Genomic DNA, 288,358 nt, shown 5'->3' on the forward strand with positions numbered 1-288,358 from the left:
TACAGAACTGCACATGCCCAACCACATTGTAAGTCGAAAGCCGTGCAAATTTAAGAAAACAAATGTTGTCAGGTGGTTTATAAAAACGCAGATTTTTCATCTGTAACTGAGCGATTCCTGGTTTCACGCTGTACTTAAAAGTTAAAACCACCCTCACGTCATCAAAAACATTTTTTTTTCGTCAAAACAATTTCAGGACATGGCAACGGACATTGCAGCAAAAAACCATGAACATTTTTTTTTTTTTTTTGTAAATCGAAGGTGGTTAAGCGCAACGTCTGGGACGTTTGACGTGGAATGACCCTTTAGAATCGCTTTGTCGTCTGCTTCGTCGTCGTCTGCTTCTTCGTCTTCGTGAACGCGTAAACCCACTGCTGTTCCCGCGGCGGTCCCACTGCGGCCGCAGGATAAACAACGGCGCCGTATACCTCGAGCACTCCGGCTGCTCAGAGGTCTCGATGAACTTGGAAACATGTGAACATTTAGTTCAATGGCACAGAAGAATTTCGAGGGACCATCGGCTCGGTGTAGCACCGCGGAACAGCATTAAAAGTGTCGGTGGAAAACTGAGCTTGGTAATGCTCAGGCTTGTGCGTAACGTTTAATCGACTAGGAAGTCAGAAGGGCTAAATAGGCTTTCTCAGATAGCGCTAGTTTTCTAAAAGTTGTTTCATACTGGTGGACAGCCTGTGCGACAGGGTAAGATGAATTAACTGTGGGGAGACGCCTGCACACAAAGCAGAAACGATATACATAAAGACCCATAACTGACGCGTCGTAAAAAACTCGCCATCTGTTAAAAAGAAGCAGCTAGGCCAGATTCCTGAAAACCAGTGTTGTATGCGTTACCGAAAAAAAGTAACTAAATACGTTAGTCGTTACTTGCAAATAAACGTAACGCGTTACCGACCTACGTTACCTCAAAATAAAAGGAGCGCGTTACCGTTACTGATAAAAAGTAACGCACGTTACTGTTGCGTTACTTTTTATGCACGAACGAAAACATTTGCTGTTTCGACGTTTGATATGTGCGTAAGCGCCATAGCTAAAATATGTCCATGCGGAAACTTAATTACCCTCTCTTTTTTATTGTTTCACCCGAATAGTTACAAGAAAAAACGCGGAAGTATATATGAAGCTGATTTATAACATGAAAAACGGGAAAGGGAATGACACCAAGGTGTCATTCTCTTTCCCAGCGGGAAGCGAAACGCACGCTTCGACGCAGGAATCTCCCAAATCCACCTCTTTGGCCTTCCAGCCGAGGCGACGGCGGTAGCGAGGTCAACGAGGCGCGGGAGGAAACCAGTGGCAGGTGGCGTGTGACGTCAAATCTGACGAGCACCGACGTCAGAGAAAAGTGGAGGACAGCGGCATTTTTTGACTAAGGAATTTATGACTGGGCACTTGAAAACACACAAAAAAATTAAAATTAATTTTTTTAAGTTCTAGGAAGTAAAGTAACGTAACCTAATTTCGTTACACGTTACTCAAAATAAGTAACGTAAGTACGTTACCCGTTACTTCTTTTGAAAAGTAACGAGTACGTTACTACGTTACCAAAAAAAGTAACGCGTTACCGGTAACGCCGTTACTTGCAACACGTTACCGCCCACACCGCTGAAAACTATGGGTGGAGATGAGTTTCCGTATACAGTTTCTATTCTACAGTTTGTGGTAGGGTGGCCTTGCTGCATGCCCATCCGGGAGGAACAACACGAAGCCGGAGTTTCCATAACTAGAAACTACATTTATTAGAGTAACAGGATTGGGTTGTTAGTATAAGCGTAAAACATTGCCGGAGTGTTGCAACTGCACGCCTCCGTGACCACGGTCCGTCTTCCCCCGTTCTGTGTGCGTGTGGCCTCTTTTATAGGCTTCTGCGCCTGTCCTACGTGCGCTATTGCGCGCCTCGGCCGTTGTCCAGTTTGGGCATTCGGCAGCGGCCTCTGGCCGTGGTGGGAGACTCTTGCTCCCACACTCCCCCCCCCCCCCCCCCCCCCCCCCCTTAAGCGTCTGGCATGTCGATGCCAGTGTTGAAGTGGTCGTCCTTGGGAGGGGGTCGTCGTTGAGGGTGTGGACGGCGGTGCTGTATCGGCGCTAGGGCACGCTCCAGGTCGCGGTTGTCCTTTGGTGGCCGTTTCCGGAATCACCGGCAGTTGCAGTTTTCGGTGCCTGTGGAACGTCTTGCCCACTGGCCGCAGTTCCGTGGGGTGGGCCTCGCTGGTTGCCGCCCTCGGTAACCGGGACCGCCCCGTGTCCTGGGACCCTGGCGTCCAGATGCCCGGGATTGGTGGTGGCGTCGCCCGTGATCCATCTTCGTGAATCAGAACGAGCAATTGCCATGGGTTACTCTCATGTGTAACCCCTAGCTCTATGATGCATAAAAAAAAAGGATAAAAGATCTGGGGTGGGCACGCAATCGCCCAATATTTCCCCCTTTCCCCCCTCAGAAAGGCGATCAGACCCGTGGGATGATAAACGATCGAAGTACAACGCTCGAAACCCGAAAGAAAGAAGGAAAAAAAAAAGAATAATCTTGTCCACCGCTTTACAACTTCTCTCAGCAGTCACCGACGTCGCTGGTTGTACCGCCTGTGTGGCGGCGAGGGGGGGGGGGGGGGGGGGGGGGGGGGGTCCGGGACCGGGTTGTCGTCGGCGTCGGTCTGATCCTGCGAAAAACCATCTTCCGGGATGCGGAATTGTTTAAGGTCGGTGACATGAGTTGGTCCTGTGGACTCACCACTGAAATGGTGAATTAGTGTGTATGTAAGCGGGGGAAAGCTTTTCGCCTACACGAAATGGACCATCCCACCTGTTGGCCAGTGAGGCCGTGAAGGCTTTCGCAGCGTCACTCAGGGGGTGAGTGCGCCTGAGCACCAAGTCTCCCACCTCGAACTGCAGGTCTCGGCGACCCGGGTTGTACTGGTCGGATTGCTGCAGTCTGGCAACGTCAAGGTTTTCCCGGGCTTCCTTGAGGTTGATGGTGAAACGCTTTCGCAGGTCGTCTGCGAACTTTTTGTAGTTGCGGTCCTGTGCCCTGGGCTCTGTCAAATGGAGAGTGTTAGTGAGAGGGAAAGCAAGCTCTCTGCCAAAATTGAGCTGGGCAGGGGGTAGCCCGGTTGACCGGTTAACCGTGGTGCAAGTGGCGAAGGCCATTTCTGGGAGCATCGCATCCCAGTCTTTGTGATGCTCCGTATGAGCAACAAGCATCATCTTAAGGTTTCGATTCACCCTTTCGGTTATATTTGCCTGTGGATGATACGGCGAAGTCCGTTTATGTTAAATTTTCAGAACCGCGCATGCATCGACGAACACTTTGCTCGTAAAATACGACGCAGTATCCGAAATTAGGCTTGCCGGGAAACCAACACGCGCAAAAACTTGAAGTAGGCAGTCCCATATTTTCTGCGAATCCAACTTTCGTAAAGGGAACAGCTCCACCCATTTGGTGAAATGGTCTGTTACTACGAACAAGTACTGGTTTTCGTGTGGGCTACGTGTATTTAAATGGACCCATGACGTCACAGCAACAGATCTGCCAAGGGCCCTGGCTTGCGATCGGTTGCATGAGACCTGGGGGTTGACCACCACGTGGCTTCGCTTTCTGGCATGACGGGCAACTACGCGCGTACCTCGGTACATCTTGCCGCATGCCGGTTCACGTCGCAATCTGGGACAACTTATCGTAAGTCTTGCTCCCCCTGCTGTGTCCGGCTAGGGCAGAGCTGTGCATGTATCGGATGAAAAGCTTATCTAGCTTGCGGGGTATCACGGTCCGGAATGCTGAACCATCCATCGTCGTCGGCCTGGAGGATGTAGCGCAGCAGGAGGCCGTCGTCGCTCATCAAGTAGGAGTCGAACTCCTTGTCACTTGGGCGGTCGACTGGACCGGACGCTGCCAGCCAGGCAGTCACTTGTTAGCACAACCCATCGTCGTGCTGGGCCTTGAGAAGATCGTCTCTTGAGACCAATGTACCCCACCGTGAGTCAGGTGATCCCTGTGTTGTTTTAACGACTGCGACCAGACCTGGGACTTCCTGCACGTGGTTCTCAGGAAGGGGGGCGCGGCAAAGTGCATCAGCGATTTGGTTTGTAGCACCCGGCCTGTATACAATAGTGTAATCGTACTGTTGTAGCGCAAGAGCCCAACGAGCGAGGCGACCAGCGGAGTTCTGAAGTCTTTTCAGCCATGAAAACTCTAAATGATAACACTGAATTTGGAATGTTGCGCCATCCAAATACATGTCAAATCGCTTTAAAGCATACACTATGGCTAAACATTCTCTTTCGGCCACACTGTAGTTACGCTGTGCGGAATTGAGGGTCTGACTTGCGAAAGTAACCGGGCGAAGTATACCGTCATGTTCCTGCAGTAAAACAGCTCCGACGCCACAATCGCTTGCATCTGTCTGCAAAACGAATGGTTGGTTTAGGTCGGGAAGGTGCAGACCCGCGTTCTCTGTCACTGCCTATGATAATGCTACGAATGCGCTTTGTTGCTGTTGGCTCCAACACCATTTGACGCCTTTTCGAAGAAGGTGATTAAGCGGCTGAGAAATCTCGGAGCAGTAAGGAATGAAATCCCTACAGAATGCAATCATTCCGAGATATCGCTGTAAACTTTTCACGTCAGGGGGCCACGGGTACTCAGTTAGTGCGCGCAGTTTTGCTTCGTTGGGACGGAGCGTGCCGCTATCGACAACAAATCCGAGGAGGTTAATTTTGGGTTCGGCCAATTGAACTTTTCCCGGGTTGATTGTTAGACCCGCGTTCCGCATTCGCTCAAGCACGAAAGTCAAGTGTTCGAGATGCTCCTCGAATGTACGCGAGAAAACAACAATGTCATCCATGTATGCCATCGCGAATTCGTACTTTGCGTTTCCGAGCACAACGTCCATCAGACGCTGCAAGCTCGCTGGCGAGTTGTACAAGCCAAAAGGCAAGCGGGTGAGCTCGTACAGCCCTCTGTGGCAAATGAAAGCGGTTTTCTGCACGTCTAACGGATGCACTTCGATCTGAAGGAATCCACGGCTGCAATCCAATGTGGTAAACACCGTCGCGTTGCCGAGCGCGTACATTATAGAACAAATGCTGGGAAAAGGGTAGCTGTCCCGTACAGACACTTCGTTCAGCCGTCTGTAATCTACGCAGAGTCTGGCAGTTCCATCTTTTTTCGGAGCGAGAACGACAGAAAATGCCCAAGGGCTCTTTGACTCCCTTGGGCATTCCCCAAGGGAGTCATCCAGCATCTCCTGGAGGGCCACGTCCAGGAGTTCTTTTGTGCACGCTGATAGGGCGTGGATTGCACCTACAAAACGGTGCGTTACCGGTTTCAATCCCATGCAGCAGGATGTCTGTCTTTCCTGGTCGCTCCGTGAACATCGGAGAGAACGGCCGCAGGACGTCCTCCAGCCAGACATGTACAAGTTACTCAAAAAGAGTAATTAAGTTAAGTTACTGAGCATTGACGTCAAAAGTAATTTGAGTAGAGTAGAAGTTACTCAGAAAGAAAGTAATTGGGTAAATTACTAACTACCGTGCCAAAGTAGCGAATTACTTTTGAAGTTACTTTTACTTGTTTTTTATGGTAAAAAAGTACAGACGTTTTGATCCGTTAGCGAAATTGTGCTAGCCAAATATGAATTGGCTTGTTTTTTTCACAGAAATGCTTTAATAGCTCGTTCTGCTTCTGCGGGCCTAATTGTTTTGTACTTTCTTGTTTGTTTAGTCAATGATGTACTGCGAATGTGTCATTTCTACTTTGAGGTTTAGCACTGTCTGAGCTTGATATTTTATACACTGTTTCCTTGTTTACAGTGCTGCGTAAAGTGCATCTAAAAAGTACTTGAAGTAAAGTACAAAGTAAATGAGAGGTTATGTACTTTAAGTAAAGTAGTAAGTACACCGGTTGCTATGTACTTGAAATACCGTATATAAGTACAATATATTTCAAGGTAAAGTACAAGCCCTTTTAACACAATCCTTCATGATGCCCTTTTATTCCCTATACAGTGTTTTTTTAACTGGTATGCATTGCTCCAGGGGTAATCGGAGGTGCATCATTTTTTTACGGAAATCGCAGCAAATATTGTATAAGGCCAAGTCGCCGCAGAGTAGTTGTTTTACTCTCGCTGACGGTCTATTTGACACAATCAACTTATAAGGCACTTATTTCCATCGGTCTTACAGCCGCCATTACTTCACTCAGAGGAATGACCAGACGACGTCTCGAAAGAGTGCGTTTTCACACGACGGTTCCGCCATTTTTTGTTTTGAAATTCGGGGAGTGTACATTGAAGTCGGGAATTTTACTTTCCTCGGAAAATACCAAATGCATGTTCAGAGAATTCACTTCAAGTAAAGTAAAACCTTTCTACAGTAGTACTTTAAGTACCATGCACTTAGAGCACTTCCCAACACTGCTTATTTATTATTTTTTATATAAAAACCTTTGGGGAATTACTACAGGTTTCTCAAACCATCTTTGAATCTTCAAAGATCTGCATATTCTGAGCTTTGGGAGGAAAGGCAACGCAAAAAGGTAATCTTTGCGTTGCCCTTCAGCACGTGATTCTTCGAGTACAGCGCAAACTACGGATGAGTTTCAGAGCAGGTGGTACATTTTGTTGCCTCCTTTGAGTGAGGATGCAGTGTGTGCACCTTTTGTAGTGGGCAAAAGTTTCTACGTTGGGGCAGAGGCGGGGACCAGCCCTTTCTTTAATTGTGTCCAGTCTCCTTTAGCTTCGGGACACAGAGAAACGTCAGTCTTCGGCGCTGATCCCGCAGTTACTCGGCCTCTCTCCCCGCGCCTCGTAGCAGTGTTGTGCCAGGAGGAAAAGGGGGCGGGGGGGGGGGGGGGGGGGGTCTTGTGAAAATTTTGGGGGGTTTCGGATTCTCCAAACCATTTTCTTCCCCCCCCCCTTCCTATGCCGCATGTTTCCCCCTCTTTGCAAATACCAGCTGATCTTCCAACATCTTATCTCCTTTGTGCAGGAATGTTGTTAGATAGGCAAAACAACCACTGAAATTCTAAAGTAATTTGTAACTTGAGTAGAAGTTACTAAGAAAAAGTAATTAAACTACTAATTACCGAAATGAAAATGTAATTGAAAGTTCCTAAACTACTCCGGAAAGTAGTTAAACTACAGTAACTTGAGTAGAGTAGTTGAACTACGTACAAGTCTGCAGGCTCCAGCTGTCTCTTCTGGAGGTCAATGCCCGAACACTTCTGTAGGGTATCCGAGATTTCGGATGGTAAGGCAGCTGCAGGCGTTGTGAAGTGGTGTGGGAGGGTTGGGCCAGCGATGCAGTTCTCTCGTCTGGTGAACGGAGTCAGGTCCGCCTGGTTTCCCAGACGATAGCCGCCACCAGGGAAGTCGAGCGTCATGCTTACGCCTGCGATAAAATCTCGACCCAAGATCACGGGTACGGCGAATCCTGGGAGATACAGAAAGCGCTGACGCCGTTTCTTCTCATTAAATGAAATTTTAAGCCTTACAGATCCGTCCGCCGATATTGTTGACCCGGAGGCTAACTGCAGGCGTGTGTCTGCTGAACGAAAGGTTATTTTTTTTTTTTTTTGCATAGTTCATAGGCAGCGTTCCCTATAAGCGAGATAGCAGCCCCGGTATCCAAAAGCGCGGCAAAAGAAAAACCGAGCAAAGTGATCGTCATGAGTGGCTCGATCATTTCGCTGTTAGGTTGAATTCGACATACCGATGGAACAAGTGACGCTGCGTGCGTGATCCCGGCTGTGATAGTGGCCATCGGCGGCTCTGCAGTGGGGCTCATTGGCGCCGGCCGTAATAGTTTCCCGATTGGGATGCCACGTAACCTTCTGGATTTTCACGGCCCATAGGTGCGCGAGGGTTGACCGGATTTCCACAATCCCTCCGCTCACTTCCAGCCCTTCCCCCATTTGTTTCGTTCCGCCTCGGGTTTCTATTTGGGCACTCTCTTTGGAAGTGGCCGCGCTGTCCACAGTTGTGGCATTGGTCCGAATACCCGCTTGAGTCGCCGGCACCAGGGCGCTCTTCGGACGTCCTCCAGTGGCCCCGCATTAAACCAAAACTGCAGGGAGTGCCTCCGGCTGCTTTGATTGGGCACTCTGTGCCAGTCCCGTGGAGGTCTTAGCGCCGGGATTGCCTCGGGGCCCTGACAAGCACATGCGAGTTCGAGAGAGTTTGCGGCCAAAGATGGTGGGAGATAGCTCTTCTGAGCGAGGAAGATCTCCTCTGTGCTGCGGGCAAGCCGGGCTAGCTCTTCAATGGTCTCATAGGTGCGGCCGTGTAGGTACACGTGGTACTTTGGGTGACATTGTCTGAGGACCCGAGCAATAATCTCCGACTCAAAGGCAATAGGTTGTGCCCTTCGTGTGAGTTCCTGCAATGCGCGAACATACTGAACCAGGCTTTCGTTCGGATGTTGCGTTCGGGACTCGAGTTCTTTCAAGATTTCTAGCTCGTAACCAGGTGGCAGGAACTCTGCTCGGAATTGCCGCTCGAACTCCGCTAGGCTGGTGAACGTAGGTTGCAGCCTTAACCAGCACGCAGCGCTAGACTTTAGAGCGAGTGGGAGTATTCTGCTTATCACGAGGGATTCCGAGGCGCCTGAGGCGGCTTTGTAGACGTCCAGCTCACCCAGAAAGTCGGCGACTGACTTGGCGTCGTTGTAGCCAGTGTACACCGGTACCGTCAGCTGGGGACGCAGCTCCGGCTCACGTGTAGCAATTCGGCGTGCGCATCCGCCGAGCCTGCTCCGGGATCCATGCTTGCTCCAGGCTTTTCGCCATCCTTCGCCTCGGACCGTAGTGTGGGAGTCATGGCGGGGAAAAACAGAACCGCCAAGCAGACAAGAAAACGTGTGCGGCAACAGGCGGTCGCCAATACCAGCACTACTTGGAAAAGAAACACCGCGGTCGAAAAAAACTTACCGAGAGAAGAAACCCAGCCCCGTGTCGTTCCGACAGAAGGGCAGCAAAAGCACGTTGGGCGCCATGTGGTAGGGTGGCCTTGCTGCATGCCCATCCGGGAGGAACAACACGAAGCCGGGGTTTCCATAACGAGAAACTACATTTATTAGAGTAACAGGATTGGGTTGTTAGTATAAGCGTAAAACATTGCCGGAGTGTTGGAACTGCACGCCTCCATGACCACGGTCCGTCTTCCCCCGTTCTGTGGGCGTGTGCACCCTCTTTTATAGGCTTCTGCGCCTGTCCTACGTGCGCTATTGCGCGCCTCGGCCGTTGCCCAGTTTGGGCATTCGGCAGCGGCCTCTGGCCGTGGTGGGAGACGCTCATGGGCAAAAAAATACAAAGATTTCGGTAAGAGCTGTGGAAGTTGTGACAGCACTCGGAGCACATTCATAAAACAGGGAAAAAGAATTACCAATAACGGTTACTGTTTTAATGTTTTCCATATGTATTTGGTGAATATTCCAGCTATAATACAAAGGTTTGTGTGTTCCATTGTGTATCTAAACTTCTGTTAGATTTTTTTTTTTTTGTGCATCTGTTGATATGAGGATTTAAACCATAGAAGAAGAGACTGCAAAAAGAAAAACAAAGCTTTGAAAAAGCAGCAAGTAGGCAAACAAAGCTTTTAGGAAACTTGTAGTCATTTTTTTTATTCTAATTTAATCCTCAACACCAAGCAGGCAAAGCAAGCCTTCACAAAACTTGTCATTGTAATTTATTTTCTTTCTTGTTTAATAGTTATATCAGTTTTGTGTATTAGTATTATTTCTTATGATGTTATTTGTTTAGTTTTTGTGATAAAACCGCTGTGATAAGCCGAAGCAGGCTTTCGAGTCAATATGTATCACATTAGTTTCTAATAAAGTAATTGTTTTAAATACTTGTGGCTTGTTTTGCAGTACCTGCATGGTAGGACTCATGAAATTGCATTTGCACAAATGGCAGTGATATGAGCTGAGAAAAAACACCTATCTTTATTGTTAAATTTGAAGATTCCTGCAATTTATTGCCACCCACGTACTGTCCACTCAAAGCAGGCATGAAGCAACAGAACATGCTCGTTCACACCAGCTCTTGCCAATAGTCTAGACATGGGATAAAAAAGATATACAACTTATTGTAACTGATAAGTATAATCAAACTAATAGAAAGTTAAGCTGCCGATTAAAAAAAACTTTTACTTTTTTTTTGTTGTGTGCAAATTCTAATGTAACAAAACAATGCCGTTCTGAAAGCTTCTGTTGTGTTTCGAGATACATTTTAGAGCAGCATTCCGTTCAGCATCGCTAAGACCATCATCGTTCATTTTTCCATCTTTCATTGCAGGAAATTGTAAGATATCAGTTCTGCATTTCGACGTTTCCACTTGCAGACAATTGATGTTACCGCTTCTTTTAGGTGGAATCGAAGTTTCCATTTCAACTTTTATACTTTCACACAGTTGATGTTACTACCCTTGTTTTAGAGAAATTCAAGTTGAACCTCGCAGGCGGCAAGGAGTCTCCTAAAGCCCGGTTCAAACAGACCCGGACAGCGAACCCGGGCGCCGGAACCCGTAGTGACGTCAGCGCTCCCTCCGCACGGGTGGTGACGTAATTACGGCTTCCGGCACCCAGACTGAAGAGTTGAAATTTTTTCAACTTTTTCCTTCCCGGGTCGTGACGTAGTTTCCGTATTTTCTCCGCGGCCAATCAGGGCGGCGCGCTTCCCTCCTCCGCCCTCCTTGCCACCGGCGTTCACGTCGTTCCGCGTGCGAATGCCTCAGTCGCTCCGTGCTTGCTTGCAAGAAAAGCTCCGGTGATGAACTTCCCGCCCGTCTCCGACGCGAGGAAAGCAGCTCAAGCTGCAAAGAAGAGTGCCGCTGCGTTTGACGTACCCGAGAAAGCCTATGGACTAGTTAGCTAGTTCAGCGGTACCCCTGGATCTACGACAGGTATCGTAGCGACCACAAGGACCGGGACAAATGAAATAACTCGATACTGCTTTTAATAATTTATTGACACGGTTTCGGAGACACGGGAGGTGGTTGCAACCCGATGAAACGGCCTCTTCAATGCAAATGTGATTGGCCTTTAGAAAGGCCGTTTGTAGAGGCAGGCAGGGGTTGGCTTGCTGGCTGCAAAAAGACCGGAAAGGCAGTGGGATGTTATTAATAAGCAAATGTGCTAAGCTTCCAGCTTTGAGGGCATGCTTGTTCACTACAATTGTAATGAAGCAACTCATTTGTTCATTTTTTTTTTATACACAATGTTTTACCAGCCTCGGGCACTCTGCGACCGACAAAATCTCCTCCCCCCCCCGATACAAAATCCTGGCTACGTGCCTAGCTGCAACCATTGCGCGTGCGAGCTACATCTGACACTTAAACGGTTAAAAAGGTCAGCGACACTGGTACGCGCTGTAGACCAGTTTTTAGGCAGTACTGTATGACCGCTAGCCTAGGGTCTTTAACACCCGTCACGCAGTAGTGAAACACGAACGTCTGCTGGTACGATGCTCATCCAGATCGAAACGGGCAGGGGTGGGGATTGAACCCAATATCCCTGGGTTCTGCATCGCGAGCTTTCGTGCAGAAAGCTTGTAAGCACGCATCCTAGCTAGCACAAAGGACAAGGAAGCACAACGGGCTTCCCTCATACATGCACTCAAAGGAGCACAACACCGTGACCAGGTTTTGTGGACCGAAAGAGTGTGTCGTACGAGCTGCACATGTGCATGCTATTACCATTTATTTTTATAGCACAGACGCAGTAAAATTTGACAAGCATGTGACTGTTACAAAAGCTGCTCTCGTGATCCTGCCGCGTTAAAAATGATATAAACGTGCTTTCACTGCGGGAGCGCACGCTCCAGGTGAGTATTCCTGCGAGCGACGCGCGGGCCCATGTGGCACGCCACTTGATATATAACATGAAAATAATCCAAAATAAAAAGCAGCACACCCTACCTTGCTCGTGACATTCGGAAGCACTCAAAGAATTCCCGGTCGTCGGGGTCTTCGAACATCTGTCTCACAACACTGTAGGACTGTAGTCTCACGATGGTGGCATACTCGTCGAGCATTTTTCGAGGCTTCAGGAGCTCGCAGACGGCCTTTCGCTTCTTCTTTTTCTTCACGCTCCTTAGGTACTGCTCACACGCAGCCGCGAAAGTAGTCAGCCGACGCCAGGTGATAGTTCTTGCATTTGTGACGCACCTCACTACACAAAGGTCCATAAGTGAGGCAATTCGAGCTTCGTATCCGGGATCCTGCCGAGACGACGCCATCACGAAACAAACCGAGTGCCGCGGTGCCGCCGGTGCCCGGGCAGCCCGGGTGGCACGGGCTGCCCGGGCGACGACCCGGCTTGACGACAGCCGCTGATTGGTTGCCTGGGGAGCCACCGTGACGTCACTCCCGTATACGGAGACCCGCGCCGCGCGCCGTTCAAACCAAACCGTGACGTCAACGCCCGTAAACGGGAGCCGGAAGTGATTACGTCAGTACGGGTTCCGGCTCCCGGGTTCAGTATTCCGGGCCTGTTTGAACCGCCCTTAACGATCACAATGCCTCCCTTTGTTCAACAAACTGATACTTGACTAGGGCTGCTATACTCCAGACAAAGTGAGAGTCAGCACTGACTATCTTTCGGAGAGTCGCTCATACACTCCCATGACTCTTTTGCGATAGGAGTCGGGGAACTCTTCATAAAAGGAGGGTCCTCACAACTCTTGTTACAGAGTCACGGGGATTACCAGGAAGGAGTCGTGTGACTCTCTTTCTCCGTTGGATAAGAATCGTTAAGAGTCGCAGTTGACTACGTCACCTGGAGTCGCCCATACACTACCATAACTCCAGTGTGATAAGAGTCGCAGGACTCTTCCTTAAATAGGAGTCAATTGACTCTACAAACTGGAGTCGTGGAGGAGTCAATTCTGTAGCGCGCAAAGACCCCCCACAGGGAGTCGTGGCGACTCTCTTTAAAAAAAGAGTCGAGGGACTCTACAAACTGGAGTCGATTCTGCGGCGCGCCAATACCCTTAAAGAGAGTCATAGCGACTCTTTTTTTTTAAGAGTGCGGCGTGCCAAGGCATGGTTCTTGATCACTCCGCGAGACTTGCGTTCGACGAGTTGTGCCTTTTTCCTGCGGTGCTGCGCTACCGTAAAACTTCATACGTTCTCAAAGGTAACTGTATACGACCGTTTACACAACGTCTTAAGATAAGGTTCTTCGGCAAAGGACGGCGAACATGGCCGGAAACGTGTCTTCAAGCACGCTGCCACCCAGCCTTTGCAACGCTGCAACCGGCAGACTTCCTGTTGGCCCAAGATGGCCGTCAGGTGGCCACATTCGCGAAGCGAGAAAGCGGGATGAACAAAGCTGAACCGGGAAGTCAGCACGACTCGCTTTCCTAACGAGGGCCTCACAAAGACGCAAGCTCACACATGTAATTTTTGTCCTAAGGCATTCGTTCTTCCCGAGGACTTGGGATTGGTTTCACCGGAGTTCTAGCCAATCAAATGATGAGCTTTAATTCTTAGCATATCCAGGGGGAAGGAAACCGAAACCTTGAGAACGCCATCAACACAATTTCGGAACTCATAAAAAAAAACTAGAAGCAAAACAACCATTCCACAGAAAGGCTCAAATCAAATTAAGAGGAATCTTAAAGGAGCCTGAACAACTAAAAGCAAACTCTGGAGCAAAGCCTCACCGGGTCGACGACGGATGTCCAGGTCATACGTTCGTTTGATTGGAGAAATGGACTGAGCACATCGATCGCAGGTCACCATACGATACTCCAAAAACTGAAAACGAAGGTTTTCCTGGACTGGCCGTTGTGTCTTTTCGAGGAGAATCTTCACGTACTCTTTTGCACACTCTGCTCCTCGTATGGGCATCTAGCGGTCAGATACACAGCTAAAAACGATGTGCAGACTATGGACGGGACCACAGGGCCAAGGAGTGTAAAACAAAAGAGCTGACCTGCTTCAGTTATGCAAAAAAAAAAAAAAACACATTCGCAAAATAGAACAGCACACACTCAGCAATGTGGATCCGCTGTCCGTTCTTCCATTCTCAGCTGGAGAAGCTGAGGAGGAAGATTAATTACCACTAAGCACCCAAAGTAAGAAGTAGAAAATTTCAGTCAACCGCAAAAAACATGGCAACATCATTCAAAATTCTTGAAATCAATACAGATACCTCCTTTAATGCAACTGAGCAACTTGTGGGTGACTGAGAACAAATCCTTGCACAGGTAATCTCAGTACAGAAACTTTACATCCCGATACTGGCCCCCAGGTGGTGCACGAGTGCGCATTTACTCAGTACTATAGTGTGCATATAATTACAATTCATTATTTTGCTTCATATGTAACATACACACCTTGTGCGCCTCTACAGACTTTGGAGTTGCATCTATACTTTTTTTAGAATCACATGATGCGCTGTAGATAACCCAAGGCCATCTATCAATGCCGAAATTGGATGCTATTCATGCCTACTATTTCACTATGTGTATAATAATAATAATAATGCTTTATTCGGTTTCTAAAACCCGGGCGACAGTGAAAAGGTTATTGCCCATGCCATAGAGGCCCACTGTACCCGCAGATACTTTGTGCTTGCATAGTTAGGTGCTGCCATCTTCGCACTGGGTCAAAATTGCTTTTGGAAGCAACTGTTAACTGCAACTCCTTGCGATTTCTGCATAGTTTGTAGAAGTGTGTTATATTACTCAGCGTCCCCACCGATGGAAACGAAAAACATGAAAGTTCCTAATTCTGTGTTTGCTGCTCTTTCCTCCAGATGGAGTTGCTTTAGCGTTGATGCCGTTTCATTCTGCGTGCATGATGCGAATAATAAATTTATTTCGCGCATGATGCTACTTGCTTACGCCTTTCCTTTCACACACCAACGGAAGAAGCCCCTTAAAGAAAATACTCCCAGAAATCGCCATAAAACTCCCTGATGGATGTGAAGAAATACTCCCGTGGATCCACATCCAAGTGGCCAGGTGGGTGTGAAAGAATACTCCCATGGGTCCACGTAAACACCCCCATATGAAAGTAATGAAACATTTCCATTGATCCATGTAAAAACTCCAGTACTGAAGAGAGCTTGTGTTTACTCCCTTGCACTCCTCAAAAACACCAGCCTGCACGGGTAGTAAGCTGAACTTCCTCCGCGGAGTATAATAAACTCCCACATGGGATTTCACTAGAGGGAAAGTGATATACTCCCATTTCGGTATAGTTTCGTTTACAGTGACAGCACACGCGCGCACACTTCCGACGCTCGCATTGCCGACCGGCGCACCGCAACACACCGGTGAATGTTCCCCAAAGAAAAGGAACGAAAGCTCGTTCCTCGTTCCTGTTCCTCGTTCCTTCTTATTTTTGGAAAACGTTCCCTTTACAAGTTCCATTTGTGAGAAAGGAAGTCGTTCCCGTTACAGTCTAAAAAAATGGAACGTATCATTACATATCCGTTACTTTTGTATTGTGCTAATTACCATATTTAAGTACTTCAAACAAATTTTATATATATCCCATCAAATGGCAACATACGAGTTTGACCGCCGTGATGAAAGCACACCAGGAGAAGAAAAAAAAACCGGAAGCAAGGTTCCATTTGTTGATATATTCACCTTTAAAAATATCAGCGTTTTACCATATGCCTTTGCACTTTGAGCCGGGGACGGGGAGCGGGGTTAATATTATTTATTAAAGGGTTACCCGACATTGCACGGGCGTTATACATAAACCTGGCACGTTTCAATCGAAGTCCCTTGCTTGAACTTACAACAGTTGCTTCTCGGTGTTGCTGTCCGAAAGACGAGAAATTGGAGAAGAGTGTAGGGCTTTTGGAAACTACTTCGTCAAGGTTGGATTCGTTGTTCAGTTTGAAGGTGGGGCCGGGACAAGGGGAGAGAAAATAAAGGTTAACTTTTGTGTATCTTTTAAGCGACCAATGTTCGAACTACAAGGGTGTGTTCGATGTCTGGTAACTTGTTCTTTCGTTGTAACTGTAGGTCTCTTTGTGGAAGTTCAGTGATGGCTGTAGTCGGCCCTAAATTTCTCGGCGTAGGAGCATTCGAGTAAGCAAAGAAAGTAGAGTTCGAAACGTTCCTCTTTCTGCGTCTTTTTCGTCGACTAAAAGTTGTTTTTTTCTGCCGTAGCCTCGGGCACTGAAAAAAGAATGTATGTCCACCAGCTCGCCAGCACCCGACTGTTACCAAAAGCGAGGACCCCACAAAATAAACCCTAAAATAAGTAACAAAAAACTTAACGAAATGTCGCTTTTCGTAAAGTTACTGTTTTTATATTTTTTTAAAGTTTCCCCCTCACAGTTAAATAAAAACTTCCCCACCGAAAAAAAAAAGGAAGGTCGTTTTATTATTATTATTTTTTTTTTTGTAAAACGGTAACGAATTCCCGTTCCACTTCCACCGGTGCAAGATAAAACGGTAACGAATTCCCGTTCCACTTCCACCGGTGCAAGATAAAACGGTGGCGTTCCTTTGTTCCTCCTAAAAGAAACGCGTTCCGGGAACGCCGTTCCGTACAACGCTGCGACACTGCGACGTTGGCGCCATCGGCGCCAACGTCGATCAAGGTCACGTCGCACGCCACGCCTTCGTATCTTTATTCTTCAGCAAGAGCGGCTGATGTCGGCGTCCCGCATTACCTGGAAGTTGGATCAGAAAGAGTCGCATCCCCGCACTTGCCGCTCGTATCTTTCAGCCCTCTCTCTCCCTCTGTCTCTCTCTCTCTCTCACACACACACACTCAAACACACTCAGCCAGGGAGGGGCGCGGAAATCAAATGGTAAAATCGACAAGACGGGGTGCGGTGGAACGCGAGGCCGCCGCTCGATAAAGAGCTCGCTCCCCCACCCGCGAGAAGGACGTGCGGAGAGGAGAAGTGGACGTGAGCATCGGCTGGTGGTTGGGAGGGCGGCCCGGCCCAAATTAGAACCGACGGGGGCATTCCCCGGACAACGGCCGTGCACTAAGCCCGCGCGGCACTCCGCCGAAGAGGAGGGCGCAAAAAAGGGCAAAGAGAATCCGAGATGGATGGATACCTGAAAGGCCTTTCTCAAAAGGGTCTCCGCTTCCCGTGGTGCGTGCGGGTAAAACGCGTCGGCATTTGCCTTTCACCGAGGAAAGCATTTATTTTCATTTTTAGATAACGTACTTAATTGTAGCTCACGTTAGCGCTAAATTTAGTTAGTCCACGTTACACGAGAGAGTTTTAGAATAGCGTTCTTTCCGCCGCGACGCAAAAACTGAAGCACCTCACGCTTGCAACGCCACCAAGGTATACAGTAACGATTTTTATTTCACCGAAGAAATGCTGCAGATTGAGGGAAACAAAATGTCTTTGGGACCGGAGTGACGTTTTAGATTAGTTTAAACATGAACGCGACCTGGGCGGTCGACCGGTCTTGTCCGCTCGCGTCGCCCCTCAGCCAGAGAGGCTTCGCGTACTGAACTTCTCACACCTAGATACCTTTGCCGAGATGCATTCGCATATCACAAGCAGCAAATTACCCGTGATCGTTGCCCACTTTCCAGAGTTTTCCAAAACGTTTGTGACGTGCACCTCCCGTAGGAGTGCAATGTCGTCTTGTATTGGAAAATTCCGGTCGTGAAGATGCAGCCGACGTGCCGCTCACGACGGCCGCCGCAGCAGCAATCCTGAGAGCCGCGATTTTGTAACTGTGCTCGTCTTGGTTTTAGCCAACTTCTCGCGCATCATAAATCCTCCTTAAAGGAACGCATGGGTCCCCTTCTCGGAGGCGCAGTGGGGGACAACAGCGCATATGATCACTGGGGTGCGTGTTAACCCACCCGGCAGCCCCGTTTACGCCACTTTGCGGCGACAGTCTGCGGGTGGCTCGTAAAAGGAATATTAAGCCACCTCACCCACCCATATAATCGCCGCTTCGCGGCACCCCGCCGGTGGCTCAAGCCCCGCTGTTCCCCAGTTCACCTCCAGAAAGGGAGTTCCGGAACACAAAGGCCCTTGGCGTGTGCACGCAGTTTCCGAGAAATGCGGAGTTTTAGTAGTGTGTATATCAGGCACGTAGCCAGGATTTTGATTATGGGGGTTTCACTTTTCTTTGACTTTTTTAAATAAAAACACTTGAAACACACTGTGTGAGCTTCATGAGCCCACTCCTTGCATTCCATGCGCTCGATTCATGCTGAATGCGGGGCTCCTTGGCTCCAAAGTTCACTGCAAACCAGGCACTGCTTTAACAAAAAAAAAAAAAAAAACAGCGCAAAAAAAACGAGAAAGGAAATGGAAGACAACAGTACGAACTTGTCAATTTGTGTTTTCTTTTAATAAATCAGTTGAGAGTCAGCGAACAGGGCGCTGACTCTCGACTGATTTACTAAAAGAAAACACAAATTGACAACCATCACGAATCAACAACAAAAAAAAGATCAAGTTATCGTTTTTAGCACGTGTCAGACCTGCTCAATAATGCCAACTCTTTGTCAAACAATACGATGGAAGGCGAACTGACGCCACCTATCCTTTTGCTTCGAAATATAGAAGTCCTCTTCAAATTTCACTCGTCACCTGTTGACTGTGTCGTCCTAAGATACTCGTTTTATCAAGAACGTGTTTGTAACCGCACCTATCACAGTGTACTGCCAAGTTTCATGCTTTCAATGCTCTAACCGATAGAGCATGCTCTCTTAATGATGTTCTCTGGTGATCCGTAATGCTCCTCGATTTGTCTTTTCGCCCAATAAATCAGTTAGTTGAGAGTCAGAGCTCTGTTTGTACATTTTATCTTGTCCTCCTTATTTTTTTTTTGGGGGGGGGGTTGTTTTATTTTTTGTTAATCATGTACCATTAACTCGCCTAACTTTCCAATATATTACAAGCACTGCAAGTTTCTTGTGGTGTGCATCGCATGGTCTGCAGAACACTCGGGCACTAATAATCTTAATCCTCGGTTTAATGTTTTTCTTTTTTTTAGTAGAGTTGCTGCTTTTTATTTTCCCCGAGTCGTTTGGCTCGTTTTAATGCGAAAGCATTACCTTTCTCATGGAGCGAGCCGACGTTATCAGCTTTGAAACCATGCAAACCGGCACCTTAATGAAACCACGCGCAAAGTATAGCCAACGGCACCTTTTACACTTCGGTCACATTGGCTGGTGCGCGTCGACGAGGCTCCCATTGGCCGCTGCGCGTCAGTTTTTGTGGTGTCATCCTGACTGTGTTATCACACTGTTGTCTTATCACTGATCATCGCGTTCACTCGCCTCTTATCGGTTGTGCTGTGCTGTGCGTGGCGATATGTATGGCTTATGGAATAAACCAAGGAGTTCGTTCCGCTGGGAACTTCGTTGCTCTCAGTTCCTTCCTCGCACCGCAAGGCACACGACAGTTTGAACGATCGCTCACCCGAGGGGGCTGCGTATCCGCGAGGCAGCGGCTCCACCGTTCCACGCCCAAGGTCAGCGCGTTGTACGCCGCAGATAAAAGAAGGGAGCGAAGAGCGGCGTGTGTGCTTTCGCATTCACAACTCATAAGAAGTGCTAAGGTGTACCTTGTGGAGGTCTAAAAGGGGTGACGCCGTCCGGCGAGGAGGCCGACCGCTCAACCTACCACTCCGCAGCGTATCATGCTAAGCGCTGCGGCGGGTTCGACTGTCGGCTGCAACCGTTAGCCGGGACTCTCAAAATGGAGCACACGGACACGCCGAAGGCAAGGGATAACCGGGTGTTTATTTTACGTGCTAATCATATGCAGATAAGAACACGCTAACGGCGACAAGGAAGGAACAGACCTTACCTTGTCGTGCCTTCCCGAGAGCGGGCTCGGAGGTGGGCCGTCAGGGAAGGCCGGGCCACACGTCCGAACAGTTGGATGCCCCCCGAGCAGTCCCCTCGAGCGGGGCGCAAGGCCCCCCTCTCTCTTCCTCTCTCTCTGCTGGCGGCCTCAGCTTTGGACCCAAAAAGGTCCAACCACCAGGGGGACGTTTCGCGTGTCCCCGCAAGGGGAGGGGGGGGGGGGGGGGGGGGAGGCATGCGACGCGAGCAGTGTTGCCATTTTAGCGATTTTGTCGCTAGATTTAGCGATTTTCTATACATTTAGCGACGGATATTTTTAATTTAGCAGCTAGCGGCTTTTTTAGAGACTTTGGTGTTCAACCGTATTCTTATTATTTTGAAAAATTCTAGAGATGCTCGCGGGCTAAACCCTGTTGCTTTTCTAGCCGAGTTGGCTTTGGATAGATGCTCAATTTTGCGGCGCGCTTAAAAAAATGTCAACACTGTCAACACTGCAGGTCATCTCTCTCGCGCCCACGTACCTACGTGCTGTCCGCCAAGCGTTGATAAAATTGTCGAACTGTTTAGGGAGGTGTCAGGTGAACTTAATTTTACCTGGGAATTGCCTCTGAATAACTGCATTCAGTTCTTAGACATTGTGATCCTTTTTTCTAAAGAATATGTCTGTTGGCAGTATTATCCGCCTACCAAGAAAAGAATAGTTTTGTTTGAAAGTGCTCACTTTAAACTGGTAAAGAGGGGTATAGCCTTTGACATGTCTAAGTGCGGCTCTAGAAAAAAGTTGCAATCACCAGAGGAAAATCAGTCTTGAACGACAAGCAAAAAGAGACGTTCGTAGTTACTGCCTAATCGTTTTCCAAATAAAACATTACAAAAAAAACTGTGCTAGTTGTTTTTCACTGTAAGTTTAACTTCTTAAAATACCTGAGATATGATTATTTGAGATTTAAATTTTTTTCCAAGAGTTTAATAAGCTCTTGGAATTCAGCGAATATTTTAGCGACTTCCTGGTGGATCTAGCGACTGTTTAGTGACTTATTGGTCTCAATTTAGCGGCGGGAGCACAAAAAAAGATGGCAACACTGGACGCGAGGGTAAACAGGCAAGATGGCTGCTCCTCCGAGGCACGAAACGGGGCGCTCCGGCTGACAGTTGGACAGCTCGGAGTGCTTTCCCCGCGGCCATAGGGCCTAATCAGGGAAGTGGAGCGGGCGGCTCCCACAACTTCGAGCCTTTTTGAAGTGCATCCTTCGGTACGCCAATAAGTGCGGCAGCAGTGCGAACAAAGTGACGCTGCTGCTTGACACTTCCAAGAGCTTTGTTCGTGTCACTTTTGCGCTATGAAGCCTTTGTTTTTTTTCTTTTGTACTTTCCGACCATCTCAGACACCAGGGGAAAAGGAATATCGCTCAGGAGCAACCAGGAAACTGCGCGTTATTGACATGCTCGTCTTAAGGCCGGTTCAGACACTTGCGTTTGAGTGCGTTTGACTGCGTTGCGTCGAGAACCGAAAGGGACTCACCGGCACATCTGTGCTTCGTATGAAGCGTGGAATCCAATCCAAGGAATCATCTTGGCACGCGATATAAGCAGCAGGGATGTCCTGGTTTGTCGCAGCCGCAACGCAGTCAAACGCAGTCAAACGCAACTGTCTGAACCAAGCTTTAGAAAGCCAGATGGTCGCGTTTTTCCCCGCGCATATCCCGTTACGTAAATAATGATGTTGCTAAAAAAAAAGCAATTAAAGATCGCCTCTCCTTTGGTCCGCGTGAAGCTAATAAAGCATACAAATAAAATCAAAGCTTACCTTGGAAGCAAAACCTCGCGCTGAATCTTGCGCCTTTTTGGCATGGATTAGAGGCATTATCAAACAAGACAACGTCAACCCCGCATTTCCTTTTCTCCATAACACTCCTACCAACAGCTACGCATTTTTACACACTCAAAAGTGTGGAGGTCACGACACCTTTCCGTGAAATCTGAACGTACTGGGATTGCTAGTCCAGGAGATAGATGGCGCTAAACACAAACTGTCCACATTTGCCCCGCGTCTCGCTTTACCACATCTTACCCTACACCTGTATCAAGCACAAACTTTACGTAAAATTTTTACCTAAAGTTAACCGTAAGGGCCAGATTTGTAACTCCAAATTAGTGCAGAAGGTCACACGTGTCCCGCGCCACCTCAAGGCTGCAGTGTTCGAGTGTATAAGTTTAAAGCAGCGGAGACGATTGTGAAAAATCGAAGGGTGTCTCTGTTTACGGATAACATCAACGAACCTCTGCCTCATGCAGATGAAATAATAGAGTGACTGTTTTTGAGCCCAGCCCTAATTTGTTTACGTTGTGATTAAACATGATACACACGCTGAATTACAATTGTATGGAAGGCCAGTGTTCTACCACGGGACAGAACAGTACTGCCGCATTAAATGCATAGAGGCGCAGTAGTAGTAAAGCAAACATTTTTACTTTCTAAAATTTTTAACTCAAAACTCAACGGATTGAACGCCTGAAAATATCGATCGCGATTAAACCATTATTCGATTAACTGGAAGAGTCGTCGATCACGTGTCCCGCCCTATAATACTGCTTCGCTTGCCTGCCCTCCAATGTCGACCATCTAGTATAACCGTATAGCTCTTGATTCGGTATTTTCCCAACCGCTCCCAACGTCAGCCTGCTACACAGCGTTGCTGTGCTCCTAAGCTTGCTTGGATATCGGATGTCATACACAGGACTGCATTTCCAAAAGTCGAATTCGGCACCATACATCCCTACCAAATTTCCCCCACCACTGCATACCCGTTATCATTCCCCAAAGCTCTAATCTCCTTTACATCTGCATTTCTGTTGCCCTTGCAAGTAATAGTAAATTATTTATGTTCACTAAGATTATCAGCAGTAAGCACTGTAATGAATCCATACCTCTATTTATTTAAATTCTTCCTATTTATCTACTTTCTTACGGGCGAATTCCTGCATTTTACGCTCTTCCTTCTCGCCACCATGAGAAATTATAACCACTCCCTTATTGTTACCAAATATCAGAACTACCCCTTGTCCTTCTGTACCACTACCACATATATTAATAAATTCCCGCAGATCCGTACTGCGATCAGCCCTTAAAGGGACCATGAAATGACCTTTTTACTTTTTCCAGATAACTTTTACATTAAACCGTCAATGTTCACTGAATGCCGAACAGGCATCCGTTTTCGTCTCGGTTTATTAACTTTTACACAAAAAATTATTGAAATATCGACTTTTTCATTCTCTCCAACTGACCGCAAAAGAAGCCGTGACGTAGAGCGTTTCCGGAACCGGAAGTTCTCTCGGCAGTAGGAGAATGGGAGTGTTAGCGGCAACGAGTTGGGGTGCGCCGGTAGGTTTTACTGCGCTGATGTCACCGACGTATTTCCTGAATCGGCGCATCTCATCGCCGCATCGCAGCTGAGCGAAATTCAATGAGATATGTTGCGCTACAGCGACAGCATGGGACTAGTCCCATACGCCGGTATGCCTGTTGGGAAGTGCAGCGAGTCTTGTCACCACCCCGTCATTGTTGGCAGAAGGGCCGGCCCGTGTCAGTCGTTTGCAAAGCGACGTAGATGGCGTTTTTCGCGGCCTCGGAGATGCAGGAGCGAGCCGACGTTAAAAAAGATACGTTTGAACTACGAGTGTCAGCAAGAGCCACGTAAATACCTGCTTACACTCGGAGCGGACGCGCGCGCTTGATGGAAGTCTTGTATTCGCGCTGTTGGTAAGCGCTTCGGGACCGTTCTTTTACGATTGCAACTCGATACTGACGCGACACTCGGCAAAGAAAGGTTGGACCGGGGTCGACAGTGACGTGCAGTCTGTCAGAATAAAAATGGCATACCAATAACAAAGTGTACATACCGTGTTACGAAGGCAATCCATACGGCGTTTATTTCAGCTCTATATCACACAAAACAAGAAGATAGAATCGACGAGAGTCCCTTTTCGACGTGTGTTCGTCAACACTGCCTCGGAAAACAAGGGGAAGAGATTGACCTCCTCACCTCTTAATCTAGAATTGAGGTCAGTGATCAAACTATAATACGGGAAGGGTCCACAAGGGTCGCGCGGGCATATTCCATTTAGCACGCCAGCCGGTCGTAGGCAGACGATCTTGCGACGAAGCAACGCAGCGCCGAGTCGGAATGCCTGCTAGGCCTATACGCTTCGTCGGAGTCGGTGAATCCAGCGTTCTTGTTCGTCGTGGTCTGTTTTAAGTACTGTTTTCTTGCTGCTTGAAGTCGGCACGCGCGGGAAGAACACGTAGAAAAATAAACGTTCAGTCAGTCAGAGTTTTGAGAGGAAGGAAAACAAAGAAAATAAATGTTCGTCGGTCGCCGTCACCCAAGTAACTGGCGGCCCTGCCCTACTGCGCACGCGCAGTAGTTGCTTCGTTTACCACACGATAGATGGCGCTTGGCTCTCAGCATTATCAAATTTGGCAATTTTCGCCACACATCTCTAATTATGCTACAAAATGTGGATCTGAATATTATTTAACAAAACTTTTAGGAAACATTCGCCGGCTATTTATTGTTTACGATCGCGGTGCTGGTGAGGTAGGCTCTTACCCAATAGGCGATGTGGATTCGGCTGACGTGCACCGATTCTGCGTATGCATCGTAGTGAACAGGCGAAGGAAGGAAGGCGCAAAAGAGTCCAGTTTTCTTTTAAAAGTTCTATAGCAAATAATTTTTTTGGGCTCCCTATTTTTGTGTTTTTGTGTTTCTTTTCACACCTTTTACGACGTGCGGTGGATGAAACTCGATTTTAAAATCATTGCATGGTCCCTTTAACACTATATCATCTCCATATATAAGAGCTTCTCCACTTTTCTTTCTACTTGAGTTGCTGAGCTCAAACGTCTTTTGACGCCCTCAAAATAGGAATCATTACGCTGAATGACTTTGCATGTCTATTCAAATATTGCATATTTTTTTAGAAACAACTGTCGAACTGTGCGTCGGGCGATTTGTGGCAAAGTTCCATAACCATGCAAAGTTCTACCATGAGTTTATGGTAGAGTTTATGGAACTTGTCAATGACCGGAAAGCTTTGTAAACTGATCTAAATGCTATTAATGCATGGTGCTCTTCCTGGCTAATGACCCTAAATTGCTCTAAAACAAAGTTTATGTCTTTTACTAATCACGTACCCCGGATTCTTACCTCCTATGTGTTAAATAATAATACTGTTGACCTCGTCTCCACTTATAAATATCTTGGAATTCATTTGCAACCTGATCTGTCATGGCACTACCAAATAAAGCTCACCCTGGCGGCTGCTAACCGCTCTTTCGGATTTCTCAAGCGTAACCTTAAACAGGCTCCTCCTAACATACGCAAACTTGCCTTTTCCACACTAATACGTCCAAAATTAGAATATGCATCAGCCATTTGGGATCCCGAACATGCTTACATCATAAACGACATTGAATCACTGCAAAATCGTGCCGCTCGCTTCATATTTTCAGATTATTCACGTCATTCCAGCGTCACAGCACTAAAACGCCAAGCAGAGCTACCCGAACTACTCCATCGTCGCAAACTTTCACGCCTATCTCTTTTCCATAAACTTTACCACCACGCGTCACTTCACGGTGATTTCTTCGAGCCACCTGCCGTTATTTTTCCACGCCGCGATCACCCCTACAAAGTTAAACGCATAACCTGTAAGTCATCTGCCTTTTCCCGGTCATTCATTCCACGTACCACAATCGATTGGAATAATCTACCATCGCACATTGCCTCAGAAAAAGACACCACGAAGTTTCAAGAACAAATTCAAAATACTGATGCCATCTAACTTTTGCTGTTTTACATTGTTGTTTCCTCTTTTCCGGAACGTGCAGAGCAAATGTGTACTATTTTGTTTTTACCTTGACTCAGCTTTATTGCTGTGTGATGAGTGAGTGTGTTTTTTATTCGTTTTTGAGTGTATCCTTTATTTTCTTTTTATTATTAAGTGTATTGATTGTTTTCTAGTATTCTCATATGTTGTTCAATGTGCACTAGTTCCTATTGGAACGATTTATGTACCCCCCCTATGTAATACCCTCTCACGAGGGCCTTTAGGGGTAATATGAATAAAAAAACAAATAAATAAATGTGACTTAACTGAGGTTTCCTATTACTCAAAATATTTCAAAATTTCTAATCATTAACTCATTTTATGAATTATAAATAAAAAAATGCGTCTTCAGAAAAACAAAAAAAAATGCGTTGCGTGCATTTTTTATTAGTCACGTACGAAATGTGTGTTTTTTTTTTAATCGGGTAAATGAAGTGAACGTGTCACGACCTTGTTTCGCTTTCTCTACCTCAAAATGCTTTCAAGCGCGCTTGGCGCCCCGCACTACCCCGCACCTCTCAGACCCGCTTGTACTGCTATTTACAGAAAAAAAAAAAAAAAAAAAAACACTAACCGGGAAAAGACGACATGCATCGAGTCATGTTGCTCGCTGATTGGACCAAAGCTCTAGAGTCTGGGGAGAAAGTGGGCACGCGAGCGCATCGCCCCCTTCCACTGCCCTCAGATCAACCCCTCATTTTTTATATATATATATTTTTTAAATACAATGACAAGCAGAAAACGCGCCCGCTCGGAGCACGTCTGTGCTCTGCATGAATGAACCCTGCCACAAAGGCAACGCCGCCGCCGCCGATTCACTAGCTCCCTCTGTTGGGTGAGGTGGCAACGCTCCGCGAAACGACGTCACCCACATCAAGAGCTGCCGTCGTCGCACTCTCTTTGAATGCTCCCTGTGTCGACACGGCCCCGGTGGCGGCCTTCTTGGAGGGACCGCCTGCGTTTCCGCACCGCTATAGCTTTGCGACTGTTGCACGAGTACAGAAACTTTGGTGCACCCTCAAGCCCTTCCCACCTGCTTCAGGTCGTTCTAAAAGTGATGGATTTGGTGGTATTTGATGGTGCTCAGCGAGTGCTTTATTGGAAGTTAGAACAATATATTTATTTGCACCATTTAAAATTTATTTAAGAGAATGAAGTTAATTACTCCGCTTACCGTGAGGACCAGCCCCCTATATTATGTCACCCTGGCCGTATAACTCACACGCACAAACGGCATCACTTGGTATATACATGTTGAAGGAAGCGGTATCACATAGGGACACCCCATCGCTCGTTGAAAAAGACGGAACAAGTAATTTTAAAACAAATGAAACGATTAGCAAATGGCACCTGGTAGCAGGCACGTAGCCAGGGGGAGGGGGGGGACCACGGGGCCCGCTCCTCCCCCCCCCCCCCCCCCCCCGAAGTCTTCCATTTTGCTGGGAGTCTGGGACCTCCTCTCCCCCTCCCCCTCATACAGCATTTTGTCATGGGCAGCCCCCCCCCCCCCTCCCTCCACCCCACCCCCCCCCCCGAAACAAAATCCTGGCTACGTACCTGCCTGGTGGATATGTCACTAGAGCCACGTTTGTAATGCCCGTCTAGGAACACTGACAGGTAGTGACCACGCCTGTCTCGCCTAGAACTATTGGCGGCGAAACCTTTCGGTGGCGACCTCCTATGGTTTCCTCTCGTGACGTCATTACCTTGCGAACAACAACTTACCGGGTGTTTGTAGATAGCACGGTGGAAGCTTGAAATCTTTGCGCTCTGAAACCAGCACTGCCAAAAGTGTCAACATTGAAGTTATTCCATTACTCATGTTTTCGTCGATGAGAAATCCTTTGCTGACGTCATAGTCATCATTCGACCAATCGTGGCAGACCGACCACTGCGACGCTTTCAATCGATCACGTCGCCAGCGGCCTCACTGGTGCCCCATGCGTGCAAGCATGTGCAGGGTGCACGTGAACGTAGCTTTGGCAAGGTTGTAATTGCATGCACTTGCCCGCACGAGCGAACAGATGGCGGCGGCCAGATGCCCTGCTTGCAATCGTCTTGTTGACGTCAGCCTCGCGCCGCAGCTTTGCTCGTCCTGAGGCAAGCTACGTCACGATTGCGCCGGATGTCACGTGCTTTCCGGAGGCTGCTCTCCGAGCGCTTGCCAGAGTGGGCGTTTATAACGGAGAATATTGCCATAAGATTCAAAATACAAACGTGCTATTATCATTTACGGATACTGTGGATGATATTTAGCCTATTTCTGAACACAATGGTTATATTTCAAATTTCATTGAAGTACCCCTTTAAAACACCATCGTTTTTGTGTCTGCTGTTTCTGTTGAAAACTCATGAGGGCAGAATAAAAGTTACTGTTAAAAAGTGCCAACTTATATATTCTTTTATTTAGTGTTTGCATCCGTAAATTGGTCTTCTAGTGACTAAGCATTGCACAGCTTATCTCAGATAATGTGATTTCAAACTATTACAACTGCGTGGTTTATGAGACTTTCCACCAGTTGCATTTATTTTGTCCCTGCATGCGGGATTCTCATCTTCATTAGGCTGCGCTGCATCAATGCACAAAGATTTTTTTGTTCCTTTTAATACGCCATGACAAAGATTGCAGGCCTAAGCAACAATGTTGCTTTCTGCTTCTTGTGTACTTGAGGCTTTAGGCATTGCTTTAGGAGAACCTGTGGAGAAATTATGTAGAACTTCTGTGTTAATGGAAGCATGGGAACATGAACTCGTAACCAGCTGTCAAGAACCTGTTCAGCAAAGCAAAACAAACTGCCATTTTTCTGCTTTCCTAAACCACCTCTTTAGCACGTGCAGGATCACTATATTCTGGTATCATTTAAGCACTAGGAGATAATTTTGAATACAAGAACTAAACTGTGGAGCGAAATTCACAGGCATGACTCCCTGCGTGGCCATTACATTTTGCAATAACCGCAATTTCGTAATAAAACATACTTAGTCTGGAGGCAAGAGTTGGCAGTGCGAGTCAAATACTTAGTCCATCGTACTTAGCCCGCTAAAACAGCCTCCTATATATTGTCAAAGCCTGGCAGATCGCCACGAGAAGCGGCCACCGAAATGGAAAAGGTGGAACGGCAGACAACGGTTGAGAGGAGAGCCACGCGACTGGCTCCCCGCTGCGGCGAAACGCCGAAACGCACTTCTCCCGAACGAACAAGTGAGTTTGGGGTCGTCGCCGCTGCAAAAGCTGTGCGCTGACATGCAGGTTCCCCTATAGTTCCTGTAAATAGCTAAATACGGTAGCAGAGTTGCACATAGGTCCACCATCTTGCCCTCAAAAGCATCCAGATGTTTTGTAGGAACGCCACACTCGGCGCAGCGCCAACGGTGAGCGCTCGTTCGTTCCGCTTTATATTTTAGGCAACCACATTACAATTTTTATGCACGTGTAAATAAATGCTCGTATAAATATGAGCCTGTACACCATGCTCTTGTAAATAAAGAAATATTCCAAATAAACAGGTTGCAAAGAGGTTGCCGTCAGGCGGCGGTGGCGTCGTCGTCGCCGTGTTCGACGTTCCGGCTTCTCTGCAGCGCGTGGATGCTTTTTGAACCTCGTGATCCTGTTCGGCGAATAGATGCGAGCGGCGCGGGGAAATCAGATGCGCCACTCTGCTCCCACTTCGGTTGAGTATATACAGGGAACTCTAGGTTCCCCGAAAAATGGCTCTTTGATGCTCTGTGCTACCAGATCCTCGCGCTCCAAATCTGCGACAGGGCACTAGCTCTATGCAGACTTGTAGACGTTACTGAAAAAAAGTAACCGATTACAATTACAATTAATTCACTATAAAAAGCAACCGACTACATGTACAATTTTAAAAAGGTAATCGAAAAATTACTCTAAAGAAATCGATTACTTGCCAAGTTACTTTTCATTCAACTTTTTTCTTATTACAGTAGCATAATCCTTGGAGTCTCGCGCTCAGTAAATTGTTCCGAAAAAAAGAAAAGCCTAGATAGTTTTAGCTTAGAGCTGAGTGAGTGTTGCCAACACACCCTATCCCTCTCCTGAAAAAAAAATAAACAAACTAAATTGAGCGCTGTTTAAACACATTACCCAAAAGAGGCTGGATAAGGTCATTTTTCATACCACGACGTAGTCTCTAGTGTACAAAAAAAATGTACTCAGGAAACGAAGCACAGTGCAGTGGCCTCGAGATCCTGTGCTTAGGGGTTTCGAAAAACAAAAATAGAAAAAATTGACCGTCGCCCAAAATTGAGTGACTCCCAGCACTACTACCTCCTCCCCCCCCCCCCCCCCCCACCAAAAAAAAAAATAAATTAAATAAATTTAAAAAAAATTGTAATGGGTAATTTGTAATCGCTTACAGCCCAGAAAGTAATTAAATTACAAGAATCGTTACTCCTTAAAGGAAGTAATTGAATCGTCACCGAGTTACTGTAAAATGTAATCGATTACAAGTAATCCATTACTTGTAACGCGTTACGTACAAGTCCGGCTCTATGGCTCCGTCGTCAAACTGAGGGGCTTTGTGAGTATTAGCCCCAAGAGCGAACACAAGCGTCACTGCGGTCGCCGCGCCCTGATTGGGTGAGGCGTACCGTGACGTCAGGGGAAGGACTCCGCTCCGCGATCTCGCATCCGGCTCGCTTCCCTGCACAGGTTTCCTGGTTTGGCGTTGTGTGCCGCAAGCACTTCGGGGAGCGGGACCTCGTTTACCCGGTGTACAAGTCGCTGGGTTAGTCCGATATTGGCGTGCTTCCGTACATTTCATAAGCCTGCTTGTCACTTTTACCTTTATAATTGGGCTACAAATCACGAAAGCTATTGCCGGAGGCAATTCCGCCGATGAACCTCCCCGTTCGTCCACATGACACAAGGCAACCTTGCGAGGGGTCGGTGAAGCGGCGGCGTAAGTGTTTGAGACGCTCGAATTCTGTTCCTTGCATGTTCATTATTTAGGAGAATATTGCATACCGCTCTGCAGGCATTTGAAATGGCACTTATATCAAGGGCCTTTTTGCGGTCGGGAAATTAGGTCGCGCGACCCCGACTCTGCGCGTGCCACTCTGCATGCGCTGCGTTCGCAGATGTTGTAAAGGCCCTGGATCTGAAGGCCTTTGAAGTGCTCGTGGAATAAAATTGGTTTACATAAATGTAGCTTCTTCGTGAATTATTGATATAGTTCATACACGTATGCAGGCATGTTTTATTTTTTAGAGGGTGCACAATTACTGGAAATTAGTTTGTACTATAGCGGGAAAAACTGCTGAATTGTTTCCCGCTGCATGTATCAGATCTAGTGAACTGTCCAAAATATGTACAGCAGTAGCACTGTAATGTGGAATGTTTAAACTTTTTCCTGACAGTCTTTCTTTATTCCAGCCTTGGGTATACTCATAAAATACACTGTTTAGTTGCCATTTCCAGTTAAAAGAGACACTGCTGCAGGTCCCCAAAAGCTTCCTCAGCCTCTAAACTCTCTACAGCTGGACTCTGACAACAGAGGAAAACAGGAGGAACAGCAAGCATTCGAACGGCAGTCCAATGGTAGATGCTACACTAGTAAAAGAAAATGTGGAACCTTTGAAGGGTGACCATTTGCGAAGTGCTCGCAAAAAGCTGACTCACAAAAAGGGTGACTCACAAAAAGGGTCACTCACAAAAAGGGAGACTGAGATGCAGATAACCTGGCTGGAATTCACAAATAAAGGGGGCCAACCCTAGAAGTTGGACTACAAAAAAGTTAGTAGCTTTTAAAACATGGTCAAATAAGGTGAAAGAAGCAGAAAAAGATACATCCTGATTTCTAAGAGAAGATGATAAGTGTGCAGCAACGAACGAGGATGCTTGTGGCAATAACACCTTCACATATTATCGCATCTCTTTTAGTGGATTTTAGGGTAGACGGAGCTTTGTCTCGTGTTGTGACATTATGAAAATGGTCGTAGTAACTATAACCAAGGAGGGCATTGTTACTTCTTGTCTGTGCACTTACCGCCTCGAGCTTCTCGAATAGGCATACAATCACTTGGTGTCCTCCTCTCCCCGCCTTCGATCGCAAAGAAAACACAAAGACACTAAAAAAGCGGATATAACTTGCCCCCCCCCCGTTTTTTTTTTTTTTTTTTTTTGCTGTAGAAATGTTTATTTGGATTTTTTTACACTGTTGTTAGGGTGTAAAAAAAAATATATATATATATTCAAGGGCTTGGTGTTACAAAAAAAGAAATTGAGGGACTGGAGAGTGCCAAGCCTCCCTTCAGTGTCACTGCCCTCAACTTTACCACAATAAAAACTACCTTTTCTTTAGAAGAGGGGGGGGGGGGGGCTGATCTTAAAAAAAATGTAACGGATTACGACGAATCCGTTACGTAAAAAAATGTAAGGAAATTAAAATTCCTCTAGAAAATATGTAATTATTCCGTTACTAAATTACCGATAAATGTAAGAGATTACAAGTAATTTCGTTACTTGTAACGGATTACGTACAAGCCTGCATACACACCAAATCATGTTTACAAACAAACCGGAGCGCCCCTAGCGGATGCCACCGGCGCCGCGCATGCGCGATGGGAGGGTGGGCAAGAAGCTTGCCGTCGCCCACAAACAAACCATTGAAATGCGATGTTGTCTGCGTCGGTGTGAGTACCCCTGCCCTTTTTCGCGTTAGAATTGTTGAGTCTACGTCTTCCTGGGGGCAATGTCTGACTACTTGAGCGGCCTCGGCAAAATTAACGGAGGCTGGTTACACAGCAAAACTTCGCGTGAATAATGTGACATGCGGCGATTCATTCCGCGTGGACGCCGCAGAATGTATGCTGAAGCCTGATTCGCAGAATGAGACTTCGCTCGCAATTTTCAGTCGCGACGTCGCTCGGGCTGCAAAAGCGTGAACCGTAGCTGAGATTGTCGATGTTGATACTTAAAATCACAAGCAGAATCGGACCAAGTGAATCAGGCATAACAATTAAGTCGGTGATGGCCACTGGTAACAATTATCAACATCTCCTTTAACTACTGTTTACATCTAGCCTGCTTACCAACCTGCAAACCGAAGTGTTTTGAGGCCTGCGCTTACTTCTTATCGCAAGTACCGGGCCCACGTTTGGTCTACGGGCCGGGTTCGTCTAAAAGAGCAGACGACAAGAAAAAACGTTTGAAAGAGCAGAAGACAGTTCGAACGATTAGGCGGCCGTTTGAACTTCTATACGCACTGAACGTAGTCCGCAGGTTGTCCATACAACTTGACGGTTTTCCGGCGTTCATGTTGGAACAAAACAAATTAATCTGATGACCTGTCGCGTTCGACCAGAACGGTACACGGAATCAGTGGAGGCAGAGGTCGAGCAAGTAGAATAATTAAACATATATTTACAACGTAAAGAACACTACTGTTATGTACAATAAAGTAAATCCCAAAAGTCAAACCCTATCGGTTCCCGTGACCCAGTCCCCTGAATGTTGATCGTCACTCACGAGCTTGAAATGCTGAAGCCGGGCCAGCTGCTTCTCGTGGTCGTCTCTGGGGTGCGATGTCGCTAGGTAGGAGTCTTGGAGATCGGTGAGGTTCTTCGCTACACTGGAGCGTGGCCAGTGGCTGGTGGCCTCGCCTCGGAGCAGAGCCAAGGACGTCCTTCTCCAAGTACACCCTTTGCTTCTTATATCCTCTTCTTCCTTCTCTCCGGCTTGCCTGTAGGCCGCTCGCCCTTCCCTAATTCTTCTTTCTCCTTCACAATCGTGACAATGCCCCCGACGTTCCAGAAATTCATACAATGAATTTTCTTGCTTCTTTTTTTCATTTTCTTGTCCTTTCTCCGTAGGCGATTGTTCGGCAGCTGTCACGTGCCCGGCACATCTGGACGCTTCACTCACAGCACACAGCTTCTCACGCCCAGCGCCCGCGTGCCCAACCCAGCACAAAATCGTCGGTGCGGAACTAGCCCTATTCTATCTCTCAACACAACCCGCACTTGTGTCGCAGCAGGACTTTCTCAACCTCGAAAACGAAGGTACTTAATTTGACCTGCAATTACCCTATTCACAACAAAATATAGGATTGTGGACTCTTCAATCCTCAGTGCCTTAATTCATGTTGAATCATCCCCCAGCAAACAAAAAGTTAATCCGAAACATACTAGGACACACTCCTCCGTGATTATCATCTAAATCTGCTCCCTCGTCTAAATCCGACTCAAGAAATCAGCGCCCACATTATCTTTCCCTTTGATGTGCTCCACGTGGAAGCTGTAATCTTGTGGCTTCATGCTCCACCTCATGATACGGCTGTTCGTGTATTTTGCCTTATTAATGAACTCTAGTGGTTGATGATCTGTCTGAACCCGAAAGTTTCTACCGTACAAATAAATCGTGAATCTTCCCACCGCCCAAACCAGTGCTAAACCTTCCCTTTCTATTGTTGCGAAGTTCTTCTCCGCCCTACTAAGTTTTCGGCTAGCGTAAGCAACTGGATGTAGCACCCCGTCTCTCTCCTGTAGGCGCACCGCTCCCAAGCTTGTGTCTGAAGCGTCAGTCCGCAATGTAAATTCTTTTCCTAAATCCGGAGCCATAAGGATGGGTGGCTCAGCTGGCAACTGCTTCAAGTGAGAGAACGCTGCTTCATGTTCCTCTTCCCACTCCACGTCATTTCGTGCCCCCTTCTTTGTCAGGTCTGTCAGGGGAGCTACGAGCCCTGCGTAGTTGGGTATAAACTCCCTGTAAAATCCCGTCAGTCCGAGAAATGATCTTACTTGTCGTTTCGTAGTTGGTCTCGGTGGAGTCCTGTATTCTCGTCAGGATCTCTTGTTTCGGAGCAATTAATCCTAATCCTATCCGATGTCCTAAAAAGCTTATCTGGTGAAATCCAATTTCACACTTTTTTGGTTTTATCGTTAGACCGGCAGAGCGCAACCTGCTCAGAACTTCCCTCAGTGTGTCGATGTGTTCTCGCCACGAGTTTGTCGCCACCAGCACGTCGTCAATATAGTGGTATGCGTCCGGTATACCCTCTAGCAGCTTCCGCATCAACTTCGTGAAAGTTGCTGCTGCGGTTTTCAGGCCGAAGGGCATGAACCTAAATTGATACAGCCCACTCGATGATGAAAATGCTGTCTTTTCTTTAGACGCTTCATCCATGGGGATCTGCCAATACTCTCTGACTAAATCAAGTTTAGAAAAGAACTTTTTGCGTCCCACCTTCGCAAAAGTGACGTCTACCCTTGGTATGGGTTCTGCATCGGACACCAGTACTTGATTCAATCGCCGGAAATCTATGCAAAACCGGTTCGAACCGTCCGCTTTTTTCACCATCACCATAGGGGCGTTATACGGCGAATTCGATCTCTCTATAACGCCCATTCGCAACATCTCCGTTATTTCTTCCTCCACCACCTCATGTACTTTTAACGGCAATGGGTACTGTTTTATGTGCATTGGTGTTTGGGTGGTCAACTTGAGGTCGCACTTGATCATGTTAGTCTTGCCTGGTAGATCTGAGAAGACCTCAGTTAAAGCCCTCCCGGAGGTGTGAGGGAGGCAGGTTCCGCTTCGATGGTCTGGAGCGTGGTGGCACGAACGTCGCTAATTGACGGGTCGACTCACTGCTTGTAGAGAACTATGTGCATTTATTTACACTCTAGTTACAAGTCCCAACTTGGGAAACCATCCTGCCTCGCCTAAAGTCTCGACCCCCGTCCCCAATTTCTCTCCATCAAATCTAAAGTCCGAATCCCTCAAAAATCCTCTCCGCGCTCTTTTTGTAGGTCCGTAGGGGCCTCCTTTCCCCTCAGGAACCGACCAATCTCTTCAAATTCCGCCACTCACACGTGGTACACTGTTCTCCAATGGTCGGCGAGCTGTCATCCTGGCGCCCTAACGGTCAAACCTAAATTCCTCGTAGAGTTGTTCTCTGCAATTTTCCCAGCCTGACTGGCGCCAACCGCTAAGTTATTGCATCGGGCAAAAAGCGACAATTTTATACAAAGCGGCAAAACCCTCTGCATACACGAACATTCGGCTATAAGCCACAAGCATCTTCCAGCGCGGGCTCTTTCGGTCCCGGTCCGAGCAGACCCCCGAAACCCGAGACGCTTCTTAACGACCGGCGGGGGGACCGCTCCCGCGTCGCGGCCGCTCTGGCCCCGCCGACCCAAACGTAGAAAGCTAAAAAAAACACAATGCCGACGCAACTCTGGAAAGATAAACTTTCCTAACCAAAAGAAAACACCTTAATAAATAAGCATGATTTCTATCGTTGACACTTGATGTAAGCGCAACATAAATTCCTTCCCCGAATATCGCACTGGCAAATATTCGAACCGACCGCTTGTCCCAAAGTTAACCAAAAGCAACAATGTCAACATTACGCTCTAAAAGTTCACCAACTGCTCATCCGTAAGTGTCAGCAAAATCAAACGGCACCGATAAAAAAATAAGAAAATGATTACAATTCCAAAACCAGAAATACTAAAACGGCTGCCGTAGCAAAACGTCCAACACACACCAGAATGGGCACACAAAAGAAAAATTGCCGTGATAGCTGTCATGTTCAAAGTCAAACTGCCACCCAAAATCACACACAGGTTGGACCCACTCCTGTACATTCCAGGGTCCCGCAAAATCAGTGGTGGGAGCTCTCAAAACTGTGGCATAATGACCACGCCCTAATCATGCCTGCAGGTCTAGCCGCAACATGCTTACCAACGCTAAAGCTACCAAACATGTTTCAATTACGTGGGGACACTCAAACTTCTCCGCAGAGAATAAAAACCGAACACAAAAAATATATATTTCGTAGAATATAATATACCGAGGGGCCAACCGAAGGCCAAAAGAACAATGAATCAGGGGGGCCGTGACATAAATGTAGACTAAAAGTGAAATAAAAACCTAGTAGCCTGGCTAGCTACCCCCCTAATCGTGGCCGTTTGGTCGTCCATCTCGTCGCCGTTAAAGACGTTCTGAGGACTACCTGGGGCGGCTCGCAGTGAGTCGCTTCCGCAACACCCGCCGATCCCGAGCCCAAACCTAAGTCTGCTGTTCACGCGTGCGAGCTCTGGGCACCGACCGGTATGGCTTCCTCGTCTCCTCCGTGTTCATTTGGTGTTTGCCGCCCCCGCAGCACTTTGCGTCCAGACTCCCCCTTCTGGAGTAGCGCGACGCAACCTTGTCCCTGGGCGTCGCCCTGCGATGCACCACCGGCCTGACCTTCGGCGACGACACGGCCCTAGTCCCGAAGTCGGCACCTCTCCGCAGTCGGAGCTTCCGTCTCGACGCCTGGATCGGAGAAATCAAGGCTCTCTTCGCCGTCCTCTCGCCGTCGTTCACATCCTCTGCATGACCGTCCTTGTCGTAGCCCGGAGCCGATGCAGGGTTGGACCCGGAGTCCTTGTTGACCGCCGACTCCGACCTGGCGATGCGCTTCTTGCGCAGCCGTTTCCTCCCAGCCTGGGACGGCCCTTGCCTGCCCAGTGCTGCGGTGACCGGTGCGCCGGGGTTCCCTGGATCCCGGCGCTCGATGTCGCCAACCGGGTTCGTCCCCTCGTCGCCGCCGTCACCATCGCTCCCGCTCTCGCTCTCGCCTCCTTGCGTCACCAGATCACCGGCGGGTGCATCTGCCTCGTCCGCGTCAGCTCTCCTATTAACGGGCTTCACCTCGCGGCCACCGCAGTCATCGCCGTATGCGTTCTCCTCGCGGTCTTCTTCCGGATTTTCAAGCTTCTGCCGCTCGTTCAAGATTTCGGGTAACCCGTCGTCGTCGTCCGTTTTCCCGGTGGGCTTCTGGTGCCCCTTGCCCGTCCGGACCGCCGGCTCGACCTCGATGTCGCCGCAGTCATCGCTGTCCGCGTCTATCTTCTCGGTGGGTTTGGAGTGTCCGTTGTCCGTTTTGACAACCGCATCGGATGCGCCGCCCGCTCCGACCCGGCCCTCGTCTTTCCTACCGCGGCGCGACTTCTCTTCTGCCTGCTTCAGATTAAATTGGGCGGTCTCGAGCCTGGCTTTTAGAGCTGCAATTTTTAGCTCAAACGCGTTGTCGCCCTCACTCCCTTCGCCGCTGTCACCATCGCTCACGCTTTCGCAGCGGGCCTCGATGTTCACCTGTTCCGGGCATGTCGTCCACGGCAGCAGGATACTTTCCCACTCCACTAGGTGTTGTTCGCCCGTCTTGACGACCACCTCGAATGTTCCGTTCGCTCCAACCTGGCCCTCATCTTTCCCACCGCGGCGCCGATTCTCCTCGTCCTGATTAGCGTAAAATTTGGCTATCTCGAGTTTGAGTCTTAAAGATGCAATTTTTAGCTGGAGAGCGTTCTCCCTTTCACTCCCTCCCCCTTTTGATACGCCACCCAACATCGCCGGGCTGTTATCACCGTTCTAACTCATTGTACGTCGAGCTCTTTTAGTCATCGACCGCGACACCACTGACATGCGAAACCCGGAGGAAACAGAAATGAGTCCCACCTGTGTCAGTGCGCCGCTCCTGAGGCGATGCCTCTCCGGTGTCGCTGGACGTCACCCACCGGAGTCGGTCTTGGGTTCGGGCCCGGCTGGCCCGCTCTTCGGATTGCAACACCACGCGACCTCTCACGTAGACGATGCTGCGTCGTCGCTGTATTTTGGGCCGTAACCCACGAAGCTTCTCGCGTGGATGTTGCTCCGTTCACTCGTTCTCTTCGGGTCGTAACCCACAAGGCCTCTCACGAGGATGTCGCCTTGTTCACATCGGGTCGAACCCCACGAGGCCTCTCACGGGGATGTCGCCTTCTTCTCTTCGGGTCGAAACCCACCAGGACCTCTCACGTGGATGTCGTCCTGGTCACTTCGGGCCGGAGTCCACGAGGCCTCTCACGTGGATGTTGCCTCGTCCACCGTTGACGTCGGGTCGAAACCCCCAAGACCTCTCACGTAGATGCCGTCTTGGTCACTTCGGGCCGGAGCCCACGAAGCTTCTCACAGATATGCTGCCTCGTTCACCGTTGAGCCGAAGCTCACGTAATTGCCCGCAGGTCGCCGCCACGTCGTCTCACCGGAAATCGCGCCACCATCCTGTCGACTGCGCCAGTTAAAGTCCTCCCGGAGGTGTGAGGGAGGCAGGTTCCGCTTCGATGGTCTGGAGCGTGGTGGCACGAACGTCGCTAATTGACGGGTCGACTCACTGCTTGTAGAGAACTATGTGCATTTATTTACACTCTAGTTACAAGTCCCAACTTGGGAAACCATCCTGCCTCGCCTAAAGTCTCGACCCCCGTCCCCAATTTCTCTCCATCAAATCTAAAGTCCGAATCCCTCAAAAATCCTCTCCGCGCTCTTTTTGTAGGTCCGTAGGGGCCTCCTTTCCCCTCAGGAACCGACCAATCTCTTCAAATTCCGCCACTCACACGTGGTACACTGTTCTCCAATGGTCGGCGAGCTGTCATCCTGGCGCCCTAACGGTCAAACCTAAATTCCTCGTAGAGTTGTTCTCTGCAATTTTCCCAGCCTGACTGGCGCCAACCGCTAAGTTATTGCATCGGGCAAAAAGCGACAATTTTATACAAAGCGGCAAAACCCTCTGCATACACGAACGTTCGGCTATAAGCCACAAGCATCTTCCAGCGCGGGCTCTTTCGGTCCCGGTCCGAGCAGACCCCCGAAACCCGAGACGCTTCTTAACGACCGGCGGGGGGACCGCTCCCGCGTCGCGGCCGCTCTGGCCCCGCCGACCCAAACGTAGAAAGCTAAAAAAAACACAATGCCGACGCAACTCTGGAAAGATAAACTTTCCTAACCAAAAGAAAACACCTTAATAAATAAGCATAATTTCGATATACTTAACTACCTCTTTGTAGTCAGCCATCAAGTCCAACACTTGGCGTCGTTTCTCCGTGTCCAAAGTTGCCTCAATGACTACATCTTGCTCATCTTGCTGTTTCTTTAGAGACAGCGTTGGGACATCGTCCCCGTCTCCATCGTCATTGACGTCATCGTCACCGTTGACTTCTACTGCCAACCCGCACCTTAGGGCGACTTGTTCGTGCTTTTCTCTTTCTTCATACTTCTTCAACATGTTCACATGGAACACTTTTTTCTTACCTCCTATATCAAACTCGTAATCTACCTCGTTTCTTCTGGCAGTGACCTCGAATGGACCCTTCCACTGCATCAGCATTTTGTTGTTGTCACTTGGGAGGAGTATTAACGCTTTGTCTCCTGCTTTCATTTCTCGCTTCACACTCTTCTGGTCGTAATGGCCCTTGTATCTTTCTTTAGCCCCCTCGAGACAGCGGTGTGCCATCTCGCACGTCTCCTCAAGCTTATTTCTTAATTCTAGGACGTATCCGTAAGAGGTCTTCATTTCTTGAGTCATTGCCTCATTGGACCATACTTCTCTTAAGATGGTCAACGGTCCTCGTACCCTCCTTCCATACAATAGCTCAAATGGAGAAAATCTTGAGCTGGATTGGGGCACCTCTCGGTAAGCAAAAAGTAGTGCTGGTAAGTACCTGTCCCAATCTCGAGGTCTCTCTTGGCACATTCGCCTGAGCATCTGCTTAATGGTGCCGTTGAACCTTTCAACCAGGCCGTTGCACATAGGATGGTAAGGGGTCGTTAGGAGGTGCCTCATCGACAACAAACGGCTCACCTCCTTCATAAGATCCGATGTAAAATTGGATCCTCGATCGCTCAGAATTTCTTCCGGTACACCGTACCGCGTAAACATGTCCATTAGGGCTTCTGCCACTTCAGGGGTCCCGATTTTGCGCAATGCCACAGCGTCCGGGTATCTAGTGGCTACATCTACCATGGTCAGTATGTATCGCTTTCCCGAATCTGACTTGGGCGTAATAGGGCCAATGATATCGATGGCTACCCTTTGGAAAGGCGTCGCTATGGTTGGCATTGTGCCCAAGGGCGCTTTGCCCACTCTTCCTTTGGGCACTGTCCGCTGGCACACGTCGCATGACAGCACATATCGGCGAATCTCGCTTTGCATTCCTGGCCAGAAGAATTCTTCCGCAACCAGGCCTATCGTATTGTTTATTCCCTGGTGACCCGACATTATGCCATCATGGGCCATGGTGACGACAGTTCTTCTGAACTTCTCGGGGAGAACCAGCTGTTTTGTTTTCCTTCCCGAGCTGAAGGTACAGCTCCTGTAAAGCAAATTGTTCCTTAAGAAAAACTTCAGCGTCGTTCTTCCTCCGTGCTTAGCAGTCACCTTGCCGATGTTACGGAAACATTTCGTGAGGCTTTCGTCATTTCTCTGCTCCGTGAGCATCTCTTCCGCTGTTGCCTCTAGTGGTGAAACCTGCGGTACTATCAGCCCGGTTTTCGGTTGTCTTGGTAGATCTTTATTTCTTCCCGTCTCTATCGTGTTCGCAGTGAGCATAGGCTCGTTACTGCGCGGCTCAAAGCTTGGTGCGGCCGTTTGCAATGGTTCTGAAGAACCCTCTTGAACTTTTTCGACAATACTTTCCCGGCTGTCCTCCTCTCTTTCTCCTGTCGACGTCTGCGCTACCAACCTCCTAGCTGGTCTCATCTCTTCAACCTGATTCCAATTTGGGTCGGGGTCGTTCACGCCTCGCACCATGGGCACGTTCCCGAGCACTAAGTCGTACAACGCGTTGCTCAGGCATTTCGCCATTACTTTTCTCGTAAAGTATGGGGTCCTTACCAGAATCTCCGCTTCCAGAACATACCTTACGGTTCTGTCCAAAAGGAACACCGGACTCAACGTTCCTGTGAACGACTCGGGGGGAATCATCTCCTTTCGAACGACGACCGTGTCACAACCGGTGTCTCTCAAAACCGTTATTTTGCGGCCACCCAGACGTCCCTCCACCACAGGCATGTTTTCAACAAGAAATTTTGGAGCTCGTCCAACAGCAGCGTTCACCACTGGAATCTTGGCGCCGTCCTGAAGTGTCACGTAAGATTCATCTGCCTCGGTACACCTCGTGTGGCTTGGCACCGTCCATACACAGGACGCCTGAGGTCGGTTGTCTAATGTCGACCCGCAAGTGTTCGCTCGGTGCCCTGTGCGGCCACAGCTCCAACAAGTCAAAGTCTTGGACGTGGACGGACAACTGCGGCAGTTTTCTGCCTTATGGCCGACCTTGTTGCAGAGAAAGCACCGGATGGTCTTTCTACTTCCACCCCTCGCCGCTCTCTCTGTGTCTTCGGTGCTCGACTTCTTAGCCAGCTCTTCCACCTTCGGCTTGCTTGCTCCTGTTGGTATCTGGGCCTCCAGATATAAATCGGCTTTGGAAGCTACCTCCTCTAGTGTGTGACAGTCTCGTTCCCTAAGGAACACCGACAAGCGACTAGAACAACTCTGTAGAAACTGTTCAACGAGTACTTTGTTCCGGAGGGCCTCGAACGTTCGTTCCACGCCTGCAATCTCTATCCATCGGTCGAAATACCCTGCTAGTCGGGCGGCAAACTGCTTTCTCGTTTCCCCGTCATCGGGTTTTGCTTCTCGAAATCTTTCTCGGTAGCCCTCTTTCGTGTATCGGAATCTCTGCATGAGTGCCAGTTTCACTTTCGAATAATCCAATGCGTCCGCTGGGGACATACGGCCGACTACTGTAAGTGCTTCGCCGGTCAAGCACAGACTTAACGTTGTGGCCCATTTTTGCTGGGGCCAATCAAGTCCCGCCGCCGTACGTTCGAACCGCTGAAGATATGCATCCAGGTCATCCCGAGCATCGTTAAATTGGGGAATCAGCTTGTGCGGACTGAAGTGATGTCTCTGTCCGTTCGTCCCTCCTTCTCCATTGTCCCTACTTCTCTCAGAGGAGGTCCCTGCGGCTTCCTGTACCGCCAACCTAAGTTGCAAAATTTCCCGCTCTTTCTCTAGTTTAGCGCATTCTAACTCTCGTTCCTGTCTAGCCATCGCTCTTTCCTCCCTTGCGCTAGCCTTTTCGTTTTCTATCCATTTCCTCAACTCGTCTCCTTGGTAGCCTAACTCTTTCCCCACCGCCAATAATCGTTCGCTATCCATACTGCCTCACTCGACTCCACCAATCCGTGGACCTCCTATCACGCCGGCCGGAACGGCCGGCGTGATCAAATTAAGGGCATCCTGGCAGGCTCGCCAAATTGTCGCGTTCGACCAGAACGGTACACGGAATCAGTGGAGGCAGAGGTCGAGCAAGTAGAATAATTAAACATATATTTACAACGTAAAGAACACTACTGTTATGTACAATAAAGTAAATCCCAAAAGTCAAACCCTATCGGTTCCCGTGACCCAGTCCCCTGAATGTTGATCGTCACTCACGAGCTTGAAATGCTGAAGCCGGGCCAGCTGCTTCTCGTGGTCGTCTCTGGGGTGCGATGTCGCTAGGTAGGAGTCTTGGAGATCGGTGAGGTTCTTCGCTACACTGGAGCGTGGCCAGTGGCTGGTGGCCTCGCCTCGGAGCAGAGCCAAGGACGTCCTTCTCCAAGTACACCCTTTGCTTTTTTTTTTTTTTTTTTTTTTTTTAATAACGGAAGTAAAAACAAAGAGGTTAGCCCTGAAACTTCCGGGGCTGGCTACTTTGCTTTGGGAGAGGGAAGTGGGAAGAAAGGGGGAGAGAGAGTTTTAGTTCTGGAGGGAGCACTCAATGAAGCACGATTTGGATGTTGATCTTGATGGCGCACAGCACTGGAGAGTTATTCACTCAGCACACTTGAGTTTAGTGTAATACAGTTATGGCAGTCTATAATACTATTTCCATTCTAAATACACTTTCGTGTTCATAACTTTCAATACGCGACAAGTGATTTAACGTCTACACCCTTTGCTTCTTATATCCTCTTCTTCCTTCTCTTCGGCTTGCCTGTAGGCCGCTCGCCCTTCCCTAATTCTTCTTTCTCCTTCACAATCGTGACATGACCACAAGTATCCGTGAATTCAACCCAAAGTGAATCCCGCCCAAGCAATCGTGGTCCGACGGCGTCTGGTTTTCACCCTTTCACGGCACATATACGTTCTCGGACGAACCGAGCACTTGAAAACTGATCTTCCAAGCTTTCTCGACTCTTTTGGTACAGCCCCAGTCGCGGCGGTTTGAAGAAAAAACAGGTTTTTGTCTGGTTCCTTTCAAAACAACGCAGGAATACACGTCTCACATGGGGCCTTCCGCCCACAGCCCCAGACCGGAAGTGCGCCCGACGCGCCACCACCCCGCCGTGACGTAACAGAGATGAGTTCGTGTATAGGTACAGTTACTTCAAACATGCTTTCTTTATTTATTTCCCCAAAACTTTGCCAGAATATGTTGGAATTAAAGCTTTTTATACTAAGGATGCGCACAAAAACGAGTTCGATAAATGTGCTTTATTGGTGTCAATACGAGAAATAGGGAAAACCGCTTTCAGATGAACATTTTAGGACACGTTATCTTTTTCACTTACGTGCTGTATTTGACTTTAGAATCAGGACCTCTTCGAAGTGTTTATCTGACATCTTTGATGGCAGTTTAGTAGCAGTTGTTCCTTCTACGCTAAAAACACGCTCCACCGCCCCACTGCTTGGAAGCCCGGTGTTGAATTTTAAGAACACGCTTTTCAGCGGCGCCATGTGCTTGAAACACTCCAGACTTCTTGTCGGAGCAAGTTCGGTGTACTGTACAAACTCTTGCTCCCATGAAGCAGATGAGGACGACGTTTCGAAGGTAAAGAAGTACCCGCAGTCTTCGTCGTCACCATTTTGTTCGCCTGACAACGCTCTTACATAGTTAATGTCTGCTTAAGTTCACTCTTTAGATAATCCCAGGCCCGTTTCCGCTCCGCTTCGTTGTTTATCCACGCTGGCTTAAATTTTAAATGGCATAAGGCAGATATTAACAAATGTTTTTGTTCTTTCATATCTGCAAACCTCCCATCGATCGCCGCGAGTAAGCTGTCGACCACCAGGCGGCAGTACCTCAAGTTCTCCGTCAGCAATGCGGACATGCGGAACGGCATCGCTAATTTACCGTTCGCTAAAAGGAACACCGCCATTCGCTAAAGTGTCGTTCGATGAAACATCATGCGCGGGGCTTTGTTCGCTAAAACGTCGTTCGATCAAGCCAGTTGCCGCCCAGGTCGTACCCAACTGGCTCCACCGCCCAGGTCGTACCCAATCACGGCACATGGTAGTGCATGTGTTAATACTTCAAGGTTTATAGTTTCTACCATTTTGACGAAGTGAATAGAACAGTACCTGTAAAAAGTAACTTCACTTGGCTGCAGGTTACTGTAAAAATGTACTTAAGATACAGATACAGATATCGAGACATGAAAGTAGCTAGGTTTGTACCTCAGGTACAACCGATATTTTGTTCACCCCTGACAATTTTATGTACTGAAAAAAAAGAAGAAAAAAGAACACACACATGTTGGAAATATACAAAAAAAAATATGCGCTTTGATTTTGGCGGGTAAAGTGAAAAAGTCGCTCGTCGTTGCTGGCCAGCGCTGTTACACGCGAAATACATAATGCTTCTGTACTTATATTTGCTTCTCATCAAGAACGACCAGGCCAATGGTGGAAGAAAAGGGGAGGGGGTTGGGGAGGCGGGGGCGGCGAGCCGCGAGCGAGCTACGGCTGGCGCCGTTTTGACTACCTGCGCCCCTAGCGGCAGACGCGGGGGCTGAAAATAGCGTACGGACTCCGCATCTCTCCCCGTTTCCTCGTTTTTCGCCTCTTCGTTCACTCGTTTTCTAGGCCACAGCTGCGTAGGCAGGACGACGGTAACGGCGGTGCGTGCACAGCACACGCCACCAATCTTTAAAAAAAGAAAAAAAAGAAGGGGACGAGCGCGAATGATGCAGCTAAGGGCAGCTCGCGCCATCTAGCCAAGAGCAGCGGAGGCATCAATCAAGAATGCCTCAACTGCTGCTTACATTGTAGGCTGGGTGGCGCAAGCGGCCGCCCAATATAGTGGTGTTCTACTGCGTGTGCCCGTTGACGCAGATGACATAAGATCGCGTGCCATAAGAGCGCGTGTGTCTAAAACTGCGAGTATGTAAGCGAGCTGACTAGGAAACATTATGATCTAAACCGATACCAGAAAAAAATCAAATAACGGACATCACGACACGCTGAAACGAGGTTGTTGTGAACTTGTGACTAGGGGTGTCGCTAACTTCAGTCGGACCGGATTTTTAGGTCGAAATTTCGGGGTTCGACGAACCTTCAACTTTTAACCAGATTCGACCGGTTCAACTTCGTGGACAGTATGGCCAGACCTTTGTACAAGCATGCCTAGGTTCGGAGAATTTTTGTTTTATGCAGAGGGTTATTTTAGTTTTATGAACAGTTGCAATTAAAATAAACTAATTCTAATCACTGAAGAAGTTAATAACTTAATTTGTGTACTGTATTAACTGAAGCAACCAATCAGTGCTGCTTTTAATTCATCCCTCAGCAATCACCATCTAAACCGAAGCCAACTGGCCAGCCTGTCGCGCATGCGCACAGCAGTCGAACATGAATCGAAGATTTGTCGAACTTTTCACGAGAAGGTCCAAAAAGTCGAAACCTGGTAGAACTCGAAACTGGACCGGTTCGCGACACCCCTAGTTGTGACTAGTGATGGGACAAAACTTTTTCCGAAACAGGGGTTTCTGAAAGTGTCGGAAGACCGGCCGAACCCCGGCGTGTTTCGGATAGGTTCGGATCGGTCCGGATAGTTTCGAAGCGTTGCCAGGATAGACCATATTAAAGCCACTGAATGTTCCTAGAGTACCGAAACCATAACCTCCGAGATGCCGAAGCGCGCGCGGGCTTCGGGATCTCGGAGATTATGCCGAAACTCCCAAGCTTCGCTTCAGAACCGAGCCGCGGCGCAGCAGTCGCGATCCCCAACATAGTGCTGCCCTGTGCGGTCGAAGCGAAGCGCGCACAGTACAGCGTTCGTTATCGTTTGAGCTCTTCAATCCACGTTCCTGGCCTGTGGCGACACTGGCTTGTTCTAGAGCGCAGCTCTTAGGCGCCCGTTTCCGGGTTGATTGGTGTCGCCGTCGGCGTAACGGCGCTTTGGATTATGGGATGTTTCCCCGCTAAAGTTAGCGGGGAAATTGTCGTCACGTGATTTCAACAGCAATTCAGTTTCCCCGCTAATTTCAGCGGGGAAATTTTCGCTAAACTTTGCGGGAAATTTAGCGAAACTTTTTTGCTAAATGGGAGGGGAGCCGGAGAGGAGGAGGGGAGGCTACAGAGGGGAATTCCCTCCCCTCCTCCTCTTCAAGAGCTGCGCCCTAATTCGGCGTTACAGAGAATTGTAAACGTCTTTAGTAAAGTTATTTCCTGCGTTCCGAGCGATGCGTGAATTCCTCCTGGCTGTTTCGTCTGTCTCCCATTCTCGCCTCGAAACCAGGGACTCAAACCGTAACCGAAAGCGAAAACCGTTTATGAACGAAATTTTTTCACTAACCGTAACTGGTACGAAACTGTTATTTTGAATTTCTGAAGACCATAACCATAACTGTAAATTATTTACAGGTAACCGATTAACCGAAAAATAGAAATATTATTTTTTCTCAATAATGACCGCGAGGGACCTTGAAATGTCGTGGCCATTTGACAGAGTTACCGACAGCGAGTGGTGCATCTGGTAATACATTTCCGTTCAATCTAAATTTAGGATTAAAAGTACTTGTTGGGTGGTTTCAGGGTCTCAAAGGGTCTCAAATTTAATTTTGACGCAAAAGTTATATGTTTTGGGGGCATTTCTCGAATGAAGGAGGGCGCAAACCACGTGTTGCCCAGATGTTTTGTTCTCGAGTTACGAAGCGTAGAAGCCGCAGTGGCAGAAACATATTTTTGCCTGCCGTCGCAGGTCGCGTGTTTGATGCCCTCTGCTGCCGCTACTGTTTTTTCCTCAACCATCTTAAAGGGGCACTGACACCCCAAAGGTCGTATTTATTTTTATTGTCTAAAACGATGCAAGTTGCAGTCATAGACACGCAAAAAAACCGCATCGCGAAAAAAAATTTTCCCGCGCGCGCGCGTGCCTTTTTATTTTTGGCGTTTGATTTTCCCGCCTCTCGCCTCCTCGCTTCTTTTGATCGGTGACGTCAAAAATCAGGAAATTTAGAAGCTTTGTAGGCGACATCTCTATAACATTTAATTACGGCAATCGTAAAACATGTTTTTTAACGCAATTGCGAACGCACTACGGCCCTTCTTTTTGAAATACCAAAAATCGGGAGTTCGTTGTGGTGCCGTCTCCTGGATTTGTATCCTCCAACGGAAAACAGGCGACACCGCTCAAAACCGGTCCGCCGTAACGCCGCCGCTCACTCCTTTTCTCCTCGCTTTGGGTCGCCATGGCAACAGCAGGGAGTGGTGAAAGAAAGTCGACTCTCAGGTCTCCGCGATTTTTGACGTCAAGGCACCGGCGCCGATCGCGCGGGAACTTCGAATTCGGCATTTGGAAATTGTTTTTTTACTTCACAAATACTGAGCTCCCAAATTTCAAATTTTGAGGGTAATGTCCCGGCATCGTTTTCAATCGTTTCGGATAATAAAAAAAAAATATGATTTTGATGTGTCAGTGCCCCTTTAACTTTTTCCCCTAATTTAATAGATACTATAAAGATACCCTGATTTACTCACATAATTTTAGGAATTTTATTTTTTCTAAAAAAAAAAAGTCAAACTTATTGCTTAGGTTGATTTTCGGTCAACTTCGACACGTTCTTACTTTGTCTGTGCTTAAGCTAAAGTTTATTGTTTTAGTTCTATAGAAAGCCCAAACCAAGCCCATTATAGATATAAAAATACCATTATGATCTGTCAACTAGCCGCTCCGCCACCTTCACGTAAACGTTGCGAAATGACTGATGTTGAAAGTTTGAAATCGGTTTTCTCAAAAACATTTTTTCGATTTTTAGCTTTTTAGTTTTTTTAGATATAAAAGTTTACTACAATAAAATACAATCTAGGAATGTAAGTTTAGGTTATATGTCCTCTACTTGAGCCGCTATCGTGTGAAATGTGTGCTCAATTGACTAAAATGTCGCAACACTACCGGCATTGTGCGCCTCTACGATTTCAAAAAATGTTTTTATTTCTGTTTACATTTTCAAAAAGGAACTTAAAGTAGGCGAACTTGTGACATTCATTGTAATTTAAGACTTGAAATAAGGGAGAAGTCACATAAGCATGCTACAAAACAAGGAATAAAAAGTATGTACAAATCAAAAGGCCACGCAACATGTCAAAAATTGTTTCTATATGGAACGGTTCCAAATAAACCAGGGTGGCTACTCATTATCTAGCCTATTACGACTAAATAATAAATTCTCACACCATTCAAATGCTGTACACAAATCTTCTGGATAAATGCACCGGGGTTTGTTCGCCTCACATCTTGCAGACCGCCGAGGGTTGACTGCACAGTTCTCGCACCTCAGTCATGTAGAAACGCGCGCACAGAACCAGTAAAAAACACAAAAAACATTGGTGGCACATTTTCCGAAGGCAGTACACTTTTTTACCAGTTCGACGTAACTTCGCACTGTGTAGGAGCCATGCAGTCCACATGCACGGTCGCAGTTTTGAACATGCCGGTACGCACTCACTGATGATCTTCTAAATTTCGGGACAAAAAGCGGTACGTGCGTGCCTTGACACGTATATACAGCTCCTCTGGTCTTTCGCAAAGCATTTCTAGGGCAACATTCAAGGTGCCTTCCTCCAGTGTCTTCCTCCACACGTATGAGGATCGGATGCCCCTTGGGTGGGTTTACCTTCTCCCACTGATTTTTTCTTGAGCTCCCGGAAACGCGTAAGCTTCTCTCTGGCGATTATGAGTAGAACGATCCCTTTAACTTTCGGTCTGAGTGCCTCAACGACGCTTTGCGCGTTCGTTAAGGGGTATTCACACGAGGGAGAAATCCCGGGGATTTCTCCCCGGCACGCGCGCATCACGAGATGAAAACGCGAGGCTTTTGCACATCGCAAAGCCTGACGTTTTCGTCGTGGGATGCGCGTGCCGGGGAGAAATCCCGGGGATTTCTCTCTCGTGTGAATACCCCTTTATGGAGCACAATACTTTAATTGTCAAGCTACACATGGATGCCTGATGCTTGAGACGCCATCACACGAGCTTTTCCCGTGCCCTGATGCGGAGAATATCCACTTGGTGATAACCTTCTTTATCTGGAATTCGTACACCAGGTGCCTGTTTTTGAAGTGGCTTGGAGCACCGTTTGAAATATAAATGAGTTGCGTGAAAATAGACATTACTTCCTTCAGTCGCCCTTTCGCAATGTTGAGCGCAAAGAACGCATGGGACCAATCATGGACGATGTCGTCGCTCACTAGCCACGCAGGCAAAGATGGAAGCCATATCTTGCTCTTCCAGTTATGTCCTTGCACGGCGCGCTGAATCACGGCACTCCAGTTTTCAGCCAACTCGAAGTGCAAGATGACGGAACGTGACTTCACATGCGCTTTCTCCAGCCATGTGGCTTTTCGCTGGGCGCGTCTGATGAAGAAGTGGGGAATGTATTTTTGTTGTCCCTTTCTGAAACTCGTTAACAAAACCGTGGCATCCAAACGTCTTCTTTTTTTTATCACCTTGTTATTGCATTCCCACAAGGCAAGCACCAGTTCGCCTTCGCGTTCGAGTCCTAGCTTAGCCACAGATGCGTCATTCGTTTTCAAACAGACTTCACATTCTAGCAAGAAGCAGTCTTGCGGAGGGGCCTTTTTGAAGACGTAAACAAAAATAAAAACATTATTTCGAAATCATAGAGGCTCATAATGCCGGTAAGGTTGCTGCATTTTAATCAGATGAGCACACATTTCACACGATTGCGGCTCAAGCAGAGGACATAAAACCAAAATATTACATTTCTAGTTTTTTTTTCTTCTTATAGTAGACTACGATATCAAAAACAAAATTTACATAAATTTTTTTTTCTTAGAAAATCGACTTTAAACTTTTGACATTCGTTATTTCTCACAACTTTAACCTGAAGGTGACGGACCGGCTAGTCAACAGATCATAATGGTATTATATCTATAATGGGATTGCGTTGGGCGTTCTATAGAGCTAAAGAAAGAAAATTTACCTTAAATACAAAGTAAGGACCTGTCAAAGTTAACCAAAAATCGACCTAATTGAAGAGTTTGAAACTTTTTTTAGAAAAAAAAAATTCCTAAAAATATTTGAATGCATCAAGATAGTTTTATAGTACCTATTAAATTAGGAGGAAAAGTTAAGATGGTAGAGGAAAGATAGTAGCGGCAGCAGAGGCTGTTCAACACGAAACCTGCGACGGCAGGCAAAAATACTAGTTTCTGCCACTGCGGCTTCTACGCTTCGTAACTCAAAAACCAAAAAAAAAAAAAAAAATCTGGAGAACTTGCGGTTTACGCCCTTCTTCATTTGAGAAATGCCCCCAAAACATTTTTTTTTTCGGCAAAATGAAAAAATTAACCCTTTAGCCTGTTCAATTTGAGATGAAACCACCCTTGGAATCATTGGTCAAGCTTATAATGAAAGATCTATATTTATTTACTTATTGTACATACCCTCAAGCGCCGAAGCATATTAGAGGGGAGGGGCAAAGCAAACAGAAATAAAACAAAATGACAAAACAAAAAACATTCGGCAAGAAATTCAAATATCAAAAATACACTGCGATTGGCAAAAGCTGTAAGCAACATCTGTTATGAACAAAATGAACAAAATAAAATGACTCATGTTGGCTCATCAAACAGAAATGTAAACAAAGATTGGCGAAAAAGGAAATAATCAGGTATAGTTGCGATATCTGCTGGAAGGTGGTTCCAGTCATTTGATGTATGCGGGATAAATGAATGAAAAGAAGTGTTTGTTTGGCAACGTGTTAATTTAACTTTATTCTGATGGTTCAAACGGGAAGAGAATGTAAAGAAAGGGTCTCGCAGCGACTGATAATGATACACTTTATGAAACAGGCACAGTCGAAAAAAATCTTTCTACACAATGACAAAGAGGGTAACAACAAACTGAACTTCATTTGTGATATGCTGGCTGTTCGATTATAATTAAACAGAATGAAACGTACGGCGTTATTTTGAACTAGTTCAAGAGATTCATGTATAAAGGCGTGGTTAGGATCCCAAATAGAGGCTGCGTATTCCAATTTTGACCGTACAAGTGTGTTATAAAGAAGTTTTAAGTTAACTGGGGCCGTTCTGAAGTTCCGTCGTTGGTATCCTAACATGCGGTTAGCGTTGGCGATTATTATATCGATATGATGCTGCCATGTTAAATTCGATGATATAGTAACACCCAGATAACGGTAAGAGTTTACAGATTCAAGTTGAATGTCGGTTAGTGCATATGCTGAAGGGCGCGCGCCTTACCGAGAAACCCGCATTAGTTTGCATTTGTTAGGGTATAGTTCCGTACATCATTTTTTGCACTAAAACGTAATATTATTTAAATCAGATTGCGAAAGGCCTTCATCATCATCATCATGAACTTCCCGATAAGTTACAGTCATCTGCGTATAAATGCATGGAAGAAGAAACACAACTTGGTAAATCAATAATGATTAGAAAAAGAAGCGGGCCTAAAACCGTACCTTGGGGCACGCCGGATACCGCATCAGTCAGAGATGAATTATTGCCATTTAGAGTTACATACTGTGAGCGGTTAGCAAGAAAGCATTCCAGCCAGGTTAACAAATTAGGATCTAGGTTTAATGAAGAAATTTTAAGCATTAGTAACTTATGATTAACCTCGTCGAATGCTTTAGAAAAATTGAGAAAAATACAGTCAGCCTGGTGGTTTTTGTCTAGGATAGCATGCAAAGAATGGGTGAAATGAAGGAGCTGCGTTTCACAAGTAAATGAGCGACGGAAGCCGTGTTGAGCAGGGGCAAAAAATGAATTTGATTCTAGGTAATTAAAAATATGAGAGTACAGTATGTGCTCCATTATTTTACAGGGAATACTTGTTAGTGAAATAAGTCAATAACTTAATGGAGAATGCTTTTTACCGGACTTATGCAGTGGAACCACCTTCGCAGTTTTCCATTTTAGTGGGAGCGTTCCACACTCAAGAGATTGCTGGAAAAGTTTGGCCAAAAAAAGGATGAGTACATTTTAGTTTGTCTTAAAAATTTGGAGTTAATATTATCGCTTCCGCATGACAATGATACTTTCAAAGAATCAATTAACTTTACAATTCCAGTAGGCTCCATGACAATGGGAAACATAGGGCTAAACTCGCAACGTAGAACGTCATAAAATACACTTCCATCACCTACAAAAAAACTATTTAAAAAAAAACATTATTAAACACTGATGGATATTCTGCCGCAGGGATTAACGCTCTCCAGTAGGAGTGGGTCAAAAAATCTGCCATACTCCTACAATCGCTATAAGTATTCATTACGAGTCGCTTTCAGAATATTAAATAATAATTTAGAATTCTAAGATGTCCATCCAACTCGATTCTTTCATAACCACCGATATTTCTGACCTGCACAAGCCAGTATGAAGAGACGAGGTAAATGGACCATCATGCAAAGCTGGCGGAAAGAAAAAATGGTATTCATTTGGTTTTGGATTGGAAGGTGATGACCAAATGATCAAGTCAAACATTCTACTTTTAGTAAGGGCAGCACTGTTTGGTTGTTTTGGTAATATAGCAAGAATTGTTATTAACTTTTAAGATATTCGAATTATGTTCAGTTGATTGTAACTATTTATAAAATAAAACAACCTATTCCGTAAAAACATTTTCTCTGAACCTAGACATGTTTGTATCAAAGTCTGGCCACACCGTCCACAAAGTCGAACCAAGGCACATATTCTTTGGTCAAACCTTGTAAAACTTGGTTAAGCGTTCGAAGGTTCGTTCAACCATTCTAACCTAGAGGTTCGACGTAAAAATCCGACTCGACGAAAGTTCGTGACCATCTTTAGTTCCAACATATCTGCAGGAGAAGCTCCGCCTCGAAACCCCGGAGAAAAATGGCGCTACTAGATAAATGCACAATTTTTCTAGCGTCACATAATCGGGCGGCGGAGAAAAGCTCACCGGAGAAAAGCTCACCGAAAAACAAGCACATGCGGTGAAAAGCTCACCGGACCCTGAGCCGAGGTGGAGAAAAGCTCACCGAATGTTTTATTCTTTTCATAGAAAAGCTTTTAGATGGTGTTTCTCATTTCATTTTCACTAATATTAGAGTTCGTCAGTTTAGTAGAGAAAATTAACATTTTTATGTAATATTTATCAAATTTATCATGCATATTTCCTGCAAGTGAGGAATCCAGTAGTTTGTCTATTAATACCGCCGGAAGTAAAAAAAAAGAAACGGGATGCCTGTAAAGAGGACAACAATTTATTGATAGCATCACTTTTACCTAAGTCAAAATTTTGGCTCAAAAACGAATGCACTGCCCAACTGCTTCGAGGAGCACGGGGAGCTGCTTGTGCTGCAAATAATCCGTGCAGAGGTGGTGTAGTCGGCCTTGCAGTCGGCTTGTCTCCCTTCTCGTTTTCTTAGCGGGCGGCTCTCCACGGCTGACTTGCAGCAAGGTTGTACTGGCGGCCTCTTGGTCTTGCTGCAGGCACTCGATGAGCCTCCAAACACTCGGATGAGAATGCCCAACGAGGTGTTTAAAGGCGTTATTCCAGCCCTCGCAGGCGTTGTTTGTGCGGTCCTCCCCTCGCAGCGTTGCTTCCATGACGTTCCAGATCTCCGGAGGAAACTGCAGGGGCGTCGGCGGCGCACGGTGGTTGTCAGTCGTCCATCTGCTTCCGCTCTTGAAACAGTGCGAAACGTTCCGCTCACGTATGTGGAGTCAAAGTACGCGAGTATTTCGGCCATGTCGTCGGGTGCCATGTCACGAATGTGCTGAAGTCCAGATGGTACAAGGTCGGGAGGCACGAAGGCAAGGCCGTCAAGCATCCCGCAAGCCTTCCTGAAGGCGTCGTCGGTCCGGTACCTGCTGATCAGACCCAGCTCACGTAGCTGTGGTGAACAGAAATGTAAAATTAGCAAACACCTATGCATACACATAAATGCGAGCAGCGAGGGGGAACATAACATTTTAAACGCTACAACACTTTTATTGGTAATTTCATGTTGCGCATCCGCACCCTAATAACTCTCCTTGCCTATCGTATTTCACATTATTCCAATTAGCTTTCAATAAGGTGATATTAAATATATTTTGTTATAAAGGATGAAATAGAAATCATTGTTTACTGGAAGCTGTATAACCGCACGTTACCTTGCGATGGGTACTCTGGCACAGATGAAAGAAACACCCCCTGGATGCAAAGTCTGGTCCGAAGACTTCCCTTGCTGCCCGGATCGCAGCCATCTCGTAATCACTCACGATGACGCTGGGGTCTGGAGGGTAACCTTTTGATTCGCATGCGTCAAGGACGGCCCGAAAAAGCTCTCCATAAATCGCGAGGCTCTTTCCAGCAAGGAGAGCGTAGACGCAGGCGACCGAACTTTCTCCGACTGCGCACCTGAGCACGTAGAGTTCTTTGAACAGCGCGGGGCAGACTGAAAACGTCCCGTCCATATACCAGGTTGGGGTCGTGCTCAAGGCTCTGAGCTGCTCGCTGCTGGCGAAGACGAGCATCCGGTCCTTCCGCTCCGATCCGTTGTCATAAATAAGGAACGGCTGTGGCACTTCTCCTCCGGTCGTTGCCCAGATATCCTCGACCTCGAGCTTAGCCGTGGATTCTGGTTCCGCTGGGCGCAGCCGGCTTCTTTGCTGGCGCAAGTCGCGACGCACAGTCTCCAGGCTTGCAATATTTGCCCGCACAGCAGCTGACGAACTACATAACGCCTGGGCCAAAAGCTTGCTTGGTGGTTCCAACGTTTCTTGCGCCTTTCTTTTCAGGTTCATTCTTATCTTCGTCACCTTAACGTCGTTAAAGTCGCTGGCATGGTTATGCTCCATTACTGACCAGAAGCGAGTGGTCTGTAATGCCGAAAAAGGAAGATCGCCTTATGAGACGCTGCTTACTTAGAAAACACCATGGCAGTTTAAAATTTCATAATTCAACAAGTTCTTACTTTTTCATTGAAATATATCAGCTTGGAAATTACATTCCTTTGCCAATATTTAAAAAAAAGATAAAGTCGGATAATAGTTAAAATCGGTTCACGTTGGAAAGTGAAAATACGCCTAATTGCACGTGAAGGAAAAATTGTAAAATAGCCAGTAAGTATTATGGACGAACGGATAGACAGAAGTGGTATTTTGGGGCATGGGAGCACTCCTGGTCAGTTCTTTACACAGATCTTCTTCATTATTTTTCTATCCTAAATTTTACCTCTCTCCATCTCTTTATTGAAACGTACGTGCGGTGCGTCTTCGTTGTTCAGAAGATATATTTTTGCTAATAGGCAACATTAATTATTTTGAAAAGTAAAGAATCAATGAATAAATAAAACATTAGAGTCTAAGCACATCCACAAAATCATTTTTACCCCAAATAAATGCCAAACCCCTATTTTCTGCTCAACAATGTGAAGAAAACTACAGATCCCATAATAGCATGCAACACAAACATAGAAATATGCCCCAGCCCGTAGCTATTCTCTGCTGTTAAAACAAGGATTGTTATACTCACACCATGGTCCGTAGTTATTGCTCCCTTGCACCCGCCTGTCCGCTGCTTACGGCGCTGCCACCGGATCCACTCCTTTTTTTACTGCTTTTGCACGTAGTCGAAACCGTTAAGCAAAACTTTCGCCTTACCCTTGTTCGAACGAATTACCTCCATGATGACAGTCAGAATACTGATACGGCTAAAATGTTTGCTTTATACAGCAAACGTCTTCAGGAACTAGCGTTCGACTGTACCACCATCAACCAATAAGATAAAGGCAAAACTTTCCAATGTGTGATTCAAAAAGGAACCGCTAAGCGACAAAAAATATCTTTTTATCCTACCGGCTTGGCTTAATAAAGAAAAAAATATTTCTTAAACCAACTTTGAGAAACAACACAACAAAAGGTGTGAACCCTGCTTTGAAGTTACCATGGAAGGGGCTTAAAGGGACAATGAAGGCAATTTCGGAGATCTTCTTGGCGATTGAACTGGGTTCCAGGCACGTCTCAGGCCACGTTGCTCAAATTTCAGCCGAAACCGGCGCTTGTGTGCCGCGCAAATCAATTAAACAGTCGCGGTAATAATCGTACCGGGATCGACTGGGGCGACGCCCCGAGAGTTGCGGGAGAAGCCAGAAGAAGCTGAGCTCACGTGACCGATGCGGGGCCAAGGAGCGCGACGTCACAAGAGACGCGTCAGCGATTGGTCGAAACGCTTTTGACATCGCCGCATTTTTTAGATAGTCCTTCGATTCTGGGCATTCCTTAGCCTAAATTAACGCGATAATTGTCGGCATGGCAACGTCTTTGGAAAGCGGATTGCCTTGACTCAATCGGTCGGGTATTGATAGCACACAAGAGCAGACAGCGTCCCAATAGACTTTATTCTAAATTATCCAAGCATCGCGAGGAGAACGCTGGAAGTGTAATTCTACGGTCCACGCGCGCTGGCCTTCCTCTTATAAAAGATTTGAAGTAAAAAATCATAATAAGGCTTTAACTAACGCTCGTTCAAGGCAAAATTTGTTGTATACTTTTTGCTTTAGAACGGTTACTACTGCAGACGCCAGCACGTGCGACGCGTGCAACTACAGTCGTAGCATGCACCTCGGTGCTTGGATAATTTAGAAAAAAGGTATATTGGGACGCCGTCTGCTTTTGTGTGCTATCAAGAATCCGCTTTCCAAAGACGTTGCTATGTCGACAATTATCGCGTTAATTTAGGCCTAGGAGTGCCCAGAATCGAAAAACTATCTAAAAATTGCGGCGATGTCATTGCCCATGCTTTGCGGTTTAAGTGAGGTAAAGCAAAGCGAAAGCCTCCTGCACCATTCGTTGCTGACTAACGCGCCCGATATTGCAGCTACAACGACATATTATTTCCAAAGCGAGCGGCGCTCACTCACTGGGGCCCCGCCATGTTTCCCCGCATCCCTACCGAGCCCAGTCACGTGATTTAAAAAAATCCCTCTCCTAGATACTGCGGCTAACTTTAGCCGCGATTAGCGCTTCGAGCAAACGGGCCCTGAGCTGTCGATGAAACGATTTGTCGATGAAACAATCTGTCGATAAAACATCGCCGGTCGATGAAACACGATCAAGAACGCGATCGATGGGTCGACGCGCCTGCAGCCTCAGCTAGGATCTCCGACCCCACACACCGCTCACCACCTTGTATGTATTGCTATAGCGCAGAAAATAAAGCAAAAAACTGATCGAATTTCCGTATGTATCAATGCTTAAGATTTTTGAACACTCACAACGCCATGTTGGCTAGATAGCAACAAAACTGCTGAACCTTCTAAACAATCGAAATTCCGTCCAAAAGTTTCGGAATCTTCCGAAACAGTCCGAAACCCAAACATCCGGAGTTTCGCCCCATCACTATGCTCCGTTCATCGAAGCTCTGCCTTCAGCACGAGCTCGCAGGCTTCCGCAGTGCTTTGGTTGCGCGTGCCTGCGCGTTCACGCTAGTGCTAGCAAGGGCAGAAAGCTCGTGCTGAAGGCGGAGCTTCTAGTCTCAGGCTAAGCAACACCACCTAGACAGAAGGCCTCCACACGCGTCATCATAGTCAGATCGATCGAGGCGAGAGATTGGGCACGAGTGCTGCGTCAGTGTTCGGCTGCGGCTCGTGGCCAATCAGCGCGTCGAAGGTCGGGCTCGGGTCCAATAGCCGACCGAGCGCGATCCGACTGTGTTGACGTTTCATAGAGGAAGAGGAAACCATGCGGAGGCCTTCTGTCTAGGTGGTGTTGGCTTAAGTGACCGCGATCTGCGGCGTCGGTTCCCGTCGTTCCAGCGACATGAGGCATTGTTGTCAGTTCCCACGTGTTTACCGCACGCGATAACTCAGTCCCTGACACCGTGGTCCCTGACCACGATCTACAGTATCCACGATCTGCAGTATCGGTTCCCGTGACATGTCGGTTCATGGCAGGTGCCCTGGGGTTTATCACTAATTTGAGATGCGGAGCATCTCTTGCTCGGGTCTATGTCCCGCGGCGTCGTAGTCCGCACTCACACTACGCGTGCGCAACTCTCCTCCTTCCCTCTCTCCAACAGCTGCGCGTTACTCTCTCCGCTCTCTCTCTCTACCAGCTGCGTGCACTTCGCGTGCGTTCGCTTCTACTCACACCACGCGCGCATGCGCAACTCTCCTCCTCTAGTCTCCTCTCCTTCAAGTGTGAATATAAGCAGCGGCAGGGCGCGCTTTTTCGATCTGGATGAGTTTCGTACCGGCACGCGTTCGTGTGATCACTACTGCGTGATGCACGTTAAAAACCCCAGGTTAGTGGTTGTACTGCACTGGCTAAATTTCTCATCTACAGCTAAGAGACCGATTACCCGTTGAGGCGCATCTCCATCAAGGCTGTATAAACATAAAGAGCAAACCAATTTTTTTGCGCGCGTTCAGTTCACCGCTGTTGACTCCGCTTCACTCCGTTCTTCCGATGAAGTGTGATGGAAGCAACAGTCCCGTCAGTTAGTGGGTTGGCGCAAGCAAGCGTCAGCACCACCCCACAAACTAACAGCAACGCTACGTCCACTGAAAACAAAGCTGCGCAGCGAAGGGCACGCGACGCTGAGCGCAAACGCTTGAAGCGAGCGGCAGACACCGAACTACGGCAACGAGAAGCGGCGTCCATTCGTCAACTTCGAGGGGCGGATGCTGAACTACGACAACGTGAAGCAGCGGCGGTTCGAGAACGTCGAGCAGCAGAACCTGAGGTTCGGGACCGTGAAGTTCAACGTAAACGTACGAAGCGAGTGGCGGAACCCGACCTTCGAGAACGGGAAGCCGCGTTGGTTCGTGAACGTCGAGCAGCAGAACCTGAGGTTCGGGACCGTGAAGTTCAACAACGTTACTAACACCGTTAATAACGATCCGCGATGCTCCGCATCACCCTATGGTTCCCCTCGGGAAGATGGTGTAATTTTTTTTTTTTAATTAAATGTTGCTGTCGCATTTTCAAAGATCGTCCACCCGATATTTTTCACGAGTCCTTAAGAGTTGACGTAAGTCGTAAATTATTTTTTTTCAACGAAAAGGAAAATCTTTTCGCCACTCTTCCGATTTCCCCCTCTCCCACTCTGGTATCTCGACGACGAGCGGTTTCTTTTGTTGCTGCCCGAGTACGACCGAGAGAGACCAGACCGGTTTTTAAGCCTCTTACGACGTCTTAAGGCGCGTTCACACTCTTGCGACCGAGAGAGACCAGACCGGTTTTTAAGCCTCTTGCGACTTCTTGTGACCAGCTCCGCTGCATCGCAGGCGGTTCTAAGAAGTCGCAAAAGGCTTAAAAACAGTTCTGGTCTCTCTCGGTCTCTCTCGGTCGCAAGAGTGTGAACGGGCCTTTAGGACCAGGGGACCTATGTTGGACAAATGTTTCGTTTCTCCTAAAAGAAACGGAAGTGACGACATCGCGTCTGATTGGTTGAGGCTCGAATGACGAAAGTTCCCTACAAAAATGTGGGCGGAGACGGCGAACCGCCCCCACCGGAAGTGACAACACTTTGACGTATCGTTTCCTCGGTGTTTCGTCTGAAAAGGGAACGTGTCTGTCGATGGTCTCTTCGCGGTAGCGAAATTGGAAACACGGCGTCTCGGAGGCAGAGCGACAGTCTTTCTATTGTTCAACTTTTTTTTTCCCTCCGGAAAGGCTCCGCCGGCAGCACCGCGACACCGCGATGCCTTTGAACTACCGGAGGAAGCTTTTCGGAGGCAGTAGCGTCTCACCAAGAATGTGGTCCGTTGATTGTGCGACCTAGGGTGCCTCAATGTCCTTCTGTTTAGGGTGATATGCCACCCTTTGTAGTACCAGATGCCGACAGCACGCGCTCACGGGCAAAACGCAAAGAAATCGACGAAAACAAAATGTCGCCATAGCACAGTCAGCGCCACAAGCGCGTGCAGGGACACGCTCTTTCACGCGCTTCTGAACAAAAAATAAAAATAAACGTGTGTGACAAAATGGCGAGATGCCACCACCCTAAGCAAAGCGCACATGAAGGCACCCTAGTGCGACCAACTGCGCGAGGAGCCAGAGGTGATGTCTGTGGAACAGCAAGTGTTGTGCGCACTTCGCTTTTAGCCACGGGGAGCAAACTGTGCGGGGAGCTTTCAGAGCATGGGTGGCGAGCGACGAGCACATAGCGAGGAATCAGGCTACAGTCAGCATTGTTGTGCGGGCTGTGTCCCTCGCTATTGTGCAGCCCCTGGGGATCCGGCGCGGCTGGATCGACTTTTCCCAGACAACCGGCAAGAGGGAAGACGTCGAGAGGGGCTTCCAACGGCTCGGCAGGATACCGGCGTCATCGGTTGCGTCGACGGGACGATGATCGCCATCGTCGGTCCGTCACAGAACGACCCCACCGTCACGAAGGCGGCGTAATGGTGCCGCAAACAATTCTACGCTCTGAACGCGATGGAGGTACATATGATCACATATATACTACGTCTCACCTTAGCATGAACTAACTAAGAAGACTGCAAGCGCGAACGGCTTGACTGGAGCACTCGCTGCACGAGCGCTCGTGCAGCCGCTGGGGCTTTATCCAAAGCAGCTAGCTCGCGCTTTTAGTTATAGGTCAATGCCTGTTCTGAATGGGTTTGAAAAAGAGCGTAACGCTAATACGGTGTGGATATGCCGTTTTAGAGAGTTATGAATTGTTAGCACTCGTTCATCCTCCGCACAAGCGTTTGTTCGACGAAGGAAGGGAGGGTTTGTTAGCTGAAAAGCTTTCGATCTGTTTGTTTGCATGTCGTGTTAGGCTTTTAAGCATTAGTCCCTGTCCTGCATGATAAAGTGTGAACTCTCCTTTGAAGAAAAAAACAAATTTGCCTAAACTATTACGTGGATCAAAGGTAGTGGCTATTTATCATATAATTTTAATCTTTGTAACACAGGCAGCGCTCTGTCTGTGTCCTCCTTCATCTAATATTCCGTCGTTTTTTTGCGCTGTCTTAATATTTTAAGTTTGTAAACCACAAAATTTATGGTGGTGTGTTGTTCAACATGTAAATAGTGTTTGACAGGGCCCCATGACAATGAGTGCAATCAGCTGTTTGTGGATTCAGTTAAATTAATGTCTACATATGTCTCACTATTGCAGGTGTGTAACGCCGACTGCCGGGTGATGAGCATCGACCCACGGTATCCTGGGTCGGTGCACAACTCCTTCGCGTGGCGCTACTCGTGGCTCCGGAGCAACTTCGAGCAAGGCCGGCTGATAGACGATGGCAGGCTCCTGCTCGGTAAGCATACTCCATTTGTTGGTTCTATACATGATGGCTCTGCACCACTTATAAGCTACAATATCACACATATTGTTTCGAACATGGATAACTGGCATGCGCTCTGGCCATACCTGTGACAGGTCTCCTTGGAAACACTCCGACGCAGCTGTCAACTACACACTAAAAATTTCAACACCCATGTTCGTGTTAAAAGGGTGTTTTTCCGAGCTCACACCCTTCCTACACCATTTTTACATGATTTTTGAATATTCAAGGGTGTACGGAAAGGCCTACACCCTTCGTACATCCTTGTTACACCCTACGGCTACCGAAATCGTGTTAAGAGGGTGTTGCGGTGGTACACCCATGATTTCCGAATCGTCGAACTCGGAAACCGCCGAATGGACTACTTCCAAAACCGACGCTTCCCATCGCGGCGAAATTCCACGCAGTGCACTCTGGGAACTAGTTGGCCACTCAGTTTCGGTTTCGACTGAGCAGCTTCACCTCATGCTATCACTCCGCGACCGAACCCGCTGCTTGCGTTTTCGATTATCTGACTTTTCACGAACGTACAATAGACTCATTCTCGAGGGATGCAAAACGAAGACCGGGACACTTTTTTTGGTTCCCGAAACACCGGATATTGTGCGTCCGTATGCGAACGTAGTAAGACGTGGCTTAGTCACCTCACCCTACGAGTGCATGTTTGAGCTCAATTTCAATAATCCCGTCTAGTACCACTGAACTAGAACTGAAATTTGTTCATCTGGGCCTTACACGTATTTTGTTTGCTCAACGGCCGCTTCTTGTTACTTCATTGGGCGAAAAGAAAGCCGCATCCTCACAGGGTATCAAAGTTTAGTCCAGCGTTTACGCATGAACTTTTAAGGAAACGCAATAAATTCGACATAACTACAGCACAAAAGTTACTATGATGTCTTCCTCGTGTCATCATATATCTCCCACTCGAATTTTATGCTGGTAGAAGATTAATTTCTCGCAAATGCTGAGATCGGCTAGCTACGACGGAGGCCCTAACAAGCGTCCCCTACTCCTCGCTAAGCCTTTTTGGACGAGCTTTTACTGACGCCCAAGATCTGTGCCTGAACGGTGCGTCTGAAATTATCTCGGCATACTCAGGCAGGAGAAAAAACAAACACAAAACAAATATTATGGCCATTAGCAACCGTCAAACGCGCTTTGAATTCGTTCGAGCACTTGTGTGAAGAATGTCGCACCGTGCGCCGGACGGGCATGAACCCCTATGTGGTGCGCATAGGGGTTCATGCCCGTCCGTCGCACTTCCGGGGAACGGTGCGACACTCTTCACACAAGTGCTCGACTTTTGCTTTTTCAAAACGGTCTGTATGTGCGAATTTGCCTATATGATTGCAGGATAACTTTATGTGCATACGCGATGTTGAATATTAATGGAATGCAAGCGGGTGGGGACTTCACTTCGTGCAGTGCTGCGGGTCAGTACAGATAAGAGATAAGAAGTGTGTCAAAATTGAGCTTTTCAATGGCGCCTCCGAGTTTTACATCGCATACTCAGGCGTATTAAGAAATACAGTAATTGCAAAAAGTAACATTTCGTCTATGGACGCACGAAACAAACAAACTTCCTGATCAACAACACTAATGTAAAGGCGCGAGCTCGATGAATGCATACTTATTGGTTGCTACAGCTTGTTGATTCGTATACAAGCAAGATCCCCGAGCTTCGCAGCGTCGAGATTCCCAGCACTGGCTCGTCCACATACCTCGATTGGAACGCTAACAGGAAGGCTCAAGAACAAAAATACAATAAGCATGTGTTAAGACAAGCTATACGTCTCAGGCTTGTGCTAAAGCTTCGAGGCCTGGCCATTTAGGTTAGTTTAGAGACCACAAATGACGCTCTCGGGACCAGAAAATCATCTCTTGTCGACGTGTCGATCGAAACCGAAACCATACCACCCTCCTCCCTGGCCAACTAGTTCCCAGAGTGCAACGCGCGCCGTGTTGCATGCAGGGCTTTATGGAAGTAGTCTATTGCAGACATACGCGCCGACAGCAGAAGTCAAGAAGCAGCCTGCTCAATTTAGAGGATTTCGTGAAGTTCAAGTAAGCACAATGGGCAGCTGACATCCAAGCCAAGCCAACGCTCAAGTTGTTTTCAAGCCAGATGAATGCCGGTGTAGGACGCCGATCTCACTACCCCTCCGCTTCGACTACGGTAGTGGTTATGGCGTACGCCAAAATCAATATCGTAGTCATTTCGGCGTACGCCATAGTCAATACCGTAGTCTTTTTCGCATACCCCAAACACACTACCCTTACGCCAAATTCAATACCTTGAATAACGTCGGTTCAGCAGGGGTTGAGCTCCGCATTCCGCTAAAACTGGCGGAAGTAACTTTCTGCGGCAAAGTACTCTGATTGATTGTTGTTTGAATGAGCAGCGGAACGCGCGCGGCAGGCGTTGTTAATTTTGATTAGCGTTGATACGGCTGACGGCGCACAAAGCTGAAGGGCACAAGCAAGGAAGCTTGGAGTGATTCTGTGTCGATGTGATTTGACGTCGCTTCTTTCTGTTTCTTCAATCATGGTGCAAATGCAGGTGCCCGACTCCCGAACGATTCAAAGGCAAGAGTGGTAGCCCGCCTATCCGCTGGTCTTTCAATCGCATCCACTGTCGTCATTTTGGGCACAGCGGAAGAAAATAAGACGTTTACTATTTTAAATAGCGTGCGATCGGCCTGTCTAGGTTCTGGCGATACCGTTTCAGGCTGTAGATGAGAAAATTTAGCCACTACAGTACGACTGCTAGCCTGGGGTCTGTGCCTCACAACAGATCGAAACGGGTAGGGGTGGGGATCCCTGGCAGCGGGACCTTTCGCCGTACGAGCTGCGGTGCGCTAACACACTCGACCTCCGATACCCCCTTGGGTCACAGCGGTTGCTGAAAGAAATTTGGATCGTTTTACGCAGATTTTGCGGTGCGTACGAGACGCACAACTACGTACTACGTCCTAGATGCCCAAACTGAGGCTCGCTACGTGTTTGCGGCTCTCGTGATCTGGGGAACAGTATGCTCGCCATGAAAATGTTGCAGTGAGAAGTACGGAAAAGTAATATTATAAAAGTAGAGTATTTGAAACTGGCTTGCATTGTCGCAAAACATAAGAAAATAAAACTGATTAGGAATGCTGATCAGATCGGGTGGGAATGTGATAAAGATCTTTAAATAGGCTCGGGTTATATGCGAAGTTGCGTCGGAACAGGTGGGCAGGGGTGCTATACTCTCCATCCCCCACATAATTCAAATTCCTTGCCCCCATCCCTGTTCCTATATTCTTCTAATGTTACTGGCAGGTTCTTTTTTCTTTTTGTGCCTAAAGCTGCAGTTTTCTACACTTCATCTCCCCTTAGCATGGACTGTTGTTAGCCAGATTCTACAAGTTTGAGCTAATTGCTTTGGATCACACCATGGCGGTTGCACGAGTACTCATTCACTGCAAGCGCTGTGAAGGCAGTCGAGGCTATACCATCTTGTGCTTGCGCAGCCTTTGCAGTTAGGTTTCGAGGTCCTTTGTTTTGGCCTGTTCTTTTGTGTCTGGGTTTCATGTTTTTTTTTTTGTTTCTTGTTTTGTGTGCTGGATATGGTTGGAAGTTATGTTACCCCTAGTAGTAGGATCTTTTGTAGAAACATTGGTTTGAGAGTAAATGGTTCTAGTACCTTCTTTCTTTTTCTTCTGGCCGAGCAATGAACCTTTTGTAGAAACATTGGTTTGAGAGTAAATGGTTCTAGTACCTTCTTTCTTTTCCTGCTCGCCGAGCAGAGAGGGGACATGGTTTCTTCGTGTCGACTTTGGGGCAGAAGATAACCCACGATGGGGACAAAGGCAAGTTTGGGGGAACCGTGTCTAGGTCACAGCAGCTCAATGGGCGAACAGGATGTGGCTCACGTTTTACGTGTCGAACAGGTTAGAGAGGCCTTGCACGCGCGTTGTTTTCTAGCCATTTATTCTCAAACCCATTCGCGTGCCTAGGTGGCAGCACGTATTCGCCAAAAGGTGAATTGTGAAGGAGGTATGGACGTGTATATAAGGCAGTGTTTGTTGAATAAACTTCAACCTGTGTCCGATACTTCAATGTTCATTTCATTTTTTTTTTATTTTCCTAAGTCTCGGGTTTACTATGTTTGTCATTCACCAGCTTGCCTGTGTTTTCTCCCTTTCTTCACTGAATAATGTACTGGTCAAGAATTATCTGGTCTTACTCAAAGTCGAAGGAAGACCAATGGAGTTTGAGGTAGACACAGTAGCTTTCCACCTTGACCAGGGCAAGACCCTAGATGACGTGTTGCTGACGCATGAGGAAGTTCTTGACCCAGGGATGAGCAGGCACAAAGAACCCTCGGTGAACCTGGATCTGAAAGAAGATGCAGCACTGCGCTTTTTGAAGGCTAGCCCTGTTCCGTTTGCAATGTGTACCGCAGTGGAGGCAGAACTCCGGATGCTCCAAAGCTAAGGCACACGCAACACTGAACGCGGTTGAACAACTGGCGGTAAATCTGATGCGGGCTGTAACAGATTTTGTGGCGAGCGTGCTTGGAGGCACTTGGAGGCACCTTACTAATAATAATAATAATACTTTTTATTTGCACCAGAAAGTTTGCCTACTCAGCGGCTTGCAAGGCTAGACAGAAAGGTTAGTACCCTTATGCATATTCACCTGCTAGCCCGCTGCTGAGTAGGTGTAAACATAAACAAACAGTAGTCGTAAGTACAAGATAACGCATATACACGTATGGAAACAACGAATAATCATAACCCAGAGAGGAAGGTAAGAAAAATCGCTGTGCCCCAACCCACCCCCATGCAGACCACAGCAGAGGCCCCAGCCAGAAGGCATTCCACTAGCTGTGTGTGACGGTGGAGACAGCAGATGTGCTCACCATAAACACCATCAAAGGACTACACAGAGTGAAAAGGATGTTCTTGAAAATTTCGGCTGCCGCGGCAACTTTCCAGCTCTACAAGGAGACAGTCCTAGCAGGAAAACCAATCGTGGAAATTTACCTGGGTAATGTTATTGTGATGATCTGGATCGGTCATCAAGATAAATGGGCACCGTGCTCAGGAAAGACATGTCAACGTCATCAGCTGCCATGCCAAAACTACTTTTGTTTCGATCATGAGCGCTCGCACGAGCCGCTTCAGAGCAATGTCTCTTTTGCAGCTCGTCACATGCCAAGGTTTTTAAGTGTCAACCTGATATCACGCTCCCACGCGACAAACACTAAACAAATACTGCATTGAGCAATAAACACATGATTCAATAATGATATACATGCGACGTGATAAATGAGAAGAAACCGTATAAACAAGTTTGCGTGCTACACATTACAAAAGTTCAGTCCCCAGGTAGAGGCTGCACAAATTTGACGACCGGCTTCAGTTTCTCCACGTGCACTACATCGCGGCCAGTGCTGTCCACGAGTTCAAACTCGCAGTTCACGGGAGAGAGCCGGCTCACAATTTGGCGAGGGCCAGTAAATCGTAGTGTTGCCTTGACTCTGATGAGTGGGGTCTCCTACAACACGAGCTAGTCCTTCTTGAAAAGAACATACATGTGCCACTGTCAAAGTCGCTTTCTTGCTTTTCTTGAGCAAGCTTGATTTCTCTGGAGGTCAACTTCCGAGCTGCATACCGCTGTTGAATGTGACACCAATGTTGGTGCTGAGGGTTGACAACTTTCCAAGGTTCTGAGACAGAAGTCCCCTGGCAAAAGAAGGCTTGATCAATCCGAAATTGGCTCAGTGTCCGCATTGCTAAGCTTAATTGTCTTGATGCCCACTGCAGCAGCAGAGGTGATGTGACAAACTACTGATGAATCCTTCCAGGCGGTAGGGGCATCAGGTTTTCACTTTCCTTCGTCAACAATTAATTCAACAAACTCAAGGTGCCGTTGCCATTCCAGAAATTCTGGGGTCAGCTCTTGCCGGCATCGTGTGACCCCCCCCCCCCCCCCCCCCCCAAAGTGGCCGCTCGTCTTACAAATGAGACAGAGCGGACGAACTTCAGGGTATTAGGACGAAGAACACCGAAAGTCCCGCGAAGTTTTTGACGCATGCTGAAGCGACACATGCTGCTTCTCTTGCTTCTCTGTTGCAAAAGGGTGCTGATGACGATTGCTGTCGTCAGCGTTCCAATGAGGCGGTGACCGGCCCTGCTTCGAGAGCAGCAAGGAGCGCACTTTCTTTGCCCCTAGCTACACAGCTTGCACTGGCTCTGCAGCGAAAGCCAAAACCAGTGTCTTTGGTTGGCTGAAGACAACCTGGTCAAAGCCAAGGAAAGAGTCCAGCAGCTCATTTAACGAAGCCAAGCGCCTGTCGAAGCATGCTTTCGTGCTTTGTGAAAGAGTGTGGCCAGGATAACCTTGCATTTCTCCGCCTTCGTCTGTGGGTAGCTGCACTCGTAGATGAGCTCCAGTTTACGGAAGGCGAAGTCGGTGCAGGACTCTCCCGAGTGCTGACTTGTGCTGATCATCTTTTGTTTCACCCCAGCTTCGTTGTCCAGGTTGTAACGACGACGGAAAGCTTTCTTCATTTGCTCCTACGTTGTTAGCTTGGCTGTCTTGAGGTGGTACCTAATCCACATGGAGTAATTAGATGGTAGCTTGGATACAATCAATGGGATGGCCTCACCTGGTGCAACTTTAAACGTCTGGAACCAGAAATCTATCTGGTGAAACCAGGCGATGATGTCCGTGCCCAGCTGAGAAACCGAGCTGACAGTCACATTGGTCAGCGACTGCAGTGTCTTCGGCTGACTCAGCTTGAGCAGGAACATTCTTCCTAGGCGCCTTGGACCTTTTTTTCTTTGCGGACTCTTGCAGCAGTGTACGTCAGAGTCCACGCTGCACGAAAACTCCGAGGACGAGGTTTTCGGCATCCTTGCCTCAAGCTGATCAAGACGATCCATGATGATGACTGGTGCCAGCAGGTTACTGATCAAATTCAGTGTTGCCTGTAGATGTGCGTTGAAGAATCTGAACGCAGATATTTTGAGCAGACTGCCTTTCATGCGGGCAATGAAGAGCCCAACCCTCCCACAGTTCTGCTCACGTTGCAAGTGTTGACAAGGGCGCTATAGTCTGTTGGAGGTCAAGAATAGCATGAGTGGAGAAGAGGAAACCACCTCTACTTGTCATGATAGGTGGTTTGCTCCCCTCCAGTGTTTGCTCCGCCAATGTTGGGAGAGAGGGACAGAGACTTCTCCTGAGCTATTCTTGACCTGCAGCAGACTCTAATTATGTTCCAGAAGCTGGCAGAAAAGACCACATAAAATTTCACTCTTTCGCACGTTTCCGACGCAGTTTGGAGTAGAAATGTCGGAGGCCCCAGAGAGGATATTTTTTACCTATTCAAGAGTTTTGTTACGTTGCTGCTGCCGCTATTTATTCTGGGAACTGCAGTCCCGTGCACGCGCGATAACCCCGCTGAGGGCCTGTGCGTGCAGCACACGAAACGACACCACCTGTCTTGTGCACGGCCGTCTGTCCCCTGTGAGGAGTTATGGCGTCGCCAAGCATGTGCACAATAGCTGGTGAGATCAGTGTGTTGGTGACATGATGTTGTTTAAGGCAGGGATCATGTGTTGTGATACCAATGGATCCACGGTCTGGGTCGCTGACTCTGGTGCGCTCCGTATACTGCAGAATCATTGCCATGAAAGCCTGTGCCAGAAGCTATATATGTGATGGCCAGGAATTGGTGAAAATAGCATATATGGCAGAGTGTAGGACAATATGATCCCGGACAATATGGTCCCAGACAAAATGGTTCCGGGCAAAATATTCCCGAACAGTATCATCCCGGACAATGTGATCCCGAACAATATGGTTCCGAGCGCAAACCTGGACAAAATGGTCCCAAGTAAAATTTCCGACACTTCTGACGCACTGTCTGAAATGTCGCTGATATCTGCAGCGATTACTTTTAAGGTGAGTGATAGATATGAAGTACGGTCCATTCGTGACATGTCGATTCGTCATAGGGGGAATAAAGGCAATTTATTGTGCAGATACCGCATGTTTCGATGCAATGTTAGAAAATAAGAATGGAAAATAATAAACATGCTTTTGAACACATGACACATTTTATTACGTTCCCACAAAAGGTCTATCCTTGTTTGATGCTGTTTGGCCTCAGCAGCCCTTACGCCATAAAAACACAATTTCCAATTCAAAAGGTCTACGATCTTGAAACGGCACTTAATTGGCCCACGCCCTTCAGAGGTTCATTCATGATACGGCTCCCTTGTACGTACTGTGTGCAGATTGTTTGAAGTTGCTGTTGCAATTCTCAGTAGACTGGTTGAAACTCAAGTTGAACACACGAAAAGTAGTACAAATGGCGAAAATTATGCGTGAAAAATATAAACTCTAGATTGACAAACGGCTCGATATACAAGTATTTTGCGAATCACACTTAATAACATAAACCTGTGAAGACCAAGCAATAAAAAAGTAACTTCAAAATGACGAACGGCTCATATGTCACAAATTTTTAGCAAAAATAAAGCAAAAAAGCAAGAAAAAAAAAGAAAATTGCTGCGAAAATGACATGGGACCATTTTGTCCAGCCTAGCACTTGGGACCGTTTTGTCCGGGACCATATTGTCCGGGATCATTTTGTCCGGGACCATATTGTCTGGGACCATAATGTCTGGATCCCGTACTCATGCAATGCCAAACAACCAGAAAACCAAGCTAAAAGCACTGACACATTGAGAATGGCCAACAGCCTGAAATGAAATTCACTCAGGCTTTGCTGGTTCAGTGGAAGGAAAAGCATTTCAGCTGTTTTACACCAAGTGGCTGGAGGTGTGAGTGGTTAGCAGCATGTCGTCGAGCGTAGTAATCAAGTATCTATGGTCTTTGTTAGACACAATTGAAGTGCTAATGAAGGTTTGTTTGGGCAACGGTATGATTTATTGCATGAATATCATCTGAGTCACCAGCGCACCTCATCACCGGCAACTCACAGGCTGAGCAGATGGTACAGGAGCTCAAGCAATTGCAAGGGCAACTACAGTAGATCAAAACATTTCAGGTTTATGATTGGTTAAACGTCATGTAGGTACAACAGCGCAAAACAAAGAGGACTAAGGAAAGGGACATACACCACAGGACGAACGCTGCACTAGTCCTGTGGAACTAGTCCTCGTTGTTTTGCGCTGTTTTATGTTTAGCCTTCAATAAAGTGACCAGATGTCTCCATTTAGGCGGGGACAGATAACGCTTTTCCGACCAAGGTCGCTGTCCCGCCAACGGGCTTGTGGGACAGCGCGCTTTTTCTTTTTTTTAGGGGCGAAGCTCCTTAGGGGCTAGCCATGGATGTCCGTATGTCCATCCGATGTCTGGCGTCGGGTGCGAAAACAACCGCATCTCCACGTGGTGAATGATGTTGATGGGGCGAAGCTCTGGTGGTGCTTGTCTGCGTAGACGCGCTGAGCCGCAGCAGGCCGAGCCTTTCGTTCGTTTTCATCCATGCATGTCAGAAAGAGAGTGTGTGGTATGGGACGTGGTTATAAGCATTTGAGCATTTGACCGCAGCGTGACATGAATGAAAACTAGCGAAAGGCTCGGCATGCTGCGGCTCAGCATCTACGCAGACAAGCACCACCAGAGCTTCGCCTCAATCAACATCATTCACCACGTGGAGATGCGGTTGTTTTCGCTTCGGCTGCCCCGAACCCAGAATAGATGAAAGACACGGTTAAACGAAACTATCGCACCAGTTGCTTTCCCTGATGAAGGGACAAAATATGCTTGGCAAAGAAGATGCTGGTGCTGAAGGTTAACTTGCATATGACATCCCAGTTGAGAATTGGTTTTCAGAAAACCAATTTATCCCTGCCAAATGGCAGCCGAATTCGCTAAAGGGAAGCTCATTGCCATCTTCTCTAAACTGGGTTCTCCCGATTCGATAAACCAGGGTCGATAAAACGGCGTTCGCTAAAACGAGATTCTCTAAACCGGATGCCTCCGAATTATTAAATTCCAATTGATGAGACCCATTGGCCAATGTGCTGATTGGAACCCACTAAAACCAATCGATTCCGGTTAAAACCAGTTAAAATTCCAATTGGATCTAATGGGAATTTTAGCTGGGGATCTACTATACTAAGAAATATTCTAACCAAATGTATTAGATGTGTATACCAAACAGTATGCAAATGGCAAGGAAATGTTTTCACAGTGTATACGGAATAATAAAAAGGAGTGATTAGTTACCAAATTTAAACTTTTCAAGTCTCGTAACACAATTTAATACCCCCTCCCCCCACCCCTCCCCCTGCAACACTACGATTTACTCATGTATACACCGTGGCGCGTAGCCAGGAGAGACCCATGGTGCCCAGGCTCCCCCTGAAATCTTCCATTTTGCTGGGACCACCTCTCCCCCCTCACCCTCATACAGAATTTAGTCATGGGCGGGCGCCCCCCGAAACAAAATCCTGGCTATGTGCCTGCACCGTGCAATGGCTTAAATGCCGGCTAAATATTGCTTTGAGGCGCTTTTGCAATATGTGCCTAATAACTAGTGCATGCCTACCCTAACCGATCTGTACCCGTGCACAATCATCTCCATAATACCTCACCCCCTTCCTCCTCATGCCTTCCACATCTGTCAGTTGGAAGAGCTGGACCACCCCACCCCGGGAAGCACAACTGACACCATGGCCCCAATTAGTGTCACACATTCTCAACGTCGCAGGGACCATGCTGCCGCCCTCACTACCAGCATCTTTTTGACCGCTAATGAGATGCAGATAATGCGGACGAAGCATCATTGTAAATAAAATTTCTCTCTCTCCCTCCTAGCTGTTAGCCAAACGTCTCCAATTAGATAAAAGTAATTGGTTTTTTGGCTAAATGGATACAAGCTCAGCATGTTAGATTTCCTCACACCTTAGCATGGACTAACCACTAGGGCTGCATGTGACCCCCCCCCCCCCCGAGGTCACATGACCCCCCCACCTCCCCGAGGTCACATGACCCCCCCCTGAGGTCACATAACCCCCCCCCCTCCCCCCCCCCCCCCCCGGACGAGATTCAAGAATGAGGGGAGGAGGAGGATAAGGAGGTGAAAAGGGGTATACCTTCCCCTCAGTACTTCCCTCCTCCTCCTGAAGAGCTGCGCTCTAATTCGGCGTTACAGGGCGTTGTAAACGGCTTTCATTTTTAATTCGAGATTAAAGAAAGAATATTTTATATGGCAAGATTTGTAAATTCACTCAATTAGGTATGATTGGCTGTCTCTATAGGATTCATTCTATATCAGATCCGTCGTTTACTTGTCATCCCATTACATCAGACCTTCTGAGGTCACAGTTCATAAATATTTGATAGTTAAACTTACCTTATAAATGAACAAGTAGAACAACCTTCACAATTTTAGCTGGGTTTTCGTCTAAGCATATAATAAAGTGAAAGGCGTGGGAAAACTTTTCAATATTCAAATTAAAAATATTTGGCCAAAACTTTTCGCTTCAAACTCAAAATCCACTATTTGCATATGACTATAACTTAGAATAAACCGTTTTTCAAAATTGTCATCGGCCCGCTTCAGTTAATATTTTTGTTTATTTTTGACCCCGAAACGACTCAGGACACGGATGATCACATAATTACCTCACAGGAAATACTCGGAAGCAGGCCTGAACGTAGCGGGTCAAACAGTTTCGAAAGAATATACAGGAAAGGAGACAAAGTGAGGCCTTCTGGTGCTCAACGAGAATGTACGACGACCACTGCGGGGTCTCTGTCCAAAAAGCCATCTGTGGTTCGACAACAAAGCGTCCAACCATTGAGGTGTTTCTTGAGGTTATCAACGAAAAAGGCAATTTCATTTGAACCTGCCTTCGTGTTTACTCGAGCGGCTCTGAAGAGAACAAATAAGTGAAACAAGCGCCGGCTTTCTGCACAATGTGGGGACGGCTTCCTTGAAAACTAATAGGGAAGAGGAGACAATGACCTGCTGGGTGTAAAAATGACAGCGCATATCCTACAAAGGCGAAGGGAGAGGGGGGTGCAGACACAGCCCAGACGGAACACTCAGAGACATATTGCACGAGCACCGACACCTACAGATGGTCCCCACATGAGAAGAGTGAGACAAAGTCGGTGAAACGAACATTGTTTGCCGCCCCTACAACCGTGGGTGCTGCTTCCTTTATCTCCCGGTTTCGTGCTTACTCGATTCTCAGTCGTGTGCTAAACCAGACAATTTTTCGTTTGTTTAATGCATGGAGTTACAGTTACAGTTACCCAATACAAAAGAAACAGTCTTACAGTTACAAGTTACCAGCAGTAAAGAGTAACTTGTTACCAAAAAGTAACTCTAGTTACCAGTAACGCATTACTAGTAGCTAGTTACTGCCCAAGACTGCTTGTCATGCACGGTCTGGATACGAGTGCTTCGCTCTTACCAGCGTTTTGGTCGTATAAAAAGCGGCCTTTGGAGCGTCATCTTCGATGTCGCTCATCAAAAGCATTGGCTTATCAATTATTGCAAATAAATTATGCACATCAAAATGCTGAAATGGCGAATCACGTAAAAAAAAGAAACACCCTTTGGGTTTAAATTTTTCTAATTTCTCAGTTTACCTTTCTTCTTACTGTATAGTGTAACAAATAAAATAATATTGTTTTGGTTTGTGATTTCTTAAGTCCAATTTTTGTACTGTGACGAGAAAGTAACGGCGTTACTCTTTTTGCAGTAACTGTAACATTTTACTTTTTGAAGCCGGTGACTGTCACTGTAACAGTGTTACTTTTCCCCCCTAGGTAACTGTAACTGTAACACTGTTACTTTTTGCTGTTAACGTGCCCACGACTGATGACTAGGTTCAATTTCTTTGTTATGCTGTGGTAGTAAACACCGAACCGTGGGGACAAGTTCAAATAAAGTACCCCTCATAGTTTGATCTCCTGCCCATCGTATTATCGGGCACCGAACAATGGTTCTGAGCACTGCGACACTTTGCACACCATACTGCTCGACATTTAGAGTCTTTACCCAAAAGGAGACTTTGCTATCTCTGACGACTTAAATTTTCCAAACATTGACTAGGTTCATCTTACCACGAGCAGCTCAAATGCTGCGCGAGACTTTTTCATGTTTCAATTTTGACCTCACCCCAGTTGTTGAACAACCCACCCGTGGCGACAATATTCTTGACCATACCCTTACAAGCACACCAGAAATAATAAAAACTGTCAACTGTGTTGCTGGCTTAAATGACCACGGCATCTTGATCATCGAGTTATCTATCCCTGTGCCGACGCTGAGCCCAACTGTTCAAACAATTCGTGAGCTATAACAAAGGTGATTACCACGTCACCGTAAATCGGAACGTGTCATCGTTCTATCAGTCGTATGTCGAAAACCTTCGTTCAAGATCGGTGGAAGAAAACTGGTTACTATTTAAAAACAAACTTAATATTTTAACTGAGCAATTTGTTCCGAATGTTATTGTACAGAGCGACGGGCATAACCCCTGGTACAATATAAAACTTTACAATCATTATAAATAACAAAAAGAAGCGCATGTGTAAAAGAGCTAAAAAAGTAAATAATAACAAAGTCTGGGACAAATATTTTTCATGTCTCAAATCTTGTACAGAGCGTAAGGTTAACGAAAAAAAAAGTTATTTTTTTTAGGCCTGCCAAAGAATTCTGCAAAGTAACCCCCAGAAGTTCTGGAAGGTATTTTCACCCAGAGATAATACTGACTCTATCCGACTAAAGAATAAAAATGTAGATGCCGTGTGTGAGCCACATTGCGCTACAGCTTTAATCAAATATTTCTCTTTCATACTATCAAACGAAAGCGTTGATCATATACCTATATAGTTTGCCTTGCTCTGGTTTTTAGCCCATGGCCCCCATTGACACTAACATTTCTGCTTCCAGAATACTTTGACTTATAGGTTTAAAACTCTCATCATCTTGTGGTCCAGACAATATTAGCCCCAAAATTCTTAGCAACACCAAAGTAATATGTAGTGAATTCCTCACATTCATAATTTCTTAGTCATTGCAGCAGTATTGCCTATACTCCGTTTCACCTTCAGTCCGAGCACAGCGGATGCTAGGAGCTATCCCAGCCAATCCAGCGTTGAGAGAGTGTCATGTGACCTTGAGCTCCCTGCGTCGCTCTGGCCAACTGAAAGGTCACACGATTTTCTCCCGACGCTGTATCGGCTAAGATAGCTCGTGGCGTCCAGTGTGCTCGGACTGAAGGTGGAACGGCGTACACCATTGGACTGGAAGCTGGGGAAGGTCATTCCGGTCTTTAAAAGCGGTGATCGTGTGCTGGCCTCAAACTATCATCCCATATCATATTTGGAAGCCAATCATATTTTTTACAATCATCAACATGAATTTCGTAGGGGTTTTTCATGCTAGACGCAACTCTTTGAACTCAAACACAAGTTAATCACTAACCTTGACTCGTAGGGCCAAACCAATGCTGTATTCCTCGACTTCTCGAAGTCATTCGACAGAGTTCCCCATCGTCATCTAATTTCAAAACTTTCTATCCTGGGTATCGACCCTTTGGTCCTTTCTTGGATTCGTGACTTTCTCTTTTCTCGCACTCTGGCTAACCATATGTCAGATTTTACTAACGTTATATGTGGGGTTCCACAGGGGGCATCACTAGGTCCACTACTGTTTCTTATTTTTATTAACAACTTATCAATTGTAGGCTTTGTCTCTTTGCTTATGACTGTGTCCTATATCGCAATATTACTTTGTCTGATGACCATTTGAATCTTCCGAGTGACCTTGACCTGATTCATGCCTGGTGTTTCAAATGACTTATGTCATTAAACATACCAAAATGTAAAGTACTTCGCTTTACTTGAAAACATGTAACACCATATTTTTCGTATTCCATTGGCTCTGGACTAATCATCTCTGCCTGCCTCCATCTATAAATATCTTGGTGCAACACTGCCTAGTGACTTAACCTGGAATAACCACATTGAAACAGACTCTGCAGAGGCTTCGCACACTCTCGGGTACATCAAAAGAAATCTGAAAGTGCCACCATCTCATCTCCAGAAAATGGCATACGAGACTTACGTTGGACCTAAGTTGGAGTATGCAGCAGCAATTCGGAATGCTCATCAAATTTATCTCATTAACCATCTTGAGTCAGTTCAAAATCGCACGGCCAGGTTGATTCTTAATGATCATTACCGAAGAACTAGAGTCTCTGCACTGAAATTCCAGCTGTATAAGTCGTGCCATAAGATATCATGCTTAACCCCATTTCATAAAATTTTCTATTATAATCCAATGCTTCATAACCCACTCCTAGTTCCTCCTAGAAGAGCATCGTCACGACTAAACCATCCATGTCACCATATCTCGGATCACAAACTATTTCAACCAATCGGAGAGGGAGAGAGAATAAACTTTTATTCTGAGCATTTCAGCACGATGGTCTCTGCCAAATGGAAGGGCTTCCCCCTTCACGAGATCCTATATGCTGCCTTGTGTGCCTGGCCCCTGTTGACCAATTGAAGCTGATTTTTCAGGGCGGGGCTGGACAGCAAGTTCTCCCATCGCTCTACAGGGGGAAGGGTGGGGGTAGTGGGTGGTCTTGATTGAATCTACACTCACCTATTTTGTGACGGAGGGTTCCTATCTCTTGGCACACTGGGCAGTTCCCACTGTATTGAGTGGGGAACATATGCAACTGAGTAAAAGGAGGTGAGGGAAGGACCCTGACTGAATTTGCCTATACGCTACCTGTTCCTCCAGCGTTAACTTAGGATGCGGGGCTGGCAGTCTTCACCTTTCCTTGCAGTAGAGTGTGACTAGCATTTCCTTTTAGGTCACCATGGGTTGGTCCTGCACCTCTTCGATGGCTGTGGCCCGGTAAGTCAGCGCGCAGGCCTGCTGGTGAGCAAGTTTGTTGCCCTCTACCACGAAGTGGGCAGGTACCCATTTAAATTCTATGGGCTCCTTTGGGGGTCTTTTGTTTTTGAGCACCTGCAGCGCTTTTCAGGACACCGAGCCCGACTGGAAGCTCCGGTATGCTTGGTGTGAGTCGGTGATTACCCTGGTTCTGCCCGGCAATAGGTGACCCCGTCTTGTTCCGCAATGCTTCGATTACTCTTTTAGCTAGTGTATTTATGTACCAGTTTTATTTTACACACACTTGTTCTCACTGTTTATATTACTCACCAGCCCTGTAGGTGTCAGCCACCTGTCTGTTCATATGTTGATCTTTTGTATTTTTCATGTACTCCCCCCCCTCCCCCTCCGCCCCTTATGTAATGCCCCTGCTGGGACTTTTGAAGTTACAATAATAATAATAATAATAATAAAAAAAAACTGCCAGTAACATTGGAAGAATTTAGGAGCGGGGGTGGGGCCAACAAGTTTGAATTCCTGTGCCGACGCAACTTCACAGATAACTTGAGCACATTATATCACATTCCCACTCGATCTGATAGGCATTCCTAATCAGTTTTATTTTCATATGTTCAGTGACAATGCAAGCCAGTTTTAAATACTCTACTTTTATAATATTACTTTTCCGTACTTCTCACTGCAACATTTTCATGGCGGGCATACTGTTCCCCAGATCACGAGAGCCGCGCACAAGTAGCGAGCCTCAGTTTGGGCATCTAGGACGTAGTACGTAGCTGTCGTGCGTCTCACCTACGCACTGCAAAATCCGCGTAAAACGATCCAAACTTCTTTCAGCAAGCGCTGTGACCCAAGGGGGTATCGGAGGTCGAGTGTGTTAGCGCACCGCAGCTCGTACGGCGAAAGGTCCCGCTGCCAGGGATCCCCACCCCTACCCGTTTCGATCTGTTGTAAGGCACAGACCCCAGGCTAGCAGTCGTACTGTAGTGGCTAAATTTTCTCATCTACAGCCTGAAACAGTATCGCCAGAGCCTAGACAGACCGATCGCACGCTATTTAAAATAGTGAACGTCTTATTTTCTTCCGCTGTGCCCAAAATGACGACAGTGGATGCGATTGAAAGACTAGCGGATAGGCGGGCTACCACTCTTGCCTTCGAATCATTCGGGAGTCGGGCACCTGCATTTGCACCATGATTGAAGAAACAGAAAGAAGCGACGTCAAATCACATCGACAAAGAATCACTCCAAGCTTCCTTGCTTGTGCCCTTCAGCTTTGTGCGCCGTCAGCCGTATCAACGCTAATCAAAATTAACAACGCCTGCCGCGCGCGTTCCGCTGCTCATCTCTAACCACCATACTCATACAAACAACAAACAATCAGAGTACTTTGCCGCAGAAAGTTACTTCCGCCAGTTTTAGCGGAATGCGGAGCTCAACCCCTGCTGAACCGACGTTATTCAAGGTATTGAATTTGGCGTAAGGGTAGTGTGTTTGGGGTATGCGAAAAAGACTACGGTATTGACTATGGCGTACGCCGAAATGACTACGCTATTGATTTTGGCGTACGCCATAACCACTACCGTAGTCGAAGCAGAGGGGTAGTGAGATCGGCGTCCTACACCGGCGTTGTGTACAAGCTCCTTGGTTGTTTACGTGCAAGCGACCACGAAAATAGCATCGGTTACTCACGCACTTCTGCTCAGAATGGTGAGACCACATCGGTTCTATTATGATACATTCCGTCTCATCCTGAGATGTACTAAAGCGAAGGCTAGACGTGCGAGACAATTCGGGCTCACAGCTTTACTGTGAGCCTGTACCGTAAAGGTCGGTTCCGACACTTGCGTTTGAGTGTGTTTGTCTGCGTTGCGTTTAGAACCGAAAACGAGTCACCGGCACATCTGTGCTTCGTATGAAGCGTGGATTCCAATTCAAAGAATCATCTTGGCACGCGATATAAGCAGCAGGGATGTCCTGGTTTCTCGCAGCCGCAACGCGGTCAAACGCAACTGTTTGAACCAGGCTTTACGTGGTTGTCCTGGGCTTGTCCCTCGCGCTTTATTCTTTCGATTTTAAGTATTCATTTTCAACTCGCTCGCTTTTACCAGTACTAGTAGATACTCAGGCTGCACGAGGGTTCGTGCAGTGCGACCATCCAGCGATGCTATGAGCTTGTGCTCGAGCCTTGGCTTTAATGCATCTTAGTGGGGAAGGCAATCATCGGGGATATATGACACACGATGATGCCAAGTCTGTTCACGGCGGACTCTCGTGCTGTTCTGATTGGAGGAGAAGGGGCGTGTAAAAAAATTGGCAAATGGAACATGGTCGACAGCGCAAATCTATGTTGGAAAAAGTTCATAACGTTGAAGTGTAGCAGCCTGAAACTTTGGAGTTAAGCAATTAGAGAATCATTTGAAGACATCTTTAGAGGTTCAGCCTTCTCTCCCCCCACACCAATATCGAAGGCTGTTAGGATATTGGTTCAGGCTAAGCCCTCTGTCTTTCAGTCAGCGAACTCGAGCCGTTCCACCTGACCTTGTTATTTCATAACAGATATGTTAGAAAATGGAATGCAGATTTTCTTTACACGGCCAAAACATAAAGTGTTATCAAATAATACCTGCCATATTCATATTCTACATTTACAGACCGGGGCTGCCCCGCCTGTGGAGGGTGAAGATGCGAGCAGCCTCGAAGCCCACCAACAGTGGCTGTGTGCTGAGAGCGAAAGCTGGTGCCTGACGAAGGCTAGATTGATCTTCGAAAGGATGCGACTGCCTGCAAATGGCTACATGCGTTGATATTGATGGGCATATAGACTGCACAGAATGCTTATCCCTACCTGATGGATGCTAGGAGGGTATGCATTCCATATTTTTTTACTGATCTCTACAACAATGCGCTTCCCCGCTCCGTGATTGCGGCTGCCGGACGACCATCTTGGGACACGGAAAATTAACCTTTTGGAGCGTTGCAGAGGCTGGCCGGCAGCGTGCTGCAGACATGTTTTTTGCTCGTTTGTCGTCATTGGGAGCGTTAAAGTGGCCCTGCAATAACTTTTTGACTGGTTTTTAGTTTGGACCGAACCTGAGCGCACTGAACGTAGTAATTTAAAAAAACTTTTCTCAAATTTCGCTTTATTTTAAAAGTTATAGGCAAATTAGACTTACAAAAACAAGCAAAAAATAACATCCTTCATGACGTCGTAGGTCCTGGTTTGAGTGGCCGTGAAGTAGTGAGCTCATCGAGCGCTCACGGCTGCCGCACTCAGTGTCGACGGCTCGAGAGGGTGCCACTAAAGCACGTGTTGACTAGGCTGTATGAAGTGGGCGGCCAGGGCAGCTCGCATTGCATTTGCCGCGCGATTAAAGACTAATTCGGCATAACACTTCATTGGCCACAAACGACGGTAAACACGGGGTAAAGATCAGTTCAGAACGGGAGCCACTTCGCGCTGCCATACCGCCAAAGGGTCAAATCGCCAGCCAAGCCCGCGCCGAAAGCCTTGGGAACGCTCGCAATCGGTCGGATCCTCGAGCCGGTATACGACCGCAGCGCCACCGCGTACATCCGGGACCTTTCTAAGCCCATTGTTCGTCGGAGCCTCATCCCACTACGCCTTTCTAGTACAGTAAAACCTCGTTATAACAAAACGGGATATAACAAAGCAATCATAATTCCCCTTGCTTGCTAATAGTGGGAAGAAATGGACATTGGCTATAACAAACTAATGGTTATAACGAAATAATTACGACCGCTCCTTCAACTTTGTTATAACGAGGTTTTATTGTATGCGCCGTTTTTTTCACCGCTTGGTGGCGGGTTTGTCGACGGGTCTTTTCTTGTTTCCGTACTTTATAAACTGTATTTGTTTCTTTTCTGATCTAAAATAGTGAACAAAAACTACTTTCATACATAATTGAAACGGTTCGCGACACTTATATTTTGTATCGACTAAAAAAAAGGCTTTTAGCGGCTCTGACCAGCAGTAAGCCCAGGACCAAAGACGTCACATATTCCGCGCTTTCGGCAACGCGGGTCGCCCTCGTAGGTGGAGGAGGTTTCCGCGTCGTCCGGTTAAAATATGACTCACTGATATTTAGTTATTCTCTCCGTGCCCGCTGGCTTACCCGAACCCAAAGAGACGTGGAAACCACAAGAGAGGTAGACGCTTAAGTATGATTGCAGCTCCCCTTTAAGTTCACACTCCTTTACTCCTACTCTGACGCTCCGAGTTTCATACTCCAGGCACAGCAACTAAACGGCGCATGGCGTACAGGAGCGCGACACACCGAATCTATTGACAAGCCGCACAAGCTCCTTCCCACCGCACGGTTATGACGAACCTGGCATCCCGTGGATACGGGTTGGAGAAGCCAAAATTATTTCGGTGGTAAATTAATTAAAGCCAGTGTAGAGCGGCAGGGTACAAAGTAAAAGAGACGGCGACGTTATGAAGTTTCTACGAACGTTTAAGTATTTCTGAGAGGTTTGGAGACTCGCTTCGAGCACGTGCGGGGAAAGGCACCTTGGCTGATCTATTTATTGACCGTGCAAGCTGTTTATATTTGAATTAAAGACAACATTCTTGAACTTGTTTGTCGACGCACGAAACCCTCACACTTGCCAGATGTTTCGTGGTTCCGTATTGCAGCGAGACGGAATGCGATGGAAGCTGTTGATGTGCTATGCCGATACCAGAACACTGTCGTTCAATAGGTAGCACGTCAATTCGTTTCAGGCGAGACATGAACATGATGTTTCGGCTTTCCATTCAAAGTATCTTGATTCTCTGGGCAAAGCATCCTAGAAAGGGCAGCGCTCCGACTGTCTTCTCATCTCAACAACTTTTCTGTCGCTGTGCTGTCGGTAACCTTCCGTTCAATAGATGAATTCGTTTTCAGGCGAGATGCACGAACAAACCTTTCCCACAATGCTAACTGATGCTTCGGCTTTCCAACCTAAGTATCTTTATTCGCTGCAGCTGGACTAAGCAGTTTAAAAAGGGCAGCCGTCCCACTGTCTTCTCGGCAACTTTTCTGTCGCCGAGCTATCAGCACGCTCGTTCGATAGATCACTTTGTTCTCAAGCAAGGCACATGAACAAACCTTTTCCGGAATGCTAATTGCTGTCTTGGCTTTCAAATCAAATTGTTTTTACCTGCTGGATTAACCACTAATGACTGAAAAGGAGCAGCTGTCCGGCTACGCCTTTTGTTTCAACAATCTCAACTATGGCACAGCCATCTTGTTTGTGGACGTGACATCACGGAGCGCAAAGAAGTCACTTGTGCTCCAAGAAATGCTCGGAGCACGAAGAGCACGCTCGAGTGTCAGTCTCCGGCGGCGCTCCCCTCTGTTTAGTGAAAGGAGCGCCAAACGCTCGCAATGTGTAAACAATAAGAATTTCCTTTGAAATCGCATAAATTTTTTTGCAACAGCGCGGCACCGCAAGAAAAAGGCACAACTTGTCGAACGTCGAGTCTCGCCGGTCTTGCGGCGTGATCAAAGCTTCCTTGGCCTGCCAAACTGCTGCGTCTCTGTGCCTTTTCACGCTTGGATACTTATCAAGAATCGATGCCATGGCAGAGCTTTGAAGGTATGTCGCACATAGGCGTCTTCTCTATCACCCAGCTGTTCCAGCGAGTTGCCATCAATAGGAAACGAAATCGGTGGTTGCTATTATGGATTAACCATGGCTATGTTCCAAATCTACTCAAATGGATCACATGACAGCACAAATAGAGCAATGCTGTGGAAGAAGGTAGGTTTTCAAAGGCAAAAGTATGAAGCGGCGATATCTGAAGTTTTTCAAACGTGGCCCGTCCATATGGTTGTGTGCAATCTGTCGTCATCGCCATAGCCTCCTACCCCTCCTTTGTCGCCACTGGATCATGCCCGCTTCTGGACTGCAAGTGCCGCAAATTACAAATACAGTCGTAAGAGTAAAGTAAAATGCTGCTCCAGAGGCACATGCATCTTCATGCTCTTTGCACTCACGAAACAAATCCACACGGCGTTAATTCTTGATCGGTATTCAAGCGTGCGAAGACAAAGATGCAGCACTTTGGCATGCCAAGGAAGCTTTTATCATGCCGCCAGAACGGTAAGACTTGCGTTAGATGAGTTGCCCCTTTTTCTTGCGGTGCTGAGCTTTCGTAAAAATTTCCACGTGTTTTCAAACGCAATTCTCACCGTTCGGGGTTTTAACAAACTTCTTCGGTAAATGACAACGAACGAGCAGAAAACATGTCTTCAGCTTACTGCCGCCCAGCCTCCGCAACGCTCCAAAAGGATGACTGATAATCTTTGTCCCAAGGTGGCCATCCGGTGGCCGCACCTGAGCTGCAACGACCAAGCGGAGACACGCGATCCAGCAAATTGTCGTGGAGATCAATGGTATTGCTTGCACGGCGTACTATTAGTCTTCAGAGCAAACACAAGTGTCGCTGCGGTCGTCACGTCTTGATTGGGTCAGGTGTACCGTGACGTCTGGTGACGGACTCCGCTTCGCGTTCTGGCATCTGGCTGGCTTCCCTGCGCTCGTTTCCTCACGATCGGAGGTTTGTGATCATGCTGACCTACTGTTCAGCGCTGCAATGCAATCTCCAAAAAGAAGCTGGTATCATATTCTACCACCCGCAAACTTTGAGATTAAAAAGAGCATGGACAGTCAGACTAAGGATGGGAAAAGGCACCGCCAACATCGGCCGTTGTGAGCTGTAAGCACGTCGAGAAGCGGGGCTTCGTTTACCCAGTGTAAAAGGCGCTGGGTGAGACTTATGCCGACAGAATTTTCATAGCTTTTCCAACCGTGTTTGTCACGTTTACCCTTATAATTGGGTTATAAGTATGGAAAGCTATCGGTGGCGGCAACTCCGTCGATGAACCCCCCCCCCCCCCCCGCCCCCTCCATACGATATAAGGCGGTTGTGCAAGGGGTTGTGGAAGCGGCGGTGTAAGTGTTTCAGACACTGAAATTCTGTTCTTTGCAGATTCATGAGTTAAGCACGAGACACATGCGCGAAAAATCCATCCGATCCGACGTTCGATCCGACAGTACGACTGCCTGATCCGAAAAATTTGGTCGCTTCAGGCGTCAGATCGGCGATCCGACATGCGTCAAACGCGCCAGATAGTTTTGCACGGCGGACGGATTGTCGGATGCGTCCAGCCAATGACAGCACAGCTAGCGCGAACGTCATGATGACATACTTGGTCTGTCGGGACGAATAAGAAAACGGGACGGGCGACGGGAAGCCGGACGCGTGAATCCCGCTGATCCATTCGAGAAAGATGGCCCCGGCAAAGAATGCACGCGCTAACAAGAACGACCTCCTAGCTTCGCTCGTGCGAGCTAAACCATCAATCTGGGACCAGAGATCTATGAACGCGGACCTCCGCTGGAGTGCTTGGAAGTTGGATCTCCTGGGCGGAGCCGAACGGATCGTTGTGTCGCTTGCAAGATCGGAAGTGTGTGCGTGTGTCTCAATTCGGAGCGGCGTTCGGACTGTCGGATCGGATGATTCTGCCGTCCATTTGTCTCGCGCTTTAGGAGAACATCAGACCCCACTTTGCGGGCATACAAATGGCATTTAAGTCAAAGGCCTTTGGGCAGTCTCACTTGTAATTTTCTCCCCATGGCTCAGAATATATTTAACATGTTGCTCGAGCAGAGTGCAGCTTTTTCGCTGAGACGTTTTTGTTTAGAAACAAAGTTGAAAAAAACCTCTTAATTTATTCAAATCATCAGCAGCGTTGATTGTGCGGGATGTAAATATATTGCAATGCTCCTGCAAGTGTGGTGGCATTTCTTCCTTTTCATATACCATCTGTGATTCATGCACTGTCTGCCCTGGAAACCATGCTCGGAATGTTGGTTGAAGTTTCGCCTGCAGCTACAGACCATACCTCAATAAGGCCGCATATAATAATTCACATTTCCTACGTAAAATGCGAAAAAAAAAACAAAAAAAAAAACCCGAAAGTAATATGCCGACAGCTAACGCCGTCTCGGCCTTTGTAGGGCGAGTGAGGGGGTAAATTTTGTCCTCAGCAGGACGTCACCCCGGCTCGCTGTAAAAGGTCGCCACCCAAACTTCTCGGTGCTAATACTCTCACCATACAATGCACCTGTTATTTGTTTGGCCCCTGGTCATGAAATCATTCTCAGTTTGCCATTCCATCTCACCGAGAGCCCGATTTTGGTCATTGAGGTCTCAACCGGCTTGCACTGAAGAAGTATTAGCGAGTTCGTTTCACGGCACTCGTGCCCACGCGTGTCCACTCGCAGCGTGGAGCGGGTTCGTTTCAGCCGGCACTCCACAAGTGGTTGCACTCTCCGAGTTCGTTTCATTGCTGACACCCCACGCGTGCATGCACTCGCTGCACTGAGAAAATCGAGATTGCGCCAAAATGCAATCCCGTCGTGCCTCGCTCCGGCTAGGCCGGCAAGGTGCTGGAGCCCCAGGCGAAAATTTTCAACTGGGACCAGTTGGTCTCAGTTGCAACTGGTTTATGGAACAATTCCCAGTTGCAACTGGTCCCAGTTGGAGTCGTCCAACTGGGACCAGTTGGTCCCAGTTGCAACTGGTTTATGGAACAATGCCCAGTTGCAACTGGTCCCAGTTGGAGTTGGTCCCAGCTGGAATTGGTCCCAGTTACAACTGGTCCCAGTTGGAGTTGGTACCAACTCCAGCAACAATGAAACACGGCACAAAATGGAAGGTTGACAATACTTTATTGTCAAAAACTTGGAGGATGAAACTAAATAGGTTCGGTGACGTACACGCTCCGGGTTTAGCCACTTGCTTGCGACGGTTGAATCGCTTTTTCAGAGGTGGTATTCATGAGATGAAGGAAGATCGGCCGCTGGCGTGTTAGTGAAGACGTCCTCAGCTTCTCTTCGCATCGCGTGAAGAAAGGTGCTCACCCGTGATCCTGCGTTGCGCAGGTGAAGTCCTGATAAGATGCGGTAGCGCTCCCACCTTGCAATCTCTGTCACAACAGTCGAACATTTTCGAGGTAGACCTCCCGCCATTTTCGCCATTGTGCTCTCCGCGGCGTGTTCTCTTCCGTCCGGTCCTTCCTAAGTGCCCTCCGATCGCTGAACTGCATCTTTCCCTCCTCGAAGTTCACCGCCGCCACCGTGGTGTGTGTACAGTTAGGTTCAAAGAAGCGCAGCTGTAGTTTTGACATTTTCATAACGACGCCAACTTGGGCGATGGCGACCCTTCTCTACCGCGTCGACCGCGTCCGTCCGGTCCGTCCGACTCCGGCGTCATAACGTCCCTGGATAAGTGGAAAAACATCGAGGGACTTTACGGCGTCAGCATAGGCAGCGCCATCTGTCGACAGCGCGTACCACTAATCCGCACCCGCGTGCCACGGCGGCCGGCTAGCTCTGATTAGTCAAAAGATAAATTTATTTATTAAAAGAAAAAAAAATACTGTAGGTATTTAGATAAATGTTTTAATATAGTTTAATAATGCACTAAATGTTCATTTAGGTGAACACATTTTGTCACTAATTATATTTCCAATTAAAAAATTATTTAGTTAATTAAAATTTTTATATTATTTTTATAAATATATAAATGTACCCCAGTAATTAAAATTCCCTATTTGTATAAATCTAAAAATGTCAGTGCTTTTAGTTTTCTTCATTAGCAAAGGTCAATACACCCCCAACTTGTCCAAATTGTTGCCCAGTGTGAACTGGGAACGGGAAAGGCATTTGAAGTTCGATTGGGAATCGCTCCAACCAGTTACTTTCCTAACTGGTTCCAGTGCACTCGATTCCCAACTGGGAGTCAAACCAGTTGACTCCCAACTGGGAATGGTTCAAACCAGTTGACTCCCAACTGGGTATGGTTCAAACCACTTGACCCCTCAGCTGGCCCCAGTTGGACTCCTATTGGTCCCAGTTGATTCCCAGTTGGGACCAGTTAGTCCCAGTTGATTCCCAGTTGGGACCAGTTAGTCCCAGTTGAAACCAGTTGAGGTGCCAACTGGTCCCAGTTAGAAATTTTCGCCTGGGGCAGATGACGAAAGTTTGTCTGCTACGATGTGTCGCAGAACTGAAAGGAAAAAAAGTAGATTTTCTGATAGAAATTGCGTCCCGCGGGCAACGGTATCAAACGCGAGCTTGAACTGTGAGCGTCTCCTATTTCATGAAGGAAGCAGTTGACGAACTGTGCTTTATTTGAAGGTTTTAAGTCGCTCTGTTGCCATAAAAACGCTGGAATATACCAGTGTGTAAAGAAATGCTCAGAACAAATGCATCAGCGGCCCCCGAGATGTTTATCACCAACGTGTGCGGGTGAAAAATTGAACATTTGTCGACAAAACTGCCCCAGCAGAAACTTTGACTGCCCAATAAGCATCAGAGAAAGCTAAATTTAGTGATTTTACCCGAGGCTTGGGCAACATCATCATGTTTAACATCTACCTACTTCAGCTAACTTGCCCCGTCATATTTTGTTCGAGAAAGCTCTCGTTCTCGACGCCCTCACCAAAGCTAATATCTGATCCACCTGTAATGACGATCGAAATCGAAAAGTTTTGCTGGGTATTCCAGCAGACTAGTTTTAAGGCGTACCCTTTCAGTGGTCCACGCATAATGCCATGCTGAAATGGATCAAGCTTCTGCTCGGATAGCATCATCCATTTTCTTCAGTGTAAACGGTTATGAGGATTGAAAGATCGCAACCAGCTGCTTTGTAGACAGCTGGTTGCGGAAATTTACGCCGTCTGTAACTATCCCTATGACAGCCGTGTTGCTTGAAGTCATTGCAACTATAAACTAAAGGCTGCAGCGACCAACGTTTGTAGATCAACGTTGGTAGCGACTGTACTCTCGCATTCCCACCCATCACTCCGAGCAGCAAGGCGCCAGTTTCGGTTTGAGGTCGGTATTCTTTCTACAACATAGATGGCGGCAGCATCAGTCTTCCGCACTTGGTGCATTTGGCGAATTCGTTTGAGTCCAGTTCTCAGTGCAACACTCTGCGAGTGCGATGCATTCTGGGAGAGAACTCGAACGGTGCCAGTGCGTGTGAAACGAACTCGCTATAAAATGAACTCGCTATAAAATACCGCTATACCAGACGCATCGTCTGCTAACATGAGGGAATAATAATGAGTTTGTTTGCTACTAGGTATCATTCTCTGACAGAAACAAAACGACGAACAGACTGGCAAGTCATCTGCGAACAGAGCCAAAAAGGGACAATCGTCTGCTATGAATTGTGTGCTGCGCAGAGTGAGATCAAAAACTAATTGAAATATGGAACATCGGCTATTTTACGGATGCAATTGTCCTGTGCTTCGTTTGGCTATGCTGATTTGTTTTCTGGCTGTGTGTAACTTGACACCCACTGGTGCTAAAACAAGAGCTTGGGACAAGCACCCACCTTACCACGATATCAATCTCACTATCCGAAAGAGTATTGGATTTAATTACTGTGTGCCTTTTCCATTGACAAGAAGGCCCCAACATTTTTTAAGAATGCCAGTAGGGTTTTGTTGTTGCCTCTTTATACTCGCAACTCATTCACTTTGCCAATTTCGTTTTTCTAGCCTGGCTCAGCTGGCAAGCTGAGCAGCGAGTCTGAAACTGTACTAATATTGTTTCCGGTCAGACTGTCCATTATTATTTATTGTTCTTCCCTGCTATTGTGATATGTCTGCACTGTAGTCATGACAGGGGCTTGAATGGTGGCTCCTACTTCCTACACATGGGTCCTAGGAAACATTTTGTAAGTGATGAGGTGCCCACAATCATGGGCGTGAGCAAAGTGGCGGAAAAAGGGGGGGGGGGGGGGGATTATTCTGAAGGGGTGTAGCTTTCAAACCTACAACTTTGAAAGAAAACAAGGTTTGCCCCCCTCCCCCTCCTTTTCCTGCAAAACGTACTGCAGATGCCCATGCCCGCAATCTAGGCCAACGGTTCTGGAAAGAGGGTTTGTGGAACCTCTCCGTAAAGGCATTTTAGGAGTCCGCAAAACTCTGCCGGCAATAATTTTTTTTTTTTTAAATATGATTTGGGGCATTGAGTTGAGCCCAGTCCGGCCATGGCACATTCACAGCTCCGGGAGAAAAAGGAATCTACAGAAGAATACCTCTTTTCACTCTTCCCCCTTTTTATTCTTGGTAAACACGTTTGCAGTCCACCCCCCCCCCCCCCCTTTCCTTTACACTGCCTGGCGTCTCCCATCACTTCTGCCAGTCCAAAAAGGGTTTGCTTGCCACGATTGGCGGTTTCCTTCTTTTCTCTATAGCATCCTTTCTGCTAAAGTGGAAAGAGTGTAGACGGAGCTTCTTCCCCTCACCGTACCGTCTTAACCTGCAACATACTATACTCTCGGGAACAAGATAATAGACTTGTATCTTTTCTGCCGCCACAAATGCTGTGCTTAGCATGTTTTTGGCAGAGGCTTTTGCTGCCACCACATGCCACGCTATGAAGTGGAGTGCCACGGTGTGTGCGTGCCACCTGTCGCATAAAGCAGTGCACTTTCAAGCTGCGTGGATGCAATGACGGCAGAAAAAACACCAGCAGAGCGGACAATACAGAGCATGTTATTAACAGCACTGGTTAATTCCCAATAAATCACAATCTGAATCATTACTGTAAAACCATTTATTTTTGCAAATCGGTCACAGAGGACATCATCGCGGCCACTAAATTTTGCGAATTATAGACGCCTGCATTCAAACTCTTAAAGAGATTATAAAAGCAATTTCGAAAGTTTATTTGACGTATGAAACGGGCGTCGGGCTCATCTCAGACACTGTTGACCAAGTTCCAGCCCGAACAGAAGTTTGTGTGCCGCACCAATCAATTAAACAGTTGTGGTAATATTCGCGCGGGGACGATGCCTGAGACCCCCCCCCCCCCCCAAGACGGCGGCAGAAAGGTGAACTAAAGTGCGCCGTCAAAGCGTGACGACAACGGGCTCCTCGTCAGGCGATTGCTTCAAACGGTTTAAACGAATGATGCGCTCTTGGTTTAGAATTCGGTAGTGAGATGTCATACAAAAAAGTAATTTGAATGTTGGATAATTTTTTTAAAGCTGTAGTTCGGAATTAATAGGTTTCATAGTGTGTATAGGAATAGGTTCCATAGCATGTGTAGCGTGTGGGATGACAAGGAAAAAGACTTGTGGAAATAAATGACAGCTGTATGCTGTGCTGGTTTTGAGACGGTGTTGTGTATGTTCCTTTTTGTTTCCTTGTCTCAAGGAAACAAAATTTTGACAGCAAATTTTGAACCCTGCTAGTGCACACCTTTCTGATCCAAAACTGACTTCGAGACCCAGTAGGTTTCAAAGCCGGTTTCAAATAAGAAAACCAATGCAAAAGTCAACTTCGAAACCTGGGATGTTTTGAAGTGATTTTTGGCATTAGTTCCCTAAAAGATATGTCATCAGTTTGGTGGCTGGGAGCTAAAAGCATTTGATGCTTAAAATCATACTCATCAGTGCGGCCTTTATTATTCTCTGACTGAATCAATTCTGCTTTTATATGCAGGAGGGAACCATTTGGCTTTTCGAAGGCTTTACTGTGGTCATGGCGGCCTACTGGCTTTTCGGCTTCGCCCATGGCCAGAAGACGTACAATAGGAGCTGCCTTCTTGAGAGGCTTTGTCTTATTCTAATCTACTCACAGCTACGTCCAGTTGCAATCAAGGTGATTAATACAATCAAGAAAACACCTGTAGCCTGATTGCTGATCACATAGTGCAATCGCCAAAGTCTGTGAAACTCCTGCCAGGATTGTTCCGATTTTTGAAATCATTAAAGGCTTTGTTTGTTTTTCTTGAGATGGCAGCTGCAAGTTGTGTGGCTCACATACCTAAGTACGCTTCAATTCATGACCAGCTTTATTCGTTTATATTCATCACATTTCTCTAGTCCTCCGTGTTGTTTCCTAGTCATCAAACTAGGTATTAGGCACCTGTATGGAGTAGTTACATTTTGTTTTTACGTTTTTATCAAAACGGTTTCTGTCACCCTGTCTGGAATTCATCACCCTTACTACGAAATGTCAAATTAATCTCACGTTGAGATACTTTTTAAAAGTGGAGATGACCGGCATTAAATGTTGTGTTTCTTTATCACTCCTGTTCATACTTTGTATATTACTTCAGTCAAAAGACACCACCAGTGTTCAATATGCCCCGTCCGAGCACAAGCTTTTCAGCCTGGATAAGGTGAGCGTGAGTGAGCACGTACTAAGCAGTACCGAAGGTAATGAGCGTGCACTGCTGCATTTTCAAAGTTTCATAAATGCTCTTTTTTAGAAAAAAAATAAAAGCCAGGCATTGTTGTGGTATATTCATAACATTGTGGCTTTCTTGAAGAATGCGGGCATTCTGAAGGTGTTGCCGAAGGCTTGCCAGGGTGACAGCGCGGTCGAAGGCGACAAGTGCGAGCTAGTACACGCTCTATCGCAAGCTCTTGTTCTGCGAAAGCGCTTCTCAAAGTCGCTCTTGCATGCCTGTAGCCTTTGCTGCCCTACAGTGGTAATGGTAGGCAACTCCGGCTGACACAAGAAATCATCCCATCGCTGCCACACTCCGTTTCCCTTTAAAGGGCTGGTGAACCGAAATTTGGATTTCAGAAAACGATGCAGAAGCCGTAGGCAGGACGCCACAATCCCTAAAACACTACTCGTAGTCACAAGGCGATATCTCGAATGGACGGCCGTATTTTTGGAGAAAGAGGTTGAGATTGAACGAGGCCGATGAGGCGCGTGACGTCGAGATATCTCGTTTTCTCCCCTCTCTGCTTCGCACCCTCAAGGCGGCGAGGTGGAGAAGACGCGAGGTCGTTCCCTTTCCTTTTCGGAGAAACAAGACAAACAAATCTGTCAAATGCGCCTCCTATTTTTAAAAATAAGGTCATCCATTCGAAATATCGCTGTGTGAGTGATGTTTTGGTGTTTGTAGCATCTTGTTACACGCTTTTGCCGCCGTGTTTTATGGAATCCAGATTTCGGTTCAACATCCCTTTAAGTGCAAGTGAAACTGAAATGCCAAGAATGAGCACGTTGTCCTGAACGACAGTTGCACTGCACAAGCGCGCATGCTTAGCAACATTCAAAGCATGGAGCTTGCTCTTAAAGCCTCTGCATCAGGCTTCCTGTTGCAGCTCGTGGTACTGAAGCAAGCTTTTGGGCAGACACTTTTTTATAAGCAGAAACTTCACCTGGCACCGCAGAGCTCCGACCGGTACTCGGAGTACTTAGTTGCGGTATTTTAGATAAAACAGAAGGGCATTGAGCAGTGCAAACTACGATTATTGTCAGGTAAGAAGTATTCAGTTGCAGTAATTGTTTTGCTTTACATACAAAAAGGCTGGAGTATGCTTAAATGCTGGGCTAGCAACCAATTGCTACCAGGGGCCCTATGCTACACGACGGGACCAAGCGGAATCAAGGGACCGGGAGCCATCCAGCGACCTGGATGCAAAGATGGGTTCAGCTTCCACGGGATTGGTGCCACCTGGATCCTGTCCCAAAGGGCCAGCAGCAGCTGGATAGCCTCGCATTGCGATGCGGGGATGGGGATGCCGAGCGAGCTCGGGGCATGCCGCCCACTCAGTGTGAGGGCCAGGTGCTCCCACTGACTGGCTAGGTGCATGTTGATGAGTTCCTGGAAGGTGTTGTTTACACTTAGCCGCCGGAGCTTGGCGTTCGACGCGTACGGCGGCACCCCCAGTGCCAGCTAGTACCCCTTGCGAATAATCACGTCCATCTTGCCCTTACCTCTCGACAGCAGGTTGAGATACGGATTTGCGCAGGCGATGTGGCTCACGACGAGTGGTTGGGTCAGCCGGATCAGGTCCGACTCCTCGAGCCCGTGTCTGTGACTCGTTATCCTTCTCACCATGCGCATGACTTGCGTGGTTGTCTTGACGAGTCGGTCGACCGTGTACTTGGCTCCGCCGTCCCGCTGGAGGTGAAGGCCCCAGGATCCGAACCCGCTTCACCACCGGCACGGGGGTACCATCCTTTAACGTGAGGCGGATGTCCGCCTTCTTCTTCTTCGGGAATTGGCTTGCCCGTGCGGAGGAGCAACAGCTGAGACTTATCGGGGGCGCGCTGGAGGTTGCCGGCCTCGAGGTAGTTCTCCACCGTCTCAATGACTTCTTCGAGGAAGTCTTGCCTCCCGCTGTCCGATCCCAACGTAGCCCAAATCGTCAGGTCGTCCACATAAAGTGGCATAGAGTGTATGCTTCATCCGGGGAATCCGTTCCAGTAGAGGAGGCGGCTTGCACATCGCCAGCTAACAAGGTGGGTGACAGGACCGAGCCTTGCCGATTGCCCTTGCTCGGTATCGGGATGGTGCTTGTGCGGATGGACTCGATTCCGATGGTGGCCATCCAGTTGCTCAGGAAGTCCCGCACATAATCATACATTCGGGGCCCGCACCCAGTTGAGGCCAAGTTCTCGAACACCAGCGTGTGACTGACGTTGTCAAAGGCGCCCTTTATATCCAGGGCCAGGACCGCCCGCGTTGTCGTACAGGAGATTCTGTCAAGGATATCCTCCTTGATCTGAAGCAGGACATTCTGCGTGGAGGTGTGACCAGAACCCGAAAATGGTGTTCATGGTGGCATTGAGTTCAATACAGGATGGTCCCCTCAAATATCGCTGTAAACAGCTCATCAGGGCATGGGCATTTAAAAAACTGAAATGGAGTGTCGAGGTTTGTGACGCGCGGCGATATACCTGATAACCTCTATTTCTTTTGGATCCTTTTCAAGGGAGTATATTTTCCACTTCGGGGCACTTTTCTTGTTTCTGGCACTTACTACTGCAGGAACTGTTTCACCCTCACTTTCTTCTTTGCTTTCACAGCACTCATTTGATGTTAATGTGGAAGGGAATTGGCCGGATTCCACTCTTCGTTCCTACGTAAAATGTGCTGGCGTCCAATACCTGCCACAAAAAGGGTACTTAAGATTCCAAAAATAACTAAGAGAGTGTAAACATATGATGCCAGCATTTCTTTTTTTCATTTCCAATGAGCAACATTATATTATGCCAAAACTCTCCCTAAATGCACACTGCATTTCACAGCGCGCTAAACTCTGCCGGAAAAATCGGCGCCTGCACGCAAAGGGGCGTCGTTTCCTCAGCAGTGTATTTTACCTTGTGAATTAAGGCGCTCCTTTCTTTTGCAGCTAGAACATCCTTAAAAATACTAAAAATGCGTTCGCCACGGACGACCGAGTCTTCCGCTGGCAAACGCTGTCGTTTGCATACGATACGCCTTGAAATTTTCACCCCATGGTCGATCAGGCGCCGATTTTCCCGGTTGCTTTCCCATACCTTGAGCCACCCAAAACACCGCGCGCCCCCGTAGATAAAAAAAAAAAAAAAAAAGAATGGAACGGCATTGAGTGTTTTGTTTACTTACCGACTTTGTGCGTGGACCGCGCCACGTTGCGCTGCCTGATGCACCCGCGTTTTGGAACTAATTCAGTTGACAGTTCCCTCCGAAGATGAAGCCACTGAAGCCACGGCGGTAATCGGACTGGTAGGCTGCTCCCTTTCGAGCGGGCGGAAGAAGACTACGAAGAATTCGGCAGCGAACGGGCGGAAGAAGACTACGAACAATTCGGCAGCGAACGGGCGGAAACTCGATTACGTACAGCTTCAGTAGTCGACGCTTTGTTTTCTCGATTGCGTTCACCGTGGACTCGCGCACTCGGCCGTAGCCGAACGGCCGAACCAGCTGGACGGCTGCCGGCGCGCGTACCGACAGCGTCGCCATAGCAACCACGCCGCGAGTGTGGTTGCCAGACAGAATTCACACGATTTTTTTTTCTCGTCACTCACGTTGAGTTACTAGAAGTTAGGCGCGTATCATTATAATACATTATGCTGTAAGAAGTTATTAAGGGATATGTGTACCTACCTAAGACAAATGCAGAAAAAATATTTTTGAAAAATAAAATTGGCGTTATCTTTTCATATCTTGATTAAGACTAGCGTGGTCACTGGGCTAACCGATGCGCGAAATAGGAGGACATATATACCGCGATGTATGTACTATTTGTTGTGTACTGTGCAATTGATCTGTGCTTGTATGTCCGTGTGTATGTACAGTGTTGTGTGTATGTCCATGTCGTAAGTGAATGTAACCGCGCTGTGCACAGCAAAAAAACTGTTGTTTTCTTTTTTCAAATGTTGATCACTTTTTTTTTTCGTCGCTAGAGGGGGGTTGTCGCCGCCCAATTTGAAAAGTGTGGCGGTTGGTGATCTATAACTATTAGAGGGCTGGATGCCATTATCCATCCGTCGTGTTGATCGCTCCGAGTTGTTCGGTTCCGCTGGTAGCTGTGTCGGCTGTGTCGTCGAGCGCGATCCAAACCAACGCTTCTTTTTGCGCCTGTAGGTCGTGCGGCTGCGGATGTGACGCATTTCGTGGCGTTTTTGCTGTTTCCGGGCGCGCTTTCTGAGTCAGAACCGTGCGCTTTGGTTTGGACGGGCGAAACTTCGGGCGAGCGCGCACGCGCGCACGCAGGCACGAGCGCACAAGCAAAGTGCAACTGCGACAGACTGGCCGGCCAGACGGCGAGAGAAAGGGAGAGAGAGAGATTGCGTTGTCATGTTGGAAGAGAATAAAAGGGGGGGGGGGGAGGGAGGAGAGGGCAGCCAGACGGCGAGAAACGCGGAGCCGGAACTAGCTTGCCCTCCACCGATTGGCCGGGACACAGGGGCGTCCTACTACGTCACCGCGCGTTTTTGTGCGCGTTGAGAAAGAAGTTGAAATCAACCAACTTTCTTGTGCGCGTCCGGAAGGAGCAAAGAAGCGGCGCGACGTCACGAAAATACGTCACATCCGCAGCCGCACGACCTACAGGCGCAAAAAGAAGCGTTGGTTTGGATCGCGCTTTATGCTGCCTGATTGCAACAAAAGGAGGTTAGGCGGCTTCCCCAGCGCGTGTTTTAGGTGCTGAATGCCGCTGTTCACGCACAAACGTTCATGAGTGGATAACGCACGTAACAGAGGTGAGCACAGGCAATAGTTAATCGAGAGCCACACGGAGCGCGAGTGCGATACCTCCTAGCCGCTGTCGACAGAGGGTGTCGGAGCGATTCGTTGTCAACTTGTCGTCCACGGCTAGTGGGCGTTTTGTTCAATAAAGCCAGCCTGTCAGTGTTTTGTAAAGCTATCCCTTCTTTATAAGCGCTTCTGATGCGATGAAAATGCGACCGGCATTGAGCAGGCCGAGCGAGACTTCGGCGACAGTCTTGGCTGTTCATTCTCCAGCGGTTTCGGCCTTACTCGTATTATTTGCGGTGTTGACGCTTGGACATAGAGATGTTTGGAAAGTTTTTTGCGCCTACAGATGACACCAAACGAGCGTGCGAGCCGTATGCTTTTGCTCCGGCGAGAAGCCGCGCACGGCTCGCCAGGCTCGTATCGGCTGTCGCATACTGGCCGCCATATTGTTTTTAGGGTGTTAGCAGTTAACACGATTTTCACCACCTCTGGCGGCTAACACCCTTACACGAATAAAGGCGTTAGCCAGAGGACGAGCCATTTACACGAATAAGGGTGTAAAAATTTTAAGTGTGTACAGGGGGGAAAGGTTGCAAACAGCAGTTTTACCTGCGTAGTTGTGAGCAATTCTAAAGGGATACTACAACGAAATTTCGGTGCTTATTTTTTGGTCTATACGTGTTCAAAAGAGCAGTATCACATCGAACTCATCAATATCTTGTTGAAAAAGGCACCAAAAGGCATTTAAATAAATTAGGCAATTAGCAAAGAGCATGTTCTAGATGTCGCTAAAGCTGTAATGCCCGTCTAGGAACCTTGACAGGTAGGGATGATAACTGTCTTACTTAGAACTATACATGCTTTGAACCTGATGCCATCCCGACAGCTCTACGGCCAGCAGAAGAGAAAAGGGGAGGGAGGAATTCCACACTCGACGGGACTCTCTTTTGTGTGTCCCAAGATGATAGAAGATTAACCCGTCACTCAAAATTCACACAAAAGCAGCTTTGGGGTTAGTTGCGGTGGCCCGATCGCTGGCGTGCTTCGACCGCTTTGGTTGCTGGAACAGCTGGGGCATCCTGACGACGTCTGCCTCGCCGCAGTTTTGCTCATCCCGAGATAAACTACATCACAATTGCACTGGATGCGACGTGTTGTCAGCTGGCTGCTCTCCGAGCGCTTGCCAGTGTGGGCTGTTTATAACGAAAAATACAGCCATCAAGCTCAAAATACAAATGTGCAATTGTCATTTACGGGTATCGTGGATCATATTCAGCCTATTTCTGAACACGAAGGGTATATTTCAACTGTCGTTGAAGTATTCTTTAAAAAAAAAAAACAGCATTAATATCATACATTTCCTTCTCCGACTCTGCAGGTGACAGCGGCTATGCCTTGGAACCTTAGCTCATCACACCTGTCCCTGGATTCCACGCGACCTCCACCGCTTGCGGCCGGTTTAATAAGGCACATTCTTCAATAAGGTCCATTGTGGAGCGCTGCATTGGGCTGTTGAAAAGCAGATTCCAGTGTCTGCAAAGACACCGGACTCTGTATTATCATCCAACAACAGCCACCGTCATTATATTGTCTTGTGCAGTGCTCCATAATATGTGCCTTTCATCGAGGGAGGCAGAACCGGACCCTCACGAGCCAGGGTTGGAGTCTGGGCCGAGCTCGGAGGGGTCAGTGGCGGATGACGAGAGGCTAGCTCCTGCCCACCCTCGGGTCAGCCTCTCGGACAGGGGGAGGGCTCTGAGGCAGCGCCTTGTTGCCCAGTTCCGAACCCGCCACAGCCATGCCTCCCCGGTGCCCCACGCAAACCACGATGGCAGTCGCGCCCACCAGGGACACCACCAGTGCCAAGGAGTCCGTCGCCACAATGGAGGTCCCGCCCATCAGGGACACCATCGGCGACAGGGAGCCCCTCATCGTCCTCGCCACGGTGGCACTCCCGCACACCAGGGACGCCACCGGCGACAGCGCACCCCTCGTCCTCCTCACCTCGACTGACGCCCTCGCCACCAGAGAAGCCCCCAGTGGCAGTATGTGCCTCACGTGTTGCTCCACAGTCAAGGCCGTCCATAAGCTCCACAGTGTCAACTCCAATGCCTTGCGCAGTTTGTCGCACAACCACCGTGTTACCTTTACGGACATGTAGTACCGCCTCCGAAATGCTTTTCAATGCATCACGGTGATGTTGATAGAGGTTTTTTTTTTAATTTGCAAGCAGGGTGCATAAAATGCCTGGAACAATAACAGAATGTATTGTGGGTTATGTAGCTAGCCAACAGGGCATCTGGCTCGCCCTTGCAGGAAACGGATAACTCAATGAGGCTACTGGTGAGACCCGTTTTGCTTCTTTTACTGCAATATATTGTTCGTATCGGGTTTGGACATCGATTCATTTTCTCTACACTTCCATTGCCCTGTTGCATTTTACAATCTATTATGGTTACCACAGGGCCAGGTGTATTACTCGATAATCGCATATTGGATTTGTGTCAGTTTGAATGTATAAAGAAGACAACAAACAGTGTCTTTGAAAGTGCTTTCTTTTTTTTACAACAATGCCGTAACATGAAAAATAAACATGTTTGAAAGCACAGCTTGCAATACTTTCTTTAAAATTGAGCATGGACTATTAAACTCCGTATAAGTTCTTTGTCATTATCCAGGATATATCACAGACATTATTTCACACTACACTTCACTTAATTCAGCACACTGCCACTTCGTGTGTGTTTAGTCACACATGGAAGCATGAGAGATTCCATAGTAGAGGCCTGTTGAGATAAACAATGATATAAGAAAACAAACAAACGAAAAACACAGGGACACAGACGAAGGAAACAGGACAAAATGCACTGGTGAAAATTTAACTTCAGTTGAGAGTGCACCTTGACCTGTTTCCCTTCGGCGCTTTTTCTGTTTGCAATGAACAAACTGGCCCAAATCTCCACTTTATTTCGATAAAAGAAAAATGGCAAACCCGGAGACCAGTTTCAGGCGGGTGGCAAGTTGTGGCTAGAGTGCAGACCTCTTGGTTTCAAATAAAGAAAACCCGGGAGCGCCCAGGGCCGAGTCCTCGCCCACCAGCGCCAAAATACGCGAGTATGATGACGCCAGCGAGCGCACCCGGGCGCCTCCGCCCCCTGTTTGCCTGCGGGTAAAGGAAGTAATTCAATAGCTTGGTCCACACTATGAGTAAACTACGCAAATTACCTCGCCTGTTTCGCCAGCTCCGTAGCCCGCGCCCGCGCCTTCGACACCCGCATGGCTCAGTAGCGTTTCCAACCTTCCGGCTCCTTCCTCGGAGGCTTCCTTGGAGGCCCGAGGAAGTTGAGCCGGGAGGTTAGCTCGTTCCAGAGACGAACTTTGTCGTCTCTGGACAGCGCCGGGCTCAGCTTAGTTGCGCCGCGTACCAGAGAGGCCACATCCTCCTGTTTCTTGAGCAGTCATTAGCGCCAGTAATTTGAACTAGGCGCTCATCAACGTCCCGCATGTTGTTCTAGCCCTTTATGCGAGTTTACTCTATCTAATATTTTTTGGAACCGCTACAAAATCAGTTGTTTATTTCAATAGAACACGTGTATTTTTTTAGTTTGACAAGTTTCTTTAAAATAGAGCCGATGTGAAGGTCGCCGCCGCAAGGGATTGGCTGCCATCGCTTGACTAAAAGCAGAAAATGCTCCTCCGGTTGCCAGAGAAACGGACGCTTGCGTAGGGACTAGGTTCCAGATAGGTACCGCCGAGAAAGCGTAGGTACGGCAGGGGGACAGCGTAGCTACTTCCGCTCTGCAGGGGTTGGCTCTTGACGCCTCTCAGGTGAGTGACAGACGCCAATCTTGCAATGTCGTCACGGCGTCAAAGAGGGCGGTTTCGCGGTGCTTGCTTGGTTACGCTCCTCCTGCCGGTACGTCACTTCTGTTTCTAGTTTCTCGAAAGTCCAACATGGGTCCCCTCGTCCTAAGAAGTCGCAAAAGGCTTAAAAACCGGTTCTGTCTCTCTCGGTCTTACTCGGCTGCAAGAGTGTGAACGAGCCTTTAAAGCCGGGATAAGCTCATGACGTCGCTGACGTCGCACCGGAGCGCTGTACGGGGGCTCCGTCCGGCGCCGGCGTGCGGCCAACTTGCCAGATATCGCCACACCGTTGTCCGATTTTCGGAGGTTCGCAGCCAATGGCAGCACGGGTGGCGCGAACGTCATGGTGACGTCACCTGACGACCGGCCCACGAGAGCATGAGCTACGCGCGAGAGCAGCGAACTGAGCGAGCGATGAATGCGAGCACGGCGAAGCGCGTTGCTCAAAATGAGCTCGTGCTATTTGGGACCAAGAGTCGGTGCTGTCTGGAAACAGCGATTTGAAAGCGAACAGCTGGAAATTTGTCTCCACAGGTATGGGCCTCACGGAGAATTACAGGGTGTCACAAAAGAAAATTTACACTGTCTTTTTTACCGCAAAAATAAACTAGGCATCGCCGAACGCTCATTCTCTGCCCGAAGGTAGAGCTAGAAGTCACAACCAGATGCCAAGTTTCAGCCCGATTCGATAACTTAAAAGTTATAAGTGATTTTCTGAAAATTTCAATGGGAAAATGGGGCCCATTTTTTCCTGTTTTCGGTTTCTGGTTCCATAGAGCCCCATGTGTTTGAAAACTCCGTCGGCCGCCATTTTCCCGTTGAAATTTTCAGAAAATCACTTGCTGAAACTTTGGCATCTGGTTGTGACCTCTAGCTCTACCTTTTGGCGGAGAATGAGCGTTCGGCGACGCCTAGTTTATTTTTGCGGTAAAAAAGACCGTGTAAATTTTCTTTTGTGACACCCTGTACACGGAGCTTCAGCGATAAAAGTTTGTTTTTCATATCTTTTTTTTAAATTGTTTGTTCATAGATGAATGGCCTAATCATTAGCGGAAATCTATTTATGAACAGTTGCAACTAGAGACAGCTATGCGCCAAGAAACTGAGAAAGAGGTGGAGACGAGAGCGCGGTGACGCCAGAATGCCGAGCCGACTCTTATTAATTAGTGAGGATAGCTGGCTTTGTCACTACCCGCTCTTCGAATGCGAACGCTGGACGTCGGCATTTGTCAATCGAACCCGTTTGAAGTTTAGATTAAAAAATAGCTAGCTTTGCCTCCACCCACGATTCATTCCGACCAGAGCTCGACGATCTAGCGTCCCCGCGCGCTCTCGTCCGCGACTCCACCAGTTTCTCGTCGCTACTGTTGTTCTTGTTGTTACACTTTATTAAGAGAAGGATATTCAGATTTTGTCAGCTAGCGGTCGACTGAAATAATTAATGGTGCGTGGTGAATGCACACGTGCGGCCGTTGGTTTTCTGAGAAACACACTGATGTCGCGCTCGCGCGGTCGTCGTGCACCTTGACCAGATGTGGCGGAGAGCTCACGGTGGTAGTTGTTCTCTATCGTTCTGCGACGCTTCGTCGACGACGCATTTGATTTTTTTAACGATAGTTGTAAAATAAGATACGTTGTCGATATCGCCAAATGACTGACGAAAAAAACGCCAAAAAACTGCACCGTCTGCTTTTCGGATTTGACCCTGGGTTTGCTGCGTGTGAATCAGCCGTTACCTCAGACCTGCGCCACAACTCGGGCGGTCCCTTTTGACAATCCGTTTCATATACGTTTTTTTTTTTTTTTCTAATCAACTTTAGAAACCGCTAACAGCTAGCGCGTGATTCATTGAGGCATGTTTGCGAAAATCCCAGAAACCAGACAGGCAAAACGTTTCGCGTCATGCGACCCGAGCCCAAAGGGCCATGCCGCGGGTGTAATTTCACGCGTTACGCGTGCTGGCATCTGTTGCAGCTGTTCTACAACATAAACCCGAAATAAATTACTTTACACGTGCTTTATCCACACCTGATATTGAGGTAACTACATTCGAAGCATTCTCCATGCAATTTAGCTAATTTGGCAAAAGACCTATAATACCTGTAGCCTTTGTGACGTGAAGTAGCAGTGACTGCATGCACTTTTCTTGAAAGGTCTGCTGCAGCAGTTACATGATGCATTAACGTGGAGTGAGTGCCTTTAGTAACCTGCATGAGCAGAAAATTTGCCCCCCCCCCCCCCCCCCCCTCCCCCGCTGACTACACTGCACGCAATTCCATGAAGCATCTTTTCTCATACATTGGTATATGGTTCTCAAAAATGCCTGAAATGTGTATCTTTCCTTAGAGGACATCAGGGCTGTCACTAAAAGGTGGAGAAACCTTAGAGATACATTCGGAAAGAAGCTGAGGGAGATGAAGAAAAGGAGTAGTGCTGGTGCAGCAGAGCCCAGCTTAAAATGGACATACTTCAATCAGATGCTCTTCCTTCGGGACATCGTAGAGCCACGCATGTACGTATACCAATTTTTTAAGTGTTTATAAAATAGAAAATTTGAATATGTGGATGATTTTAATGCACTCAACAGCCAATGAAAAAAATGTTTAATCTGTGTTTAGGACCACCAGCAACATCAAACTCGACGTGGAGAATGAAAACTCAGTGCAAGAGGCCCTGCAAGGCTACGAGGAGGAGCTGGAGGACAGCGCATCGCAGATACTTTCTGCCATCGTCGACGGGCGTGGTGACGACTGCCCTGCGCACTCGGCCTCCTCTCCTCCCACCCACTCCCCGCATGTCCTTCCTACCTTGCCTTCTCAATATGCCTCTCTTCGCCCTCAAGCTTCTGCCTCTGCTCCATGCCGTTCCCTTCCTTCTCCTCAGTCCGTCTCTGCTGCTTTTGCAGACCCTGCCTCTCCAAACACTCTTTCAGACACATCACAACCACCCAGACGTAAGAGAACTATTAATGACACTGAGCTCATCCAAGACATTGGCCGGCAGTTACAGAACAAAGAAACTCCGTCGCAACAATTCCTACTTTCCCTGTCTAGCCAATTGGACAATGTGCCAGAGCACCTCTATGGCTACTGCCAGATACATCTCCTGGATGTGGTGTTACAGTACCGAAGAGGTGTAATACCTACTACCCTAATGCAGGTTCAAGGGCCGCAAAATAATGTACTGTAGTATACACATTCTCTCGAGTGAAGTTCTTTACCCCATCATCACATGCCCCTGTTGTATGTCCTTAGGAATGCTACTTCCCCGTCCTAGAGAGCAGATTGGGGAGCACTAAATGCTCCTATCTCGTCTGCTTTGGAGGACGGGCAAGTAGCATTCCTAAGGGCATTTGACATGTGCATGTGAGGATGGGAGGAAAGAAGATGTACAGATGTGTCTGTTTGCCCAATCCTTCGACTTATCCTTTATTCTTTGGTTTTACAAGATAATCGTAGCAATCACAAAACACAACCTCTAAGGGACACTTTTGAGTACACCACAACATAATGCCTAAGCTTCTTACTAACTTTCATCGCTCTTACTAACCAATAAATCAACCATGCAACGTCGGAAATAATAAAACAGTGCAACCTTAAAAAAATTTTGTCTTGAGTGCACCACTGGAACACAACTAAGATAAACATTGCACAAATACTCTCATTTGCACCACTGGAACACAACTAAGATAACACTGCCCAAATATTCTAATTTTACATTCCCCTAGACAGAGTTGAGGGAAAAAAATAATTTACAGCTTGACAACTTCCAGCCACGAAATAAGACTGCTCATGCAGCAATTTATTTATTTTATTTTGAGTGACCCACCGACAGCCTAACGCATCCTTTCTGGTGCACTTATCAATGAGTTAATTAGTAGTTAAATTTTAAACGGGATAAAAGCTAAATGTTAGGACAAAACAATAGTCTCAACACTTTCTAAATTTAGGCTCTTCATCAAAAATATCAAGACTAACATTCCCACAAATCCATTCTAAATGGTTATGCATCACTTGTAGGTGTGTCATGGGTGCAGCATGGTAAAATTCGGTAGGGTAAAACAAACTATAAAGTCTACAAGACCTATGAGGAACCTGCAAGTAGATGTGACTGAGTAGCTCTGGTGAATCAATTACACCATTTCCAATCTTGTACAAATGTGTCAGTCCACGAATTATTCTCCTGTTCTGCAACGAGTCTAACTTCACGAGTTCACAAATCCTCTCATAACTATAGAAATAATTTGGTTGAAAATAACGATGAAACAAAACACAAATGAATCTACCTTGAACACTCTTAATTACACCTGAATTTTTCACTCCAATACAGTCCCAGACAACAAACGCATATTAAACACGACTACGCACCAGTGAAGAAAACAAACGTAAAATACAAAGTGGGTTAGAAAAACTCCGTGTCACTCGCGTAATGGCTACCACCCTAAAGGAAACATTCACAATTGTAGTCGCGTGATGATTGAAATTAATTGCAGGATCCCTAAAAACGCCTAGATCACGGATGACCTCAATGCGAGTCATATCGGTGGAATCCAATAAATAAGGAACACTCGGAATTTCACACTTCCTAGAAAAGAACATAACTTTCGCCTTTGACTTATTTAAGAGTAGGTCATTGGAAAAACACCACGCCAAAATAGAATATATATAACGCTACAGACATTCGCAATCGTCAGCAGTTTTAATCGCCGTAAATATCTTAATGTCATCGGCAAATAACAAGAACCACGTGCGGTGTGTTTAATATAGGAAGCTAGATCATTTAGAAAAATTAAAAACAGCAAAGGACCAAGGGGGATGTCTTGAGGAACCCCAGAAGTAGATAAAAAAAGGAGCAGATAATCGGCCGGATGCTTGCACCAAGTTCAGCAGCTGAAATAGGTAACTATCGAGGAAACAACAGTACTAAAGACAATAGAACAACAGTACAGAACCAAATAGAATACATGTTCCAAGCAAAGTTACATCATGATTAGATCTATAGTTGTTGACAGGTTAAGAACACAGAAAATGCTACACCTCCAGCACACGCTCGTTGCCTTCTGCCGAACTTTGACAACTTATGAGCTGAAGCATCATCAATGTCCGAAGCGATGTACCCGAGACGGAGCGTAAAGATTTTAACCCGTCATTGATGATAGAGCATATCTACATTTCAATACTAGTATGGGACATAATGACAATCACCAATTGTTTCCAGGCTGTGACCCACAGGAGAAAGCTTCTGCCAAAAATATGTTTCTTAGATATTCTGCGTGCACAAGCATGTGGTTTTCCAGAAAGATATTTATGCACAAGTATTCGCACAAACAAAAAATCTGCAGTGCCTAGCTTGCACCGGAGCCTTTACCACCATTGAAGACGACTTGTGAGACTATACACCAATTTATTTTTACAAACAACCCGGAGCGCCCCTAGCGGATGCCACTGGCGCTGCACATGCACGATGGAGTGTGGGCAAGAAGCTTGCTGACGCCCATAAAGAAACCATTGAAACGCGATGCTGTTAGCGTCGGTGTGAGTCCCTTTGCCCTTTTTCACGTTCGAATTGTTGATTCTACGTCTTCCTGGCAATGTCCGACTACTTGAGCGGCCTCAGAGAAATTAACGAGGCTCGTTACACCGCAAAACTTCGCGTGAATAATGTGACATGCAGCAATTCATTCCGTGTGGATGCCGCAGAATGGACGCTAAAGCCCGACTCGCATCATGAGATTTCGCTCGCAATTTTCATTTGCAACGTCGCTCGAGCTGCCAAAGTGTGAACCACAGCCGAGATGGTCGACGTTGATACTGAAAATCGCAAGCAGAATCGGACCACGTGAATCAGACATAACAAGTCGGTGATGGCCACTGGTAACAACGATCAACATCTCATTGTATCTACTGTTTACATCGAGCCTGCTTACCAACCTTCCAACTTAAGTCTTTTGGGGCCTGCACTCGCTTCATATCGTAAGCACCGGGCCAACATTTGGTCTATGGGCCAATGTTGTCTAAAAGAGCAGATGGCAAGCAGAAACGTTTGAAAGAGCAGACGACAGTTCGAACGATCAGGCGACTGTATGAAGTTATAGACGCACTAAACGTAGTCCGCAGGTGGTCTGTACAACTTGACGGCTTTCCGGTGTTCATGTTGGAACAAAACAAATAAATCTGATGATAACAAGTATCCGTGAATTGAACCCAAAGTGCTTCCCACCCAAGCAATCGTTGTCCAATGGCGTCTGGTTTTCCCTTTTTGCGGCACATATCCACGTTCTCGGACGAACCGAGCACATGAAAACTGAGCTTCAAACCTTTCTCGACTCTTTTAAAACAGCCCCAGTCGCGGCGTTTTGATGAGAAGGCAGGTTTTTGTCTGGTTCCTTTCAAAACAGCGCAGGAATACATGTCTCACATGGAGAGTTCCGCCCACAGCCCGACCGTAAGTGCGCCCAACGCACCACCACCGCGCCGTGACGTAACAGAGATGAGTTCGTGTATACACCACATGCAAATTATCAAATTTTCTCCTGTAGGTCATAGCCTGGAAAGTGCAGAATGCTGTACTGGAATGCTTAACCTGCAATAGACCATTTGCTTATTACCCAAGCATCAGGGAGAATGGAGGGATCGGTGTTCCACGTGCCACACGAGCACGCCTTCCCTGTATAAAAGATTCAAAGTAAATAACCAAAATAAAGCGTTGACGAGCGCGCATGCAAGGTGCCATTTGTTTTAGGTATTTGGTTTAGAAAAGTTACTACTGCTGAGGCCAGTGCATGAAGCACCAATCTCTGCATTCTCCTTGATGCTTGGGTAATATAGCAATAGGTCTATTGGGCCTCTTAGTTAACACTTCAGCACAACATCTTGCCAGGACACTTTGCCTGCAGCACTGTTGAAGTACAACTTTCACAGATCCCGCACATACCGAGCCATGTCGGCAAAGTTCCGCGCCAGTGTTCGCGCCACCTGCATTGGTGGCTGAACAAGCAGTTTGCGCCACTCGCTGCCCTGCCTCTCACCAGTCGAATCTACAAAGTCTGCGTATCCAGCTGCGCAGTATGCATCCTCTCCTGCGTGCTGCTCCATCAGAAAATTGTGGAGAACGCAGAGTGCCTTCACAAGGTCCTCGGCATTCTGTGGGCTCTCCCCTAGTAGTTTTTGCAGAATCCTCCAACGGGTGACCAGGATGCCTTTCTGCACATCTCCCTTAGGTGCGAGAAAAGAACAAAGCAAGAGGTTATTTCTTCAATTCCCACTTGAGAGACACAAACATACCTGTAAACTCTCTCAAAATAATATGTCAAGTTCAAGAATTTGGGCCTCATTCCAAAATTATTTTGTTCTATTTTACAATAAATCTTTTTGTTGTTAAAAATCTTGAGAAGTGCAGAGAAAGATCCTTACGATCCACAATGTGGTGTAACTAAGTCCCACAGATAGCTGCTTACAGGAGCCAAAGCCCACTCTCCTCCTTGAAGTTTGTCAGCTGTAGACCGAGGAGACAACTTTTTTGCACAATGTGCCCGCCACGGTGCTTTCCCCAGACTCTGGCACGAGGGTCCGCTTCGGCGGCCGCCAGGATGAACGTCTGCTACGGATTACCCCGACTGGAGATTGCGCTTATAACTTTGCGGTTCATATCGCCGAGCAGGTGTGCCAGGTATTAAAAAGAACCAAGCTTCTTGCTCAGTCGACTGTACATTACTTGTTACTTTTAAGATGCAATATCAGGACACAACGACAGCAGCAGGTGATTGCTGTTGAAGGAAATTTAACTGGACATTAGTCGTGACTTGTGTTTCAATTATTCAAGTTAACTTGCTTCATTCTTTTCGTTTTTTATAATGAATAAATGCCTTGTACGTGCTTTTCTTCTAAGTCTTTTAATGCTGTGCACATCCCCTGCACCCACCTTTGCAGAACGTGGTATGGGCTTTTACCAACAGCCACTGTGGGCAGATTGTTTGCTAGGTGAGATATTGCATTTACAGAGTTCACACCACTTTAGTTAACCATGTGACTTGCACATAATAAAAAAAGAAGTAACAGTCAAGTTGAAGCTCAGATTTTTTTCTAAAACCTGGTGCGCCTCCTCGGTGATATGTGCCACAAAGCTACAAGCGCCATCTCTATTCAGAGTAATACGTAGCAGACGCTCATCACGATGGCCGCCGAAGCGGGCCCTCGCGTTGGATTCTGAGAAAAGCACCGCATCGAAAAAGAGACGAAAGACGCATGCATGAGAAGCACAAAAAGGCTCGTGTGAGCTATCATATGGTCTCGAAACTAGGTGAGCCATTAGCAGATAGGTGCACCAATGTACTTCGGTGAATGCTCATGCGTCCAGGGGATGTTTGTCTGCAATAGTACATGCTTCCGGTTTACACGCAGCGTTCACGGCATTCCCATATTTTGTCAGGTTTTAAAGGGCAGTAGCACAGAAAAAACTTCCACAGTGAGATTTGTGTGCTTCATACCACCGGAAAAAAGATGTGAAGTGACGTGTAGTTGTAACATAGGAATTTTAGATAATGGCTAAGGCCGACATCAAACCGCACATTTCTGCATTCAGACACAAAAGGCACGTGCGAGCCACAGGTGTCCCGTGGGAGTTTTACTAATTTTCATGTCTGTAGGTATACTGTGAACTCTCTTATTGCATATCTTTTTTTTTTCTCTTTAAATTCAAGTTTTGGAAATAATTGCCAGATACAATATTTTGCTATTTGGAGTGGTATAGTATGTATTCATAATGTAGCGTAATATATTTGCGAGACTATTTTTATGCCACAGTTGTCAGGTTGCGAAATTAATGAAAATGACATGATTTACAATACATTAAACATGCAGATTTTCAAGGAACTCATCCGCCTCCCTCTTATTCACACGATCACTTCTCCAAAAAGAGGAATGGAACTCGTTTTAAATCGAAACACAGGTTGCAGTTTGGTAGACTTGTGCTACTGCTACCTTGAAAGTAGTTTGAGTTTCGTTTATTGGTCCGGACAAAACTTTACCCCCGCCCGCCCCGCCCCCCTTCCCCCCTGCGGTTCTTGGAAGTTTCGTGATTTTGTTTGCGGCTCTTAGCCCGGGTCAGCCTGGCCACGCCTGGTCTAGACCAAGATCATTTCACCTTGCTCGGCTGAGGCGGTAGTTAAAGATCCGTTTGTCGCCGTCAGGCCACGTCCAGGAGAGGGCTTCAGGAAATCCGGCCTCAGCTGGAACGCCTCGTCCCCCATGAACACACATGGAGCAGGGATTCTTGTGCTGGGCAGTGGCAAGTCCTTCGGCAGCTCCAGACGGCCTTGCTCAAGGAGCTGGCCGAAGGCAGACTGCTGGAGGACCCCTCCATCGCTCTGCTTCCCGTAGGCGCCAAATTCCACAACAACGAACTTGTAGTTGCTGTCGACTACGGCAAGCAGTATAGTGGAGTAGGTCGCCTGCAATGAACAACATTATTTTACTTAAGGGCGGTGTGGGTAACGTGGACTCGAAATAATTCAGACTCATACATTTTGTACTTCCAGTTAATTCAAAATATTTAAAATTTTGCCTGTCCCTCTATGATTTCAATGCATTTATAAGCTGCTTAATTCAAACATACTATCCTCCTCAGACCCCCTGTCCCCCCACAGGAACATTGGTTCACGGGCCATGAAAAAAAAAAGTGAAAGCCGCTTACAACTCCCTGTAACGCCGAATTAGAGCGCAGCTCTTGAGGAGGAGGAGGGAAGGGCGCTGGGGGGGGGGGGGTTAGACTAACCAGGGGGGGGGGGTCACGTGACCTTGGGGGGTCACGTGACCTTGGGGGTCACGTGACCCCCAATGCCGATGATGTCATCACTGACGTCACTGATGATGTCATCAGTGACGATGACGATGCGGGTACCGATGACGTCATTAGTGACGTCACTGATGACTTCACCAGTGATGATGACGATGACGATGCGAATGTCGGTGACGTCATCAGTGATGATGACGATGACGATGCGGATGCCGGTGACGACATCAGTGACGTCACTGATGACGTCATCAGTGATGATGACGATGACGATGCGGATGTCGGTAACGTCACCGGCATCCACATCGTCATCGTCATCATCACTGATGACGTCACCGGCATCCACATCGTCATCATCACTGATGACGTCACCGGCATCCGCATCGTCATCGTCATCATCACTGATGACGTCACCGGCATCCGCATCGTCATCATCACTGATGACGTCATCATCACTGATGACGTTACCGGCATCCACATCGTCATCGTCATCATCACTGATGACGTCACCGGCATCCACATCGTCATCGTCATCATCACAGATGACGTCACCGGCATCCACATCGTCATCATCACTGATGACGTCACCGGCATCTGCATCGTCATCGTCACTGATGATGACGTCATCAGTGATGATGACGATGACGATGTGGATGCCGGTGACGTCATCAGTGTGGATGACGTCATTGGGGGTCACGCGACATCGGCGGGGGTCACGTGACCTCGGGGGGTCACGTGCCCCCCACGAAGTCACGTGACCCCGGTGGGGGGCTCGCGCGGTGCATTATGGGACATTTCCCATGATGCACCGCGCAGTTACGCCGACGCCGACGGCGACGCCGACGCCGCTCAAGCCGGAAACGGGCCCCTAAGAGCTGCGCTCTAAAAACATGGCCCTTGCAGTGCAGAGACTCAATGTTCCTCTGGGAGGCCAATGTTTGTGGTGCCATCTATGAAGAGCTCAGCAAAATTGTTCATTCCTTTGTTGAGAAAACATGGCGGCTATCACCACGTCAACGTTTTACGCACGACGGTGGGGTAAGTCGCTTTTTTGTTGTTCATAACAGTTGTCATTCAAACCAATTGCGACGTGGCATAAAGGTTTAATGCCTAGAGAACACGTGGATGCCAGTTTTAGAAATATGTTGTCTCTATGGAGACATTTGCAGCTTATGGAGTGTAGTGTCCTCGCACAGGGACATCGGGTCCATGTGTTTGAACGTTTTGAAGTCGGTGCCCCTTGTAGAGCGTTTTTTTCTTGAAATTCAACAAGTGCGAACCATAGTCTAAAATAAACTTTGCTTTGTAGTTTCAGGGTTATCCACCAAGAAGGCTGACGAAGTTTTGCAATCAACTAGCGAACGGAAAACCTCCGATATTTCGGACTCGGAGAATGAAGACGACGTGAACAACGTGAATGGTGCGTACGATTCCGACACCGAGGAGTATGTTGGTTCATCTACTGACAGTGACGACGACTCCAGCGGAGCAGATATTTTGCAAAGACACGTTTTGTGGAAGGCGCCAGATTCTGCACCAGAGAACGACGTGGCTGTTCTCGAAACTGGGCGTGTATTCTCGAAAAAAAGATCAAAGTTCTCGCCTGTTGATTACTACAAGCAGCATGTAGATGACATCATGCTCGAAAAAATGGCTGAAAAAACAAACCAGAGAATTCTGAGGGTGCGTGGAACCATAGCTGAAGTCACTGGCCAGGAAGTGAAACAGTTTTTGGCTTGTTCAATGCTAATGGGAGTGACTGGCTATCCCAGAATATGATTTTTTTGGAAGAGCTTGGCTGTTAGTTCAATAGCTGTCACTATGCCACGAGATCAATTTTTCTTATTGCGATCTAACCTGTGTTGCCAACTTGACGACGACGTCAGTGATGACGATAGGAAAAAAGGAGAGACTTCAAAAGAGGAAGTAAGTAAGGGAGGAAGAAAGGAAGTAAGGGAGAGACTCGGAGAGTTTTCGGGACGAGATGCCTGTCCACGCCAAGCGCCCCCCAACCTCCCTTACTTCCTTTCCCGCCCCCTTCGCTCTTTTCTTTGATCTTCCTCCCTTTCTTCTCCCCCCCTCTCCCTCGCTGGTCTAATCTTTTCCACTAACCCTTTCCCCAAATCTTCGGCAGCTCGTTGCTCATCAGCCTGGCAATAAAGACCTCAATGTGTTGAAAGTCGAAAGATGTTTGTCCTGTCCGTCCTCTTCGTCTGACTCTTTCATATATTTTTGAACTTTGGAAGGTTGTGCCTTTCGTAGAGATGGTGCAAAAGGGCTGCTTGGGCTGGGAAAGACCCAACTGCTTTTGTGTGGATGAGCAAATTATCCCATTTTCATGGCGCTGCCCTATGAAGGACTACATTCCTAACAAACTGAACTCTGTGGGCCTGAAAAACTTTGTTCTCGCAGGAAAGGACGGGTTGATTTATGACTTCGTAATTTACAAAGGCAAAGAGATGTTTCCAGATGTTGGCATTGGCGTATCAGGCAACTCAGTCGTGAAGCTATTTGAGACAGTGCCTGCGTGACCTTCGTTATGTTACACGTGGTGCATTATGGGACGTTTTCCATAATGATGTCACAACCTTCGTGACGTCATTCGTTACCCTTGTGATGGTAACGTGTGAAGCCCTTATGGGAAACGTCCCATAATGCACTGCACGGTTACGCCAACGGCGACGCCGCTCAAGCCGGAAACGGGTGCCTATGAGCTGCACTCTAAAAAATTGTTTGGATGTTACTATCAAATCACCAGAAGTGACTAAACTGGTCCCATTCCAACCCAAATTTTTGGCCAGTAAATTATAAAGGGTAAATGCATAACAAAATGTGACTGGGTACGCCGTTTGCAATACGAGCTTGTACTTCCCATTGGATGGATCGCGTTCCATAACAACGCGACCCAAACATTTCCCGCAATGCTCACCCTTCCAGTAAAACCGGCAGACGACTCGGTTGTCACATTTGTATGCGTAACCACTGAGACAGAGTTTCGGCTTCCCCTAAGTGGTCTCCCACATCTCCATATTGAAAGTACAAACCATTACTGGGTGCTCCGTTCTATAGAGAATCATGAACACAAAGTTTGCAGTTGACAGATCTCGGATGCTGTGTGGTCTAGTATTACAAAGAAGATACCGGTTGGTCTCTCCTTGCATTGTTTGGGAAAGTGCACATGAAGGCACCCTACCTTCAATGACCTTATTTACTGACCTTTAAACTTGACCTGCAGTTTGCAATGCGATGGTTAACGGAGTAGCTTTCTGGTAAGGTTAAGTGGCTGTCCTCCACCCCATATTTTTCTACCCTCTTCATCTTCCTTTCTGATACAACCATTCTACACTGATATTTTTATTTTGTACTTTTGAATTTGTCTGTTTACTCATGTTTTCATTCCATCCTATGGAAGTGGCTTGAGAAGATGGCAGGTCTACCTTTCTGTGGACTACTAGCAACAAACGCAAAGGAGCGACACATTTTTTTTTTTTTGCTTCATGCGACATCGAGACAGTTCACTGATTCAAGCAAGGCTTCGTTCTTGAAGCAAGATAAATTTATTGAAGGACAAGGAAACAAACCTTTAAGGAACATATACTCATCAGTGCACTCAATAATCACATATCTAAAAATGAAGTCTTGGTTCCCCTTTTTACTGGCTACATAAATACCAAAATCATCAGTTCCTATTAAAAAAAAATTGAAGGAGAGAAAATAAATTTTCTTATTGTTAGCCCCTCACTCTGCTTAAAAAAAAAATATAGTTATTATTACAGCCCTGTTGCCTTCCAGTATCAAAGAAAAGTTAGTTCCTAGAACCAGGATTCCTACACTGTTCTAGTAAGTGGTGTTCGATGAAAAAGCATTTAGTGAAATGTTCGAACCTAGACATTGAAGGTACTAGGAAGCATGCGTTGGGTGTGTGGCAACTGAAAGTCCTCTCTGCCGTTCCCATCCTATCACAGTCAGTGACCATAGGTCAAGGGCTTGTCCGTGAACATAGAGACATTCCTCCTGTTAGTGGACTTGCCCTTTCTCCAAGCTTGTGGCTGAGTCCACTTCTTGCTTTCGAATCGACTCTTAAGGACAGAACAATATGTGTGCTTTGAGAGAGAGAAAGACATAAAACACACGAAACCTAATATAGCACCTTCCGTCTTTGTCTACGCAGACATTTGTTTTTACAACGACCACAATAAGATTGGGGATGTGAGAAATTCATAATGGTATTTCAATACATTTATGAAAATATAAATCTAATTTTTTTTTAAGGTACCTGGGCAAAGCCACATGAAAATAATTTCAGAGATAATGAGTAATCAATTTCTTCCAAATTACTAAAAGCGATTACTAGTAACGGTAATCCATTCTTTTAGGGCTGAGTGGCTCGTAAATAGTTACATCTTTCAAGCGACGGAAGCGAGTTCGATCCACACACGTGTCAAAGTCAACAACTCGTCCAGTGATGGATGTTATAGCTTGACAAACATACTGACTCCTCGGAGGTGCCCCCATATAATAAGCGAGTTTCTGCTTCTTGGAAATTGAAAGGTGCATCCTTTGCCAAACGGCATTACCTTCCAGCTGGGCCCATCATAAAAGATTACGCATAATTTTTTGCCCACAGGAAATGTGTTGTGTTTGCTCCGAGGTGACAAAAGTAACTGGGCTGTCTGAATGTTACACATTCGGAACTTAGCCCCATTGGGCGTCTGGTGCCTCTCCTGTAGATGAAAAATGTAACCAGTGCAGTCCGACTGTTAGCCTGGATTCTTTAACGTGCATCACACAGTAGTGATACACGACCACACGCCAATACGATGCTCATCTGGGTCAAGACGGGCACGGGTGGAGATCCAATCCACGATCGCCGCTAACACCTTTGGCCACTGATCCCCACCCCCTGAATTGACAGTCACTGGAAAAAAAAAGAAAGCCGTTTACAGCTCCCTGTAACGCTGAATTAGAGCTCAGCTCTAGAGGAGGAAAAGGAAGGGGTACAGAGGGGAGCGTAAACCCCTCCTCCCTCCTCATCCTGTCTGCTAATCCTCCCTCTGAGCGGCGTCACCGTCGCCTCACGAGGGTCACGTGACTTCACGGGGTCACATGACCCCTGTGAGGCCATGTGATGATGACGTCATCATTGACATCACTAATGACGTCATCGGCATCGTCACTGATGACGACGCGTCCCATAATGCACTGCGCGGTTACGCCGACGCCGACGCCGCTCAAGCCGCAAACGGGCGCCTAAGAGCTGTGCACTAAAACTTCTATAGAAGGCTTAAAAGAACGAGCTGAAGTCACTACAGTCATGTCTCGTTAATATGGACCCCATTAATATGGATACTCCGCTACATGAAGACCACTTTCGGGGACAAACTTGGAAAATACATGCATTTTTGTCTCATTAATTTGGACAATTCACATTATGGACGATTTTTTACGGGTATGGAGGTGTCCATATTAACGAGACATCACTGTATTAGCAGAAGGTGACCAACACGTTTTACAAGAAGGTACCCATTCTTTTAATGGAGCCAAGGGAGGACGTCATTGGTGTGACGCATTTAAACGTCGTCCAGGAGCGGTGTAGCTGGTAGGTCCGGCATCTTTTCGGCAGTCAGGTAACGGTCGGGTATGGAGTCTTGCCTCTGCTGCACGTAGCTGTCCGGAGACACCATTGTGTCCAGCAGCATTGTGTCCAGCTTCATGGGGGGCAGCACAATAGCGATGTACCCAGAAGACCAGGGCTGAAAACGAAGAAGAGGTGTTATGCGCAGCACACAGTGATCAAACGACCATGCGTGGCTTCGGTCATTAAAGGGGTGATGCAGCAATTTTTGTACTTTGCGCGAATACCGCTTAGAACGGATCCCTGACGTTAATGACCTATGAAACATGCATTTGTTTTTCACCCCACGCAATAGAAGTCCCAGAAAAAATTGAAAGAAAAACGAGCAACGTTCACCCCCTCAACTCGCAGCCAGAACAAGCCGCCACGTGATCTGAAGCCGATTATATGCCGCCAATGTTGATCATAGCCACGCGCTGGGGTTGGCAAAGCACAGGACACGCACTAAGTTCCAGACATTGTTATGCACCGACTGGACACGGGCCACTACCTGAATGCTTCTCGAACAAGTAATTATCACGAGCCCAAATCGAGTGCCCATGCAATGCTCAGGTCCAATCTGTGTACCGTATTCAAATATCGTCATTGGGGTGTACTGCGATCCCGACGTTACGTCATCACATTTTGCAAAGGAGAGATTAAATGAAAATGATTGCTTTTGTCCTTGACAGTAGTACACTGCAACAAAGGCGTTTCTTGGCCAGTGGCGTTCCGTGCCATTATCCTAGAGTCCCACTAGTGCCAGTAAGCTTGTGTAAAGTCAAAAACATTCCAATTGAATATTGTTGCACCGCCCCTTTAACTGTGTAGCTCAGTGGTTCTCAACCATCGGTGTTTCGCGGACCCCTTGTGGATCGGCGGAGACGATGGAGGACCGTTCGTGGTGAGGGGAGGGGAAAGGTATAGGTTAAATATAATAATTATTTAATAATTAGGTATAACTAAGGGCTAGTGTGAAGTAGACCTCTGTTATTGACATACACACGAGAAAACTTGCCTGCAAACTGAAACATTTCTTCTCGACCTCAAAAAGATGAAATTTTTATTGCCGGGTTGACTAACTTCGCGGACCCTTAGAGTGCCTTCAAGGGCCCCAGAGGGTCCGCGGACCCCCATTTGAGAACCACTGGTGTAGCTTATGGAACTCAAAGCATGTTACACAAGACTTTGTTCCTCATTTTTCTATTTGTGCTCCGAGTCACAAGCTCTGTACTTGAAACCAAAGAGGCTGATGGTATAAGATGCTTTTTCAATTACACTCATTATGGCTAAAGATACTTTGGTGGTTGCGTACATCAAAGTATGCAACCAAAGCGTGACTCTCCCATGGTTGTGCTGAGATTCGTTGTTGCTGTCTGAGCGGCATTAACAATAGCCCCCCTCTCAAGGATCCAGATAAGAGCACAGGGATTAAAACCAATGACACTAAGCTCTTGGTGCTGCTCTACTAATGGGAAAATGGTACACTGTCATTCTAAACAAAGGCCACTGATATCAGTTCAAGCACTTGAAGAAAGTGATTGCTTCTGCAAATGCTCAATTCCTGAAAACACCCTCTTGCATGTGGGCCTTTAGGGGTCAGCAATCAGCATGACCGATCAAACTAAAGCCCACTGGGACACATTGGGAAACCCTTAAAAGATGTTGAATATTACAACTGCAGTTCTCCTAGAAGTGACGGCAGTAACTAGCAGGATTTCAATCCCACTGAGCTCTTCCTTAAAAGTAACTAAGTTGTAAAATACAAAAACAAGAAACACTCAACTGGTTATTTTTGAATTTCATTCATAATTCGGGGCCTTAAAATGAATGAGGGCCCAATTTCACTATTTATCATTTGCTGACCAGGGGCTGATCCAGAACTCCGTTTTGGGGGGGAGAGGGAAAATTCATGAGGATACTATCCTCCCATTCTTTCTTGTGAACCAGGGGGTCCACCCATGTCAAATTGCCCTCCGAGAAGGGGAAGGGGGGATCAACTTTGTTTGGGGGGGGAGGCCACCCCCGTTCCCCCCCCTTGGATCTGCCCCTGTTGCTGACACTTATGCACGTAGCTTCCAAGGTTTGACGTCAGAATTAATTTTCTAAATATATGCTTACTGCAAAATACCGTATTTGCACGAATATAACGCGACCACGAATATACCGCGAGGGCAGGTTTTGATGCCCTCAAAAAAAAAAAAAACTATTATTACTATTATAACGCGAACCGAGGCCGCGTCAATTTCTCGCACTCGGGGGCATAGCAGACGTGAAAACTCAATGAAAATAGAAGGAATATCAGTTTATGTTTCGACCGCACTCGTCCTCACTCCTCAGGTCCTTCCGTTTACAATCCACTTGGCGTCTACCCAGATAAGTAGCAGCACGGCACCCGCTTGTCTGGTAGTTCCTTTTTCTTCCCTGCGAGCTCCTCGGCAGCCCACAATCCAAACAAGGCACGAAGTAGAAGCACCAACACACAAACACGAGATCACTCTGGAGCAGAAACTAAACAATGCGCAGGCAGAAAAAAGACTGCTGATTCCACTGATCTCTATGTCTATTTGCTGGATCACATTTGACCAGCTCCACCTATGGACGGGAATGCGGCCACAGTCGGCCATCTTTTTGGTAGGGTCATATTATCTCTAGCCATCACAGTAATATGGCGGACAGCGCAATGGCGGCAGGCTGCCATAAAATAGCCGTGGATCTAGTACCCTGTATTGTGGGGACCATGGGTGATATTTCGTGCTTGATCGAAGTTGTTCGACGAAGCAGATTCTTGAAATCCGGCATGAACGGTAGCCTCATCTTTGAGGACCCGGCGAAAGTTCTACGAAAGCGAAGCACCGGGGGAAAGCAGCGCAGCTCGCATCGAAAGCAGACTCCGTACCGGCATCTGCTTTCGATGCTTCTTTTGATGCGACTTTCAATGCGTGCTGTGCTGCTTTTCCCCGGTGCTGTGATTTCGTGAAACTTTCACCGAGCCCTCAAAGATCGGGCTACCGTTCACGCCGGGTTTCAAAAACATGTTTTGTCAAACAATTTCAATCAAGCACGAAATATCATCCACCCTATTCTGACGGCGGCCTGCCATTACACCTGCCAAAACGCTGTCTGCCATGGGTGGATGATGGTGGCTGCAGGAGCTGTACGTTGGCTAGAGGTAATATAACTCTACCAAAAAGATGGCCGCCAGTGGCCGCATTCGCGGAGCGGGCAAACGCGATCCAGCGATTGTCATAGAGATCAGTGGCTGAATCCGATACACGATCACACTTCTTGTTATGGTCCCTATGCATAAACAAATGCCTCGTGTTGCACGATTGCGTAAACACGGTCAATGGTCTTGGCTTGGCTTGGCTTGTGTTGACTTGACTTGGCCCGGCTAGGCTTGGCTCGAATTGGCCAGTGCCCGCATTGCAGCATGGCGCGCGCGCGCCGAGTTTCTGCGGTGTGCACGCGTTGCACAAACACAAAAGCGATAAAAACATTTTTTTTGTTTTTTAATTGCCCCTTCAAGTGGCCCAATAGCTAATAAATTCCCTTCCACACCCCCACTTCTTTTCCCACCGGATCTTTTGCATTGAGCCGGAGGGATGGCTTTCTCCTCTGGCTTTCTCCAGACTCGCGCGCCTCGTGGCTGAACTCGATTCCGAATATAACGCGAGGTGCATTTTGGAGCACGTAATTTCGGAAAAAAACTCGCTTTAAATTCGTGCAAATACGGTAAACATTTGGTTTGCATGCCTCAAACCTTCGTGCAACTGACATAAAAAACACCAAACAACAACAACAACAGGCCATCTGCACGTGAAATTTGCATACTAATAACTAGGTGGTACAGTCAAACCTCGACGTAACAAACTTCTATGTAACGAAACCCCCGATGCAACGAAGTACACAACCTTTTCTAACTGCAAGTGTATGCATGCCATGCATTGTTTACCTCTACGTAACAAATTCTCGTTTGCCGTAATTTCGATGTAACGAAGTTTCATGGACAATTCAGCACAAACTTTTGGGCCCCAAAGAGATTTTGGGAAGCACACGCACTGAAAAGGGCCCCCGATAAGGCGCAAAAGGTGAAACGGGCCGCCTAACTGGCCCATCTGGCCCAATGCACCCAATGCTGCGGAGGGTGCCCTCTGGGGAGAAGTCGGCGAATCTGGCGAGTGTGGCGTACAAAACGGCCACTAGAGGACACTAGAGCCACCGCTGTTTCGTCCGTCGGCTTCATTTGCACTGTGTAGATCGGTTGAGGCCTAACTGAAAGCTTGCTTAAACACCGGAAAGAATAAACACAAATTCGGGACGCAAACAGACGATACACCTGTTTGCGTCCCGAATTTGTGTTTATTCTTTCCGGTGTTTAAGTATTTACCAACACGCTCGTTTTTTAAAGTTGAAAGCTTGCGTTTCTCGTTGTTTTGGTCAGCCCATGCGTTCTGGTATTGAAGCCTAGTGACACTTTTTCGTGCATTAGTGCTTTAGCACTATGAGCTCCGGCAAGCGAAAGGTGTTGTCATTTGAGCAGAAAGCGAAGATTGTGCAAGCAGTCACCAATGGTGAAAAGAAGAAAGATGTTGCAGCCCGGTTTGGAATTCCTCAGAGTTCGCTGTCGACGATTTTGAAGGCGAAGGAGACCATACTTGGCTCATTGAAGAGCAGCATAAGCGGTCTACGTAAACGACTGAAGCTGGCGGTCTATGAAAACGTTGACAAGGCTGTTTTTAAATGGTTTATGTCTATCCGGGCACATAACGTCCCCACAACTGCCGCTGTACTGCAGTAGAAAGCGAAAGGTTTTGCCTGCCTGCTGGGTCACAATGATTTTCAGGCAAGCAGCGGAAGCCTGGACAAGTTCAAGGGCCGGCATGCGATTGTGGGAAAGGTAAACAGCGGAGAATCGTCTTCAGCCGACGCACTAGAATCTGCCGCATGGCTTGAAAAAGAGATGCCGGGAATGCTGGAGCGCTATGCACCTGGGGAGATTTACAACGCCGACAAAATGGCTTTTTTTTATCAGATGCTTCCAAATCGGACGCTCTCTATCAAAGGTGACCATTGCCATGGCGGTAAACAGAGCAAGCTCCGCATTTGAGTTTTGTTATGCGCAGATATGGACGCCAGTGACAAAAAGGTGCCGCTTGTAATTGGGAGAAGCAAGAATCCCCGTTGCTTTGCACACTCCCGGAAGCTCGACGTGAACTACACATCAAACGGCAAGGCATGGATGACCAGAGACATTTTCCGCGCTTGGCTACAAGCTTTTGATGCTGCCATGAGGGATGCCAGCCGCAGTGTGTGTCTTGTGCTAGATAATTGTTAGGCACATCAACGTTGAAGATGTAGGCCTCACCAGTGAGGAGCTAAAGTTCCTGCCGCCCACTGCATGTTCTCATCCAAACGCTCGATCAGGGAATTATAAACAGCGTAAAGTGTTTCTACCGTAAACGGGTCGTAGATAAACTGGATCTTCGACTGAACCGTCTGACGAAAGTGGACATTTTCCAAGCGTTAAAAATGCGGACAGCCTGCTGGAAGGTCACGCCAAAGGAAGCTATCGTTAATTGCTTCCGAAAAGCTGGACTTCACGATGTGGCTACCACAACCGAGGCCGCAACAGCCAGCAGCTGTGCCGACCAAGAGATGGCCGATGACCAGGCTCTTCACGAAGCGTGGCGAAGCCTTCAAGGCGATGGAGCCGCCCTTGACAGCGTCGACCTCGACGACTTTCTGTACGCTGACTGCTGTCAGTGCGACGGAGGAGGTGACCGACAAGGCGATAGCTAATGATGTTCGTGGGAACTTGCAAGACGGGGACGACAGCGAGCCTGATGAGCAAGACACCTGCGATGTCCCCAGTAACCATGAAGTGGTGGACGCGATCAATGTCTTGAAGCAATTCGCGAGCACACAGCAAGATGAAGACGCGATGCAGGCCGTCTGGCTATGCGAACGTCGTGTGATGCCAATAATAATGTCAAGAGTGGCCCAGAAAAAGTTGACGGACTACTTTCAACGGAAATAAAGGCGTTCTCGGTGAGCTTTGTGAACCCGAAAAACATTTCTGGAAACTTTTTTTAACGCTAGCCCCGAATTTCTATGTAGCGAAATTTCAATGTAATGAAGTAAATTCCGAATTTTACCTACTGTGTTACATCTAGGTTTGACTGCATAATGTGCCTTCAACTGGTGTGTTTAGCAACCATGAAGTGGCAACAAATTACATCAAAAGAGCCGGCGTGTCGCGCTGTCGGTGTTGCGATCCTGAAGGTTGATCGTAGGAACTCCAGCAAGAAAGGCGAGCGAACGCTCGCCTTTCTTGAATCCCAACTCCTGGCTGTTAGAGCCTCCGCAAACCGTCCGCCCGTAGAGCAAACCACGGCAGAAAGGGCACCTGCCCATACACCCCTGCTGTTACGCCGCTGCCAGGGTCGCGGTAGGCAACTGCACAAGACTCCCACAGCGTTGCTGGGCAAAAATTGCGAAACTGCACCGGAGAGCGAGCTAAACGCGATGGTCGGAAACACGTTCCAGGCCGTCGTACTACTACAACTGACCAAATACTGCTCGGTCAAACGAGTGCCGCCAGAGCCATTGCACATTCTCAGTACCGACACTTCCAAGCTTCGTCCAAGAACTGCGTCAGACCGCCGAGACGAACGGCTATGATGTGGTAAGCCTGTGCAATCAAATCAAATCGTTTCACTGTGTTGAGTCGGTGTTTGTGCGCGCCCTCCTCGCCCGCAGCCCCACTACAGTGACTGACAAAGCGAGAATGGCAGGGCGTGTCTTGCAAACGCCTGGCCTCCAGCGTGTGCTCCGTGCCTTCTGTCGTACTTTGGCTGCACGAGACACCGAAGCGTCGTTGAAGATAGGACGCTCGCGCGGGGGGTGGGGCAACCGAAACTCCTTTGTGCCATCCTCACCTTGCCAGTGGCAATGGTGTTTCTTAGTGTTGCGCGAATATCCAAATTTTGCAACAGTAGTTTCGAATAATATGCTACTCGATATTCACTTCGAGATGAACTACAATAATCTTACTTTTCTAAGCGTTAACCTTGACGGGTTAGCCTTGATGAGTGTGTTTTTCACCGAGCCCCCGTGCACGGCGAAGAAGCATGCTTCCCCGCAGTGCACGGGTGCTCGACAAGAAGCGAACTCAATGGGGCTAACCCGCCGCAATTACGCGGAAGTATATGTTGGGCGGCGATCTCTTGACAACATCCACTCCTTCCTGCTCATTTACTTTTGTTTGTCATTTAAGATGGAAGTGAGAGAATACGCTTATAGCCAGCAGATCTATAAATCCCGTCGATTAGGATAGCTGCAACAAATGTATCGTTTATGTGCCACAGTTTATATAGTTATATTAAAGTTAACTAAAGCTAGATGTGGAGAAGTGGAACGTTGGGAACACTCTTCATGAATTCAGCTGAATTTTTGTTCAAGCATCGTGCACAGTAGTGAAAGACTGAAAAACTATTCAATATTCAATTAGATAATATTTGGCCAAAACCACTATTTGCTTCAACCTCAGAATCCACTGTTCGCGCATGCCTAGTGTTTTTATTAAAGTTCTTTCCTTCGTTCAGAACAGTTGCTTTCTAATTCTCTCTTGTTTGCACTCTCCTCGAGGCTCGAAGGCTTTTCGAAGCAAAGTCCCAGGGTTCTAGGCCTAGTGCATGAACAGCATACAGCACAACCGAAGAGGTGGGGAGGGCACATGTGCTTTTTTTCCAGACTAAATTAAAGGCTACTGACAATGAAGACTACAGCTTACGTCAGCACACCTACCACGTTCCGGCCGGTTGTTCTTCATCAGCTGTTTAGTACTCCCATGCATAAACGTGGTAAAGTGAGACGAATTTCGTTAAATATTGAAATTTCTAAATTTGCTATATCAATTTGTACTGATTGCTTTGTGGAGTTATAAACAAAAAAGTATTGCACAAATATATCTGATGATTCTTAAAGTTCTATTATGCAATCATTCCTCAGATGTTAGTTAGCTGAAAGCACTTAATGACAAGATTAAGAGATTTGAAAAGTATTACTGATAGCGCAGTCACTGTGATTATTTAATTTTTTTCTTGTTAGTGATTATTTCTTTAAAAAGGGGTCCTGTCTTTATCTCAATAATACTTTGTAATCTATATTTTTTCAGTTAAAAAAATACTGCTATGAAATTTAAAGGGCAACTCTGCCTCATTTTTGTTTTTGAAAAACAAAACAATGGAGTCCTCTTCAGTATCACCTAGGAACACATGACAAATATTGCAAACCAGTTCAGTCTAAATGTTTCTTAAATGGTCCGGCAAGCTTTGGAACGTGCCGAGTTGCCGAGATCGGCTGACTTTAGCAGGCGAACTGAGGCGCAATCAACAGCGCAGTCAAGGCTACAGTGTTAGCGTAGACAACACTGAGCAAAACGTCATCAACGTTGCTACTTTCGTTTGTTTTTACTTTTCTGGGCAAGCATAAGAGGTGACATCAGCAGTGTCTCCTCTCGGCATTGGCAAGTTGCATCGGCTCGGCGGTGTCCACGTAATCGGCGTAACATGCCTGCGCAACGTGCTTCTCGGCCTTCAGAGCCGTTCGACCATCCCGCCATCTCCCTTGTCCCAAACGCTGCTGTTGTCTTATCGGCTGTGTACACATTTACACTACGCGTGCAGACTGATGCAGCACTTGTGCAGACACTGTCAGATATCGTAGACACCAAAACGTGGGGAAGACTGTGGTGCAGACGACACTTGCACCTTGTACACGCCGGCCACAATGGTGGCCAGCCCCGATTCCACCTGCTGTTGCGTAGAGAATTACGTGACCACTAGTACCATGTGGTAGCCATGTTTTTGGTGACCCGAAGCCAATGTTTTCGACGAAGGCGAAGGTTCGGTTTCAATTTCTGCTGACGTTCAAAATAAGACTTCACGAGATATATCATGATTTTAGAGAAGCAAATGACATTAGTGCTTTTATTAGCGCCTTTTAATTTTGTTGCGGACAAAGCAACCTCACCCTTCACACTACTATGTATATATATTTCACATTGTGCCCCAGGTTACCAGGTTAACCCCTCTGCCTTCTTATTCTGTCTGTAGTCCTCTATTTTGTCTTATTCTGTCACAGTTTATTGCCCAGAATTTTTGGTTGGCAACAAGGCAGGGGGGGAAGGCGGATGTGTTCCTTGGGACGTTTTGAGGCTTGCTGGGGTTCCCTAAGACGAAAAAGTTTGAGAACCCCTGCTCTACGTCATTAATCGTGTTGACTGAGACATGGCTGAATGACACCATTCTCAATTACAACGTTTCGGTCAGTGGGTCAGATTATATTTTTTATTGGTTTACCAAAGAGGTGGTGGGGTGCTCGTTGCAATTTGCAAAGAGCTCCTTGCTATTCGCGGCTCAAACTAACTAAGGAGGCGTCACTCATTTTCCAAAATGGCGGTTATAGTGAGGGTCGGAGATGTGCGCCGCTGCTGAGCCTGTCTACTGTGCTGGCTTCAATGAGCGACACAAATTATGTCTGGCAATACAAGGAAGCTAAATCACCTCTTTATCCTGAAAACAAAAACAATATTTAGCGTAGTATTTATGCAAGGATGGGCGTTTTAATTCTGGAGCGGAACTAAAGCTAACCTCTATTTTGGATTTAATTTCTCGATATAGGTCTTAATTTCGAATTCTTTCATTGCTCAAGATGTGTCTCACATCGTCACTATTTAGTTAAATAAGTTGTCCGTGAAAACTTTATTTTGTTCGATTCAGGCACTTCAAATATTTCGGAGATTTCAGTGTCCCTTTAAAGACGGGTCTTTCATACACCTCAGAGGTAACATAGAATATTGTAGTTGTTGAAACAATCAGTGCCGATATTTGTGCACTTTTGCTGTCTTCTCTCGCTCAGATAATTGTCATGAGAAATAATGAGCTGCGGGCCTTTTAATGGGTTTTGGGGTATTTAGATGACTAACTGATTTAACATTATTCCCTGCACAAGAATAAGAAAATAATTCAAATTTTTACAATATGTCCACAAAAGGTATAAATTAATAAATGCTGTTCTCACTACAACAACCCAAAGACAAAATCCGAGTCAGACAGCTGAAGTGTGTGTGTGTTTTTTAGACCAACGCGTGACCACGGGACTTTCTATTGCATCCAGTGTTTGACTGTTTGTCTATCTCGATAACGATGTCAGAGATTTTCATATGTTAAAAAGAAAAAAATATATATATACCTTTCTGGAAAGACTACTATGGTTAAATGGCATATTTTTCTGATCGTGACATTAATTGGGGGCATACATTGCCATATCTGTAATAATAATAATATTAATATTAGAATTCAGATATTTTAATACACAATTCAAGCTCTAATATAATTTGCTGCTTATGATCTAATTTTAAATGTGCAAACAAATATGACAATCAAAATCATCACTGACGCCAAATGTAGCATTTTTAATTAACAAGTTATAAAATAAAAATAGTCTAAAATGGATCAAAACATTCTCGCTAATCTGAGAAATTCATGTAAAATTACATTAACTGTGGGTAAAGCATATTTTGCTATCAAAGTTACGACTTTTGACACTCGGCAAGAGTTACAAAGTTGCCGCCAATATCCTTCCAAATGCCCCAAAATGCAAAAAATAAAAATAAACAAAACAAATTTTTTTTTATACTACCAATCTTTTCATAACATTTAGTTACTTTCATTTGTACACACCATCGTTTTGCCAATCTCAGTGATGTGATTGGCCTAAGTCATTTTGGAGCACCTTTCGGATCAGTCAAAACTGCATTTTAGAGCAGCAAATCTGGCCTTTGTAGCAACCAAAACAGTGTTTTGGAACAGCGAAAGTGGCTTTTGGAGCAGCCAAGACAGTGTTTCAGAGCAGCAAAAGTGGATTTTGGAGCAGATATTTATAAAATAAAAATATTCCTTTTAAATGCTGTACAAACGAAGGGCACTTTGTGTCGTATTGTGTTCTAATGTGACAAGTTGTGACGGACGTCGCTGCTTGTGTGTTTAGTGCTGAAACATCCCATGTTTAGTGCTGTATAGGCATTGCCAAGCAATTCCGAAAAACCACTTGCCACTGTTTTACTGGTTCCCAACGTGCCAGATTTTCGTCAAAAGTAATCAAACGTAAAACAATAAATAGCAAGCGTCCTGGCTGGTGCCTCTGTCGTGCAATCATGTTCGCATGCACGTGAGGGCAACTTCGGCACGCTTGCAGTTGCGCGTGCTTCGTCGCGCGAGCGGGGACAACGGCTGTTTGATCGAAATCGAAACCACGCCAATTCGCTCCGTTGCCAACTGATTCCCAAAATCGCATGCAAAATGTTAACTGTCGAGCATACGACAAGAAACAGTCCAGCGGCGAGTGCATGCCAGGCCAGCAAAACAAGTACAAGGTGAACACACACACAAAAAAAAAAGAACCTGAGCGCATCGATGCAAGACATTGCAAGCCAGGGTCAAAAGGTTCTCGGAGCGCTTTGTGCAACGACTGAACTCTGGACAAACAAGTGCGGTGCGGGTTCAGCGTGCAGACATTGCCTTTTTTGCTTTAGCTCACTTCTCTTTACCAACTTTCTTTCGTGGCAGATTTTTCATGTACCGGGGTCCATCTCGAAAGAAAGCCCACCGAGAGAAACCTAGGTAATCAATACTTCAACATAGCAGTCTTTGAGTTAGAGGGACTTTTGTAGTAACATATGGTTTAAACAAGAACAGGAATGTTGATGAAAACGCAGCAGTACTTAGTTTCATTTCAGAAAGTGCCATATCTGCAGCGATGTGGGGACGGCAATACCTGACGTCGCACAAACACGGTGACTGGAAGGCAGGGACCAAATACAGTCTTCCCATGGCCATTGCTTAAGTTTCAGGAGCGAGTGCTTCAGCACACAAAGTAACTCTCGCCACGCAAAAACGTGGTCTCGTTTCACAACATATCAGCATGGCTGGTACCTGCTATGCTAGTGTCGGAGCATCTGCACACACCCGCGTCTATCATTGAAAATATTTTAAAAAAGAGGCGAGAGGATACTCACGAGACGACAAGAGCGCGAAATGCGAGACAGCGGGAAAACCATGCAGAACCATGCAACACACGCATGCTCAATTACGGTACTCAGTTTAGTTTCAATTTTGAAAGGCGACCGAAATTGTTTTTTTGGCACAGGCTTGGCGCAAATTAAATTTTTTTGGCAAATGTAGCAGGATGTAGCAGGGTTAGCCCCTTGGCACAGTTTGGCACAATTGGCGCAGCACTCACATCACTGCAATGCTGCAGCCTTTCCAGTTTGGAGGGACGCCTACCTGCTTGCACCTCTGCCCACTGCAGCACGTTGCATTGGCGTTGGAAGTCGGTGAAACAGTTGTGAGCTTTAGAATTGCGTATACGAGCGAAAGCAAGCGCTGTGTGTTTGCGTTAACTTTGCGTGTTCCACACTGCGCATGTGCGGAGCCCAAAATTGCGGTCTTGGATTGGCGCAAGGCGATAAGGTGCACACACAACGTGGGGCACGCAACTTAACGCAAACGCACAGCACTTGTGTTTGCTTCTATAAGCAATACTAAAACTCTCTAGCAAGGTACAATCCCATACCCGCTGCAGCACTACGTTGGGACAGTTGAGAGTTGTTTGCGTTCGGAAATGACATTTCGTGAGCCCTGATCGCGAGCAGTTCTGCCGTGCCCGCTGAACAGAAGAGTCGGGGGACCCTCACTAGAGCGTTTCCGGTTTCCGCCGTGGGAGGGCGAGCAGCGAGCTGGAGACGCAAATACACATCAATGTTAGTTCTCTCTGGAATGCAGAGTTCTGTTCTTGAAGTGTGGTGATAGTGATGTCATTGTTGGAATTTTCTACCGTCCTCCTAATATGAATGGTACATACACGCGTGAATTCCATCAAATTGTGAGTGAGATGTTTACGCATTTCCCTAACAGTGCAATAATTATACTCGGTGACTACCTTTCCTGGCTATCTATTGTTATCAGTGATACAGAGGCGCACACCTTTCTTCAGTCATGCCTCGAGTTCCCATTATCTCAACTTGTTACTCAACCCACATGGTCATCTTTCGCTTCTGTCATCAACATTCTTGATTTAATTTTGACGAACAATCCTGACACTTGTTCCGACATAATTAATCCAGACAGGCCTTCCAATCATGACGTTATCACTAGACGCTTCGTCCTTTCGATTAAAGAAAGGACTACTATTAAGAAGAGAAGGTGTTACAGCAAAGCGAATTTGATGGCCTTAACTCTGAACGATAGCTTTTTTCCGAACATTTTTTGAGTAAATACTTGTCACGCTCACTTCAAGAGAAATGGAATTTGTTGAAAAATACTCAGGCTAATGTAATTAATAAGTTTGTTCCTGTCATATCCATAATAAGCAATAGCAGCATACCTTTTGGTTGAAAAAACAACTTCGACTGCTTAACAATGAAAAGAAACAACTGTTCAGGCGTGTTGACAAGAGCAGGCTATATAGATTAAGAAGTGTGTTCATGACTACCAATCACTTCTTAAACCCACTCGTCGGCACTTCTCCCATCATGATTTGTCATCCATGCTAGTAAATAAACCCCGTGGGTCTAAGTGCGACTCGCAACTCTAGCATCTGTAACCCTGCCCCCCCCCCCGCCCCCCCCCTCCCTCCCTCCCTCCCCCTCCATCTTATCCACTTTCCGCGGCTGAAGAGCATGCTGGACGCTAATCCCGAGTTTGATCTGATGGAAGTTAAGGTTAGTGAAAACTGTAAACGACTTAATTTTCGCGAAGACCTAATTTTTGAGCGATTTGCCCACAATTCACGAAAACTAGGTCCCGTGAACAATACCGGTAAAATGTAAACACATTGCGATCTATATTGAGCTCCCACCACGTCGCAAAAATTAGAACCCGTGAAATATTCCGAAGATTCAGCTTTGACCTAAATCGCGAAATATTTAGCCCGCGAAAAATAAGTCGTTTCAGTACTTTGCCAAGCTTGAGCAACTCGAGAGTGACTTCCAATCTCAGATTAAAGATATCAAAGAACTCAAACCATGTTTTGCACTTCTAACCAATCCTTTTATGGTCATGTGTTGAGTGGCATCTTTCCAACAATGGAAAGCTTTGTTGGCACTGTTGGAGCTTTCAAAGTGAAGCTCCAAGGAGTCAAGGGACTGAAGATGATTACACGGTCTGTGGAGACGGTTGAATTCTGGCGGCAGGTGCCAGAAGCAAGGTATCTCCAGGTCAAGCATGCGGGCCAGAAACGTTTCTCAATGTTAGGACCCACCTACTGTTCTCAACAATGAAAGCAGTGAAGTAAAAACAGTGTGTGACCGTTACGGACAAACATCTAACTGAGCTGCTCCGGTCTGCAACCCCGTCATTTGAGCCAGACTTCAAGGTGATTGCTTCATGAATGGGGAAGCGCAATGCAGAGGCACAATGAGGAATTGCAGCATGACTGGCCTTCAATGTGCTCACCAGCTTTGTTGAACGAAATAAAAAAAACTTGCTTTTTCTTGCGGTTCTAGACTGAAAAGGTTATTTTTTTCATGGCTCTTTGCCTCTTTGCATATGCCTGTATTTCAAGTTTCATATATCGCTCTAAAAAAAGTTTAGACCCCCCCCCCCACTTTTCTGATTTTCCTCTTCGATGTGGCTCTTCGAAGTTTAGTGGTCTTGCTTGCGGCTCTTAGGCCAGGTCAGCCTGGCCACCCGTCATAGATTCTGGATTCTGGAAAGTAGTCAATTCAAGTAATCATCCTGAATTAACTCTTGCCAACGCTAATGGCGTTATGATTCCCGAGTCAGAGTGTGCCGAGTTCTTAAAGATTTTTTTTCGCATCGATATTTACTTGTGAGGAAATTACTTCAGCTCCAAGTTTAAATACTTTTCTGACATTTTCATGCCTGAGATTGAAGAGGCTGGCATTTTTTCTTTACTAAATAAACTTAAAAGTTTTTCTACCTACAATCACTTTGGTTTTGTGGGTTCTTATGAAAGCGAGGAGTCGCGAGCGCAACGATATATTATATTTTACATATTTACAAAAAAAAAGGAAATCAACGTGAAGGTTGTTCGTCCGTAGGTAAGGCCGAACACTGGCTCACTCTCGTGCTATCTATATTTTTTTGCGTGCCTCTCGCGCATCCCTGCGTCCTCTTCTTCCTTGTGAGCGTAGATCCTACAGTTTCAATAACAAAATACCTAAAAATATGTCTCAAAGTGCCTGTGGGATTGTAACAGCCCTTTTTTCACAATCATTATCAACTGGTTTAATCATGCAAGACTAGCGCATAGCTAAAGTAAAACCCATCTTTAAATCCGGTAATCGCTCATCACCACTATATTATTGATGCATCTCGCTAACCCATCTGTAAGCTCCTGGAACAAGTCATACATTCTCAAGTCATGAACTACTTAGAGGACTATAACATTGTCTTCAAACACAGCATGGTTTTCGCAGGGGTTACTCGTGTGACACTAGACCTGCTGGATTTGTTCAGGACTTACACTCATCTGTAGATGCAGGTATTCAGGTTGATGCAATGTTTCTCGACTTTTCCAAAGCCTTCAACCACATTCCTCCCCCCTCTAAAACTTACCATATCCACCCTCATGTTCTCCATGGATAAAACCTCTCATCTAGACTCCAGGTGACCTCTGCTTATAATCTAACTTTTTCTTTGTTTAAGTGACGTCTGGAGTTCCCACGGGGCAGAGTGCTTGGTCCCTTACTTTTTCTTATCTATATTAACAACTTACCCAAGTGAGTTTCTTCCCGAGTTTGACTAGTATTTGCAGATGACTGTCATTTATCGTAACCCTTCTAGTAACACCGACAGCCAAGCCCTTCAGTCCTACCTTGATGCAATAAGTGTGTAGTGTTCAACCTAGCTAATGTGACTAAATCTCTACAAAACAAGGAGTATTATCTCAAATCATAATCTCATACTTTCTAAATAACAATGTAGTCAGTCATTTCTACATATAAGTACCTAGGTATTAATTCTCAGCCTAATTTAAAATGGCACTACCATATTAATTGTTCACTTGAACTCAGCCGGTGCAACCTTGAGTGGGCTCCTTCTCACTTAAGAAAACTTTCCTACATCACACTAAACTGCCCCAAAACTGAATATGCTTCTGCTATATGGGATCCTGACCAGGCCAACATCATGAAATAACATTGAATCGCTGCAAAACTGTGCTATTCATTTCATTCTTCTGATTATTTACTGTGTTCCAGTGCGACAGGATTAAAAAATTGTTCCCAGTTGCGACCCTTATCACATCGCCGGTCACTCGCTCATCTAACACTGTCCCACAATCTTTATCATCATGCTTCGCTTCACAATGATTTCTTTCAGGCACGTCACAATTCTTCAAGCCAGGATCACTCGTATAAAGTTAAGAGTATCACATGCCACTCACCTTTTAATACACAATCATTCATACCGCAAACAATAATTAATTGGATTAACCTGCCAGCACACATAACGACTGAAGATGAGATAACAAAATTTTAAGAGTTCATGTGCACTGACAATAACATCTAGTTTTTTTTTTTTTTTGTTCTCTCTTGTCTACTTATCTGTACTTATATTGGGCAGGAGACCGAGCTATAGCTTTATCAAGGTTGTTGTCCCTACAGCCTAGTGTTTACCAACACAGCATTACAAAGAAACTGAACCTCACCTAGCAGAATCTGGGCCCAAGCGGTATTGGAATTGTCATCTTCAATTTCTCGGATCAAAAACGAACAATAAAATATGGTTTCTTGTTCCCACAGCTGAAGCATACTATTAGAGGTGTGACTGTTTGATCTCGTCCCCAGTATCTTGTTCAATGGTTTCTCATGATTCTGTTCATTCTGTTTTGCAGTCATACTTAAATTATTTACTTTCTGTGTTCTTATATAATCCCCCCTTCCCCTATGTAATACCCTCCCTTAGAGCACAAGGGAGATAGAAACAGCAGCACCAAATGCCAAGTCAAGATTTGGTAGAGAAGAAAAGGTTTGTTGTGGAAACTATTTTCTTTTTGTGAATTCCTAATTTTGGATTTTTGTTTCTTTGTTAACTTATGCTAGGGCCACCATGTTCATTGTTCGCTCTACCCTGTCTGTTTTCCTTTTGTTTCGTTATTTATGCAATTTTTATTGACAAGATTTCCAGATACGTAGACTCTCATTAATCCAAACTCCACAAAGCCACAAAGTTTGTTTGAATCAGACATGTACAAATTACTCAAAAAAGGTAGTTAAGTTAAGTTACTGAGTATCGACGCCAAAAGTAATTGGAGTAGAGTAGAAATTACGGATTTGTAATAGTAATTGAGTAAACTACTATCTACTGGAAAAAGTAGCGAGTTACTTTGAAGTTACTTTCGAAGTTACTTTTTTATATTTTTGTGGTAGCAAAATGAGCAGCAGTTTTGAACAATGAAAAACCCTGCGAGCCTAAAATAAATGCAGTCTATTTATGGCTTGCGTTTTCGCCAAAATAGTTCATTCGCTCGCAGAAGCGATTGATTTTCAAAGTTCTTGACAGGAGAGTTTTCCCCTTTTCCCTCTAAGGTCGTCCCCAGCCAAGCTAAATAGACGTTCCACCTACGGGCTGGATGGAACGGCAGCGTTGAATTTGAGAAACAGGCTGTGCAGGGTCGGGTAAGCGAGTGTCGGCATCTTAGGTGTCCATGACTAAACACGTGAGGTTTGCCTCGGGTAGAGTGTCTTTTATGACAAACTTTCCTCCTTTTTTTTTTTCTTCGTCAAGTTGAGATTGTTATGACTGGCCCCTCTTTATTCCGGCGTCGTTCTGAGAGTACGCTGAGCGAGTGCACCAGACCGTCAAGGGTTTAAGTCTCGCGCCACGACGATGAGATCATCCGGACGACTGCGCGTCCCGTTGTATTGCTAGTGCTACGCTACTGAAAAAAAAAATTTTTCGGTTTAACAGAAGATGAAAAGAAGTATACTTCGCCGCTGACGCCGGGTCCAACAAAATGATCTCCCAAGGGTAACTCGCAATCCTCGCCGGCGAGTACAATATTCTGATGCGCCTGACACGCCTGACAAGTAAATCGTTTTTAACAAAGAGGAGGTCTCCCAGGCATGGATGGTCGGAAGGACGCAAAGGATTAAGTGAACAAGCATCGTCGCTCGTATACAGTTGCAGATGGAAGCGGGAACGTGCTCCCATGAACGGATTATCCGTACCAGGGTTTGTGCGCGGGGGAGTCCGGCTTTGCAAAGGCGTATGCGCTGACGACAAGGCGACCATGGGAACAGGCGCCCAGCTGCGAGGTCATTCCAGTGGCGCCTCCGGTGGAACCTACCGCTTGAGTCAGAACTCACCGGATTAGGTCAATACCCGACCAAGGCTTGTTAAATTAAGCATCTCTTCCTGCGTTCGTGCGTGCCGGTGTTATATTTTGGCTGCTCGTCGCCACCTTGGCCCAAGGACGCCTTCCCGAATAAGGGGGCCCCTTGTTCGGGAATGCCACTTTATCTGCCGGCGTCTTATTCATTTCTGCGCTCAAACTTTCGTGATGGGCAAAATTAGCACTATATAATTTCGAAAGTAGTTAGTAATTTGAGTAGAAGTTACCTGAAAAAGTAGTTAAATTAAACTACTAATTACCCAAATCAAGTTGTAATTGAAAGTTACCAAGTTACTCGAAAAAGTAGTTAAACTACAGTAGTTTGAGTAGAGTAGTTGAACTACGTCCAAGTCTGGTTTGAATTATCAGAAATTGATCTCAACATGATGCAAGAAAATTATAATTTGTCATTTGAATGGCTACTTATACAAATAGATATTTGATTATCTCCCCTACATGGGCCTACTGATCATAAGAAGGTATGTCACACATGAAACTACTGTGAAATTTATGACACAAGTTTACTTATTTCTCAAAAAATATTGTTTCTTGCGGACTGTTTAGACAAAACATGACAACTCAAGACAAAACTTTGTTCATCAAGCCAAGAAGTTTTCTAATGTGGACTACTAAACAGTGGACACATGAGCAATGAAAACGGGCACCGCGAGGCAGTCTTCATAGCAGCTTGTGCGAGCGCTGGTACGTGGACATATGCCATGCCGCTACGTCACAGCGTCCGGGCAAGTTGCCATGGCGATTTCCGCACGGTGCCCGTTTTCATAGCTCGTGTGGGCCCTGATTGAGCCCCGTTGAGTGCGCTTCTCACCGAGCACCAGTGCACTGCGGAGAAGCAACACCCCTTCTCTGCAGTGCACTAGTGCTCCGAAAAAAGCGCACTCAACGGGGCCGCAAGAACAGAAAGTATGAACTACACGAAAACACCGCTCGAATTAAGCAGCTTATGAATACATTAAAAACACTGCGGGACAACCAACACTTTGAAATCTGTTTGAAGATATTAGAAGTACAAAATATCCGAGTTTGAATTATCGCGAGCCTATCGTATCTGAGGCCCGTCTTGAAAACCTTTTGAGATAAGCGACATGTATATGCATTGTGCCTATCAAAGTTCATGCCATGACAAAAAATATTTAGACTTAACTGATATTTTGAGATAGTCAAGTTCAAGTTAATCAGAAATAACTGTAATGGCTTCTCAGTCGTAGTTTCACCACTGAGAACTTCTGCCTGAACACGTCATAGCCACTGTTGGCGAAAGTGTCAGGTTGCATGGTCCGTTGACCAACAACTTTAAAGTTTGTTAACTAAGTCCTCTCTGATAAATGTCGCCTGGCCTCTGCCGTCAATAACGCCGCGGATGTGAGCATTGCTCTGATCAGTCATGGCCCGGCTCCGCAACGTTGGCAGCAGAACGCTCGAAGACCGGTACGATATTGTGCTACCTGCTGCGAAGATGTCGGCAGCTTCCTGTTGAACTCCCTGAACCAATATCAAAGCTCGCCAAGTCGGACTGCACATTGACAAAGCATGTCCTCCCATGCATTTGGGACATCTCACATGATTGTGGCAGTCCTTTGACCAATGTCCTCGTTTGGTGCAGCAAACGCATCATGTCTTGCGTCCACCTTCTTTTTTTTCTCATCCAATGGGATCATAGAAGTGCAAGCAGTGGTACAATGATTTTCTTCATAAGAAAACAAGCACATTTTGTATGCTCCACTCGTTTGCAGCACTAGCATTGCCGACGAATGAACAATTTCCCTTTATTTTATTCATTTATTTGGCCCAAGCAGGAGTGAATGTAATGTTTAGACACAACTAAAGTGCTAGAGCCTGATTGTGAGTAAGTGTTCTCATGCTTGCTGGCCTTTGCTCGGCTGCCACTGACTGTTCCCTGCTCCCAATTTCCATAGATAGAAAGTCCAAGAGTTTCGTCAGCCTCACTGTTGACGATTCAGAAGCAGTATTCAAGTATGTTCCTTTGCCAGTGGCCCTAGTGGCAGAAACTCAGAGCCGTGTCCCGCAGCTATTGAGTCGACGAAGCTCGATCACAATGTCTGTTGGAAGACTGGACAGACGAATGTCTTTTACCAGAGTGGCATACAGTATTCGCGACTCCAGCGACCTATAGGGGGCGCCACCACCAAACAAACATGGCGGCTGAGTCCAGGTCGCGTCGGCTCGGCCGGGCCGCCTGAATAGGTGGTGCGTTCAATTCAACAGATTTTCTTCTGTTTAATGCCCAATTTTTTAGGTATTTGAACTGAGACGGTTAAGTGTAGCCGGTGCAGATAAACTTGCAAAGCATAGTTTTGTTTTGCCGGTGGTTTTTTTTCTTTTCATGTCAAACTTTCGTTTAGGAGATTTCGTTCAAAACCGAAACTATGGGCTCTGGAGAGGCGGTAATGTACTAATCGGTTTTGATCATCTAAGGAAAGCGGCGATGACTACAGAATTGTTCCACAGTGAGTAACTTTTCAGATAACTCGCATGCCTCGACCATGCGACTTATCTGTCTGCGAAATCGAGCTTTTGTGCGTATCCGCGTTTAAGAAACAGCTCCAGTCGTCTGCTCGGTCAACAACACAGGCTGCAGGAAAATTACAAAAATTAAGCAAGCGCTTCTTGAGCCAAGGACCATGTTAACCCGCTGGCGCCCCACTAAGCAGCTGATACTCGTATTTCAATTCAGGTTTTAGTAGCAATCGAGAAGTCATTTCGACGAGCGGGTTGTGTATTATATTACGTACTATGTCCCACTAAGGCGATATTAGTATATTCTTGGGTTAAAATATGAGCTTAGTTGACTAGTTATTAGGTGAGCTGCTGAATAAAAGTATATCTGACAGACAGAGAGGTATTACTTAAACTTAGCCAAATGGTTCTATAGCCGGCAGCACAGAGACAAACTGAAGAGAGTCTTCATCGAACATTCACGCAGAACCTCTCTGCATTGAGCTTTGCTTCGAATCCTGAACGGAGAAAATGAGTATCTTTTGTGTCCGGTCAACCTGACCGATGTAGACGTATTTTCCTGCTGGCTTCGACGTCCTCGTAATATAAATATTGGTGGCGCGATAGGTCAAAATGCCGTGACAACATCTAACGTTGCGAGACTCGTCCCCCACCTTTTGAAAACAGATAATTTCCCTCATTCATCATTTGCAGCGAGCATGTTTTCCCGAATCAAGTGATTGCGAAATCAGCCCAACTCCTTCATTGTGGTCCAGAGGCTTTTTCGGTGAAAAGCAGCCAAGATGAATAGCCAACGCACCGATCGGCGTGGGTGGCTCAAACTTGAAGCTAATCGAGCACAATCAAGCTCAAGAAAAGCAGCTATCGAACCTTCCCATTCACTTGACTGCAACATTGATGTTCCCTCCAGTGAAATGCCCCGTCTGTCGTCCTCAGTCCACTGTTCTACATCCTTATAAAGAAACCACTTATCAGTTACCAAGTAGTCGTCACTTTGAATGTGATCCGAGACAGACAAGAAATCAAAACGTTTTTCCGCGATCCCTCCCCATCCAAGAAATCGAAAACACGCGACCGTGTGCTGTGGAGTAAACGGGCTTTCAAAGAAAACAATCTACTGAGGCTTCACCACACTAATGATCACTCAGGAAAACTTAAGAAATAATCGGACCTTCGTCAAATTACATTGCTCGCCACCGCGCCGACTACAGGTCTCCGCGAAAGCCACCACTGGAGAGACGCCAAGGGGCGCGGAGCGACCTGGACCGGCTGGTTCCCGGTTTTCCCGCTTGGTGGCGTCCGTTTTGCTGGAGTCGCGAATAGACCCCTTACATTGTAACCGCTTATAGTGCAGGACCGGGTATAACGCGGCTTTTTTAAACCACCGGTTCGCCTCCCATAGGACTCCATGTAATTACATACCGCTTAAAATGCAGGTGCACGGAGGGAAATACCGGTTATAGTGCGGTTTCTGGAACAGCCCGCCGACCGAGCCGACCGATCAGCGCAGCGAGCACGCTTCCCTGTGCGACACTAGATAACGGCGCTAGCCGCAAGCGGTACTCGCGGGGCAAGGAGGTTGCTCGAAGAAGCGTGGAGAAGCGAAGAGAGGCTTCAGTTGCCATAGCGACAGAGGACGCACACACAAGTCGTTCACGTGCGTGCGTCCCTCCGCTGCTTTGGAGACAACCTGTGGAGACAACCGCAACGACAGACCAATCGCAAGTCGAGGAAAAGTGTTCGCGCGTGTTGCATGCCGGTCACGGGCCGGCTTCTTCTATCCGCAAACATGGCGTCGGTTGTGATCGTCAACGTAGATGGCGTGGTGGAAGCTCATCGTTCCGCGTAAAAGTGCTATCCTTGACTGAATTTTCGTTGTGTGTCGCTATGATAACCCAGCAGGTACTACAGGTTTTCCCGCTCATTTTAATCCAAGCGACGACCAATTTAATCCCGGGGTCAGTCAATTTAATCCAAGCGCCATACAATTTAATCCAAGCGCCACACAATTTAATCCCGGGGTCAGTCAATTTAATCCAGAATATATATATATGCACTTATTGTGTTCAGTGGTCGTGTTTCGCTTACACATTTGGTAACTTAGAACAATTGTTTATACAATTAGAATTTTGGGGGGGCAATTGAGAATTTGATCACTAATGTGATTACTTTGAGTTACTAGTCCCACTATTGACGAGGCTTAACTGATATGTTGGTTTACTCTTTTTAGAGCGCAGCTCTTAGGCACCCGTTTCCAGCTTAAGCGGCGTCGCCGTCGGCGTAACCACGCGGTGAATGATGGGTAAATTTCCCCGCTAAATTTAGCGGAAAAATATCCCCGCTAAATCTAGCGGAAAACTTTCCCTGCTAAATCTATAGAAATGTTTTCCCAGCTAGATTTAACGGAATATTTGCCCCGCAGAGTCTAGTGGAAAAATTTTCCGCTAAGTCTAGCAGAAAATTTTCCCCGCTAAATCTAGTGTAAAATTCTTCGTGCTTAATTTAGCGGAAAATTTTTTCCCCGCTAAAACTAGCGGAAAGTTTTCAGAGCTAGATTTAGCGAAAAATTTGCCCCGCAAGACCTAGCGGAAAAGTTTCCCCGCTAAATCTAGTGGAAAAATTTCCCCGCTAAATCTAGCGGAACAATTTACCAGCTAGATTTAGCGGAAAATTTTCCCCACTAAGCTTTGCGGAAAATTTTCCCCGCTAAATTTAGTGTAAAATTTTTCCCACTAAATTGAGCGGAAAATTTTTTCTCGCTAAATCTCGCGTAAAGCTTTCCCCGCTAAATCTAGGGGAAAATGTTCCCAGCTAGATTTAGCGAAAAATTTGCCCCGCAATGTCTAGCGGAAAAGCTTCCCCGCTAAATCTAGTGGAAAAGTTTTCCCGCTAAATCTGGCGGAAAATTTTCCCGCTAAATTTAGCGGAAAAATTTCCCAGCTAGATTTAGCGGAAAATGTTTCCCGCCATCTAGCGGAAAAGTCTCCCCGCTTAACCTAGTGAAAAATTTTTCCCGCTAAATCTAGCGGAACAATTTACCAGCTAGATTTAGCGGAAAATTTACCCCGCTAAGTCTTGCGGAAAATTTTCCCCGCTAATACTAGTGTAAAATTTCTCCCACTAAATTTAGTGGAAAATTGTTTGCCGCTAAATCTAGCGTAAAGGTTTCCCCGCTAAATCTAGCGGAAAAATTTTCCAGCTAGATGTAGCGGAAAATTTGCCCCGCTAAGTCTTGCGGAAAAGTTTCCCCACTTAATCTAGTGGAAATTTTTCCCGCTAAATCTGGCGGAGAATTTTCCCTGCTAAGTCTAGCGTAAAAGTTTCCCCGCTAAATCTAGCGGAAAATTTCCCCAGCTAGATTTAGCGAAAAATTTGCCCCGCAAAGTCTAGCGGAAAAGCTTCCCCGCTAAATCTAGTGGAAAATTTTTCCCGCTAAATCTGGAGGAAAATTTTCCCCGCTAAATCTGGCGGAAAATTTTCCCCGCTAAATTTAGCGGAAAAATTTCCCAGCTAGATTTAGCGGAAAATTTTTCCCGCCGTCTAGCGGAAAAGTCTCCCCGCTTAATCTAGTGGAAAATTTTTCCCGCTAAATCTAGCGGAATATTTTCCCCGCTAAATCTAGCGGAACAATTTACCAGCTAGATTTAGCGGAAAATTTTCACCGCTAAGTCTTGCGGAAAATTTTCTCCGCTAATACTAGTGTAAAATTTTTCCCACTAAATTTAGTGGAAAATTGTTTCCCGCTAAATCTAGCGTAAAGGTTTCCCCGCTAAATCTAGCGGAAAAATTTTCCAGCTAGATGTAGCGGAAAATTTGCCCCGCTAAGTCTTGCAGAAAAGTTTCCCCGCTTAATCTAGTGGAAAATTTTTCCCGCTAAATCTGGCGGAATATTTTCCCCGCTATATCTAGCGTAAAATTTTCCCCGCTAAATCTAGCGGAAAATTTCCCCAGCTAGATTTAGCGGAAAATTTGCCCCGCCAAGTCTAGCTGAAACGTTTCCCCCCTTAATCTAGTGGAAAATTTTCCCGCTAAATCTAGCAGAAAATTTTCCCCGCTAAGTCTAGCGGAAAAATTTTTCCCCCTAAATCTAGCTGAAAGTTTTCCGCGCTAAATCTAGCGGAAACTTTTCCCAGCTAGATTTAGCGAAAAATTTGCCCCGCAATGTCTAACGGAAAAGCTTCCCCGCTAAATCTAGCGGAAAATTTTCCCCGCTAAATCTAACGTAACGTTTTCCCCTCTAAATCTAGCGGAAAATTTCCCCAGCTAGATTTAGCGGAAAATTTGCCCCGCCAAGTCTAGCGGAAAAGTTTCCCCGCTTAATCTAGTGGAAAACTTTTCCCGCTAAATCTAGCGGAAAATTTTCCCCGCTAAATCTAGCGGAAAATTGTTTCCCGCTAAATCTAGCGTAAATTTTTCCCCGCTAAATCTAGCGGAAAATTTCCCCAGCTAGATTGAGCGGAAAATTTGCCCCGCCAAGTCTAGCGGAACATTTTCCCCGCTTAATCTAGTGGAACATTTTCCCCGCTAAATGTAGCAGAAAATTTTCCCCGCTAACTTTAGCGGGAACTTTTTCCCGCTAAATCTACCAGAAAAGTTTCCCTCGCTAAGTTTGGAAAAACTTTCCCCGCTAAATCTAGCGGAAATTTTCCCTGCTAAATTTAGCGGAAAATTTTCCCCACTAAATCTAGCTTAAAATTTTTATTATAATGCAATTAAATGCAAAGGTGCAAGCAAGCTGGACAAGAATGACGAAAATATTCCTCTAGATTTAGTGGAAAAACATATGCCATTTTTCCCCACTAAATCTAGAGGAATATTTTCCCCGCTAAATTTAGCGGAAAAATTGTGGGGTTCAGGAAAGACGTCCGTCGATGCAGTATAACAAACTGATCTTTATAACCGCAATACACCCTTTCCGGAATTCAGTGCCATCTGGTGACTCAAATGGCAGTTTAACTTTTACCGTACTGATGGCGGCGATGAACCTGTGGTCTGCAGTACTGTATGGGGCACCGTCACTTTCGCAAGACAACGGTAAATGAGAATGCACGAGTCACTGACCATTTCTTCTTAAATCTCTCTTGAGTGTCGATGGCGAAAAAGATGCAACCAGTCAAAACGAAGTGCCAGCTCACATAGACGCCTTGATAAAATTCTATACATCAAGGGGCTTTGAAGCGGAGTGTGTGCTACTAACAGATTGACTGGGTTTGAATTAGAAATGAACGCTCACGCAGCTCTTGCATCCGATTCCTGCTTCATGTCGCGCTAACATGTAGAATGTATAGGCATCGAATCATCTGCTTAGGAGCATCTTCAACTTCTCTTTCATCACTAAACAGAAGGCCGCCATTAGTATAGCACATATGCCATTTTTCAGATGATGATAGTGACCAAAGTTGCCAGTCGGGATACCGAAAAGGGTCTATAAAAGTGAAAAAGATCATCAAAAGGGGGCTCCGCTGAGACCGCCCTGCTGCACCGTCGAACGCTGCTAGTCTCGTGCTGTTCTGCTCGAGCCCGCAGCTCGGTCCCGTCGGTGCTGCTCGTGCCGCACGCTTAAAACGTCAATAGGGAGTTTTTGTAGGCCGCGTTTCCCCCTCCGCTAAGCCCTCCACAACGGAAAAGCCGTTACTGCGCCTGCGCGCCAATGGCATTGACTGTAGAGTTCCGGCTAGCGTAGCTGGTTGCGGAGAGCATTGCGGGACAGCAGAAACGATCTACGAAAATTCCCTATTAGCTCCCGACGTTGCGTGAGCCACCACAATAAGTGTCGCGCTTTGGCACTACAAATTTTCTCCGCTAAATCTAGCGTGAAATTTTCCGCTAAATTCAGCGCAAAATTTTCTCCCCTAAAGACAGCAAAAAGAATTCCCCGCTAAATTTAGCGGGAAATATTCCCCGCTAGACTTAGTGGAAAATTTTCCCCTTTAGATCTAGCGAAAAAATTTCCCCGCCAAGTTTGGCGGAAAATTTCTCCTAAATGGAAGGCGAGCAGGAGAGGAAGAAAAGGCAAAGCTTCCTCTCCACACCTTCCCCTCCTCCTCCTCAAGAGCTGCGCTCTAATGCGGCGTTACAAGGAGTTGTAAACGGCTTTCTTTTTTTGTTACCTCGAGTTATTGCGGCGCCCTCGAATATATTGAAGTTAAATGGACGTTTTGTTTCATCTTTTTTGTTACTAGACAATTAGGAAGGCGAGCAGGAGAGGAAGAAAAGGCAAAGCTTCCTCTCCGCACCTTCCCCTCCTCCTCCTCAAGAGCTGCGCTCTAATGCGGCGTTACAAGGAGTTGTAAACGGCTTTCTTTTTTTGTTACCTCGAGTTATTGCGGCGCCCTCGAATATATTGAAGTTAAATGGACGTTTTGTTTCATCTTTTTTATTACTAGACAATTACAAGACAACTAGGTACAATTCAGATGATACAAGTACTATTGCAATTTATAATAACTTTTTTTATAACTTTGCGCTAATATTGACGGACTGATATTATTTCAAGTTTAGTGTAGGTATGGCTTCCACTTCTAATCATTTCGACCTATTAATAACACAATCTGCATGATACAAGTTCAACAAGCATTATGAAGTACTCTGTCAAATGCTTTGACGAATTATTGGTAAAAATATGACTTGGTAGAAGCTCATTTGACATTCTGCTTACTTTTTGGTTATATAGCTATATTAATGCGAAGAAATGTAGAGCAGCAAACATTTTCATTACTCAGTCGATTAGTTTGATTTATTATTGACAAATGCGACGTCATATAACTTCAGCTAAGACATTGATTACTTCTTCCATTACTCCGTGTTCTTAATTCCACAATTGACATTAAATTAGCCCAGTTAACTTAGTGGTAATTTTTTATCTTTACACGATATATTAGTCACAAAACTGAGTTAATATGTTTTATGACATGGTGATTAATTTGAGTTACTAGTGGGTCACTAGTAACTCAAACTAATCACCATGACTTTTTTTTAATCTAATTAACATATTCCTCACTCTTTATGACTGAGTTTTTATATCAACAAGCGATTTATTCTCAGCTCGGACACCATCATGATCACTCTTTTCATTACTTTCACTTACTATTCACCGAATGAAGTTTTATTCGGCCTAATTGACATCATGACAACCCTTGTGATTACTTTGAGCAAAAATAAACTGATTCTTATGAGCCCAAGTCAAATCATAATTACTCTTTCAGACTTTGATTTGGCCAAACTAACATCTTGATGACATTTGATTATTTCCAGCGAATCAAACAACTGATTTGTTTCGAGTTCAACCGACGTTTTGATCAGTATTTTGATTACTCGAGTACTATGAACTCATTAGACTTTATGTCAGCCTAAATGACATCTTGCAGATTCCCTTGATTACTTTGAGTTATTATATAACTAATTGATAAGCCATGAGCTCAATTCACATTATTATTACTATTTGACTTTAGTTACATTTATTTTTCACAAATGAACTTAAATTCGGTCAAATTGACATTTTTATGACTCCTCATTACTTTGAGCTAATCTTGAACCAATTGATTTATTATGAGCCCAAGTGACATTATGATTACTCTTTTGATTACTTTTAGTTACTTTTGACCAAATAGACATTAATTTGCCCTAATGACATTTTGGCGACTTTTTATTAGTTCAAGCCATTACAAGACCAACTCATCTAATATGACCCAAATTACCATTCATATTACTCTGTTGATTACTTCGAGTTACTAATGACCCAGTGGACTTTCATTTGGTTTAATTTACATTGTGATGAACATTTTGGTTACTTTAAGCTAATATTTAGCAAAATAGCTTATTATGAGCTCAACTGACGTGATGACTACTCTCGCTTAATTTGTTTTACTATTGGCCTAATTCACACTTTAGTGAATCTGTTGATAATTTCGAAATACTAGTGCCAATTGATCTACTATAAGCTCTAATCAGATTAATATTAATCTTAATTACTTCAAGTTACTTTTGAGTCAATGGACTTGAATTCAGCCCAATGGACATTGTGATTACTCATTTGATTACCATGATCTAATATTCAAATAATTGAATTATTATAGAATGTTCATTGATATTATGTATATTTTTCGATTACTTTGAGTTACTATTAATTCAAACTTATATTGAGCCTAACTAGTATTTTGGCGACTCCTTTGTTTACATCATGCAATTACAACAACAATTCATCGGTTGTGAGCTCAATTCAAATTATTATTACTATTTTGATTACTTCGGGTTAATTTTGATCCAGATGACTCTAATTCAGCCTCACTAATATTACAATGATTGTTTTGATTATTTCGTGCTAATATTTTACAAAATTATTTATTATTTTCTCAATTGACACTACGATGACTTTTTTACTACTTTGAGTTACAATTGACCAAATGGACTTTAATGCGCGCCTAATAGACATTTTGGCTACTTTTTATTACTTCGTGTTATTATACCTCCAATTTAAGTATGATAAACTCAGTTGACACTCTTATTATTTTTTTTTATTACTTCAAGTTATTTTTGAGCCAACAAACTTTAATTCAATCTTACTGGCATGTTGATGTCTCTTTTGTTACTTTGATTTAATATTCAACAAATTGAATTTTTATTATGACTATTGACATTATGATTACTCTTTTGATTACTTTTAGTTACTATTAATTCAGTCCACTTTATTTTTGGCCCAACTGAAATTTTGGTCAATTTATCTTTTACTGCGTGTTATTATACTCCAAAATTTCGTTTGTGATCTCTATCCGCATTATTATTACTCTTTGGATTACTTCGAGTAACTTCTATTCCGGAGGACTTTAATTCGACGTAATTGACATTTCGGCTACTCTTTTGATTACTTTGTGTTATTTTACACCAAGTGATCGATAATGAACTCAGTTGATATTATTATTACTCTTGTTATTACTCCAAGTTATATTTGATCCAATGAACTTTAATTCAGCGTAATTGATATTGTGATGACTCTATGATTACTTTGATCGAATATTCCATCCAATAAAAAATATATGATGTTTATTGACATTATAATTACTCGCTTTATTACTTTAAGCTACTATTAATCGAATCGACTTTATATTCAACCAATTGGTCTTTTAAGAGCTCGGTTTACATTGTACATTGTTATTACTCTTTTGTCCCAACTAATTTTAATGCGGTTTAATTGAAATTGTGATGATGCTTGGTTATTTTTCGCTAATTTCCAACCAATCGATTTATTGTGAGTATAATTGACATCACGATTAATCTTTTTTATTCACTATTGACCCAATGAACTTTAAATCCGCCCAATTGACATATTGGTACTAATTTTGAATACTTGGTGTTATTGCGCCACCAGTTTATATATCATGAGCTCAATTTTAATTGCTATTACTCTTGAATACTTCCAGCTACTACTGGCCCAACGAACATTAATACGGCTTAATTGACAATTTGATGACTCTTAATTACGTTGAGCTAATATCGAACCCACTGCGTTCTTATGAGCTAAATTTGCATTATGATTATTACCCTTTTGATTGGTCTGAGCTGCTACTGACCCACTAGACTTGTCTGCCGAAATGACAGTTTGGTGACTATTTTGATTACTTTGGCTCATTATACAGCCAATCTAATAATTATTGGCTAAATTGATAATTTGATTACATTTTGATTACTGCTAGTCATTTTGAGCTACTTTATACTTCACTTCAACTACCGCGGACATCAGAGAGTGGCGTCGGACGAGAAGTCTTTCTAGTGAGCTTTTCTCCTCGTCCGACGGCTCCCTTTGGTGTCTGCGATACCTCCGAGGCAAGCGATCTTTGATTCCGTTATTAATAAGAAAATCAGCCAAGCATGACTGCTATGCTTGGTTTTTAGGATACTTAGAGCTCATAGATTAAGTTATGACCATAAATGAACTAACGCAGAAAGTGTTCCAGTGCCCCTTTTAGCTTATGTGGAACATGCTTATGACATTGATGTGGACTGGAATAATAGAAAAGCTTAAGACCTCAACGCAGTTTCAGCATAACGCAGCGAAGGAAGTGCATATCACAAGTCATTATAATTTTGCTCATAATGGGTAAGTTGAATATTATTTAAATTGTTAAAGCTTTTATAAGCTATGACATATTTTATTAACTTTGTGTGGACTAAAGGCAAGTATATTATTTCCGTACTTTTTGTGCCCAATTCCTTAAAAAAAAAGTTGCGGCGTTCATTTCTTGTTTTTTGTTTTGTTTTGCGAATCGAGGTAAACTATAAAACCGCATGCAAGATTATTTTTTCAAGTTACGGGCGACCACCCGAGAATGCGACAGGGTTTTTGTGAAGGAGGTCCTGTGAGAATATCAAAACGGCGGCCTTCTTTCGGTCAGTTCCATATCTTATTGAGGAAATCGAAGGTTATACATTTCTCTGGAAATGGTATACAGTCCCGAGTTTTTTCGCAATACTCTTTCTCGAATCTGGGATGTTTACTATTTAATTAATTATTGTTAAAACATTGTCAATGACTTAATTTTTTAGCATTTGTAGTCTCAGTTTGTATGCCTTTGTGTCGCATCACCACATGCTTTTTTTTTTTTAAATATCGCAACAGGAAGTTTAAGGGGGGAATATTTTCTTGGGAAAGGAAAGTAGAACGGCACATCTACGAACGAACAGTTTTTTTGTATTGATTTCTAACATATATATAAAGCACACTTCAAGTTGTTCAGTGAATGCCATCTCTCACTACACTGCTTGACAAAAGGGCACACAGTATCTTCACTCACATACATCTAAAAAGACACGGCGTGACAATGCTGCGGTCTTCTACATGTCTGCTCCATCCAGCGCTGGAGCGACAAATTCAAAGCTGTGGCGATCGTAGGCCCTGCAGTCGGCTTGGTGAATTTTTTGCATCGCATCTTGAGTGGCAGATTGAAGTAGGCGCCAACGATGTTCCTTGACTGTGATGTCGTCGGGCCGTGTGAAAATATCTTCGCTCCGCTCCCGCATGTAGGCCTTGACCCCGAGCTTGAATTTAGAAAATACCTCTTCTATAGGATTAAAAAAGGGGCTGTAGGGAGGCAAGTACATTACAGTGTGCAGGTCAGACACTGCGGCATCTTTTGCCCTCCTGTGAGCTGGGGCATTGTCCATAATAATAACCGCCTCGCAGTCTGGCTCAGCGGCTGTGATAGCACGCGACACATCCTCTAGAAACTCATTAAATGTGAGCCAGGATACTCGATCTACCGTCTTCCACAGAAGCAAACCCTCGGCCGACATGCAGGCGATAATGTTAATATTCGGCCCTCTTGAGGCTGTTGTTTTTTGTACGGCCTCCGTACCACGCTTAGACCGTCCAAACTTGCGGGAACACCAAATGTTGAAGTTGGTTTCATCCACGTAAAACCTCAAAGTTTGGGGGCCGTCTTTTTCAAGCCAAGTGGCGAAGACCTTCCGTTTTTCTTTGACGTCTGCTCTGTTGCGGTCGGCCGGCTGCAAGGAAACTTGCTTCAGGCTGTATCCATGTCCGTCCAAAAGGCGGTCGATTGAAGACGTACTAATCGCCAGCCCGGGCCGTTGTCGTTGAAGCTCACTTCTGAGTTGTTTCAGGGTGTAGGTTGGATGGTCGTCCACCAATTTCGTCAAAGAGGTCAGAACGTCAACATTAAATGTTGATTTTGACCCTCCCCGGGCCTTCGGGAGATCCCTGTCTGTTCGCACGATAGATCTGGCGGTTTTGATGTTGATTCCGAGTGTTCGTGCGAGAGACGGCAGATCGCCACCGCGTCTTGAGCAATCAAGAAGCCTCGCTCGGTCTTGGGCAGAAACCATGGCATACTTTATGCGAACGTCATTGTGGCCTTTGTTGGGCGTACCACGTCGGCGACCAGACGAATCATTCATTTTCGAAGATTATTTCCACAATAAACACAGACGCAGAGGCTTCAATGTGGTCGTGGTGCGGCGATACCTTTGACGAACCGCGTCGTCTGCTAACAGCTTCTGATATCCCGCGCGCAGGAAAACCAGAAACTTCAAGTGGGGAAACGAGAGACATTGTCACTAAAATGTGCAGAAAGTGAGTGTTAATCTTATTGCCTTAAGAAATTATTTAATATCATTTTCCTAAATACTAAGCAATGGTTAAGAAAATATTGTAATAGTTTTGTCTTCCCATTTGAAGCTTCGGGTTTTCTAGCGCGCGGGATATCCGAGGCTGTTAGCAGACGACGTGCTTCGGCAAACGTATCGCCACACCCCAGCAGCTTTGAATCCTCTGAAGTTGTCAACACAGTTATCAGTATAACAGTCAGACCGAATTAAAGTCCATCGTGTCAAAAGTACCTCGAAGTAATAAAAATAGCAATAGTAATTAGATATGAGCTCGTGATAGATTAATTGGTTGTATATTTATTCGAAGTAATCAAACGTCACAAACATGAAGAGCCTGAAATAACCAGGCCCGATCTAAAATTGGCCGTCAAAATCAACGCTCCTGCACGTAGAAACAAACTTTCTGTCAAACTTGTATTGTACAGGTTGGTTTTATCTTGCAAAATTGCAAGGCGTAGCTTCCTTTCTTTAAAAAATGGGGCCAAAAAATTTTCCAGTGTCAACGCCGGACGGCAACACAGATGACCGAGTCGAGTGGCGGGCGCGTTTGGCATCCGTATTGATAAGTGGCGTCGTGAGCAGCGTCGGAGTAGCCGACCAGCGAAAGAAAGCAGACGACACGCAGATGAAATCCGTTGGCAGGAAAGGCACCGTCGTTTCGCAAACGCGTTCTTTTTTTTTTCTTTTCAAGTTTCGTTTTAATTGTTTGCATTTGTTTTTAAAGCAAACATACAAAACAAAAATATTATGTTCTTTTTAACAGCCCATGGACGTCGCGAGCAGTCTCGATAAGGAGGTAGTGCCATTTATCAACACGCCAGGACAAAATAATGTAGGTGTGCTGTACTGTACGTGTTGCGTACCAAATACTTTAGGTGTTGCGTACGAATGCGAATAAATTGCTGGAGCACGTTTGGGGGGGGGGGGGGGTGGGGGGGGGGGGGGGGGGCTTCCGACGTATTAGAGTTATAAACAGGACTACTACGTCACATGGAAGAAGAATACTGGGCCGGTCATCTCGTTTCATTTCCTCCTCACTGGGTTTTTAAAATTATTTGTTAGCCCGGGGGGTCATGCTGTACTCTGGAGTTGTAGTCCAGGCTGCCAGAAAAGTATCGGACGTGGCCGGCCCTACTCGTACCCCTCGCCATGTCTAGACAAGTCCTTACGGCCGCTGGAGGTCCGTGGCTCAACGGGGGCTCTAACGAAGATTAAAGGGATACTACAACGAAATTTCGGCGATCATTTTTTTGGTCTATATGCGTTCAAAAGAGCAGTATCACATGGAACATACCAATATCTTGTTAAAAAAGTCTCCAAAAAGAATTTTAAAACGAATAAACGATTAGCAAAGATCACCTGGTGGATGTCGCTAACGCCTCGTTTGTAATGCTCGTCTAGGAACCTTGACAGCTAGTGACGGAGGCTGTCTCGTCTCCGGCCACGACGAGAGAAGGGGGGAAGGACGAACTCCCCTTTTCAGGAGAATCCCTTTTGTGTGTCGCAGAAGTCGCTATTGTCCCCCTAGAAGATTATAGAAGATTAACCCGTCACTCAAAATTCGTACAAAAGCAGCCGCTTCGGTGGCTGGAACGACTAGGGCATCCTCTCGACGTCAGCCTCGCCGTAGCTTTGCTCGTCTTGAGACGACCTACGTCACGATTGTGTTGGATGTCACGTGCTCTAAGCTGGGCCTTCTCCGAGCGCTTGCCAGAGTGGGCCGTTTATAACGAAAAATACAGCCACCAGGATCAAAATGCAAACGTGCGATTGTCATTTACGGATATTGTGGATCATATTCAGCCTATTTTTGAACACGACGGGAATATTTCAAATTCCGTTGAAGTATCCCTTTAATGGGTGCATTGCAAGCGAGCGCTGAGTTTAGTTTTATGGAGTGCTGAGATGCTCTACTTCATCAACAGGGCAATCGAAATCGACACAATCACAATGGCACTCCTCTGGATGGCCAAAGAGGTCCCAAAATGCAATGTGCGCAGTATTGCATGCAAGAATTTTAAGAGGTTGTCTCTCGAGTCAATAGTAAATCAACATGTTTAACAGTAGTCATAATGCCAGTTCGGCTCACAATAAGCCAGTAGCTTGAATATTAGCGCAAAGTAATCAATAGTCATCACAAGGTCCGTTAGGTCGAATTAAAGTTCAATGGGACAAACAAAACTCGAGGCAATCAATAGAGTAGTAATAGTGTGGGTCTTGCTCATAAAAACAATTGGTTTAATATATACCACATCAAAGTAACCAGAAGACCCCCGAATAGTGAAATAGGCCAAATTAAAGTCCTTTCGGCCATAGTGACTAAAAGTAGTAAAGAGTAAGCACAATGTCAATTAGGCAACTAATAAATCGATTCCTTGAAGACAACGTTCGAGTAACCAACCGTTATCACAAAGCCATTAGGCCGAATCAAGTCCATTGGGTCAAAAGTAACCCAAGGTAATAAAAATAGTAATTTGAATGTTATTTTAGCTCATATTAAATTCATTTGTGTTTCAATAATTCGAAGTAACCCAAAGTGTAACCAAAATATTAATTAGGCCAAATTAATTTCGACTACGGTCAATAGTAAGTCGAAGTAATTCAAAAAGTAATCATAATGTCAATTCAGCTTTTAATAAATTACATTGTTGAATATTAACTCAAACTAATTAAAATAGTAATCCCAATATCAATGAGGCCGAGTTAAAGTTCTCTTCGTCTAAAGTGACTCCAAATAATCAAGAGTAATAATAATGTGAATTGAGCTTACAAGCGATATATTTGTGATCAAAAGAGTATTCAGAATCTCAACAAACATCATAAATTTTCAATTGGTTGAATATTAACCCAGAGTAATCACAAGAGTCATCGCAATGTCAATTAGACTGAATTAAAGTCCATCGGATCAAAGATAATTCGACGTAATTAAAAGAGTAATATTAATCTCAATAGATATCATAATATATTAATTGGTAATATTATCACTCGAAGTAAAAGGGGTGCACCAAAATGTCGATTAGGTCGAATAAAGTCAATGTAGTAAATAGTAAAACCAATTAATAAAAACGTAATAATAGAGTCAATTGAGCACATAATAAACCAGTTTATTAGAATAATAGCTCAAAGTAAACAAAAGATTGATCACAAAGTCAACTAAACCAACTTAAAGCACATTGGGTCAACAGTAACTCGGAGTGATCAAAAGAGTAATTTGAAGGTTAATTTGGCTCATAATAGATTAATTTGCGGTATACTAAATTGAAGTAATCCAATGAGTAACTGAATGTCAATTAAGCCGAATTAAAGTCTACTGGGTCAATAGTAACTCAAAGTAATAAAAAAGTAATCAGAATGTCACTTAGCTCATAATAAATTACATCTTTGAATATTAACTCGAACTAATAGACCGATCTCACCAGGCACGAGCCCTTGCATGCATGACCGTCTGCCTCCTGTGAACTAAAGTTATGGCAGCGTCACGCATGCGCTGAATGCCCAGTTAGATCGATGGAGTCATCAAAATGTAAATTTGGCCGAATTTGTGAAAAGTAAATGTAGCTAAAGTTAAAGAGTAATAATAATGGGAAGTGAGCTCATAGTATATGAGTTAGTTATATAATAACTCAAAGTAATGATTGGAATCTGCAACATGTCATTTAGGCTGATATAAAGTCTAGTGAGCCAATAGTACTCAAAGTAATAAAAATACTGATCAAAACGTTGGTTGAACTCAAAACGAATCAGTTGTTTGATTAGATGAAAATAATTAACGTCATCAATATGTTAGTTTGGACAAATCAAAGTCCAAAAAAGTCATTATGATTTGACTTGTGCTCATAACAAATCAGTTAGTTTATTATTTGCCCAAAGTAATCACAAGGGTGGCCACGATGTGAATTAGGCCGAATAAAACTGCATTCGGAGAATAGTAAGTCAAAGTAATCAAAAGAGTGATCATGTTGGTGTCCGAGCTGAGAATAAATCGCTTTTTGTATAAAAACTCGAAGTAATAAAGAGTGAGGAATATTTTAATTCGATTAAAATAAAGTCAAACGGGTCACTAACTCAAAGTAATCACCATGTCAATAAATTGATATTAACTCAGTTTTGTGACTAATATATCGGGTAAAGATAAAAATTTACCACTAAGTTAACTGGGCTAATTTAATGTCAATTGTGGGATTAAGAAAACGGAGTAATGAAAGGAGTAATCAAAGTCTTAGCAAAAGTTATATGGCGTCTCATTTTTCAATAATAAATCAAACTAATCGACTGAGTAATGAAAATGTTTGCTACTCTACATTTATTCGCGTCAATATACTACATAACCAAAAAATAAGCAGAATGTCAAATGAGCTTCTACCAAATTATATTTTTCACAATAATTCGTCAAGGCAATTGAGAGAGTACTTAATAATGCTTGTTGAACGTTTATCATGCAGATTGTGTTATTAATAGGTCGAAATGATTAGAAGTGGAAGCCATACCTACACTAAACTTGAAATAATATCAGTGCGTCAATATTAGCGCGAAGTTATGAAAAAAGTTATCATATATTGCAATTGTACTTGCATCATCTGAATTGTATCATTGATAAGTCGACTAATAAGAAACGTGAAACAAAACGTCCATTAACCTAAATATATTCGAGTGCGCCGCAATAACTCGAGGTAACAAAAAAAAGTGAAAGCCGTTTACAACTCCCTGTAATGCCGAATCAGAGCGCAGCTCCTGAGGAGGAGCAGGAGGGGAAGGTGCGGAGTGGGGGCGTTGCCTTTCCTCCTCTCCTGCTCGCCGCCCATTTAGGGGAAAATTTTCTGCTAAATTTGGCGGGGAAATTTTTTTGCTAGATAAAGCGGGGAAATTTTTCCGCTAGCGGGGAAATTTTTCGCTAAATCTAGCAGGAAATTTTTCGGCTGCGGAGAAGCTTTTCCGCTAGATTTAGCGGGGAAGCTTTTCCGCTAGACTTTGCGGCGCAAATTTTCCGATAAATCTAGCTGGGAAAATTTTCTGCTAGATTTAGCGGGGGAAATATTCCACTAAATGTAGCGGGGAATATTTTCCGCTTGATAGAGCGGGGAAAATTTTTCCGCTAAATTTAGCGGGGAAAATGTTCCGCAAGATTTAGCAGAAAAAATTTTCCGCTAAATTTAGCGGGAAAAATTTTCCGCTAGATTTAGCGGGAAAGCTTTTCCGCTAGACTTCGCGAGGCAAATTTTCCGATAAATCTAGCTGGGAATATTTTCCGCTAGATTTAGCGGGGAAAATTTTCCGCTGAATATGGCGGGGAAAATTTTCCGCTAGATTTAACAGGAAAAATTTTCCGCTAGACTTAGTGGGACAAACTTTCCGCTAAATCCAGCTGGGAAGATTTTCCGCTAAATTTAGCGGGGGAAATTTTCCGCTTAATATAGCGGCAAAAATTTTCCGCTAGATTTAGCGGGGAAAATTTTCCGCTAAATTTAGCGGGGAAAATGTTCCACTAGATTTAGCAGTCAAAATTTTCCGCTAGATTTAGCGGGGAAATTTTTCCGCTAGATTTAGCGGGGAAGCTTTTCCGCTCGACTTTGCGGGGCAAATTTTCCAATAAATCTACCTGGGAAAATTTTCCGCTAGATTCAGCGGGGAAAATTTTCCGCTAAATATAGCGGGGAAAATTTTCCGCTAGATTTAGCGGGGAAATTTTCCGCTAAATCTAGCGGGGGAATTTGCCCATCATGCACCGCGTGATTACGCCGACGCCGACGCCGCTTAAGCCGGAAACAGGTGCCTAAGAGCTGCGCTGTAAAGAGTAACCAACATATCAGTTAAGCCTCGTCAATAGTGGGACTAGTAACTCAAAGTAACCACATTAGTGATCAAATTCTCAATTCCCCCCCAAAAATTCAAATTGTATAAACAATTATTATAAGTTACCAAATGTGTAAGCAAAACACGACCACTGAACACAATAAGTGCATATATATATTGTGGATTAAATTGACTGACCCCGGGATTAAATTGTGTGGTGCTTGGATTAAATTGTATGGCGCTTGGATTAAATTGACTGACCCCGGGATTAAATTGGTCGTCGCTTGGATTTAAATGAGCGGGAAAACCTGTAGAAGGGAAGATCCACCTACTCGTGTGGCGATGTCGTGGCGGCACTCTCAAGACTGCAGAAACGCCCGTGTTGTCGTGTTTGTTTACTTCGACTACAGTGGTGCTTTCCAAGCATTTGTGTTTCAAACATTGCCCGGATTTCTTTTTTGGAGCATTTCATGCCTGTGTTAAAGTTGAAGGTATTACTGGCACATACCGTATAAAGGATGCGAATTTTCACGCGCTTTCATCACCGGAGAAAAGTGACTAGGGTTAGCAATCCTGAACGCTCGCAACGTCCGTCCGCAACCCGCGACGCCAATAAAGGCTGCGCCAGGCAAAAGTCGCTCATTTCTTTCAAAATGTGTGACACACTTGAGAGAGAAGTGTACTAGTCTGGTGAAATAAAGACTTTCCTCAAACTGAGCTTTATTTTTTATCTAACATAAAATAAATTCTTTTCACAAGTGTAAGTTGTCTCATGGCATGTATTTTGGCCTGAAAAATTGATGTTTTGGTTGTAACGCGGTACCGCTTATAGTGCGGATTTTCGCGACTCCCGCGACATACGTTATATGCAGCCTACATTGTACGTCGCACTCGAAATGCCCGGGGACCGTAAGCTGCGAATGTTGGTCTGGATGTGATCATAGACATTCCGTGGTCCCTGAAAATCTTGCTCCGACTTGACCATTGGTATGCCTCGGAATCTTTGTAGATACAGTAGTCCCTCGCTCTAATGAAGTCAACGGGATGGCGAAAAAATTCGACGTAAGCGGTAATTCAATAAAAGCGAGGGAGCCAAAAAAAAAGAGACAGCAGCCTTAAAGGTGGAAGGGAACACAGCGAAAGACTTAAAACAACTACTTAATCAAACGAACCTCGGTGCCGAACAACTTGCAACTCCTTCACTGATGGGTAAAAAAAGAACTACATAGATTTTGCCAATTATTTTTTTCTCAGGCATCAGTCGTCCTCGAGTTGCTTTAGGCATCGCAAGAGCATCATCACTGCCCCTACACTCCACTTTGTTCCGAAGCAGCCGTAGGATGCTTCGCATCTTTGCAGAGGGCATTTGTCAAAATGTCTCTCCGATGTCTCTTTGTCTTTACCAGGGTGTATGATAGGAAGGCGAGAAACAACCACTGAAACCTGCCGCAGCGGTGCGGCCAGGTGCGACCGGATTGTGTCCTCCAGGCGGCTCCTGCTCGGTGTGGCCAGCGGCATTGTTATACTCATTACCGGCACAAGCAGCGCCGCCAGCCCTCTGTAGTCGCAACCAAAAGTGTGCGAATAAACATTTTTTTCTCTCAGCAATCACCGCGTTCAAGTGTGCCCGACGCGCGGTCTACACTCGGCAGGTACCTCCGCTTTACGACAGATGGCGCGGCAACATACAGAAGGCGATGGACTAGGGTTTGTATGTAACTCTGCGAGAAAATGCACCGTGTCACCGACATTCTTTAATTTAAAGTAGCATTCGCTAAATCCTGGCGAAATAAAATTATAGCACGTTTGTCCATTGACATTTTCCTTAACTTTAATGCACTTTCCAAGCCACATGATTGCCTGGCAGTATGAAGTCGTCTGTAAAACGTCTGACGTGCTCTTTGCTATTCGTTTTGCTTGTTTTGTTGCCATAGTAATCCCCTTCATGGCACTAGAGGTGTGCGAATATTCGGTTAAATTTTTCACTTTTTCTTACCGTTATATGAACCCCTATGAACCAATTAAAACCGGCTCTAACCTTTATTTTTTTTTTTTCACTCCGGAGCTGATCCTGAACTGAACTGAAATATTTTAACTGTAACCTAAACCGAACCGAAAAGAGTTTCGGTTTGACACTCTGGTTAGTACATCGCTGTGTAACATATACCCATGCGTAATAGACACAGTTAAATTTTGAAGATTTTACTGCAATGTAAATATCAACAACCACAATGTTTTACTTGTTTTTAATACACTATGCGTGAGTGTGCACCGTCCTGCTTTGAAAGTGTGTTTTTCACTTAAGCGATATGAGTCGCGAGATTGTGGTGTCAGCTCCGTGGGTATTGCTTCTCCGCAGTGCATTGGTGCTTGAGGAAAAGCGTATTTAGGGGGGCTAACCTGCCACGATGAACACTCTGAAAAGTATCAACATCGCAGTTCATTTTGAGGCGAATATCAAATAGCATCAGCAGGTGAATACACTTATTACGAAAGCCGTGGTGCCAAAAGCATGCAAGCCTACACGGGGGCGCACAGAGACCCTTTCACAGAGACCCCTTCTCCATCAAGGCGAACGTCAAACTGGAAAAACGGCGAACAAGAAAATGGAGTAAACGAATGATGGAAGGCAGAGAGCCGCTTACGATGCCGATGCGCCGACGTGGGCAGGGAGCAGCAGGAGCAGCATCCACGTTCCAATGCTACTCACGGCACCCGCGGGGGACGCTGTCAGACTTCTGTCGGAATCGGGTCAAAGGAGAGATGGAGCACGGAGGAGATCATCTCTTCAGAAGCCCCCAACACGTGCGCCTGCGGGGCACTACACGCACACGTGCATCGTATGGTAGATTGAGGGTGTTGACCGAAAGTCGCTTAGATCTGCGAGGTTGAGAAAAGTGGCCGGCCCAAATTTGAAATTGCCAAAGCATTGGACATTTCGGCATCGGCTGTTCGACACTGTCCACCATTTTGCAGAACGAGCAATGTATTGGACGGGTTCGAGAAATTTCTCATGCAAAAGAAAGCGCGCCCGCGAACCGAAGATGAAATATCGCCAACTGCTTTGTGACCGTCAAATTTTCTCTCGCGTGCTTGCCTTGCCAGAAAAAAAGACTCACAGAGCTGCAACAATCTCTACAGGAGTGTGTAAAAGCATGTTGGCAAAGCCACCGAGAAAAACTTTGATTTGGTCGCGCTTGTCGATGCGGACGTTCCCGCTGTTGCTCCTGCCACGGTTGCTGCGATCGTAGACATCGCGTGCAGCCAGGGTAAACACGAAGCGATGCTGGAGAGGCACCTCAGGAAATGCCAACTGCGGAGATGCAAAACATCCTACGGCTGCTTTGAAACAAAGTGGAGTGCAGCGGCGGCGACTGTTCTTGCGATGCCTGGAGCAATTCGAGGAGAACTCTAATGCTTGGATAAAATTATCGGCAAACTCAAGTTAATTATTTTTTTTGCTCGGTAAAACTGCCATGAAATGTTCATAACCAAGGTTTGTTTGATTAAATATACAATCAGGGTCAGTGTGTACCGTAGTGTTCCCGTCCACTTTCAAGGCTGCTGGCACCGTTTTTTGCTCTATCGCTTGTATTGAATTACCACTTATACCAAAATTTTTTGCCGTCCCATTGACTCAGTTATAACGAAGATTACTGTAATACTTAGGGAAAAAAAAAACTCTATTTTTAGTGCCATTGCCAACAATGCCATGTGACAGACAATTTCAGTTTCCTTTTTGAGAACAACTTCAATTTGGCACAGACATGGCACAAAGTGTGCACAAATAGAACCTTTGGAGCAGCATGTAGCAGGTTATTCGTTCTAGCACAGTTTGGCGCAGCAGTTCCACCACTGCAAGGGCAGGCACTGTTTAGGTTTTTTTATACCCCATTTCAAATGTTAAACACCTAAAAAAAAAAAACACACACACACAGAAGGGGAGTTATGGTAGCTCATTCTTTCAAACTCATAGGAATCATTTTATTTGTAATGTTAGTTTTCAAGGATGTGGTTTGACAGTAGCGATGTTCCAATGCGAAAAGCCGAGCGTTCACTTATCTCGACATCCGTTCTTTCCGCGAGTCTCAAAAGCATCCGGGCTAACATCCGACAGCGGATCATCCGGCAGCGGGGAAAGGAACACTTTCCGTACAGCAACGCAGAGGTTGTCTTGCAAAGATGGTTCGGAAACCTTCGTGTGAAGTGGCCTGTGTGGTCTGCTAGTGATGGTGGAATGAGATTGTGGTGTGAGGGTAAACACAAAGTCCTGGACTCATCATCAGCCAGAGAGAATGTCACCTGTTTCTTCGGTGGCTAAAGATGCACCAGTACAAGGTGAGAATTTTTAAATTTTTGTTACAAGTGTAGTAGTTGTTGGGCAGAATGTGACTGAGCATGGAAAGTGTCGAACACATGGAGTGCCGAAGCATCCACAAGACAGAAATTATGCTTCATAGTTGTTTTTTTTCCAACGCTTTATAATTGCATTACAATACTAAAAGCAAAATTTCGCAAAGCAAATAATTTCAGAAGGTTACATAGATTATTCGGTAGCACTGTAACAACTCCTCTCTGGAAGTCGCGCAAACGGGATGCTTCGGCTGCGATTCAAGGTTAGATTGCATCACGATCACGAGTAAATCTGCGTGCTATAAAGTTTGTGACGTTCGTTACTTTTCTTTTACAGTGGAGCTGTTAAGGGCTAGGCTCCTCAAGATCGCGCCCGGTACCTAAGAAATGTCGACAAACCTACATGAACCTCTGGACAGCTACCGCCATCTATAAGCGACGGCGGCAATTAGGCAATCAGTCTGGTTGTCGCCGTTGCTCATAGATGGCGGCAACCTTTCCAGCTATCATAGAAGAATGGATAGTTCGGCGAGTTGGTGGGAATTCATCGTAGGAAACAGCACGAAAAACAGACGAGGATGAAGAAGAAACGCACATGACGAGCGCAGCGCACGTCACGTGTGTTTATTCGTTCTCGTCTGTTTTGCGCGCTATTCCCTAGGTTCTTATCAGTTTCGGTTTGGACTCACAATAAGTTGGCCACGTGCTCTTTCTTCGGAGAAAGAAAACTGGGTGCGGAAGGAGCAACGACGTACGCAGCAGCATGAATGGGTCCGCAACCATCGCGTGCGTCGAGCGCTTCAGATTCCCTCGAGAAGGAAGAGCAAATCGCTCGCCTGGAGAGCCATTACCGAGAACAGAAGCTACAGCTCCGCTGCTCTTCTTTCTTCACCAAAGTGGAAAGGCTGAAAGTTTTTTCTAACCTGTGCGTTAGATTTTTGTGGAATGGTAGGACCAAGAGGTGTTTCTCGCATGGTCTGTCAAACATCACAATGCTAACATCGGGAGATAAAATGGCTCTTTTGTCAGCTCCGCGCCGACCGCGCGTCTTTGGTCGAATATATTGAATATTGGAGTGACCGAATATTAGGAATTCGATTCGCAAAATGAATTATTCGGGAATTCGCTATTCGATTCGAATTCGAATATTTGCACACCCCTAGGCACAATTTTACGAGAGAAGACCTCCGATTTAGCTTTGAAACAGTAATGTGAAGAATTCGGGTGCAGCAATAGATGGTTTTCCCGCTTCAAGGGACGAAACAACTTGACGTTACTTATGATGTATGATGAGAGCGGCGGCGCAGACAAGACTTGTCCCAGATTGGATAAAGCACACCTCGGCTTCACTTCTGAGCGAATACAGTGCAGACGACGTCTACAATCTGGACGAAGCAGCTCTTTTTTACAAGATGCTTCCTTCAAAAACATGCAGCGAAAGACACCGACCTCAAAGGATGGAAACAGCCAAAAGACTGGATCACAGCCTTGTTCGGTGCAAATATGACAGGTGAACACAAGCTGCGCTTCCTTGTCCTAGGAAAAGCAGAGAAACCCCGATGCTTCAAGAACGCTCGGCTTCCACCAGCCAATGAACTCGTCTACTGACACGACAAGAAAGCCTAAGTCACAGAAGCCATCTTCAAAGAGTATGTGCCACTCTATGATCGCAAGTTTGCGGCAGCAGGACGAAAAGCTGTTTTCATCGTTGATAACTATCCGTTCCATTCTGACATTCAGAACCTCAAAGCAATCGAGCTGGTCTTCCACCCACTGAACACAACGTTTATCTCGCAGCCAAGGGACCAAGGTGTTATTCTTCATGTACGGAAGATGTATCGCCACCGCCTTCTGAAACGGATGTTGATCTGCTACGACAATGGCAAGGGCTATTCCATCAATCTTTTTGGGGCTATATGCCTGATTGTGTATGTATGGAAACAGGTGAAGGCGAAGTCATCAAGAGGTGCTCCGAACACGCTGGATTTTCGAGAGAACGACCGGCCGTGGAGCAGGAGGATGCGTCAGATACCGCCAGTGCTAGTGCCAGTATCGTCCCTGGGATTGATGAGGAGGGAGACGAGATTTGCTCCTGCATTAAGGAGTGACGGTAAGTCATTTGGCGTGAGGTACAGAGACTACTTAAACATGGAAGAGAATGAGCAAACCTGCTACGTGGACCTCGATAGTGAAGTCACTGACAGTGTGACGGCAGAGATTGATGACGATGACGAGCCGCCTCGAACCCCACTCTAGGGGAAGGTTTACAGTCGCTGAATGTCGTCCACAGCTTTGTGGAATGTAACGGCGGTGATTCCGAGATGTTGCGCCTAGTTAGCCTTCATGAAAATATGACGTTCGACGCCGCTAATAACAGAACGCGTCAGTCCCATGTCCACAACTACTTCACATGATGTTCTGTCGTTTTGACTACTCGTTTTAATTAAATGTTTCCTTCGAAATTCAAGGCTTCACGCACAATTTTTTGTCATTTTCTTTCATATTTGAATAATTCACAAATTCGTTTAATTCTCATATTTTTCGCCGTCCGACCGACTTCAAATTAACAAAAGGCTCTACTGTACAAGTGATGAAAAACACTCATTTAGTCACACTGCAAATAAACGATTAATATTTATAAAAGGCACACAACATTTAAATTTAAAACACTTTTTTGATACATTGGAAGAGTTTTCAAAGACACCTAAGGATAATTCATTTTCCGCAGCACTCTCACGATTTTCATGTGTCCAAACAGAAGTGTCATGACGCCATCACTGCAAATGTAACACTTGTTGTAGAAAGGATTTGGAACAATCTTGTGCACTGAGAGGCCCTTATTCTCGTTAAGCTTTTGACCGATCAAATGTTGCGTCGCTATATGCAAAGTTCTTATTTCTAGTGCGTGCCTATAAAGGGTATAAGTCCATTTTTGAGATTCCTTTTTTGACTCCCTTAACTCTTATACAGCATGTGTTAATGTTGGTCATGAAACTGTATAACTTTGGTTTTAGACAAAAGAAGGCCAGTAGATGAGCAGTCGGGTGCTCACTTTTAAAGACGCCAAGTTTCATTTTGTTGCTATTCGAAAAGGGCTTGTGGCCTTCCGGATAACTAGACGTATCCAGGAACGTATCTCCGAGTTCAAGCAACTTATCGTCCACATCTGGTCCCCGAAGATGCAGAAAGAAAGAGTCTGCGTCGCAATAAAGAGCACTTGCAAAGGGGATAACGTGACGAAGTTCATTATAAAAGAATTCATGCATTACGGTCTTTGATCTGTCGAGGATTGAAAACCCTGCATAAAGCGGCTGCTTGAGCACAAGAACTTTTGGCGCAAACTGGAAAATGACAACCTGGGAGCTAAGTGCTCGGAATTGCGACAAGTTTGACTTCTGAAACATTTCCAGCATGTCTTCCTTTTGACGCATTTAATGTGGCTGTGTTTCCGTGCATTCTCTATTGTTTGCCCATAGGTGGAGTTTACAAAGAGCTTAGAAAGATTTTCTGGAAAGTGTTAATTGCTTTCTTTCTCAAATTGTGGTTAAAATCAATAGACTCCTTCATTAAAGGACACTGAAAACTCGAGCACTCGGTATACCTTGGTGACTTTTAGACCAAGCTGCACATAGAACTTCAGGTTCCGATAGTGAAGAACATTATCAGTTTTGTCATGAAGCGTCAAAAGCAGCTTTCTACTGGATTCCTCCCTGGGTACTTCAAACTTTTTGATCAAGTCTTTCTGATAGTCCGATAGCCACTCGTACGGAACGCTTTCTTTCACTGGGGCTAAGGGAAATCCGAATAACTATCGTGCAAGTCAGGTGGGTAGATCAGGTCGACTTCGAGAATGTATCCCGTCGGTGCACCGTTTGGAACGTCGTCGATTCTTAGACCGGCAATTTCTTCTTCGGTCAACCTTCCCAACAGGTAGAGCTTCTTTCATTGTTAAAGCATACAGTTCATTAAAGGGCAAATCCGCTCAATTCCGAGGATTCCGAGATAATAAGTGATTTTGCTTTAAAAAGCCCCAGTAAAAGACACTACGTCACTTGCTTTGTGAAAAATGGGATAAATATATTAAAATCCAATTTTTAAACACGAGCAGAAATCGAAACCAGAACTCCGGCTGTCTGGCAACATTGGCCTCGGGCTGCCAAGAACATGACTATCGAGTGGTACGAGACGTCATGTGATCCTCTGTGCAACGATGGGCAGGATTGGGGCGGCGTGTACCAGGCACAAGTGTCGCCTGCACTGCACTCTTCACCACGTTTTGGTGTCTATGACATTCGACGACATCTGCACCACTGCGGCATAAGTTTGTGCAAGTAGTGTCCGTAGTGTGAACGAAACTCTGAGAGACAATAATCCCAAATGGTGAAACGACGAGGGCGATTGCGACGCGGGAAACAGCGCTAATGGTGCAAACACGGTGGGGCGGCCGGACGGCTTCCTAGAAGTGCGCTGCGCAGGCATGCAGAGAGGAAATGTTGCTGACGTCACCCATTACACTTGCCTGGAGAAGTAAAAACAAGCAAAAGGGGGCAATGGTGAGGATGTTTAGTTCAATGTTGGCCACACCCACGCCGCAGCCTTGACTGCGCTGTTGGTTTCGCCTCCATTTTCGCGCTCAAGTCAGCCAATTTCAACAACTGTCGGACTGTTTAAGAAACATTTAGTCAGAACTACGCCGTAGTATTTGACGTATGGTCTTTCTAGGTGATATTGAAGAAAACTGGATTGCTTTTTCAAAAAACAAAAATGAAGTAGTTGCCTTTTAACGTCTAAGTCCAAAATAGAAGACTCTTCTTGCTGCGGGTCAAGTGAATCAATTCCCGGCACATTTGCGGCAGCGTGTCGTGTCGTGCACCGGGTAATTCTCCCCGAAGGCCTTGTTCTATCATCAAAGAAGCCTCAGGGTCGTCAACCAACTGCAATTTCACTTTTGACTGTTTCAGTGTGCACAACAAGCTCAGGGATGATAATGACACAAAATGTAGAGTTTCGATTTCATACGTTTTTAGTGTTCATTTTCTGAAGTTTTGGAAAACGTTGGTCAGTAAAAGGCCTTTGGTAAAGGTCGCTGTATTCTCCAAGGTTCTTTAAGCTGAACGTCTGGAAAACAACCAGCGCATGCCTGTAGCTGTCTTCACTGATGTCACTTCCATCCAATTTGTTGAAGAAGGCCGCTCGTGGGGGTAGACTGTACGTCGTAACTTTTAAAGCTCGTGGTAAAATTGTAGCAAAACACTCCCTTGTGCGTAAGGAGGTCGACATGTTCGGGAAAGAACTCGCAAAGGCAGTGAAAATGCTCCATTCCCTTCTGTTGTAACTTGGTTTCGTTTACGTTTTAGATCTGTACTATGCGAATCCGAGAATATGTTGACTGTCGTGCTGGCTTGAGAATATGTGTTGGCGGGGAGTGAAATAAAGATGGTGGGCCTCTTGCCTTGAACGTCAGCTCCTTGTGTCTCCATCTTTTAAAATAAATAACATTTGGTGACGAGGATGGGATGTTGACAACGGCTGCAGTGAAGACGACAGACCCCGTTGGAAAGATTCCCAAGTTCTGTTCTGACACAGGCAACATCGAAGTGTACCTTGAGCGGTTCGATCTCTATGCAGCAGCGAACAGCATAGACAAAGCAAGAAGTTGCTCTTGTTTCTCACAGTGCTTGGTGAGAAGGCCTACGTTACTCTTCGTAGGCTGGTGTTGCCGAAAACACTGACAGAAGTAGGGTTTGACGAGGTAGTGGCAGTGCTACGAAAGTACTACGCTCCGATTCCGTCGACGAGACCAGGCTCCAGACGAAGGCATCTCGGACTTCATCGTCGAACTGAAGACCTTTGCAGCCACAAGCTCCTTCAGGGCATTCCGAGAGGAAGTGCTACGAGGCCGCTGCATCGCCGGCATACGAAGTGAGGACATGTGCTGCCTCGCTATGCCTGACAGAGAGGCGATGTGGCGACAGCCATGGATGCCGCAGACACCAAGGAGATGCTGCCAACGTTTAACACGGCTGATGTGAATTGCAGCGTCGGTCCAACCAGTCACGCAAGCAAGGCAAGCCAGGGCCTTTCAAGCAGCGAACGACAAGGACGGCGGTCAACACAAGGTAGCCGGGAGAAATCCGTGACTAAAGAATGTTAGCGCAAGTTGCTATCGATGTGGAGGATCGCATCCTTTGGGAACGTGTTCATTCTTTAATTGCGCATTCACACTGGAAGTGGATCTGCAACTGCAAAGCGGATCCGAGCAGTCTCAACAGCAAAGCGGCTGGGATCGAGCAGTTGGGCGCGTTTTCGCCCAACCGCTTCGGGACTGATTTCTTTCAACTGCTTTCGTGAACTGCAAAGCGGCAACCATTGCAACCCGAAGCTGACGTGACGTCAGTGGCTTTTGAAACAAGATGGCATCTGACGCTGGTGAGGCGTCCAAGGTGCTGTAGTCCTAGAGCTGAAGCAGACAAATCAACAAAGGACTGTGATGTTCCTGTTCGTCCCTTGAATACACCGCGAAAAAAATTGATCCATAATCCTAATGGGCTTCACTTCGGCGATTTGGTTCGGGTAAGAGTTTGTTTAATATTCAAAGTGCCAAAGCCCGTCGCTCAATGCATTGTTAGTCTTTGCCTGTAAAAGATCAAAACCCGCCCCCGATTGATCGAAATGGCAGCTTTTATAACCACCAGGGTATTCCCCCTGGCGGGCAGCAATGGCTTCGCCGCCCACCGCTCCAACTGGCCGCTCACCGCTCCGACTGGCCGCCCACCACTCCAACTGGCCGTCCACCGCTCCGACTCACCGCGCACCGCTCAATTTTTTTATGCCGCGGGATGACAATGCGATTTTGCTTGCGCACATGGTTGCAGACTGTCGTAATCAGCAGGTCCGCGCACTGCCACATTATCGTTCGCTATCGCATCGCCGACTGCCACCACTGCTTCAAACAAAGAACACGGGCGCTCAGCGTGTTGGGCTTCTTTTTCTTTTTTTTCTTTCTCTCAGCGGTGTGCTGCAGGCAGTGCCGGGGGGAGGGGGGGGGGGGGGGGAGGGGGTTGATGTGCACAAAAGCCTGCACGTCAGAGAATCTGATATGACGCTACTTGGAAAAGTCGACTTTGCTGAACACACTAGGCCAGGGGACCACGAAAAAGACGCTGATCATGTGTTGGTGTTCCTGTTTTGCCCCTTTCTTGGGGGCTGGTAGCAAACTGTGGGAACATTCTGTGCCTCCAGTGCTGCTCCTGGTTCAGTTGTAGCGAAATTGCTACTACAATGCATTGTGCACCAAACAAATTCCGGAGCTGATGTCGAGGCCGTGACATGCGATAATTTGACAAGCAACTGGTCAGCCTTGAGATCGTTGAGTAACCATTCTTTCATGTAACAATTGTGCCCGGAATACTGCTGTAATATGTACCTAGTTACATAGCTGAAATCCTTCCTTTTTAGGCATAAGTAGGGAAAGGAAAAACCCACAAACATCATTTCAACACCCTTGTGAGCCTTCAAGTTCAATTTATACAATCATTGATCCACCACACGTATTCAAGTGCATAAGAAACAACCTACAAAAGGTTGGGAAGTTTCTGGAAAGGAAAACCAGGCATGTTTGCATGATAGTATGTTATACAAATTATGTTTACAATAAATGAAATTTTGTTTTAAAGCTGCCACAAGGTGAAGTGTATCACCTCCATTTCAAGGCCCTCTTAGAATATGAAAAACAGGCTGGTCTTCGTGATGTACCGAAACTGACAAAAGCTCACATATTTCCTAATGCCTTTCAAAAGATGAGTGTGAGACTTGCTATCCAGCAAGTGATACTATTTACTCTTTCTCATGCAATAAATAGCATGTACGTGATTTTTTTCTCTTCCCTCACTGAACCCTTAGATCAGTGTTCACTGAAATTTTTTTTATCTTCAGTTGTTCAGTGAAACTACAGCTTCAGCATTGGAATTCTATAGCAGGCAAACTGCGTGCAAGCAGCTGTATGATTCGAAAACCACCGCAGCATTCACCAGATGAATGAACGACCTGTTTGACTGCTTGAACTCTCGGAGGCACCAACGTGTGCAGCATAATGAAGCACACCACATTGCAGTGAGAAAAAAACCTTAGGTTTTATACTGCATGATTTTTTTCGCTTTTATTTACTGTGACACGAGCAAACACACAATTGCATTCCAGACAATGAAAGATAACGTCATGTGGCTGAATAGCTGCTGTGAATACATTGAAAATTTGCCGAAGCAAAGGCAAGTCTGTGTTCCCCAGCAAACCCGTGTGTGAAGCAGTGCAAGTAACACTGCTCAGCATTATCCCACTGGTTGAAAACCTTCTGGCTCGGGTTTCCGCTATGTACTCGTGGGAAACTTCGGACAGGATTCAGTCGAGGTAAACAAAAGATTTTTCTTTTATTTATGCCTTGCTTAATGTGCTGTCACCACTTTCAGAGATTATTCGGCATCATCAGACATGTTGCTGGTGATGGAGGGCAGCCAACTGTTCTTGTTCATTTACCAAATGCTTTCCGTCAAAAATCTCATCCGGCCACCCAAGCGAGCATCAGATGAAGACGACGGGCCACAGCTGCTCAAGCTGCAGGACCTCCTTAACAAAGAAGCTGCTCCTGGCAGTCACGTACGACACCATATTGACAACAAAACAGCTGTTGATAGTTTCTCAATCTTATATATAGGTGCAGTTAGGAAAGCTGTTAAACAAAAGTTCACTCGGAAAACATACCAAGCTCGTGATCTACTTGTACTTCTGATAATTTTTGTGCGAACAGGCAAACAAAAGAAAATTTTAATTTCAGGTCAACTCCCTGGCCGTTCTTCTGGATGACGTTCTCTTGGCGCCAGCTGATTGTGACAAAGAGGCCCTCACTGACCTGTCTCCAAAGGAGTGCATTCTGGACTACCTAGTCGGCTATATTGCCAAAAAAATTGTCCAAACAGTGCTGCGGCACTTGCGTGGACTCGCTAAGAAACTCCGAATGGTGACCAAGTGACGTCATACTTGTGAAGTCTAGGGGTTATCTGCAGGTACTCTCCCCCAAGCCGCTGAGCCTGCTCCAAATTGTTGAAGAGCACGTCGAAGAATTAACAGTCAACAAAACTGCTTGTGCTGGTTCTACAAGGGCATTGTTGAGCAGGTTTTGCTTGATAGCCGCACAGTGTCAGCTGCCGTCGGCTGCCCCACCCACTTTGTGGGAACGACGGCTGAAGTGATTCACTTTTTTCTTCGATGCCGCCTGTAAGGTTGTGCGGCTAAACCCCAGTTATTTTCTTTTAAAATGGTTCCGTGTTATATTAAGCGGCAGAATGCCAGAGAACGAAACTGGCTCGAACCAATGCACTTTCCTCAAAGATGCGCCTGGTGTCCAATGTCATCCGCTTGCTAACTAGAGCGGGGGCCATTTGGAAGCTCGCGACCGTTTGGGTGAATTACAACTGGGGCACGGCGCTGGCCTTGCCTCACCAGAGCGACCCCTCCGCAGCTCCCCGGACCCCACGTGCAAAGAAACGGGACCTTGTTATTCTTGGAAAACGCATTTGCCACTTTGGTGCTGCTGTCGCTTGCTTCGCTTTTAAAAGTTTGCTTCGCTTTTAGAAGTTAGCTTTTGTTTTTGTTGTCGCGTGCTTCGGCTTGAGAGGTTTGCTTGGTCTTTGCATGCAGAATGAGTTAGTCTGAAACTGGGAGCGGAGAGAGACAGACTTCTCAGCAACACCCCCTAACCCACACTCCGGCAACAAGTGCGCCGATATCTGGCGCCGTACCACTTTTAAAACCTTGCATGTTTGATAGTCCTGAATTTTCTATTAAATTAGTTTTCATCTTTACGAACGTCCGAGCGGTTTGGTGGTCTGCCACCAAAGTCACAGGTGTGAGCCGAATTGCTGGACAACCGGAAGCTTTTCAACAAGCGACGCTCGGCAGCGATGAAACATCCATCACCGACAGAACAACTAAGCAAAGAACCTACACCCCGCCTACATTTTGTCAAGCATGAAAAAAATAAGCAGTTGCATGTTACGAAGCAAATAACATGCCCAGCAGGCAGAGGCAGAAAATCAAACTGACAGGGCAGTGAAGAAATAAAATGTACCCTTTGCGAGCCTCCTGGACCTGCCGTTGCACAACACTGGCTGAACTTAAGGCCCTGATGATGTTTGATAAGCAACTCAGTAGCTGTGCTTCGATTACCTGCTTGCAAACTTGCACTACCTTGCGCACAGGCTGTCACATAAAATAGCCTTTATAATGTTGCCTTTGTGCTTTTACTTTCAATATTCTGTTTCCGCTGCGTGCTGCACATTATAGCGCAAGAAATAAGCTCCCTCCATAGACATTTTTTTTTGTTTGTTTTTTGCAACGTGCAGTGAATTCTTTTTTTAATATTCTCTCGGTGATCTCACTTTGAGTATCCTTCCTGCCGTGTGCTGCACGTTATAGCACAATTAAATGAATGAATGAATCTAGTTAATTCATTAGTGGATGCTTTTGCATTCACCGCATCATAAGGAGTGCTTAGGTGTCCTATATTCTGCGACAACTTTTCTTGGCAATGCAGTGGAAGGTACAGGCCCGCATCCCCTCTCCCATTTTGAGTGTACGCAGGAGAGCCTGCTTACACTCAAAATGGGAGAGGGGACGCGGGCCTGTACCTTCCACTGCATAGCCAAGAAAAGTTGTCGCGGAGTATAGTGATATATTTTTGCAGCAAAGCTGTATACCCCACAAAAAAAAAAAAATGTGTGTGTAGGAAAACAATTTGCGGCAAAGCTAACTTTATCACAAATGCTCTGCAGAAAACGGCTGTACATCTTGTCTTCTCAAAAATATCCCCGAAAAAATTACATTACAATTGGCCACTAACACGACTCTATAATTGCGCCGAGTTTCATTTACTTGTCATAATTAGGTAGCTCACAGTGAAGTTGTAAAAATTGTGGAATTCCCGTCTGCTGTCAATACATGGGCTTCTACGGGAGTGAAGCGGACAGCCCCATGTTCGTCTGCTGGGAAGGAACTCTAGTCCAAGTTACAATAAGCTAATTAACTAGGAAGTACACTCAATCGCAAATTACAAACAAACACGTTTTGTTTCGTGCACTCGTTTGGGCTTTGCTGTCCAACCACGTTCACATCCGTTCTGCCGAAGCACTAGTCGCAATGACGCCTTAGCGAGCAATTTGTAAACCGCCAGACGGAACATCGCATAGAGCCGCCTGTCAGGAATCTGATTCACGCGTAGAGTTAAACCTCGATGTAACGAAGTCGGTAAAATTCGCAATTTACTTCGTTACATTGAAATTTCGCTAAATCGAAATTTGGCTTTAGCATGCAAAAAAAAATTCCGAAACATTTTACGGGTATGAAAACTCACCGAAAATGACATTTATTTTGGGGCAAAGTAGTCCGCGAGTTTTGCTTGCGCCTTGTCCGACAGTAGCAGCGGCGTCCAGTGTTGCCAGGTCTACTGATTTATCAGTAGATCTACTGATTTCGTTCCGGGTCTACTGATTCACTGAAAAACAAGAAAATCTACTGACTTTTTTTTAGTAACCATATTAAAATTTTATTATTTGGCCCCTTCAGTTGCCAGTGTCGGTCATCAAAGGAAACTCATATTGTCCCAGAATTAAAAACGAAGCACTGGCTACATGGCCCAGAAGCCCGTCCTATTCGAGTAACGTAGCCGTATATTCATCTATCTATTTACCCAGAGCAGGTTCAGCAGATTCGGCAGATTCGACGGTGACATCTGGGCCAGAGCCATATAGGGGGAGAGTTTGTCGAGTCTATGATCTCGCCGTAACGTTCCTCTCCCGAGTGAGCCAATCAGCCCGCGGCGCAGAGCGAGAGGTGTGAGCGCATGCGCCTGAACTCTGGCTGCTTCGAGTTGAGCGGAGAGGGCCGCCATTTTCATTCATTCGCCCGGCGGAATGCATGGGATCGACATCCAAATTTCACTTATTTACTTTTATTTGGCAGGTTGTGGCAAGAAAATTATATAATCTTATTCCTCGGTGGCTTAAAAAGCTAACGAATTAGGTTCTCCACGTTTGAACGCAAACTTTGGGTCAGGCAAAAAAGAAATAAGCCCGTAGCAGACGACGCGTAGCCTCAACAGTGCTCCGCGCCGACAGCGTTGCTTCAAAAACCTTCCACAGCCCAGTAAGGAAAGATGGCAGCTGGCAGAGGACTTACATTGGACATGTACGCGCGCACTTGCCGAAACGTCTTGTTTGGGTTTCGTTTCAATAATAGCGACAGGTGGGTGGCGCACTGTCGCCCTCATCTGTTGAGGCCAAAAGTGGCTCAGTCTTGATTTCAAAGAATAATCCTCGAAATAGTCAATAATGATTAATAAAAAAGAAACATTTATGGTGCCATTTTAATTTGTCCTTCACAAACAATTACTCCAGAACTGGTCTTGTTTTTTTCAATTTTATTTGTGTTTATTACTATGTCCTATGTCACTTTATACTATTTCTTCGAAGTGTGTATTAATGGAAATAGCAAAACATGGCAAAACACATATTTCGTAGAATCTACTGATTTTTGTGCAAATCTACTAACTTTTTGGGGATCAATCTGCTGACTTTTTTTTTCTCCGTCTGGCAACACTGGCGGCGTCATACGGCGTTCGAGCGCCCAGAGCGCTTGCACGGCATCTTGCTGCCCATGCGACGCCGTGTACCTCCTCAGTATGTTTATTGCGTCGAGCACTTCCCGAGTGCTCGTGATCTTGGCAGTTTCTTCAGGATGGCATCCAAAACGTTTGCTTTCTCATCCAAAGAAAGAACTTTACGTTTCCTTATGCCCGCAAGCGAACCGCCCGGTTGAAAAATAAAGCTTTTAGTTTAGGCGGTGCCAATGTTTCCAACGGGAGGCACTCACTTGATCGAATGACATTTTAGCGAACGCCCACGTTTCATCGAACGACACTTAAGCGAATAGTCGGACGCCGCGAAGCGGCGTTTTCGGGTGGGATGGAGATGCGCCTCAACGGGTAATCGGTCTCTTAGCTGTAGATGAGAAATTTGGCCAGTGCGGTACAACCGCTAACCTGGGTTTTTTAACGTGCATCACGCAGTAGTGATCACACGAACGCGTGCCGGTACGAAACTCATCCAGATCGAAACAAACGGGCGGGGGCGGCGGGGATCGAACCCAGGAGGTTCCCAGCGCAAGCTTTCGCTCCACGCTCCGAGCTGAGACGCGTTAGCCCAAGGCACTCTAGTTAGCCCACTCGGCCACTTCCTCCCCCTTGCGCCCAGTGTGCTTGCGCCTTTGCCACCTTTGCTTTACATCACGGTCGCAAGACGATAATCGGTCTTCTCGGTCTTCCCCTAGATGGCACTGCCCGTGCGGTCGCGCTAGAGTTCCTGTATAGCTACCTACGGTAGCAGAGTTGCGCATTCAGCCTCGGCGCGTGGCCGTAGCGCCGGCTTTTCCGCACGAGGTGGATGCTTTGCTTCTCACGTGACTAAATTTGGCGAATAGCGGCGCCGCGCGCGCCGCCGCGCATGGAAAACAGGAGAGGAGGAAAAGGAGGCGGAAAGCAGGGGAACATACGCCGGGGCAAGAGAAACGTCGGCGGAGCGACCGTAAAGGTGGCTTTCTTGCACGCCAACGGATGCTTTGCTCCTCACGTGATGGATCTCGGCGAATAGCGGCGTGGCGGCGCGGGGAAAACAAATGCGCAACTCTGGCTCCCGTAGGGAGCCTATACAGGAACTCTAGGTCGCGCCATCACGTCGCTTCCCCGCTGAAGTTGGCTCAAGCGCTACCCGCGGTACAGTGGACTATGATGATCAGTGAATGTTAGTGGTGATGCTGTTATGCCGTGCAAACTTTTTGCTCGGCATTTTCTGGCCAGCCCCGCGGAATCCGCTTTGCCGCACGCCTCGCCGGCGCTACAGGCGCCGCATCCTCGGGCAGCCTAGGAACATTGGAAGGCCTGTCCCCGTGAAGTAACCTATCAAAGCGCTCGCGTTTGCGCATAATTTTTTTTTTTTTAACCACAATTTTTTTTGCGAAGTTGTTTTTTAGAGTTGATTTATTTATTGCCTTCTATGGCAATGGCGCTTCGTTATATTGAAATAGCAGCAAAATAGACTTCGTTATATAGAGACTAAAACTACATGGGGTCTATGGGCAAGAAATTATGAAAAATAAAATACTTCGTTAAATCGAGGATTTCGTTACATTGAAGTTCGTTATATCGAGGTTCGACTGTATTTGCTTCCCTTCATAAACAGTTTTTTTTTTTTCTATTCCACTATTGATATACAGGTCCGTAGCAGCCCCTGACTATGGAGCTCCCGTTTGTATATTGGTTATAACTTCGGCGTAAAAAACAATGGAAATTGAAAAATCCATAAGCATGACGACGGTGTGCTTGCCCAGTATTTTATGGTATATGAAAGGGGCGCCGAAGTTTTGTGACCAGAAAAGCATTGAAGGACTCTGGCGTAATTGTGCACACATTGAGAAAGAAGCACTTGCAATAGTGTTTGGAATTGAGAAGTTTCAAAAATACTTGTATGGACGTACATTCAAGGTTGTAACAGATCATTAGCCTCTGACTACTTTTTGACACGGAGCAACCTGCTAGTCCAGTAGCTGCTGCCCGCATTCATCGCTGGCTGACGTTCCTGGCAGACTACAGTTACCACATAGTGTACAAGTCGGGGAACACGATCAGCAATGCTTATGACCTGTCAAGGTTACCGCTGCCCAGCACAGCTGATGATTCTGACAAGATCTCTTATTTTTCACCTCTGAATAAACTGCCAGTGCCTTCTAGAAATGTTAAACGGGAAATGACGAGACGAATTGTTGCGTGCCGTACGAGAGATGACTTGGCCAGGTTGGCCGCAGAAAGTGGCAAATAAGTATCAGCCATTTTTCATTAGGCAGCTTGATCTTTCTCTTGAGATGGGTTGCCTTGTGTGGAACAACAGGGTTGTCATACCCATGTCTCTACAGGGTGACAAGCTTAGCTTTTTCCATGAACAGCCCAATGAAGTCACAAAGATGAAAGCGCTCGTAAGAGCCATGGTCTGGTGGCCAGGCATGGACAAAGCTCTCAAAGAAGTAGCGAAACGGTGTGGTGTGGGCCAGAGTGTTGTGTCGATTGGACAGCATGCCCTTCTGCAGCCATGGTGATGGTGCGCTAACAAGTGGGAGGGGGTAGATTGAGACTTAGCAGAGAAGGAAGGCAAAACTTGGTTGCTTGCTGTAGACTGATACTCAAAGTGGCTAGAGGTACAGATAGTGGCATCGACCACTGCACAGAAGGCAATCGGGACAACCAGGGGATGGTTTGCGGCTCACAAACTTTCAGCAGAAGTTGTCAGTGACAATGGGCCACATTTTCGCTCGAAGGAATTCTCCAACTTCCTTTGTGGCAATGGAGTTAAGCATACCCTCACAACACTGTACCGTCCACAGTGAAACGGTGCAGCAGAGCAGGCTGTTCAAACAGTAAAGAGGCCGCTCTTAAAACAGCATCTAGAGGACCAACAGCAAAACCAGCAAAGGTCCCTAAAACATTGCTTAGACAATTTCCTGTTTGCGTACAGAAAGCCATACACTTTCACAGAGAAAACTTTGCGGAGTTGTTCTTGGAGAGAAAACTAATAACGAGGCTGTCCATTGTGAAATCGGACATGAAAATGGCGATGCAAGAAAAGACAGAAAACTAAGAGTGCCCCTGATAAGAGAAGGTGTGCACCGAAGGTGTCTTCAGTGGGTGACCGTGCGTTTGTCAGAACAGTGCCCAATGAAGCTGTGAAGTGGTGGCAGGAAACAATCAAGAGCGTTGAGTCCCCAGTAACATATCTGGTGCTGGTGAATGGACAAGTGCATTTCGTGCATGTCGATCATTTGAGGCAATAATTTCATGAAGGTCACTCCGAAAAAACTCCTGAGGTTGAAGGCTCAGTTCCTTATGATGCAGATGTACAGGACGCTCTGGTGAGTATCAGTTCCTTGCAGACACCCCACAGTTCCAAACGTCCAAGAAGGTTCCCAAAGTCTAGAAAGTTCCTTCAGCACAACACACCCGGTTCCTTGGGAACCACCCACTTACATCGATGTGACAGTTAGGCGGAGTGGCCAAACCACGTGTCTGCCCGACCGGTTCAGACATGGTCCAATCTTAAGTAGGGAGGGGTTGCTATAACTTGGTTTCATTATCGATTTGTGTTATACAGGTTTAAGAGTATGTTGACGGTTACGCTGGTTCAAGAATATCTGTTGGCAGGGCAAAAAATAAAGAGGGTGGGCCTCTTGCCTCAACCATCGGCTTGTCATGTCTCCGTCTTCGAAAATAAGTAACACCTTCGAGTAAAGGTTTTGGACGAGCGTGTCTAGACTCGGATGAAGAAATGCGAGGCTGTCAATGAAGCGAAGGTTGCCAACCTCCAGTAACCTAAAGTTCTGACAAGATGTGGCAAGGACGTTAATGTCTTTTGAGTCAAACGGATGCAGCTTCCCTAGAATTAAACTCTGGTCATAGGAATGGTTATGTGGAAAGAGTGGAATCACACTCTTTTTGATTCAATGGTTTAAGTTACATTTTGAACAACGTGCACGTCTATACTCTCTTGTCATGTGATCATGCGCACGAGTTTTTATTTTCTCGCTAAAGCTTCCAAAGCATATGGAACAGTGGGACGAGTTTGCATGAGCTACCTCATTGTCGGGGTTCATTTAGAGAGGCACCTGACTCAAGTGGATCATGGTAGGTATTTCTTTTTCTAGGCGGTTTAAAATCAAAATAAATCCTTCAATGCAGTCGGGCCCGCGGTAGAGGTATTCCTCCAAAATGAAGGAGTCTTTTGATGGGATGACAAGAATACAAAAAGAGCTAGGAACGTGATTCTCGTAGACGTTTCCCGTCGACCAAGCCGGTTCCACGATTGCTTCGAAGTCGTAAACGCAATAGCAGGGAAGTTCTTCCATTACGTGTGTGGTGACCTCTGCCATCACTCGAAGACATGACTGCCCAGCCAGCAACAAGCGGCCTGCAGGCTCCGAGTAGCGAGCAACATTCGCGCGAACGAGCCGAGAGCAGAGCGTTGCCCAAGGACAGGGACGCGGGGGAGATGGCGAGGGTGAAGCGACAGCGACCGGTTGCGGGAACAGGCTTTTTCGTGTGAAACGCTCCCCAAAGAGGAGGAAATAAACAGGCCCGGTAGCTTTTCCTCAGGCGTCGGACGGCTTCTCTTTTTCGTTGTCAAAAAACACGAACAGCTACCCACAAATTGGTGACCCTGGACGAGCGACTCTACGTTGTTCTGCACAACATCTCATCATGCCTTTATCGGACAACGAGGGGGCTGCTGGAAGTTCCAATCCACCGCAATCTCTAGCGGCACTCCGACTGAAGCTGCCGCCATTTTGGACGAAGAATGCAAAGGTTTGGTTCGCACAAGTGGAGGCGCAGTTCTAACTCCACTGCGTCAGATCACAGGCCATGAGGTATCCTCACGTTGTCTCGTCATTGTCAGCCGAGGTTGCTGACAATATTTTCACGGTTGCACCCACACCTGACAATCTCAAAGCGGCCATTCTCGCTCAAAAGACCGCATTGGAGCGCAGTGGCTTCAGCATCTCCTCAACCTGAAGGAACTCGGTGATCAGCGACCCTCGCAGCTGCTGCGTTGCATGCGACAACTCCTGGGCGACGCAACTTCGGAAGTGGGCAGATCGCTGCTCCAGGAGCTGTTTTGCAGCATTTGCCGAACAACATGGTTGTCGTCCTCGCAGTGGCCAAGGACATGCCTCTGGAGCGCCTGGTTGATTTGGTGGACCGGATTGCCGAGTACTCCACACTCAGCGTGGTCGCCATGTCCACCTGTACATCCAGAGTTGCGACAACTGAGGCTGTTGCACCTTCCGATGACAAAGCGGCCCGATTCAGCCGCTTAGAGAAGGCGATTCGCAACCTGCGCTGCTTGGTTCTCGGCGGTCCACCTCTCATAGGAAACAAGGCTCCCGTCGGGATTCTCCAGCTCTGGAGGCACTGGACGCCAGCCGCTGTTGGTATCACCACACCTTCGGACCAGCAGCCTGCAAGTGCACCCCGCTCTGTTCGTGGCAGGGAAACCTGACCACCGGGCACTAGCAGCAGCGGGTGATCCCGGTTCAGGACAAAGTCACTTGTTTTACGTTGTGGACCGCGTCGCTGGCCACCGGTTTCTTGTGGACACCAGAGCAGAGGTCAGCGTTCTTCCAGCATCGCCAGCTAATAAGCATCATCTCATTCAAACATCCCCACTTCGAGCCGTCAAAAGTTCGTCAATTGCCACCAATGGTCAACGCTCCCTGACCATCAACCTTGGCCTAAGATGGACATTTCGCTGGGCGTTTATCGTCGCAGACATTCGCACGGCTATTCTGAGAGCCGATTTGCTCAGCCAGCTTAATCTCAGCGTGGACATGCATTCTCGTTGCCTGGTTGATGCAATGACTTGCCTCTCAGTCTCTCAGTCAATGGCATTGCATCATTTCACGTTGTCTCGGAGGTACGTTCTACGCCGCCAAGTTCAATGTTCGAGGAACTGCTAACCAAGGTTCCCGAGCTGATGAGAACTACCAACTAGGATGAATCGGTTCGGCACTCCGTTACTCATCACACCGTGACCACAGGACCTCCTACAATCACGCGGCCTCGTCGTCTCATGAGCAAACGACTCACCATCACCTGCTGTGAATTCGACTACATGCTGCAACTGGGAATCATTCGCCCTTCTGAGAGCAACTGGTTGTCACTCCTCCACCTCAGACCCAAAGCCACCGCTGGTGACTGGTGGCCATGCGGTGATTACCGCACGCTCAAGGCCCAAACCGTCCCGGACCGGTACCTCTCATTGCATATCCAGGACTTCACCGCGAACCTGGCAGGCAAGTCTATTTTCACCAGGATCAACTTACCATATTTGCACAAATATAACGCGTTTTTTTTCTCTCGGAATTACATGCTCCAAAACGCACCTCGCGTTATATTTGGAATCAAGTTCAGCCATGAGGTGCGCGAGTCTCGAGAAAGCGAGGAGAAAGCCATCCCTCTGGCTCAATGCAGGAGACCGGCTGGAAAAAGGAGGAGGGGTGTGGGAGGGAATTTTTTAGCCATTGGGCCATGTGACGGGGCAAATAAAAAACCTAAAAAACATTTTTACCGCTATTGTGTTTGTACAAAGCGTGCATGCAGCAGACATGCAGCGCACCATGCGGGAATGCGGGCACTGGCCAATTCGAGCCAAGCCAAGCCATGTCAAATCAACAAAAGCCAAGCCCAGACCACCGACCATGTTTACGCAATCGTGCAACACTGAGGTGTTCGTTTATGCGGAGGGACCAGAACAAGAACCAGGGTAATCGTGTATCGGGTTCAGCGGTCTTTTTTTTCTGCCTGTGCATTTTTTAGTTTCTGCTTCAGAATGGTCTGGTGTTTGTGTTGGTGTTTCTGCTTCGTGCCTTGCTTTGCTTGTGAGCTGCCGAGGAACTCACGCCGAAGAAAAAGGGACTACCAGACAAGCCGAGCCATGCTGCTGCTTATCTGCCTAGTTGCCAAGTGGATTGTAAACAAAAGGACCTGAGCAGTGAGGATGAGTGCAGTCAAAACATAAACTGATATTTCCCTGAGTGCGGGAAATTCCCGCGGCCTCTGGCTCACGTTATAACAGTAATAATATTTTTTTTTCTTTCTTTTCGAGGCCATCAAAACTTGCCCTCGCGTTATATTCGTGGTCGCGTTATATTCGTGCATGCTGTATTAAGGAGTACCATCAAATCCCAGTAGAGCTCTCCGACATTCCCACGATGGCAATTACAACACCATTCAGTCTTACGAGTACGTGCACATACCATTTGGGTTGAAAAACGCCGCCCAAACGTTCCAGCCTTTTATCAACGAAGTGACCCAAGGCCTGGACTTGAAACTAAACATTTTGAGAGAAATCTCTCTGGTTGGGGAATACAGTAAAACCTCGTTATAACAAAGTTGAAGGAGCGATCGTAATTATTTCGTTATAACCATTAGTTTGTTATAGCCAATGTCCATTTCTTCCCTATTAGCAAGCAAGGGGAATTATGAATGCTTTGTTATATCCATTAGTTCGTTATATCCCATTTTGTTATAACGAGGTTTTACTGTACAATAATTAAAATATGGCAACCAACCAATTCCTAAACATGTAGGAGCCCTACGTTTCGAACCGACTCGGTTCTTTGTCAGGGGCGACTGTGGCCGTTGAGGAGCGGCGTTCTTCGATCTTCTTCTTCTCTTAGCGATGTGGCGCATTTCTTGATCTTCTTCTTTCATGAATATGGCGAAGCCCGTTCACATACACTGTTGGTAAAGCACCAAGGCACCTATTTATGTTGCCTGGCGTCGTTTGAATATGCCAGGACTCGATGAAAAGCCTATGTCGGTTGTTAGTCTCTGCGTCGATAACACTGGTGTTGTCGAAGTCAATCCGGTGGTCTTTGACTTCGCAGTGCTCGGCGACTGCGCTGCGCTCGTGGTCGAGCTTGCGAACGTCGTTTTTGTGTTGGCGTATTCTTTCATTAAAATTCTTTGTCTCGCCGATGTAAGTGGCTGGACAATCTGCACAAGGGATCATATAAATTACGCCCTGCATTTTTTCTTTCGGAGGGCGATCTTTTGGACGGGGCATGAGTAAACCAAGCGTGGACATCGGCTTGTGGGCTACGCGGATTCCTTCTTCGGCTAGCACGCGTGCAAGCGCCTCCCTTGTTCCTCTGATGTAGGGTACGCAGGTGCGCGAGGTTGGGCGTGGCTGCGTACAGGCTTGTGGTTGCTGTTGTCTTTGACCTCGAGCTTGACGACGGGCAATGCGTTGGATGAAGGTGCTCGTGTATCCGTTCTTTTTCAGATCAGCACGGATGGTTTTTTCTCCCTTTCTTCTGTCATCCTCAGAGGAGCATATAGCCTTCGTCCTAGACAGCAGTGTCCTAACCACCGATGCTTTGTGGCAGGCTGGGTGATAGGAATCAAACTGGAGATAACGTCCAGTGTGCGTGGGCTTCCTGTAGACAGAAAACTACAACTTTTCTTTTTCTCTTCTCACGAGCACGTCCAGAAAAGGCAATGAATTGTCTTTTTCAAGTTCCGCTGTAAATTGGATAGCCGGTTCGATGGAGTTGAGGTGTGAGAGGAATCTGTCCACTTCAGATCTTTGAAGGATGCAGAAGCAGTCGTCCACATACCGCACAAATATTTTGGGCGCAGTGGCGAATGACTGCAGGGCCTCTTCCTCAATGGCTTCCATGCACAGGTTAGCCGTGGTAACGGAGACAGAGGCACCCATGGCGGTTCCGCTGGCTTGTTTAAAATACTCTCCCTTGACGCTAAAGTAGGTGTTGCTAAGGCAGAATTCAAGGAGGCGGCACAGTTCCTCCACACTAAGGGCGGTCCTGTTGTGCAGGTCTTTTCCGAGAGCCTTCCTGGCAGCTGTAACTCCCGAGCTCAATGCTCTAATGCCAGTCAAGTTTACACTTCTCTTTTCCATCAAGAGATCTCTTATTTTCGATAGTTCCTCAAAATCTTTCTCTGTCAGTTCTCCAATTCTCTTTGGGAGAAAAACCTGCTTGAGTTCGTCCTCAATGAGGAGCTTTACAAATGTTCTCTCTCCACATTTAGTTTCTGTTCTTACGATTTCTAGAACCACAATTTTCACATCCGACGGTACTTTGGATATTTCTATGAAGCTGGATTGCGGACATTTTTCCAATTCTTTTAGTTTACAGAGCTAAATCAGGCATTGGAGGTTCTCACAGTGAAGGTCCTCCCCGAAGACTTGTTTTCTTCCGAAGGGCCGACAAAACGTCTTGGTCACAGAGAAGGCCTAAGGCATCTCGTAGTGTGCTTGAAGTTTTGCGCAGCTGCTTATCCAGATCCAGAAATTCTTAAAAATGGCTTGTCCAAAAGCTGAAACAAAATTTCCACTAGAAGGAAAAGACAGACATACAGTGGAGACTGTCCTACTTTCTGTTTAAACGACCCGTCTAAAGCAGAGAGTGAGGCACCTGCATTTTCCATTGGCCGCGGGTGATGTCGTAGGGGCTCGAGCATGAACAACGAGTACATGCGTAGAAAGTTGCAAAAGTATTTTGCAAAAAGGAGTGCTGTCACTTAATCATAGAATTGATTTGTCAGACATTCTTGTTCTCCTTCCATCTAGCCGATTTCTTTTAATTCAGGAAGTCGACGTTGCTTCCACGCGTTTCCTTTTTTCTCGATAAAGCGAGCCTAGACAGGTTCCCCTAGGTAAGCTTCATGAGGTCAAATGCAAGTCTAGACAAGCTCCAAGTGGGACCTGAACGGTGCCTCGCACCATAAAGACAGCGTTTGCATTAGCTATAGTCAACGAAGTGGAAAGTATAAATGATATGGCCGCTTTGTTGACTTGGGTACGTGTTGATACGATTTTGCAAGGTTTGACCATTCCACGTGCGACCTGCTGACGACTTCAAAACTTTTTCAATGCGTTTCATCCACACCATCAAGACTGTGTTTGTATTCCCCATTCTCGACGTATGAAGACGTATAAATGACACGGGCGCTGCGTTGGTTACAGGACATGTTGTCGCAATTTTACTATTTGTTGCGCGGTAAAGTTTCAGGGCAACAGCAATTCCTTTTTTTATACATTAGTGGACGTCGGGATGATTTTCAGCCATACGCTGTGGAACTGAGGGGGAGAAGTTTCGTTTTCAACCATGGAGCAAAATAATATTTAGTGGATCGTCACAATGTGGCAAATCGACTATGGTGAAAAACATAATCGGTTGCCGAAACAAAATGTTTGACAACCAACCGAAAGAAATATTTTTTGGTTACTTTTACAAAAAATGTTTTTCAGGAAACATCCAGATGTAACATTTATTCAAAATATTCTCGAAAACTTGGATCCCGAAAAGTGCTTTAGTTATCTTTGACTATTTTCTAGCAAACACCTCAAAACTAAAAAAAATATTCCTGCAAGCTTATGCAAAAGTTTGCCGCTTGTTGTATGGTATGCGTCCAATACCTTTCCTCATGACGTCTTTGAAAGATGACCCTTGTCTCATTTGTTCGGCCACATGTTTACCTGTAGATAGAAGCTTTTGACCTAGATACGGGGCCACTTGCTTAGTAATTATAGGATATTATCTCCGATACATGTCCATGAGGAAGCCACTACCTACCAGGAAAAAAGGCCCGCCTTCATAGTGAGGCAAATTCTGATCTCCAGAGCCAGAAAAATGGGACAAACAGCATGGAGCTTGTCTTACATGCATAATCTAAAAAAAAACACCTCCTCTTTCATTGAGCAGTTAAAAAAAAAATGACTGAACTATTCTTTACTGCCATCTTTTTATAGCAGAAAACCTCATGAGCATTTTCGAAAATGAAGGGTGGCTGCCACACGACCCAATCTATCTAGAAATGGAATGAAAGTTCCATTCTCAACAACAAGTTCCAAGCAAATAGTGCTGAGCTCTTTTACGATCTCCCTCATACACTTTAACAAGTTAAACAAATATGTTACCATTCTATTTTGTTTTTTTACAGCAAAAGAAACCAGTCTCAAGCTTTAACACCCCCAAAGTGTTCTGCTTCATTGATGACGTCGGTGTCTGCCACGGAAAAAGATGTATATACGCTATTGCTTCTTTTACCAAGCCCAAGCATATGTGATAAATGGGAGTTGATCACTATCAGGGGTGGAACTCATGAAATGTACTTGGGTTCAGCCACGGCAGCAGCTGAAAAAACTGTTTTGGAGCAGGTTGGGAGCAGCTAAAACTATATTCTGGAGCAGGCTAGGAGCAGCTCAGATCAGTTTTCATTGCACTTCAGCTTGTGTCTTAGACGAGCAAGGGAGCAATTTCAATTGTGCTTAGCAGCAGAGATGAACATGTGTGGTTAAGGACCTATGTAGATGGGACAACAATGTAACAGATGCGAAAACTGGAAACTTTGTGAGCCTTAATGAGAATCAAAAACAAAGTACCACATGTTTCTGAAGATACCATCCTTGATATTTTCTGAGTGGCTTTCAGGTGCTCAAGATGCCAACCAGCACTGCTTATCACCCAACCCACACGTGCTCGACACAGTAATTATATGTGCGAACCATGTGACGTGCGTAAGCAACAGATGTGCAGTTACACGGAGGAACAGGGCAACAAATTTTGAGTTTATCCTATTTTGCAACTCGATATCAAAGCAGCAGACTATGATTAACAAAGTTATCGTATTTGAAACAATAAGCAGGAGCAAGGTTAAAGTATGTCGAGCAGATCTACCGCTCGCATAAGAGCTGCTGGCCGGCAAGGTTTTGGATCGGACTGCGTTTCAGTTCTATCAAATCACGATTTATCTTCCGAGTATGCGGTTCCAGCTTCTAACGATGAAGTACTAAAAGGAATATTTTGCTCATTTGCATTCAACTGGATAACGTCTGGATCCCGGGCCACAGAGTTTCAGGCAATCTGTTGCTTAACGACCCGACCTCACCTCGGCCGACTTGCTTAACCACTTATGGTTGAAGAATAAAAATCCAGTCGCAGGTGGTGTAGCACTTAGAATCCGAGTTTTTTCGCGCGCTTCTGACTAAGGATTGCAAGGCCGACCTGGTTAAACGCCCGCATTGTTGGCAATCGAGTCGATAAAAACCAAAACCAAGACAAAATAAAAAGTTTTTTGGCACACGTTTTGCGATTTGGCGCATAATGGCGCGAGGTATTGGCTGTGGCGCAGTTTCTGCAACATGGCGCAGAATGGTGCAGACACATGCGTCTGGCGCAAAAGAGCGCAAATGGCGCAGCCGGTCCTCCCCTGCACTATACATCCATTGACATGCATCTGTAACTCTACAACCTTAACAGAGAGATTATAATGAAGGAGTATTTTTGACTTATGAAGATAGAAGTGGGATTGGTATGCATTATGTATAACTGGGATCAGGTCTTCTGCTGATTTGTAAAAACCCTCATGATCCACATGTGTTCCTGCTTCACGACATGCTTAACCTTAGACAGCTCTATCTCAACCCCTTGATTGAATATACCTTATATGACAAGAGGGGACCTTCCACACAGCCTGACCGGTTGCAAAAGTTTTCTTTGGAAAACCGAGCTTTTTAGCCAAGGACGACGACATGTGTAATTCATTATTTCACTGGAAACATAAGTAATAGGAATTTTCTTTTCTGTCAAGGCTCACTTTTGGACCAAACAGTTCCTTCAGTGCAGCTTTCACTAACAAAATAAAGCCCTGCTTTGCTGGAATTTGAATATTTCTTGCTTGTTTCAACTTTTCCAGCATTAGTTAGAATAATAAAAAATCTCGTTAGACGGTCTTGTAGACTCTTTATGCTAAATGAAAAATTTAATTCTCCTAGGGCCACCTCTTAAGGTTCATTTAGCTGGATAGGATGAATCAATTGCACTTTAAATTTACTTAAAGTATTAGCGTAAAATATCCTAAAGGAGGCATTCGGGAAAAGGTTCACATAAAATTGACGCTCATTTTGAACGACTGATCTAGAACAGGGTCCAAAGCGGACTGAGTGTCTAATAACAAGGATCAATATTTTCTATTCAGATGACGCCCGCGCGATGCAATCCCACGAACGATAAAATGACAGCGTTCCGCAAGTTCATTTACCTTCGACAGATGGCGCAAAAATAGCCTCCATCTTTTTGCAGCAGGTGGCACACCAGCATAATTGATGGTGAGGATTAAAGCGCACACCCGAAATTGGGAGTGGACCCCGGGCCCGAACCCGTAGGAAACACTTAAAAGACCCCGACGTCGCGGCGAGGGAATAGGGCTATTAAAGGACAGTGGGAGTCGTTTAGGACCACGGAGCATTTTGTTTATTACCTAAGTCAGTAATTGCCAATTAATTGTTCAATCACGTAATAATTAGATACCAGTTGCGTCCACCACTGCTGCCGCTACACCGCCAGGATCGCGGTCTGCGACGCCTCTACAATGTCATCAGGAGTAAATCGAGAGACCACTCATTGGGACGTAATAATCACGCTGGTGGGCGACGCGTTGCATGCACCACAGTGTCGTAACTCGGGCAGTTAGTGAGACTTGAGTGCACCGCCGCCTCATAAACTGTCTGCGGGAGGTGCCTTACCTTTTGGGTGAGGAGCTCAGGGGCCGTGGTGAGCCGGTCGTTGACCTCCATGAGCGCGCCAGGAACGGTGCTGACCAGCGTGTACTCCGAACCGTCCGCACAGGAAACAATGCACATCGCAGACTCCTTCTGCAGCTTCTGGCCTCCCTGCAGCACGTGCGAGTTGCAACGACAGTTGAGGGGAGAATTCCTTTAAGAGGAAATATGTGTCTCCGAAGCCAAAAAAGTCGCAAACACAATAAACATTTCTCCAAATTCTTTCGAGATATAAAGAGCAGGTAGCCCCGTAAGTGCATCGAATATCACTCTAATTTTTCTCAAATTTTCTCGTCTGCTTTGTGGTGTTTCTACTTAAATAGACATTTGTGGTATGGTTTTTGCTAACAGCATGGCTAGGATAATCGACAATGTTTATTTATTGTATTCATCTGCTTGTTCTCAAAGCAATAACATTACACAAAAAAGTGGGCGAAGAAAAACAAAAAAAAAAAAAAAAGCAAACAAAGAAGGGGTTTACATCGAATGATCCTAAATGGCAGATTTGAAGACACTGGCATTAGTGATGAAGCGACAGAGGTTGGGTGGTGTTTCTACTTAAACAGACACTCGGGCGGAACTGTAACCTGCGAAAGTGGTGACAGCGGGAAGCAAGGGCAAGGGAGATGGTGCATGCATGCAGAGAAGCTCACTGGTGTCATGCAATGCAACGGGGGGGAGAAAGGGCTGGGAGAAGGACAGTGAAGCGTAACGGCCAGTCACAGCGTCAAGCGAGCGCACGCGATGTCGTCAATAACCAGCGCCTTCGGTCAACGTGGTTCCGAATGGTGGATGTTTTAAGAGGAAGACAAAGTCAAAATTGGTACAACAGCGCCAACAAAACAAAATCATTAAATGTCCAGTCAGAAGGATGGAGTTTGTGAAAAAGGCAAAGACGAGAGATTTTACGCTGTGGTGAAATATCGGTTGAGCAAAGATTACACCTGGTTACACTGACACAAGCAGTAAAGGAGCAGTTGCAAAAAATAAAATACATGAAACGATTTAGGATGGCCTTAAAACATCCAAGGACGGGCGAGCTGACATGACGGTTCCAAACTGATGACGCAAAGTGAAGTCCAAGTCGTCTTAAAGGGACACTGACAGGGTAGTTATGCTCACCCGGGTTTTTAGTTGTACGTGACATATGAGAGCCCAACTACCCAGAACAGAATTTGCGGCTCGAAATTCCGTTTCTTTTCGCCCAAAAACCGCCGATCAAGAACTGGCCGGTCTGAGTCGCGCTCACTCTCTTTTCTGTGGTCAGTGGCCCTTTTCTAAGGTTTAGACAGAACCACCAAATTTAATCAAAGTCGTTGGTAATTGAAGGCACACACTCAATATCAAAAATAGAAAAAAATATGAAACCCATTTTTTGTGGTTTCTAAAAAGCTGCAAATAGATTGATTGAAGCGAAAGTTGCACAGAGAACCGGAAGCATTTTGTGCACTTACTGCATCATTCTCAACATGGCGTCGTTTCGCGTATCACGGGACTCGCGGGGACGGCGATGGCAGCGGACGAAGGGTGTAAAATCTCTACTTTAGAACTGTCGTTCGCGGCACCGGCAAATTCTGTCTTCCTTTGAAAAGTAAATTTTGGACCAATCAAAAGAATTGGTATTCATCCCGTACGACACGCCTCACCACCAAGCCGATTTGCACTAAGACATTGCCGAGCCGTCGCCCCCTTCTCGGGGCTGAAGACATCGCTCGCGCAAACCTCAAGAACAAAGTGCATACTTGGAGTTGAATATGCACGCGTACGATTTCTTTCCTAGGTGCGAATGTGGCCAATGCGTGGTGCAGCCCGACTTCGACCCAGGAGTGCCTTTGCTGGAGCGAAATTGGAAGCAAAGTTTCCGACCTACAGTCGACCGGCTGCGTTACTTCGGAGAGTTTCCCCAGCAGCTCAGTGGGAAGATGTCCGCTTCACAGGCAGCAGACACAGGTTCAGTGCCGAGTGTAAGCGTACCATTATTTGTTTTGTTTTTTTCAAACAGTTTGCGATATTTACATTTCTTTTTTTTTTTTACGTTGATCACTAAAAAAAAAATGTTGTGGACGAAACATCGCTGAACTAAATGGTACGGGAATTCCTTTTGGACACCTGCGAACTCAATGTAACCACTTTCCACAAAATGCAAGGAGCATATAAATCGGGTAGCGTCCGCTTTCCGAGGTGCCCGTAAATATTCTACAGGAATTGCGGCCAGCCATTGGTCCCGATCCCGTTGATCTTTCGGAAAATCTGTTACACAATGCCACTTCTTTTCGAACGCAGAACCTGTGAGGCAGCTCTTCACGCAACATCTTCGTAGTAATCTTTTCGGAGCCGATCTCGGGTATTCACCACGGGCACTCACTGCTCATCTCCAACTCTTCAATGTACAAAACAACTCAACTTGAACTGCAGAGCAGTGAGCGGAACAAACATAACTGCAAAGGAATCGCACAGCTAATAGTTCCCCGCCACACATGTCATATGCTACGCAGAAAAAGAAAAAGAAACGGAAGGAGAAAGAAAAAAGCGCACGGTCAGCTGGCAGCCACCTAAATTCCACCACTCACTCTCTCCTCTCCACTTCTCCGACCACTGTGCACGGGTTTCGGTTTTGTTTTCAAGCAGCTGCATTTTTCAGCTTCAATAAAATTATGCGTGACTCTGTTACAAAATATTATTTGGGTAGTCTTCCGACACCATCATAAATTGCCCTGCAAAAAATTAAAAAATGTTTTTGGGGGGTGTTAGTGTTTAATAGACATTCTCCGAATCACAGGCACCATCTGGGGAGTTACCCGTGAACTACAAATGAAGGACAGCTCAACATGCCTCCACCTGTCAGAACAGATTGGCATTGTGCAGTCGTATCGGTTTCCATTGCTTTTTATGCCCCATACTACTTATGGCTAAAAAGGAATTGTCAAGAAAAACGACAGACACATAAAAATATGTGGTGAATATGTTGGTCAGGCGGAACTGTACCCTGCAAAAATGGTGACAGCGAGAAGCAAGGGCAAGGGAGAGGGTGTATGCATGCAGAGAAGCTCACTGGAAAAAGGTGCATTGTTTTGCACAGCAGAATTTTCAAGCTAGTCAGGCCTAGAAATTTGATAATTGTACATAACAAAATCATAAAAAAATAACAGTTCTATGGATAAAACAATGTTGTTCAGTGGATTGCTAATGTCAATAAGAGAAAGTAGGGCCCCTGCATAGGATGTCAGATGTCAGTCTTCATCGCTGGTTCCTACGACGAAGCCTGGTTTATCGGCCCTTCCTGCGATTAAAAGTTTTGCAGGTCACAAAAACTTAAAATAGCATTTTCTAAACTTTTTTTTTATTGCCCACCGAAAGTTAGCCCACTTCTTATTTTCACCCAATTTGCTTTGGATTCTAGGTGGACTATCTCCCGGGATGTAACGGTAGTAAAGACATGAAGCTAATTTTCACTAAAGACGCTTTTTCTGAAAAGGAACTATGTAGTAGTTTCGAGAAAAGATACAACATAAAGGAAAATGACATGTTCCAGGAGTTTGCCCAGTCAAATAGTTAGTAAATAGTACTATGCACTATTTTACCAACAAATCTGGCTGAAGATAAAGCTGTGGCATAAACAACATATGGTTATTACAACAGCACTTTTGTACCTGACCCGACCGAAGAGTAGGTCACCGTTTATACAATGCTACACTAAGTGGTGTGAAATGGATTGTATATAACTTTCGATAAGACTGCAACCTGACCCTAATGAGGCTCACATACCATTTAATATTCTCGGCAAATTCCTAACAGACCACAAATGGCGGTCCCATCTTCGAGGCAGGCTTATCATCCAATGTAAGAGGCCGTGTTCCAAGGCAGGTTTGCTTTTGCCGTGAATACAAAAGTGACCAATAGACCCTTGTACATATTTTGTGCCATCTAGCAGCAGTGTTTCAAAACTACATACAGGCCATGAGGCTGGCCACTCGACCGCCACTGATATGAAGAGAGGCTTTCAAGCACTCACGTTTGTGCTGCTCCTTTGACGCTACTCAGAAAATTCTGTTCCATTGCTTTGTTTCATGTCACCCTGAGTGCATACAGGAGGGAATGATAATAACAAAGACAAGGAGCGAAATCATGTTTAAGCAAAGATGAGATCCAGAATTTGGTTTCCGTACCCCTTAAATAACCAGTTCAATTTAATTACCGTATTTACTCGAACGTAACGCAAGTTTTTTTTCAAATTTCCCTTACCTAATTTGAGGGTTCGTGTTATAATCGAAACGCCTCAAAATTTGCCTTGGCGGTGTCGCAGCACAGACTCTTTAAAATGGCTATGACAAATCTCGCTATTGTTCAATTTTTTCTGGCAACATATACACGCTGGAAACAGCCAATCCAATCCTATTCTTGTTTGCGACTCGTTGCGCCCATATTAGAGTTACAGGTTACCTTAACAATGCTTTCTCTTTCTGTTAGGGTTACCATATCCATGTGCCCGTGTTGTCCGTGTTTTGTGAGCTGCTGCTACGTGCTTCAGCGACTGGACTCGAGCAAATGGCGACGCGACGAGCTCAGTACGATGCCCGCTTTAAAAGAAGTGCAATTATGATGGCTGAGGAAATCGGAAACTCTGCCGTGGCTCGACGGGTAGGTGTGACAGAATCGACTATACGTAGGTGGAGGCTCCATCGTGAAGTGCTCTTCAAGTGTGAACCCAACCGAAAAGGCTTCCGCGGACCACGTTGTAGTACTTTTTAAGGTACTTTTTTCCCCTCACTTAACTCGCGTTACATTCGTGTTCTTTTTTTTTTTTTTGCGCTGTGAAAAGTCAGTTTTTGCGTTACAATCGTGGTCGCGTTACATTCGAGTAAATACGGTAATTTATTTTAACACAAAAGTTGGGACTTCTCGTGTAGAAAACTCACCGATAGCTTGAGTAGCGAGTTTTAGAATAGTGTATGCAAGGAAATAGCGTCACCTTCCTGTGCCAATCCAAAACTGTTTGGGCTCAACACAAACGCACTATCAACAACTTTTTTTTTCTTTTTTTCTAGTGTGCACAGAGGTTTTGCATATGCCGTTCTAACACTTGGCAGTGTCTGGAGTCCTCAATAATTGACGCCGCAAAAATAAGCCGTCTGTGTAAAAATCAGCCGAGTCCAGCATTGTCAATGGCGAATAGAGATTTACATTTAGTGGGCGACGTCAAAATTTACAAAGCACATCTGTTCAAACAAGTAAAGATATGTTTACACAGGTCCATAAAGTGACGCTTAGCGTTAGACTTCAGCTAAACTTGTCAAGGTACTTTCCTGCACCCTTTAGAGAGCTGCGCAGCGATTTTAACGTTGAAAGAATTCGCATCTCCTACTTTTCACATTGTTTATCTAGTCACAAAGAACAGAAAACACATCTTGATTCAAAAACTTTCAGCCTTTCCACTCTGGGGAAGAAGGAAGACCAGCGAAGCTGTACTATGGTGGGACGACCTCAAGGACGACCTCAAGGACGACTTCTTGGACGACCTCAAGGATGACGCCTAGAGGACGACCTCAAGGAAGACCTCAAGGACGACTTCTAGGACAACCTCAGGGACGACTTTAAAGACGACGTTTAGGACGACCTCAGGGATGACCTCAAAGATGACTTCTAGGACAACCTCAAGGACTACCTCTCAACAGCCTCAAGGCAACGTCTAGGATGACCTCAAGGACGACTTCTAAGATGACCTTGAGGACGACATCTAGGACGATGCATAGAGAAATTCAGCTTTTCACTCTAGTAAAAACCGGAGTGGAAAGGCTCGAGCGACGAGCGAGGAGGGAAGCCGGTTGTCTGGTTGCCGCCGTTGCTCATAGATGGCGGTAGCTGTCCAGAGTTTTGTGTCATTTGTTTGGTACCAGACACGATCCTGGGGAACCTAGCCCTTAACAGCTCCGCAGTGAAAGTTGCAATTCTGCCGCGTATTCGCGAGGCAAAAATCAGAATATTTCCCGACCTGGAGCCACGAACGGCGGCCGTGAGAACCACGCAGCATTACGTCAATGGGGGACTCATAAAAAGATAGCAAGTTGTGCAAGTACCTGCTAGATAAAAGGTAATTTTTCTATAAATCTTGTCATTCCAACATAACTATAAATGCATCAAAAACCTGGTAATCAACGACAAAACTTTTATTGTACGGAGTTTTACTGGCGCCATCTATCTGAGGTCAACAAGACCGTCAGCCCTATCTGCTACCGCAAACAGCCGCCAGAAGTTGGAGGGGGATGGGGGCAGAGCCAGATGGGGATGGCCGGACCCAGACGTTGGCACTTTCCTCCTTTCGTCATGTTGATTGCGCTGCGCAAAAACCCGGCCACGTGGTTGCAAGCGGGCGAGTTCTCGTTGCTCACTGATGGCTCTAGAAAGAAAGTGCCGGAACCCCGCACGTCCCCCTTTCACATCACAGCGCACGTGACTCGGAAGATGGTGAAGGTGTTGAGAGGTGCCGAAAGCCTCAATCTATGTCCATTTTTGAAATACAAACTGGGACATGCAGACAAAAACAGTTTTTGTTTTTTACTTCAGTAAGGTCGAGACACCAAGACCCAAATTATTTAAGCAAAGCACTGAAATTGTTGCACAGCTCCTTCAATTTTATTTGGCCAATTTTAAGGAAGATAAATGTCAGATTTAATTTGACTGGCCTGCCACTTATACCATATTGTGAGTACGCTGTAAGCAAATGTTCATATAAAAATAGTTATTTTCCTAGGGACAATACTGTGAAATGCTGCTAATGAGTTCTTTAACAGAGCTGATAATTAAGGACATTTCCTACTTGGCCTATATAGGTCAGATTCAGAATTTTTTTCAAGTACTTATTTTTTTTAAATATAAAACAGTTTGAGACAATATTACTTGTTTTTATAAATTCTCTGCATCATTATGTGAGACTGTCTGCAAAGTTCCCTAAAACTTGGGTGTCCACAAAACTAAACAGTGGGTAGTAAGCTCGGGAGTTCGTCAGTTCTTCCCGATTCAGCACATTACTAACTGAGCTGTCGACCTGCTTCTTCACATTCATGTATATTAGTCTCTTCATTAGTTTATTTTTCTGGAAATTAGTGTCTTAAGTACGGCCGTACACACTAATTTCCAGGGGAAGACAATGGTAATCTTCCCCGTACATTGGTTGTTTTTCTTTTAGGCACAAAACCATATTGCAGTTTTCAAAGCGCCCCAGTAGCACTGTTTAAATGGTTGTGGGCTACAAAAGACACATTTGCATCACAAAATTAAGCAAAAATGACATAAAACAGCAACACAGCCACGTGCAAGTTGAAACCGCAACCAACCAACTTGAAGCAACCTAATGGCGGCAAGTGTGTCAGCGACCTTGAAGGTTGGTCTGAGTGATGCGGAGAGGGGGCGAGGCGAAGTGCTTGCCTTGTTGTAAGGAAGTGGGACTGATGTAGTGAAGGGCAGATCCAGAACTCTTTTTTTTGGGGGGGGGGGGAGCCGCCCCCGTTGCCCCTCCCTTGTATCTGCCCCTGGATGTAGCAGTGACGGGGTGAGACTCGCGAGAGGAATGGGTTTGTTCACCTCGGGCTGATGGCACCACTAAAACTGAATTTAATATGATTTTATCGGTGATATGAGGCTTTTGATGCATTTACTCGTGTTGAGACAAGAATATTTATAAAAAATAGCCTTAGATTCAGCACATAATGGCACATCTTGCTAACCTATTACAACGCACCCAGGTTGGCATCACGCCTTAGCTCCCATGGCCGCCAACCTGCGGCTCCAATATGCAATATTTCCCCGCTCTTTGCTTTGCTATTGTGCAATGGAATCGCAATATTTCAAAAAGAATGAGGCAGTTTCTTTATTCCTTTTGGTAAGATAAACAATGTAAACATTAAAAACTGGGAATTCTTTCGAAGCTGAAATTGTTGTATCGCCCCTTTAAAGGGATGCTGAACAGAAATTTGGATTTCGTAAAATAGGCCGTAGAAGCGTTGAACGGGACGCTACGAACTCCAAAACATCATCCTAGCAAGCGTAAACCATCTGTAGGTACGAGGGCGTGCGTTCACGGTATGGGTGAAGGGGCTCCCTCGAGGCTCTTCCTAAACAATTTCTCAAAGACCACCGCAAGAGACAGCCATATTTTTTCCATTTTTTTTTTTTAGGTTGGGAATAGCGCCAGCGGGCAATTTAGAACTTTGCCAGTGCTTTGTCCAAGACCGTCGCGACATGCCCTTTTCAACTTTAGTACATGGTTTCGTTTACTGTTGCTTGGCGTTTTTATTTCTCCCTCCTTTTCAATATGCGGGTCTGGTCGTAGAAAAAACAAAATGATTTCTTTTTTTTTTTTCCTTTTTTTTTTTGTAACGGGGTACATGGGCTTGCACAATGGTCAAACAAAAAATAACAGCAAAAAAGATGCTTACAGCACTGACTCTCGGGTGCAGTAGTCAACACATGTAGCAGTGGCGAGCGAGCTGCCTCACAATTTGTACATTATTAGTACTGGGAGAAAAGAAGCGGGCCTCAATGGGCCCATGAAAATTAGTGCCAGGCCGGTTGTCAAAAACGAATGGCGGGCCGTGGGCGGCCCAAGAGACAGCGGGTCGGGCTGGGCTGAAATCCAACATGTCGGCCCGTGCGGGCATCTATGGTACACTCTTCGCGCAAATCATTTGCATGTCTCTAATGAACAACATTTTGTTCGCATTATTCATATTTACAACGACATGTGCACCGGCGTGTGAAGCACGTATTAACGACGCGACGAAGGCCTCTCGAGCAAAAGCCTTGTTTTAAGGCCTTAGGCTAAAACCTCTGGGCAAGGTTAAATCGAGATGCAACTTCAGAAACCTAATGTGCACTATCGTCACCGACAGTTTAAAAAACGCAAGGTGTGGCCCATTAGGGTCACGCTGCTCCTTTCGGGATTTGTCCTTCGGTGTCGTCGGCTGAATGCCGCCATGTGATTTGCTGCGGAATGATAATGAGACCTCTGGGACTTACCGTGTCCCGCGTCCCTTAGACTGTCGGCGACTACGGAAGCCGACGCAACCTTGCAGGTGCGTCTATACCTTGAAGCTGCAGTTAAGCACCTGGCAACAATGGTTGTACTTGTCGACATTTGTCGGACGCTCTGCACCACTGGTGTCGGGAACACTCACCCTTTTCCACTTGCCGGAGACTTGGTTGGAGAGGCGGTTGAGTTTCTCGTTCACTTGGAAGTTCACCTTGGTCGCCGTCTTTCCTTCCCTCAGGATCGGATGGGACGGAGCCAGCGTGACCAGAACGATTCTGGAAAGGAACCGTCGTACGGCACGCTCCAATGCACCGCAACGGAGCTGTTGCAACTTCGGTCGAGCCGAGGAAAATAAACAAAAAAAGCTGAGGACTAAACGTCGTCGTAACACAGCGAGCGCTAAACATTTGTGCCAAGAGGCGCTCTTTCGTTTGCCTCTGAGCGAAAAAAGAAACCAAAGCGGTGCGATGAAAATGAAAGTGTGCGTGAAGGCACCCTAGTGGAGCCCACACCACCTGGACAGCTTTGGCGTGCCTCCCTCGACATCATAAAATGGGAAGAGACATGCAATGTTGACCTGTTGTCGACTCATTTAAACTGTATTGATTGTTGACTCATTTAAAATGTGAATTATGAGGAACATTGGATGTAGAAGTCATTTCTTAAACAGGCGAGTTGGTCCGAAATACTTTTTTTTTTTTAAACTTTGAATACAGATGTTTTTGAACAGGTAGTTAATGTCATGTTTCCCAATGGTTTTCTGTGTACGAAGAGCCGAGCACAACACAATTTATTTACTTCCCACAGTTTTAGCACTTCGTTTCTTTAAAATTAATGTTAGTATAAACAATTCATACGTTTCGGGAGAGTTGACAGTTTAAAGGGGCCCTGCAATCATATTTAAGTGCCTACCTTTTTTGCGGTTACCACGTTCCTCGGGGTTCGGGCAAGTCAGCGGGCACGGAGAGAGTAACTAAATATCAGTGCATCATATTTTAACCGGACGACGCGGAAACCTCCTCTACCTACGGGGGCGACTTGCGGTGCCGAAAGCGCGCGATATGTGACGTCTTAGGTCCTGGGCTGACTACTGGCCAGAGCCGCTAAAAGCTTCTTTTTTGTCGAAATACAAATTATAAGTGTCGCAAACCGTTTCAATTATTTATAAAAGTAGTTTTTGTTCACTATTTTAGATCTGAAAAGAAACAAATGCAGTTTAGAAAGTATGGAAACAAGAAATTACCCGTTGACATAACCGCCACCAAGTGATGGAAAAGGCGGCGCATACTAGAAAGCTGTAGTGGGATCAGGCGCCAACGAGCGGCGAGCGTAGAAAGATCCCGGATGTATGCGGCGGCGCTGCCGTCGTGCGAACTGGAGGATCCGATCGGTTCCTCACCCTCCCAAGGCCTTCAGCAAGCAGCTTTGGCTTGCGGTTTGGCCTTTTGGCGGTATGGCAGCATGAAGTGGCTTTCGTTCAGAACTGATCTTTACCCCGTGTTTGCTGTCGTTTGTGGCTAATGAAGTCTCATGCCGAATAAGTGTTTAATCGCGCAGCAAACACAATGTGAGCAGCCCTGGCTGCCCGCTTCATACAGCCTATCCAGAACATGCTTTAGTGGCGCCCCGAGCCGTCGACACGGAGTGCGGCAGCCGTGAGTGCTCGCTGAGCTCACTACCCCTTTTCTAGTTCACGGCTAGTCAAGTAACAAAGGACGTCATGAAGGAGGTTATTTTTTGCTTGGTTTTGTAATTTTAATTTGCCTACAACTTTTAAAATAAAGCGAAATTCGAGAAAAGAAAAGTTTTATTAAGTTACTACATTCAGTGCGCTCAGGTTCGGTGCAAATTAAGAACCAGTAAAAAAAGTCCTCGCAGGGCCCCTTTAACACCACGGTACTTGACCTTAAACAATACACACCAAAATGAGACATCTGTCAAATTCAAAGTTACGAGAGAACACGGATCGCTCGCTTCCAACACGATCGGCTTTTACGCCAAGAACCCTGCCTGCTTTTCCGTCCCTGCAAGACATCTCGATGGACTCCTCGGTGAACTAGCAGCAGCATTCAGACACAATCGCCTCGAGACCAGGGCCTTTTTCACAGTGTCGTAACTCTACGAGTAACCCTGACAGCCTGGAAACCAACGGAACCGCAGAGCCTGGAATGCGTCTTCAACTGGTACGTTCGAGGTCCCATCCCGCCCACGCGTCAAAAGGTGGCCCCAAAGTGGCAACGAACGACGTCGCAAAAGTGGGTGCGTCGCACTGTCGGACGTCCCGATCCTGGCGGTCAGTGCTAGAAGTCCCAGAAAAAGGTATGAGCGACGGCAAGTGTCGCCGTCGTCAAGGCACCCCGACTCCTGGCTGTCAAGCCGGAGAGCGACCTGCAGCAGAGCAGGCGTCTGCCACATCTACCGCCGCTGATGTGACGCCACCATGATTGCGGCCAGCGACGATGTGACACTTTTAAGACGTCCCCAGGTGGAAATCGAGAAGCCACTTTTAGGGACACGGTAGACGCACCAGTTGAAGGCGCATTCCAGGTAGGGTTATGGAACGGCATCTGGGCGACGAAACGGATGGGACCGCACGGTGCATTTACCACTCGCCTGCCAGCGACGTAGACAACAGAAATCTGTCTGACAACGTCGCCGTCTGTGAAATGAAGCTCGCGCAACTCGAGAGATGATTTTGTCTTGGTATAAATCACAGCTCCTTCTCTGAATTGATTATAAAACGTTAGGCAAAGAGTCTTATTTGAGAGTAGTGTTTCGAGTCCCTCGCGACAATGTCACTAAATGATTTGCATTTTGCAAGAGAAACAACAATTAGCAGAGGTCAGGAAGTTCTCTCCCCGAAGTGCTTAGAATAACCAAAATCCTTTCCTGGGGTCGGATTTTGGTCACTGCTAGAGCAAGAGTGAAATCTAACTTGACACTCAAGGAGCAAGCGAAAATAACGTTCATAGACAATTCGTCCGCTAATGCGATCGGGAAAACGCGATTTGTCTGCCACGAAGTGCCATTTGCGGATGGAAACAAAACAAGAAAATGCCGTACGTAATCTGCTAACAGACCATAAAAAAGTCATTGTCTGCTACAAAACGAGCGCCGTGACGAAGTGAGATCGGATGCAGGCTGCAATTCTGACCGTCTGCTATTTCACGTTGGAACCCATTGAGAACCTGCACTTTGTTTGCAAATGTCAAGTTGTATACTGTTGCTATATGCAGGCTGACATTGACCAGAAGATGAAGGAGTATTCGCAAAAGGCTTACCAAAGGCATCGAGACATCTCTTGCTACTTGTATGTTGGTGAGATGTTCTTACTAAAATATTGCCCGATTGTGAACTCGTGAACAGGTCCAAAATGTCTCATTGAATGATTACGTGCAAGCTGTGGTGCCACATTCTATCAGCAACCTAGAATGCTCTTGCTCATACTATGACTGAAATCTGATCCCTGGTATAGATGATATCCATACCTTCCACAACGCTTTGTCTCGGAGAAACAGAAACACATTCACTTTCATTCTCAATCTGTAGTTCTCGCATGTTGACATTAATGTCATATAATTGTGGCAATCCTCAGGCACTTGCACACTGCCAACAAGTGGCTAGAACATAAACACCGACTTTTGAAAAGAAGCCACGACAAGCACTGAACGACTCCAAGATTTCACGGTGCAAACTCTTGCAGCTTAAATGGATGCTGAACCGAAATTTCGAGCTCACGAAACAAGGCTGGAGCGATAGGTGGGACGCTGCAAAACTCAAGAACATCACTCATACAGCGGTACCTCTAATGGATGGCCGTATTTTTGGAAAAGAAGTGTGCGATTGAACATGGCCGACGACGCCGACGAGAAATGCGACGTCACGATTCTCATTCCCTCTCCTGTTCACTTTGTCCCTTGGAGCAGGTGAACCAAAGCAAGGAGAGAAACAAGGTTGCTTCCCCACATTCTCAACTGTTCCAGGAGGATTGTGACATAACAGTCCTTGCTTGATCACGTCCTTTTTATAAAAAAAATATGGCCATCCGTTGGATATATCGATGTAGGAGTGATGTATTGGAGTTTGTAATGTCTCGTTTAACAATTCTGCGGCCTTATTTTGCAAAATCTAACATTCAGTTCAGTCTACCTTTAAGCGGGAACGTAGACACCTGTTCCACAAGTAAAATATTAATCTTGTAGTTTTACAAGAACATTCAAAAGTCCACACAACTGAAATGAGCATTTGCAACAAAGAACTGACGGTTTTCATGTGCAAATACAAAAAAAAAAAAAGAAACACGTCTGGAAATTGAGTGTTTGCATTGAGGCACTTCAGTGCAGCCACCGGCGTCTCTGGAAGTGTTTCCCCATTGCCGCAAGATTGGAAGCACACATACTAAGAGCTCTAAGGCCTCGTTCATCGAGGTGGTGTTAGTCGAGTACTATTTATGCAAACGAGGTGGCAGAATCTCAAGCGTCTACTGGCACAAAAGACAGTGCTGCTGCAGAAAATATTTGTGAAAAATAAATAGCCCTGCTGACTGAGAAGTGTTGAGCGGTGCCAATATCTAGTATCAGTATTTTCACGTTTCTTTCATTTCCAGAAATTAAAAGCTTTGTGCTCGAGATCTGTGCTGACATGCTCCTTAAAGGGCAACTCCGCTTCATTATTGTTTTTGAAAAAAACAATGCACTCCTCTTCAGTATCACCTAAGAAGACCACACGTCGAATATTACGACCAAGTTCTGTCTAAATGTTTCTTAAACGGTCCGGCAAACTTTGCAACTCGCCAAGTTACCGAAATCGCCCGACTCGAGCAAACGAATTGAGGCGCGACCAACAGTGGAGTCAAGGCCACGGCGTAGGTGAAGCTAATATTGAACTAAACGTCATCACCGTTGTCCCTATTTGCTCGTTTTTACTTCTCCGGGTAAACATAACAAGTTTCGTCAGCAACGTTTCCTCTCAGCGCTCAGCGTCGTCCATGAGATTGTCGTAACGCGCCTGCGCAGCGCGCTTCTTTGGCACCGTCCCGCCGCCGCCGCCTCCTGCCTCCCAATTGCCGTCACTTCCTCACCATTTGTGATTATTATCTCTTGGAGTTCTGTTCACACTACAGACACTATGTGCACACACTTATGTCGCAGTTGTGCAAACGTCGTCGAATGTCGTAGGCACCAAAACGTGGTGAAGAGTGCGGTGCAGACAGCACTTGCGCCTAACACACGCCCGCCCCAATCCCGCACATCGTCGCGTTGCGGATCACGTGACATCTCGAACCACGGGATAGACATGTTCTTGGCAGCTTAAGGCCCATGTTGCCAGACGGAGCCAAAGTTTTGGTTTTTACCTCTGCTCATGTTTTAGGTATACCAATACATATCCCATTTTTTGCAAAGCAAATGACGTAGTATCTTTTGCTAGTGCTTTTTAATGTGAAATCACTCATTATCCCGAAATCTTCGGAATTGAGCGGAGTTGCCCTTTAAGCTCTTTTACATAAAGTGGATGCACAAAGTCTTCCATACAAATTGCAGAACGAAAACAGACATGTACAGTAGAACCGGCACATACCAAGGTCAGTTTTTTCATATATAACTTCACTACAGTCGCATTTACACATAGAGTAGGATAGCACGTTTGTTTCTATGTGCATAATTGAAGAAGGAGGGCATGTGTCGCCCCCATGTGTACTTGTTGTAAAGTCGAACGTTGATATTAGTACAAGTATAAACAAACATGGTTTTAACATAGCATGGCACAGGCCCCACCCCCAGTCCATTTCTGCATAGCCCTACCATACGGGGCTCCTGGGTCCTGCCCACATTTTCACCTGTTGGAATGGAAGAGTGCACACTGGTCCTCGCCCTTCTGCCCACTTGCGTCTGAAAGAAAAAAAAAGGCTGTGTCAAGAGAGCCGTCTCACGGCACCCTTGAAGAGCGTCCAAGTGCCGTCCGACGGCACCACTCCATTTGCACCTTCAAGAGCCGTCCGAATGTGCTAAGCACAAGTCATGCTTATTCTGACATGTGCTCCATCAGCTGCTCGCCGACCTTTTTACATAATGCGCAAGCGAGGCAAACACTACAGGAGCGAACAGCATGCTTTCTTATGTATCTATGACTGCGCTGTGTAGGCACGCGATCTGCCAAAGTTTGCCGAAGTAACACTCTGGCGAAAGTTTTGATCATGATTTTAAATAAATTTGAGTTTATATCCTACATTCTCAAGTGGCGTCAATACCCTCTACAAAATATTAAAAAAAATACATTAAAAAATTAAATTCTTTTTTATAAAGCATGCATTGAACCTAACTATATTTGAGGCTATTATCCCCCAGAGCAAACACAAGCGTCGCTGCGATCACTGCGCCCTTAATGGGGCAACGTGTACCGTGACGTCAGGGGAAGGACTGTTTCACGATCTCGCATCCTGCTCGCTTCCCTGCCCCCATTTTCTGGTTTGCAATCATGCTGACCTACTGTTCAGTGCCGCAATGCAAATCCCGAAAAGAAGCTGGTATCAGCTTTCACTGCCCGAAGACGTCGAGGTTAAAGAAAGCGTGGACAATCAAACTAAGAATGGAAAAGGCATCGTCAATGTCGGCCGTTGTGTGCCGCAAACTCTTCCAAGAGTGGGACTACGTTTATTTGGTGTGCAAGATGCTGGGTAAGACCGACACCAACGTGCCTCCGTACATTTTCTAGTGCGTTTTTCACTTTTACTTTTATAATTAGGTTAAAAGTGCCAAAAGGCAATTCAGCCGATGAACCTCCTTGTCTGTCCACACGGCATAAGGCGATCGTGTGAGCAGTCGGTGAGGCAGTGGCGTAAGTGTTTCAAACGCTGAAATTCTATTTCTTGCATGTTTATGAGTAAGGAGAATATCACACCTTGCTCTGCGGGCAATTCAAATTACATTTATATGTAAAGCCTTTGGGCGGTGTACAAATTAGCTAGCGACCCGACCATGCGCGGGCCACTCTGCATGCGCTGGTTCGCAGATGCATTGAAGGCCCTGGGTCTGAAGGCCTTTCTCTCCGAAAACAAAGAGAAACAGGAGGAACAGCAAGCATTCGAACGGCTGTACAGGGGAAGATGCTTCACTAGTTGCAGAAAATGTGAAACCTGTGCAGGGTGACAGTTTGTGTGAGAAACGCTTCTGGTGTTTTAGCTAAAGGACAATTTTATTTAGCTAAAATCTCAATTTTGGAGCCTGTAAAATGTAAATTGTCGAGAAGGAAATAATACCGGGCTAAACACCTCCGTCTATGTTTGTTGGGCATTACTTAAGGGATATTATAAACAAGTCCACAGATGCCACCATGGAGTTCATTGAAATACCATCCGAATCCAGCAAAGGTGATGCGAGTAATGTAAACAGATATAAATAAGTAACTTTTATATGCCCGTGTTCCTTCTTTCTTTACTTTGCCCTGTACTTAGTCTGTTTCATTTGTGATTCTCTCTCCATGGCCCAGACTATCCTTTATATGTTGCTCGAGCAGCATGCAGAGCTCTTCTACTTTGGCGTTATTGTATAAAAAAAAAAAAAACGAAATAGGATTTATATTTTGTATTTCGACTGAAAAGGACCTTTTAGCGGCTCTGACCAGTACTAAGCCCAGGACCAAAGACCAAAGTCAAATTCATTCAGACCACCAGCAGCATTGATTGTGTGAGATGTAAATCTATCGTTATGCTCCTGCAAGTGTGTCCCCATTTCTTTATTTTCATATACCATGCAGCTGTGTTTCATGCACTGCCTGCCCTGCCAAGCATGCCAGAAATGTTGGTTCGTTTCGCCTGCAGCTCCATGCTATACCTCAATAAAACCACATATGAAATATAGACATTCACTTAAAGGGGCCCTGCAATCATATTTAGGCGTGTACCTTTTTTGCGGTTTCCACGTCTCTTGGGGTTCGGGCAAGCCAGCGGGCACGGAGCGAGTAACTAAATATCAATGCGTCATATTTTAACCGGACGACGCGGAAACCTCCTCCACCGACTAGGGTGACCCGCGGTACCAAAAGCGCGCGAAATCTGACGTCTTTGGTCCTGGGCTTAGTACTGGTCAGAGCCGCTAAAAGGTTCTTTTCAGTCGAAATACAAAATATAAGTGGCACGAACCGTTTCAATTATTTATAAAAGTAGTTTTTGTTTAGTATTTTAGATCAGAAAAGAAACAAATGCAGTTTATAAAGCACGGACACAAGAAATGACCCATCGACATACCTGCCACCAAGCGGTGGAAAAGGCGGCGCATACTCGAAAGGAGAAGTGGGATCAGGCGCCGACACGGAAAGGTCTCGGATGTACGTGGCGGCGCTGTGGTCGTATGAACAGGAGGATCCGACCGTCTCCGAGCGTTCCGAAAGCCTTCGGCGAGAAGCTTTGTTTTGCGGTTCAGCCGTTTCACGGTATGGCAGTGCGAAGTGGCTCCCATTCTGAACTGATCTTTACCTCGTGTTTGCTGTCGTTTGTGGCCGATGAAGTGTCATGCCGAATTAGTGTTTAATCACGCAGCAAATGCAATGAGAGCCGCTCTGGCTGCCCACTGCATACAGTCTATCCAGAACATGCTTTAGTGGCACCCTCTCGCGCCGTCAACACGGAGTGCGGCAGCGGTGAGTGGTCGCTGAGCTCACTATCCCTCGCCTAGCTCACGGCCGCTCAAGCAACCAAGGACATCATGAGGGAGGTTATTTTTTGCTTGTTTTTGTAATTTTAATTTACCTATAACTTATAAAATAAAGCGAATTTTGAGAAAAGAAAGGTTTCACTAAGTTGCTACGTTCAGTGCGCTCAGGTTTGGTGCAAATTAAAAACCAGTAAAATAGTCATTGCAGGGCCCCTTTAACTAGACACATGAAGTATTGAAAGGTTGTCTACTTTTCTACTAACTATGGTGCGCAAATGCTGCGATATACCATACCAAAACTGTTAAATTTCCTTCTAGAAAAAGACATTTGCATTGACACTATCTATTTCAAGGCTTTGCGTTCTTTTTTTCTGTAGCAGTGATTTACCTTTCCCACTTTAAATTTGTTTATACTATATAGAAGGCACTCTTTTGTGTTTTTTTTAGATTACTGTCTGCAACGACCGTGCATGCAATCTGTTTAGGTGATTAATAACTGTTTTGTAATCTCGTGCACATTTTTGCTGCAGTGCCAATGTACGGGGCCGAGGGCTGGTCAAGCCTCCTTTGAGGCTTTTACCCTTTGCTCCACCATGCCTCATGGAAATAAACTAATATTATTATTATTATTACTATTATTCAAATTCACACTTGCTACGAAGACCGAAAAAAAAAAAAAAGTAAATAGAAACGAGCGTGCCGACAGCTAACGCCGTTACGGCCTCCACAAGGCGAGCGGGGCGAGTCGTAAAATTCGGTCCTCGCCGTGACGTCACCCTGGTTTGCCGTAAGGGGGCACCACACAAACTTCTCGGGGCTAATAGACTACTAGCCAGGCAAGGATGACACTTTTTGCTTTTTGGATATTATTTGTAATAAAGGAAGTTTTATGGAATCTGAGTACCTGTTTACCAGGCTATAGTCCACAGACTATACACCTTTCCAAAAAACGCTCCTAGGCCGCCACCATGTTGCTAATGCTGATGCGGCTGGTGCGATTCTCAAGCCCTCTATCAGCTAGAGATTTTCTGCCACTCTCTTGGACTGTGAAGAGCTGCTCAGCGCGATTCTCTACCTATGTTTTTGCGGTTTTGCATTGGACGTTTTCTAACCCCTCTTGAAAGTTCACCCTTAATATTTTTTTTATGCGTGCTGCGTACCCTTCTGTGTCATCCTCCACTATGAGAAATAAGGCTGGTAAGTGCCTGCCATTCAAGCTTTTCTGCTCGACACTCACGGGAAACGAAGGAGGTGAAGGACGTCGAACGGCCCTCGGCGCAATTTTTCTAACATTGTTCTCCCCCCTCCCAGAGATAATCCGCGTAGAATCCTCAGTCATCTCCAAAAATAGTTGACCGGGTTGGGGTGGGAAACAGGTCAGTCGCGTTCGTTCCTTGCCTTGGTGCTGTTGTAAAAAAAGGAAGCTCTCCCCAAAACGTGCCCCAAAACGAAGTCAGCTCGGATTCCGTCCGATCGTCAAGATGTGACTGTCATCGACTATGACTGTGTTATTTGAGATCTTTCTCAAATAAATTCTTGTTGGATAACGCTGCATCGTGTGGCACGTACAATGTATTGTTTGAATGTTAACACTTGCTAAATTGTATGTCCATGACCTGTCCATCGGTAAACACAATATTTGTGAGCGTGAAAAATGCATGCCTTTCGGCTATTTTCTGTTGTAAATTATTTTCGACAGCTAAGCGCTTTGTCGTTTGACGTAAGGCGAATCGCGCTGCATTATCAAAACTTATCGTAAAAAAACTAAAACAAAAAAACTAGAACTATACACTCCAGTCACATTCGTTGTCGCGCGCACACCCAACAAAAATAGTTTATAGGTTTTTTTTATTGCTTTTTGATTTTTTCAAATGTGGTACAATGCTTTCTCAATGATTTCGGGAAAATACATGCACCATGAAACACAAAATACAGCGGGAAAAGACGAGAATTCAGCCACCAGCAGTGTTTGAAACTGCGCCTACGCAGGCTGCACCTATCGAAATCACAGTGCACTCGGTTAAGGTTAACAGGGACGCCGGTGAGAGTCTAACCTCAGACCCAGTGACTGGGCTTGAAAACGGTTTGCTGCACCTGGGGTCGAGTGTTTTTTGGAAAGTTGTATACATGTTTAAAAGTCGAAATTTTAGGCTGTGCGGACTGCGGACTATCTACGGGTGCGGACTACAGAGGATTTTTGCTTTTCAATATCGTTGATTACGACGAGACGAGACAGATTTTGTGAACGAAAGAGCATGTTAATGATGATTTATGTATATTATAGGCTTCTTTGTGATCTAAGAAAGCAGATATTTATTAAGTTGTGCCGTCAACGAATAGATTTTCGTGTCGACTAAGCACCAGGTGCACACTATGCACCGGGTGCGGACTACACACCGGGTGCGGACTATGCACCAGGTGCAGACTATCTCAGCAAAAGCTTTTATATTTAACCCCAAATCTGCCCTCGCGGACTATACACCTGGTGTGCACTATAGTCCGGAAAATACGGAATACACATAATTAGGAAATTTAACACAAAAAAGTACAGCGAAAATAGGCATACTATAATTTCGGCCACAAAGTGCCAAACGCAAGACATTCTTTACAAGGACGCTATTTGCTCGGTAGCGGCACCGTAGGACGGCACTCAAATGCAGACTTAAAATGCCGTCAGACGACAATTTAACGCTCTGCACGAGCGCCGTCAAACCACACTTGAAACACTGGAAGAAAAAAAAAAAAGAACTTTGATACAATTTGTTTTGTGCCAAAACAAATAGCTCACAAAATGCCAAAGTTTTAGGGATGTAGCAAACCTACTAGCTTGACCGGGTCAAACTTTTCCTTTCTTAAACACGACGTTTGGCAAAAGTTTGCCTGAAGTTTTGAATATTACGTGCAAGCTTAGAAATCAGGGGCGGATGCAGGTATTTCCGGAAGGGGAGCTCAGGTGTTGGTCAGCGTATATGTTTCAGAACTACACTCCCCTCCCCCCTCTGCCATTTCTGGGATGGATGGATGGATAGCGATGGCTATGCCCTTTGTAACAAGCACCTGCTTGCGCCACCTAGCCTAACATTTCATCATCCCTTCTTTCTTAAAATTAGTTTAAATTTTGTTCTAACCTTTCCCCCCTTATTTAAAGTGTGCCCATTGCTAATTTTTTCCTGCTTTTTTTTTTTTTTTTCCTCTCCCTAGATCTTTTCCACCAATCTTCCAGCCTCCTCTTAGTTACCACAATTCTTTCCCTATCCCTTCGTCCACCCATGCCTGCAAATCCCAGTGTCGCCTCCAAATCCATAGTGATCCGCCCCCAAAAGAGTGGGACGAAGCCCCCTGCACCTTAAAATTACATGTTCTATAGTTTCCCGTTCGTAATTGCATATGTTGCATAAAGTGTCCATTTCTTGTTGTTTAGTCCTCTATGTTTTCGTTCTAAGCACCCCTTTTCTAGCTTCAAACAGCAATGAGCTCCCCAATGAATTGATAAAGTTGATTTGCCCTGCATTCTCTCTTCCCACAATTTCCTGTTTCCTTTACTCCTTTTCTACTGATATGCTCGGATTGGCATTGGCCCCATCTCATTGAATGTAATTAGGCCTCAGCTCGCGGGTTCGGTTTGTCTACTTAGTGTTTAGACTTTTCATATATAGATACTTGTACACTTTCCCTGCCCATCGTATCCTCAACTTCAGCTAGTCTCTGTGCAAAGTTTAGTTTACTGGTCACTTCTCTACTCTTGAAAGATGCCCAATCTATATCCTCCTGTACTCCCTCATTTGGTGTATTCCCATGCGCCCCCCCAATGCCAACCTACCCACACTCCTTTGCTGTATCTCTAAACCTGCCTGAATTTCTGACCTCATACACAATACCGCATTCCCAAATGACAGTCCTGGTGCCATGACTCCCTTCCACACACCCCTAAATACTTCATATCTATTATAGTTCCAGAGTGCCTTGTGTTTCATGATAGCCGAATCTCGTTTCCCCTATTTTATTACAATATCTTCATGGTCTTTTAGATACCGTCTTCCTTCACTTAACCATACCCCCAGATATTTGCACTTTTCTGTGTGTTCTATCTCTGTGTCCCGTATCTTTAGGGGTTCCCCCTCTCGCTGTTGAAAACTATTACACCCAACTTGTCCCTACTGAAGTTTAGGCCTAAACTGCTCCCTTCCCTGCTGCAAATCCTAATTAATTCCCCTATTGTCTCACGACTTCCTGATACGAGAACAATGTCGACTGCATACATTAACCCTGGCAATACTTAATTTACTTAATGTCCTCTCCCCATGTAAGTCAGGTCAAAACCTATAGGTTGCACAGCTCTAATCTTTTTTCTATCACACTGCAGTATATCATAAAGAGCAGGGGAGACAATGGGCAACCCTGTCTAAGTTCTCTTTTTATTGCTGCTGGTCTTGTAGTTTTGGCTTTCCATGTTATAACTACCCTATTCTCCGTTTATACCTGTTCTACAATTGCCAATGGTTCCCCCTAGCCTATATCCCTTCAGTCGGCTCCAGTTTTTCTTGATTATTTAGATCATCATATCTTTGAAGCTTAAAAATGCTACCCATAATGGCCTTTGACTTGTAGTCGTGAAAAAACTTCAGTATAGGTAAAGTAAAACAAGATAACTGTTTTAACAAGGACTACATAAGTTTAATAATCAAAGCTAACAGGCGGACCAGTAGACGTGTTTTCTTCTCAACCCAGACGAAGACTCCCTCTCGCCGAGCTGTCTTTACGTAGGCGAGGGAGGACCCATTAAGCCGTCTGGCTCTTGAGCGGACGGTCCCCGGACGCTCCGCTACCAAGCTCTCCCCCTCCGGAATGCGTGGTGCCGGGTTTCACCCCTAGGGCCCCGGGCCGCCGTCCGCTTGCGCGGTCTTCGTCGCAGGACCGTCCGCTGTCTGGAGCATGTCTAGACGGGCCACGGGCCGCCACAGACTTGTCACTGCTATCTCTATGCACCGAGTGATTATGAATAAGTTATCGTCCAGTCGTCGATTTCTCCTGAAACCGTTTTGGAGCTCCCCCAGAATCTGCTTTCTCTCTGCCCATTCTTTCATTCTTCTTTTTACAATTTGCATCGCTAGTCTGCATATTACCAAAGGTATATTGTGATTGGTCGATATGATTTGATACTGTCTTTGTCTCCCTTGCCCTTATATAATAATTTCTATAATAATCTTGTCCTGCTCAATTTCCAGTCACTGGGCACGTCCCCTCCTATAATTATCTGGTCAATCATCTGCCTCAGTTTCAATCTGTTTGTTTTGCCTTAAACCTTTATCAGTCTCATTGGTATGCAGTCTGGACCTGTTGCAGTTCCAGCCGGAACCTTTTTTTCTGCTTTTTCCCATTCCCCTGTGGTCATTTTCTCTTATTCCCTATGGTCCTCCTCTGGTGTTATGTAGCCACTACCATTCCCTACTGCCTGATCTGGTTTTAAATCCAAAAATGCAGCTTCGATTGTATGTCTAATGTATTTGCTTGCCTCTTCCCCCTCTATCTTTGTCCCTTCCTGTGTAGTTAGTGTCTGCTAGTACCCCTCAGTCTTTTTTTTCTGTGCACTGATGTGTTCCCAGAACCTTTTTGCCACATTCCTATCCTTCTGGTTTACCTCTATCATCCACTAGACCCCTGCCCCCCCCAATTTTGGCCTGTATTAATGCTGATGCCTCCCGCTTTCTTTTTTTAAAGTCCTCCCATTTTGATGCTACTTCAGCTGGTGTAGCCCCCCTTTTCTTTGCCCATCCGTGTTCTCTAGATGCCGCCTGGCATCTCGATATTGCTGCCTTAACCTCTTTATTCCACCAGTTACTGAGCTTAGTTTTCTTCCTCCTTGTTTGATTCAATATTTCTCTCTCTTTTCAAAACACTAAGTCTTTATGTGTCCATTCTCTTTCCGGCTGCTTGGATACTATGTTCTTGATTTGCTTAGATACCTCCTGTAATTGCTTATCACTGAAGTTATTTCTAGCTGCTTGTTTTTGATTTTGCGCTTCTAATTTTACTGTGCCAAATCTAATCTTGAACCTCTTAAGGTTGCTCCCGACTTTTTGTGCGTTCCTCATCTGTATCCATACCTCCTAATCTGTTGTATAGCTTTTGTGACATTAATAGCCAATTCACAAAACAGACTGAATCGCAATTTTTGTCTGTGGGCCGTGTACCACGTGATCGTCACGTCACCGATTCTTGCAATCCGCGCCTCGTCTGTGGACGCATAGACTGATAAAGTCGAGGGCTTTTTTTACTCGCGGATTTTTGGCGGGAGAATGACTTGAAAAGTGTTTAGTCTGGCAACAATACAATGCTTTTCCTTTTTCGAACGATTATAGAAAAAATGCCGCATCGTTGTTTTGTGCGTTCACTGGTTCATTTTGTAATGAGATTCTTGGTTCCCGCGTGACAGAAACTGCAGAAACCTTGTCCAGTTGGTGCGACGCAGGTTCGGTGCTCCTCTGGGTCCGTGTCAAGAAGGTCCCATCGAAACTCGTCTAGCATGCATGATAATTCTTGCACGTCCGATCAGGATTTCACCGTGCAAGACCCTTCTTGTGGCTGTGGTGCGCTTGAGTGTTGTGCACGAGCACGAAGAGCGTAAAGGCATCTCCAAAAGCCCCTTCGCGAGTCCAGAACTTCGCCGCTTCCATGCCGAAGCCTTCTCGAGCCGGGCCATGCCTGTGTCACTATCACGCCTTGGGTTAGTAAAGCTAGTGGCACTTCGCGTGAAGGCTATCACAGTTTTCTGTCTCCATCTGTGCGTAACAACTGCACACAATTTTTTATTGTGGTAGCAAATGTTGACTTCTTTCTTGGAGAATGGTGCCATGGTGCGATGTTAAAGTTTCGTGGTACTGTAGGGTGGCAAACAGGTTAGGTCCGTCCTCACTGGCGTCTGCCCATTGTTTCCCTCGTGTGGATACGCTTGGGAGACGGACGAACCACGGACATGTTATCACGTCATCAATTAGTCTGTGGATGAGTCGGTCGTGTGAATCGGCCTTAAAAAGTAGTCAATAGTCTAGTGCGAGTTCTTTCTTTCCCACATTATTTTTCCATCGCACTTTACCTGATCGTTAACCAATACGAGATCAAGAACTTCGCAGAACCCCTCTAACATCCTTCCTGTTATATCCATGTATCCATCAAAGTTTTCCAAATGTGCATTCATGTCCCCCAAGATAATTATTTCCCTGTTAGTGCCGATTTCCCTTATGTCTCCTGATATACATGGTAAGTGTTCTGCGTCTTCTTCCCCTGCATCCCACCCTGTTTTGAGATACTCAAAACCCAGGATTGTGTCTTAACACCCAATATTGTCTTTGATCCACATGTGTTCCCTGCAGCCCTCTCATTCTCTTTCCCTTTCCTGACCCTTCACTAACACCCCTCATCACCCTCCCTTGCGTTCCCCATTGGCCCGATTGCATCCCATCTAATGATATCCCGGTATGTATGGTGGTTCTTCCATATCCCTCAATGTGTTTCTGCTCATCCGTACACTGCAAAGTTTTCGCTTTATAATTGCTCCTCGATCTCCTTCCAGCCAGGCGAAAATTTCTAACTGGGACCAGTTGGCACCTCAACTGGTTTCAACTGGGACTAACTGGTCCCAACTGGGAAGCAACTGGGACTAACTGGTCCCAACTGGGAATCAACTGGGACCAATAGGAGTCCAACTGGGACCAGCTGAGAGGTCAACTGGTTTGAACCATTCCCAGTTGGGAGTCAACTGGTTTGATTCCCAGTTGGGAATAGAGTGAACTGGGACCAGTTAGGAAAGTAACTGGTTGGAGCGATTCCCAGTCGGACTTCAAATGCCTTTCCCGTTCCCAGTTCACACGGGGTAACAATTTTGACAAGTTGGGCGTGTATTGACCTTTGCTAATGAAGAAAACTAAAAACACTTAAATTTTTAGATTTATACAAATACGAAAAATTTTAATTACTGGGGTACACTTAAATATGTATAAAAATTATATAAAAATTTTAATGAACTAAATAATTTTTTTAATTGGAAAATATAATTAGTGACAAAATGTGTTCACCTACATTTACACTTTTAGTGCATTATTAAAATATATTAAAACATTTATTTAAATACCTACAGTATTTTTTTTTTTTTTTAATAAATAAATTTATCTTTTGGCCAATTAGAGCTAGCCGGCCTGGTTCTCCTCGAGCATCCGAAGCTAAGTGCCAGTTTTTCTTCTTTTCTCTCTCTTTTTTTGAGAGTTGATTGGAAGTGACTATGCGGTAGCAGTATTAGGTTTGAACAGCAGCAGTTAACGTTAGTTTCGCAAAGTAGGCTCTGTTTGAATTTTTGGCAGGAAGGGACGGTTTGTTCCCGGTCTAGACATGGGTCTAGATTTGGGTCGGCATGACAAGGGTGGGGACGAGTTGGTGCAGTGCGAGGGGTGTGGGAGGTGGTGTTACCTGGAGGAGACGGGTTTCGGGAGCCTGGAGCAGGCGGCGGGGGTGAGTTTCGAGTGTCGGCTTTGTGTGAAGCTTCAGCAGGTAACTGGGGAATGGGAGGGTAGAGTTCGGGAGATTGAGGCCCAGCTTAAGGCAGAAGGAGAGAAGCGGGTGGGTCTCGAGGCCCAGGTAGAGGAGCTGACTAGGCAGCTTAATCATGAGAGGGAGCAGCGGGTCGGCCTCGAGAAGCAGGCGGAAGAGCTGGGGGAAGTATGGAAGGCGGGTTTAGAGGAGCCTAAGAGGGAGTGTGACAGTAGGGTAGAGCGCCTGGAAGGGGTAATTCGAGCGAGTGAGATTAGCGAGGGAAGAAAGGAGGAAGTGTCAGTTCTAGCGGGACGAACCACCAGTCTGCAGGCTGGGGTCCCTGGTAGTCGGGAGTCCGGCCTGTTGGCAGGCGGGCTCGACGACGCTGGAGAGCTGATTGAACCTCAGCTCAATGGCGCTTTCGAGCAGCAGGCGTCGGGCAGTCAGGTGACAGGAGATAAGTCGCAGGACAAAGGCGCGCAGGCACCAGGGGGATCTAGGGTACTGGTAGTGGGGAGCTCCAACGTAGCACGGGTTAGGAGGGGTGTACATAACAGGGTGAAGGGAGACCAGAGGGTAACCGTAGAGGTCCACCCAGGGAAGTGTATGGTGGATGCTATGACCGCAGCACGTGAGGGGGTGTGGGATAACCGGGAGGGAAGGAACCTAGTAATAGTTCATGCGGGGCTTAATGATGTGCTGAAGGGTAGGAGCCAGAACCTCGGAAAGCAGCTAAACGTGGGAATACGTAAGCTGAGGGACGTGTCTGAGAATGTGCATGTGGTTGTGTGCACCATTCCAGAAGTTCGGGGGCAGTCCGGGTTAACGGAGAGGAGGGTTGTCGAAGCCAACGGAGTAATTAAGGGTATGAGTCGACAGCTTCGGTACGACGTAATGGAAGTAAACAGAGAGGTGTACGAGGCTGGCTCCCGCCCTTTTGCAGATGGCATTCACTACAGTGAGGCCACGGGTTACAGGGTGGGGGATAGGATGGGCCGCACGGTGACTGCTTTTTTGGGGGGACCGAGGGCCCTGGGGGCACTGAAGTAATTGAAAACCCAACGAAGTCAGGAGAGGCACCCAGGGTTAAAAAGAGGAGAAAACGTAAGAACAGGTATAAAAAAACAGCACAATCCGACATTGGATATATTAACATGCAGGGTGGTAGAAATAGGTTAAAATGGGAAGAGGTAGAGGAGCAACTAAGAAAGGAGGATTTAATGGTGTATGGGTTTGTGGAAACACATCTCAGAGACATGGAGCAGCCACCTTGCAACCCTGACTATGTGTGGGAAGAATGCAACAGAATGGAGGGAACGAGGAAGGGAGGTGGAATTGGAGCATTTATTAAGAAGAATATGAACTTTCAAAGGATCAGAAAGGAGTGCGCCGAACATTTGTGGCTGAAAGGAAAAGTCGCTGGGGAATCAACAGTCCTTGGAGTGGTTTACTTATGGACAGGGACAGGTGCTAAAGAGGAAAACAAAAAAATGATTGATTGCATATCAAGAGACATTAGTGAACTAGGGGAAGGCTCCGAAATAATTATTATGGGAGACATGAATGCCCATATTGAGGGTCTGGATGGGTATACGGACTCAACTGGAAGCATATTACTAGAACTGGTGGAAAAACATGACTTAGTTTTATGTAATACCAGTCAGAAGTGTGACGGGCACATAACTTGGGAAACTGGCAATCTGCATTCAACTATAGATTACATACTCATGTCACACAAAATATATGGTAAGTTACAAGTAATGAAAATAGATGAAGAAGGTTCCAAAAGTCTTGGTAGTGATCACAAACGTATTAAGCTGAATTTTGCCAGAGAAGTAAATCCTGAAACTAGACAACATAATTCAAAGCAAACTTTCTGCAGCGACAAAGAGTTGGAAATAGTTGTTGAAAGAATAGAGGCAGCAGTTTCAGGGCACCGGCATACAGATTGGACCTATGAGAGCCTAACTAGGCTTTTTGCTCTAGAACTAGACAAAGTTAAGAGTAAACGAAAGGGGAAGCAAGGACATAGACCAAAAAGCTGGTGGGACAAAGAAGTGAAGCAAGCGATACAAAAACGTCAGGAAGCCTCTAGAGAACACAGGTATTCCAAGCGTAGTGGGGAGTCCGAAACGGAAGTAAAAAGAAAATGGGACAATTTTATAACATGTCGCCGAGAGGCATCCAGTTTGATCAATGCGAAAATTCAGAGAAAGGGTGAGGAATGGATGAGTAATGTAAGTAAGAAAGATAGAAACGCTGCCAAGAAGTTTTGGGAGCACTTGAACTCACTCGGTGAAACAACGCAAGCTAGACAGAGGTTCATACTCTCGCATCAGGGAGATCAATTAGAGGGAGATGATGCGATACAATATATAGGAGCAGTGATGGAGGAGAAATTTCGGGAACGGTTACATGTGGAAGATAGGAGAACCGAAGGAAGTAGCAGTCCAGTTTGTGACATCGCAGATTTTGGACAAAGAGAATGGGAAAAGGCGGAACGAAGAGTCCCTAGTGGCACGTCGACAGGCACAGATGGTATCCCTATCAAGCTGGTGAAGAATTTGGGTCCTAAATCTAAGGCAAAACTAAGGGAGGTAGTGAGTACCATGATAACAAAAGGAAATATTCCAGATGAATGGAGGTTTAGTAGGATGAGTATGATATATAAGGGAAAGGGAGATAAGTCTGATATTAGGAATTATCGTCCTATAACCGTGACACCGGTTATTTACAGGTTGGTAATGCAGATTATAAAGAACAGACTGGAGGAATGGGTAGATTGCGAGGGCATACTGGGCGAATTACAGAACGGGTTTCGAAAACAAAGAAGGTTGGAGGACAATTTATTTTCTCTAACACAGTGTATAGAAATAGCGCAAAAAGAAAACAGACAGCTCTGGCTGGCATTTCTGGATATCAAGGGTGCCTATGACAATGTGAACCAAAGAAACCTGTGGCACATAATGGAGAACTTAAACCTAGATGAAGGACTAACAGCACTATTAAGGAACATTTACAAAGATAACAAGGTGATTATAACATGGGAAGGAAAGGCGACAGGGAAAATAGAGATAAGACGAGGCCTTAGGCAGGGGTGCCCGTTATCGCCTTTGCTGTTTATGTTGTATCTGAGAGGATTGGAGGATAGACTAGAGAAGAGTGGGCTTGGGTTCAACCTTTCTTACAGTAAGCTAGGCCAAAAAATTCAGCAATCCTTACCGGGATTGATGTATGTGGATGATATTGCACTAATGGCTAACAACAGGACAGAGTTGCAGGAATTAATGAGCATCTGTGGTAGGGAAGGAGAGGAATTAGGTTTAGAATTCAGTAGCGAAAAATCGGCAGTCATGATTTTTAACGAGGATGAAGTTGAGAGGCTGAAGATACAGAATATTACAGTTGAGAGAGCTAGTAAATACAAGTATCTAGGAGTATGGATATGTGATGGTGCAGAATATCTCAGAGACCATGAAAAGTATATAATAGGTAAGGGCAACAGAAATGCAGCTGTAATGAAAAATAGAGCACTTTGGAATTACAACAGGTATGAGGTGGTGAGAGAGATTTGGAAAGGGGTCATGGTGCCTGGCTTGACTTTTGGAAACGCAGTGCTATGCATGAAATCCGAAGTGCATGCGAGACTAGAAATAAAACAGCGCGGAGTAGGTAGACTGGCTTTGGGGGCACATTGCAAAACGCCAAACCAGGGAGTACAAGGAGACATGGGATGGGCATCATTTGAGAGCAGGGAAGCGGTGAGCAAGGTAGAATTTGAGGATAGGTTGAGGCAAATGGACGGGGAGCAATGGGCACGAAAGGTTTTCAGCTATTTATACATGAGGAGTGTAGACACAAAGTGGAGACAGCGCACTAGGAAATTAAGAGGAAAGTTTTTGGGCTATAGCAAAGATACCGAAGAGCAAGTCTCAGTTAAGAAGAAAGTTAAGGCCACAGAAAGAGATTGGTGGCTAGAGGGAATGCAGACAAAGACGGCTCTGGAAAGCTATAGACCAACACGCGGCCTTGACGTCACGCAGCTGCGGTGGCGCTGTCGACGGCACTGCGCATGCGCCGACGCTTCCCTTCAAGCGAATACGGTTTCTGCGCACGCGCAGTGCCCACACCTGGTGTGGGCAAACGCCGGCTTGTTTGTAAACAGCGTGTCGGTCTATAGATTAAACAAAAGAGTTATTGCCAAAGAAAGCATTTATGACAATTCTAGGGGAAGCTCATTGCTGTTTGAGGCAAGAACGGGTGTTCTGCGAACCAGAACATACAGAGTGAAGTACCAGGAAATTGATACAGTGTGCACTGCTTGTGGAGAGGAGGACGAGACGGCTGAGCACTTGATACTCTACTGTAAAGGGCTTCACCCTATGCCTACCGAAGACAACATAGATTTAATAAAGTCATTGGGTTTTAGAGACAGCGAAGGGAGAGTGGATTTCAAGACTGTAGAGATTACCAAGCAAAGATTAAGTGAATGGTGGCAGAAATCGAGAGAAAACTAGGTATTTTCTTATCCACTGATGGCAAGGGGGTTTCATAGCCTCACTTTCTTTGCACTGCGAAGTGAATATAGATTTCACATTTAAATATTCTAAGCTTAAATGGTAAAACAAAATGGCTAGGTGGCGTAAGCTACCGCCCGATCCAAAGGGCTCAGCCGTATTCATCCATCCATCCATCCTGAGTCGGACGGACGCGGTCGACGCGGTAGAGAAGGGTCGCCATCGCCCAAGTTGGCGTCGTCATGAAAATGTCCAAACTACAGCTGCGCTTCTTTGGACCTTACTATAAACACACCATGGTGGCGGCGATGAACTTCGAGGATGGAAAGATGCAGTTCAGCGATCGGAGGGCACCCAGGAAAGACCGGATGGAAGAAAACGCCGCGGAGAGCACAAGGGCGAAAATGGCGGGAGGTCTACCTCGAAAATGTTCGACTGTTGTGACAGAGTATGCAAGGTGGGAGCGCTACCGCATCCTATCAGGACTTCACCTGCGCAACGCGGGATCACGGGTGAGCACCTTTCTTCACGCGATGGGGAGAGAAGCTGAGGACGTCTTCACTAACAGACGCCATGGAGCGGCCAATCTTCCTTCATCTCACGAATACTACCTCTGAAAAAGCGATTCAACCGTCGCAAGCAAGTGGCTAAACCCGGAGCGTGTACGTCACCGAACCTATTATTTAGTTTCATTCGCCAAGTTTTTGACAATAAAGTCTTGTCAACCTTCCATTTTGAGCCGTGTTTCATTGTTGCTGGAGTTGGTACCAGCGGTAACTGGGACCAACTCCAACTTGGACCAGTTGTAACTGGGACCAATTCCAGCTGGGACCAACTCCAACTGCGACCAGTTGGACGACTCCAACTGGGACCAGTTGCAACTGGGAATTGTTCCCTAAACCAGTTGCAACTGGGACCAATTGGTCCCAGTTGAAAATTTTCGCCTGGGAGTTTATTCTATTCCTGACCCCCTGCATGTTTATGAACCCTATGTTAAGTTGTTTCTTTTTCCTATTCCTGCGAGGCTTCTCCCACACTCCCAAACCCTCCTTCCCGGGTCTACATTTGGACCCTGATTTACACCGGCGCCCTGAATGGAACCCCGGAAGCGGGGTTCAATATTTTGTTTCCCATTACCAACCTAACTAAATAATTAAACCCTGTAGATAGTGTTTGATTTAAATTTGAACAGAGGTTTTTTAAAGATGACACGTTAACAGGTTTGAGTTTGCTGTTTTAGTCGCTGGCCAGTCTCGAGCGGCGGCGGTGTCATACTGATCCCGTCAAATACGCAGGTCTTGCTGCAGTTCTAAACTCTGTGTTTTTTTTGTTTTTTTTTTTGAGCTAGTTAGTGAGAAAAAGCGTCATACCAAGAAGAAACCGGGGCTTGAAGTAGCGTTCAGTAACGCTCGGCAGATCGCTGGAGATGCGCTGACCTAGTCGTAGTGACACTTCGCTCGGTAACAATGACTGAGTAGCCATGATTTTGGTTGATTTTTGAGGTTTCCTTGCGAATTAGACAAACTCAATCATCCAAACACATTTTCAAACGAAGCGACCAAATAAAACGCGAAAAGATGGCGAGAATAGCGTTGGCAACTGCTAAAACAATTCCGCCAAACGCGTTATTCTATTCTAATTTTTTTCTTCTTATCATATTCTAAGCGTAAAACTTTTTAGATACAAGTGCGCTTGAATTTAGTGCAGCTTCGCACTAACTTATTTGAAGTTTCCATTAATTTAAAGACTTCTTCCAAAATCAAAGCGTCCCATCGCGGCGAAATACCACGCAGTGCACTCTGGGAACTAGTTGGCCACTCAGTTTCGGTTTCGGTTGAGCAGCTTCATTTCAGCCGTGACAGAATGCGCTGTTTGCGTTTTCGATTATCTGACATTTCACGACTGTACAATACACTGATTCTCGAGCGATACAAAACGAAGACTGGGGAACTCTCCTTGATTCCCGAAACACCGGATATTGTGCCTGCGTATAACACGAACTCATCTCTGTTACGTCACGGCGCGGTGGTGGGGCGTCGGTCGCACTTCCGGTCTGGGGCTGTGGCAATACCACCTAGAAGACAAGGCCTGCGCATGACGTTTCGTTAGTAGATCCCCCACCCGCCCCAAGCGGCAAACACCCCGAAGCTTGACGAGAGTAGGGGCCGCGTCGCAACTACGTCGCATTCACTTGCGGCCGCAGCTGTGTGCGTGACTGCTGAGCGCGAGCTGATAGCAAGCTTCCAGTGCATTTGCGACGTGCACGCGAACGCTCCCTCGGCCAGGAGCGCGAGCTAGCACGCACTCCTGGCTTTGAGACGCGCATTTCTAGCGCGCGCGCTCGTTCTGCGGTAGAACGCTTCGAAGCAGCTACCCGAGGTATAAACAGCGCCCTCGAAAATGGCGTCCAGTGTCAGCGTCCAGCGTCCAACGAAGGGCTTTTCAGCCCTTCGCGCAGCAGTAAGGCAATTTCGCTCATGCATTTGACGCTCCACGTGAACGTCTAACTTCATCGTATGCTATTTGCAAGAGACATTCGGCGTGAGCATCTGTTTCATTATCTGTTACACAAACCACTGAAGCAGGCGATGGAGCAGACGATGTAGCAGACGATGTAGCAGACGATGTTGCTCATCCGGGCTAGCTAGGGGGCGCTGAGGGGATCTACTAGTGATGACGTTTAGAGGAGGAAACGCGCAGGCCTTGTGTTCTAGGTGGTATTGGCTGTGGGCAGAAGTCCCCAAGCCACACGTGTATTCCTGCGTTGTTTTGAAAGGAACCAGACAAAAACCTGCCTTCTCGTCAAAACGCCGCGACTGGGGCCGTACCAAAAGTGTCGAGAAAGGTTTGAAGGTCAGTTTTCACGTGCTTGGTTCGTCCGAGAATCTGGATATTAGCCGTGAAAAGGGAAAAGCAGACGCCGTCGGACCACGATTGCTTTGGCGGGAAGCACTTTGAGTTGAATTCACAGATACTTGTGGTCATCAGATTTATTTGTTTTGTTCCAACATGAACGCCAGAAAACCGTCAAGTTGCACGGACCACCTGCGGACTACGTTCAGTGCGTCTTCAAGTTCAAACGGCCGCCCGATCGTTCGAACTGTCGTCTGCTCTTTCAAACGTTCCTGCTTGTCGTCTGCTCTCTTAGACGACGCCGGCTCATAGATTAAATGTTGGCCCGGTACTTGCTATACGAAGTAAGTGCAGGCCTCAAAAGACTTAAGTTTGAAGGTTGGTAAGCAGGCTCGGTGTAAACAGTAAATACAAGGAGATGTTCCCAGCTAAAAATTATCATTAGATCCAATTGGAATTCTAACTGGTTTTAATTGGAACCAATCGGTTTTAGTGGGTTCCAATTGGAAGTACACTGGCCAATGGGTCTCACCAGTTGGAAAAAATTTTCCAGTTGGAAACTTAATGGGTTTCAAATGGTTCCCGTTGGTTCCCATTACAGTGACCTATTGGTTGTCCGAAAACCTAACTGGTACCAATTGGAAATTGTAATTGGAATCTAATGAGAATTTTCGACTGGGTTGATCATTGTTACGAGTGACCATCACTGACTTGCTATGCCTAAATGACTTGGTCCGATTCTGCTTGCGATTTTCAGTATCGACGGCGACCATCTCAGTTACGGTTCACGCTTTTGCAGCCCGAGTGGCGTCGCGACTAAAAATTGCGAGCGAAATCTCATCTTGCGAATCAGGCTTTAGCGTACACATCGCGACACTGTTAGCGCGAACACGACATCGGCGCATTTTCGCATTTTACTTTTAATATTAGTGAGTACGAAATGTTATCGCTTACAATACAGAACAAAATGAGCTCTTTCCGTACCAATAATAACTTGAATGGCATCCCTTGGTTTCAAAAAGAAAAACTGGAAAAACCGGCGATCGCTTGTTCGCACTTACAGTGTCGCGCTCTGTACATACTGCGGCGTCCACGCGGAATGAAGCGCCAGATGTCACATTATTCACGCGAAGTTTTGCGGTGTAACGAGCCTCGATAATTTCGCTGACGCCGCTCAAGTAGTCAGACATCGTCAGGAAGACGTAGAATCAGCGATTCGAACGCGAAAAAGAGCAGGGGGACTCACACCGACGCCGACAACATCGAATTTCCATGGTTTGTTTATACACGACGGCGAGCTTCTTGCCCACACCCCATCGCGCAAGCGCGGCGCCGGTGGCGTCCGCTAGGGGTGCTCTGGTCTGTTTGTAAACATGAGTTGGTGTATACGAGTTAGTGATGCAAAACTATCGATAAATTGACTATCGATACTATCGATAGTTTTTCCAAAACTATCGATAGTGTCCCAGAATATCGATAGTCGACTATCGATAGTACTATCGATAGTTTTTCGATAGTCGACTATCGATAGTACTATCGATAGTTTTTCGATAGTCGACTATCGATAGTTTTTCAATAGTCGACTATCGATAGTACTATCGATAGTTTTTCGATAGTCGACTATCGATAGTACTATCGATAGTTTTTCTATAGTCGACTATCGATGGTTCTTTACTATACTGGCGACTAACGACACTATCGCTAGTGCTATCGATAGTCTTGCACCACTATAGTCCGTTACAACTGAAGAAGGTAGGTCGAGGGTAAGATGGGTCGGGGAGGAGGAAGCAGACGGAACGCTAAAGAGAGGAGGAGGTTTCCCCCTCTCTTCTCCAGCGGTTCGTCTGCTTCCTCCTCCCCGGCCCGTCTTGCCCTCGCCCTACCGCTCGCCTCCCCCTTCTTCTTTTTTCGCCCAAACCCCCATCTTCGTCATCACTGAAAACTGAACCAAAGTTGGGATGGTAAGTGCCTGGGCTAGTTGGTGCCCCGTTTGAAAAAAAAATTAAAGTGATAAATAGACAAGAGGGAGCGACGCAAACTACTAGTGTCGCAAAACTATCCATAGTAAACTGTCGATAGTACTATTGATAGGTTTACGATAGTCGACTGTCGATAGTTTTCCGATAGTCGATTAACGATAGTTTTCTGATAGTCGACTATCGATAGTTTTTCGATAGTTTTTCGATAGTCGACTATCAGTACTATCGATAGTTTTTCGATAGTGGACTATCGATAGTACTATCGATAGTTTTCCGATAGTCGACTATCGATAGTTTTTCGATAGTCGGCTATCAGTACTATCGATAGTTTTTCGATAGTACTATCGATAGTTTTCTGATAGTCGACTATCGATAGTTTTTCGATAGTCGACTATCAGTACTATCGATAGTTTTTCGATAGTCGACTATCGATAGTTTTTCGATAGTCGACTATCGATAGTACTAAAGATAGTTTTTCGATAGTCGACTATCGATAGTACTATCGATAGTTTTTCAATAGTCGACTATCAGTAGTACTATCGATAGTTTTTCGATAGTCGATTAACGATAGTTTTCTGATAGTCGACTATCGATAGTTTTTCGATAGTCGACTATCGATAGTTTTTCTATAGTCGACTATCGATAGTACTAAAGATAGTTTTTCGATAGTCGACTATTGATAGTTTTCCGATAGTCGACTATCGATAGTACTATCGATAGTTTTTCAATAGTCGACTATCGATAGTACTATCGATAGTTTTCCGATAGTCGATTAACGATAGTTTTCTGATAGTCGACTATCGATAGTTTTTCAATAGTCGACTATCGATAGTACTATCGATAGTTTTCCGATAGTCGATTAACGATAGTTTTCTGATAGTCGACTATCGATAGTTTTTCGATAGTCGACTATCAGTACTATCGATAGTTTTTCGATAGTCGACTATCGATAGTACTATCGATAGTTTTCCGATAGTCGACTATCGATAGTTTTTCGATAGTCGACTATAAGTACTATCGATAGTTTTTCGATAGTACTATCGATAGTTTTCTGATAGTCGACTATCGATAGTTTTTCGATAGTCGACTATCAGTACTATCGATAGTTTTTCGATAGTCGACTATCGATAGTTTTTCGATAGTCGACTATCGATAGTACTAAAGATAGTTTTTCGATAGTCGACTATCGATAGTTTTTCGATAGTCGACTATCGATAGTACTATCGATAGTTTTTCGATAGTCGACTATCGATAGTACTATCGATAGTTTTTCGATAGTCGACTATCGATAGTACTATCGATAGTTTTTCGATAGTCGACTATCGATAGTACTATCGATAGTTCTTCGATAGTCGACTATCGATAGTACTATCGATAGTTTTTCGATAGTCGACTATCGATAGTACTATCGATAGTTTTTCGATAGTCGACTATCGATAGTACTATCGATAGTTCTTCGATAGTCGACTATCGATAGTACTATCGATAGTTCTTCGATAGTCGACTATCGATAGTACTATCGATAGTTTTTCGATAGTCGACTATCGATAGTTTTTCGATAGTCGACTATCAGTACTATCGATAGTTTTTCGATAGTCGACTATCAGTACTATCGATAGTTTTTCGATAGTCGACTATCGATAGTTTTTCGATAGTCGACTATCGATAGTACTAAAGATAGTTTTTCGATAGTCGACTATCGATAGTTTTTCGATAGTCGACTATCGATAGTACTATCGATAGTTTTTCAATAGTCGACAATCGATAGTACTATCGATAGTTTTTCGATAGTCGACTATCGATAGTACTATCGATAGTTTTTCGATAGTCGACTATCGATAGTACTATCGATAGTTCTTCGATAGTCGACTATCGATAGTTTTTCGATAGTCGACTATCGATAGTACTATCGATAGTTTTTCGATAGTCGACTATCGATAGTACTATCGATAGTTTTTCGATAGTCGACTATCGATAGTATTATCGATAGTTTTTCAATAGTCGACTATCGATAGTACTATCGATAGTTCTTCGATAGTCGACTATCGATAGTACTATCGATAGTTTTTCGATAGTCGACTATCGATAGTACTATCGATAGTTTTTCGATAGTCGACTATCGATAGTACTATCGATAGTTCTTCGATAGTCGACTATCGATAGTACTATCGATAGTTTTTCGATAGTCGACTATCGATAGTTTTTCGATAGTCGACTATCAGTACTATCGATAGTTTTTCGATAGTCGACTATCGATAGTTTTTCGATAGTCGACTATCGATAGTACTAAAGATAGTTTTTCGATAGTCGACTATCGATAGTTTTTTGATAGTCGACTATCGATAGTACTATCGATAGTCGACTATCGATAGTTTTTCGATAGTCGACTATCGATAGTTTTTCGATAGTCGACTATCGATAGTACTATCGATAGTTTTTCGATAGTCGACTATCGATAGTACTAGCGATAGTTCTTCGATAGTCGACTATCGATAGTACTATCGATAGTTTTTCGATAGTCGACTATCGATAGTACTATCGATAGTTTTTCGATAGTCGACTATCGATAGTACTATCGATAGTTTTTCGATAGTCGACTATCGATAGTACTATCGATAGTTCTTCGATAGTCGACTATCGATAGTTTTTCGATAGTCGACTATCGATAGTACTAAAGATAGTTTTTCGATAGTCGACTATCGATAGTTTTTCGATAGTCGACTATCGATAGTACTATCGATAGTTTTTCAATAGTCGACAATCGATAGTACTATCGATAGTTTTTCGATAGTCGACTATCGATAGTACTATCGATAGTTTTTCGATAGTCGACTATCGATAGTACTATCGATAGTTCTTCGATAGTCGACTATCGATAGTACTATCGATAGTTTTTCGATAGTCGACTATCGATAGTACTATCGATAGTTTTTCGATAGTCGACTATCGATAGTATTATCGATAGTTTTTCAATAGTCGACTATCGATAGTACTATCGATAGTTCTTCGATAGTCGACTATCGATAGTACTATCGATAGTTTTTCGATAGTCGACTATCGATAGTACTATCGATAGTTTTTCGATAGTCGACTATCGATAGTTTTTCAATAGTCGACTATCGATAGTACTATCGATAGTTTTTCGATAGTCGACTATCGATAGTACTATCGATAGTTCTTCGATAGTCGACTATCGATAGTACTATCGATAGTTTTTCGATAGTCGACTATCGATAGTACTATCGATAGTTTTTCGATAGTCGACTATCGATAGTACTATCGATAGTTTTTCGATAGTCGACTATCGATAGTATTATCGATAGTTTTTAATAGTCGACTATCGATAGTACTATCGATAGTTTTTCGATAGTCGACTATCGATAGTACTATCGATAGTTTTTCGATAGTCGACTATCGATAGTACTATCGATAGTTCTTCGATAGTCGACTATCGATAGTACTATCGATAGTTTTTCGATAGTCGACTATCGATAGTTTTTCGATAGTCGACTATCAGTACTATCGATAGTTTTTCGATAGTCGACTATCGATAGTTTTTCGATAGTCGACTATCGATAGTACTAAAGATAGTTTTTCGATAGTCGACTATCGATAGTTTTTCGATAGTCGACTATCGATAGTACTATCGATAGTCGACTATCGATAATACTATCGATAGTTTTTCGATAGTCGACTATCGATAGTTTTTCGATAGTCGACTATCGATAGTACTATCGATAGTTTTTCGATAGTCGACTATCGATAGTACTATCGATAGTTCTTCGATAGTCGACTATCGATAGTACTATCGATAGTTTTTCGATAGTCGACTATCGATAGTACTATCGATAGTTTTTCGATAGTCGACTATCGATAGTACTATCGATAGTTTTTCGATAGTCGACTATCGATAGTACTATCGATAGTTCTTCGATAGTCGACTATCGATAGTACTATCGATAGTTTTTCGATAGTCGACTATCGATAGTTTTTCGATAGTCGACTATCAGTACTATCGATAGTTTTTCGATAGTCGACTATCGATAGTTTTTCGATAGTCGACTATCGATAGTACTAAAGATAGTTTTTCGATAGTCGACTATCGATAGTTTTTCGATAGTCGACTATCGATAGTACTATCGATAGTTTTTCGATAGTCGACAATCGATAGTACTATCGATAGTTTTTCGATAGTCGACTATCGATAGTACTATCGATAGTTTTTCGATAGTCGACTATCGATAGTACTATCGATAGTTCTTCGATAGTCGACTATCGATAGTACTATCGATAGTTTTTCGATAGTCGACTATCGATAGTACTATCGATAGTTTTTCGATAGTCGACTATCGATAGTATTATCGATAGTTTTTCGATAGTCGACTATCGATAGTACTATCGATAGTTCTTCGATAGTCGACTATCGATAGTACTATCGATAGTTTTTCGATAGTCGACTATCGATAGTACTATCGATAGTTTTTCGATAGTCGACTATCGATAGTACTATCGATAGTTCTTCGATAGTCGACTATCGATAGTACTATCGATAGTTTTTCGATAGTCGACTATCGATAGTTTTTCGATAGTCGACTATCAGTACTATCGATAGTTTTTCGATAGTCGACTATCGATAGTTTTTCGATAGTCGACTATCGATAGTACTAAAGATAGTTTTTCGATAGTCGACTATCGATAGTTTTTCGATAGTCGACTATCGATAGTACTATCGATAGTTTTTCAATAGTCGACAATCGATAGTACTATCGATAGTTTTTCGATAGTCGACTATCGATAGTACTATCGATAGTTTTTCGATAGTCGACTATCGATAGTACTATCGATAGTTCTTCGATAGTCGACTATCGATAGTACTATCGATAGTTTTTCGATAGTCGACTATCGATAGTCGACTATCGATAGTATTATCGATAGTTTTTCAATAGTCGACTATCGATAGTACTATCGATAGTTTTTCGATAGTCGACTATCGATAGTACTATCGATAGTTTTTCGATAGTCGACTATCGATAGTACTATCGATAGTTTTTCGATAGTCGACTATCGATAGTTTTTCGATAGTCGACTATCGATAGTACTATCGATAGTTTTTCAATAGTCGACTATCGATAGTACTATCGATAGTTTTTCAATAGTCGACTATCGATAGTACTATCGATAGTTTTTCGATAGTCGACTATCGATAGTTTTTCGATAGTCGACTATCGATAGTACTATCGATAGTTTTTTTCACTATCGATAGTCAGATTTCTGGCGACAATCGATACTATCGATAGTACTATCGATAGTTTTGCATTACTAATACGAGTTCGTTTCACGGCACTCGTGCCCACGCGTGCCCACCCGCAGCGTGGAGCGGGTTCGTTTCAGCCGGCACTCCACGATGATAAAGACGGTTGTTTTTTTTTAAAGAGGAGGGGAAGTAGATACGCTTCAGTGCAATACAGATTAACGCATAATGCTGGATTATCCGTTGCAACCTAAGAACGAAGGGCGAGGGTAAGACGGGCCGGGGAGGAGGATGCAGACGGATCCTTCTCTCTTTAGCGTTCCGTCTGCATCCTCCTCCCCGGCCCGTCTTACCCTCGCCCTTCGTTCTTAGGTTGCAACGGACTATTGGGGAGGAGATCGAACAGTCACGCCTCGAGCGGCACGCTTCAGCTGTGGGGCAACAAACCGAATTTTCTTGTTAGTTTTTGATCAGCGATATCGAAGATGGCGATTCGAAGGCCAGCATTGGTCAGAGCGAAGCGCTCGTGTCCAGGCCGTGCATGACGAGGTTCAATTTCTTTGTTATGCTGTGTTAGTAAACACAGGGCTGTGGGGACAACAACCTCGATAAAGCGCCCCCTATAGTTCGATCTCCTGCCCAATAGGGATGTCGCGAAGCACCCTAGGTTTGGTTTCGAAAGGTTTCAATATTTTCAAACCGAACTGAGGTTGGAAATCGAAAGATTTCGATATTTTCATACCGGCCGAGATTCGAATTCGAAAAATTCGCAACCTTCGAACACCCTGGATTTTTGAATTGGAAACGTTCGAAGCTTTCGTGGTTTCTAAAAGTTGGGGTTTGAAAATTTTGAATATTTTTTTTTTACTTGAGGTTCGAGAAATGCGAAGATTTCGAACCTTCAAACTTGAAAGTTGAGGGGTTCGAAAATTTTGAATTTCTTGGGATCTGAAGTTCGAAACATTCGAAGATTTCGAATTTCTTTGAATCTGAAGTTCGAAAAATTCGAAGATTTCGATTTTTCCTTGGATCTGCAATTTGAAAACTTCGAACACTTCACCTTTTTAGAGATATAAAGTTCGAAAACTCGAAGATTTCGAATTTATTTCTACATAAAGCTCGAAAAGTTCGAAGGTTCCGATTCTTTTTTAGGGCTAAATTCGAGAAAAACTTCGAAGATTTCGATTTTCTTTCAGGTCCAAGTTTTCAAAGTTCGAAGTCCGATTTTTATGTTCCTCCACCCCCCGGTTTCAGCTTCAAATAACGTTTTTACGCCTCACTGTTTTCACGAAATCAGGTTTGGAAAAATTTGGATCTGATATTTAGACTGCGCGAAGTTGGTCAGGCAATTAAACGAGACGACGAGTGTCCCGGATTTCCTGGAATATTTGCTAGTGCAGAGTGACGTGTGACCCGGGGGGGGGGAAGGTGGTTTAACGTGCATCACGCAGTAGTGATCACACGAACGCACTGTTTTACGACACACATCCAGTTCGAAACGGCCAGGGGCGGGCAGGAGGTTGAGGCTCAGGAAAACCTTGAAGCGTCCTGGCAAACTACCTTCCTACCCCCTAGAACGATGGTACGCTGGTAGTAATCCGATCGAACGCCGCCCGAGTGACGCTGGCATATAGTAAGTTTAGTTTGTAATTGTTCTGGAAGGTTTATTTTCCGGGACGGATGAAGCGCGGAGCAAGAAGCACAGATGCCGACACAACTCGAGGTCGAGGAGCGTTCTACCATACCACTGGCGTCGAAGAGGAAAAACGGGAGGAGGGGGGGGGGGGGGGGGGGGAAGGGGTAGCCTCCAGCCCCCCCCCCCCTCCAGATATTACGGGGAAAGAGGGCGTAGTCGAGCTTATTTTAATCTGAAATTATTTATGCATATGTATAGCTACTGTTGCTCTTCACTGCTTAAAAGATCGCGTAGATGGTCATTGTCGGAAACTCGTTGTCAAAGGGCACTACTTGTCTCATGCTTAGTGGTTCGGAAGTTCACAGCTATATCTTTTCGACCTAAATAACTGGGTCAATAATAAAAAAAAAATATTAAACATAATAATGAATACGGAAATGAATAGCTGAAAAAAGAATAGACCGCATCTCCACGTGGTGATTGATGTTACTTGGGGCGAAGCTCTGGTGGTGCTGATGATATTGATTTTGTTCATAGATAATGCTAATAATGCTCATCTTTTTTTTTTTTTTTACGCTTTGCAGCAGCTTCTCGTGCCCTGGTCTCCGGAGCAGCTTGCTGTCTGCGTAAACGCTGAGGCGCAACATGCCGAACTTTTCGTTCGTTTTCATCCACGTCAGAAAGAGAATGTGTGGTATGGAACGTGGTTATATACGCATTTGAGCATTTGACCGCAGCACCCTCTCGTCTATAAACGTTGAGCCAATGCATGCAAAGTTTAACACGATTATATACGCATTTGACCGCAGCACCCTCTCCTGTATAGACGTTGAGCGGCTACAAGCAACGTTTCATCCATGACATCCCCAGCTCTTGAGTTACTACCACATCTCAGAGCCCCCTACTCGTCCCGCGGTCGTGGCCGAGTGGTTAAGGCGACTAGAAATTCATTGGAGTCTCCCCGCACACGTTCGAATCCTGTCGACTGCGTAAACATTGTTTTTTTTTTTTTTTGTAGCAGTAGCAGTAGTATTTGTTCGCGCTCGTGAGCGCAGGTGTCACAGAAGGCGTGTTGCCCGCGCACCAAGTGCCTGTGAGGCTTGACTTGATGTGACAAAACGCAGGCTTGAGGCAAACCAAACATCTTCCGGGCTTGGATTAACCAAATATTCATTATGCTTCGCCAGTACTAAAATATTTTCTTAAAACTGAGCCCAGAGGGCAAAACTCGAGTGGCGAGGTTCGTATTTGACAGACCTGCAAGCAGTGCATTCGGTCGCTACGCGATGCCGCACCGAAGGTACCAATGGAAACCGAAGCTTAGTGGATAACCGGTACAGAGAGTTTTGCCGCGCGCCTCACCACCAGGAACGCTTCAAGTTCTCAAAATGTTCACAAATCTATATTCTCCCGCTAGCCTCAATTTGAGATTGTGGCTCTTTTTTCACAAAGTTTCGTTAGTCCTTTGAAGTGAGTACATAAATTTTCTTCTCAGCTTGTCCCACTATGATTTCCTCCTGAGATTAGGGTGACCACCCGTCCCGCGACTCGCGGGACTGTCCCGCATTGAAGGCTCGTGTCCCGCGTCCCGCAAGTGAATTCTCAAATCTTCAAAATGTCCCGCATTTCACACTGCAGTAAAATTCACTCTGCAACTCATGGTGCTGCCGAACAACGGGGAAGCGCGGAGGTCACTGGTAATCATGTGAATCGCAATGGTACGCCATTTTCTATCCAAGCATTGCGGGAAGCGATCGTCGTTCTGCAGGAGGCCCGACGAGCATGCGCCGTTGTGCCCCTCTCCTTAGTGTCAAAATATTGTGAAAGAAAATTACTCGTTTATTGCCATTATTTTCATATCGCTGTTTTAACGTAAAAGGGTTGCTGTGATTTCTTTTTTTTCGCGAAGACAGCCACATAAGGCAAAAAGAGAAAGAACATATTGTTAAAAATTTGCGTAGGACCATTTTCATAAAAGTAAGCATTGACAAGAAACAATAACCAGGAAAAGATTTACTGTTTCTTAATTTCATTTGGTGCATTGAGTGCTGCTGGAGTTGATTTTTATGGTTTCAAATTCGACACATTTAGTAACATATTTGGCATAAAAAGATACATCACTGGGAGTGAAAACTATTTTAGCTTAATTGCTGCAATACAATTTGCAGGTGTATAAACAACAGAGGATATTCAATGTGTTTACAGGGCCTCGGTTTGTGGTTTGCGCGTTCATAAATTTCCTCTATACCCCCCCCCCCCCCCCCCCCTTGCCCCGCGTGTCCCGCATTTCGCTAGCAGGAAGGTGGTCACCCTACCTGAGATACCCGAAGGTGGTGAACTCATTATTAGAAAGTATGAAGACATTATTCCCCTGGAGTAAAAAGGAAAAAAGAAAATGTTTTCTACCACGGAGAAAACAAATTGAAGGGGAAGAAAAGAGTAGAGGAAAGGGGGGGGGGGTCGCTTTTTATGTAAGGGGGGAGGGTTGTTTGGATTGGGGGGATGTTGAGGGAAAGGGTGCATAAATCCCTTGCTCGTTCATGCGCCGCAAATCGTTACGATTAAACATCTGTGTCGGCGAATCGTTCAGGGACGAACCATTCGGGTCAAAACAGTACCACTTAGAAGAGAAGACTTGCGCGTTTTCTCCTCCAAACGTCATCAAGGGCTATCCACACGAAGGAGAACTCCGCGGACGGATGTTTTGTCGTCAACAATCCGGGAAACACCGTCCTCGGCTCCGCCGCCCACCTGCGGAGCTTTCGTGCTGACAGAACGAAGCCTTCGCGCCCCCGCACGGAAAAGAACGGCGCAGCGAGGCGTCAAAAAGGGATGACGTATGTCTCACGTGATGCGCGATCCGCGGAGGAAAGTGGCGGATTTCTCCTGCGTGTGGATACCCCATCACTAGCAGATCCCCTCAGCACCCCCCTTGGTAGCCCGGATGAGCACCATCGTCTGCTACATCGCCTGTTTCAGTGGAGATGCTCAGGACGAGGTCACATCATTAATAGGCTGCTAAGGCCGGCAATCTTGATGGTGTCGCACGAGCTCACATTAATAGGCTGCTAAAACCGGCTATCTTGATGGTGTCGCACGAGCTCAGATTAATAGGCAGCTAAGCCCGGCAAACTTGATGGCGTCGCACGAGCTCATATTAATAGGCTACTAAGACCGGCAATCTTGATGGTGTCGCACGAGTTCACATTAATAGGCTACTAAGACCGGCAATCTTGATGGTGTCGCACGAGCTCACATTAATAGGCTGTGTGCTAAGACCGGCAATCTTGATAGTGTCGCACGAGATCACATTAATAGGCTACTAAGACCGGCAATCTTGGTGGTGTCGCACGAGCTTAGAATAATAAGCTGCTAAGACCGGCAGTCTTGATGGTTTCCACGAGCTCACATTAATAGGCTGCTAAGATCGCCAATCTTGATGGTGTCCACGAGCTCATATTAATAGGCTCCTAAGACCGGCAATCTAGATGGTGTGGCACGAGCTCACATTAATAGGCTACTAGGACCGGCAATCTTGATGGTGTCGCACGAGCTTAGAATAATAAGCTGATAAGACCGGCAGTCAAGATGGTCTCCACGAGCTCACAATAATAGGCTGCTAAGATCGCCAATCTTGATGGTGTCCACGAGCTCATATTAATAGGCTCCTAAGACCGGCAATCTTGATAGTGTCGCACGAGATCACATTAATAGGCTACTAAGACCGGCAATCTTGACGGTGTCGCACGAGCTTAGAATAATAAGCTGCTAAGACCGGCAGTCTTGATGATTGATTGATTGTAACGTTTGTTTGAAAGACCACGCCTCTGGCTTGTGGGCCTCGTGTGGCGTGGGGGAAGGGGAAAAGGGAGCTAGCGATGACGATGGATCAGATGTGCCGTCCGATCCCGGAGGACCGGAGGTAGGAGATGAGGGATGAAAAAACGGCTGTTCTATCCGCGGGTTCTGAGGACCTCGGGTGGGCCCATTCCCATAGGGTCTTCGGTCGAAGGGAAGGTGGCAGGTTGTTGATCGCCGCCGCCCGTTCGTTTGACGTCTCTGGACAGAACCATACAAGGTGGTCACAAGTCGCGGGGACACCGCAGTGGGGACATCTTGGGTCAGGTCCCGTGTCCTCCTGGTCTGTTGGCCTGTGGAATTTGGCAAGCCAAACGGGAGTTAGCATAGTGCGAGTTTGAAGTCTGTGCAGGGCCACTCGTTCCCATCTTGGAAGCCCTCGAGGGATCGGATGAAGGTTAGCAGGGAGGAGCGCAGCAAGTCGCGCTTTCCGGGCATTTCTTTCTTCTTTTTTGATCTCATAGAGGTCGAAGACTTCTTTGCTTGAAACATCTCGTTGAACGGGCGAAGGGACCGGGCCTTGTGATAGCTGAATACTTGCTTTTAGCAATGCCCTCGCGGCCCCGTCCGCCCGCTCGTTCCCCGGAATGTTGGCGTGTCCAGGAATCCACGCGATGGTGATCTGTTTAGCCCCGGCGAGGCGAACCAGTTCCCGGATGTGCGCAACCGTAACGTTGCACGTGCTCGACTGCCCAAGTGCGCGCACTGCCTCTTGGGAGTCTGTGTATATGCGTTTTTCACTGATTTCTGGGCGTGGCGTGGTCGTGGCCGTTTCCACTGCGAACAGAATCGCCAGAAGTTCTGCCATGCAGGTGCTTCGTGTACGTGAGGTAAGCTGGTTGCTCGTCTCGTTGCGAGTAGGTGAGTGCCATGCTACTGTAGTTCGGCCGCTATCGTCCCTCGCTGCATCCGTGTAGAAGACTTCTACGTGTTTAAGGAACTGGCTGATTTCCTTGTTATGAATGGCCGCTTGCGTAGCTCGTCTCTCGGGGCGATCAGGTCCTTCGTGACTTGGAAGCGGTTTGACAGGGGTGACTGCCTCCGCGTTCCAAGGTGGAGTTGGTATCGGCATGAGCGGACCGTTGATGAGGTGGGCGCGACCACTGGACGTGAGTACGATTCGACCGTGAGGAGTGCGAGACAGCCGTTGAGCTTGGCTCACCCGCATCTCATCGGCGATATCACGGATAGTATTCATTTGAGCGATGCTCTCGAGTTGGTCTACCTGCGTGAAGCGGGGAAGTCCAGTGACAACTCGCATGGCTGCTCGTAACATGGCGGTGAGTGCAGCTTCTTGTTTCTTGGTGAGACGAAGATAATTAAGTCCGTACACCACCTTAGAGATCAGGATGGTACGGACGAGACGTCGAAGGAGGTCGTCCTGTGCACCCCATGCCTTGTTTGAGATGGCCTTGAGTAAGTTTAGGCCTTCTTTCCACTGCGACTTCACCCGCCGGAGCCATGTGATAGCGCCGCCTTTGCGGTCGAATGTGACTCCTAGAATTTTGATAGAGTCGGTCTGGGTAATAGGGACTCCATCCACCTGCAGTTGAATGTCTGTACGGGCTCTCCGGCGTCGGCCGGGAATGACCATATAAGTGGTCTTCTCCTTTGATAATTCGAGGCCTGATTGGAGGGCGAAGGTCGTGACGATGTTCAGCGCTTTCTGCATATAGAGTTGTTGGCTTTCCGCGCCACCTGCCGTCGTCCATAGGGTGACGTCGTCCGCATAGATTGTAAAGCGAATTTGCGGGACGGCTTCGAGAGCGAGAGCCAGGTCCACCATAGCGAGGTTAAAAAGAAGCGGCGACAGGACCGCCCCCTGGGGAACTCCAATGTTGTTAGTTCTCCACTGGCTTTTGGTTTGACCGATGGACACCTGAAATGTTCGGTCTTGGAGAAATGTTTTGATAAAGTTTAGGAGGCGGCCCTTAATACCTCGCCTCTTTGCTGCAGTCACAACGGTGCTGTGTGGTATGGAATCGAATGCTTTGCGTAAGTCGATGGCCACAAGCGTACGCGGTTGGCTTTTGAAGAGCCGGCGCTCGTAGAGGTCATGGTAAAGCATGAGTAGGCTGTCCTGTGTCGAGAGTTGAGAACGGAAGCCCGTTTGCATCGGATGAAAGGCCCCAGTCGACTCGAGGATCCAGGACAAACGAGCATTGACCATCCGCTCTAGAACTTTGCACAGGTTTGACGTCAAGGAGATTGGTCGAAGGTTGGCCACCATGTTGGGAGCCTTTCCAGGCTTGGGAATAGGGATCACTGTAGATCTCTTCCATTCGGAAGGTAGCTCACCCTCCTCCCAGATGGCGTTGAAGATGTCAAGAAGCTCCTTCATGGCGTCCGACGGAAGGTTCCGGAGCGCGGAGATAGTAACGAGGTCCGGGCCAGGTGCCGACTTGGCTCGCGCTGTCGCGAGAGCGTCCTGGAGCTCGGCGAGCGTGAAGAAAGCGTCCGCCGGGTGTTCATTTTGTATGGGCTGCCGGACGTAGACATCTGCTGGGGGCGGCTCGGGTTGCTGCGGGAAGAAATAATCTCCCGCCTCTGCCGCGAGTTGTTCTTCGGCAATGTCGAGGCGGAGGGCCAAGTTGCTTCCGGTGTTGCAGGTTTTTGTTTTCCCGGCGAGCCCTTTATAGGCCCGCCAAAGCGCACGGTAGCCTATCCGCTCGTTAAAGGAGTCGCACAGTTTCCGCCAGTTGGTACGGCAGAGCTCGATTGTGTATTTCTTGGCCTCGGCCGTGGCGTGATTCAGGCGGATCTTGTTCTGGAGGGACCTCCTGGTTCTGTAGCGCATAAGGGCCTTTAGTCGCCTGTCCCACAAGTTGATAAGGTGCAAGTCGGGTTGCGGTGTGTCTTCTTTAACGTTGTACTCAGTGCGGGCCTCCCGTAGCGCGTGTTGGATGCGTTCTGCGAAGGGGACGCCGGCGAGGCGTGTCATGGCGGTGCGGTAGCTGTCCCATTTTGTGAAAGTGACCTGTCGCCGGGACGAAGTGCGTATGAGAAGTCGTATATGAATGGGAAGGTGGTCGCTGCCCATTGGATCGGCCTGCACTTGCCACTGGACCCGTAGATTTGAAGAGGTCCAAGTTAGGTCGGGGGACGTGTCGTTTTGGTTAGAGCACTGGGCCAGCCGCGTGGGGGTGTCTGGTTCGTTGCAGAGGTGAAGACCAGCTGCGACGCAGGCTTTTTTTAGATGTTTGCCGCGGGCGTTCTTGTTCGGATATCCCCACGCGGTATGTCTGGCATTAAAGTCCCCCGCAAGTATAGTACGCTTGTCCTTCTTCACCAGGTCTTTGATCCAATTGGCTTCATTTGGGCCCACGGTTGGCCTGATGTATGTGTTATGTATATCAATGGGCGTGTCCTTAATTTTGACCCTCGTGGAAACAACTTCACGGTCGTCAGAACACGCTGCCTCTGAGTTCAGTTGTGTCTGTGGGTGTGTTTTCTTTACAAGAGTGGTTACAATTCCAAAATTAGAGGTTTGTCTTTGTATACTGGGATTTATGTAAGTGTTGTAACCCCTAATCTTAATTTTCTCTACGTTAGCCTCCTGTAGAAGAATAACGTCGGGCGTCTTGTTTTTAAGTGCAGTGAGGCGCGTTTTGAGCTCATAAAGTTTCTGTTGCAACCCACCGCAGTTCCATTGGAGGATCCATGGTTGCAGTTTGCCGCGGTGTTTGTGTTGTTTGGGTTTGTGTGAGGCACTTTGGGTGCTTGTACCTTTTTTGGGGGGATTATTGTCGGTCGTTACGAGTGTCAATGAGTCTGTGGACGGCTGTCGTGAGTTCGGCCAGTTGCTTCTCCATCCGAGCAAAGCCCGCGTATTGGAGTTGAAGGACCTGTGTCGCCATGTCCAGCCGTTGGGCCGGATACTCCGGTGATACCGTTGGTTGAGAGGCTCCCATCGTCACTGCTGCATACGACGTCCCGGCATCTTGGCTCGCCGGTCTTCCCGCCGGTGGTGGTAAAGTGGGTTTATCTATCCCTTGAGCCGATTTTTGACCTGTTTTCTTGGCGGGGCGCCGCGGAGGAATGGCTCGCTTCGGGCACTCATTGCTGGTGGCCACGTGGGCCCCGCCACAATTTGCGCACTTCGGAATCTGCGAGCACTTCTCCATGCCATCGTGCTCAGAGCCGCAAGTTCCGCAGCGCTCCTTCTCTCGCGGGCAAACGTCCTTTTTGTGTCCAATCGCATGACAATTAAAGCATACGAGTGGTCTCGGGCGGTACTCACGCACGGGAAGGACTTCGTGCATGTAACTTACCCGTTGGGGTCGAGTTGTGCCTTCAAATGTGACAAGTATCGTGTTTCCCTTCGTCCCCAATGGGCGTGCTGCCACCAGCTTGTGAGTTCTGCACTCAATATCCTCCTGGAGTTATTCAGGAGTAACCTCGTTGTTCTGACCGCGTAGGTACACGACTCCGCGACATTGGTTCCCGGCAAGAGCCTTGTAGGGTTGGAGCGCGTTAGTGTCCTCCCCTTGGCGGATTGCCTTGATTTTCAGAAGCTTCTCTGTGAGGAGAGGGTCCCTGGTAGTAATGGCTAGGGCATTTGCCCTCTCATTCCGATGGACGGTGTAGTCGGCGTGGGCTTGAATGCCGGCACTTTCAATGGCTTCGCGAATTTCTTTTCCGGTGAATGCACTTACATCTTTCTTCCCGACAGAGCGAAGCACCACAGTTTGCACCGGGAACAACCTCGGCGTAGATTCGTTGGCATTTCTCATAGGCTGCGAGCTCAATTTTCTTTTCCGTGAGGAAATTCCTAGGAGCGGCCATTCTATGTCGTCGTTTGTCTCAGGGGCCGGCAACAAATTTGGTGGGGCCGGTGGTTTCGTCTGCTTCAGAGGTTGTCCTTGAAATGTGCCTTCATTGAGCGGGGGTGCGCTGGCTTGGGGAGGCCGACCGCCATCTTGTTCTGTCAAGCGTACCGGTGTGAGATGGCCGCCATCTTGCATTTCCTGGGTCGTTTGTTGAGGTTCTTCGTCGCCTTTCCCACTTGTTCTATGGGGCGACCGAGATCTTTCGTTTTTTCGTCTAAATCGTGGATCTTGCCTTGTTTCCTTCAGCGTCGGCCGGTTCGGGTTATCAATTATTTCTTGTGGTTGTGGCGTGAATCGAGCAACGAGTTGTTGCAGAGCTTCCAGGAACGCCGGTTGTCGCTCAATGACGCCGGCCAGCACTTGAAAAAGCTGACTCACTTCCGGCGTTGACAATACTTGGTGGTAGGGTAGATTGACTTGCATCGGGAGCGGAGTGTTCTGCAGCTGTCCAGTGCCGTCTTCGGAAAACGGATTTTCGGATAAAAGTTGGTTTTCGGGAAGGTCGGTCATTTCAATGCCGGGCGTGCCCTGCATTGACTGTTGTGGCCCACCGCCTTTGTAGGGGTGGCCCAAGGCTGCGGCCAGGTCCGCAAGGGACCCGTAAGCTTACGGATCAGAAATAAAGGCCTATTGAGAAGAAGCACAGAGGAAGTCAAAATACCTTCCGTTCGTCAGAGCTCGATTTTCTTCCTTCTTCTTCTCTTCGCAGTCTTGATGGTCTCCACGAGCTTACATTAATAGGCTGCTAAGATCGCCAATCTTGATGGTGTCCACGAGCTCATATTAATAGGCTCCTAAGACCGGCAATGTTGATGGTGTGGCACGAGCTCACATTAATAGGCTACTAGGACCGGCAATCTTGATGGTGTCGCACGAGTTCACATTAATAGGCGGCTAAGACCGGCAATCTTGATGGTGTCGCACGAGCTCACATTAATAGGCGGCTAAGACCAGCAATCTTGATGGTGTCGCATTGCAACTGAACTGTGGAAGCTGGCTATCAGCTCGCGCTCAGCGGTCGCGGCCCCACGTGTCCCCTACTCTCGTCAAGCTTCAGCCTGTTTGCGGCTTGGCAAGGGTCAGGGATCTACTAACGAAACGTCAAGCGCAGGCCTTTTCTTCTAGCTGGTATTGGTGAAAACGACTCACTAAAACTCTATATTAGCATGCAAAACGTCGTGGTTTTTGCTTGTACGACTAAACATACATTTGTTATCTCAGTCACTTTTAGTTTACCTGAATCGAAAGGTTATCATGAAGTGCGGTTGGTTGCCTTAAATACCCGTGTTTGGTACAACCTTGCGTCGCAGTCGCAGCAGGAAACGAAATTTTTGTTCTTATTGCCTTATTTAGATGTGGACTATGTTGTGGCGGCAGCCCAGAAAGACTAGTCTAGACTAGACTACTGTTGCCAGGCTGCCGGCAGAAAAGTCAAGAAAACTCATTTTAAAACGAAATAAAAAAATGAACAAATAATAAATAAAAAATAAATTTCAAGATTGCGCCTGGTGGCGATCGGTGAAGCTCAGTTGGAATGTCGCCACGTGATCGGCCCCTAAGAAGCAGCGCCAGTTCAAGGCAATATGGCTTTCTGTCGGAGTTACTTTGTCCTGAATGTCACTTGGCGGAGAACGCTAAAGAGTCTACTAGGTTGTATTTGTTAACTTCCACAGTGCTTCCTCAACGTGCATTCCACACAACCAAAATTTCCGTTCTTTGCAGACGTTAAATAGGAGCTTGATCTGAGGATGTGAGCACCTCTGCCAGACCAACCATACCACTGCCCCCCCCCCCCCTCTCCCCCGGGGATGCGCTGTAAACAACGCGCTCAAATATGGCACTCAGTGAATACCTTGCATACATGGCTTGCAGGTGTCGCCATTGCTGGGTACTGACGGCTCTTTCTAGCGACTGGTTTTCTCGAGCGGCTGTGTGAAACTACCACCACTAACATGGTGAACCCGTAAAATACCGGCATGACCGCGAATGACTTTACAGGCAGGCTATGTATAATCCATAGGGAATACAGTCCTCAGATATTATTACAAGACGAGATTGTCACGCCTTGACGCCATCAAGCGGAAACGCTCGCAACTATACAGTACCCTTGGCCATGCCGGAGCCACTGACGTCTCGAGCGCGATAGGCACTGCCATAGCCCCTCTATACTGAAAAAGCCATGGGAGATCGCCACGAGACGCGGCCGCCGAAAGTGAAATGGTAGATCGGCAGACAATGGATGAGAGAATAGGCATGTAACGGGCGCCCTGCTGTGGCGAGACGCCGAAACACACTCGTCCCGAGCGATGGAATGTCCGCTCGTGCTCCTTGCGTTCCTGGCGCTGCCGCTTCCTGGCGCTACCGCTCCCAAGTACTTCACAATTGTTCCTTGAACCCGCGTTGGGCTTCCATTGAAATGTTTGACGTAGCGGGTGCCCTGCAGAATACTGAGCTGTTATTCCGTCTCTCGAAATTTCCCATTCTCTGTTTGAACTTGAAGACCCGACGCCTTCTTGAACAGGGGAGAATTGACGACGATGTCGATGGTGCTTACCACTAAGCACGGGCTGCCATCATATCTTCCCTTTTCACTTAAGGTCCAGTTTGACCCCTGGCTTGACAGTGCGGCCGGCTTGAGTCATTGTGATGCCGCTTGGTCCGCTTGGCACTGAAGGGGTTGTTTATCTTTGTGATGGTGGCTGCGTCTCTTGAGCTTCCTGGCTGGGTTCAGCGATGCTTGTTGTAGCATATTCCCACAGCTGGTAGTGAGCTGCGCTTTGATGGGACTTATTACTTAAAGGATCTGTGCAACGATATTCAATTGGAATGTTTTTCACTTGACACGACCTTACTGGCACACGTAGGACTCAAGGATACTCACACGCAACGCCACTGGCCAAGAAACTCCTCTGTTGCGGTGTAATTTCAAGGACAAAAGCGATCATTTCCATTCTCTCTCCTTTGCGAAATTTGATGACGTAACGTGGGCATCGTAGTACACCCAAGTGACGTTATTTGAATGCGGTTCATAGATTGGACCCGAGCATTGCGTGGGCACTCGACTTGGGCTCGTGATAATTGCTAGCTCGACAAGCATTCGGGTAGTGACCCGTGTCCAATCGCTGCAACGACGACAGCAGCCGAGCCATAACAATGTCTGGAACTCGGCGCGTGTCCTGCGCTTTGCCAACGCCAGCGCGTGGTTAGGATCAACACTGGCGGCATATAATCGGCTCCAGATCACGTGGCCGCTTGTTCTGGCTGCGAGTTGAGGGGGTGAACGCTGCTCGTTTTTCCTGAATTTGTTTCTGGGACTTCTATTGTGTGGGGTGAAAAACGAACGCGTGTTTCATAGGTCATTAACGTTAGGGATCCGTTTTAAGCGGTATTTGCGCAAAGTACAAAAATTCTTGCATCGCTCCTTTAAGTGTTTCTTCTGATAATGCCGTGGTGTGTCTGGAGCACGTACGATCTTGGGGCACCATGCTTGCTGATAACTGAGCTTGGTATCCACTTCCTTGGACTTTCCCAGATACACTCATTGTCACCTATATTTATGGCAGGTGCAGCTGTTGTGCCCTTGTCTGCATGGAACTTCTGTTTCATACGCATTTCTTCCATTTTGCTTTGACCATTTGGATTGTTCTCGACTTCAGTAGGTCGCTCTTCGTTGGCAATGTTGTGTTTGTTCGTCTTCCGTAGAGACGTTGTGCAGGTGAGCCAAGGTCTCCGTCGCGTGGCACATTCCTTAGGTTCAGCATCGCTAGGTAAACGTCGCTACCATCCATGGCGCACCGCTTAAGTATGTTCTTCACAGCTTGTACTGCCCGTTCAGCAAGGCCGTTGGACTTGGGGTACAATGGGTTTGACGTTCGTAGCTGGAACTGCCACTCCTCTTCGAATGTGCGAAATGCCCGTGCTGTGAAGCAGGTCCCGTTTTCCGACATTTTCAACTCGTGGTATGCCATGAGCTGCAAACCAGCGTTTCATTGAAATAATTACTTCTGCTGCTGTGCTGCTTCGAAGTTCAGCAAAGTCTGTGTACCCGGAGTAGGTATCCACAATCACAATGTGTGGTTTTCATTTGTAGTCAAACAAGTCCACAGCTACTCGTTCTTAAGCCATGTTGGGAACTTCTTTTGGGATTAGCGGCTCCTTCGGCGGTCTCTTGTGTGACGATCCACAGACACTGCATGCCTGGACGTGATTTCGGGTGCCGTTTGACCTTCTGGCCAGTATACCGTGTCTCGTGCACGTTTGAGGCTGCTGTTGATCACAAGGTGTCCAGAGTACGCTGCTTGTAGAACCCTGTGTTTCCATGTCTTTGGGATAACTATGCGGTCGCCACGAAATAGCAAGCTTTCGTAAGCTGATAGCTGGTCACGCACTGGTGAGAAGAGTTTTTGTGTTCCCGGCATTCTTGTCGTTGGAGGCCATCCTTTCGTTACTGACTGCATTACGCTTTGCAGTGCTTCGTCCTGTTCGATTGATGTTCTGAGTTTTCTGAAAGTGTCTTCTAAGATTGGCAAGATGGCTAGTACCTCCAAATCTTCGGTACATGTGTTGGCGCTCTCATCAGTTTCGCAGTCACGGCTTATGAGGTCTGCGATGTGAATGTCTTTCCTTCTCTTGTATACAATCTTGGGTGCGTAGTGTTGTATGTAAAAGGGCAGTCTCTGCAATCGAGGTGGTGCAAGTCCCAGTAGTTTCTTACTGATGCTTTCAAGAGGACGATGATCAGTTTCTATGGTCAGTGGTCGCCCGTGGATGTAGGAGTGGAGTTTCTTGAAGCCGTATCGTATTGCCAAGGCTTCCTTTTCTATCTGTGGATAGTTCATCTGTGCTATAGTTAGTGTGGCTGATGCATAGGCAAAGGGCTTTCCATCCTGCATGAGCACTGCGCCTAGTGCTTTTGAGCTGGCGTCCACTTAGAGTCAACTCTCCATTGACGTCGTAGTACTGTAAGGTTGGGGCTTCTTTGAGGTCCTTCTTGATCACTTGAAGTGCACTGCCTTGCTCTTCTGTCCAAAGCCATGCTGTGTCTTGCTTCAGCAACTTTCTCTGCTAGGTTGGGTATGAACTTCTGCAGGTATTGCAGCATGCCAAGGAGATTCATCCATTCATTCATTTATTATTCCTTGAGGGCCCGTTAGGGCATTATACAAGGGGGGTCAATAACACACTAATCATCATAGTTTAAAATAAATTAACACTCACAGAGAGGAAGTCAGCAATACAGATGAATCAAAGAACAACAAAATACAAGTAGTTGTCAAAATTACACAATATTAATAATATTTTAATGGTATGCACTGTGAACAGTAAAAAGGAAAAAAAAAATTAGCAGATAGACATATGTTTGTAAGTTCCAGGTAATTGATCAGTTCTTCAGCAAATCTATCAGAGTTAGTCTCGGTTACAACACTATCGGGTAATTTATTCCAGTCCTTGATTGTCATGGGCAGATAGGAATTATAAAATGATACAGTTGAACTAAAAATCGGGCGAACTTTGCGGGAGTTATCATGGCGGAGAGATATGGTGTGGGGTGGAAGGAAGAGGGATGCTCTAATAGAGGCATTGTTATAGTATAATTTATGAAACAGGGCTAGTCGAGAAAGAATGCTCCTAAATGAGAGTGTGTGAAGGTTAGCTTTGCTCCTTAGGCCTGTTACGCTAGTGAAACGAGAGTAGTCTGAGAAAATGAACCTTAAAGCTCGGTTTTAAATTGCCTCTAATTTCATAACTAGGTAATGCTGCCATGGGGACCATACAGGGGACGCATACTCTAGACGAGATCTAACATATGTTATGTATGATAATTGTTTAATTTCAGGTGAGGCGAGTTTGAGGTTGCGCCGAAGATATACTAATGATGAATTAGCCTTAGATAAAATAGAATTAATGTGAGTTGCCCAAGATAGATCACAGGTTAAATGAACGCCGAGGTATTTATAAGATGTACAGGGGTCAATTATTGTGTCGTTGAGTTGATATGAAAAGAGTGATGGGGACTGTGATCTGGTGAAAGACACTAGTTTCGTTTCATTTACATTAACTGTCATTTGCCACGTTTGACACCATTCTTCTATTATTAGTAAGTCAGCCTGTAAGAGTAGGTGATCATTATTATTACTTATCGGTCTGTATAGGGCACAATCGTCAGCAAAGAGGCGAATTTCAGATGTTAGGTTAGCAGGAAGGTCGTTAACGTATATTAAAAACAGCATGGGGCCAAGAACACTACCTTGGGGTACGCCGGACGTTACGCGAGAAAGAGGTGAACGGGACTCGCTTACAACAGTATATTGTATACGATCGGATAGGAAATTTTTGATCCAAGTGATTACTGAATTATGAATACGCAGTTGGGTTAGTTTTTGTAGCAGACGTTGGTGGGGAACTTTATCGAATGCTTTAGAAAAGTCTATGAAAATGACATCGTTCTGTAATCTCTTGTCAAGGTTACTGTGAAGCTCATGAATGAAATGTATTAGCTGGGTATCACACGAATATGTCTTACGAAAACCATGCTGATTTTTAAAAATCAGATCGTAATTTTCCAGATATTTCATGATAGAAGAGAAAATGACGTGCTCTAGTAATTTACATGAGATGCTGATGAGAGATATTGGGCGATAGTTCGATACAACATTACGATCCCCACTTTTAAAAATAGGGATGACTCTACCAATTTTCCAATCAGACGGAAGCTTGCCGACATCAAGTGACTGTTGAAAAATAAGGGTTAAAAATTGGGATGAGATACGTTTTGTGTTTTTCAGCAATTTAGAATTTATTTGGTCATCACCGGAGCTGGCAGAATTTTTGAGATTTTCTATCGCTTTCACTACACCCAAATATGTTATTTCGATTGAAGGCATAGCAGAATGAGAAAGGTGATTTAGGAGAGGAATATTGTCATTGTTTTCTAGTGTAAATACTGAGCTAAAGTAGGTTTTATTAGTGAGGCGCTTTCGCTATCAGACGCGGGAGTTCCATTCATAGTAGTCAGGTGGATGGATTTATGCTCTTTAGGATGAATGATCTCCCAGAACTTAGTAGGCTTATTCTTCAAAATGTTAAGAAGGTCGAGGTTAAAAAATTTGTTCTTTGCATTTTTCACTTCTCTTTTATATTCCTTAGCAGACGCGTTGTAATTATCCCATGCAATAGCATTGTCCTTTTCTTTAGCTTGTTTGAAATGTCGTTTCTTCCGAGCACTTAATTTGGAGATTTTCTTGTTGTACCAAGGCTTTGCATTGTTTGTTTTAATTCTGATGGTTGGAACGCACGTGTCAGCCGGAGTTGTTACCTTGTTTTTAAAGAGATTCCAATTTTCCTCAACTGTTCTTTGATAAAAGTTGATGTGAAAAGTATCATAAAACTGTTGAAGATTTCTATTAATTGTATCATAGTCAGCTTTGTATTGTATCATAGGCAGTCGGTGGCGATTCGTTGCAAAGAGCTAACCTCGACATTTCTGTACAGTCGACCACCACGGAATCATCTCGGAACAACTGACAAGATTGGCCCGATCGCTGAAACCTGCTATCATCACGTATTGAGACTACACGTGTCATCGCTGTGCATGTCAAGTGCGAAGATCAACCGCCTGGCGCGCTACGTCGGTCTCGGGGCAACATCTTCTACAAAAGCGGCTCCTGGAACAGCGACCACTGCAGTCGGCGGCGATTCGTTGCAAAGAGCTAACCTCGACATTTCTGTACAGGTGAGCCCAAAGGTCACTCTGTTTTAAACTCTGCCACTTGTTCTGCCGCCGACTGCACAGTGTTTTGTTTTGTTTAGTCTCTTTACCGCTACTTGATTCTAACTTTTTACAAACCTATTTGTTAGGTACGTTTTTTATGTCACTCATGGATTGTCTTAAATGTGCTCATCCGCTTCCCATGGATGAAAGGTTTTTGACGTGCACTGACTGTGAGAATGGGTACCACCTTGGAAAATCCTGCTCCGGCGTTTCAGAGAGTACGTTTTTGGCAATGGGTGCATCTAGAAAAGAAAGCTGGAGGTGCCTCACTTGCCGTACCGGGGAGCTTCGCTCAGGTTGCGCAGCTGGCAGTGGCGTCCCGGCACGCGCCGCCGATCAGGCGGGCAAGGTTCAACAGGAGCAAGCTACTACTGTCTCTGATCAGTTGACTTCAATCAGTACCACGCTTAATCAACTCCTTTCTTTAAAAACGAGTGTCGAAACCCTTCTGCCTCTTCCGGCTAAGGTCGACCAACTGTTGACGTTAAAGCCGGTTGTGGAGGAGCTTCGCAGCACGGTCAGCGTACTTCAAACAACCGTTGACACTTTTAGCGCGAATTATGATTCCGTACTTGCTCTAGCTATGACTAACCAAGAATCGGTGAAGGATCTGCAGCAAGGGATCTGCACAGTCGGGGCTTCGATGGAAGACCAGTCGCGGGAAATTTCTCGATTAAAAGAAGAGCTAAACGACAGGCAACAGTACAGTCATCGTTGCAATATGGAAATTCATGGCCTGACTTTTGTTCCTGGAGAGGACTTAATCGCAACGTTAACAGATCTGGCTCAAAATCTTGGCCTTCCATCATTTCAGTCGTCCGATATCTTAACAATCCATCGCTTACCGACAAAACGTGACACAGCCCCAGTAGTTCTGATAAAATTCGCGTCGGTTAACATAAAAGAAACATGGATGGCTGCACGCGGCAAATTGCGAAAGCCGAGACAAGGAGGGGACCTGTCGCTGTTTTTTAATGATAACCTCACCCAAGCAAACAAAGAACTGTTCTGGTTGGCAAGAACAAAGGGAAAGGAGCACGGGTACAGATTTGTTTGGCTTAAAAACACTAAAATTTACGCTAGGAAAGACGAGGGAACTCCTGTAATACGCATAGCCGCGGTGCGGGACCTCGAGAAGCTAGTGTAAAACGGGACAGTTGGCTTTTCGGTTTGCTTAGCTTATGGATTCTGAGAGTTTTCGTTCCTGTACAACCTTTGGGGAAGTTCACAAATTGTTTACTAATTGTCTGAGCAACTCCTTGTGTGTCACCCATGTTAATATACGTAGTATTCGGAAACACTGGGATCACTTTCTTGTTTTAATCTCTCCCTTTATTTCTCTTTTTGATGTTTTCATTGTTACTGAAATCAACGTTTCTTCGGAATATTTTTTAAACTTTTCAATTCCAGGATATCAAGTATTCTCTTACACTCGTCCTATGGGAAGGGGAGGGGGTATTGCAGTATTTATAAAAAACATTTGGTCGGTGTCTGAGCTGAGCTTCTCCTTCATTCAAGCAGAAGTAGTTGCACTGCGCTTAAGTACCCCTTGGTTATGACTTATCTTACTGTCAGTCTATAGCCCTCCGAGCTGTAATGGTCGCTTGTTTTTAGCCGAACTTGATACAGCTCTCTCCACCCTTTCCTGTGAAGAATGCGTCTGTGTAATTGGTGATATAAATATTGATATACTTCGTCCCACAATACCCTTAGTTGCCGACTATCTCGATGTTCTTTCGAAATGGGGACTAGACACTACAATTTCCAAAGCCACAAGAGAGGAGTTGTTATCTGGCAAGCTGGTCGTATCTTGTATCGACCACATAAATGTTCGGTCCCACAACTCTGAAGTTAAGTCAGCAATGATCGAAACGAAACTTGCAGATCATTATTTCGTATGTTGCTCTATAACCCCGTTATCTCATTCTTCGACTACTACCAGCCCTAAGAAAGAAGTCTCAATTGTTGACCGCATACACTTTGATAAATTGGTGACACAGCATGATTGGGACACGTTTCTACTGACAGTGTCACCTGCCGACAGTTACGAGCAGTTGGTGGCACAACTTAATCTCTTTCGCCAGGCAGCTACTCGTACTGTGAAGATTAAGCAGCGTAATGTCAACCAGAATTGGATGACTGCTGCAATACTTGCAGCAATCAAGTAAAAAGACTTGCTTTGGATGCAATCAAAACGCTCCCCCAGTTGCAACGTGCTCCGGTCAACTTTTAAACAGAGTAGAAACAAGGTGAATGCCATGATACGTCTCGCCAAACGAGTTCATTTCCGAAATAAATTTAACAACTCTCGTTTCGACCTTAAAAAAACATGGTCTCTGATCAACGACCTGAGCGATACTAAGAAGTCCTCGGCTAGTGATAATCTGTTTTTTTTTTCGCATTTTTCTTGTGATGAGCAAATGTTCCCAATGATTTTAGCAACTTTTTTTCCCGAGTGTCGGGCATCGCTAAACAACACCCAGACTCCTGCTCTTTGCTAACTAATGTGTTGGATTCGGCGTTCCTGCCCTTATTGTCCCAAAACGACCTAAGGTCAATTATTTTTAGCCTTAAGCCTAACAAGGCTGCGGGCATTGATGGCATCTCAATTAATGAGTTACGCAGACATTTTGACGTACTTAGGCATGTGCTCCTTTCGCTTTTGAACAACGTTATCTTAACTGGAATCATTCCGATACAAATGAAAACTGCGGTGGTTACTCCGCTGTTTAAGGGTGGTGCGCGTAAAAACATAGAAAATTATCGACCTATTTCAATTTTGCCTTGTATTAGTAAGGTGTTGGAGAAACATTTGTGCATTTCTATGGAAAGTTTTTTAGACAAGCACAGTATTCTTTCACCTCATCAGTATGGTTTCATTCAAGGTCGAGGGACACAGACGCTTCTAGAGGATTTTTCTGATATACTGAATTCAACTTTTGAACAAAATCAGGTTGCTTGCGCACTGTTCTTGGACGTCAGCAAAGCGTTTGACAGCGTATGCCATCGACTTTTGCTAATGAAACTTTCTAAATTAGGGTTTCGTGGCCCCTTTTTAGTACTCCTAGAAAACTTCCTAAGCGCTCGATGACAGTGTGTTTCAATTGGGCGTTTTCAGAGCGCATTTTCGTCAATCAAAGCTGGTGTACCGCAGGGGTCAGTTTTGAGCCCATTACTGTTCAATATTTATGTTAATGACCTCCACAACGCTGTGCCAGTTTCGTTATTTCAATATGCTGACGATACGGTTATTTTATCCAGAGCTACCAATTATTTAGATGCAATCACCTCTCTGCAAGCTGCTGCGAATAAAACTATGGACTGGTTTGCAGCTAATTTAATTATTGTTAATGCTTCGAAAACGCAGCTCATTTGTTTTCATAACCCCTTAAAGAAAGTTAGACCCAGCTATCCTTTACTGTTACATGCGTCCAATTGTTTATCGTGTGCTTGTGAGCCGGTAAAATATAAAGCTGCGGTAAAATATAAAGCTGCACTTTGCGAAAAATATTCGCAAAGTGCAGCTTTGAATCCGGCACTCTCGGCTATGCTGGCGACAGGTGCGGGAAGGCGATTCCAGTCCAGTGATGTCATGGGTATGAAAAACTGATGAAAGCTCGAGGTGCGATACCGAGGGATGCCAACTTTATTTTGATGGTCGAAACGTGATGAGACGTATGATGGTTGCGTTAACAGATGCTGACGAAGATTTGCATTGTGGTGGTAAATTTTATGAAATAAACATAGACGAGATATTATTCTACGTAGGCAGAGGTCAGACAAGCTTAGGGTAGTTTTCATTGCTGTTACGCTAGATGTGCGATGATAGTTTTGCAGTATGAAACGAACAGAACGGTTTTGAGCAGCCTCTAATGATATTGCAAGCGTTACACCGGGGTCCCAGATAGCGGAAGAATACTCAAGTTTGCTGCGGACCAATGATTTGTAAAGAAGTAGTTTTAAGGACAGTGGGGCAAGAGAGAAGTTCCTTTTTAGAAAGCCCAACATGCGGTTAGCGTTCTTAATTATATACTCAATATGAATGTTCCATGAGAGGTTGTTAGTGATATGAACACCAAGATATTTAAATGAGGACACGGATTCCAACTCAACAGTTCTTATATGGTACGAGGGACAGGTGTTATTTTGACGTGATACTCTCATGGATTGGCACTTGTTAATATTGAGTTCCATTTGCCATTTATCACACCAACGAGAAATACTGTCAAGGTCAGACTGGAGTGCAAGAACGTCAAAATCGTTAGTTACTTCAGAATAGATGACACAATCGTCTGCGAAGAGACCAACTGAGGATGAGATATACGAAGGAAGGTCATTAATATATGTTAAAAACAAAAGAGGGCCAAGTACTGAACCCTGGTGGACACCAGAAGTCACAGGAGAGGGGTGCGAGTTAATGCCATTAACATGAACAAATTGAGAACGGTTAGTTTAAAAGGCGTTGATCCAAGTCAAAACATGAGAGTCAATGTTCAGTTTAGTGAGTTTATACAAAAGGAGCCTATGTGAAACCTTGTCAAATGCCTTAGGGAGATCTAAAAAAATGCAGTCAACCTGAGATGAACGATCGAGGCAAGCGTGAAGGTTATGCGTAAGTGTTAATAGCTGAGTTTCGCACGAGAACAGTTTTCTAAAGCCATGTTGAGCAGGAGAAAAGAATGTATGGGAATTAAGAAAATTAATGAGATGCGAATATATTATGTGCTCTAAAATTTTGCAAGGGACACTTGTTAAGGAAATCGGGCGATAATTACTTGGGCTGGATTTGTCACCACCTAATCCACTTTTGAGGATTAGGCCCTATGTGCCTAATCCTCGAAAGTGTTTCAAATGCCAGAGGTTTGTCCATGGTTCCCAGCAATACCGTGGAAAAGCCACTTGTGCAAAATGTGCCAATAATGACCACCTCACAGACACTTGCACCAACGACGCACACTGTGTGAACTGCGGTGATCCTCACCCTGCATATTCTCGATCCTGCAGAACGTGGAAGGAGGAGGAGGAGATACTTACACTCAAAGTCAAAGAAAACCTCTCCTACCAAGAGACACGCTGTCGCTTTGGATTCTTGCGTAAAGACAGTTTTGCGCAGGTGGTGCAGCGGGGACCTGCACCACTGAAGGTAGCAGCGGCCACCTAGGCATCCTTTCTGGACTATGGGAGACCACTGCAGTCCCCCACGCCCCAGCTGAAGATTCAGCTTCCGGGGCGTGCAATTTCGGCTGGGCGGTCCACCGACCCTCTCAGCCAGAGTGCGGACCTTCGCACTCCAACGGGACAACAGCCTTCATTCTCTCAGGCTGTTTCCCCGACCCAGGATGGGCCGGTGGCTACCGCAACTGTCCCTCCTCCGCAGTCTCCTTCCAGGGAAAAGGGTCGACACTCTCGCACACACTCCCTGGAAAGAGCATCATCAAAAGAGCGGCATGGCTCTCGTGCCGCTCCTGCAGCGCCTAAGGGGCAGGAACGGGTGGACCTGGGTGACGCCTCGCCCAGCACCTCCTCTGCCCCTTTGGCTGGTCGTGCGCGGGGCATGGCGCCCCGTTCCCCGAACCCAAACAAACCTAGGGGAAAAGCCTCGCCTCAGGAAACTGAGGCCATGGATAAGTGTAGACAAGTCTCCACTCATGCGCCTGACCAGGACGACATGGAGTGCCAGACTTCTAAGAGTAAACACAAAAGCAAAAAACCTGTGATTCCTCCAACGTGACATTGTAAATTAATCTTTGCCACATGCGGGAGCTTTAGAGCTTTTGTCTATTTTCCCAGTGTTTCTTCTTTATTCGTATTTTAACTCCTTTTTAAAACGATGATCAATTTTTATTTTATGCAGTGGAACTGCCGGGGCCTAATCCCCGGCAGTATAGATGATGTAAATTATTTTATGGACGAGCTGAGACCCATTGCACTCAGACTGCAAGAAACACATTTATATAACACTCATACACAAATTTTATCAAATATTATCCCTAAAAACTTGTGTTCTTCCTTTACAGATATAGCAACGTCATTCAAGTGCAACACTGGATCTGGAGACAGGCCACGGCGGAGTGAAAAGGGAACGCAGACTGTCTTTTCAGGAGAGGACCTGAAGCCATTTTGATCAGCCCACTTGCTCATCTTATTGATTGTGAGCTGCATTTGCCGTTCACAGCTGGACAGGTTACAAGAGGAAAATGATATCTACACATCATCCACATACATTGAATAGGATTCAGATGCTGGTATAAACTTAGCCAAACTATTAAATCTGCACGGCAAAAAGTGTAACGCTTAGTACTCCACCCTGAGAGACGCCGTTTTCCTGGAGAAAGACATCCGAAAGGATGGAGCCCAATCGCACTTGAAAGGTCCAACCCGTCAAGAAACTTTGAATACAACGAAGCATGCGACCTCGGACACCATATGAATATAAGTCTCGAAGGATCCCATATTTCCAAGTCGTATCATAAGCCTTTTGTAGATCAAAGATAGAAACAGAGTGCTGGCGATGGACAATGCTTCCCGAATAGAAGTTTCTTCTGGACAATGCCTTAGGACAATCAAAGATAGAAACAGAGTGCTGGCGATGGACAATGCTTCCCGAATAGAAGTCTCGGGCTAAGAACAAAATGGTTAACAAATTTTACGTCGGCACCAAGTTTTTAGAAAATATAGACTCTCGCCTATTATGTCTGGAGGAGTCTCACTTGTGGTGCACAGTGGTGTTTCTTGCTCGGAGGTCCACCTTTCTACGCCTTTAGAGGCTGTAGCGGTGCGCCTTCTTATTGACCGTTTGATCACTGTAGTTCCTCTTTATTTGCTACCTAACTCTCCACTGCATATCAGTGAACTTGAGTTACTTGTAAAACAATTACCTCAATCTTTTTTTTTTTTTAATTTTAGGCGATTTTGATGCCCACCACCCTTTGTGGGGTAGTTCTCGCCAGGATTCACGCGCAGGTGTCATAGAGCGGTTTTTATTATCATCTGGGTTGTGTCTTTTTAATGCCAGGGAACCCACTTTTTTTAGTGCAGCTCACCAATCATTTACATCTATTGACCTTCCCATTTCAAAACCAATTTTACTTCCATGCTTTTCATGGAAGGTTTTAAATAAACCTTTTGGGAGTGATCATTCTCCTATTGTTATAGAAAGCACGATGCCAATTCCTTCCATTCCGACACAACTTCCAAGGTGGAAATTAGAAAAGGCTGATTTGTGCCTTTTTTGTTTGGAGGCTTTTATTGATTCATCTGTTCTTGTAAATATGAGCCCCGAAGATGCCACGCTGTACCTTACTGAAGCGATTATAGATTCCGCATTACATAACATTCCCCAGACCTCTGGGCGACTCCCCAAAAAATGCAAGCCGTGGTGGAACAATGACTGCACCACAACACGGAAATCGCAAAACAAGGCGTGGTGCATCTTTAGACGATATCCCACTCCACAGAATCTGCTTGAATTCAAGAAAAGTAGAGCCAAAGCTCGCTGGGGGCAAAGGCAAGCTAAAAGCAGTTCTTGGAGAAAGTATGTCACATCTCTGAGTAGTTTTGTTTCATCAAAGGTAGTGTGGGATCGTCTTAAGAAGATCAGGGAAGACTACCGGCTTTTTAGGATACCCCTTTTTCCATCAGCAACATCCCTTAAGGAGCAAGCAAATGTTCTTGGTGAACACTTCCAGGAAGTCTCTAACTCAGCCAACTACTGTGAATCCTTTAAGTGGTTTAGAGCAACAGCAGAAGAACAAGTTATTCCTTTTTCTGGTGCCTAGGGTGTTCCTTATAACAAGCCATTTACACGGTGTGAGCTTGAGTTGGCTTTTGGCGTCAAAAAGAATCTGCAGCTGGGCCGGATAGGATTCAATACGCAATGCTAAGAAGACTGTCGCATGAATCTCTAAACAGTTTGCTCAACTTTTTTAATTTATTGTGGGATGCTGCTTCTTTTCCTGACTGTTGGAAAAAGACACACATAATCCCTCTAATAAAACCTACCAAAGACCCCTCCTTACCGACAAGCTACGGCACAATTGCACTGACAAGCTGCCTGGGCAAAAGCTACGAGAGACTCATTAATCGCCGTCTTGTACATTTTTTAGAGACAGAGGGTGTGTTTGATACAGATCAGTGCGGCTTCCGAGCGGGCCGCTCCACGATAGATCACCTTGTCCGCTTGGAAACTTCTATTCGGGAAGCATTGTCCATCGCCAGCACTCTGTTTCTATCTTTGATCTACAAAAGGCTTATGATACGACTTGGAAATATGGGATCCTTCGAGACTTATATTCATATGGTGTCCGAGGTCGCATGCTTCGTTGTATTCAAAGTTTCTTGACGGGTTGGACCTTTCAAGTGCGATTGGGCTCCATCCTTTCGGATGTCTTTCTCCAGGAAAACGGCGTCTCTCAGGGTGGAGTACTAAGCGTTACACTTTTTGCCGTGCAGATTTAATAGTTTGGCTAAGTTTATACCAGCATCTGAATCCTATTCAATGTATGTGGATGATGTGTAGATATCATTTTCCTCTTGTAACCTGTCCAGCTGTGAACGGCAAATGCAGCTCACAATCAATAAGATGAGCAAGTGGGCTGATCAAAATGGCTTCAGGTCCTCTCCTGAAAAGACAGTCTGCGTTCCCTTTTCACTCCGCCGTGGCCTGTCTCCAGATCCAGTGTTGCACTTGAATGACGTTGCTATATCTGTAAAGGAAGAACACAAGTTTTTAGGGATAATATTTGATAAAAAGCTCACTTTTATACCCCACTTGAAAGAGTTGAAACATAAATGCCTACGTTCATCAGACATCCTCAAAGTCCTGTCTCATACGTCCTGGGGGTTTGACAGGCGGTGCCTCTTGCGACTTTATAACTCCTTGGTGCGGTCCCGCCTGGACTATGGCGCGATTTTTATGGTTCGGCGCGTCCGTCTGCCCTAAAAATGTTGGACCCCATCCATCATCTGGGGCTCAGACTTGCCACGGGAGCGTTTTGAACATCACCTGTACTTAGCTCGTATGCTGATGCACATCAAACGTCCTTGGAAAGACGAAGGCAATATTTGAGTCTTTGTTATGCTTACAAGATATACAGCTATCCTCAACATCCCACTTTCGACGGCCTTCAACCTTCTACATCCTTCCGACTCTATGAAAACAAGCCGAGCATTGTTCGGCCCCTGAGTTTCAGAGTACAGAGCATGGCAACATCGCTCCATCTCCCCTTTAGTGAGGCTGCTTTGCTGAGGAGCAATGAGCGAGTTGCGCCTTGGGACCTTCTGCCAATCTCTTGTGACTGGTCACTGGCCAAGTACAAAAAGAAAGCTACTTCTTCACTCATTCTTCAGCGGGAGTTCGCCGAATTGGAACAGAAATACAAGGACTACTCACACTTTTACACTAATGGATCAAAAACATCAACTTTCGTGGGGTGTGCGGTTTACTCCACTACCTTCAGGAAAGTTCGACAACACCACACTTCTGCAAATATTTTTACTGCTGAATTATATGGTATTTTAATGGCTGTTGAATACTTATTAGAAAACAATATTATGAAAGCAATTCCGTTCGTCGACTCCCAGAGCGTTCTTCTAGCCGTTTCGTCCTTAGCAGACAGCAAGAACCTTCTCGTGCAATGTCTTCGGGTTCGACTAAACCGAGCACTTCAACTAGGACACCAGATCAAATCCTGCTGGGTCCCGAGCCACGTGGGCATTTCTGGCAATGAGAAGGCAGACTTGCTTGCTGCCTCTGCAAAGGAATGCCCAAAACTGCCTCTTGGCCTGCCGCACCAAGACCTGAAACCGATCATACAGAAATTGATTATCAACTCATGGCAGTTGGATTGGGATTTGGAAAAAGAGAACAAGCTTCACAATATCAAGCCCCAACTGGGGATATGGGAGAGTTCGTTCCATAAAGTCCGTTGGGTTTAGGTTCTCCTTTGCCGCTTAAGAATCGGTCATACCCGTTTGACTCATTTGCACCTGCTCTGTGGTGAGGATGTTAAACTTTGCGGCAACTGTGGGAAATCTATGACTGTTTTGCACATCCGGTGGCATTGCAAAGCTTTAAACCAGGAGCACTCCAATCATGTTTTCCAGAACTCTTTCGAGATCACCTTCCCTTTCATCTATATTTTCTGCCATGCGATCAACCATTTACACTATTCGATCGAGTTTTAAAGTTCCTCCATAACACTGGCCTTTTACGCCAGCTGTAGATTGCAGTTCTTTTAGATTACACCTCTAAGCCCCTTTGAAAAACCTTTGTTTGGCGCAGTATGGCCTTAGTTGCTCTTGTGCCATAAAACCCCAATCATCATCATCACCCCTTCCAGAAGAGTAGTAAAAAATTCGTCTCTTGGGGGCAACAGATATGCAGCTTTCTTCGTTACTTAGATCACAGTACTGCGGTAGTCGACACACAGTCGCAAGCTTCCGTATTTCTTCCGCGCCAACACCAGCGGCGTGGCTCAATCGTAATGCTGGGTCGGCTTCTGGAGAATCCCCTGCTCCTCCAGCCGGTCGAGCTCTTGCTCAACCGATGAGCGGAGTGCGAAAGGAAGAGGTATAGTTTTTAAGAACCTGGCTTTTGCTTCGTCTAACAATTCCAGGTGGACCTGTGCCCTGCCATGACCAGGGATATCCTCGGAAAACACCTCTTGGAATTCCTCTAGAAGCTGCGTGATGTTGGAAGCCTCCGTTGTCTGGTGGACAACACTGATCTCAATGTCCAACATACCGACCCAGTTCCGTCCCAGCAAACTACACACAGACTCTTGGACTACTCTAAGAAAAAAGATGGTCTCAAAGGACTAACGGTAGCATTTTGTCCTTCGAACTCCAATTTGCTCCCCGAAGAGACGATCTGGTTTGAGCAAGGTACCGTGCGCAAATGCTGAGAACTAACTGCAGTCGACTGGGACTAACCGAGAGGCGCGCGGGATAAAAAGGCGCCGCGGGAAAAAAAGCGCGGGAGATAAAGCAGCGAGAGGCGCGCGGCAGCAAGAGCGCGGGAGCAAAAGACGCGCGGACAAGATGGCGGCGTCTGTTGCATCGCCGATGGCCAGCGTTAGCGACGCACTTACTGTTTCAGAACGCAAGGGGAGGTATCCACAAACAATCTTCACATCAAAAATTGCAGAAGGGTGCATGTTTAAGGGCCGGAGCTCACTTTATAACGATCGCAGCCTCTGTTCCAGCACGTCGTGGAAGCCATCGCTGACTCGAGCGCTGCCATTGTTGATGCACTCGCCATGCGGCTTTTGACCGTTGTCCTAGCGTCCTTTTCTATTGGATTCTTTGGGACGTGCTTTCAAAGCGTTTGTTTTCTTTTTGGTTTAACTGGGATGAAAACATTTAAAAAAAGGTTCATTCTGTTTTCTTTTCTTTTTAATATTTACAATCTATGTGTGTGTGTTTGTGTGTTTCTTCGCAAGAGACGATGCGGTACGTTGCCACGGAGACGCGCATGCGCAAAGTGGGGCAGTCTATGCGGGAAAACGAGAACATGGCTTTTGGGAGCCTGTGGGGACGCTGTTTTATAGACTGTCACAAATAATTACTGTGTGTACTGTTGCTCCTTAGTAAGAGATACACTCCTTGGAAAGCTTAGATACAACATTGGAGAACAATATTGGTGCGAAAGCAACACCATATTTGTAACATCGTTCACAGTTGAAATGGTCACTGACCGAACGGCTTGTTCCATATGATCAGTATCAGGGATGGGCAAAATACATGCAAATATGTATCGAAATACAAATACAAAATACTTAATCGAAAATGTATTTAATTACAAATCTAATTACATTTCCAAAAGAGCATTTAAGTACAAGATACAAATACAACCAAATGTAGTTGGTCTCCTCCAAATACTTTTCCAAATACATTCCTCAAAATCTGCGTCAGTGACTTCAGGGCACCTGCAACGGGTTTCTGGGTATCTGATTTTAATTTTGCATCGCACAGTCGGGAGCTAGTGTGCGAGGCACTAGTAATGTGAAAGAAATATAATCACAAAAATGTAATCAGCTTGTACGTAATAGGTGAAAAAAGTACAGAGCTTCAAGGAGCTTATTTTGTCGATTACATTTTGGTATAGACCAACAAAGAACCGATACGACCAGGACGGACAGCACTAGCTAGAGATTTTTTTATTGTTGCAACTCACACCAGTTACGAAAATCTGGATGACCCGCGCATTTAGAATGTTCCAGGCAAAAATACGGATGAAAATCAGGCTGGAAAGCATCACAAGTTGTCACAGGTGCTTATTTAGTCAGTCTGCCTGTGAACGTTGATTTCGTCACTATTCTTGCCCTGGACTAGCGCCGTAATCACAGTCACTAAACGCTTGTGCTTGATTGAGAGACACTGCATTTGGTGCTGAACGTAGTTTTCTTCCTGCTCTGGACAGTGACAATAAATTTGAGGGATGTATTTTTCGCCCACGAAATTGTATTTAATTACAATTGTATTTGAAATACCCACGTTTTAGTATTTAAATACACACGTCAAATACATTACCCAATGTTTAATTAAATACAAATGCAAAATACACAAAGTATTTGAAATGCGTATTTCAAATACTTGTATTTGAAATACTGCCCATCCCTGATCAGTATAAAAGGCGCATGGGTGGCCTTTGGGGGTGGCGAATAAATTAGCGTGTCGTCGCGTGTGTGTGTGTTGTGCACGTGTAATCTGTGTTCTAATCCTTGTCTTTGTTAGAATGTATATGTATGCAAATGTGAAATAAGCGTTGTTCATATGTGAATGTATTAAGCGCGGAAAAGATCTACCCCATTGATAACATAGTTTAGAGCGCAGCTCTTAGGCGCCCGTTTCCGGCTTGAGCGGCGTCGGCGTCGCCGTCGCTGTCGCCGTCGCCGTCGCCGTCGCCGTCGGCGTAACCGCTGGGTGCATTATGGGTAAATTTCCCCGCTAAATCTAGCGGAAAAATTTCCCCGCTAAATCTAGCGGAAAACTTCCCCGCTAAATCTAGCGGAAGTATTTTCCCGCTAAATCTAGTGGAAAAATTTCCCCGCTAAATCTAGCGGAAAATTTTCCCCGCTAAATCGAGCGGAAAAATTTCCCCCGCTAAATTTAGCGGAAAAATTCCCCCACTAAATCTAGCGGAAACTTTCTCTGGGGGTCACGTGACCTGGGGGGTCACGTGACCCCCCCCCGAGGTCACGTGACCCCCACGTGATATTGGGGAGGGGGTCGCGTGACCCTGGGGGTCACGTGACCCCACCAAGGTCACGTGACCTCAGGGGGGTCACGTGACCTTTGTGGCCTTGGCTCCTCCTCCTCAAGAGCTGCGCTCTAATTCGGTGTTACAGGGAGTTGTAAACGGCTTTCATTTTATTCCTGAAATATCAAAGATATCGGTCGAATAATTAACGTTTTTTACCAATTTTCCCCGCAGGGGGAACCTGTGAATGCAGGTGTTTGGAGAGTGGCGTCTCCACGGACCCCGAGCCATGCGGGTTCACCCGCCCAAGTCTGGCTGTGCGTTGTTTTCCCGTGTCTGGGGAAAAGGGCATCCTGGGGGTTGAGCCGAGCCCGGGGTAGGTTTGGACCCTTCGGGGCCCACCGGGCGAGGCAATACACCACTTCGGCCCCCGCTTCTCATAGACGGGAGTCCTGGTAAGGCCCGGCCAGGATGATTCAGTCTAGTCGCCACTCCTTCTACTATCCCCTCCTTCTTTTCACTCTTCTCATTTCTCTTTTTTTCTCTTCAACTCCTTTGGCGGCAAGGGCTAACCTTGGGTGGTGACAGATACTCTCGTCCAGATCCACGCTTGGTTATAGTTTCTGGGTAGCGCCTAATAGAGTATTTCTTCCAGCAAAGCCATATTTGTTATGGGGTGTACCTATTCCCTCGTTGGGCTCCGTGGTGGGCAGCGCGCCACAGATTCCATAAACCCTTTGCCTTTTTATGGCGCCCCTCTCTTCTAAACCCCGAGCAGAGCGACCCCCCAAAAGGGTTCGCCCCGCTCCCCCCACTTTTGAAAAAGCTGATGAACCAGAAAAATATTCTCAATTTCTTGTAGTTCACTCTACACGTGACACTGTGCATTTGTCAAAAGTTTCTCCCTTTGTCATTGCAAAGAATTTAGAACAAGTGGTTGGAAAATGTTATAAGGCAAAGATGCTTGCTGGAGACCTCCTTGTTGAGGTAGAAAATAAGTCACAGAGCACAGCACTCTTGAAGATGACAAGCCTGGGAGACTACCCGGTTACTGTCACCCCCCTCCGTAACCTGAATACTGTTCGCGGTGTCATCTCAGCAGATGACCTTCTCGAATGCAGTGAAGACGAGATCCTCGAAGGTTTGCGCAAGAGTGCTGTTGGTGCCGTTAGACGGGTAACCTTAAAACCTGATGGACAAGAAAAACCAACCCGACATCTTATACTCACGTTTGAACCCCACGCTCTCCCGTCCACCGTGAAGGCAGGATACTTGAGCTGCAGAGTCCGCCCTTTCATTCCAAATCCTCAGCGGAGTTTCCGTTGCCAACGTTTTTTGCGTGGTTCCCGAAACTGCCGCGGCCGAGAAACGTGTGAAAAGTGCGGCGGTACTGGCCATATAGCGGACATCTGTCAAAATGAACCAAAATGTGTAAACTGTAGCGGAGCTCACCCTGCTTTCTTTCGCGCTTGCCCAAAATGGAGAGAAAAAAGTGAAAGCCGTTTACCACTCCCTGTAACGCCGAATTGGAGCGCAGCTCTTGAGGAGGAGGAGGGAAGTGTACTGAGGGCCACGGTTTCTTGGGGGTCACGTGACATAGGGGAAAGGGTCACACATGACCCCCCCCCCCCCGAGGGCACGTGACCTTGTTGGGGTCACGTTACCTCAGGGGAAGGGGTCCACGTGGAGGGGGAGCCACGTGCCCCCCGAGGTCACGTGACCTCAAAAAGGGGTCACGTGACCTGGGAAGGGGGTTACGTGACCTGGGAAGGGGGTCACGTGACCTCGGAAGGGGGTCACGTGATCTCGGGGAGGGGTCACGTGACCCCCAAGTCACGTGACGAATATTTTCCCGCTAGATTTAGCGGGGAAATTTTTCCACTAGGTTTAGTGGGGAAATTTTTTCCGCTAGATTTAGCGAGGAAGTTTTTCCGCTAGATCTAGCGGGGGAATTTTTTCCGCCAGATTTAGCGGGGAAGTTTTTCCGCTAACTTTAGCGGAGAAATTTTTTCCGCTAAATTTAGCGGGGAAATTTTTCCGCTAGATTTAGCGGGGAAAATTTTCCGCTAGATCTAGCGGGGAAATTTTTCCGCTAGATTTAGCGGAGAAATTTTTTCCGCTAGATTTAGCGGGGAAAATTTTCCGCTAGATCTAGCGGGGAAGTTTTTCCTCTAGATTTAGCGGGGAAATTTTTCCGCTAGATTTCGCGGGGAAATTTTTCCGCTAGATTTAGCGAGGAAATTTTTCCGCCAGATTTAGCGGGGAAGTTTTTCCGCTAGATTTAGCGGGGAAGTTTTTCCGCTAAATTTAGCGGGGAAATTTTTTCCGCCCGCTAAATTTAGCGGGGAAATTTTTCCGCCCGCTAAATTTAGCGGGGAAATTTTTCCGCTAGATTTAGTGGGGAAATTTTTCCGCTAGATTTAGCGGGGAAAATTTTCCGCTAGATCTAGCGGGGAAGTTTTTCCGCTAGATTTAGCGGGGAAATTTACCCATAATGCACCGCGCGGTTACGCCGACGCCGACGGCGACGCCGACGCCGCTCAAGCCGGGAACGGGCGCCTAAGAGCTGCGCTCTAAAAAAGATGTCTTGACTTTCAAAGTAAAACACAACCTTAGCTACCAAGCAGCCAAAGAACAGCTTGCCTTTCAGGCAAGGGTTTTTTATGCCCAGGCAGTGTTGAGGGGACCCCCACTGCCTACGGCATCTGTGGAGACACAGACTTCCCCGGAAGACCTGTCCTCTCCAGAAGAGTCCCCTTCCGAACTTTTGAAGGTGACGCACACTCAGTCACCTTCATGTTCTAAAGGCGCTGTGCTTCATGTTCTAAAGGTACCAGGGGTGCCACCAGCTAGGGCCGCTGATGGCACTCCTGGTACCTTGTAGGGGTGGTACCCTCCTTGAAGGGTTCCAAGGAGGGTACCACCCCTCCAAGGTACCAGGGGTGCCATCAGCGGCCCTAGCTGGTCCTTCTGGCAGGGGTCGAGGGCTCCCTCCTCGTGCTTCCTGCAACAACCAGAAGCCCAGGCGGACAGAACAACCTCCTCCGCCCAAGGGCCCGACGCTCTCGACGGATGAAAAAATGGACGAGAGCCTACCACTCTTTGAAGACGACCAGTCTCTTCCTGAAACAGAGTCTCTTCCTCTGGTCTCCTCAGAGGTTGTATGACGACCGAAGGACACTTCTAAGAAAAAAACAATCCCGCGTGTTGAGGCACCAAAAGCCCCGCAAATTTCTGTTTTAGCCTTCTCTGGTGTATATATATATAAAGAGAGAGAGAGAAAAAAACGAAGCGCAGGATGACGAAAAGTATATACGGAACAAAACGCACCTGAGACGGTTGTTGGAGTTTTTAAAACATAGTATTGGTAAAGTTGGTCGACGTTTCGGCCTGAGACAGACCTTTTTCAAGACTGGCACATGAGAGGTCACACTGACGCTCCTTGACCACGTCACGTGGCATTCTAAACATCTGGTTTCTCTCAAGAGTTGACGGTACCCCCCGACGCAGGCGTCCCCCCCCCCCCCCCCCCCCCCCGCGTAAACCTGACCCTGGTGAACGAACTCGCACCATGTCGGAAAATCTAACTGAAGCAAAGCGGTGGAGGAGGGAGGAGGAGGGGCAGCCCCAAGAACAGCAAACGGCAAACTCTCGCCGAAAAAAAAAAAAGAGAAAAACTTTTGAGAAAAATGCCCCGAGTGGTGTCCGAGCGGTGCACTAGCCGCCCCCTCTGTCCGCGAAAAAAACACACATCTACACATCCCCCCTTCACGTAATGAACTTCAAGACAGGGAAGACGAAGGGTGGTCCTGGACCTCCTCGCCGAAAGAAAAAAAAACAAAACAGTTGCAGTTTTTGAGGAAACTTGCACCAAGCGGTGCACGAGCGGTGTGCGAGCCGCCTCCTCAGTGCGTAAAAAAACAACACACACAGGCATACATATCCCTTTTCTCACATAATAAACTTCAACGAGGGGAGGTTCTGGATTTTTAAACCGATATGACTGCTCAAGATGTGTTAACTGCGTGCATGGACGTCATTATTCCAGGGTGTTCATTAAGGTAAATTGCATGCATAGATGACATTATGTCGGGATCTTCATTAATACCTGCCCGGATTGAATTAAATTTGTGAATAAGATACGATTCTCTCTGCTCGCAACTGCTCAGTCAACAATATTATTAGAACTAACTCTATATGAAATAAATTGTGGATGGCCTAAAGTCATTGGAATGTGTACGCTCACGCTGATACAGGAGGATCGTGAATGTTAACCGCGTGAATGGAAGACATAATGCCGGGATGTTTATTGATCGCGGCTTTGAACTTGTGAATAAGGTAAGATTCTTTCTGTTCGCGATCTCGGTTGCTTTTGAAACCAGACTGTAAAAATGTGACTTGGAGCTCATCAAATGAGTGTTTTGGATCGCTAACATGCTTTGAAACGGGAAGTGTGGGGTTTGATTTTGGATGTGATGTGTGATTATTAAACCGCAATCGGAAAGGTGTCTCTGTCTGGCCCACGTACTGCGCGCCGCAAGTGCTACACTGTAAAAGGTATACTACATTACTGGTGTCGCAATTTAAGTTGCCATAAATTTTGTAGGTGAAGTTGGAGTTTGTACTCTCTATGGAGTTTCTCGGTGTTACGTGTGGGCAGACCCCACATCCCGACTTTCCGCATGGCCGACTCCCAGTGCTCTCAGTGGCAGTTATCTTGGACCTGACTAAGGAATCCTTAATGTTCCGCGAGCGTCTGTACACCACACGTGGGACGGTAGTAATAACTTTTGCGAGGCGTTCACTTTGTTGCAAAATATTAAAATGTTTCTTTAATATGGCGGTGACATTCGGAGACTTATTGCTGAAGGTCAGCACGAGGCTGGCCTGTCGGCTTGTCTCCGCCTGGGGACCGCTGTCACCTAACAAGATGTCGGGATCGAGGGCGCGCGCCTTACTAATTGCGTCATTTATGATTTTTTCTGGGTACTTCTGTTTTTTTAGAACCTCGCGTAGTTGATTGGCGTTGGACTCAAAATCATCGTTATTAGAACATACACGTTTAAACCTGTGAGCCTGGCTGTACGGAATACTGGTTCGGCAAGGTCGAGGATGGCAACTGTCGCAGTGCAAATATCTCTGGCTGTCCGTGGGCTTTCGATACAGTTGAGTGACCAGAGTTGTGTCCTTAATTATTACTCTAACGTCTAAGAAATTAATGTCAGTTTTCGAGTAACTGTGTGTGAAGCGAATGGAAGGGTGCGCGGAGTTAAAATCTGCGATGAACTTGAGAAGCTCATTTTCTGAGTGTGACCAGATGAAAAATACGTCATCAATATACCTCCTGTAGAACATCGGTTGGAGCGGACAGGATGCGAGAAAAGTTGATTCGAGGTCGCCCATAAATATATTTGCAAAGTTCGGGGCCATTTTCGTGCCCATTGCGGTCCCTCTAGTTTGAAGAAAAAATTTGCCGTCGAATTCAAAACTGTTTAACTCAAGAACCAGGCTCGAAAGGACAGCCAGAACTTGGCTCTCCGGGAAGTCATCCCTCCTGTGGGCCTCATATGCCCTCACAAGCGCCTCTATGCCGTCTTTATGGGGAATATTGGTGTACAGAGCAGTTACATCCATTGTGACCAGAAAAGCATCCTTGGGTATTTGAATTTTAGAAATTTATTTGAGAAAGTGAGTCGTGTCCCGAATGTACGACGGGAAGGTAGGCGGGATGTGTCTGATGAGGTTATCAACGAAACTAGAAATCGGCTCGGTGAGCGTTCCCGAGCCCGATATGATGGGGCGGCCGGGATTCCCTTCTTGTGGATTTTAGGTAACATATAGAAGCGCCCAGGTACAGCGGGTTTGGCCGTTAGCCCCCGTAAAGTTTTGTCGGTAATTTCACCTTGTTTCTCTAGCTCGATAAGTCGCTGGTGTATAAGTTTGGCATGCTGGCTAGTTGGGTCGTTGTTTAGATGACGGTAGAATTTGGCATCGTTTAGTTGTCTATAGCCTTCTTTTATGTAATCCGAGATGTTGAGTATAACCATGGCACCCCCCTTGTCAGCTGGTTTGATTATAATATCTTTTCTGTTACCTAGATCCTTGAGCGCCCTGCGTTCGGGAAGCGAGAGGTTATAGTGATGCGGTTGCTGATTTCTATAAGCCGACACAATGTCCTTTTGGACCGCCTGGATATAAAGGTCTAGATGCTTATCTCTGTTGGGACCGGGAGTCCATGGCCGGACGATGTCGAAGGCAGAGGAGATGCGCCCTGATAGGGCCTATCAAAGAAGAATTCCTGGAGCCGAAGGCTTCGTGCGAAATTATCTAGATCCTGGAGGAGAGTGAATGCGTCGTACTGGCCCGTGGTCGGGCAGAAGTTAAGACCCCTTGAGAGGAGCGACTCTTCGTCGGGGGTTAGCTTTACACTGGATAAATTAACTATGTTGCTACGATCAAGAGAGTTATTCTGCATGTCCCGTCCACTCACCGTCGTCGGGGGGTATTTAATATTATCCCTAGCTAGCTTACTGTTTTTTACCCCCTTGATGATCCCACGTTTCTTTTCTTCAAATGATTGTAGTGATGCGGTTTCCTGCGGTGACAGTTTGTTAGCGCGAAGCAAATTACTTTCAACCCTTCGAACATTCGTCAAAGTTGTCTGACAGTGATTTTTAACTATTTTTACTAAATCTAGAGAAGCATTCGTAAGCACCGCATTCCATTTCTTTAAATCGCTTTCGGAGATATTTGTCATACTAGGTGGAAAAACAATTTGTAAACCCCTGGGAGCAATGCGCGCGTCGAGGCAAGTCTCAAGGTATGCGGCATGTGACTCGTGGCGTATCTTTTTGTCCGCTAACTTCCTAATTTCTAAAAAATGTGGTGAAAATTTAACAGGTATCTCACTCAAAACAGGAGGAGCTTTTGATGTACCAGGCGGAGACCGTCAGTCCTGTTGCGAGCAGAGAGCCGCGCTGTAAGTCTTGCGCAGATTGTAGCGCGCTTGAGGGGCAGGCTCGGCGATCTGGCTCCTCTGTCCGGCAGGGCGTCCTTCGGCGTCGTCCTCTAAGCAAGTAGGTGCCCCGGCCGAGGGCTGGGGCGTCACGGTGGCCGGGTGGCCGTCGGGCAGAATGCAAACACAAGTATATTTACCAACACGCTCGTTTTAATGTCGGTCTCCGGGCTTTGCTGTCTCCAAAAGAGATAACCCTTTATAAGCACAGAACGAGCGGGTTGGTGGGGATAATTAAACTTAAACAGTCCCTTCTCCTTTTCTTCCTCAAGTTTAATAGATAACCCTTCGGTGCTATCGGATCTCCCCGGAGAGAAATAGAGCACGGCCGTTTCAAGGTAAGGATAGGGCGCTTGAAGCTAGGGCAAGCAGGCGCGGTATCGTTTCACGCAGGTACGGATGGCTGGTTTCAAATTTCCCCACATCCCTAATGAAACCGGCCCATCGTGTGTGCGTCTGCGGGATTTGTGTCCCGCGCCGCCGGTTTTAGTGCGCACGCGGCGTTGTTTTGGCTGGCAGAACAGTTGTTGACCGTCGATATTGTAAAGCCGTGGTGTCCTCATCCTCTCAGGTAACGATTCCTTTGCTTTCCCTTGTGCAATACTCTGACAGACTCCTCCTGGGTGGCTGTCACTCTTCGCCGCGTCAACGCTACATTCGTACCATTTCACTCCTCGTGACACTGGGTGCGCTGCTCGCTTTACTGTCACTGGCCGTCCTATCTAACACAACGAGCGCGAAAGGTCGTGGTCATCTGCTGGCTCCAAAAGGGCGGGACGTTCATGCAGGCCAATGAGGGCCCCGAATCAATACGACGTCTGCCGACTCCTAACTCCTACGATGTAGCTTGCCGCCTATAATAAAATTTAAATAATCAATAAATATAACACGGTGGAACTATTATATTTGATTGTTATGTGGGAAGGTTGGAAAAGGCAAAAATATTTCCAAGTTTGTGAAGACGCGCAATTCGCAAGTCCATTTCGAGTAGAGATGCCGCGAACTTTTTTCGAATCGAAGTTTCGATGATCGAATCAAGCGGTTCGAAAGGTTCGAAAGATGTCGAGTGCTCGACTTTCCATATCGAGATATTCGACGGAAGTCGAATTTTCGAACTTATTAAACTAAGAATTTCGACGCTTTTCGAATTTTCGAACTTACTACGCTGCAAAATTCGATGCTTGTCGAGCGTTCGACCTTGATAAACCAGAAAATTCGATGATTTTCGAACTTTCGAACTTGTTGCACTAAAAATTTCGAAGCTTTTCGAACTTTCGAACTTTGTACGCCAAACAATTCGATAATTTTCGAACTTTCGAACCTATTAATCTAAAGAATTCGCAAATTGTCGAACTCTCGATTCCTGAAAAGTCAAAAGTTCGACGAACTTCGAACTTTTAGGGTAAAAGTTCGAAGTTCGCCGAACTTCGAAATACCGGCGGGCGGTTTCATTTGGATTCAAGCAGTGAGGTACATCCGTAATTTTTTCTTTCGAAATTGTACATGGGGTGCCGCATTCCGTGTGAAATACAATGCCGTTTATTTCAATCATCTGGCATGCTTGGTTTTAGAAATATAGATTCCCGAAGGAGCGAGGAAGGACGACGGGTTTTTGACAATTGTCGTTTGTGGCATATTTGAAGCGCGCTATAGCCGAAGCTGTTTATGGTACAGATGTTAAACTTTTTAAGAATAATCTATATATAGCCTAGGTGAGTGTCGTCTTAAGATATGATTATTGTTGTTCAAGACGAGTTTGGAATAAATGTCCAAACATGTACTTACGGACAATTATGCCCTAAACTTGGTAATTTTTTTCGCCTACATGGTTTGGGGTATCGCGTTTAAATTAACACCAGAGACAGTACATATCATCACCATCTGCAGAATACAAAATAATGTATTTATTGTGTTTTTCACGTCGAGGAATAAATTAACTCATGGGAGAAGATTTCTAAAATTGTTCAAATTCAACATGTCATAATAAAAAATAAACAAAAAATTTTTTTTAAAAAGCGTTTGGCGCGTCATACAATTTTTTTTTCTCATTTTACGTTTTTGGGACGTGTTTCTTTTGGCCTGTGGACATTTTCGTAGGAGAAACTTGTTTCAGAGTTCTGGGCCTCTGAATATGCAAGGATACAACAGTTCCGGCGGGTTCTTGATAGTTTTTTTTTTCTTTCCAGCCTTTTATTTTTACGTTTATTGTTATGTTTATTTATTGATTATTTTTTACCAGTGGCACAGTTATTTAGGTCGAAAAGACATAGCTTTGAACTTTTGAGCCACCGAGCATGTGACGAGTAGTGCCCCCTGACGAGTTTTTAAAGGCCTGTTCACACATGCAGCGGAGCGCTACAAGCATAGCGCTGACCTCGTGCTAAGCACGTGCGCGCGGGAGCGTTCACCAGCTTTGTATCGCACCGTCAAAACTGTTGCTCATGGCATACGATAAGTACCTGACGGCGCGTGAGCAGCGTTACCGCAGCGCTTCGCTGCATGTGAGAACCGGCCTTGACAATGTCCATCTACGCGATCTTTTATGCAGTGAAGAGCGACAGTAGCTATACATATGCATAAATAATTTCAGATTAAAATAAGTTCGACCATGCCCTCTTTCCCCTTATTGTTTTCTTTAACAGTCCGAAATATCTGGGAGGGGGGAAGGGGGGCAGAGACTGGAGCTCCCCCCCCTTCCCCCCCCCCCCCCCCTCCCCGTTTTTCCTATTCCGACACCACTGGTATGGTAGAACGCTCCTCGACCTCAAGCTGTGTCCGCTTCTGTGCTTTCTGCTCGGCGTTACTTCCGTCCAGGAAAATAAACCTCCAAAGCAATTACAAACAAAAAAATTCCCAAGGTGCAGGCGAGCTAATGTATGTTGATCATGATGCAAAATCCCGAGACTGGGAATGAAATTCGCGAGAAATAGTGAAAGAAGAAAGAAAAAAGGGGACAGGAAAACGTCTCAAACTCAGCTGAGTTGAGTTTGAGACGTTGTCCTGTCCCCTTTTTTCTGTCTTCTTACACTTTTTCTTACAAATTTCATTCCCAGTCTCATGTGCAAACTAAACTTACTATATGCCAGCGTCACTCGGGCGGCGTTCGATCGGATTACTACCAGCGTGCAAGGGGGTAAAGGGGAGGGGGGCCGTTTGCCAGATCACTTAAAGGTTTTTCTGAACCTCAACCACCTGCCTGCCCCTGGCCGTTTCGAACTGGATGAGTGTCGTTTAAACAGTGCGTTCGTAGGATCACTACTTCGTAATGCACGTTAATGACCACCCCGGGCTGGCACTCACAATTACTGATCTATTGCTACACGTCACTGCACTGGCAAATATTCCAGCACATCCGGGGCACTCGTCGTCTCAATTAGTTGCCTGACCAACTTCGCGCGCTTCGCGCAGTCTAAATATCACACCCGAACTTTTCTAAACCTGATTTCGTGGAAACCAGTGAGGTATGAAAACGTTATTTGAAACTGAAACTGTGGCGGAACATGAAAACCGGACTTCGAACTTTGCGCACTCGGACTTCAAAAAAATCAAAAGCCTTCGAAGTTTTTTTTTTTTTTTTTTCTTTTTTTTTTTGAATTTAGCTTTAAAAGAAAATCGAAACCTTAGAACTTTTCGAACTTTATCTAGAAAGAAATTCGAAATCTTCGAATTTATCGACCTTTATGTCTTCAAAAATTCGAAACGTTCGATTTTTCGAATTTTAGATCTACAGAAATTCGCAACATTCGAATCTTTCGAATTTCAAATTAGGGAAGGTCGAAATCTTCGAATTTATCGAACCTCAAGTAAACAAATATTCGAAATAATCGAACCCGAACTTTTAGAAACCGTGAAAGCTTCGAACTTTTCGAATTCGAAACCTCACCATTTTGGAAAGTTGCGAATTTTTCGAATTCGAACCTCCCTACGGTCGAAAATATCGAAACTTTTCGAAATCGAACATCAGTTCGGGTCGAAAATATCGACACCTTTCGAATTCGAACCTAGGGTGGTTCGCGGCATCCCTAATTTCGAGCCGTAAAAACACGTTTTTGTACGATATTGATGCTTAAATATGGAACATACAAACAAAATAACACTTCCTCGACTTGATTTTCGTGTAGAAAACTATCATATCTACATTTTAACAGAAAATAAAAAAAAAATAAAAAATGGGTTGTTTGAGAAAATCAATTTCAAAATGGTACTTTTTGGTTTTCACATAACAATAACGTAAACGTACCGCAAAGGATAATTCATACAACCGAGTTATTTTATAACCCATATAAAGAGCATGTTTTGGGCTCTCCGTGGACATAAAAAATATTGATGTAACCCAAGTAGATCGCCAGTAATTAATTGTTAAAGTTCGTCAACAATTGACCGAGGGGGCGTTTTTGACATTTTTACAGTAAAAAAGCAAAACGCCTAAAGTTATTTTATGATATTGGAGCCTTTTAAATGTGTCTACAGAGGGCTTGAAAAAAGATGATAGATTGTGGATTGAAAATCCACGGCGGGAGATCAAGCGAAACATCCGACCCACGACGTGTGTGAAGAACACTGCTTTTCGCCGCGGCCTCTTTAAAAATTAATAAGTCGAGAACAAAAAATCCGACGAACTTGCGGTTTGTGGCGAGTGCGGTTTTAGAAACGGCGCCATAACATATATTTTTTCATCTGAATTAAAAATTCTACCCTTTTTGCCTGCACGATTGGAGATGAAACCTCCCATATATATATATATATATATCGATCTGACTTCCTTTTAGAATACCATTGTCTTTTTTTCTTCAATGGAACTGTAGAGGCCTCCTTCCTAATTATGACTATGTGAGCCAGCTACTAGACGATCACGACCCCATTGCCTTTCGCTTGCAGAAAACGCATCTAAAAGCGAGCCACACTAATATATTAAAGTACTTCCAGGTATTTAGCAAGCAGTTAATTCATCTGGGGGCGTTGCAGTTGTAGTGCAACGCTCAACTCCATGTAGCGTAGTGACTCTGCAGACTTCGCTGGAGGCTGTGGCAGCCCGCATTTTGTTAGATCGTATAATTACAGTTTGTTATTTATATATACCCTCCAGTTATCAGCTAAAGATTGAAGAGCTTGAAGACCTTGTTAGTCAGCTTCCACCACCTTTTTTACTTTTGGGAGACTTTAATGCACACAATCCTCTGTGGGGTGTGGCAGACGAGATCCCAGAGGGGCTCTCACTGAAGGCTTTCTTCTCTCTTCGGGATTGTGCCTACTTAACACAAATGAAGCTACCTATTTTAGTTCTACCACTCATACTTTCACTTCTATAGGCTTATCCATTTGTGACCCTTTAACATTACCATTGCTTTCATATTAGGTCATCCAAAATCCATATGGAAGTGACCACTTTCCACTAATTTTAGAGTTGAACCATTCTCACGTCACTCTTTCATCGCGTTCACCTTGGTAGAAGTTCGAAAAGCCGACTGGGCACGTTTTAAGGAATCATCTTTTAGCTGTTTCATCTCTACAAAAACTCTCTATCGACGAAGCAACAGACCATCTCACAAAGCACATCCTGGAAGCTGCAATTATTGCCATACCGATGACATCCACCCATCTTCCTAAAAGGCCAAAGCCGTGGTAGAATGAAGACTGCCGAGAGGCTAAAAAGATACAAAACAAAGCGTGGGGAATTTTTAGGCGATATCCAACACCGAGCAACTTTATTAATTTCAAAAGAATGAGGGCACAGGCAAAATACGTCCGAAGGCACACTAAGCGGCGAAGCTTTAGAGGATATGCTTTTCTATTAATAGCAGTGCATCCTTGAAAGAAATTTGGGACCGAGTGCATAAAATCGATGGTTCTTACCGGGCATTTTCTGTCCCACTTTTAAGTCGAAATGGAATATGCCCTGCGAGTCTGAAAGAGCAGGCAGACATCCTAGGGGAACACTTCGAATTTGTATCGAGTTCTGAGCATTGTACTAGAAATTTCCAGCGACACAAGTTGCAGGCTGATAAAAAAAACCGTGACCACATTCGGGGCTATGAGAGAACCACATAATGCCATTCACACGACACGAACTTCAGTCGGCTCTTTCATCCAAGCAGTCTGCACCTGGACCAGATGGGATTCATTATAAAATGCTCGAACATCTCCACCCGTCCGCACTGGAACTTATTTTGTACCTTTTTAATGGAGTTTGCTTCGAGGGTCACTTTCCATCCTCTTGGAAGGTTGCAATCATCGCACCAATGCTAAAACCAGGCAAGGATCCCTCATGTTCATCTAGCTTTAGACCCATAGCTTTAACTAGCTGTATTTCAAAGACTATGGAGCGAATGATTAATAAGAGACTTATATTTTACTTGGAGAGAAACAACCTACTTGATAAGCACTAGTGCGGTTTCCGTTCAGCCCTGTCCACAGTCAATCATCTAGTTCGTTTTGATACCGCTGTGCGGGAAGCATTTGTGAAAAGGCAACAATGCTTTTCTGTTTTCTTTGATTTAGAGAAGGCTTATGAGACGGTTTGGCGTTTTGGCATACTGCAAGACTTGTTCAGTTTCGGTGTTCGAGGTCGCATGTTAGCTGCCATCCAAAGTTACTTGGAGCACCGTACTTTTCGTGTGAAGCTGGGGACAACACTTTCAAGAGAGTTCATACAGGAAAATGGAGTCCCCCAGGAAGGCGTGCTCAGCGTCACTCTTTTCATTGTTAAGTTAAATTGAATTACTCGTGTAATACCACCTTCAGTACAATATTATATGTATGTTAACGACTTGCAGATCTCCGTCTCGTCCTGTATCTTGTCGATTTGTGAACGTCGGGTTCAACTTACGGTTAATAACTTGATTAAATGGGCTGATACAAATGGTTTTAGATTTAGGCCCGAAAAAACAGCCTGTGTTTGTTTTTCTCGTCGGCGTGGAATTTGCCATGATCCATCCTTAAGTATGTATGGTACTCCAATTTCCATAAAAACGTGAACACATATTTCTGGGTCTCATATTTGATTCAAAACTCACGTTTATTCCACATATTAAGAGTGTTAAGCTGAAATGTCTGAAATCTCTCAACGTTCTTAAGGTTTTATCGCATTTGGCATGGGGCCCGGACCGACTGTGTCTATTACGCATAGCCCGGCTTGCATAGCCCGGACATCGGCTTTGAGGATGTTGGACCCCATTCACCATCAGGGGTTGCGTTTAGCTACTGGTGCGTTCCGCATCTCCCCAGTAACTAGTCTGTAAGTAGAAGCTGATGAACCATCCTTGGAGTATAAAAGGCTTGCACTGGGTTTCATGTACTCCATTAGGGTCCGCTCGGTCAACAAGCACCCTGCCCGAGATAGCATAGAAAAATTCGGTTCCAGAGAACATTTCAAAACAAGCCGTCCATAGTTCCTTCTTTTTCAAATAGGAATTGTAGTTCAGCAGAGTCTGCTGGGATGGATGCAAAGGCCCCTGTAGTCCAATACCCTCCACGTATTGCCCCATGGGACTACAGCAACATCCACCACTGCGACTTCACACTAACGAAACATAGTAAAAAAGATGTTCCAAAGGAAGTCATGAAGCAGGAATTTTCGGAACTTCAATGTAAATATCAAGAGTACACAAGTTTTTATACAAACGGGACAAAAGACGACTCCACTGTGGGATGCGCTATGATTGGACAATCCGTTAAGCGAGTAAGGAGAATAAACTCAAACGCCACCACACTCACGGCAGAGCTCTATGGTCTGCTATTGGCGGTCAACTACATAACCAAGACAAGGTTTCCTCGCTCAGTAGTATTCACTGACTCTTTGAGTTCTTTAAAAGCAGTTTTATCGCTGGAACGGGTCACAAACCCGCTTGTTTCTGAATTGCAGAGGAAGATTATTCTAGCCACAAACAGCAAAATTCGCATAACTTTATGCTGGGTGCCTAGCCATGTTGGCATCCCGGGAAATGAAGCGGCTGATTCTGCAGCACGTTCTGCTAACAAGAAACAAGTAGACTTGCGTAAAATACCGTATAAAGACTATCACACGTCCTTAAAACGGTGCATTCGGTCAAAGTGGCAACTTCAGTGGAATACTGAAGTGTACAACAAATTGCATGCAGTAAAACCTTACATAAGTGAATGGGAGAGTGCCCGGCATCGGGAGCGCTTCTACGAAGTAATCCTGTGCCGGTTACGAATTAGTATTACACATCTCACACATGGGCACTTTTTGAGTGGGGAGGATGCTCCAGTATGTGAACACTAACATAACTTTAAGCGTTTTACAAATCTTAATTGAATGTCACACATATGATCAATACCGTCACAAACACTTGTCATAACTATATAGAGAACATGTTCCACTGCACCTAGCCCTGCTTCTAGGTGGTGAACAACTAATTTCACATGATTGCTTATTTAAGTTTCTACTGATATCGGCCTTATACACCGACTGTGATTTTATTTTTCACCCCAAACTCATGACCATACCTTAATAATAATAATAATAATAATAATAATAATAATAATGTGTTTTATTCCCTTTACAAATACATACAAATACTGCTGGCCTACAAAAGCAGTATTCTGCTTTTACACTTATACAAATGCATGTCCACATTTTCATCACCTCACCAGCCTACTATAGCTCTTTCTTCTCTCCAACCCTCTACTGCAATAGTTCAGACTCTTGGCGCATTATAGCCTTAGATGCTGATGTGCCATAAACCCCCAATCAATCAACTTTACCAATTTTGAATTTGAAGTTTACTAGCGCCATCTGGATGTGTAAGGGACCAATATAATAATAAATAAGATAAGAACGGAACAGTTAGTCCCAGTGGAAACAATGCAAGGCTGGAAAACTTGGTCCTGGGTGTTCGACTTTGAAGGACTAACGGTAGGGGAGCGAAGGTTGCTCCCGTTACCGTTTCTCCCCTAGGGGACCAATGGTTGTGGCAGCGCATTTTCTTCCTTGAGGGAGTAGTCACTTTCTTTTTTTTTATTAGAGTGTAGCAGTACCCTTAGCGAAAACATGACGATTGAAATACTTTCAAGTCTCTTTCGAGTACATTTTTATTGTACTGAGGTACACTACAAATGTATTCGAAATGGACTTGAACGTATTTCAACCATATTGTTTTTCGCTCCCGAAAGCGTTAAAAGTACATAAAAATGCATTTTTTAAAGTTTTTTTATTTGCTATTAAAATGTATTTCTAAAAATATACCAAAATTTGTATATTTAAAGTATACTATAATTACACCTCAAATACGGTTAGATGTATAAATATTATGTTAGTATATTCGAAGTCAGTCACTTGAGACTTGGCCGTTTCGACCACTCTGGCCATGCCCAGTGCTCTCTCAGCGTAAGAGTGGTCTCGACGCAGCTGCAACGCGTCGTCATGGAGGCCGCAAAGTCGAAGTGGCATTGGAGCATGCCGTCGATCATTGCGCCGAACGCCCAGTGCTCAGTCAAACGTCGGAGCTCTGAAGGGAAGGTCGCCACAGTTTCCTCTGGACGTTGATCTCGTTTGAAGAGTTGGAATCACTTGGATATCATAGACCGTTGAGGAACAAAGTGCTCTTGAAGCTTGCGTGTTATGTCTTTGTATGCCGTTTCAGCTGACTGTCTCGGCGAATACAGAAAACCAAAAATGAAGTATCTAACGGAGTCGCAGACGCTACACAGGACAGCGCGTTTCTTTGGCGTAGTTATGTCGCTCGCCACGGAAAAGGACCCCAGACGCTCGATATAGCATATGGCAAGGACGCGGGGCCATCGGGCGTAAATTCTTAGAAGTGTAGTTTTGCAGCCATACCTGGAATGGTAGAGCGCTACCGCTGCCGATGCTGCGCGTTTACCGGCTTCTCATCGCCACTGTTATGTACCGAGTGCGATAAACACATCGCAGGCTTAAACGCTGTCGTGCCATAGACTTAAACTCTGAAAGATTAGAAAAGGCCGCTGTGCCTGGAGGTGGCTCGGTGTTCAAGTGCGCTTGCCTGGCACGCAAACGGAGAAACTGGCCGCAAACGAAGTACCCGCCTCAAGGAGCACAAAAAAGACGTGGAGAAGGCAACACATGCCACAAGATCAAAAACTGAACTGATGGACCATTGTTGGACGACTGGTCACACTTTTGACCTTGCGAACGCTGTGACCCTGGCACGCGAACAACGGTGGGGCCCCGGAAGATTTCTGGAATCATGGTGTATTCGCAATGACCCATCCGCCTGTAATTCTAACCGCGGCCCCCTCCACGACGTGTACACCGACATCCTGAAGTAATATTTAATTTAACTTCACATCTACGACGGACGTAAAAAAAGTTGAAACCAGAGCCGTGTGTAGAGAGAGTTTGGTCAATGGGAGGCGCGGGCAGAGCCAGGGCGTGCTTCAGACTCGGAAAGAGGGCTTGGCATGCTCTCTTGACCAACCAGAAGCCGAAAAGAATCCCCTAGCGGTGGTAGCGAGAAACTGTTCTGATCAAAGGTATATGTTCGTATATGGTTTTAATAAGTGCGTAAGAGTGAAGTGTAGTAACTCTTTGTGGTTGAAAATAGGGTGCACGTGTTGTATTGATCATGATCATGCAGAAGGATGTAAGAAACGAATGCGCCGTTCAGCTCTGTTTTGCTCGGACAGTGTGTGACCGCTCGGACGGCGGATTCCCGGCTTTCGGCGCTTGGTGTAAGGATTATGTCGATCGTTCCGCTAGTCGCACTCTTCCACCATCATTTTGGATGAGCGTGATTGAAACATCACGTGTACCATATTTTCAGTCACCGAGAGTCACTCCGATGCAGTTATCAGGTTTGTTTCTCGCGACCACCGCCAGGGTATTATTTCCGGCTTCTGGTTGGTCACATTCGAATTTCTGAAGACGCCGTGGAACACGCAAAGCCCGCTTTCGGCCAATGGCGCCTCCTTATTTGTCTCCTATAGACCAGTGTCCGCGCCAATTCCAGGGCGCCGCCATGTTTATCTACGCTCGCGCCACCACGCGGAGAGAACTGGCAGGCAGGAGGGGGGGGCTGCGTTGGCGGCGTTGCTTTGGGGAGCTGGATGCGGCAGGCTGTCCGAATGCACCGGCACTTCGTGAAAGATGTCTTCACCAGAAGCCTCCGCGGCCCGTTCTTCAACAGATAAGATGTCGTGAACATTCGAGAACCCATCTCGATCGAGAAAACAAGAGAAAACCTTTCTTGTCTTAAATGTTCTCGGTGTCTGCTGACCCTTGACATTAGCGTTTCAGTCCGGGTTCATTGCGTAGTAAATATTTCGCTGCCGCTTTCTTGTAGCTTTCAAATGCTTGCTTGTCGGCTTCTTGTATACGACATTACATTCGTGGCACGGTTGAGACCGATTTTCGCGATCTGCTTGCCTTTCTGCGACTCTGCCGAGCCGAAATAAGTGGGAGGCGTTTACTTGATCGAACGCCGTTTTAGCGAATGAAAACGAGACCACGACGTTTCATCAAATGACTAGCGAATGGGTCTAGCTCCATAGACAGCTCGGATTAGCTTTCTTTTGTAATGTGCCGCCTTGTCTGCCGCCGCAAAGCGGCGAAAACGAGGGCTCAGAGTGTGTTAGCACGCCCCCCCCCCCCCCCCCCCCCACACACACACACACACGCACGCTGCGAGCGTCTGGGTTCGAAACTATTAATTGCCAGTTCTAAAGGATGGTACTTACTTGAAGTGAAAGCTGGAATTCTACGAGGTACCAGGAGACACTTACTATCGGGCAACGAAGCAGGGTGCCTGTGGGGGCGGAGTCTAGGAACGCTACTGATTAATATTGTGACAGGCGATCAGTTATGATAGCAGACGAAACTTCGACTAGTTTGTTTAGAAGTTCGCGGTGATATTTTATTAGTCCTCGTTACAGAACACCAAAGAGTGAAATTCACATCACGCAGGCTCGTCCGTCGTAGTCAAGCGAGCGCAGTCGACGACGAGGTGTAATGAGCTACTAAGCTTCACAAAGAAAATGCGCGTGAGAAAGAGTTTTGAGATAGTCCAAAACACCGATCTAGCAGACGCACGTACCTAAGTACGTTTACTCCGGACTCCATGAACCCGACGGCGCAAGATCAAAGAGCACCGCCGCCATCGCCACCCGGTTTTCTCTGCACTTCGCGCGACAACGGCACTGCAACGGAGGGCACTCACCTTGGCGTTAACAATCTGCGAAATAGATTAATTTCCCACTCTTGAAGCCATTCCAAATGATAAATGAAAATATCTCGGCGTTGTAGAACATGTGACGACACAACTGTGCCGAGCGCCTGCTCGGCGTCGTTGTTGCTCGTGTAGGCCTGCTTATTTGTAGTTGAGACGATGATTCCACATCTTTCGTGCCACTCGTGGTGCCTGCGATAACTTCGAAGGGCAGGGGAATCTTCTCACGAGGACGTTGAAGACACTCAACACCGGAGACACCAAAGCAATCGCACAAACCGTCGCCATGTTTGCTTCTTCGTCACTCGCGGCGCGATCAACTCGTCGCGAGATGTTTTCTGGCTCGGCTAGATGGAAACCAACAGCGGCAAAGTGGCGTATGGACACACGGCTCTCACATTACGGGCACTATACTCACATACCGCGGTAAACAGGACCGATGCCGGCGAAACTGCAGTCGGCACACCATCGAAGAAGCCTTCAACGGGAAGCGGCGGAGCACGCCGACGCAGCCCCCCCTCCCCGTGAGCGTCTGGGTTCGAGATTATTGTTCGCTTTTGCTCCTTGCGGTCGAGGCTAAAAAGAGCACTTCCGGACAAAGGTGAATACTTCCCAACGAATGGCCAAACTCTCTACATATACGGCTCCTGTCGAAACGAGAGCCGACGATGATGATGTCTCCCGTATGCCATGGACGAAGAAGTCGGCAGAACCAGCACTACGGATGAAGAGAAGGAAGAAGCAAGCGTTGGATTGCTGGTAGCTAGTCGGGTGTTCCTAGGCCGCACTGATGATGTTTCCCACATAGGAGACGAAACGTCTTATAAATTGTTGGTATTGTTATGCAGGTCGAAGGTATTTGTTTTTAATCATGAATCCCGGCTTTTGTAACATTTTTACATTATTGCCTGGCACTCAGAACCCTGGCCCTATCTCGTGCCTCACGTGCTCGTGCGCTCGCGCCAGCGTAGCGTCTGGATCGATACACTAGACAGGCACGTATGCCAAATATGTATGTTTCCACCGACGAGGTAGAGGGGCTTCGAGTGATAAACCGGAAGTTCGGAACTGGCAACCCCCTGGTTGCCGCCATGTTTTACGCAAATATGACCATTCGTCACGTGACCTCCCAAGAACCGCGACGTCACCGGTAAAATGGCAGCGCCCAGAGCTGGCGGATGCGAGTTTGTTCGGTGCGCGGTAGCCGTGATATGCAGCTGCTTTCGGACGACTTTGGGCTTCTTCGTGCTCGCTGACGCAGGTATAATTTGAATATATGAAAGAATGAGACTTTATTCAGTTTTTGCGCAAGATCGCTCTGGATCATCTGGATATTAACACCTGCGAGACAGCATCATCCGTATCGCCGTCCCGGTGCTCGGATTCCCGGATGTGTTCGAGGATCGATATAACTTTGAGTGCTTTTAGCATGAAATTTTCGCATTCTCTTAGCTTCTTTTTAACGTTGGAATGTCTGAGAATTGACGCGAAATGCATGCGTCGGACCTAGGGGAATTTGTTTCAGCCCTAGGTAACTACATAATCGCAACAACTTTTAGCGATACAGCTCCCGCGATCAACGTTTTGTGCTAATCGACGATTTTACATTCGATCGCAACACTTTTTTGAAGCTAAAGTCTGGCGTCAGCTTAATTGACGTGCACGCGAACTCTTACAAAGCATTCGAACCGATCATTCGGAAAAAAGGAAATTACTTATGTTCATAAAACAGTTTATTTGTCTCCTTGGAACTCGGAACACAGCAAGTCTTCACATTTTTGATTCATCAGAGCACAAAATGTTGCATCCGATGTCCCTTAGAAATTAGTATTAGTAGGCTGTTTACCTTGCCGTTCGGTATCAAGAGTCCACAGTAACCTACATCTGTATGATCACTCTTTAGTGGTCCAGAGAGAAAACCACACATATCAGTATTTCGTTAATTAAATGTAATGCGACTCGGAAATAGAATGCACATTTTTCTATTTCGTTGGACTTATTGCAGCAATAATTTTTTTTCATCAAAAGTGCATTGTATCACCCGGTCAATGCTTTACTTGTTTTTAATTACCTGGACAAGAGGACTCATATTTGCATTCATCCCTTGCCCGAAGAGCAGTCTATTCCTTTCAGTCTCTTCGATAGGCTTTTTAAAAAATGTGGGTCACCTATACTTCGTTTAACCGTAACTTGGTAACGGGAAACCGAAACATCTGTCTCGAGCCAATCAGAGAGACGGAGTGAAGGTGTGTGACAAATCTGTGCAGATGAGCCCTCTGATGATATGTTGCCATGTGCCTTTCTCCAACGTACATATTGGATCACCGAGACTGTAGCCTTCGCCGTTTGCCAAAATGGAATGAAACGAATTACGGTAGCTACTACTCTAGTTACCCGAGGCCTTCATACTTTGGGCATTTGTTCGACAAGAACGTTATGTCAGCCATCACTGTGAACTCGGCTCAGCACCTATTGGACTCGAATACTGCATTAGCATTCGACGCGAACTGGAACCCATTCGTGTAATCTACGCCGAAAAAAAAAAAAAAAAAAGATGGTGACAGTTGTATTGCTTGATGGGGTTTTGCAAAGGGTCTATTCTGTCATACGTATAGGAAGTGTGTTGCTATATTACAATGCATCAACATATACTATTAAACTAGATGCTCAGAGGTGTATTTTTTTATTGCAATTAACACGTTACAGCAATAAATTTTTCTTACGAGTGTAATATTTATTTTCGGTAGCTGGGTCCGTTTTGTACTCATCAATGTCAGTGCGCTTTGATGTTATTATCATGTGTGTAGTTTTAAGTATCCTCCCTGCAATTCCTACAGAGGCCCTTGGAGGGAATAAATTAATAAACAACATTTTCACATCACTGGAGTTGGTTTTGGTATGCGGCACATGTTCAGAAGGGGTCCGAGATGCGAGTGTCCTCAGAAGGTCCAGCACGTGCGGTGAACAGAATTCTTTGTGTATAGACTCGGAAGGCGTAAAGGCAAGAGTAAATATGTTTATTTGGTTAGTGTATCAAACATGTTAATTTCCACTTGATCACATAATTATTTCTTCTTTGCAGATGGTTCCATAACGAGTTGTTTCTGCGACAGTCTCGTGTCAGGCGTTCAGTCGTAGTACCTGTGCTCCTTGTTGTCGGATGACGCTCCTGGCACGTCGGTGTTCAGTTTGGTCGAGTGGCAACTTAGACCGACTGGTGCCGTCTTGTAACCACTGACATCATCTTCTAATCCGCAAATTTTTTTTGGTGGTTTTCTGCGTCAATGCAGCAAGCTCGGGCATGCATTGCTTACGCGGATGTGCCCGTTGCTGTACCGTTGACGTGATAGCTGGCAACAATGCTAGTTTGCTATCCAAGCCACTGCTCTTCCATTTCATTATGGCAATTGTTTTCTGCATCCCCCGACCACTGCAACTCGTGCAAGCCTCATGTGGCAAAGTGAAGTCGGGTGATGCTTGGTGTCCACTTTTGAGAACAACCCAACCATTCTTTCTTCAAGTCACTCAGCGGCATTCTCTCTCAAAGTTGGAAACTGTGTGCTTCGTGGAGTGGATACAGATAATTGATGTCAGCAAATTATTAGGTATTGTCCTTGGACGACAACCGACACCAAATCAACTGTCCTTGCTTTTCCGCTCACATGCTTTGTCGTGCTTACCTCCCGTCGAGGTGATGGGGATCAGGAGCTTCGGGGTAATGTCAGCACCAGGGACAAAGGACGCCGAAGATAATGCTCGATGTCCCGCGGAAGGCCCGTAAGACGTGGTCGAGAGTCGTTCGGCACGAACCGTTGCACGCCAATCCATTGGTATGGGTACCTTTAGTAAACATGGTCGACCTCATGCAGTGGTAGCAGAGTGGTTTTCGGTCGACCATTCGCAGCACCTCCGTTTTCTTCGGTGTACTTTCCTCAGCGCTGACCTACATTGGTTCTTCCCGATGTCGGGAATGCTTCGGCGTTGGGGTGTCTCGTTGAATTGGCATTGAATGCTAACGGATAGCCGGTGGCGAACGTCGTGACTTTGTGGCATATGTTGCCCTCGGTTCGTCAGATGCCGCTTCGCTCGAAGAAGTCTCCAGTTGAAATGCCTGTCGAACTTCTTCCGAAACAATCTCGGCAATCAAATTAAAAGCTGGGCAACTTATGGCAGGAAGTAGCTTCCTGACCTCCTCGCGGACAACGTTGTGGATGATGTTGCGGATGCCTGGGAGGCTGGTGTCGAAGTTGCAGCTGGACGACTCGAGTGTCGAGACGCGGGGGAGTTGTTGATAGTGAGAGGCTCGGGCCTGCAGTGTACATTTAATGTTGGAAGCCTAGGTGATATGAACCCTTCGACCGTTATCGTGGGGCTGCAGACGAGACTGCCGAAGGTTCTGTCCCTCACATGAGGGATATGGGATTCTTAGCTTCTTGTCTTCTGTAGCATCAGGGTTTGCGGTGGTGCTCGACCAGGTGCAAAACATCTTCCACGAAGGCGGTGACACTCTCGTTGGGGCCATGTCCTAGATAGAATCTGAATTCAGCTCACTCTCGTCACTGGTGGCTGATGAGCGCGCACTTCAGCTCGATTTTGAAAACTTCTCATGACAATAAGGAGGATTCGCAGTTCTCAAACCAGTGCCTGGCAGTTTCTTCCACAAAAAGTATAGGTTCTGCAGAAGCTGGTTATCTGTCCATCCACTGTGGCGGGCCACACGGTCATATTCTTTAATCCAGCCCTCGACGTCTTCATACACCTTCAGTGAAAGGGCGTCGAAGTGTGAGGTGCGACGGGCATGCAAACAATGGTGGGAGCGGGCACGATTTGCTGCTACAGGTTTATCATTATTGGCTCAGTCAGCTTCGGTTTTTCTGGCAAAAGACGGAAATTGGGAGGTTCTTGCTGATAGCAGCGACTGGCTCGGATTTCAGGTTCTTCGTGGAGTATTTCTGAGGTTCGTCCTTGTGATACTCGCTTGTCTTGCGGTTTTTCTGCCGGGCTCGGGTTAGGACTTGGTTCACGGCTCGCTGGGCGTTTAAAACGCGGGATAGTCCGCGACCCCTGTCCCGTCATTGGACAACTCGGCTGAGGAGCCGCCAGGGTACACACAGAGTGAACGGCTATGGGTAAAGTACCCAGCACCTCCACCAAAACACACGATGACAGCTGAGCATGGCCTGGAACTTTCCAGAATACTAAATATTTACAGAAGATAGGATTTGAGCAAGCATCCGTGACAATATAACAAAACTGACAGAAGAGAGTATCCTGACCACTAAAGAAGCTGCACTGCTTTAGCGGCATTCTGGTCGAATAAATCCTCTCCTTCGGGGTTTGGTGACTGCCGTGGACGGACTTAACTGAAATGGATGTGGGACCAGTTTTCTGGTAATGAGCCGCTGCAAACTGTCGTCGAAAAGCGGCGTGAACGGGTGGACTGGGTAGGTAACACGCGTGATGAGCTTGCAATTCGCGTACCGAGTGTTGATCAAACTTGTGTCGACGAAATGTGCGACATAAGAGCGGAATCAATACCAACAGCAACACCTGTGCTCCGTGAAAGTGCGCGTCTACGCCAGAACAATTTAGGAAGCAGCACAGCATCACCTAAAGCACGGCACAGGAACTACCAGCTTGAAAGCAGGTCTCCGGTGAGCCGCACAACCAAAGTGAACCTTCGGTCATTTCAACGAAGCGGCACCACGATTGCACACTGCCAAGCACGACTCACGCAATTTCCGTCGCTAAACTGTGTATCCAAATATATTGCACACGCTTCACTGCAGACCCAGAAGATTCCGATGGTCAACGAGAGCATAGAAACGTCGCCTTAAAATGTATCCTAGCGGTATGCGAATCAATCTGAGGTCCGAAGAACGTGAGGCCGATTGTCTCTTTCGTGGCAATAGCCCCATCGGTTATCAGCGAAATGCAGAACCTTCCTCCTTATTTTCACGTTATAGCTACGTCAGACACCACGCTGAACTCTAAAGTCGCTTTCGACCGGCCGCATATGACGGCTACCGCGTCTGAAATCAACTCGCCGAGACGATCGACTACGAACAAAGCATCCGACAAGCTCCGGCCCAGCTGGGGCCAGCCGCTGCCTGGGCACTGCCATCTTCCCTGTGACGTCACGTATTTGGTTTGGTCTCGTGACGAGTGGTCACATTTGCGTACAATGGCAGCGGCCTTATGGGGGTCACTTTCGAGTGCAGACCGGAACCCCGGTTTATCGCTCTGAGCCCCTCTACCTCGTTGGTTTCCACGAACGAAAATTTTGGTGCCTCAATAATTCCACTGTGGGACACATTTCTATGCAGGAGCAAAGCCGAAACAAACACCTTCACCAATTCGTGAACTACAATATAGAAGTAAATTTTGGTTTCGCTCCTAACTTAAAATTTGGCCGACAGCGTCAATATTACGCTAAGCACCGTTTTTTGTTGTTGTTTTCAGGAGACAGTGGTGACCTTTCCGCGCACTAATCCAGCTTCCTCGTTGAAGTGAGGGTAATTTTGTGTAGCTCATTAAAATTAGCACACTACCACAGATGTTTAAGAACCGGTGCACCATCACGCATCTCCCACCCTCAACATAACCAACATTTTGAAAAACGAGTGGCGCGACCTATAGACGATAATAATAATAATAATAATAATAATAATAATAATAATAATAATAATAATAATAATAATGATGGGAGTTGCAATATAAACTTTGAAATTGTCGGCAAGCAGCTCCACATCACACCGAACAAACTCGGATCAAGAGGCTCTGGGCGCTTCCCTCTTACAGGTGACGTCGCGCCTTTTGTGAAGTCATGGGAGGAGTAGACAAGGTGGGTGCAAGACTGCCGCAACCAGGAAAAACGGGCGGGGGAGGAAGGTGCCACTTAAGGACCTCCGGTTTATTCTAAGGCCCTCTACCTCGTTGGCTTCCCCTTAGAATAGGTAGATTTACTAGGTTGTTCCGATGACTAACAATTATCGATACACAGCTGACGCCTTCGCACAAGCATCGTATCGTTACCGAGTATCCTTATCGGAAGTATCAGAACGATCACCTAAAACTCCCTAATACTGCGCACTTCGAGAAAGCTAAAATCCAGTAAGTGCGCTTCACCATACGTAAGTAGAAAACTGGAAATACATAAGTGGGCTTCACCCTACGACGTCGCGCACTGTGCGGAAGCGACCCAGTAAAGGAACCACGCCTATTTTACATCAACCACAGGAAATCTGCATGTGCCTTTAAACTTCGAAAGAGCACTTATGCAATTAATAGGTCCTGTAACAATCCAGCTTGTTTCACTTTAATTTCTTGCCTCAATTAGTAGGCTAGCTGTTGAAGTTCACAGGCCAGGCAGAACATACAGTAGTCACTGTAATTATAAAACGTGCTGCAGATTGAGGGGATTGAAGAAAGTAAAACTGCGGAAGGATTTTATATAAAAAAATAATAAAAAAGGCTATGGTTCATAGACAGTAATTTATCTTTTTTAAAGGAGTAGAGAAGTGACCAGGAACGAACACGTGACAAAAATTATGTTTCTTAACAAGTGACAGCAGAACACTGAATATCAGCAAAGGCCTTTAGAACAACCAAAGCTACTAGCTAGTATGCATAATTTACCTAATTATAAACGTTCTGGCAGCATCTATGAGAAGCAAGGCGAATTAATATATCAAATATTCTTTGGCTCAAAGTTGAATTGGCCGACAATAACATCGCAGAAGCTGGACTTTCACTTGGTGATTGCAATAAAAAAGGTGCCAGAATGCTACCGACGAATCTACAAGATATACAAAATTTTAGAACGGGTATATTGCAATAAAAAGTTTCGTTGGTCTGTTTTTATCTAAAATATGCCAGCACTAACGCAGATATTCTTACTGACAAAGCGCAAAATGACGGCATCAAAACCGGTGGGGATGTCGACACCCGGCTGGGGAAAACGAGTTTTCAATTCTGATGCCACTAAACGCCAGCACTTCGACAGCAATACAGCTATTCGATCAGGAATACTGGTGTCAGTACTTAACGATCGAATCTCCTGCAACCAAACCACGAGGCATGTCGGAAGTAAAACCGTACTAAGATCCACACAAATTAATATATTCAAGTTACAGACATCTACAAGAACGACGATAAGTAGAACCAACACGGAAGCAGTAAGCAAGAAAGAAATTGTTATGAGAACGGTTCAGACAAATGCCACAAATGATCGAAACTGTTTGTGCCGATCCAGTGGGAAACAGCAGCGCTGGCAGGGCAGGAACACAATGATCAATGACTGTACAGCACATGGGAAAACCAGGGAAAACAATTGGAAGACCATAACGGAAGTCAATTCCTGCGTGGACGTAGGCGGGACACGAGTGACGTCTAAATGCGTGATGGAGTCGTTTCTTCATCTGACTCGGCTACGTTCATGCGCATGGACATATCTACCATCAGTTAAAGGAACAACGTTAAATATATAATATTCCGAATATTCTCCAAGGCTGAGACTGAACCAACGATCTGGTGTACTAAGACAGTTGACGCTCCACAAGCCGTTTTTCTTTCTTTTTTTTTTTTTCACGGTTTTAGTAAACCGGAGGGAGCTTTTTGCGCCGGGAACCTCGGGGGCCATGCCTGCCAGGAGAGTTGTAGTTTTCGTAAGTTTAACGAGATGGCGACACCCGACCAACGTGCGCTAAACCGGAGCGTTGTTGGCGCCCAGCTCGTATTCGTCCACGGACGCTGATGTGTCTGACGTTCCTCTGTAGTTTTTGAACGGATCGTTTTTATGCGTTCTATGAATTGTCATAAATGTTCGTCCCTCGACCCGTGCATGCACGGGGCGCGGGACGTGATACTAACTGGATGTTCTGCAGTGCTCCCAATGCCTCACATGAAGAGGGAGCGGGCTTCAAAGGACATAGTTGAACAGATGCGGCGACGTGCTGAGTATGGCCGTACTTGACGTGTCGAAGGAACGCAGAGATATCGTGGAAGACACGCAGTAATTCGACGCAGTCTTCAGCAATTGAAGCACGAAAGAAACACACACAGCCCCGGTTTCACTGCCATAGATGTTTTAAGAACTTCCCAGCTACATTCACGGCGACGGTGTTACGCCTGGCAGAAAACTTTATGACGTCATCAAATCACGTGTCGAAATTCAACCAAAGTAGATCACACCCTGGCCGAGAGGTGGCGGGCGCGCCCACGCTCACGGCAGTGCCGTGGTCAAGGGTGAGGGTATGGTGCCTGGGACGCGTCTCCGACTGGTGTGTTTACCTCGTCCAAAAAAAGTTGTCCCTCGATTTCCGCCTGGTGACGGCACAGAGGTGTCACGATGTCGCCGGTCGCGATCCTGGCGGTGTCCCAGCCGCGGTGGTAAGTGTGGCAGACGCCTGTTCTGCTGCAGGTCGGTCTTCAGTGTGACAGTCCACGGAAGTTTCGGCAGCTACCCAGGCAGCACACAGTATTGCGCCAATATTGGCGTTGGATCGGAGAAATCGGGCCAATAGGGAGTCTTAGGGTACCGTTTTTGCACATCCGAGACGGTACGATGGACCCTCCGATACGAACTGCGCATGCGCTAGCAGAGAAGGCTCACATATGCGCAGTTCGTACCGCGGAGGGTCCATCGTGCCGCATCGGAGGTGCAAAAACGGTTCTCTAAAACTCCCTAATATCATTCTGATACTGCCGATACTGGCGCTGGATCGTAAAAATCGGGCTAGTACTACCGTGATGTGGCCGATGTTGACGGAACATCACTTGGGGGCGGCCTACGCCACGCTGATATACAGAATCTAGCGCCGTTTTCCGGTAATATGTGGGGTCTGAACCGTCTATATCGGCCGGTATTAGGAATTCTTGACCGTTTCTAAAACGATACTGAATCGCGGTCGATCGCACCGGCCAATCGCGGCGGCCGCCGCTGTTGGCACACAGGGGGGGGGGGGGGGGGGGGGGAGGAGGAGGGCAAGGGAACGTGGAGCAAAGCGGGGGCGGCCATATTTAAAACCGCTTACGTTGCCAGCACAGGTTTTGCAGCGAACAAGTTGATGCCATATACGGCGGACTGAGCTTTACTTTTTCGTTTTGAAAAGAATATGTATTGTTGAGTTACATAAGTCCTGCATACAGACAACCAAGTTTAATTATATTTGACTTGTTTACTTGGTTTGAAACCCTAAGAACAGGTTTTTAACGACTTATTGCTTCCATCATTTTGGAGTACGCAAGACAGTTATCTCCCTCTTCTGGTTTCGATTACGAAAGCAAGGCAAAACGCTCGTAGTTCCCGCCCTCAGTACACGTTGGACACCGTCCACTCTTTGGCGCCGTATAACAGGATGAACAAGGATTTACATCTACTTCAAAGGTCACTTTCGCCGCTTCCTCACCGTCGAGCAGCCGGGTCAGCTGGCGGCAAGCCACGGATGAAAGGCTTGAGCATCAACAGCCTAGAGCAGAGGTCTCAAACACGCCACGCGGCCCGCGGGCCGCATGTGGCCCGTGATTCGCTGGGACGCGGCTCGCAGGTCCCAGCGAATCGCTGGGACCTGCGAGTCCCAATTTTTATGTCTCGGGCGGCTACGAGTCGTGGTTCCCATGTCTCGAGCGCTAAAAAAAGCATGCGGCTTCGTGATCTCTTCGCGCCGATTCAATTTCGCTCGAAAAGTAGCTCTGCTCTTTTAACGCATTCACATAGTTTATACTTATCCGTGTTTATTTGCCCTATGTTTCGCTTTATTTCTTGCTTCCCAGCTTTTTTGGAATGTACAACTGTTCCGCTACCCGGCCGCAAGCGCGAGCTATTCGTTGAAAGGTGCATCTCGGGCTGCGCAAACTTCCGATCAGCCGGAGCAACAGCCAAAAATAAAGCTACGAGCTCGGCATCCTCGCCTTCAAAAAATGTCACAATTAAAAGACAAGTATTTGCTCAGAGTGTTGTAATAAAAATCGTAAGGAAAGCAAAAACTGCCAAATCAACCGATCGTTTTTTTTTGTTTTTTTTAGAAATATGTTTAGAGCTCGGGAACGACAGTGTACCTCTTCCCTTGTTCTATTAAAAATGGCGGCACGTTGGCGGGGCGGTGTCATTTTAATTCTAGTTATCACATCACCGGCGGGGCCCAGAGTAGTCATAAAACACATGAAAGTGAAAGACCTCACTGGCAAAATTGTGATTTTACAAAAAGCATAGAGAGCGAAGTCTCTTCGCTATAAAATTTTATGCCCCCCCCCCCCCCTCGCTCCCCCGTATTACGTTGGCTTGCGAGCTTTCTGGTGTGGGCTATTGGCCTCCACACTTAAATGAGCTTGAGACCACTGGCCTAGAGCCACTACAACAGCCCGAGTGCACTGAGTGCCGATCACGGTGTTCCTACACCGTGGTGCCGATGCGGGCGATGCGGGCTTCTGTCAACCGGTAGCCCGGCACAAACCGTGAACGTTCCAGCT

At 46.1% G+C, this 288,358-nt stretch overlaps 3 protein-coding genes and 1 pseudogene across 3 annotated transcripts; 2 read left to right on the forward strand and 2 right to left on the reverse strand.

The window, feature by feature from the left end:
• Positions 1-54,022: 54,022 nt before the first annotated feature.
• Positions 54,023-54,693, reverse strand: LOC120850077 (annotated as a pseudogene).
• Positions 54,694-54,883: 190 nt separating this feature from the next.
• LOC121837486 lies at positions 54,884-98,946 on the forward strand. Its single transcript, XM_042293082.1, has 2 exons — positions 54,884-54,933; positions 98,406-98,946. The coding sequence occupies exons 1-2, from the start codon at positions 54,884-54,886 to the stop codon at positions 98,944-98,946; spliced, it is 591 nt and encodes a 196-aa protein (XP_042149016.1).
• A 4,178-nt stretch (positions 98,947-103,124) lies between these two features.
• On the forward strand, positions 103,125-107,976 carry LOC121837487 (the record flags this gene model as incomplete). The annotated part of the gene is made up of 2 exons (XM_042293083.1): positions 103,125-103,309; positions 103,416-107,976. Coding segments are annotated over 2 exons (756 nt in total), but the record flags the coding sequence as incomplete, so codon positions are not given.
• An 8,089-nt stretch (positions 107,977-116,065) lies between these two features.
• On the reverse strand, positions 116,066-217,926 carry LOC121837508 (protein Abitram-like). The gene is made up of 5 exons (XM_042293109.1): positions 217,703-217,926; positions 200,481-200,532; positions 194,790-194,919; positions 185,584-185,730; positions 116,066-116,339 (listed from the first exon to the last, which is right to left on the reverse strand). Exons 1-5 carry the CDS (start codon positions 217,812-217,814, stop codon positions 116,157-116,159), a joined length of 624 nt encoding a protein of 207 aa, XP_042149043.1. The 5' UTR covers positions 217,815-217,926; the 3' UTR covers positions 116,066-116,156.
• Between the last annotated feature and the right edge of the window lie 70,432 nt (positions 217,927-288,358).

Source organism: Ixodes scapularis, unplaced genomic scaffold (genome assembly GCF_016920785.2).
Source record: "Ixodes scapularis isolate PalLabHiFi unplaced genomic scaffold, ASM1692078v2 PGA_scaffold44__24_contigs__length_19508400, whole genome shotgun sequence".
In the NCBI taxonomy this organism is placed as follows: domain Eukaryota; kingdom Metazoa; phylum Arthropoda; class Arachnida; order Ixodida; family Ixodidae; genus Ixodes; species Ixodes scapularis.

Bases quoted from the DNA above. Each gene is read 5' to 3' on its own strand.
- LOC121837486 (XM_042293082.1), top strand. From the start codon at position 54,884: ATGGGTACTCTGGCACAGATGAAAGAAACACCCCCTGGATGCAAAGTC. The intron at 54,934-98,405 runs GTCCGAAGACTT...TAATAAGGCACA, and splicing joins CCCCCTGGATGCAAAGTCTG to TTCTTCAATAAGGTCCATTG.
- LOC121837508 (XM_042293109.1), bottom strand. From the start codon at position 217,814: ATGGCTACTCAGTCATTGTTACCGAGCGAAGTGTCACTACGACTAGGT. The intron at 200,533-217,702 runs GTATGACGCTTT...TTTTTCTTTCAG, and splicing joins CAAGCCCCGGTTTCTTCTTG to ACGCAAGTGGGCAGAAGGGC. The intron at 116,340-185,583 runs GTAAGGCACCTC...CTTCGTTTTCAG, and splicing joins CTGAGCTCCTCACCCAAAAG to CCCTGGTCTTCTGGGTACAT.